We start from the raw sequence: 243793 nt of genomic DNA on the forward strand, positions 1-243793 counted from the left end.
AGTACTGGTCGCTCAGGGGGATGGAATCAAGAGGAACTGCAACCTGAAAACACCAATAGGTCTCATTTCCAGAAGTCCAATACGTAAAAATCTGCACATAGAATACTCTGGTGCAACAGCTGGGAGAGACTGAGGCTCTTTGGGGTCCAGTCTCCCTTATGTTGAAGACGACGATACACTCCCTCTAAGAGTGTATCCACATGACCTCTGTTTACTGGTCATGCTGTCTCTTGATCTGGGGGCCTGGCTACAGGTGCACCCACCTCACCTGGTGGTGATTCATCAGGACTGCATTGTGATCTGGGTGCTTTACTCACACAGGTTATACTCCAATAAATGTACTCCCAGTGGGATTTTTTTGTATATACATTTTTATTGACATCTAGTCAGTTTATAGTGTGTCAGTTTCTGGTGTACAGCATAATACTTCAGTCATACATGAACATACATATATTTGTTTTCATATTCTTTTTCACCATAAGTTACTACAAGATATTGAATATAGTTCCCTGTGCTATACAATATAAACTTGTTGTTTATCTATTTTATATATATTAGTTAACTTCTGCAAATCTCAAACTCCCAATTTATCTTTTCCCACCCCCTTCCCCCTCTGGTAACCATAAATTTGTTTCCTACGTCTGTGAGTCTGTTTCTGTTTTGTAAATAAGTTCATTTGTCTTTTTTTTTTTTTTTAGATTCCACATATAAGTGATAACATATGGTACTTTTCTTTCTCTTTCTGGCTTACTTCACTTAGAATGACAATCTCCAGGTCCATCCATGTTGCTGCAAATGGCATTATTTTATTCTTTTTTATGGCTGAGTAGTATTCCATTGTATAAATATACCACAGCTTCTTTATCCAGTCATCTGTTGATGGACATTTAGGTTTTTCCATGTCTTGGCTATTGTATATAGTGCTGCTATGAACACTGGGGTTCATGTATCTTTTTTGAATTAAGGTTCCTTCTGGATATAAGCCCAGGAGTGGGATTGTTGGATCATAGGATAAATCATATTTTTAGCCTTTTGAGGAGTCTCCATACTGGTTGCACCAAACCACATTCCCACCAGCAGTGTAGGAGGGCTCCCTTTTCTCCACAGCCTCTCCAGCGTTCATCATTTGTAGACTTCTGAATGACGGCCATTCTGACTGGTGTGAAGTGATGCCTCATGGTAGTTTTGACTTGCATTTCTCTGATAATTAGTGATACTGAACATTTCTTCATGTGTCTATTGGCCATTTGTATGTCTTCACTGGAGAATTGCTTGTTTAGGTCTTCTGCCCACTTTTGGATTGGGTTGTTTGTTTTTTTTTTCTTATTAAATTGTATGAGCTGTTTATATATTCTGGAAATTAAGCCCATATCAGTCTCATCTTTTGCAAATACTTTCTCCCATTCCTTAGGTTGTCTTTTTGTTTTGCTTATGGTTTCCTTTGCTGTGCAAAAGTTTATAAGCTTAATTAGGTCCCATTTGTTTATTTTTACTTTTATTTCTATTGCCCCAGCGGGATTTTGATTGAAGAAGACAGAGACATTTTTTAAAGGTGAGCCACCAACCCCCAAGGGTGTTTGAGCCAGTCACCCGGAAACCACTCCTGGCCTTCTCCCAGGGGGATTTGCTCCAGCCCTTGCTGCTCCAAGATTCCACTCTGCGCTCTCCTCCCACCTTCCTGCCTTGTCATGTCCTATCGAGGGCAGCTGGACCATCAAGGTCCTCCAAGGTCCTCCAAGGTCCTGGCTGGGCTGGTCCTTCCCATCCCGGCGTTCCCTATGGCCCTCCCTCTCTGTCCTCACTCTGGAGAACTCCTTTCCCCTGATGGAGAATCCACTCGGACCCATCGTGACTGCCACCTCCCCCAGATAGTATACAAGTTCATCACAGACACCCCAGATCACCGACATCTTTAGTCCTGATGGGACTTTAGGTAGACGAATCTACTCTCTCAAAATTTCATTTCTGATCTGTGTCACTCAGAGGCAGGGCAGAGCTAGCACCCCAACTCTCTGCAATGGTTCAGAAAAGGAAAAGAGATACTGAGAGCCCAGGAGAAGGAGGGAGGGACCGTACAGACACTATTTCAGCTTCTGGTTTCCCCTGCCTCAGGCTGCTGCCCCACCCCTGCATTTAGAGCCACCCTTCCCAGTCCGGCTCCCCACACATTGCTCTCTTGCATAAAAACCTTCCATCTCCTGAAAGGGAAAAATAAGTTGCCCAACCTGAATTCTCATATCACTGTTTCCTCTAAAAACCTCATCCTCTAGGCCCTGACCATGTGCATGTTTGATTTGGGTTCTTTATTAATTCCTTCTCCCCATTTATCTTGGTTTATTTTGTTCTTCTGCCCACTCCTTTTTTTTAAGAACTCAATGCCTCTACCAGTGCTCTTTCCTCTGAAATAATGCAAGCTTTTAAGAACATGAATTTTCTTCTACGTCCAGCTTAGCCATGCCCTCAGGCCTGGGCGTGAGCTCTGCTCCCTTTCATTGTTTCCTACAAATGTCATTTTAGTTTTGATTTCTGCTTTGATCTGGGTGTTATTGGGAGTGAATTCCTTCCAACAAAGTGCACCCATTTTAAGTGTCCAGCTCAGTGAGTTCTGGCAAACGTGTCTACCGGGATAAACATCACCCCAGTTAAGACACAGAACTTTCCCAGCCTGAGTATCTTTTTATTGTTGGTTTTAATGCCATTTGATTATGATCAGAACATAGCCTGTAAAAGTCTTTATTTTTAAAATTTTGTTAAGGTTTCTTTTGTCCCCAAAGAAACAACAGCAAAAAAAAAAAAAGTAATTTGTAAAAAATATTTAAACATGAAACATTCTCTCTCTGGTGATCTCCCTCCAGATCATCTTCCCTCTGCTCCTAAGGCAGTCTAGCTGCCCTTTTATTAAGCTGAAATCGTGCTGCAGTGTCGTGAGGCCGTTCTGTGCATGCCCTACCCCCTTCACTAGACTGTGAGCTCCCTGAAGATCGGGGCCACGTCATCACTAAATCCCTCAGGCTAAAATGAGTCTCAATGTGGCAAAGATGATTGATCAATATTAACACCTAGAGTTGAATTAAGTATGCCTTGCCCATGCCCTGGAGAACCCACATGGGTGGCAGGTGGTTTAGACACCCCAGTCCGTGACCCCCGCCCTTAGCTCTAAGAGTGGTTCCATTCATGTTAAGATATTTCCACTGCTCTTAGGAGAGCCTGAATAATGAAGGCAAATCATTCTAACACATGCCTATTGATTTCTCTGCCATGAGCCGGTGGCTTGAAATAAGAAATAAGTAAGTCATTGAAACCATCACCTCCTGCATGTTTCAGGGAAGGTGTTGATAGAAGGGAGTCAGTGGGTTCAATTCAGGCAGCAGGTGGGAGGGCAGGGAGTGATCCCCGGCCCGGGCAGCAGTGCGGTCCTCGGGGTTGGCAAGGCCTCGGAAATCCAATCCAGGGCATTTCCCAGGGGATGCAGGGGCTGCCGCTGCCTGTCACTATATCCTTCCCCTGAGCTGGCCAAGGGGAGGCTGAGGCGCAGGCTCAGAAGATGAGAGTCAGAGCCTCCGCTTATCCCTCAAGTGCAGCCTCTTGGTGATGCAGTGGGCAAGGCACCTGCTGGGGAGGGGTGTCTGGGAGCTGGGGGCGAGGGAGGGAGGGGCGGGTGACAAACAGGATGGCTCACGGACTGGATGCTGCCCCATCTGGCTGAATGTCTTCACCCCTCTTCCTGTCCCAGGACCACCTGGACTTCAACAGCTCGCATTGGAGCCCTCCCAGCCCTGGCTTCTCAGCCCTCGCATGGCTTAGCTACTGCCGCCCTCGGAACTCTTGACCATGACCTCCAGGCCCCTCCCCACCCACTACTCCAGCCTCCTCTGCCCTCTCTTTGCTGCCCATTTGGGCTCCTCCCTTTTCAGGGCTAGGCAATGCCACTCTCCCTGCCTGGAGGGCTCTTCTCCCTCCCCCTCCCTACTCCTTCCTTCCCCCTCAGGGTCTCCCAGATGGCAAATGTGAGATGATTTGACAGAGCTAGTGTATGTGGCATCCAGGAACACTGAATCCTACAGTGATTCTTCTCTACTTTTCCGATTATGTCAAAGACAACATCTTGTTTTGGTGCTAATATGCCTTTATCACCTCCCTAAGCCTTGCCTATCATCCTTTGGAACAAAGAACAGGTCCTGGGCTTCATGCAGAACGCAGCCCCTCTATTAAGATGTATTGTTTTTATTTCTATGGTTACCATCCTCCTGCAGCAAGACATGCTGGTTTCCCATCTACGCCACTGATGGAATCTTCCTTTCAAAGAAAATTTTCTTAGTAAAAACAAAAATAGGTTTAATTAAAGAAAAATATTAAATGAAGGGTGGTCCTGGTGGTGTGTGGATGTAGAGAAACAGAGACAGTGGCCTGCGAATGAATAAAACTGGGTAGACCATTTAAGGGGGTGGGCAAAATGGGTGAAGGTGGTCAAAAGGTACAAACTTCCAGTTAACAAATAACTAAGTCCTGGGGATGTAACGCACAGCATGGTGACTGAAGCAACAGTACTATATTGCGTATTTGAAAATTGCTGAGAGAGTAGGTCTTAAAAGTTCTCATCACAAGAAAAAAAGAATTTTGTAACTATGTGTGGTGATGGCTGTTAACTAAACTTATCATGGTGATCATTTCACAATATATACATGCATCAGATCATCATGTTATACGCCTAATACAATGTTATATGTCAATTATATCTCAATACAAATAAAACAGAGAAAACAGCGAGTAATGGTTAGGAGCCTGGACAGTGTGAGACAGCACTGGGCAAATATCAAATCTGTCACTTACCAAGGGACCATCAAGTCCCTTCTCCTGACCCCTCCTCTGCTTCCTCGTCTATAAAACGGGAAAACAGGCCCTGCTTCATAGGGGGCCTTGGGCAGAATCACGAGAGAATGTGGGAAAGGCACAGACCCAGTGCCTGGCATCTATAGAGTAGATGGTCCAGAAGTGGCCATGATTATTATCACGAGTATAAATGAGGAGAAAACACAGCTCTTGCCAGTTGGGATGGGAGCTGCTCAGAAAAAAGGGACTTTCACAGTGCGGGGAAATAATCTGAAGGTGTGGACTGTGCGGTCCCAAGGTTGGAAGAAGACCACAAGGCAATAGCTGAGAAGCTACACAAGGGATGTGAGCAGCAGTGAGGGGGCCAGAGCAGGGGCCAGAGGAAGGCGGTAGAAGGGACTGGCAACACAGCCTGATGCTGGAGTTGGCAGAAATGGCATCGATAAAATCAGCTTCGCCCTGTGCTGCTCCAGAGTCACCAATAAAATGTGCCCATCACAGATGTTATCAGGATGTGGAATTTGGGGAGGGAAAAACAAAAAGAAGGAGCCTGTGCCGTGTGTGGATAACGGACCCCTGCAGACGTGGGAGGGGTATCAGTGAGATGCAGAGCAGAAAGTAAGAGCTCAGTGGAGGCCGCGAGTGAGAGCAGGAGGAACAGGAGGCACGTTAGGTCAGTGAATTGCGGAAACCTTGAGGATGGCCTTGGATTTCCCACAGATGCGGGATTTGAGCACACCAGCCGACACCTGGGTTACAATGAGATTCTGTGGTTCTTTGAAGGCAGAATAGTTTGTGTCCTGTTTTCACTGTGAAAACAACAGTTGTGGGTAAGACATGCTTGGGTCCCCAGACCAAGGATAAAGAGTCATACCTGAGTCAGCCTCTTTCTTAAGCTTTTTTTTTTTCCAGTTACCTGAGCCAATAAAGCTCCCTTTGCCTCGGACAGCTGGGGTTGAATTTCCTGTCATTTAGCAGATGAAAGTATCCTAATTTACAGAAAACAGGGGTGTGATTACTCTCCCACTTTACAGATGAGGAAACTGAGGCTCCGCCTCCTTCCATCTCTTTACTCTGATGTCTGAGGCTGTGGCTTTTGTCTTCATCTCAGACTGGCCTCCCCTGTTCTCTCCCAGCCAATGGAGAGGGAAAGAGAGACGATGCTCACACCCCATTGGCCACATGTGGTCCCAGGGGAGTCTGGGAAATGCAGTCTTTCTTCTAGGCACCCACATTCCCTGCTTCTACAAGAAACAAGAGAGAGGGACCCTGGCAGGCACCCTGCAGTCTCTGCCGCAGGTCAGCAACTCCTGTCCTGTCCCTCACCAGGACAGATGGGGGACAGATGACCCTCACGCCCGGCACCAATGTGACAGGACATCTTGATCACACTGCCTGGCCAGGGCATCCCTGCAGGACAACAGCAGAGGGGGAAGAGTGGGAAGTAAGGACAGGGAACACCACCCATAAAGGACTTCCCCACTTCCTGGGACTCCCGGGGAGCCCCAGGTCTTCCCTCCGTGCAGCAGGCTCCGTCCCCCACCAGGCACCAGAGACAGGTGCTGAGCTGAGGGCAGTCACTCTCTGCATGGGGTTGGAAACTCCCCGCTTTGAACCAGATGCTAATTATAGCTCCTTGTGCTGAGTCTGTCACCTACTAAAAATAGGCTGTTGGTGCGTCCATGTCCACAGGTGCAGCTGAGTTTGAGAAAATAACACTTTTTAGCGGTGGCACGAGTAGGAGATGACTGACTCCAAGACTCTGGGAACTGGGGCTGTCTGTGCGGGAACTTGTTTCCCCGGAGTACGACCCACGGAGGCCAACCAATCAGAGGAGGTTCTGACAACCTCACGGGCTCAGTGAGGAGCAAGTGATGGTGGAAGGACAGTGCTCCCGGATCAGCTTTGCACTCGGAGGCGACCTGCAGATCCGGGAGCATCAGTGCTTGGCTGCCACGGCTGAGAGAGATTTGTCATCTAGGCAGAAGGGAAGCAGTTAAAGCAGGACCCTAGGAGTGTGTAGAGGGGTGGTAGGTAAATGCCTCGAGAAGGCCAGAAAACAGGGATGCTGGAATAAGATGAGGAAGGGCACTTGAGGGCAATAGAAGTATGGGGGAAGGGGAGATTGAGATCCTTCATTCATTCATTCACTCATTTATTCATTCAATAAATATTTATTGGTTCCTACTGTGTGCTAGGCTCTCTACTAGGAGCTAGGTTGACAGGGACAGGTAAGAACCTTCATTCATTTATTAATTTAATATTCCAACAAACACCTACTGAACCAGACACTGCCCTGGGGATATAACAGTGAACAAAATCCCGTCCCTCCTGGAGCTAAAATTCTACGGGGGCTGTGAGTAAGGGAGTGTGGAGTCTGATACCCTCTTCCCCAAGAGCAAATAAACAAAGAAATCATTCTTTGGATACCCATGGGAACATGTCCAGTAGGTGTCACCTTCCCACCTGGCAGCAACTGCCCCATTCACCTCTGCATGACCCTACAAAGGCTCAAACCAACACCCTGAGCCCTGATGTGCCCCCCCCAATTCTGTGTCCAAAGGAGCCAGGCCTCAGGGGAGGCCCCACCAAACTTCTGCTTCCTGGACCCAGACAAGTAGTGTCTCTTGGCAGAGCCAAGCTCATACCCAGAATCCGAGATGCAAGAGATTCTGGAAGGTCCCATTTTTCAGGTCGACGGAGACTACTCACCGCCCATCACATTCTTCTCCCATCTTGAACTTCCCAACAGCAACACTGGCTCTGACATGTCCCACTTAACATAATCCAGTGATCCTGAGCAAAGCAAAAACAACCCCTTCCTAGGAGACCAGAGCCCAGCTGGCACTAAGAAAGGGGGTGGGAGTTGGAGGAACAGATGTGGGCTTTACAAGGAAACTTCTTCCTGATCCCTGGGGAAACCCAGTGTTGGCTGCAGCCTGAGAGAGAGACCCAGGGCTCCAGGGCACCCCTCCCCTACCGTTCCCCCTAGATGAGCCCCTCCCAGCACCCAGGGGATGCCTCAGACCAGGGAAACTCCCCCACTGGCCCACCCCTCCCCTGTGTGCAGCAACCTCTCCAGACCATCACGTGTTACTAAGCCCCAAAGCCAGGAAAGTCCCAGCACAGGACTTGGGCTTCTGCGGGACTGACCCAGGATGTATGACATTGTGAATGGAGCAGGATGGGGGGGCCCCACAGTTATAAATTCCTCAGAATTTCCAAGGGGACCCAGTTCTACCACCAACTCAGTCTCAGGTTGCCGCTGCTGGGCTCCGAAGGGTCAGAAAGTTTTTCCGGGCTATGCAGACGTGCCGTGTAGACACCGCACCAGCAGCCTGCAAAGTCCAGACGGCAAGACTCTGCTCGGCTCAGATGCAGAGTTCACCTGGCATGAATATTTCATTGCCTGGTCCCTGGAAATTGTGCTTCCATCTTCACTGCTCTCAGATTGGCTCCCTGCCAAGCTCCTCCTGTCACTGGCAGGTGCGCGGGTCACCAGGGACAAGCCTTGGGAAGCTGCTCCAGCCCAGCAGGGGGCAGGTCTGTCCCCACAGCACAGGGTGGGCTCATGTTCAGCTACTCTCTGGCCCCCTGGGAAGGGCCATCGTTGCTGCAATCTCTGGTTTTATGGTCCCACCTAAGAGACCAGAAGACTCTCAATCCAGGAATTACAGCTCAAAGCCCCTCATTTTCTCTGCTGCAGGTGGATCCCAGCGAGTAGCATGAACTTGAACACAGTCCATCTTGGGTCGTAAAGCTACACAGATCCTGCTCATTCTCTCCTGGAGGCGGGGGGCCCAGACCCCACCTGCCGACTCTGCAGCCCTGCTCTGCAGGCACTTGGGAAATCAGGGTTTGCCTGTTCTTAGTGGGGGCGGTGGATGAGTCTGGAGCCGAGAGTGGGAGGTCACAGGAGGGGTGGATGGCGTCTGGAAAAGAGGAAACACCTGGGTGAAGTATTTCCATTTTGCCTTTTTTGGAAGCCAGATGTTGGAATGCCAAGAAATGTGACCTAAGAAGGTCACAGAGTGACACTGTGAGTGTTTTCTGTGCAGGAAGACAGCACATCACAACTGTTAGCTTTCTGAGAGCACAGCCTCTGGAGGAGGATTCTCTGGGTCCAAATCCCAGTCCACCACTTACTAGCTGTGTGACCTTGGGCAAGTCATGTAACCTCTCTGTGCCTCAATTTCCTTGTCTGAAAAATGAGGATAATGACAGTCCCTATTGGATAAGACCATGGGACAGATTAGAGCAGAAAGTGGCAGTAATGCTCAGCAGGGTCTGCCCATAGAAAGCAGGGTGTAAAATGTTAGAGATGTGACTGGAAAGGCAGGGCCCAGAGCAAGCCAGATCTTGTAAATTCCCCTTAGTTTGGACTAAGTCACAGGGCCATGCCTAGCTGCAAGGGAAGCTGGGAAATGGAGTCACCACTCTGGGTGACAATAGGCACATCTGATAAGGAAGGAGGGGGAAGAGCTAAGCTATCAGAAGACCACTAGGATGCCTCCACTTCATGGCTATTTGACTTTGAACAAGTTATTGGGACTCTTTTTTTGGAATCTCGGGTTTAGCCTCTGTAAAACAAAATCTAAACTTAAAAGGTCTGGCCTGCTCTGGCCCCTCTCTTTCCAATCACATCTCTTTCCACTCCCCAAATTGACTTACTTTGCTCCTAAAGCTCTAGACTGCTTTCTGTTTCTCCAGTGTGCCAGGCTCATTTCTACCACAGGTCCTTTGCACTTGCTGTTCCCTAAGCCTGGAACCCTCTTCCAATAATTTTTTTTAAATGTGGTCAAATAAACATGACCTAAATCTACCACCTAAACAATTTCTGTGTACAACTCAGCAGCATTAGTATGTTCACGTAGTCACTCTATCAGCCCTGTCATTCATCAAAGAATTCCTTTCATCTTGCAAAACCAAAACTCTACACCCAGTAAACAATACCTCTCCATTTCCCCATGCACCCACCCCACCCCCAGCCTCTGGCAACCAGTATTTTACTCTCTGTCTGTATGGATTTGACTCTGCTGGGCCCTCACTTAAGCGAAATCATACAGTGTTTGTTCTTTTGTGACCAGCTTCTTTCACTCGGCATAGTGTTTTTAAGATTCATCTGTGTTGTCACCTGTGTCAGAATTTCCTTCCTTTTGAAGGCTGAATAATATTCCATTGTGTGTAAAGACTACATCTTTGTTTATCCATCACTCATCTTCCGCGAGGTTTTGCTTGGAATACTCCTCTTCATTCTGGTCTCAACTCAAACATCATGTCTTTAGAGAGAGCAGTCCCGAAAGAGACCCAGCCCCTAGTCTGTCACTATCACATCAATATCCTTTACACTATTTCATCTGATCTGAAATTACACTATTTACTGGTTTAATTGCTCATTTCCTATCTCTGCCTTCTAGATGTGGGCTCCATAGTATAGAGACTTTGTCCTTCTGGTATACCCAGTGCCTAGGATGAAGTCTTGTGCACAGAAATTCCTTGATAAATGTTTATTGAATGAACTGATCAAAGATGAGCCCCAGGGACTGGCGGGTGTAGGTTCCTGGTAGTGCTTCTTTCTCTCTAGAACTTTCTTCTCTTCCTGCTCATAAAAGACCTTCCTTCAACCAGGTTGGTTCCATGCTGTCTTCTGTAATTGCTCAGAGTGGCTGGAGCTGGTCACCTTAGAGGGGAGCATCACAGGGCCCCAGGATCTGGGCAGGGAAGGAGAATGCCTTTATCATCGTGCACGTTCCTAATAATAACACCATCCCACTTACAACCTTCTTTACAGCCTTCAAGGAATTACACATCCATCACCCCTGAAAAAGAAAGATAAACACTTAGCCAGAAAGAGAGGGAATAAGGAGAGATTTCAGAATGAGCGAGGTAGGCATTTTCCAGCATTGAGCGAGAGCACTCGTTTCTTCCTGGTCTCAAGATCAAAGAGATACCCAGAGGACAAAAGCCCTCGAGAAGGCCTATACTTTATCCAGGAGATGAGCCCACAGCAGAGTGTCGGGGAGTCTGCAGTAATGGAGGCTTTGGGATATAATTTGTTTTTAATTAAGAAGCAGGAGGAGGGAGAGCAGCAGGCCCTGGGCCCGGGGCTTGGGAAGGCCCGTCTGCGTGGGGCCGCCTGACAGCAGCAGCCGCCAGAGCGGGCGCCCCTGGGGGGGGGGGGGGGGGGGCCGCCGCTCCTCCCGCGGCCGCGCTGCTCTCGGCTTAGGGATAAGCAACCTTTTATGGCTTGTCTCTCGAGAGCTATTGGAAGCAAAGCTGCCAATTACAGGCTAAATCTCAAAACAGCCCTACAGAAATCTCTCCTCCTAAACCCAAAGCCCCGATTCCAGGGCGGCCTCTTGACCAGATTCACCTTTGCCGCTGATGGGCGACCCGCGGACGATAGTGGGCTGAGCTCACGGGCACTGACTGGGTGGGCGCCGGGGTCCCGAGCGCTCCTGTGCGCTGACTCGCCTAGTCCTCACCTGGACGAGGCCACACGGACCCATCAGGAGCCGCAGGTCTCAGGGCAGAGTCAGGCAGGGCCCACACCCCTCCCCCGGGGGCCGGTGACACCGCGCCAGAGTCGCAGCCCACAGCACTGACTGCTGACTGTGCCCTCGTGGGTGGAAGAGGGGCCTCGGTGACAGCCCCCCACACACACATTGCTCCCGACACCTCTTTCCAGAAAACAGTCCTTCTCTCCAGAGACAGGGAATCCACTGCAACTGGACATTGAAGAAGACTTTTCTGGAGGAATTTTGGGATTTTGGCTGAAGTTCCAAAGCTAGAGGCATAACCCACTCATTCTAAAGACAGTGCTGGAAACACCCATGCCTGCCAGCAACCCCCACCCCGACGTGAGAGAGGAGGGACATGTGGAAGGAGATTCCGGGAAGGGAATTCACAGCAGGAGACTCTGAGACTGTTGTGAGAGTGATTGTTAACATATCCTGGCTGGACTCTTCAGTGCCTGAAAGATGCACTTGTTCTTAGAGCTGAGGAAGTGTGAGAAGCTTCCAGATCTACTCAAGATGTCAACCAAGGGACAAGGGAGGAATTATGGGGTCCTGGTTCAGGCTGCTATGACAAATTACTATAGACTGGGCAGCTTAGACAACGTTTTTGTCTCATAGTGCTGGAGGCTGGGGCATCCAAGGTCAAGACCAAGGCCAATTCTGCTCCTGCTGAGCACCTACCTCCTGGCTGGTAGACAAGCCACCTTCTCAGTGTCTCCTTGCACAGCAAAGCAGAGAGCACAGGAGCAAGCTCTCTCCTTAGAGGGGTCTCTTCTGAAAGGGGCACTAATCCCAACCTGAGGGCCCCACCCTCACGACCTCATTGCCTCCCAAAGGCCCCATCTCACACATTGGGATTAGGGCTCCACCGTATGAAGGGGGTGAGAGACACACACATGGCATCCGTCACCTGGCATACTGTTAAAGCCACCAAAGGAAGCATGCACTCCATTCACTGGCTATTTCTACTTCACGATGACAACTTGGGAGTCCCAGAAAGTCAGTCCTGCTCTCCTGGAAAGCCTTCAGCCTAGAGAGGCTGATGAAATTCCCAAGCAAGTGGGGTTTCTCTTGTGAGGTGAGTTGTAACTGGCTTACTACCAGAGCACCATGTCCAGGACCCTGGCAGCATCAGGGTGGGAAGAGTGCAAGCCTGGGATGATGTCAGGGAGCTCGGGACCCAGTCCTCCTTGTTCCTTGATTCCCTGCCTGGGGCACCCCTGTGCATTGCTCTCCCCTGCTGATCCTCGTGTCCCCCATCTCCAAGGTGGGAATCATTATCCCCGAGCAGCTGTAAAACCCGGGAGGGGCCGTCTCACCCAGGACGACTGGGACCAGCAGTAAGCCCATTTGTAAAACTAAATTGGCTGAAGTGGAGAGTTTTTTTAAAAGGTAGAGTCACATCCTTACACAGGTTAACAGAAAACAAATACATGTGCATTACTTAGTGAAGATTTTCATGACAGAGCCAATTAAATTTTTTTTTTTTTTAATGTGAGTCTGCTGTTGAATTCTCCCAGTCTCCTTTCTTTCAGATAATCATACAGTTCTGATAAGGGCACTAATCCCACCTTCTAGTATCTTGAAGGTGGGATCACGACTTAAAGACACGAGCAAAGCAATGTCAATGCTGAATCCTTCCAGACCAGCACTGTCCAATAGAAGTATGTGAACTACATGTGTAATTTTAAAAATTTTAGTAGCCACATTCAAAAAAACAAAGCTGTCATTTAAATGATATATTTTATTTAACCAAACATATCTGAAGCATTATCATTTCAACACATAATAAATATAAAAATTAAGATATTTTACTTTTTTTGGTATAAACTTCAAAATCTGGTGTGTATGCTACACTCACAGTGCATCTTTATGCTTATCAGAAATAGCTGATCTGCATTTCAATTTCAGGGAATTTAAAGTGGAAAAAGCAGATTCATATAAAGACTTTGCCCCAAATATACTGAAAAGGTTTTCGGTAACTGAATCTGCTCGAATCATTTAAATTGGCTACAATGAAACAAAATCGAAAACTCCGTTCCTCAGCCACACCAGCCACATTTCAAGCGCTCCAGCGCCACACACGGCACTTGACTATTTATATTGGGTGGTACCCTTCTAGGGCTATTCTTCGTCATCTGTTTTTTAAATCTCTTCTTAAGCTTTTTGCCATTAAGAAATCTTGTAAACAATTCAACTTGGTTTTCATTGAAGCAGCCACTCATCCCTTTTTGCACTCCTAGTTACCCATTTGCTACATTTATTTAAGTTGTGTAATTACGATCTAAAGTACACCTGGAGTAAACAGGTTTGGGAACAAAACCAGTGACTCAGTCAACAGGCAACTCATTGTCTGTTTCAGGCAGGGGCCGATGGCCCTAAGCGGTAGGCTTATCTGTATATATGTTTACAGAGGAATGGAGAGCTTAACTCAGATGAACAGGTGAGTCAGGTCAGGGAGGCTGGATCAGAGAGACTCTGCTCTGCATTAAAGCTCTGCGTGCAATGAATAGGTTCTAAAATGTGCTCAAAATTACTGCCCACTGTTGTTAATATTATTATCAAGTTATGGTGGTGGTTGTTATTACTGCCAGTGTAAAAGCCCACCAGTCAATCCACCAACGCCCTGCTCAGAAGGCTCTCTAACCAATATCCTTTCCCCATTCCTCTTTGCAAACAGAAGCCCAACTTTGCTTTGTGTTTGGTCTTGCTTTGGTCTTTTTTTTTTTAATTGCAGTTTTATTGTGATATCATTCAGATACCAAACAGTTCACCCACTCAAAAGTGAGACATGTTGATGCTGGCCCAACCTCACTTTGGTGTCCATCAGCGACTTAGCTCAGGAGATACTGACCCCATCCTCTGCTCCAGGGTCATCCTGATTCGTCAGCAGTAATTGGTGTACAGCAATCCCCCAGAGATTGTCAGTGGTCCACGGTGAGCATGTGACCTAAGAGGGCCAGCTGTATTGGAGACAAGGATGTACATCTGACCCTTGAAGGAGAGCTTTCTCTCTCAATGCCAGTGGACCCGACAAGGAGACAGGTGGTCCTAATGGCTAATGGCAGCTACCTTGTGAGCAATGGGGAAACTGACTTGAGAATGAAGCCACAGACGGCAAAGCAGAGAGGCTGGTGGTAGTGTGAGGCTGCTGAACCAACCTACCCTGAAGTCCATCTGACTGGTAGACTCTGTTGTAGGAGATAAATTCCCTTGTGGTGTAAATCAGATTCATTCAGGGTTTCCATCACGTGCCAGCAAATGCAAGCTAATGGACACAGCATCCCTTCCAAAAGCCTTCTCTGACCCCCCCAGCACCTGGCAATCCCTCCCACCCCTGAACCTGAGGACCCCTCTCACTGCACTAACCCCCTGCACCCTGTGTGCTGTCTGTGTCCATGTCCACATCCCCCAGCAACCATGAGCCTGCTGAGGAAAGCTCTGACTCCGCTCTCCGCCCTCCTTAGTCCAGGGCCCCGCGCTCAGTAGGAGCTTTGTAAATTTCATTGCCCAGATAAATGTATATTTTTACTGCAGTTGCTTTAGAAAGCCAGATAGATGGGTAACAGCACTGCTTTGGTTTTTGTTTTTAAGAAACTTCATCACTGAGATGTAATCTGCTTTGTTAGACAACACTGCAGTACTTTGATGCCAGTAAAGACAGGTTTTAAGATGTTTTATTTTATTGGGACAAACTCCATGTCCATAAAAACCCCATCCGTCTTTTTCCCAGTTGATGGCATTTGAAGACTCAGTAACTTCCTTCCTACAATTGATACCCCTCTTTAACATTCAAACTCCCTTTAACAGATGTAGTGCTTTCCAACAAACCCGTCTGGACAGGTGGCAGCCACGCTAAATCTCCTCTGTGGGCCTGGGGCACTCTGGGCGCTGAGAGAATGTTCATCCATTTATTCTCTAGCTGCAGGGGCTGGAATGAACCCCAGCCGTTAAAATAAAACGCAGGCTGAGTCTTTAAAAGAGAAAGTCAAAAGTGCCCTGGAAACTTTAGAGATGGGATTTCAGGAAGGAAGAGTTGGTTCCGGGTTAAATCCAAGGTTAGTGTTCCAGGGCCCTTCTGCAGATGGACAGAGGCTGCAGGGACTGAGGGTGAGGGCACCCCCAGCATCAGGGTCCAAGGTGCAGGTTTCCAATGCCCCCTTTTCCACCCAGGCTGGTCATTCCCATAGTAAAAGGCAACTCCATCCTTCCAGGTGATTAGGCCATGAGGGTGGTCTTGATGCTTCTCATCCTCTTGTCCCCCCACATCCAATCTATCAACCTATCCTGTTGGCTTTACCTTTAAACTATGGCCAGAATTTGACTACCTTCCACCTCCACCACTAATGGTCCAAGCATCCATCATCTCTGGCTGGACTGTCACAGCTGCCTCCTCATGGTCTCCCTGCATTGACTAGAATATGCCAGACATGCCCTGACCACGGGGCCCTTGCACATGCTGTTTCCCCTGTCTGGAACATTTTTCCTGCAGATAAACACGTGGAAGACTCCTTTAATTCCTTCAGGCCTCTGCCCAAATGGCACACCTCAGAGAGGACTTCCAGGCCCCCCTACTTAAAGTAGCCCCCCAGAATTCTCTATCCCAATACCTTGCCTGATTTTTATAGCATCTGTTAGTACCTGCAATAACACACAACTTAAATGTGTATGTGTACATGTGTATAAGTGTGTGTGCACACATACATACATTTATCTATACGATTGTACTTCTGGGGGGGGGTGTACCTTACTGTTCACTGCCCCTCTCCCCCACCCCACTGCACTGTCAGCTCCATGAAAACTGGGCCTTTGGTCTGTTTCACTCACAGCTGTCTCCCTGGCGCCCAGAACAGTGCCTGGCACACAGGAGTCGCTTGGCAAAGAGTTGTTGAATGAATGAACCGAATGAGTGAATGATGCACCCTTCTGAGAGCGCCGCCTCAAAGGAGAACTCAGGGGAGACTGACAGGAGCTGGCCTGGCCCAGAGCATCTGAACCCGGGGCTGGACCTCTTGTCCAACATCCATCCAGGCGGAGTCTGTAAGGGCCTGAGCTCCACCTGTGTTTGTGACGTCTCAGCACAGAGGATCGCTTCCCAGTTATGTGGCCACAAGGGTCATTGCGGAGGCCAGAGCCGAGCCTGGCCCCTCCCGAATGCACTTTTCTAGAACAATAAGTCTCAGATCAGCTGGTCTGCTCTGCCATGATCCACCACCCAGAGAGTCACCGCAGGCAGCCCCGCTGTGCATCAGGACGGCGCCGGATAACCAGGGGCACGTGTAGAGCCTCATGAACCTCAGATCTCACCTCAGCCCACCCACACTCCAGGTGAGGGAACTGCAGCCAATGAGGGGACATGACTGGCCACAGGTGCTCAGGGCACAGGGGCAGAGCCGGCCACAGCCAGCTTCCTCCCCAGCCAGAGAGCCATCCTAATGGACGTTTCTGGGAGCCTTGGCCCTGGTCCTTTCTCTCACCACCCCTGGTGAGTCAGTAGGACAGGATGACTAGATCCCAACTTGGCAAATGAGGAAACTGAGGCATGGCCAAGGTAAGTGACTCACCTTTCTTCAAAGGGCTCATTACTGTGGGGTGATGACACGTGGTTACAATGTGGGCCTGAGCTGGAGGCCTAGGCTGGGTCCTGGCTTGGCCACTCTCAAATGGAGACATTGCTCACCTCTGTGTGCCTCAGTTTTTCCATCTGTAAAATGGCTGATGAGCATACTGACTCATGGCTTTTTACAAGCATGAGGAAACCCGGGCATCATCATAGGGAGGACTCTGACCCTGGAAATAGACAGCCGGTCAACGCACCAGCCCCTCCATGCGCTCCCTCTAGACGTGTCACCAGCCGCCATAAGCAGATGGAGACGGCGGAACACCTCCGCGCAGGGTTGTCGTGGGGATTGAATGGTTTAATGATTACATGGTCTAAATGTTTGTTGAGTTGTTATTGTTTTGTAAAACAACCAGAGCAGGGCCTCCACAGAGCAAGCACAACGTATCAAATAAATACATTTATAAGGTGCATGGTAGTGTTCAGATCAGTGTCTGATGCCTGTGCACTCGGTGAAGTTTAGCTGCTCTGATTTTTATTGACGAAGTAAAACCAGACCCGGGAGCCACCTAACCCTTCCTCTCCCTTCCCAGTCACAGCCCTCAGGCCCACACGTCCAGGCTGCTCTGTTCACCTGGACCGTCCCTCCTCGGAGACCACCTCTGCACTCTCTGCCCCCGACTCCCCACCCCCGCTCTCCTCCAGACACTGTGACACACACGCTCATAACCATACACACTCATTCACACACTCACACACATGATCAATAACCATACACACTCACTCTCATTCCCACTGGGCCTCAAGCATGAGCAGGACAAAGGAAAGAGGAAGGAGAAATTTATTTTAACAGCAAACCTTACATACTTAATTGGAAAAATAAATTAGAAACCATAGCCATGGTTTCAATGGTATCGATTACAGCCCGGGAAGGTGCAAAGCCCAAGGCTGGCTCGCTCTCGGTTCAAAGGGGAGCTGATCAAGTGTTAGAAAGGAGTCAAGACATATTAGCACGAACGGAGATTTTTCTCCTTGAGGGAGAGGAGGGTTTGAAAGGACAGACGTTCTAACCATGTGTCTCCATGTTTTGCCGTGAGGGTCTGAGTTACTTAGCATCACTCATCATCACCCCACCCCGGGTAGTGCTCTCTGTGCCCTCCAGTGGGCTGAGACCACTTCCAACCACTAATACCTGCTTCCTGATGCCTAAAGGCATGTGTCCACAACCACAGCAGATCACTTTGTCTACAGAGGACAGACCGAAGGTGCCAGAGAATTGATACTCCTTCCAGCAACCCCCAAGGGTGGCATGTAGGAGTTGGGGCTCCCGCCATCCTGCGGTAATGTCCACGTGGAAGGCTCCACCTCCTAGACTTCCTCATGGGGCTGTCCTCCAGCTGTCTGCTGTACCAGCAGGCTTAATAGCTTACCCCAAATTGTTCTCCTCCCTCCTCTCTCACTTCCTGCTCCTGGCCAGCATCTCCTGGAATCACCTCCCAAATAAACTGTTTGCTCTCCAGTTCTTCTCGGAGTCTGCAGCCAGGACCTCCCAAACCAAGACAGTGATCGTCAGTGACATATGTCCCACTCCTGCCTCCCTGATGTCAGACCCCAAATCTAACAGACTCAGTCCCAAGAGACCCAGAGGACAACTTGGCTCTTACAACTGGATGTGAAATCAACTCAGGGAGGAGCTTGCAGGGCAGTTCACTCTGGGAGGAGCTGGGTCGTTCTGTGAAATATTTGCATATGGCATTGATTACAGAGAGTGAAACTAGCAAGGGGTCAATCAGATCTGCAGCCGGAAAAACTCACTCTGGCCCTGCCCTGAAGCATGGGTTTGGGGTGCCAGGGCATGCTGGGGGAGCCCTATTGGGCCTCACTACTGTTGTCAGAGGTGATACTGAAGGAGAGCAGAAGGGGGAGCCGCCCGCCCTTGGCGGATATTTAAGAGCCATCACCAGGAATTTGCAACGGATTAGGCTGGGGTGAAGAGGCAAAGGAAGAGGGTGATTTCTGACATCATAAATGGAAGTGTCAGTCACCCCCAAGACAAGCATGGCAGGAGGAGCAGGTTTGGGGAGGCAGGTCATGAGTTCAGACTCAGGCATGTTGAACTTGAGCTGCCTTCCCAAGTTCCAGGTGAAGATGCCAAGAAGCCTGTTGGATATATGGGACCAGAACGCAGAGGAGAGGCAAGAGCAACAGGCTACCTGCCAGCAGATGTGAATGAGGGGAAGCGGTGGGTTTCAAGAGGTTTGTGTGTGTGTGTGCGTGTGTGTCTTGTTATTTTCTTCTTAGCTGTGGTAAAATACACACAACATAAAATTTACCATCTTAACCATCCATCAAGAGACACTTGGCTTGCTCCCACCGTTTGGCTATTGTAAATAATGCTGCTATGAACATGGGTGTATAAACATCTCTTTAAGAGCCTGTTTTCAGTTATTTAAGGCATATTCCCAGAGGCAGAATTGCTGGATCATATGGTAATTCTTTTTTATTTTTTGAGGAACCGCCATACTGTTTCCCATGGTGGCTGCACCCGCTTTACATTCTTACCAACAGGGCACAAGGGTTCCAGTTTCTCCACATCTTTACCAACACTTGTTGTTTTCTGGGGGTTTTGATAGTAGCCATCCTAATGGGTGTGAGGTGGTCAAAAGATGTTAAATTACAGATATGGAAATGACACAGATAAAGAAAAGGACATGAGCAACATCATAATGAGACAGGGATACGTTTGTGTCAGTGTAGATCATTATCAGCCCGGTAAACCTGGGTCTGTCGGGGATGCTCTTGGCTACAAGTAGCAATGCTGTGAGGGCATTTACTGTTTTCTTCTTCATACAAGGTCCCCAAGTGGTTGGGCAGTTGCCACTCGGCCGTCCACAGCCGATCAGTAACATCGCCCCCTCCTGGCCACACAATGTCTCTCTCCAACACCAGGCAGATGTGCACACGCCACTACTTCTGGAGCAGAGGAAGGGGAAATGAGGTAGGAGCTCCACCTTCTAAGACTCTGACCTTTTAAACAGGAAGAAAACTATTTCTCCAAAGCCCCCAGCTGATACCTTCCTACACCTCATGGGCAAGAAATGGCCTTGTGCCACGCATATGATTGGTACCTGGGGGTGTTTGTTAAAGCAAAGATTGCTGGCCCCACCCCAGGAGCTTCTGATTCCGTGGGTCTGGGGTGGAGCCCAAGAATTTTCATTTCTAACAAGTTCCCAGGTGATGCTGTTGCTGCCGGTCCTGGAACCACCACGTGAGAACCCGTGGCTTGAAACAGTCCTGAGCCATCCCTTGAGTGGGGTACACTGCCACCTGAACAAAATCAAGTTTCTATCAGCAAGGAAAAACAGAGGCAGATGCTGGTGAAAAGCAAGATGTTCTGCCACAAACTCTCTGTCGAACTCAGTGTTGTATCTTTGTCACCTGCTAGACTCTAAGCCCCTGGGAGCTGGAGTCACGAAAATCATCTTTTGGGTCCTGAGGCCTGAGATTTAGTTACTGAGCCTTAGTAGCAACTTTAAACAGATTTGTTAAATGAATGAATAGATGAGCATTTCACCAAAGATGCGCAAGGCTTCTGCGTGCTCTGACAAGGCTGATCAAAGCACCTTCCTAAGCAGCCCTGAGGCACAGAGCGAGGCCCTCCCCCACCAGGCTCAGCCATAAAGTTCCCCCCAAAGCAGACAGCCGATGGCCTTCGGACCCAGAGAGTGTCTGTTAATGGCTCCCAGGCGTGTGCTCCCTGTTAAAGGGAAAAAAAAAAAATCCAGCTCTCAATCTACTTACTGTCTAAACAGACAACACTCAGGGCTCCTATCACCCGGCTTATGACTCCTTATGAGCCCAAGTCCATGCAGTGGGACTCAGGTAGTACCAATTCCTCATCCACCAGCTGCAGGTAGGGAATAAGGTCAAGGAAAAAGAGAGCTGTCCTGCATGAAGTTTACCCTTTACCCCATGCTCCCATTCACCTTTTATTATTACTATTGATATATAGTCAGTTTATAATGTTTTGTCAATTTCTGGTGTACAGCATAATGTTTCAGTCGTCCACATACGTACATATATTCCTTTTCACATTCAACTTTGAACAGAATGGTAGTCATGGGAGGAGCGAAGTGGGGAGAGATCTTGCTGCCCATTTAACAGATGAGCCAACAGAGGTCAGAGAAGGAACGAGGCCCAGCGTCATGCAGCAAGAAGTCAGAACCGGAGCCCAAGTCCTCTGACCGGGGACACCCAGATGAATTTTATGTGATCTGGCTATTCGTGAATGGATGAAACCTAAGTTTTTTCCTGCTTCATTCAGAGGACTCAATGAGCAAGTGTACGCAGCCCACCCTGGGACTGCACTGGCCACACAAAATGAGTTCATTTGTGCTTGGGCCCCCTGGCCAGCATTAGGGCACCCAGATGGCTGGGGTCTGGAGAATTCTGTGCCATTTTCCATCTAATCCTGCCTTTGGAAGTTTGGGGAAAGTTCTGGAGTCTGAGCTCCCTGTGACTTTGGATAAGTCACTTCCCCTCTCTGATCCTTGGTTCTCTAAGCATGAGGAGGAGGAGGATGAAATGCGAGGCACTGAGTGCCCAGCCCACGCGCTAGCACTGGGCAGGTGGAACAGGCGTTTGTCTTGCACAGCCACCCACTTCCCTCTCTCCATTGTGCTAACATCTCCCATAAAGAGTCCAGCCTTCCCACGCCGGTGCCAGGAACTCCAATTCCCGCACCTCTTTGCGATGGGATACAGTCACGTGGCCAGGATACAGTCACATGGCCCAGATTCCACCAGTCAGACACGCCCGCCCGCAGGAGACGAAAATTCACAGTGGGCTGTGCCCAAGGGGTCTGAGCTTCTAGAAGACACTGTGGCAAGGTCATTGGTTCTTTCAGCGGCTCAGCCATGGCCAGGCCTTCAGTGTCTGGGCCCAATTTCATCAGAACAGATGCAGCGGCGTTGGTGTGTTACCAAAGCAGCCCCCATGGTGTGGTCCCAGTCTTCACCCGCTTAGACCCTGCGTTCTGATCCCACCACCACCACCGCTTCGGATTTGGGAACATTTACATCTTTTAACAAATCCTTCTCTTGCTTTAGCTAACCAAGGTGGGTCTGCTGTTTGCAGCCGCGTTCGCAGGCACGTGCAGTAAGTGTTCTCTGAACCATAAGTGCTACTCTCCTAAGTCGCCCTCTCCAAGGTGAAGGGGACCGCTCTTTGCAGCGGCGTCCGCTTGCAGTCTTGGTCGGCAGCCCAGCCCTTGTGGGCCCTGGCGCCTGCCAGAGCCATGGGCGACCAGATATAAGCACAAGCGGATGAGTCACCCGGAGCAAGCACAGGACGACGAAAAGCCTGGGTGCCAAGTGGCTGAGGTCCTGCCTCGCCGTGGCAGGGACGGCGCTGTGCCTGATGGGAGGCATCTCTCGGGACAGAGCCGTGGGGCAAGACCAGGTCCTGCTGGAAGGAAGGTAAGGGGACACTTTGGGGGTCCTTGGACAATGAGCAGGATGGAGCTGGCCCAGCCGCTCTGCAGAGTTCCCCCGGGCTCACAGAGCTGTGCCAGTGTGGAAGGAACAGGACCCCTTTACCCTCCTGTTTTTGCCCAGCTGTGTGCCCTCAGAGATGGTGGTGCTTCGCCCCTCTGGCAACAGTGACCCTCATGGTGCCGGCTCTGGGTCATGCAGGGGGTCCTACAAGCTCCTCCACACCCAGCCCAGTTCCCAGCCACCATTCTCCCCTCGTAACTTCCAGGGGAGGGAGGATGTGTGGACTGCTTTGGGTTTTTCACAGTCAGACTGCGCAGACGATGGAATCTCTCTAGTGGCCCATGGTAGCACATTTCTTATTCTGATGCAGCCAACACTCACTGTGTGCCTCCTAGCCAACCCCCGTGGGTTAACCTTCATTCATCTCACTTAGTCCACATGACAACCTGCAAAGTCCTCAGTGTTATCCCCATTCTTAAAATAAGGAAACTGAGACCCAAGGAGGTCAGCTAAGGAGTCACCAGCCAGTGGGGGCAGAGTCCAGGTTAGTTAGCACTTCAGCCCCCGGGGCGCGCTGACTCATAATTCCCCTTTTACAAAGTCAACCACCAACATTAATCATAATTGATCCATTAATTGATTAATTAGGAGCAAAGTTCAAAAGTGATTTTTCTGGAAAGCAATTGTAAAACGAGGTGTGCTGTCACAGAGGGAGACTAAACTGAGTAACACTGTGGTCAAATGGACCCTGCTTTTTCCCCTTTAGAAAACTCGTCCACCAGAAACCCACGAGTTCTGCCTCATCCACGGAGATCTGCTGCTGGGCTGCCGGGGGAAGTAGTGATCATTTTAATACTCAGTTACATGGTGTGCCTGTGTGCCCCTGTTTCATCCCATCACAAATTACGTGAAATTCGCATGTTTAGTCTTTTCTTGCTCACTTATCCGAAAGAGAACTATTGGTGTATTGTTAGGCAACCAGACAAATCGTCACTGTTATCTGTGTTCCTAACTGGAGGCAGCCATTGGTAAGAATTGGTAAGAATTCAGAGTAAACATCATTGCTCTTTGAGATTACTCACAAGCAGCCCCCAGGAGACTGTAATTATACCCGTTTATAATTCTCCTACCTCCCAATCTCACCCTTGATTCATGAATGTGCACTTTTAGGCGTTGGGCGTTAGAATAAATTAGACTATACAATTACGTGTAATTAAGGAGGAAAATGGGTACCGTGCTGCAAAGATGAGCCCTGTTTTGCTGAAGTAAAGCATGTCTGTGTTAGCGTGCCAGCCCAGGGAGGCAGCATGAAATACAATTAATGTTCTTCTGACTTAATGGGGGTTTGTGGCGCTGTTTTTCATTATCACAATACCTCAAGAAATGTAAACAGTTTTTCTGTAATGCAGTTGCAATACTACAGACAAGACAGCTTGGGTCTAAGTGAAAACTCAGCAGAATTAACCACAAACTCATGTGATAGATGATGCTGGAATTTGTATTTTATAAACCATGCAAAACTGTCCCCACTCAGGCGCTGAGACGTTGGTTCCCAACCCCCTGGGGGTGACTGCAGCCTCTTCTGCGTCATCGCAGAGGAAACAAGTTACAGCCAAACTTGGGTGGATTATTCAAGACACCTGTGCCCCACTTCGGAGGCTCACTCACATTCTCGAGCCTCCCCTCTGCCATCACGTGTCTGCTCTTAAGTTTCTCCTTCCACATGCCAATTTGTTTGAGACACGTTAAAAGCTTGACTTTTACAACCCTCATAAAATCTCATCTATGCCAACCCAAATGCAGCCAGAAATGCTCAGTCAGATTGAGTTTCAGCCTCTTGCTGGAGATAAAGAAACACAGCAGGAATGACTTTTTTTTAATTGTTTTATATATATGAGTCCAGGGAGCAGAAGAGCACTCTGGCTTAGCCAGATGGATAGAACCAGGCGGGTGTTCTGCCCAGAGGGCCTCCATGGAACTCACAGGAGCAAACGGGCTTGTGGGTGTCAAGAGATGGGTCCCCTCCAGGTTAAGCCAACAAGGGGGCAGGAAGTCGGGCTTGGCGAAAGGAGCCTGAAAAGCCCGATTATCCAGCCAGGAGGATCACAACGAGAGACACCACCAGGTGCAGGGGGACACAGAGGGAGCAGGCTGTCCCAGACGTGGTGGTTGGAGATGGTCAGGGGCTGCTGAAACAGGACAGGAAGGGTTCTAAGAATTACACTGAGGCCCCGCCCAGGGCCCCGCCCAGTCATGGCTGAGGGACGACTTCCCAGGCTGGGGGACATCTGAGCCCCCTTAGGCCCCTCTTGTTTCCCAAGTGGACACTGAGCTCCTGAATGGGTCCAGGAGTCCCCACCTGCTTGGAGGGAACCTGGAACACTTAGGCCAACGCCTTGAACCTAGAAAACCATGGAGTTTGCTGTGAATTACGGGAAAGAAACATGGCCAGAGGGCACTTTGCAGACCCTCTGACCCAGTGAGTGCCTGAACTGGTGAGTTAAATCCTGACCTGAAGCCTGATCCACGCACCTGCTTGCAGTGAACACAAATGTGCTTGCACACACACAGGTGTGTGTACACGAACTCAGGGATACAAACAGGTACACACACACGAAGAGGCACTCACACAAAAGATCTGTCTCTTCCTAAGAAAGTATAAGGAGTTAAGTCACAGACATCACCATGTTTGGTGTTTGAACAGCAACAGCGGAAAGAATAAATAGCCAAAAAGATAATCAGATGACACCATCTCAGCCCCACATAAGCAATTGTGAGCTGCTCCTCCATTACCAGGGTTCCCTGCTGTGGAGACAGGGATGGAGGAGAGAATTGTGGGCACAGCTCATTAAGGAAGGGAGAGCCATATTCCTGAACTTGAGGCCTAAAGGAAGAGCTGTATGTTTTTGAACATTTTTATTGTGGAAGTCCCCCCTACCTCTGAAATACTCTCCAGAACCCCAAAGAAAAAGCAAGCAAAGGCAGATCTCCTTCCTGGCAGATTTCACCTTCCTCCTCCACCCCAGGCCCTGGGAGCCACCCCCCATGGGGCTCTGAGGCCCCAGTTAGAAAATTCCTACCATAGGGAAAACATGTCCCAAAGTTAGGCACAGCCTCCAGTGGGTTAAAATCCCATTTGTCACCTTTGTGACCTTGATTAAGACCCATTACCTTTTTGAGCATCAGTTTTCTTGAAACATAAGAGGGTTACATAGATCACCTAGGGGAAACACCCAGAAACTCCTAGAACTGCACTGTCCAGTAGGGGATCCCCTAGCCCCACGTGGCTGGTCCGAACTGAGAGGTGTTGTAAGTGTAAAACATACACTGGTTTCCAAAGACTTAGTAAGAAAAAAGAATGTAAGATATCTCATTCCTAATTTGTACATAGATTGCATGTTGACGTGATAATATTTTGGATATACTAGGTTAAGTAAGCCATATTATTAAAGTTAATTTCACCTGTTTCTTTTTATTGTTTTAATGCAGCTACTAGAAAATTTTAAATTACACACATAGCCGGCTTTATACCCCTCCCAAACAGCACGGGACTAGAGACTCTGCAACAAATGTGTCCCTTCCGCATAGATGAGACAGAAGGAGTTGGGAGGTCCCCGCTATTTTTCGTCGGTGATGGTGAAGAGGTAAGCTCCACATTTTGTTCCAAGGCAAAAAGAGGGCAGAAGATCAGCAACTTCAGTGGTCCCAAAAGGTGTGCAGCAGAATCTGATTTGGAAAAACACGTTCCAGGTTTTTCTGATTTACTTAGACTGTAAGCTGATCTGGGGTAGCTAAGAGAGGTTATGGCGCAGAGAGCCTAAAGCCCCCAGCTGTGTCAGGACAGCCAATTTAAATTTCAGATAAACAACGAAGAAATTTTTTTTAGTATAAGTATATCCTCATGGACCTTCTGTATTTTTATTTGCTAAATATGACAACCCCAGCTATCATGAAAGATGACTACAGCAGAGAAAGGAGGTGCTGTATTACAAAGTTGACGATGGCCTGGGATTTAAAAACAACTCTGGAGCCAAGCATCTTGCGTTCAAATCCTGGGTCCACCACTTACAGTTGTGTGACCTTGAGTCAGTTACTTAACCTCTCTGTGACTTGGTCTCCACATCTGTACTACAGGTATAATACCTTGTAAGAGCGTTACTAGGTTTAAATCAGCTGCTGTTGCCTGCGAGTACACTTAGCTACAGCTGAATCGGTTTGCCCTTAGCAATTTAGCTTTGTTTTCTGCAGCTACTAGTTGGTTCTCTGCCCGCGCATTGCCCACCCTTCAGCCCTGTCCCCCTCCAGCCTCTTCTGTGACGCTGGAGACAGCGGAAAGCGCGGTAGACAGCACCACCTTGAGTCGAGTTCCTCCCCTTTCAGAGGAAGCCAGTTTCTCCTTTCTTATTCCTGGACCATTTCTGAGCAAGGCAGCTAATTTCACGTGAGCTCAAGTTAATGTCTCAAGGAGCTTCCCGGGCGCTTGGGCAGTTCACCCTGCGATCTAGCCTCGGGTCCCGACTCCAGCCCGCGTCTCCAAAGAGAAATGTGTATGGTTAGAGGCGAGAGCTGGGCATTCAGCGAAGGCGGTAGGGTGTTTGGAAACCAGGTCGAGGTCCCGTGAAAGCAGATAAAAGAAAATATTTATTAACCTTTCATTAGGAGGGGAGCGCCCGGCCAGGACTGTTGCACGCCCCACGGAACACTTGGCTCCTTCCATCCGAGAGGAGAAGGAAAAGAAAGCGGAAAAGAGGCAAGGATTCTTCCTCTCCGTTTCCAGCCAAGTGGACCTGATCGATGGCCCTCCTGACTTTATTGCGATATTTGATTTATTAGAGATGCCCCCCTGGTGTGTGTGTATTACACACACACACACACACGCACGCACGCACAGCTCTGGCCCGCGTCCCTCCCTCATTTCTAGCTCCTGGGTGAATCCCACAGCTGTTTCAACTCTCCGCCGAGGGCGAGCGGGAGCGAGTGTGTCGGGTGTGTGTGCGTCTGTGTCCCGGAGAGGGTGCGCGCTCGGCGCCGGGAGCGCGGCCAGCGGGGTCCCGAGGCATCGGGAGGCGGAGTGCTGCCCGGACCCACGCTCTCCGCCACTGCCCCGTCCGGGGCCGGACTTCGGAGCCAGGGCCGGGCTCTGGGAGCTGCAGGGCCGGGCCGGCCGGACCGCCCGTCCTTCGAGCCAGAGGTAAAGTGCTCGCGCGCCGGGGGCGCGGGGAGGGCGCCGCGGCGGGGAGCCGAGCCCCCGGGCCCCCGCCGCCCGCGGCTCCCCTCCCGCCGCTCCCCGCCCCGGCGCGCGCTCGCCTCCCCCGCGCGGAGGCCGGCGGCCGGCAGGCAGGCGGGCGGGCGGCCGGGCCGCGCGGTGCCAAGGGGCTGGGGCGATGCGAGAGCGGCTCGGGCGGGGCGCGGACCCGGACTTTGGCGAGGGCGGCGCGCCGGGGCGGGGGCCGGGGGCGGCGGCGGCGGCGGAGCCCGAGGGCGGAGAGGCGGGAGGAGGCGGAGGGAGGGAAGGAGGAGCAGCAGCAGCACTCGCCGGGGATGCAGCAGCGGCGGCGGCGGCGGCGGCAGCAGCAGCGGCGCGGAGTCCCCTGCGCCCTGCGGCCCGGCTGGGCTGCGGCAGAGGCGGCAGCGCCCCGCGCCGGGTGAGGTCGCCCGGGCCGTGCGCCCTGGTGAGTGGGGCGCGGGGGCCAGGTGGGCGGGGCGGGGGCTCCCCGCGGCCGGAGCCGGCCCGGGTGAGCGCGGCCGCGAGCGCCGCCCAGGTGAGCCCGGGCGGGTCCCGACCGCCCGGCTCCGGCCCCAGCGCAGAGCGCGGAGGTGGGACCCGGCGGGCTGCAGGGTGGCTCTGGCGCCGGCGGGCCGCGGGAGGATGACCCTTTTGACCCCGCTGGCGGGCTGGGCGAGCGGGCGAAGACTTCCCACCGCTCCCCTGACCCGCCGACGCGCCACGCGGAGCCCTGGAGGCCCCCGGGGGCAGCGCTCGTGGACCCGGGCCGCAGGGGGATGGCCTCCTTGACCCCTTTGAGTTTAGACTCAGCGGACCGGCTGAAAGCCAGACCACGTGGGGTTTGTCCAGGCAGAACACGGGAAAGCGGTGGACCGAATCTTCAGAGTGGGAACTCAAAGATACCGAAAGGGCAAATGGGATTAAAAAGACGAACTTCCTCCCAGGCCGGGTTAGACAGAACCAGTTCTCATTCACTTGTAGAGAGATGCTCCCCTCCCCGGGCTCCCGAGGATTTCAGAAGTCTGACAGTGAAGCTGCAGCGATTTCTAAGAGTGCACTTTCTTTTTTCTCCAGTGTTCTTTATAGTAGTTCATTCATTCGTTCCACAAACATTTATGGAGCACCTCCTGGTGCCCGGCACCGCGTTACGTTCCAGAGAAAGGCAATGAATAGTATCGAGTTCCTGAGCACCAGAAGCTCTCAGTTCACTTTGAGGGCAGCTGGGAAAAGAGATGCGGTCTAAGGGTGGAAAAATGTAAGGAGGCACCTGGAAATCCTAGTTTTGCACAATGAACTCTGTCTGCAATTCCAGGTCTAGAGACGAAGACCACGGCCCCCCCGCACACAGTAGGACGAGCCCAGACATTCATTTTGACCATCCCTTTCTCCTCTTCCCCTTCCTGAAAGTTCTAAATCATTCCCTGCCCCCTCTCCTCTCTGGACAGTCTTCCTGCAGCTTGTTGTAATCACTTTTTGAGTTAAAAGTCAATATTTAATTAACCAAGTAATTACATTCAGCTTACGTCTGAATCTGGGTATTTGCACATCTGTGCATGTCGGGACACCCGCCCGCGCGCCCCTGCATCTGTCCCCTGCCCGCTTTCCCACAGTGCCGCCTGCCCTCCCTTTGGGGCAGAGAAGGGAGGCTGCTCATGAGCGGGTTCTCTGGGGGACAGAGACGCAGGGAGGGCGGACTTTCCCTAGAGGACACCCGGTGTCTCTCCCCAGAGCAGGAAGAGTTACTCCGCATCTTGTAGTTAATAGCGAAGGGGATTTCTTACTACACCTCCACTACCCATTACAGAACCACCAGAGGGGGGGTTAATTAAATTAAATCCACTCACCCCATATAGAAAGAGGGTGGGGAGGACAGGCTGAAGACACCTCACCCTGTAAGAGAGGTCCTCCCACGCGTGGAGTAGAGGAAACTCATCACAAAAGCCTGTCCAGGTGTGTGACTTAGTGTTCCAATTAGCAACCGAGGGGAGATGGTGGCAGCTTGGCTGATGGCAGTTGGACATTTTCATGTGAAGGGTCTTCTTTGGGCCAAGTTTATGGACGTAAGTGCATGATGTTGGCATAGCTGCTGTGGCTGAGAGTCATTGTGGCTTTGGGCTTTGGGCTTTGTGTATATTTACTGGGTTTTTGAAATTTGAATTTATGGCTTTTTCTGAAACCTTAATAACATGTTAAGTTTTCAGACTTAAGAGCTGACTGATGAGTTGATTGTAAAAAGCTTCGGCGTGAGGAAGGACAGTGTGGCTGTGTGTGAGGCTGTGCACATACAAACAGGCATGTGTGTGTCCCCACCCAACAACTCCATTCAGTTGCCATCCCGAGGACTTAGTTGGTGTCTGGTTGCACATCCTGATGCTTGAAGTCCATCCTTTGGATTTGGGAATCACTTGTCCCTCTTCCTTTCCCTGGATGTGTTCCATTTATCTGTTTGCACCTGCCTCAAGAAGGCAGCTTCTGGTCTCCTGAGTTAGCCAGACCTGGAATGTCACCCAACTCCATCTAATTTGTTCTTTGACTTCCTCCCACCACAAAGAGACCAAAAGCCTTGCCCTGAAGAATATCAGCATGACCAGCTTGTAGTTGAAAGAAAGAACTTTGTCTAGACTGTAGATGACAGATAACACTTATGTAGTGTTTGACGGGCCACACACTGTTACAAATCCTTATGCATAATAACTCATTTAATCCACACGAAACCTCTGAAGTAGGTCCTGTGATTGTCATCATGTTAAAGACGAGGAAACTAAGGCACTAAGAGAATCGTGACCTTCCGACAGTTGGTCAGTGGTAGAGCCAGGACTGGAAGGGCCCTAAGGCTCTGGGGTCCACTCTGACCCTCTGTCCTCTCCTCCCTTCTTGACCTTGGCCTTTTTTTCCATGTGTAGAAGAAACATGCACAGCAGCAGAAAATGCAGTTAGGCAATCCAGCTTTGAAAGGCAGAAGCCCCTCAGTAATCCCTCTTCTTTCCAAAAACCTCCACCGTTTGAGGGGAGTCTGGGGTTTGTATTTTGGTTTGGGGGGGTGGGAGTTGCCCTGAGGAAAATACGTGATTGCCTGGCAAGGTCTCTTTCTCCCTGCAAGTACACACTCCCCTAGTCAGGATGCAAAGGGAACTGTTAGGTGGGGCTGAGGGGAAACAGCCATGAGATCTGAGGTGCGGGTTTGTGCCCCCCTGAGCACACAGTGGAGAGAGGGTTAAAATTCTCCTAGAGGTGCGGCCCTCTTGTGGTTGGTAATGGAGTCGCATCATCCTGTCCCGGGAAGGGTGGCCCAGGCCAGGGCCCTTTGTTTCTGGCCTGGGCCCTGTGTGGCCAGTGGAAGTGGAAGGTGGGACCTCCTCTGAAGGCCAGCCTGCAGGCGAGGGAGGCCTTACCCAGGCCTGCCTTCCATGAGCCTTCTTGTGATGGGCTTTGGGTGGGGAATCTGCAGTGCCCCTGATTCGGATTCAAGACGCTACCTAATTGGAAGATCATTAAGATCATTATAATTAATTGGCATCCTGATAAATGGCGTGATTGCCTAATTGGGGTGGTTGCTAGGGAACCAGGCCTCACTCGGAGCAGAGAGGGGAGGTGGCGTTGGGCTGGCCGCAGGTGGGTGTCAGGGTTACAGACCCAGCGGGTTAATGGGTGGGAAGCCGGAGCCATCTTCACCCACATCTGCCCGTATTTACTGGGCAGCTGCTGTGGGCAAGTTGCAAGTGGATTATCGGTTAGGGATATTTTCCTAGAAAGACTGTGAAGGAATCAAGACCTTTTCTCTTGTAAGCAACAGAGAGGGAGAAAAAAACTTCAGACCAATCTAAGGAGAAGAGGTGGGGACTTACTGGCTTTTATGACCAGAAAACGCTAAGGCAACAGCTTCAGGCACAGCTGGAGTCAGGGCTCAGATTTTGACCTTAGAATCCGTCCCTCTCCATCTCTGTTCTTCCTTCCACAGGGCTGGTTTCTTTCTCCAGCTCCAAGAGCCAGGTGGGCGGGCTCGGGCACTGAGGTCAGGAGAGCTGGGCTGCCTGGCTACCTGCCCGGCTGTGAGATCCATGGCCCATTACTTAACCTCTCTATTCCTCAGTATTGTAGTCTGGCAGATGATGACGGTCACAGCTCCTATCTCCTGGCTAGTAGGAAAGGATAAAATGAGATCGTCCACATCAAGTGCTTGGCACCGTGTCTGACCCAGGCAGACCCTCGGTAAACATTGGCTGTTCTCATGGTTAAGGTGCTGAGCTCAAGAGCTGTCCCCTCATCCTCTCTGGTTCAAGCCCACCCAAGAAGAACAAGCTTCTTTTCCGGTAATGCCCTCCCAAGCCCCAAGCCTCCCTCTGATGGGACTGTTTGTTTTGTTTTGTTTTTTATTGAAGTATAGTTGATTACAACATGTTCATTGCTGGTGTACAGCACAGTGATTCAGTTGTACATGTTTATATATATTCCTTTTCATATTCTTTTTCCTTATAGGCTATTATAAGTTATTGAATATAGTTCCCTGTGCTATACAGTAGGATCTATTCCATATATAGTAGCTCATTTCTACAAATCCCAAACTCCCAATTTATCCCTCTACCCCATGTTTTCCCTCTTGTAACCCTGAGTTTTGTTTTCTATGTCTCTGAGTCTCTTTCTGTTTGTAAATAAGTTCATTTGTCTCATTTTTTTAGATTCCACATATAAGTGATACCATATGGTATTTTTATTTCTTTTGGCTTGCTTCACCTGAGTATGACAGTCTCCTGGTGCATCCATGTTACTGCAAATGGCATTATTTTATTATTTTTTATGGCTGAGTAGTATTCCATTGTGTGTGTATACAGACACACACACACACACACACACACACACACAACTTCTTTGTCCTGATTAGACCATTTTGTGTCATGCTCACTCCAAGGCAGTGACTGGCCATGGAAATGAGTTGCTGATAATGGGCTTAGGCCAGGCTCCCAGGGCCCACCCTGGAGCTGGGGGCAGAGGGGCTTAGCCCCAAGGACACCAGTGAAAGGAAACCTGGTTTCTGGGGAGGCAGACGGCCAATGTCTATGATAAGGGGGACACAAGTGTAAGAGATGATGGCCAGATGGACCTGCTTCCATTTTGGTCAAGGTGGGGACCATGGAAACAGCTAGCTACTGGGTGGGCAGCCTCCCCCACTGCCCCCTCCACTGAGGTCAGCAGGCACTGGAGGCCAGACTTTTCTACCTGAGTGTCCACCGTGTGCTACCTGGCCTTGATTCTGCATTTTCTGGTGGCCAGGAGCAGTGTTTGCCCAGCCTTCCACCGTGTGCATCATCTGGAGGTATCTATTAAAAAGCTCAAATTCCAGGCCCTGCTGAATCAAACTCCCAAGGGGGGCCCTGGCTGCTGGAAGGGGACCAGAGTTCCGTGTGTGTGTGTGTGTGTGTGTGTGTGTATGTTCCACATCAGCAGAGAGGTGGAAAGAGGACCCTCTAATCTGATGCAGGGGCTGCAGAAAGGCAGAGGAAATGGTCTAAGGGAGATCAGACATGTAAAGGGGTTCTGGAAACTGCTATACAGGTTAAGAGGGCATTCCTTTTACTTGTCAGTGCACATGTGTCTACTGAGTAGCTACTGTGGGCCAGGCACTCTGTTGGACGTTAGGATGAACAAAAGAGACCCCTGCTCTCGTGGAATTTATACCCCAGAGGGTGAAAAGCAGATAATCCTCAAGCAAACAAGTCCGAGGCTCTTTCCGAAAGCGGCCAGCTCTGCGGTGGGAACAAGATAGTGATAGGATGGAAGACGATGGGCGGGGCGGACAGCTTTTGGCAGGTGGTCAGGGGCGGCCTCTCTGAGGATGTGACATTTGTGCTGTGACCTAAATTTTGAGAGTGAGCTGGCCTTGGGAAGATCTGGGGAAGGAGCATTCCAGGTAGAGGGAGCAGCCAGTGCAAAGGCCTGGAGATGGAGAGGAATGGCTTGTCCAAGTCCCCTGTTTAAAACACAGACAGAAGTCCGGTGGGGTGGAGGGTAATGAGTAGGCAGGGGAAGGAGAGAGATGGGGTCAGTGGTGAGACATGTGGGCCATGGTGAGAAATCTAGATTTTGTTTCCAATGAAATGGAAGATCGTTGGGGAGTTTTAAGTCAGGAAATGACATGATGTGTTTTTAAAAACTCCTCAGCAGCTACCATGAGAGGGCTGCTTTGCAAGTGGAAGCTGGGACCTGAGGATGGGGAGCTGATAGTGGCCAGGATGGTGGTGGTGGTAGCAATGGAGGTGGAGTGAAATGGGTGGATTGGAGACATATTTTGGAAGCGGAGCCAATGCTCTGGATGAGGGACGAGCTGTCATTTTCGACCAAGGAAAACTGCTTCCTCCCACCCAGGGGGTGCCTTTAGCAATGTCTGGAGATTTTTTGGTCGTCACAGCTAGAGAGAGATGCTACTGCTGTCTAGTGGGTGGAAGCCAGGGATGCTGTTAAACATCCTCCAATGTGAGAACACCCCCCACAACAAAGAGTGATCCAGCCCCCAAAATCTGTAGGACCAAGGAGTCAAAGACGCCTGGACAGTTTTGTGTATAGTGATTCCTAAATAGGGAAGTCTAGGAGAGATGGTTTGGAGCGGGGAGGATGAGCCAGAATTTAGCTGTGGAAATGTCGGGTTTGAGATGACTCTCGCCCTGGGTGGTGGAAAGCTTACTGGGTGCTGGATACACAAGTCTGGAGCTGGTTGGGGCTGGCAACTGAAATTTGGGAGTGTTCAGTGCATCCATGTTATTTTAAGCTAGGGGACTGGACACAATCATCTGGGGAGAATGCATTTTGTTCTCTGGTGTGGTTTCCTCCCTCCTCCCCTGCCCGAATGCCTGTCGTGCATCTATTTGATGAATATTTTTAGCACATCCCACACACTCACCTCTTGATGACGCTCCTGAGAAATTCCCAGAGGCTCAGGCTGAGTGCCACCCCTCCCCCCGTCCATCTTCTCATCGCTCAGTGGTTAGCAGACAGAGCTGAGTAGTCATCACTGCAACAGATGCCCTTGGGAAGTTGCTGAAGTTCATATGGGATCCTGGGTCTCGCAGGCAGCGCGACGCCTCCCTGGTAGAGCAGCTGTTGGCGTGGTCTTCAGAGCTTCTCCTCCAGCCCAGACCCATGCTTCATGGAATTCTCTCTAACCAGCAACCGCCACTGTTTGAATTTTCCACAGTCTCTTCTTTCTTTCTTTCTTTCTTTTTTTTCCTTTTTTTGGGGGGAAGGGGACAGTTCGTTAGGTATATTTATTATTAGGTTTGTTTTTTTTTAATGGAGATATTGGGGATTGAACCCAGGACCTCATGCTTGCTAAGCATGTGCTCTAATGCTTAAGCTATACCCTCCCCGACTCCACAGTCTCTTAATGATTCCAAAACACACGTGGCCCAGTGGCTCTGACATCTGACATGTAGCTGCATCTTAAAAAAGGTCTGGACCCACTACTTTGCACACCTGGGCCTTGCTTGAAGGTTAGATAAGTTCTATCCCAAACTCAGAGTTGTTAAGAGCGAGTCTTGTGTGTGTGAGTTGACAGGCAGGGCCATCCCAGGGGACCATGAGCAGTGCCCAAGATGTGTTTGGCCAGGTGGAAGCCAGATGTGTTCGGGGAAGAATGTTGCCAGCAGCCTTTCTTATTAGCTCAAGATCAGGGCCCCAGCGGGTGACTGGACCCAACTCAGCAGCCAGAAAAGGCAATCGTTTTGAGCCGCAGAAGTTCAGGGAGATGTTCATGCTCTGGTGAAAATCAGGTCATCCAAAAGCAGCTTTTCTGGCCTGTTCTCCAGACAGACACTGTCCACAGACTTCTGAAAGCAGACCATTTACCTGGATATTTCAGAGAACAGGAAAGCCTACTAGAGGCTTAGTGGCATGGAGTCCTCATCATTTGAGTGTGGATGAAAATGTAGTCACTGCAGTGATAGAATTCCTGGCTGAGAGTGGCTTATGCAGTAGAAACATTTAATTCTTACATAACAAAAGTCCAAAGCAGGGTGGTCCAGGGGCCAATTTGTTGGTACAGTAATGTCATCAAAGACCCAGGATCTTCCTAGCCCATTCCTCTGTCTTCAGCATGTCTTTGATCTTTGTTGCTTCATGATCTCAAGATGACTGCCACAGCTCCAGACATCATATCCCCATACAAATGGGATTAAAGAGCAGGACTCTTTGATGTCTCTCTTTTAATCAGAGAGCAAAATCTTTCTAAGAACACCCCAACGCCTGCAGACTTTGCTTTGTGCCTCATTGGCATAAGGTTGGGTTTTGTATTCACCTCTAAGCTAAACACTGGCAAAGGGCTTTTCACATTTGACTTAGCTCAGTGGTTCTCCAAATTAACAGATCAAACACTCTCTTATAGCAAATACATTTTGCCAGGTTTTCCTGAAATAAATTCATAGATAATACAACCTATCTATACATATATTTTAATCAGTAAAGTACCCTGACTGTAATTTAAAGGAAAATTAAAAAGGGGAGTGATTTATAATTAAACATATGCGTTACAGCCTGTGAACGCTTAGGAACAACTGCATTAGAAGATGCAACGTAGCAGTCAGATACTTACACTAGTTCAGGATGACATAAATCTGACAGCTACAATTGCAGTGGAATACAAATGTTTGGTTTTGCAGCTCAGATACCACATGTGCTGTGGCCATAAGCAATGTGATTTTCCAAAATAGTGAACAATTTACCAAAATTTCCAAATGAAATAAACTACAGTCTTCCCTCAGTTTACTTAGTGGTCGCATTCCCGGAAAATTCAGCATAGGATAGAACCTTGCAAAAGCATCTTTTGTATTGATGTGTGAAATGGAGTTCATGTCTGGGGTCAGGCAACTGTGAAAGCTTCTTCACCTACGTGAATGTCTGGTGCAACATTAAAAAGTTGTACTGAAATTGGGCAGTTCCTCACCACGTGGAGTGTTGCAAGTTATCCAGTAGCCCTGCACCCCCACTGGATGCCAGAAGCACCCCCGAGTCATGTGACAACCAAAACCTCACAGGTTCTTGAGAGTACCCCCTTGGAGGGGTAATTTGACCCCTCTGAGAACCACTGGCTTAGACTAATGCTGGCATGTTGCCAAGGTGGGGGAGGACCCACCCTTGAAAAAATTGGGGTCCTATAGACCAAGGAATGACCAGAAAGTGAGGCACCCACAGTGTCTGCGCCAAGAGTTGTCCCCCAGCTCTTCTTTCTGCTCCTCACCCTCCTGTTGACATGTTCCTAAAACATCCCAGTCCAGCCAGTGAAATAAACCCATGTGGTTGGTGTGGGCCAGCCTCTCCAGTGAATGGGGTTATGAGTTCTTGGGTTAATCTGGGTATCAGTGGCTTCCACCTGGGCAGGAGATGAAGACGGTATAGAATATTGGACATAAGAAATCCCTGAGAATCCATGTGTCATGATAGTTAAGGGCCTGGACTCCAGAACCAGAATTCCTGGTTCCAGTCCCAGTTGGCCACTCAGTAGCTGGGTAGAGCTGGGCAAGTCACTTAACCTCTCTGAGCCTCAGATACCTTCTGTAAAATGGGGATAATCGCAGTAGCAGGCTCCTAGAGTTACCGTGAAACACTAGAACAGTGCATGGGCATGTGGAAAGTGCTTCAAAAGGCAGATAGTGTTTTTGCTCCTCTTTGTGGGTCCTTTTTAGCTTTTTAAAAGTTGAGATATAATTGACATGTAACATTGTATTCATTTTATTTTTTTAATTTTTTAAAAACTTATTTTTGTTTATTTATTTAAATGGAAGTAGTGGAGCTTGAACCTAGGACGTCATGCATGCTAAGCATGCACTCCACCACCGAGTCATACCCTCCTCGTATTTATTTTAGATGTACAACATAGTGATTTGATAGATGTACACATTGTAAAAGATTACCCCGGTAAATTTAGTTACATAGCCATCACCACACATAGTGACAATTTTTTTTCTTGTAATGAGAACTTTTAAGATCTACTCTCTTAGCATCTTTCAAATATACAATACAGTATTGGGTTTTTTGTATATATATTTTATTGAAGTATAGTCAGTTTACAATGTTGTGTCAGTTTCTGGTGTACAGCACAGTGCTTCAGTCATACACGAACATACATGTATTCGTTTCATAGTCTTTTTCACCATAAGTTACTACAAGATATTGAATATAGCTTCCTGCGATATACAGCATGAACTTGTTTATTCTATATATATCAGTATCTGCAAATCTCTAACTCCCAATTTATCCCCTCCCCCCCCCCCCCAGGTAATCACAAGTTAGTTCTCTATGTCTGAGACTATGTTTCTGTTTTGTAAATAAGTTCATATGTCTTTTTTAGATTTCACATATAAGTGATATCATATGTATTTTTCTTTCTTTCTGGCTTACTTCACTTGGAATAACAATCTCCAGGTCCATCCATGTTGCTGCAAATAGCATTATTTTATTATTTTTTATGGCTGAGTAGTATTCCATTGTATAAATATACCACAGCTTCTTTATCTAGTCATCTGTCAATGGACATTTAAGTTGTGTCCATGTTTTGGCTACTGTAAATAGTGCTGCTATGAACATTGGGCTGCATGTATCTTTTTGAATTAAGACTTCGTCTGGATTTATGCCCAGGAGTGGGATTGCTGGATCATATGGTAAGTCTGTTTTCAGTCTTTTGAGGAATCTCCATACTGTTTTCCATAACGGCTGTACCAAACTACATTCCCACCAACAATGTAGGAGGCTTCCCTTTTCTCCACAGCCTCTCCAGCATTTATTGTTTGTGGACTTCTGAATGGCGGCTATTCTGACTGGTGTGAGATGGTACCTCATTGTAGTTTTGATTCGCATTTCTCTGATAATTAGCAATATTGAGCATTTTTTCATGTGCCTGTTGGCCTTTGGATGTCTTAATTAGAGAATTGCTTGTTTAGGTCTTCTGCCCATTTTTTTGATTGGGTTTTTTTTTCTTATTAAATTGTATGAGCTGTTTATATATTCTGGAAATTAAGCCCATATCAGTCTCATCTTTTGCAATTATTTTCTCCCATTCTGTAAGTTGTCTTTTTGTTTTGCTTATGGTTTCCTTTGCTGTGCAAAAGCTTGTAAGTTTAATTAGGTTCCATTTGTTTAATTTTGTTTTTATTTCTATTGCCTGGGTAGACTTCCCTAGGAGAACATTGTTAAGATTTATGTCATAATGTTTTGCCTATGTTTTCTTCTAAGAGGTTTATAGTGTCTTGTCTTGTGTTTAAGTCTTTAAGCCATTTTGAGTTTATTTTTGTGTGTGGTGTGAAGGAATGTTCTAACTTCATTGATTTACATGCTGCTGTCCAGTTTTCCCAACACCATTTGCTGAAGAGACTGTCTTTACTCCATTGTATGTTCTTGCCTCCTTTGTCAAAGATTAATTGGCTGTAAGTCATTGGGTTTATTTCTGGGCTCTCTATTCTGTTCCATTGATCCAGATGTCTGTTTTTGTACCAATACCATGCTGTTTTGATTACTGTAGCTCTGTAGTATTGTCTGAAGTCTGGGAGGAGGGATCTTCCTCCAGCTTCATTCTTTTTCTTCAGTATTGCTTTGGCAATTCTGGGTCTTTTGTGATTCCATATAAATTTTAGGATTACTTGTTCTAGTTCTGTGAAAAAAATATCCTGGGTAATTTGATAGAGATAGCATTAAACCTGTAGATGGCTTTGGGTGATATGGCCATTTTAACAATATTAATTCTTCCAGTCCAAGAACATGGGATATCTTTCCATTTCTTTAAGTCATCTTTAATTTCCTTAGTCAATGTTTTGTGGTTCTCCACGGATAAGTCTTTCATTTCCTTGGTCAGATTTATTCCTAAGTATTTTTTGGGGGGATGCAATTTTAAAAGGGATTGTTTCTTTACTGTCCTTTTCTGATATTTCATTGTCAGTGTAAAGAAATGCCACTGATTTCTGTATGTTAATCTTGTATCCTGCTACCTTGCCGAATTCTTTTATCAGCTCTAGTAGTTCTTGTGTGGAGCGTTGAGGGTTTCCTATATATAGTATAGTATGGTTCCGTGGCTTCCTGAGCTGATGGATTACATCATGTCTACTCCCCACCCTGCCCCGCCCACCTCCTCTTTTAAGCCTTAGTGCAGCCACCTCAGGAAAGGCGCTTTCCTGTAGGGAACTGACCTAGAGGACAGGGGCCTGAGCCAGTCCTAGGAGCCCAGGATGGGCCCTGTCACCATGTGCACGGGGAGATGCTGATGAGTAGAGCAGGCCTTCCTAACAGCTTCCAGATGATTCCACTGCATAGCTGAAGTTGACGACTGCTGAAGCAGGGAGAATAGGTGCTAGATGGGGTGCCTTCTGCTGGGATTTCTGCAAAGTCCCAAAAGGGCTTGTCAGGGCTGGTAGCTCCTTTACCCTCCCTCCAGAGGCCCATGGCACCTATTATAAAGTCCAGATTCCTTGTCACCACCTGGACTGCACTTCTGTCTCCCTCCTTGCTCCTCGAAGGGCATTACACCCAGTCACACTGGTCTCCTCTCTGTTCCTTGGCTGCTTCAAAGCCTATTCCAACCTCAGGACCTTTGCACTTCCTGTTCCATCTACCTGGACCTCTCCACCCTGGTAGCATCATAAATCTGGCTCCTTCTTATCTGTCAGGTCTCAGCTCAGATGTCACCTCCTCAGAATGCCAAGAATACCATTCTGGTTTAAGTTTATAGCACTTATGGCTTCTCTGGAATTACCTCAATTTACTTGTTTGTCCTTTGTCCTCTTGCTAAAAAGTAAGCCCCATGGTTGTGGGGACCTTGTTTGTATCCCCAGCGTCTGGAACAAGGCCTGGCACTCCCTGAGGGCTCAGGAAATACTTTTTGGATGAAAGGATCAAGGAAGGAGGCTCAGACATCAGCTTTATGGATCTGAATCTGGTGTTTGGGGATGCTTGCTCAGAGGTCAAGGCAAGGGGGTCAAAATGTGTTTGTCATTTGCCGAAATCAAAGGTGGGAGTAGAGAGGGTTGCTTTTGCCCCATCACCAGTCCCTGTCCCTTCCCAGCACCCAGCCCAGCGGAGGAGCTGGGCTTTGTGCTAACGTCCTTCTCACAGGAGCAGTCACCCCACTGGAAGGGCGAGCATGCTGGGTAAGGAGGGAACCACTGGCCCAGTGGGTGTGCCCCTGCCTCCCCAGACCCCGCCCCACCCTGGGCACGGGCGGCCCAGCCCTCTCTCCCTTTCTTCCAGCCACCGTACACCTGGACACAAAGCACACCTGGTGACACCCAGTGAGTCCCCCAGCGCTGGGGAGACCACCCATCAGAAACTGATGCCAGCTCAAAGAACACCTCTGACCCTGGCTTTCCTCCCATGTGACAGTCTATTTCCAGCTGCTAATTAGATAGCACAGCACACCAGGGTTGGAAGCGGACCTGTCATTCGCAATTCTCTCCACTCACGTCTCTAAATTTAGCGGGTTATTTAGTAAAAGTTGCTTCAGCCTCCCTCCCCCGCCCATGAATGCAGGCTTCTCAAATCGTTGTCCGCGTCGGCCGTTTCCACGGTGAGTTAATGAGAAGCTCGTCCGCTAATAGCAGGGGCCTGATGGGCAAGGACGGTGGGCACCGCTGTGGATGGGGTGAGAGGGAAGAAATAATTGGATTATTAATACCGGGCAGTCAAAATAGCCTTTTATCCCTTTCATGTTCTTCTCGAAGGAAACTACCATCTCTGGAAACCTAAATAGGGTTCTGTGGGGGTAAACAGTGCTGAGAAAGTGTGAGCTTAAAAAATGGGAGGGGGTGTGAGTGGAATTGTCAGCCCCGCAGAGGCTGTCTACACCAAGAACTAGCCTGCAATTAGGCGTGAATAATGACTCTTTTGAGGTCCTACTTTATTGCTTTTGGCCAAAGGCCTTTTGCAGAAATAACTTTGTAACTTGCTGCCAGGGAAGCTTTTGTCCACAGCCAAGACAAAAGAACAAAGAGCAGAGGTGGGAAGATCTTTATCTGATTCCTGTTTCCCCTAAACACCCAGGAAGGGCAGCGGGTGTGGCCTGCCTGGAAGGTGTGGGCTGGGGGCAGGTGATGTCACACCCCATCTGTGCCAGGCTGCCGCTCCTGCTCCTGCCATTTTGGTCTTTATTCTGGTCTTCAGAACACCCAGCTCATTCCCACCACAGGGCCTTTGCACTTCCCTTTTCCTTTGCTTAGGAAGTGTTACGCCCACAGCTGGCTTCTCACCCACCTTCTGGTCTTAGCCCAGACGTTGCCTCCTAGAGGCCTCCCCTGATTCACTCTCTATCCTGTCACCCTGACCACTCCCTTCAAAGAACTTAAGATCATCTGAAATTCATCTTCATTTGTTAATTGTCTGTCTCCCCTACAGAATCTTTGAGGACAGAGTCCTGGCCCACACAGCACTTGGCACATAGTAGGCGCTCAGAAAAGATCAAGCAGCTTTGAAGGGTGGCAAATAGTTCCCCAGCCAAGCTCCAGCGGGGATTTGTTTGGCCTGCTCAGTGTTTCAAGTGTATTGAATGTTTTCGTTTTGAAAATGGCATCTCTGGTGTGGTTCAGACCCCACCCCTCCCTGTGACCCTGAATCCAGGCCGCATCACTCATTCACTCCTTTAGCCTGGGCCCTGCAGGCATTTGAGTTTGTGTCCCTGCTTTAGACACCTGCACACAGGTGTCTCTCTGCAGGTGACCAGACAACATCCAGACTTCCTGTGAGCCCAGGCCGTGGGCCAGGCCTCTGGCCCGCCCAGCCCTCTGGCCCGCCCAGCCCTGTTCCCTGGGTTGAGGCATGGTTCCTGGGGGGGCAGCACCCTGTGGTCCTCGTCTTCAGGGTCCACACACAGGCCATAAATAACATTGAACCTCACTGTGCTCTCTTTTGAGGCTTCTGTCTGTGAAGAGGCCTGCTTCCCTTGCAAGAAAATGTTCAGTGCCCTTGGCAAGAAGGAATTTAGCCTCAGTGTCACTGTATTTGTTTCTTTGTGCTGCTCTGGCAGGGGTTCTCACCCGGGAGTGATTTTGCCCCTTGGGGACATTAGGCAAAGTCTGGAGACATTTTTATCATCACCATTAGGGGTGGGTGCTTCTTGCACCTGACCGGTAAAGGCCAGGGACGCTGTTAAACATCCTCCAGTGGTTAGGCCAGTCCCCATACAGAGAGCGACATAGCCCCAAATGTCACTCATGCCCAAGTTGAAAGACCCTGGTTTAGGGCAAGTGGTGCCGGTTCCCCGTGGAGAGAGGAAACTGCCTCTGTAAATAAAGGTACTGAAAAGAAGGGCGTGAACTGGCAAGAACAAGAGTGCAGGCGAGAAGCAGAACTTCCAGGACCCTGACTTACGGGATGCTCTGGTCAAGGTCGGTCATGTCGCCCTTTTCGGAGCAGAGTGGACCTTTTGGTTCCCACCAGAAGCCGCTGCCTTCTCGCCAGAAAATTCCTGGGAGCCACCTGGCAACTACAGTGCTTGATTCCGGGCCAGACGGAGAAGCTGTGTTGTCTAGGGCCAAGTTCTGGAAGGTTGGGAGCTGTTTGCAGCTCTCCTGCCCGGCCAGGCATTGTTCATGTCCCTCCCAAACCCAACCCTGGACCGGGGCCCGGCACCCCCCAGCCTACGTCGCCCACCATGACAAGCTGGCGGGCCGTGCCGTGAGCCTGGGGACGGCGGCCTCCCAGCTTGGACGGTTCCATGTGGACAGTGGCCCTGAGCTCCTGGTGGCCCCAGCGTCACTTCTCACATCAGCAGGAGGAAAGGACTGAGGGAAGTGAGAGCCAGTTCCCCAGAGTCAGATCTCCCACTTCTGTTTGGGTTTCTGCGTTGACTCAGTGGCTTCCTTTCCACTTAAAGAGGAGGGAAGTTTTGAAAAAGTGGAAATAAATAAATGTGCGTAATGCAGCTATACCTGGGACAGCTCTGGAGCGAGGAGGAGAGGTGGTGGCTGTGCAAGCCTGCTTTTTGCCTCTTCTGCTCCCCCCAGAACCGGCTGCACACGGCCCCGCTGATCTAACCCCTTCGGGTTGTTTGGGAAGGAGGAGTGGGGTCGGAGCCTTCAGGTCATTCCAGGGCTTCCTGAGGCTCAGGGATCTTTGCAATGGGCGTGGGCACCAACTCCAAAGCTTGGCAGATGCAGGCAGACGGAATCTGACACAGGTCAGGTTTCATTTCCCAGAAGGGGTGACGTGTGCCGGGCGAGGCTCTCACCCCCTGCCGTGCCCGGGCCTCTGTGACTTGGCGCCCCGCTGCGTTTTCCAGTGGCCACAAGATTAACACCGCAGATGCTAATCTCCAGTGTGATCTTATCTCTCCTCTGGCTAGAGGGGGCCATCCCTGGAGTCCCCTCTGTGAATCTAGCCAGGCGTGGGTCTCGCTCGTAACCAGCAGAATGCTGGGAGTAATGCTGGGGGATGGCAGAGAAGATGAGGTTCAGCGGGGGGAAGTGAGGCAGTGCCACCTTGACTGCTGGGACGCTCACTTTTGGAGGCCTGAGCCGCCACCAAAGAAATCAGCCCCCACCCTGAGGCTGCCGTGCCGTGAGAAAGCCCAGGCCACGTGGAGGGGTCCCCCCAACCCCGAAGTCCCAGCTGATGGCCCGCAGCTGCCCCCAAAGAAGTCAGGCCTCTAGCTCTTAAGTCTTTTAAGCCATGACCTCGGACATGATAAAGCCAAGACCAGCCATTCCTCCTGTGTCCCGTTGGAATTCCTGAACCTATGTCCCTGAGCATAAAAAAAAGACTTTATTCCAATGCTAAATTCGGGGGTCAGTTGTTACCCAGAAGTAGTCACTGGAGCACTTGGCACGTGCCAGTCTTCTCTCTGTTCGGTCATTTATTCATTCAACATACCCAGGATCTCACTTCTCACCCCTTCCCTGCCCCAACCTGGTCCAGGTGCTGTCCACGGCAGTCATCTCCCTGGCCTGTGTGTGTCCACCCTCACTCCCTACCATCTGTTGTCCACACACTGCCAGAAGGGTCCTGTTAAAATCTACATCCGATCACAGCACTCCTGGGCTAGAATGTTCTAGGTCCCTCGTGCACTCCAAGTATTAGCCTTCGTTTCACTCAGCCCACACCAGCCATACTTGCCCGCTTTATGTTCCTCTAATATCCCAGCCACATTCCTGCCTCAGGACATTTGCACTTGCCTGGAACACTGTTCCCCTAAATATCTACAAGGCACATTCCTTCACCTCCCTCAGGGCTCTGCCCAAGTGTCACCTTTCAGAGATCCCTTTGCCACCTCCCCCCTACCCGTGCTTCCAACCCCCTGCTCTGTCTCCTTAGGACTCGTCACCTCACATGCCTGTCATTTATTTTGTTGTCTGATCCATGACACCAAAGTATTTGTTTCTGGACCCGCAGCATGTAGACTAGGGCCTGCTGCATCGTAGGTGCTCAGTAAATCTTATTTGCTGACTGACTTGAAGAATTAGCACCCAGGCTGTGCCAGGGGCTGGGACTCTGGCGTGAGAGAGAGACAGCCCCTACCCATGCGGAGCTTCCCTTGGGAAAAAGGAGCCCCTGCAAGATACAAACCTGAACAGAAGAGGGAATAGAGGAATCAGAAGCTGCGATGAGTGCTCTGAAGGGAACACAGCTTAGAAGAGGCCAGGAGTGAGAGAGGGAGGCGTGCTTCGGGGAGGGCCTCCACCCGCCCCAAAGTTCCAGGTTGTGCCCAGGGAACAGTCTGTTTTTCTTGGCAGGGGAGGAAACTGAGGCCAATTCAGGACCAGAATTCAGGACTCCCACGCCGACATTTCTTCCCTGTTTCTGCGCCCGCCTTTCTCTTATCGGTTAGCAAATAAGGATGAGGAAGTTTTGCCTGTGATAAGGCAGCGCTGGGCCCAGGCTGAGGGCTAGCTGGCCCTGCTGGCAGGGCTCTCTGTGCACGGAGGCAGATGCTATCTGGGAAGCCACCTGAGTCAACATTCTGTCCGCGCCGTGCTCTGCCAGGTAGGCTCAGTGGTTTGCACGTGACAGAGTGACCTAAGAAGAAAAGAGAATTTGATTCATATCCTTAGAGAGTCAAAGTGTAAGAAAGTGGACCCAGAAAGAAAGAGAATATCTCAAAGTAGTTGAAGGACAGAGAATAATCTATGGGTGCCTGAAACAAAGGCCCCAGAGGTAAATATTCCTCCTTCAGGCTTAGCTGGATCCAGGTCTCGAATGTTGTCAAAACCTAAGTATGTGCCATTTCGCAGTTCTGTTGTCTTCGGTGTGTTGGATTTATTCCAAATCCACACGCGGCAAGATGGCATCAGAGTCTTCCCTCGTCCTTGTGGTGGAACCGCATGGACTGAGTCAGGCAGTTGGAAAGAGTAGGCGCTTCTTCCTACTCGGAACAAAGCGCCTGGCTTACTCTGATTGGCCAGTCACTGAGGGACGGGGATTGGAAGGCTCTGATTGGCTCAGGCCTGAATGCCTGGTCTTGGAGGGTGGCCCGAACCCAACAAAGAACATGGGTCAGCATTTATTGGGCACTTGTTGTGTACAGCTCTGTTCTAAAGGCTTCATGGGCATTAAGCCGTTTCATCCTCACAAGCCTGTAAGTGCCATTACTGGCCCCACATGGCCGATGAAGACACTGAGGCCAGAAGAGGTTAACTTACTTGCTCACCAGCTGTTAAGCAGTGGGGCCAAGACTCGAGCCCAGGCATTGTGGCTCCAGGTCCCATCTCCAGCCCGTTCCTGCTGCATTTCCCCCCAGCACTTACCAGTCTATCTGCTAGCCTTTCCCCACTCCCTTTGTCAGCTCCATGAGGACAGAGATTTGTGTCTTTTTTGCTCGTTTTCACTGATGGTGATACAGTACTGGCACGTGTCAGATGCTCACATACGTGAGTGTGTGAGTTATACGACCACTCACTTGACGTGCACAACATTGTGATGCCCAGCTTCCCAAGACTTCAAATATATGGTTTTTAAACTTTCTCTGGACTCTATCTATGCTCCACATCCCCGTTCTAAGAGTTCACCTGTGGTTTACTTCTCGCCTTTTCTGACCCTTCTCACCTTTAGTGAGAGTCTTTCTTTCAACTCCAGCTTTTGACATGTTGACTCCTTAAGACATCAGCTCTGTGGGAGGAGGTACTGTTTTTTTGTTTTTGTTTCTGTTTTTGTTTTTTCACTGTTTTATCTGCAGCGCCAAGAACTATGCCTGGCACGTAGCAGGCCTTCGAGAATTCTTGTTACACGAAGGCAGCTGAGTTCTTAAGCTCTTCTCCTTATGCCCAATTTCCTTTCCAGACCCTGCGCCTTTGTCTTGAAACCTGATCTTTCCCTTCTCCCTCTGAAGGCCCCTTCTCCTGTCCTCTGTCCTGTTCCTGAGCGCTGGCTTGATTCTCTGCCTCTGGCTGAAATTCCAAGAACAGGCACAGAGAGCCACCTGCCACCGTGAACTTGGGTAGGGGAGACAGAGCGAGCCTGTGGACTGTAGGAGTCCACAGCCCTGGAGAGGAGGCAGGAAGGCTGGGGCAAGCCGCGGCCAGGAAGAAGAGGAGATGCCAGGGGAGTGTAACGGTTAGCAGATGTGCAAGTGTCATCCCCTGTCTAGACAGCTTCTGGGCTAGTGAGTTTCAGGGCCACACATCTCCACTACTCCCACTCCGCCTGCTCCTTGCTCAAGCTATTTCCCCTACCTGAAGCGCCCTGCACTCCACCTCTTCTTCAGTCTACCCACATCCTGTGGATTCTTCGGAACTTTGTTCCTCTTGGGCTTCACAAGCTTTTCTCTGCAAGGACTCCTCCAGGCGGCCCTCCCTGGCCACTCCCACACTAGCAGTTTCCCCTTTTTCTTCCTCTTTGTGCAACATACTTAACGTCAGCCTTTTGTATCATTTGTCGGGGGTTCCAAGTACATGGAGGAGGAGTCAAGAGAGGACTCTGGGGTCAGAATATCTGGGTGTAAATCTCAGCCATGCTAGCTGCTTGCTTTATCAGCGTGGGGCCCCGCAGGAAACAGAGGGTGCCCTCCAACAAAGATGTGAGCCAGGCGCGTGTGAGAAAATGAGCAATGCAGATCCCTGAGGCTGGGGACGGCGGGGAGCATTTGCTGGGACCTGGCAAGGGCCGCCCACAGGAGCCGTAGCCTTCATTGGAGCGATGGAGGGATGGGGTCAGCTCCTAGCAGCCGGGCAGCGAAGGGGAAGCACCTGGGAGGAACCCAGGCCTTTCCTCCCAGCCTCCCTTCCCTGGGCAGCGTCTCCTTTAGCCAGACCCAGCCGGGAGCCAGAGAGCACAGAGCCCATTGATGTGGTCCATCCAAGCGAACCTCCTGGGGCCCGGGGAAGAGAGAGAGAATGGGGAGTGGCCAGCCAAGGGATGATACTCAGCATGCAAGCAGCATGACCTTGGGGAAGTTCTTGAACCTCTCCGTGCGTCAGCTTCCTCACCCTCAAATGGAGCCTCCTAACTCATAATGTTATTGTGGGGGTGCCCCAGGTCAACACAGGGAGAGCGTTTAGAACTGGACAGGGTCCGTGATGAACACGCCACATACATCTTTGTCATTCTTCGTCATTGTTCTTCTAGAGTGTTTACTGTGTTGGTCTGGGTGTTCCCTGCTGCGGATGACAGCCCCAACTCAGGTGAGCTCAAGCAACTAAGGGCAGCAGTTTTTTGAGCCTGTAACTGGCAACAAGGTGACCTTGGTTCAGCCCAGGCCACCAGCATCCTCTCTTGCGGTCCACCTGGTAGCTGGGCTGGGCTCACCCCTTCCCAGCACCGGTACCTCCTGTTGCTTTCTCCTCTCTCACTGGCCGGGCCTGGGTCACATGTCTCTCTGTGGCCCAATCACTAGAGCTAGAGAGATGGAATGTGCCGATTGGCTCCTCTTGGGTCACGTGTTCCACCCTGCATTCCACCTGCATTTAAGCAGACTGAGGGAGTGACAGTGCCCCAGCTGCAGCTGGAGTACTGTTAACCAGAGGGAGAACGTTCTTTGCCAGGGCAGTAAATATCTTCAGTGTGGCTACATCCCAAGCACTGTTTTAGGTGTTGGGATACAGATGTGAACAAAGCTGACAAAATCTCATGCCCTCAGGGAGCTGACATTCTAGTAGGGGAGACCCACAGAGAAATCAGTAAAATATCTAGCTGTCAGAGGTGGTAGCTGCTCCTGGGGAGGGAAGAGATTTCTGTTTTAACCTGCAAAAGTGAAATTTAAGCAAAGACCCTGAAGGAGGTGAGGAAAGGGCCATGAAGAGATCTGGATGAAGGCTCCGGGCAGAGGGAATGGCAGGTGCAAAGGTCCTGGGGTGGGGACATGCCTGGCCTATGCAAGGAACAGCACAGAGTCTGTGTGGCCAAAGCCAAGTGGGCAAGGGGGGAGAGGGGAAGGTGACAGCATCAGAGAGGAGATGGGCAGGCTGCATAGGGTCCTGTAGGCCCTTTGGAGGGTTTGGGGGTTTTATTCAGCATGAGATGGAAGCCTCTGACGGCTTTCAGTGGAGGAAGACAGGCTTTTGTTGTAACAGAATCCTTCTGCCTGCTTGATAGAAGGAGGTGAGGATGGAAGCAGGTAAACCAGTGAGGAGGCTGTTATATAAGACAGGATTACCCTACCACCTACCACCATGACTGGCACGTAGTCAGCCCTAAATACATACCTGTAAAGTAAATGAAGGAAGACATAAGTGATCGGGCTCTCCAGACCACCTAGGCGGGACCCCGGGCCTGGGGCAGGGGCTCCGGGCTCAGCACAGGGCATCTCCTCACCCCACAGTTTCCTTTCTTCTCACCTCCCAGGGGACTTCTCCCGTCTGATCAGCACCTCGTTCTGCCTCTGGCCACTTCTTCCCCTCCTGACCCCTCCCCCCTCAGCTGCCTGATCACTCCCAGTCTCCTCTTGGCTACTCTTGTTGAATTTGGGGATCCCCAGAGGAAAACAGCCATCTGGGTCTTGCCAGACAGGCCTGGCTGACGTGCCAGGGGTCACCCCAAAGCTGTGGTGTGCAGTCAGCCTGGGGCCCATTCCTCTCTGTAGGTCAGCAGATAAAGCCAGAAGCAGGAGTGATGTTTCTGAATGCTCGGGGCATGAGGCATTTCCCAAGATGTCCTCCTGGGCTGGGAAGGCTTTGCCACGGTCTGTGAGAAGGATGCAGGACAAAGACAAGGAGCCAGGTGGACCTCTCAGCGAGCTGGCGGGAGTGAGTGGCCGAGTCCGAGGGATGGACAGGCCTTGGTCAGCTAGGGCTGCGCGGATTCACTAGATACTCCCTTGGCTCAGCCACTTTGCATCCTTTACCAAGAAGGAAAAAAAATGGAGGCAGAATCCCTTGTGTCATTTTTGATTGATTCCTTCAGCATCCGGAGGGAAGCTCGCACAAGACCAGGGAATGTGGGAGCCGAGGGAATTCATCAAAAATCAACCTAGTGATGACTTGATCTGATGAAATAATTAGCTCCTTTTATTCTGTCTCTGCTCATGGAGCTTTGACTTCCATCCAGAGGAGCAGCATCCTGGCTGGAGGGTTACAGCTGCCCGGGAGCAGAAGGGAGTGGTGCTCAGAAGACCTACTTGGGTACCAGGAACAGAGTCCAGCTGACCGTGTCCCCCAGCTCCACCCACCATCTGGTCCAGGGCTTGTGATACAGGCTGCAACTCCTGGCCCCCCTGTGCCTCCGCATCACAGGCCTAGAGCCAAAAAGGCATCAGAGGGCACCTGGCTTCCTCCTGCTTCAGAGGCAAACGAGGAAACTGAGGTTGGGAAAAATCTTAGGAACTTACCCAGAGATCTGCTTCCAGGAGGTTCTGGTGAAGCAGCTGACTTGAGCCAGACTGGGTTTGAACCCCATCTCTCCCCCTTATTTAGCCATGTGATCAGGGAAAGTGCTTTTAACTCTCTGTGCCTCAGCTCTCTCATCCATAAAATGGGTATAATATCAATGGGGGTGTGTGTGGAATCACCAAGTTGATATGTGTAAAATGCTTAGAGCAGGGGCTGGGGTGTTGCAAGCCCTCAGTAAACTTTTGCTGTCATTATTTCTGGTATAAGAAAGTTGCTGTTTGGAAGACATCCCTTGGAAATTCTCTATTATTTTATCACTCAATGTCTGTCTAACGGAACATGAATGTGCATTTTTTTAAACTATAGTTGATTTACAATATTGTGTTAGTTTCAGGTGTTACAGCCTCAGATTCTTTTCCACTATACGTTATTACAACATACTGAATATAGTTCCCTGCGCTACACAGTAAATGCTTGTTATTTATCTGTTTCATATATAGTGGTGTGTGTCTGTTAATTCCATACTCCTAATTTATCCTTCCCCCTTGTAAGTTTGTTCTCTATGTCTGTGCACCTGTTTCTCTTTTGTAAATAAGTGAATTTGTATAATTTTTTTGGATTCCACACGTAAGTGATATCATATAATATTTATCTTTCTCTGCCTGACTTACTTCACTTAATACAGTGTCCTCTAGTCCATCCGTGTTGCTGCAGATGGCAATATTTCGTTCTTTCAATGGCAGAGGAATATTCCATCGTATATCGACATCTACTTTATCCAATCATCTGTCAATGGACGTTTAGCTTGCTTCCATGCCTTGGCTATTGTGAATAGTTCTGCTAAGAATTTTGGGGTGCAAGTGTCTTTTCTGGATATATGTCCAGGAGTGGGATTGCTGAATCATATGGTAACTCTGGTTTTTTCAAGAACCTCCATGCTGTTTTCCATAGTGGTTGCACCAGTTTACATTCCCACCAGCAGTGCAGGAGGGTTCCCGCATTCCCCGACCCTCTCCAGCATTTATTATTTGTAAACTTTCTGATGATGGCCGTTCTGACCTGTGTGAGGCGATACCTCCGTGTTGTTTTGATCTGTATTTCTCTGATAATTAGCAATATGAAGCACCTTTGCATGCGCCTGTTGGCCATCTGCATGTCTTCTTTGGAGAAATGTCTTTGTGGGTCTTCTACCCGTTTTTGATTGGGATGGCTGTTTTATGAACGTGCATTTCAGTGGGCTGACTGGCATGGCAGTCAAGCACACAGTTTCAAGGGCAAAGCACAAAGCATCCCAGTGTGTTTCCCGGGGTGGAGGGACATGGACTGATAAGCAACATGTTTCGAGGACCCCCCCCCAATGATTTGGGGTAATTCAGAGACCCATTAGATGTCTAGGGCATATCTCCTTTTCAGTCCTCGGAAGCCTCCCGTTACCTCCTGCAGAAAGTCTCCGGATGGTGCTAATGTGCTTTGTCGCCTTTCAACACTTGCTAATTTCCCTTGAAAAGAAAGACAGTGTAAGTGTGAGAGCCGCGAGCCCGGGGCTCAGCTTAGGGCCTTAAATGTGAACTAGAAGCTGTTGGCTGGAGGAACACGGCCCCTGCTCTCTTTGACTTTGTGTGTCTATAGGGAAGAGGCTCTGCTTTCCCATTTATCCTCGGATAGAAGGTTTTCTTTTTCAGAAACACATGTTTGTGTTTTTGTTCTTAAATGAGGCCATTTAAAGAAGCATGTGAACCAAATAATAGTGGGAGGACTGTCCAGAGATGGCAGAGACCGGGCTGTGACACTTGAATGGGAGAAGCTGGGAAACGAGAGGTCCTTGCTGGGCTGTCAGGGAAAGCGGTCAAGCACTGTCCCTGCCGTTTTTCTCTCCAGGTGACCTTAGGACAGTGATTCAGCCTCAGTTGTTCTCAGCTGTAAAATGGGGATCATACCTGTGTGAGAGCGTTGTTGGGGAGACTGAGGGAGACCTTGAAGAGGGCCTGGCCTGGGACCCAGCTGCGGTGATGGTGATGGTCATCTAATAATGATTTTCGCTGTGGGTGATGTGTTCCAGTCCATACATACCATGTGCCAAGCTCTAGTCTCAGCACTTTGGATTAAGTCGTTTAATCCTTCACACCCATTTTACAGATGGGGAAATGGAGGCATAGAAGTGTTAAGTGACTTGCCTAGGCTTGCCCAGCAAATAACTTTAAAGTCCATGTTTTAACTGTCATATAACATGGCACAAAGCAGATGCCCGGCACGCATCACTGCAGCGGTGCTGGCTGATGGAGGCGTGAGCTTTCGAGGAGGAGATGGGGAAGTTGATGCTTGTCCTCTGGTCCCATGAAACCCACCGTTCCCAGCTCAGCTCCCCCAGTGGCGTGACCCTCGTCTCGTCTCTCTGCACAGATATCCTGTCGGAGGCCTCTGGCAAGGGAAGCCCTGCGTGGAGGCTGCTCTCTGTTCTCAGCCTCCCCTGTGGGGAGTTAACTGAAGGCACTGTTTTCAGAAGTGAGGTGGGGTTAAGGGGCCCCCACCTGGAGCTGTGGCCAGGCGCAGGGAGACAGAGACACTGGGGAGCCATGGCATGCTAGGGAGGGAGCAGAGGAGAGTAAGTATGCTGATTGCCTGCCTCCCCCTGCCCTGCCACTGCTCAACAGGGCTTCCACTGGTGGAACCAGCTGGAAGCCAGAGAGAAGGGGCTTCAGGCGATGCAGTCTGCAGAGGTCGGCTTCCTGGGGTACCGAGCAGAGTGGAAAATTGATCAGAAGGGACCAAAAAAGAGCGGCCCAACCTCGGACCCTTTCCTGGAGTCTTTTTAACCACAGCATGCCCAGAGACCTCAGAGTGGACAGTGCCTCCTTGGTGATCTGGGAGGCTGGCAGGGGACGGGGGCAGGGGTTCAGTGACTGAGGCCACTGGCGCCACCCTGGCCAGCCCTGCATCCCTCACTCTGCAGAGCTCAGAGAACCTTAGCAAGGTCTCCATTCCTTGATTGATCTGAATATTTCTTTGGCACCTACATTGTGCCAGGCATACTGCTAGGTGCTGGAGACAGAGCCGTGACCAGCACAAAGCCAGTCTCTGCCCTCGTGGTGCTGAGCCCCCAGCGAGGAGAACTGAGCAGTAAGTGAGATAACTGCAGGAGGTAGTAGGGATTATGAGGGAAATGTTAAAAGCAGGTTACAAAGTACAGAGAGTGCCTGGGACCAGGGCACCACCCCAGATAGGGCAGTCAGGGCAGGCCTCTCCGAGGAGGCAACATTTGTGCCAAGACCTGGCAGAGGAGAATAAACCCATCATATAAAATCTAGGGAAACACTCTTTCAGGTTTGAGGAAGAGCCAGTGCAAAGGTCCTGGGGCAGGAACAAGCATATCTTGTCTAAGCAACAGAAAGATGCCAGTGGCCTGGAAAGCAGTTGAGAGGAAGAGGGAGAGGTAGACAGGGGCAGGATCATGCCCACCCTGTAGGCCTTGGGGTAGAGTTTGCATTTTATGCCCTGAGCCATGAGAAGCCAGGGGAGGGTCTGAGCAAGTGAGTGTCAGGCCTGGAACTAAAGTGAGCTGAGTGCCTCACACCTGTACCTGAAATGGGTGTCCCTTCAAACTTGTGCCCTGAGTGCGTCCCTATCTCACCTAGTCCAGGCCCTGCTGGGTTATATGTTTGGATTTGAATTTTAGATCCCCATGGCTGCCCTGGGGTGCATAGGGTGGGGAGTAGGGTGGGGCAGGGAATCGGGGAGGAAGTGAGAGACCCCCGTAGTGGCTGTTGCAGCCCTGGGAGAGATGACGCAGGCATTCCCTTCTGTGGAGCCCGGGGGCCTTGATGAATTCTTTGAGCTGCAGCTTTGGGGTGGGGCAGGGTTCCCCGCAACAGCAGGGGCAGACGGAGTCCTTCAAGGTCATGGGGACGGTGACTCAGCCAACCTCAGTGAGCTTGGTTTCTTCCCAGCATGTCTGCATGCTCGCTCTTTGTCTCTCTCATTTTAAATAAATGAAACCAAAAGTCTATATCTGGACAGGATTTGAAGGCTCATTTCCTCAAGAAGTAGAAAAATGACCACGGAGAGCGAAATACAGAGCAAGATCAGAGACCAAGATTCACTGGCCCACCTCCCCTCCCCTACCTTTGCTCATGACCCCATCTGACCTGGGGTCAGGGGGTGACCGAGGTCACAGTGAATGTGACAGTTCTTCTCCCTCAACATTTAAGCTCTCAGTGTTCTCTTTTGCCATTTATTTTGCAACTTAAAACCAATACAAATAACTTACCCAGCTATGGGATCTGTTGGTGGGGAGGCCTTCACAAACATCCCCGTCGGACTGAGTTCTTAAAACAGTCATGTCTCCCCATTTTATTCATGGGGAAATGGAGGTTCCTTGCTAGCTTACTGTTGGGGAGACCCAGCTGGTGAGTGACGGAGCCAGGACTGAAACTTGGAGTCCCCCAGCCCAGAGCATCAGCCTCACTCATCCGGACCCCTCCCTGATCACTGCCGCCTGGGCACTGGGGCTGCATCCACTCACCTCTGATCCCCTCTGGTGCCGGCAGAGAAGAGGTGACCAGCAGTGTCCACTCACCCAGATAGGGCTTCTTCCTTTCCTTCCTCTGGGGGGTGATTTGTCTGTTGCATTGGTTGGATGATTCAGAGACAAGCTGACCACCTGCTTTGGGACTTGGGCTGCCCCCAACACGTCCAGAGGATCGCTGGGTCCAGGGGAGAAATTCTGCCTGCAGAAGTGGTCTCAGAAGGCTTTCCTGTCGGCCGGTTGCCTGAGCCAATAGCAAATACTTTTCCTGTAACTTTAGCTGAATTAGGTTTTTGCTTTGCCATAGCCATCCCTGATCAAAGAAACTCTCCCTGTTCGTGCCAGAAGCCATCGTAGAAATCATTATGCAAGTCTGAGCGCTTGGGCAGCCTTTACATAGAGATTGACCTGATTCTTTTCCTCTTACTTTAGATCGTGAGTAGAGACGGAAGAGGGGAAAGAAAGAAATCCACAAAACGCAACTCCAGCCTCCTGCGTCCTGCCAAAAGCAAGGGACCCGCGGAAACAGAAAATGGCACCCCTCGGGGTCCTGCTTTGCTTGCTCTCTGCAACTGTTTTCTCTCTGCTGGATGGCACTTCGGCGTTCCTGTCCCACCACCGCCTGAAAGGCAGGTTTCAGAGGGACCGCAGAAACATCCGGCCCAACATCATCCTGGTGCTGACGGATGACCAGGACGTGGAGCTCGGTAAGCACCCCGGCCGCTAGCAGGCAGCGCCTTCCAGGCTCACTGTGCTGGGTCTCAGGCTCCTCACGCAAGACACTCGTGTAGACCCTGTAGGGGTCACGTCCAGTGGATTTAACCAAGTCACCCACACACGTGGCTGTACAGCCGGGTCCTCAGGGTTAGAGGCCTCCAACTTTTTCCTAATGGAGAACCGTTCCTGGATTTCTCTGAAGTCTTAAAGAGAAGCAGTGTTACGACCAATTCGTTATTTTTGTCCAATTACTGTTGAGAACTGCTGTATCCCAGGCAAGATTCTACAGCCTGGAACTTCAGTAATGAGTCAGGCAGGCACTGTTTCATGGAGCGAGGGAGGCAGATAATCAGGACCATTGCTAGTTCACAAGGAAGATAGCCATTCACCCTGGGTCCTGCCAATAACTGAACAAGTGAGGGGTGGGCTTTTAGCCTCTGTCCACTAGCAAAGGATAACTGAATATTGTTGATGGCAACAAATTGAAAGGTTTACTGGGTAAGCCTTCAGAGCCAAAGGAAAAGGTGGTGGTGAAGATCCAACTGCAAATCTATACCCTTTGGGGATCCATTATTAAAAACATGATTCAGTCTTTTAACCACCAAGCAAAGGGGATTTATGTACATGCAAGTCGTTCCTCATGATGGTTTGTGTTAGTGATCGCAAGTACAGATGCTTCTCGGGGAGTTTATCAGTGCAAAAAGAATTTGCAGCCAGGAAGCAATCACCACCCAGAGCTTTTATTGACAATTTGACACATTTGATACCTGTGTCCCTGGCAGCTTTCTGAATGGGCCACATGTGGCCATAGGACCATGCATTTTGTTTCTGGTGGAATTTTGCAGGGAGTCCTCGCGGGCAGCACCTGACCTCAGGGGCACCTTGGCCTTGCCTCGTGGGGCCCCTGAAGCTGCTTCCATCTTAGTTCTTCTGCCTGGGAATTCAAGACCCCCCCCCCCAGACATTGATTCATGTATTCGACAGGATACTGATTAAACATCTCCTCTGTGCAGAGCGCCGTGCTGGAAGCTGGAGGGCTGGGGAAGGATCGTTCCGGCTGGAGAGAACAGGAGAGGCAAAGACCTCTAGAAATGAGTTTGGTGGTTGGGACAGAAAGAACGCCCATGCGCTGGGGTGGAGGAGCCAGGTTATAAGTGGAGAGAGATGCGGCCAGGTCGTGCGGGGCCTTGCAGCCATGGTGAGGGTTTCGCGTTTTATTCTGTGTGAAATCGACATGAGTTGGGGGGGTGCTTAAGCAAGGGAAGGCTGTGACCTGACTTAGGATCCCCTCTGGCTGTTTGTTGAAATTAGATGACAGGGAGGCCCACTGGAGGACAGTACAGTAACAGGGCAGGCGATGACGGGACCTTGGACCAGGGCAGGAGCAGTGGAACCAGTAAAATGTGCACGGATGGGTTGGATGGAGGGGGGATGGTGGGAGTTTTGGCCTGAACCAAGGTGAATGGTGAACACCCATTCTTAGCTGCAGTAAAAACGTGCTGCTCCTATGTTATCTAACTAAGCCTCATGTCAGAATCTGATTGTCAGTTTGCATCTGTGACCTGAATAAAGCCAACAGAATATCCAAATATAAGGAAAGGGGCTAAGGGTATGATGAGGATATGGGAGAGAGGAAAGCAGAGAAAACCAGGGCTGTCTTGAAACACTTAAATCCATCCTCTTCATTTTAGATGGCGGGACTGAGGCACAGAGAAGTGAAGTCACTTGTCCGAGGTCACAGAGCTAGAACATGGCTCAGCAAGATTTGAACCCAGAGCCCGTGGTCTTAACCACTGCTCTATTTAACCAGTCTCCTGGGATGGATACTGAGTGGTTTCTAGATCAGGAGCATGTTTGTCAGTTTTCACTGTGACAGATTCCGTTGCCGGCAATGTCTTTATATGCTCGTCTTTGCACAGGCAAGCGAGGATTTCTGAAAGATAAATTCTGGGGAGCGGATGCAGTGGGTTTGGAGCCCTCGTGTTTGGTGGCATCTGTCGCTCCCACCCAGCGGCACTGACTTGCACAGATTGGTGCCTGCAAGTCTTCCCTTCCGCAAACGAGCCAGCCCCTCCAACAGCCGGACTGGCTTTCGAAGGAGGCTGTGCTTCTTTCGGGAGATGAAGGATAGCAAGGTGGTTGGGGGGAGGGGGGCTTTTTATAAACCATCAGACAGACCCAGATCAATAATGCATGTTCCCAAAAAGGCCAGCACATTATCTCACAGTCTGCAACAACTGGCACGCAGAGGGTGGTCCTAAAAAATTTATCATCTGCTATTTTCTGCTCATCCGTGCAGCAGTTCAGACGGTTCTCGGGGCTGGTGACTTCTCCACTAAGATAATTCCAGGCTCTCTTCCAGTCCCAGGGCGGACAACAGCCGTCCATCCTCATTAGGGTCTGGATGAGAGGACAGATGTGGGACACAGCACAGAAGCTTGCCCCGTTTCCTATTTGATGAATATTCATTTTTCCTTTCCCTCCCTGCATTTGAGGTGCCTCCCTGAGTTGTCGCTCAGAAGTCTCCGATGCCCAGGGAACAGGTGCTTGGGCACATTGCCCAGGAAGTGGCCTCTGTTATCAATACATTTTCAAAGTGACTAGGAAAATCCCAGTGTTTGGGGGACCGTCGGAGACCAACAGGGTCTTGGCTACCCTCTTCACCAGGAGAGGGGATGAGGGAGAAGCATACAGAAGCCAAGGTCTTGTTTGCACGTGTCCTTTGGTCAAACAGGCCTTGAAACTGGTGGACTCCGCCAGGGTTTACTAGATTAATTCAACCCAGACAAACCCCGGGTGAACCTCCGGGGCTGGAACAGGCTGAGACACCGCGATGCGTTAGTCGCGGACCTTGCCTGGGGCAAGGGAATATTTGCAACATCCCAGGGCCATCTGTTCTGTTACTTGAACTGGACTGACTTTTGGAAGCTTAAATATTATTTTTAAAAGGAAGCTTTAATGATGACTAAATGAACAACTGGTATCCACTGCCTGTGGTGAAAAGTCCCTGCAAAACTGAGTACCATGAGATCAGCAGTGTTTTTACATTTCAGCAAGATGCTGCCTCCCTGGAGGCCAAGGCCAGGGTGTCTTTGTTGTAAAAGGTAGTAGGCAGTTTGGAGAAAGGTGTCAGAGGTGAAGCAGCACCTCCCCGAGACTTTCTCCTTGACCTGATCAGCAGGATGGAGACTGGAACAGGGAAGGACTTTCTCGAATGTGAGTCATAGGCTTTTAGTGTTGGGGCCACAGTTAATGTAGACACCACTTGGCTGTAACTTTTGTGTCTGAGGGTTCAGGAGACAGAGCCCAAGGGGGATGACACAATAGTTGGCCGGCCTGGGTCACATGCATGTCCCTGGAGCCAGGGATGGAGCCAACCCCCATATGAACTATGAGGACTGGGAGGTGGTAAGGGTGATTCCCTAAAGTAAAATTCAAGAGCTGGTGCCAGAAGGAGGCAGAATGGCTGGTGTGCAGTCAAGTCTGGGAGCAAGGATTCAAAGGGTGGACTAGACTCATTCATTTGTGAGAAATGTACTGAGCAGCCACCAGGTGCCAGGGATTCAGCAGCAAACAAATTAGGCAAAATCTCTGCTCTTAGGGAGCTAATATCTAGGGTAAGAGTTAATCAAAAATATGTATATAATATATAAGATGGTGAAAAAAGCAAGAATAAAGCAAGGAAGGGGAGTCAGCAAGGAGGGGTGGGGAAAGGGAGAGTTGTGATTTTATGTAGGGGGGCCTACCTGAGAAGGGGACATTTGGGCAAAGAAGGTAAGGGAGTAAGTCAGGGGATTCCCCCAGTAAGAGCATTCCAGGCAAAGGGAACAGTGTGTACAAAGGCCCTGAGGCAGAAGCAGTCTGGGCAGGCTCACTGAGCAGCAAAGTGGGCAAAGTGGCAGAGCAGTGTGAGCAAAAGAGACAGGAACAGGTGAGGTCTGAGAGGTAATGGGGTGGTGGTGGGAGGGTGGGTCATGCAAGGTCTTTGAACCAGGGGGAGGACTTTGCCTTCTAAATGAGATGGACACTAGTGAAGGACCTTGACATCATCTGACTTACGTGTTAATATGTCCCCTTTAGCTATTATATGGAGTACAGACTGAAGGGATGTAATAGGAGCAGGAAGGAGTCTACTGCAATGGTCCAGGCACAAGATGATGGTGGCTCTGACCAGAGTGGGGAAAAGTCATCAGATGCTGCACAGAGAGGGTGGAGCTGGTAAGATGTGCTAATGGACCTGATGTGGAGGAGGAGAGAAGAATCAATAACTCCAAGGTTTTGGCCTGACTGACTGCAAGGAGGGATTTTCTGCTTACAGAGATGGGGAAAGCTGTGGTCTGGAGCTCGGTCCTGGACCTGGTAACTTGCAGATGCCTGTAAAGAAGCCAAGAGGAGCTGTCCAAGGCAGCCAGCCTTCAGAGTCAGAAGTTCAGAGGGGAGGCCCAGGCCTGGACGGGCCAGGAGTGGGAGAGGGTGGGAATTGTATGAAGATCATGCGCCTGTTTGTGCTTCCCCAGGTCCCAGAGCCTCACCAGATTCTCCGAGGGGTCTGTGATCCTGCAAGTGGCAGGCACCCCGCCTGGAGGGCTATCTTGTGGGAAAGGCTGGCTTTTGGGAGAAAGGCTCTGGAGAGTTTCTGGCCAGGCTCTTGTTTGCCTCTTCCCTTCTGTGAACACAGGAAACCACGCCCTGTGCTGCAGACTGATATCCAGAAAGCAATTCTAAATTGCAGGCTTGGGTGCTCTGTGGGGGCCAAATGGCCGGAAGCCCAGAAGAGTGTGCCCAGATTTGGGACATCAGATTGGTGGTAACTTCCAAAGCAGCCTCTCTGAGATACCAATTCCTGACATTCCTGCCGCCGCACACTGGGGTTAGAAAAACATGTGGATGCAGGTTATCTCAGGAAGAAGAGAGGCTCTTTTGGACCCACCCTGGTGTTCCACTTGCCAAGCACATTCCTGCAAGGTTTTCTTTTTCCCCCCAATTCAGCAACACTTGGGAGATCACTTAAATTCTGGAAACTAAGTGCGCCAGGATTAGGCTTGGCTGCATGTAAAAGAAAATGTCAAATAACAGTGGCTGAGACAAGATAGAATTTTGTTCCTTACTCACATAAAAATGTCTGGAAGTTGACAGTTCAGGGCTGGCCTGGTGGCGTCAAGTTTATCAGGGACTGAAGCTCCTTCTCTGCTTTTGTATTCTACCATGCTTATTATGTGACTTCCATCTTCAGGGTCATCTTCATGGTTCTAAATAGCTGCTGAAGCTCCAGCTCTCACAGCCACATTCCAGGCAGCAAGAAGGTGGAAGCAGAAAGGCAAAAAGGATGGCCCTTCAGGTTAAGTCAGCTCCCTTTAAGGTCCTCATCCCAGACATCCCCTCCAATGTGGACAGAACTTAATTAGCCACACAATCTTAGTAAGAAATGCAGGGGAACATTCAAATTTGTGTTATTTCAAGGAGGGTTTAACTTTTTTGCTAAGATGGGAGCAAGTGTGGGGAAATGATAGTGCAATACCCAAGGCTATTTAGTGACAGTAGGGTCATCCAAGACCAAGGGGATGAGGGGAGCAAATGGTTACTGGAACCTTGAGACTCAGAGGACCACCCAACCAGAGCTGTCATGCTCTGTTGACACAACAGAGAGGGAGGTGGAGGAATCTACACCCCATCCTTGGTTTCCCATCTGATCTCCTGCCAGGGCCCTGCATTGGCCAAACCCAGTCCAAAGCCAGAGTATAAACACACCTGTGGATACAGCCCATCCAGGTCAGCTCCCTGGGCTGGAGAACTGGGCAGAGCGTGGATCTGGAAGGCCAAAAGGAGGACCACTCTCACGCGTAGCTACAGGAGAGTCTGGGAAATGCAGTTTCCTAGCTGAGTGCATTGAAGATTAAAGTCAGGATCTGTTCACAAGGACAAAGGGGAAGCAGGTATTGGTGGGCATCCCAGGGTCTCAGTCGTATCAGAGATCTGGAGTACGGGCCCCGGGAAGGGGCAGCACCTCTAGCAGGGGGTGTGTGGTTAAATGGCAGGCACTGGTGGGACTGGCACCATCAGAAGGAGACGTTCACATGGAAACCTGAGGGAGGAGCCTCCCAGGCAGGGAGGAGCTTGCTAGGAACTTTTAGAAGAGGAGCAGGTCCTGGGGAGTGAGGGAGAGAAGGATGTGGGTGGGGACAGAGAAGAGATGGGGAAGGTCTGTATTTTATTCCCAGGCCAATGGAAAGTCACTGAAATGTTCTGAGGTCAAGTACGCGTGTTTCATGTTTTCCGTGGCTCACTCTGGCTGCAGGTGGCCAGGGGACAGGGGCAGAAAGAGGGAGACCAGTTGTCCCAGTGGGAGGGGATGGAGGTGCTGTGGCAGGGGAGGGGTGGGGGACAGATGGAGCAGGTTCTGTTTTGAAGGTTGGGCCAGAAGGGCTTGTTGATGGATTGCAAGTGGGAGGGAAGGAGAATCAGGGATGACTCCGAGGTGTTTGGCTGAGCCGTTGGGCAGATGGTGGTGCAGTTTACAGAGATGGGAGACTGAGGGAGGAGGAACAGGTTTTCAGGCTTAGAACAGACACCAAGCTGCTTTGCAGACATCACCTGCCAGGCCAGTGGCTGAGTGGCTCTGTGAAGCCCAGCCTGAAAAGTGAGCGAAACACCTTGGAGACTCTGCTGTATTGAATCAGTAGCCTCTGCCGACGGCGGCGTTTTTTTTTGGAGGATTATAAATGGGAGGGACGTTTCTGGGTGGAGCTCCTTGGAAAGGAAATGACCGATGATTGCCCAGCGCCATTGTTACTCCCACGACCGCCCTTCCCCAGGGCACCTCCCCTCCATTGAGAAGGACTGGGTTGGAATTTTCTCCCAGGGCTTCTGCTGGCTCTGGTTGCAGGAGAAAAAAATTGACTGCGGGACTTTTCTGATTTTTCAGTCCAATGTTTATTAGTGAAATTCCAGGACTGCCCCCTCAACATCTGCTTTAACTGATTAGGGGTTTAGGAACCAGTTTTGAGCCTTGGCTTTTTGTAGCTGAAACCAGCAATTACATTTGCCTGTGTTTTGTTGCATCCAAACATCAGGAAAGGTTCCTCCTTTGCCACCATATCTGAGAAACGGGTCCTAGGAATCCAGTGAATTTTTCTAGATTGCATTGCAAGCCTGATACGAGCTGCCAGCTGACAGTGAGCACTTCCAGCCAGAGGAGGAAATGTAATTGCTCCAGGAAACAGTGGAGCCCCTGGGCCCAGATGTGGCCTCTGATTGCTGCTATTCGGCCCCCAGGCCTTTGTCTCACCCCTCTTCCCCCCTCCCCGGAGTCTGGGGCATTCAGCCTCCTGTGGCCATTAAACAGGTGTTTCCATGAGCGGGCAACTCACAGTCTGATCCAGTGACATTGCGGGCATTCCAGGGACATTCAAAGGCCAGTTGAGGGCTGCCACGTGAATTCCAGCCTGGCGGGTGGAACCGGCGGCTGGAGGATGGTCGTGGACACACATGCTTCCCCACATGTGGCCCGAGCTCGCAGCCTCCACCCCTTGCATGTCCAGGTCGAGCCTCTTTACCTAAGCCCACAACTCGTCTTCGCCCGCTTAAAGCCTGTTTTCTGTGGGTTTCCCAGCGACAGTAATCCTTACTTTACGAGTTTACTTAGCCAGTCACTTTAGCTGGAACAGAGCCAGCTAAGGGTTGCAAACTCAGTGCCTTCAGGGCCAGGCAGGTACTGCATATAAGGGACGTGGGCCTGATGGGGGCCATGGGGAACCGGAGAGGGGCCCTGCTAAAGCCGGCCTTTGCTACTCAGATTCACCCGCCTTTGGGCCCATCAAGGCCAGCTCTTGGCATTTCTCGCGCAGAGCCCGAAAGCTGGATTGATGTGAAATCTCCCAATTAAAAATTTAAAGTTAGCAATTAATTCAGATTTTTTTTAGCACTTTTTAGCAGACCTAAATCCAACACACATGCAGACAAGAGACTGTCCAGAGGCAGTTTATGCACTCTGTGTTATACTGCATGTGGTTGGGAGCTGCCATAATCTGAATTTTTTAAAGCTAGCATGTTTCAAGTCCTTTCTGTATGCCAAGCATTGAACCAAAGACTTTGCATAAATTTTTCTCAGTTAAAATTCTGCAGAAGTCTAGGTAAGAAATGGCGATGGTTTAGATGTAGATCTAAGTCGAGACCCTGGGTTTGTTACCCACCGCCCACCTCCCACTGCTTTTCCGAGGAGGGCCTGACATCACAGACGCTCATTGTTTACCTATAATTTCAAGAAAACAAGCATCAGAAAGCATCATCTCTTTAGTTCTCCATCAACACCAGTGCTTCCTATGCTGTGCCGCCCAAGTTGGAGGCCAAGGACTTTATCCTGGGGGAGGAGGGGAGCGGCGGGCGTGGGGTGCGTCCTCTCCCAGCCGACACAGACCGCTACGGCAGAAAGTGGATATGAGCCACCTACGCCCCAGGACTGGCCAAGATCGGGGCACGTTTTGAATCTTGAGCACCCCTAGCACCCACTAAGTCCCCAGAGATAGCGGTTGCTCTGACCCAGACCTTTAGAAGAGAGCATTAAATCAGCATTTCCCAAAATGCCTTTCTGTGACACCGGTCGTGCACGAAATCATCTCTTGTGACAGGTCGACAAACACTGACTAGCCTACTGTAAACTTACTTTGACACGCATCCAAAAAATACCTAAGTAGCTCGTCAAGTCCAGAATGTCACATAGCTACTTGGGTTGAGATGAAAGTTTTTTTTTTTTTTAAGTTACTTGGAAGAAAACTATGAGATCAAATAAATAACAGCCCAGGTGGTAGACTGAGAGGCTTCCCAAAAAAAGCAATCAGAAAGGGGGATGGGTCTGCTGTGGGAAACGCCTTGTTCCTGGGCAGGTGAGTAGTTTGGGCACCGAAATTCAAGTCCCCGTCATCAGGGTCGGGGCGGGGCCTCCCCAGCGTGAATGAAGAATATTGCCTGTCGTATGAGTAAACAAAGGATGCTGTGGCCATCAAGTCATCAGCCACTGCCGCCACCCCCGACCGTGAGCAGAGGGAGCTCAGGATGGAGACAAGTAGGCAGCCGGGCCTCTGCAGTGGAAGCACAGGACACTGGCCCCAGAGAGCGAGGTGCACATCAAAGGGATGATTTCAGTGAGCCCAGCCTTTTGCATCTTCCCGTGTATAGAAAAGTGCTAATTTCCTTAACTTCAGATACTTGACTTTCTTCTTATTAACAGTAATCTTTTAATGTTCCGACTACCTGATCTTTGTTGCCAAAGCTCCTACATATCCTGGCTCCTCCCTTGCCTCTTCAGAGCAGTTTCTTAGAGCCAGCTAAGAGGCCACCTCCCGGGCTCGAGTCCTTGGAAAGTCCGCTGAATAAAACAAAACCCTCAACTTTAAGATTGCGCTTTTTTTTTTTAAGTCCACACCAGTCCATTAGAGTCACAGAGAAAAGTGTCAGGGTGACCTCACTCCTGGCCCAGCGAGGGAGGCAGGTCTGATCACGGAAAGAAGCCTGGTCTGTTTTTGTCTGCGTGTCCCCTGGCTTATGTTGGATGACATAAGTTTTGGTTGGCTGGCCTTTCTATTTCTGTGTGGGCCAGTCTTCCAGGCTCCTCCCTCCCCTCAGAGCTGTCCATCTGCATCAGGGCTGCGCGGGGCACGGAGGTGAGATCATGTGTTTTCCTGTTCCAGATGCAGATTTACAGAACCTTGTCACTGTGGCAGTTTTAATAAAGCAGGTTACTGTCCCCAAGGGGGGCCTTAACATGTCATGCTGCGTATGCACAGACGCGGCTGTCATTTCAACACACGTTTAAATTGTGCTCCAACAACAGACTGACACAGCTCTCCTTCGGCTGGCCGATTTGGGCAGGGGTGACTGCCCCGAGCAGACCCGCGCGGGGAGGTACCGGTTAAGAGCAGACAATGGCTCATTTCCTCCAAAATTAGGAAGATGGAGATGTGAGGGCTTTGAGACGCCAGTTTGGAGCCCCTTAAAAGGAGAAAAGTTTCCGCAGGCTGTTTGCTTTCTGCCAGCACAGCATTCGGGGCTGCTTTCTGCAGGTGGATGAGCCACCAGGTGCGGCCCCCCTGCTCTGCAGGAGAGGGTCTGACAGGTCAGGTGGGCGGCCGGGCTTTGTCCTCTCTGCCCTCTCTGGAGACCCGGTGAGGCCAGCTGTTTCCTCCTTTCTCCTCTGTGAAGAGCTGGCAAAGGGTGGATTCTGCCTGGATTGCCCTAGATCCGTGCCTTTGAGAAAAACTCGCTGAACACCTGCTGTGTGCCAGGCACCATGGCCTGGAGGAGCTGCATGGACAGAGGCTCTGAGGCGGGAGTGAGCCTGGTAAGTGTGAGGAGAGTCGAGGCCGCCGTGGTTGCAGAGAGGGGGTGGGAAGGGGGACCTGGATCCCAAGGAGCCTGCGGACAACCACAGGGACTTTGCTTTCTGAGTGAGTGGGAGCTGCGGTGGGTGCTGAGGGGAGGAGATGCTCTGGCTGCTTCTCAGGGAGTAAGTGGCTGCAGCGCAGTCAGGAAGCAGTGGACCTCGTTCAGAGGAAAGAGGGTGGCTGCCTGCCCAGGGAGGAGGCCACGAGAGTCTGAGTGTGGATGTTCTTTGAAGAAAGAGCAACAGGTTTTGCTGTTGGATTGGATGTGGGATAGAAAGACGGGACCAAGGAGTAGCTAAGGGTATTGCCTGAGTACCTGGAGGAGAGGGGAGGAGCTGCAGGGGGAGCTGTGGACAGACCTCTGACATCAGGGGACACCTGAGGTGTCTACTAGCCAATGTCACCACTGGGTAGACGGTGCCGGCTTGTGCCACATGCCGGCCATCCCCTCACCTTTGCACAGTTTCACTGTATTTGTGTGCCACCCATGCTACTATTTACTTTTTTTTTTTTTTTTAACAATTGTAATTGTTTTTAAAGAACAGGATTCCACTACCCTAAATGAGAGAGGCGAGCACCATGTGCCCTAAGTTGAAGGAACGTAAACCACGTGTTCAGGTGTAAACCAATACGGCTGCCCGCCCAGAGCTCCTAGCGGCTGGCCGGGTCTCTTCCTGCTGAAATAGGGTGTGGGCATTAGGACGGGGCAGCGCCCACCCCAGACTTTGTCCCAGAGTTTATCAGAAGGAGTGGACAGGAATCACTTTCCCACCACTGGTGTCCCTGGCATTTGGTGATGTGACCCTGTGCCACTCTCACTGCTGATGTGCCAGCTAATGTCACCTCTGGGATGACTTGGGGACCAGCAGACAGTCCAGGGGACTCCCCTTCTGAGCCTTGCTGAAACCAAGAGTTGACAGAGTGCATGGGGACCTCTGTGCACTTCCTGGTACATTATCAACACCTTCTGTGTGGCCAAAGCTGAACGTTTCCTGAAGGTTTCACCCAGCACCCACCTCTCCTGTCAGACAAGCCTGGGTTCCATCCCTCACGTCGCACTTCCCCAGCTCCGCTACCTTGACCAGTCATTTAACTTCTTGTGCTTAGCTCCCTCTTCTGTTGAATGGTTCATTGGGAGGATTTAATAAAACGATGCACATTGTGTGCCCAGCACAGCGCACACAGCAGACACTCAGCCAGCATAGTCATCACATCAGTGACAATAACAGTTGTTATTGGCATGCATCACTGTCCCCTCTCTACCCCAGGCACGAGTCAGAGCTGTCTCAACCACTAAGTTATATTAGGAGTTACCAAACCAAAGCCTTCAGGGACCAGGCAGGTAATGTGAATGGGCAGAGCTGGTATAAGACTATAGGGAGCACTGGGGAGTGTGGCAAACTAGCGACCACATCATCTGTTTGGTGCTGTTTAAATTCAGATGTTTAAAATCCACTGTGCACAACAAACACATATATACACACATGCATGTCGTGGACACAAACCAGCTTGGGCTCCTGGGTTGTATGGAAACCCAAAGAGTGAGATAATTTTTATTGTTGTTACTTTAGTAGATATTCGTTGAGCCCTCACCCTGTGCCGGGCACTGTTCTGGGTTGGGGAGTAGGACAGTGAACAAAGCAGACCTAAGTCCCTGCCCCGTGGAGCTGTTCTGGTGGGAACAGCGGGTAACACACAAATGAGGGAATTGTCCGAGGGCAGTAAGTGCTGGGGGGTGAAGGGAAGCGGAGTAGGAGGGGCGGCAGGCTCAGTGTGCAGCCAGGGACGTTACTGACATCTGATCAATAAGGAGGCTAGGAGGGCGCCCCCCACCCCCACCCCCCAGCCGGGGAGGCCCAGGGCTCTGTCCGACCCTGTGGCTCGCTCACTCTGCAGGCTTCTGCGACTTCACACCAGCTGGTAGAGGAGGCCCCAGAGAGCCTGCCTCCTCCATCCCCTGCAGAGGGAGACTTCACACCTGGTGGAAACCCTATAATTGCCACCAGTTACAGCTGGGACCCTTGGGGACTTCTCCAGAGGGTGTGTGACCTTGACAACAGATGTTCATGCAGTTCCAAGGCCTGACGATTCCTGTTCGAACACAAAGCTGGTTCTTTCCTCACCCACTGGGGGAGACCTCGGCCAGGAGGCTCAGGAAACACTCCTGGTTCCTGGTGGGCATCTGGTTTTCTCTTATAAAACCGCCTCAGTGCTGGGCTCGAAAGGGCAGAGTCTGCTCTCTTCCTTCAGTCATTCAGTGAGATCACAGGGCATCAGGTCTGTATTCCTGGGGCTGGAGGTGGACAGTGCCCTGGATCACCCAGAACGCTCAGTCCAGAAGCAGAGGCAGATCATAAACAAGTGAACTGGTAAAGGAGACTGTTTCGGAAGGAGAGAAACACGGAGAAGAAGCATACTGGTGTGGTAGCAAGTGAGCAGGGTGGGGGCTCCTTCAGATGGTGAGGTCGGCCAGGCCTCACAGAGGAGGCGACCTCTAAGTTAAGATGTGAATAATGCGAAGTCTCAGAAAGAGAGTCCCAGGCAGAGGCAAGCGCAAGTGCAAAGATCCTGGGGCAGGGATGAGCCTGGAACCCTTGAGAAACAATGAGGAAGCCTGTGGAGCCGGGCAAGCAGTGGGGAGAGAAGAGATGAGGTCAAAGAAACTCTGGAGGTGGGTTGGCGGGGAGGGCAGGTCTGGAATAGTCTTTCAGGCCCCAGTAAGGAATTTGGGTTTTCTCCTGAGTGCAGTGGGAAGCTACTGGATGCTTTTAAGCAGTGAAGAGATACACGATCTATGTTTGCCTCAGGGAAACTCTGTTTCCTTCCTTGTTTGGCAAAAAAGATGGGATCAAAGAGCCACATAAATCTCCTTTTCATTCTTAGCCTTTAGGGACAGAGAGCTGAGGTGGGCCTGACGCTTTCGGGGCTCTAGGGGGTCATTGGTGATTGGGATCGGCAGCTCTTCCGCAAGAGCCTCAAATGCCTGCTAGACCCTGTATTGGTTTCTTATTGCTGTCCTAACAAATTGCCACACACCCGGTGGTTTAAAACAACACAGATTTACTATCTCACAATTGTGGAGGCAGACGTCTGAAATCAAGGTGTCGGCAGGGCTCTTTCCTCCAAAGCCTCTAGGGGTGAATCCTTCCCTGCCCTTCCAGCTCGTGGGGGCCCAGAGAATTCCTTGGCTTATAGATAAGTCCCTCCAATCTCTGCCTCCATCTTACAAGGCCTGCCCCTCTGTGTTTGTGTGTCTCCTTCCTTCGGTCTCTTAGGACACTTGTCTTTGAATTTAGGGCCCAGCCAGGTAATCCAGAACCATCTCACCTCAAGATCCTTAAGTACATCTACAAAGACCCTTTGTCCAAATTAGGTCACATGCACAGGTGCCAGGGATTCGGACAGGGACATGTCTTTGGTGGGTGGGCCATCATTCAATTGACAATAGACCCTAAGAACCGCAAGGAAAAGGAAAAAAAAGAGGATGGCTGTAGAAGGAAAAGAAAAAGGATTTCCATTGGATATTTCCATTGAACCTACTAAATGTCTGGGTACCAGCCATGGTATACAATTACACATACATTCTTCACACATTTATTGAGTACCTACCGTGTGACACACACAGTGGGAGGTGTTAAGGATTCAGCACTGAGCAAGGCACATAGTCAGTCTTTGCCCTCCTGGAGTCCTGGCCAGAACAGAGTGTCAAGGCGCCTGCACACAGTAGGGTTTCCACACAAATTAGTTTGCTTTTCTTCCTGCGCTTTGCTCTGCTTACAGCTTCATTGAGAAACAAGAATAGGCATGAATGAAATCCCCGTACCTGGTGGTATATCATTAAGTCCTAACAACAAATTTGTGGTAAGAGCTCAAGGGAATTGGAAGCCAGAGTGATCCCAGAGGACAGAAGAGGTGCAGCTGGACTGGTGGGTTAGATGTGGGGGGAGGTGGGAAGTGGGTTCTAAGCTGGATAGAGGAGGTGAGAAAGCGTGGTTCACGGCTGATACAGAGCTTTTCAGCTGAGGTGGGCTGAGGGGGTGGCAGGCTGGGTGATCAGATTTCAATAAGAGTGAATAATTCTTGGGAAAGTTCCAAATAAAACAAACTATAATCTTCTCTCTGTTTACCTAGTGGTTGCTTTCCAAAAAAAAAAAAAAATGAGCTTATATTAATACCCTGCAAAAGAAGATGTTCCGTTTATATGCAAAACAGAGTTCCTTACTCAGCTTAGGTAACTTACAGGTTTTTACAGACTCTCTGACATGAACGCCTAGTGGAACTGGGGACCCAGGGTATTTCTTTATTGTGTAGGACCATCCCACACTGCGTTGCTGTCTGCTGCCCACAAATGCCAGTAGTGCCTCCCAGTTTGTCCTTGGAGAATTCCAAAATGCACTCCCCTCCACAGAGAGCGGTTGCCACCCACTCACTCAGCACCTCTCTCTAACTGTTTGGTGCCCAACTGGCACACGCTAGTTGGAAATCTGCGGGCCCGCATCTCACCTCCATTCCTGGTTGCAGGTTCCATGCAGGTGATGAACAAGACGAGGCGCATCATGGAGCAGGGCGGGGCGCACTTCATCAACGCCTTCGTGACCACGCCCATGTGCTGCCCCTCACGCTCCTCCATCCTCACCGGGAAGTACGTCCACAACCACAACACCTACACCAACAACGAGAATTGCTCCTCGCCCTCCTGGCAGGCGCAGCACGAGAGCCGCACCTTTGCCGTGTACCTCAACAGCACGGGCTACCGGACAGGTGAGGGAGCCAGGCTGCGGCGGGTGGGCGCGCGCGCATGCGCGTGGGCTGGGCCCTTCCGGGAGTGGTACCCGGTGTCTCCACCTTGGACCACTGTCTCTCCGGGTGTGGTCCCGGTACTGCAGTGGGTCCCTGTAGTGCGCGAACAACTTTGTTTTCTTTTGAAAGTCGTGCGTTGACTTCTAGATGCATTAGAAAAATACAGATTTATTTGCCTATAGAAGTGATAGAAAGTGACCTTTTCAGAGGAATTTGAGGTTTTTTTTTTTAAAGTGAGTCCCTTTAAAATGTGAAATATCATACAGGGAAGTCATGAAGTTCCCGGGCAAGAGTGTGAGTCCTTTGTGAATTATGTTACTTAAGTCGTGGGGGACTACTTCATTGACCTGAGGCTATCAGCATGGAAGAAGCTTCCAGAAGAACATTGGGGTGGGGGGATGGGGATTAAAATTAGTGTGGAGGCTGGAAGGGAGCATATGTGGGGACTGTGTGACCACTCTGCAGATGGCGATGGACTGTGTGTCTATACTTGACCGTCTACACTACCCAGTGTGCTCCATTCCATCTCTCCTGCAGTCGTACCCGCAGTGTGGCATCCTGGGTGGAGAGTGAGCGAGGCGTCCTGTCTTTATCTTGCAGTTGATAACTTTGGTGGAGTCTGAAGACTCACCTGCCAGGCTGGTTGCTCAAGGCAAAGGCACAATGGCAAACAGTCACTTATCTCCAGCAACATTGCAAAATCCTCCAAACTCAATTTAATTTGCTTTAATTTAGAAAAATAAACAAACGCTCCCCACCTTGGGTAAGCAGCCAAGGCAGTTGTGAAATCAGATATTGTGGCCTGGGTGTTGTAAGCCGGGAGACTGTGTTCAAGTGACAAGGGGCTTGTGTAGGTGGGAGTGACATGCGAGAGGGACGGAGCCTCCCTCAGCTGGATTTGTGGCACTGAAGCCGCCCTGGGAGCTGGGCAGCTTCCCCTCACGTGCACAGTGTGGCTGGCCGTGGGCATGTTGGGTTGGGGAGCAAGCGGGGCAGGTGTGTCGTCCTGCAGATTCATTCCACCGCCAGAATTACCCAGCAAATGAGTTGATGAGAGAACTCCTGAAAGCCTCAATCCTATACACATAACCCTGTTGGTTCCTGGGTCTCTGCAGAAAGCCACTCATGTTAGAGTTTACCAGAGGCCACCACCTTTGTGGCTGCAGAGACCAGGGTATAGATGAGGGAAGCAGGACAGGGGAGCCTGCGGCAGACCAGAGGGCACCTATTGAAAGGGGCATCTGCTACTCAGGTCCAGGTAGTGGCAGCCATTTGTGCTCAGGGTTGTCAACTTCCAAGTACTTCTAATCTGATTTTTTTGGCAGAAATCTGATTTTTAAAAGTGTTGGCAAAACGCAGGGTTTTTTCTAATGTACACTATGGACCAAACAAAACATGGCTAAGGGCTGATACCCACATTTAGAACCTCTAGCTGAAAGGTCTTTGAAGAACAAGAGCTATGCACCCTGTACACTTTCCCTTTTTGCCCTGGTAGCTAGGAAGCTCAGATTTGAGTTTTACGTTAAGCTACTGCTTAAAGTGAACACCTTATTAGTTATGCTGGCTGTTGTAAGTTGACTGAGAAAAATGACAGAAAACTAGAATGAATTCAAAATCACTCTTAGATTAATTTGATTTGTGTTACTCACATTAGATTATATGATAACTTTTAGTCCCCCAAGGCAACGATGGTCAACTGTTCTTCCAGGGTCCTTAGACACATTTAACCCTGAGCTCTCATGAGTGTCTAGGGCAGTTGGTCGAGTTGGATTTAAATTTGGTTGTGTGTGAGAGACCCGAGACAGCAGTGGTTTATTACTCTCAATTAAAAGTCCGTGCTGCTTTGATGAGCCTGCCCCATGAATTGATCAGAGACTCAACCATTTTCATTCTTTTTTGTTTTAAGGCATAATTGACATAAAACATTTTATTAGTTTCATATGTATAACGTGATGAGTCATTATATGTATATATTGCAAAATGATAACCACATTAAGTCTACTTAACATCTGTCACCATACATACTTACAAAAAGTGTGTGTGTGTGTGTTAAGAACTTTTAAGATCTACTCTCTCAACAACTTTCAAGTATACAGTACAATGTTATCAATCATCGTCACCATGTTGTACATTACATCCCCGTGATGTATTTATTTCATAATTGGAAGTTAAACTTTTCATCCCCCTTCACTCATTTCACCTCCCCACTACTCACCCACCTCTGGTAACCACCAATGTGTTCTGTCTATCTGTGAGCTCAATTTTTTTTTTTTTAGATTTCATATATAAGTGAATTAATATGGTAATTGTCTTTGACTTATTTCACTTAGCATAATACTCTCAAGGTCCATCCATGTTGCATGTGGCAAGATTTCTTTTTCACAGCTAAATAATATTTGTGTCTGTGTGTGTGTACCACATATTCTTCATTCATGCATCTATTGACACTTAGGTTGCTTCCATTTCTTAGCTTTTGTAAATAATGCTGGTGTGAACATTGGGGTGCATGTATCTTTTCAAGTTAGTGTCTTCATTTCCTTTGGATAGATCCTCAGAGGTGGAATTGCTGGATCAGCTCCATACTGTTTTCCATAATGGTGATACCAATTTACATTCCCACCCACGGTGAACTAAGGTTCCCTTTGCTCCAAATCCTCACTGGCACTTGTTAGTCTTTGCGTTTTTGATACCCGGCATTCTAACAAGCATGATATCTCATTGTGGTTTTGATTTGCATTTCCCTGATGACTAGTGATGTGGAGCATCTTTTCATGTACCTGTTGACCATCTGTATGTCTTCTTTGGAAAAATGTCTAGTCAGATCCTCTGCCCATTTTTTAATTGGATTGTTTGGCTTTTTTCCTATTGAGTTCTAAGAGTTTTTTATATATACATATTTTGGATATTAACCCCTTATCAGATCTGCAAATATTTTCTCTCATTTGGTAGGTTGTCTTTTCCTTTTGTTGTGCAGAATGTTCCTCTGCTGTTCAGAAGCTTTTTAGTTTACTTCCTTTTGCTTTTATTGCATTTGTTTTTGGTGTCAGATCCAAAAATACCATTGCCAAGACCCATGTCAAATGATGTTCAAGTCTTTAATCCTTTTTGAGCTAATTTTTGTCTATATTGTAAGATAGTGGTTCAATTTAATTCTTTTGCATATGGCTGTCCAGTTTTCCCAGCTCCATTTATTAAAGAGACTGTCCTTTCCCCATCAAATATTCTTGGCTGTTCAGATTTCCTATTTCTTCATGGTTCAGTCCTGGTAGGTTGTATGTTTCTAGGAACTTAGCCACTTTTCTAGCTTGTCAAACTCATTGGCATATAATTGTTCATAGTAGTCTCATGGTTTTTTTGTGTATCTGTGGTATCAGTTGTAACATCCCCTCTTTCATTTCTGTTTTTATTTATTTGAGTCCTCTATCTTTTTTCCTTGGTGAATCTAGTTAAAGGGTTATCAATTTTGTTTATTCTTCTAGAGAAGCAGTTCATAGTTTCATGGATCTTTCCATTTGTCCTTTTAGTCTCTATATTCTATTTATTTCTTTATTATGTTCTCCCCATTTACTAACTTTGGCATTTTTGTTGTTGTTCTTTTTCTAGTTCCTCGAAGAGTAAAGTTCGGTTGTTTATTTGAAATTTTTCTTGATGTAGGCATTTATCACTATGAACGTCCCTCTTAGAACTTCTTTTGCTGCATCCCATGTGTTTTGGTGTGTTGTATTTCATTTTCACTTGTCTCAAGTTTTTTTTTTTTTTAATTTCTCTTTTGATTTCTTTGATCCATTGGTTGTTCAGTAGCATGTTGTTTAGTCTCCATATACTTGTGAATTTTCCAGTTTTCGGCTTGTAATTGATTTCTCATTTCACACCATCATGGTTGAAAAAGGTGTGTGGTATGATTTCAGTTTTCTTAAATGTATTAAGACTTGTTTTGTGGCCTAACATATGATCAGTCCTGGAGAATGTTTCACGTGCACTTGAAAAGAACGTGTGTTCTGTTGCTTTTGGATGGAATGCTCTGTATGTGTGTTCAGTCCATCTGATCTGATAGGCCTATGTTTCTTTATTGATTTTCTGTCTGGATGATTTATCCATTGATGAATGTGGGGTATTAAAGTCCCCTGCTATTATTGTGTTGCTGTCTGTTTCTCCTTTTGGGTCTATTAATGTTTGTTTTATATGTTTTGGCGCTCCCAAATTGATCAAAGACTCAATTGCTTTCTATTTCTCCTTACTTCCCATTGATGAGAAACAAGTCACATGACCACACATGATTGCAAAGGAGCCTGGGGAATGTAGTCTTTATTCTGGGTGGCCATTTGCCCAGCTAAAAATTCTATTGCTATAGGAGAATAAGAAAATGGATACTGAGGGACTATTAAAATCACAATGACAATAATGGTTCTCAGTCATTTGTGTATGTGGTACCCTTTTGAATACAGAAGGTCAGCCTGAACTGTGGAAGACTGGAACCAGAAAAATGTTCCTTACGTGGACCAATGTATTTTTACATTATGTATGCTTTTAATGTGTTTAATCTTATCTTAAAAAAGTAAAACTACAAAATTTAGAAAATAACCTTATTCTATGTTATATCTGACAGTATTTAGCAAAGGTTAGGTTATAATGGTGACTAACAGGTTGATTCTTCAATCAAATGAATTGATGAAATGTCAGTTAGAGGTGGAGGGTAATTTGTTCAACAAATTTAAATGATAGTGCACTGTGATATCCTTTATTTCACCTTCAATTTTCACAGCAAACTCATAAAGGATCATTTTTTGCAAAAGTATTTGAAGATTTGATCAGTTTTCCCCAGGGTCTCTCTTAATCCTTTGACATCTGAAACTTCCCTGGGAAGTGCTGATTCCCTCATCATTTTCAGTGGTCTCTTGTACGGTTATCTCATAGACCAGATTATTGTTTGTCAGTGGATTCGCACATGCTTCAAGCTGTCCTCCAGCAGGACTTTAATTAATTTCACAAAACCTTGCCTCTTTTACAAGATTGGCAGTTTCAGTTTGCCATCATCTTGCTTTGTGCTGCCGTGTTTGCCGTAGAGATTGACAAAGGATGAAAGGAGAGGTGCTAGGTTTAAGCAGGATAAATACCAATTTGTTCACAGATATGTCTGTGTGTTGGCTTCCTCTCATTTTGGGACTTGGATCTCAAATATAAATACCCTTGAAAGGATAAATTGCATCCTCAGTTTTTACAAACTGTGCTTAGTCATCTTTTAGCACACTTCAGCAACCCTGACTGTGCTCGCTTAAATACCCACGAGTCAAAGTTACAGAATTCGCACAATGAGATGCCTCCAGCTCTTTGCAAAGCGGTTGAGAGCCAGGGCTCTGCCTGGGTTCGAATCTGGGCTGGACCACTTACTAACTGAGTGAATATGAACAAGTTATTTAACCTCTATGTCTTGGTTACCTCAACTAAGGATAATAATGTTACTGAACTCACAGGGTTTTGTGAGGGTTAAATATGTTGAAACAGTGATACATCGTAAGCACTTAAGAAACATTATCGATGATAAACAGCCTCACACCGCCCACCCCAGACCAGCGTTCAGGTGAATGTCACAACACGTAGTGTCAGATGATGAAAATAAGTTAGACCCGTGGGTCACAGGTGGCGGCGCGCGCTCAGCCTCTCTGGTGATCAGTAAAATGCAAATGAAGCCATGCTTAGAAATCCTGTCGCAGCAAGTGGTGGTGAGGATGTGGGAAAACAGGAAGACAAGCCGTGGACATGCGCATGGGCACCTTCGCTTTGAAGAGCGATTTGGCAGCTCTGGCAAAGCTGAAAACATGCGTCTCCTTCCATTCGCCAGGTCTCCTCTGGCTCTGCACCTCTCAGTTCTGAGGAGGGGATGTATGAGTTCTGCTTGAGCAAGGAGAGGGTACTTCTTGGCAGTGCTCATAGTGGGTAGATGACCTTTAGATCCAAGCAACAGAAACCCCAACTCCCAAGGGGTTTTGGCAAGCTATGAATTTTTTTGCTCCCTAAACCAAAAAGACACAGGCGAACTTCAGACAGAGGCAGATGCTGTGGTTTGACATTGTCCCGATTTCATCATCAGGCTTGAGGTCTCCAGATGCTGGCTGGCACTGGCAGGGGCCGCACGCCTCTTCCTTTACATCATACTGCAGCACTCAGCAGGATCTTTCCCCAGGATGCCTGAGGGGCGAGCATCTTTTTGACTGGACCAGCTTGAATCACATGCCAACCCCTGGGCCAGTCACCACAGACGGCAGACGGTGCGTGCCAATTAGCTTAGCCTCCGTCCCCTGTTTCTGGAGCAGCAGATGGAATCATTGCCCCCCCCCCAACATCTGGGTCCCCCAAATCAAGAGCTGTTGCAAAAGATAAGGAGGAAGCATGCACTGCAGTGGCATTCACAAATTTCCACTGCCGTGCCTTGTGCAAAACGACAACCACCACCAAAGGAAAAACACATCTCTGCCAGCCCTTTCTGATGAATTAGACAGGGGTGCCTGTTTTCTTCTCGTTAAGGTAATAATGCTTTCTCATTCTACGCTGCCATCTGAGTCTGGCAGTTCTGACGCTGTTTCCCCGCCCAGCTCCTGCCATCTGGTGCAGACTCTTGTAGAGATGGAAGCGCTGGTGGTGAGCCTCCCGCCCCTCTCCCTTCGTGTTCTAGAACGCACTGCAGGAGACGCGGGAGCACGCCCCTCATTACAAGCCCCAGCGGTGCCAGGGCTCCCAGTTGGAGCTGCTTTGAAATCTGGCCCCAAGCACCCCAATTATTTCCATTCTTCTCCTCTTACAAAGCTGGGGAGGGGAGGTCAGCTGAGGACCTGGTCTTCTTGGCCGTCAACCTCTGGCAGCCACTGTCACTTGGGAGAGGGAGGGGCTCTGTGCCGAGACACCCGCAGTGGCAGGACACCTGGGCTGTTGGTGGAGGCTGGGGCACCCCTCTGATGCAGGAAGGTGGAAAGGCACCTGCTGGGCATTTGGGCATCCCTGACAAAGATTCGCTACTGGTGTGTAAAGGTGTATGTGTGTGTGTCTTACTTTTTTCCCTAAAGTGGCTTCAGGACCACAAAGACATGAGGGCTGGTGCTCAGGCTAACTTCCTGTTTTCCTGTGAAATCATCCGCACCCCTCCTCCCTCTGTCCACCTCTCTGTTCTGACCTACCTGTAGCCTCTTGCCCTGAAACCCACATGCCAGCCTCCAGCTGCCTCATCTCCCCTTGGATGTCCACTCCAACCCCACCAGCGTTTTGAACCTGACCCCATCCCTCCCCTCCCAGGTAGCTCTCACAGTCCTCCCTTGGCGGCTCAGTCACTCCACTCCTTCCTGTTTCTCAAACCATCCCCTAACAGCTGTCCGTCCCCAACTCCGGCTCTTGGCACCTGCTCTTTCCTGTTCTGGAGGCTTCTTCCCCTCCTATCTGCACGGCCTTTTCTCACTTTCCTCAGACCTCTGTTCAAGCATCACCTCCTCAGGAAGCCTTCCTGGACTATTGCATCCAAAAGAGGCTCCCCTTCCCCGTTTATCCCCTCAGCCTGCTTTCGTTAAGTCAGAGCCTCCGTTACACTATTTGTCTGTTGGCTGTCCCACTGCCCGTGTTAATCACATCCCCTGCCGGCCCCTGGTCCTCCCTCCCCGTCTCTGCTGCATCCGCCTCCCTGGCCCTTTCCACCACTGATTATACATTTTGCCATTTATTTCCTTGGTCGTCTTATTTCTAAGTTGTCAGGTCCATGGAAGCGGGGATGTGTGGTCTGTCCACCCCAGGATCCCCGTGCCGGGAAGGAGGCCTGCCCCCTTCGCAGGTGCTCAGTGGGTGGCTACAGGCTGAGTGGATGAATCTCTATTCCAGCCAAAGCCGGCAGCCCCTCCCCCGCCACCCTCGTCTTCTCTGGACTCCTCTTCCCTCTCCTGTTTCTCTCCTCCCCACCCCCACTCCTGCACCTCGGCTTCTCCTCCTCCCTCTCCTTGGCCCGTCTGCCTGCACACAGGAGAAGGGACTTGGGTTCTTCCTGGGACGTTGCCTCCGGGCCGGGAGCAGCTGTCCCGCCTTCACAATGGCAGCCTTCTCTGGGCTTGGCCTTCCTCCTGCGCTTGCTGTCCGCTCCCTTCCTCTCCTCTGAGTGCACACACACAGCTCCCTTCTTCCCTCCCTCCAGCTGCCCCTCTCCGCCCCCTGCCCGCCCCCTCTCCAGCCTGTGGTGGGACAGCAGAGCATCTGCCTTTGTCCTAGGAACTAGGCCCACCTCAAGGAGCAGGGGGCCTTGTCCTCCCCCGGGCACCATGATCCCGCCTTCCCCACCGTGAAAGTCGGGCATCAGCGGGCAGGGCTGTAGCAGCGCCTCCCAGGGCCCAGGGCGTCCTTGATGGGGGGCACATTGGCCCCTTCCACATACACCTGCAAGCTAAGTTTCTTTAAACTCCAGAGTAATAGTCACTCTCTTTCTCCAAGACCTTCAGGCTCCAAAACAAGTGAAACACTGGTGCAGGAGTCCAGAGAATTAGGCTCTGCTTCTCACTCCTTTGTGACCCCGCCCCCTCTGGGCCTCAGTTTCCCCAACCGTGCATCAGAGTTGCAACTGTGTTGGCCACCTGCTGCCTTTGCTGTGAGTCTGCCCTCAGGGTCATGTGACCAGGGCCCTCAAACTTGGGATGAGGGCTTTCCTGGGGCCACAGGAGGAAAGAGGAAGCAGATGATCATGCTTCTCCTAGACTTTTCAAAAACTGGGTCTGAGGCTGGCGGGGCTGGATTTCTACCCTTTGGAGCACCCTCCATCCCAGCCTGTTAGCTGGCGTGTTTGTTTCCCATGGCTGCTATAACAAAAGTGCCAGAAACTGGGTGGCTTAAAATAACAGCAGCGTATTCTCTCAGCGTTCTGGAGGCCAGAGGCCCAAGGTCAAGTGTCAGCAGGGCCTTGCTCCTTCTAAAGACTCCTGGGGAGAATCCCTCCCTGCCTCTTTCAGCTTCCGGTGGCTGCCAGCAGTCCCTGGCGTTCCTTGGCTTATAGCTGCATCACTCCCATCTCTGCTTCCATGTTTGCGCGGCCACCTCCCTGTGTGTCCCTGTCTTCACGTGGCCTTCTCCTCTCTGCATGTCTGCTTCCAAATGTCCCTCTTCTGTGAGGACACCAGTCACCAGATGAGAGAACCCACCCTAATCCAGGATGGTCTCATCTTAACTTAAATTACATCCACGAAGACCGTATTTCCAAATAAATTTCACCGTCTAAAGTACCTGGGGTTAGAACTCGAACATGTATCTTGGCAGACACAATCCAACCCACAGCAGCTGGTGTCCTTCCCACACACCACCTTATTTCATCCTAGTGATACTCTAACCTCCATTAAGGCTGCAGTCTTGACTTCGAGCTGGAGCAAACCTTACAGGTGACAGGGATGGTTGGAAACCAGCCACCTCCCCATCATCCCCCAGGCTGTGGTCCTAAGTCGGGGCAATGTAACCGCCCAGCCCATCGGCTCCATGATTAGCTTTGCTCACAGAGTCTCTGACTTCAGTGGGCTTTCAAGTGATCGTGGAAGTCAAAATAGAAGTGTGAGGAGGGATGTCTGTGGTAGGTGAATGTATAACCTTGTCTTCCTAGAGCCACAGGAGACTGTGAGGAACTTTTCAGGGTAAGTGTGACCTTTTGCAGGCCCCTCCCTGGCGCTCACTGCAATTCCCCTGAACTTTCTGGAAGAGTTTAGACTAGAGCCCAGTAGAGTAGCCCCTAGCCACCGGGAGCTACTTAACCTTCAATTAGTTAAAAATATATCAGACTTCGAAAAATTGAAAAAAGATAGTGTATCGCCTGTGGTGGTGACATGCGAAGCTCTAACAGACTGAAAACAGAGCAAGACAGAACGTTGGCAACTCTCTGGATTGGGACTTATTTCACATTTAGCGAGCCAAAGGAGAGACAGCCAAAGACAAATAGCAAACTCGGGGATTTATAAACTAAGCATCTTGTGGGAAGGCCCACAGGAGAGAAGAAGATGGACAGTGGCCATTATCGCAAGTGGAGACTGTGGAAATAACGTTTACGGTGTGCTGAATTACTAAAATACGTGTGAATTTAAAACGCTGGCTCTTGATGGCTCTCATCTCTGAGTCATTCAGAGAGCAAGAACCTCTGTCCTATAACTTTAAGAAAATATTCTTCCAATTAAGAAATTACTCTCTTAACTTACCTGTCTCCATTCCTGAAGTGTCAGTCGTTTTCACACCATTGGAATATTCGTGTAAGTTAGTGTGTGGTTGTAATTCTGATCTTGAATAAGTAGGAATTTTAAAGTTCAGTGTCAATTAACCTTTTCGATAAAATTCATCAATTTCTACGGTAAAATAATATGCAGAAGTGAAGCATCAAAAAGGCCTCTAGACTAACGGACTTGTTAGAAGAGTGAGGAGTTACCGAATTAGAATCTGGATTTTACTGTAACGGTCAGTAATGACTGCATGGGACTGAATGAGTTGTCTGTCCGTTGGTGTGGCGTGCCGCAAATGCAGGGGGAGGTTAGCCAGTGTGGAGAAAAGAGTTCTCACAGCTGGGTTGGTTACACCTTTTTGACCTGTGTGTTGGTCTGATGACTTCATTTTGGGGAGAGCCCTCCCACACATGCTCACTGAGTGCCACTGTGTGCTTTTGAATAAAGGTCCTAGAGTTGGTGAGGTTACATGTGAAATTGTAAAACTTTGGTGAAACGTAGATTTTGTAGAGATGCGGATAGTTCCTGTCTGAAAAAAAAAAAGGTAAGCTAAATAAAGATTTATGACTTACGATACTGTTGGACATCGCTCAGGTTTGTAGCTATGCTAGCTACTAACATTGTCTATCAACAGTCAGTTTCTCAAATGCTCTTTGACTTTGTCTTATTATCTTACTAGTTCTATTATTAGTTGAGTTCAGCAAAATATTTGACATCTAAAGAAAGAAAGAAATACATCAGATTTAAAGTTCCGTTTCTCAGTCGCACCAGCGATGTTTCAAGCACCCCCGTAGGGACCCGTGGGTACCAGATGTGATGGTGCATTGATAGAACGTTTCCATCATTGCCGAGTGTTTGTCTGGGCAGCCTTGGAATAGTGTCATTCAAGCAAAACCTTTTCGGAGGGATGCACAGACCTTTGGGCGTATGATGATTACAACAACGATAGTAGAAAATGCGGGTTGTTTCTGCTGGGCTTTGACCACGCCCAGACCTCGTGGCGGCGGCGGGTACCTTCCACTTTCACCCTACTTAACTCTCACACAAGCCTGTGAGGTAGGCTTGCCCCCTTCTTATTCCTGTAGTGTCCCCTCCCCCTCCGAGCACGGTAATCCAACTCTTGTACCTGCTTCTCAACCCTTCCCAGGCCATCCTGTGGCTGTGTCATGGGTCAGGGTCAGGGTCAGGGTCAGGACTGAGGGCAGCTTCACAGGAGCCCTGCATCCTGGGGACTGTGGGTCCCACATGTCCACAGAGGTTCTTGTTCTCTGAGCATCCAGGACATCCTGTCCTTTGTCCAGCAGGTCACTTCCTTTCAGAACCCATCTGTGCTATTGTGGGGGAAGGTCAGAGTAGAAGGAGAGAGGCCCTTCAGCAGAGGAGGGGAACTGGGCACCCCATGCATCAGCCTCCAAAGGCCAAGGAGGGGTCTGCTCTCTGCTGTGTCTGTGCGAACCCTTTCTACTCGGGGAAGCCAAACTCTAATGTAGCGAGGGGCCCCGCAGGGAAGGGGGCAGCACCACATGGCCCAGCCAGACGTGCCCATTAGACAATGAATGGGCCCAAAGTTCCCAGATCTTCTGATTTGTTGGAAGTGCAATATCCAGATTTTTATTGAAATTTACCAGCTTTCTAATGTGGATTATTCACTCTGCTTTTTAAAAAATAAATAAAAACACCAGGCAGGCTCAAAGCAAACATACTTGTGGGATGGATTCAGCCCACAGGCCACCATGTTTACAAACTCTTTTCTAACCTGGTAGTTCTCAAGGGAGCACGCCACCCCCAGGGCTTAAAGTCTGTGAAGGCATTTCTGGTGGTTATAAAAGTGGGATGCTGCAGGCTTTCTGGGGGCAGGGGCCAAGGAGATTTGATGTCCTGCTCTGCATGGGGGAGCCCCACTCAGCCCCCAAACTGCTTTGCATCCCACATGGCTTCTGAGCCTTCTACCAGATCATCATGTGAGTGGATTGTTTTATGTGTGTTGTTATCTGAGCCTTGACCCTAAATCCATTTTATATATAAACACTGAAAGGTTGTTTTTTTTTTTTTTTGGCAAGGATTTAATACACTCTGAATTTTTCCAAGAACATAAGGATAAGTCAGTGGAGGGAATATTGAACTTGAATGCAGAACTTTTCCCCAGAATCATTCCTTATTGCTGCAGATCTCACTGACAGCAGGGCCACCCGAAGTGGTTGACTTGCAGATGCCACGGGCCTGCCCAGTCTGCGCTCATAGCTGTCACACTGCCAGTTAACCCAGGTGCGGGCATCTGACTCCTCCATCCTGTCTTCTTGATGGATGCTCGAAAGTCACTGCTGAGATTTTTCTTTGTTATAAATTGCTGTCCTTTACTTTGTCTTGTGGATTGCAGTTAGAGCATGATACTGATTTTTTTGGAAACCGTGTACATGGGTAACTTTAGTTACCCCTAAATATCCCTGCAGGAGGATAAGGGAGCATCACAAAATCCTCGTCATAGAAATCGGGCATCAGCCTAATGGCGTTGAGAACAGCTCTTGGAAGGATCAGCTTGGTGTCAGATTCCTCTGAGGTGATAATTAAATATACAGTGATTGACGTCTTTCCAGGCCTTGATCTAAAGGTCTCTTGTGAGTTTTCTCCCCCTCCTTTGTCCCTTCCTTCTGGACAAAAACATACTTTAAAAGGACCGAAAAGATGTTCAGGGACAGCTTGTCCTAATGTTGACCCAGCAGGCAGTAAAACCTGTCGCTGGTGCAGGGGAGCGCTCCGTGCCTGGCTTTCCAAGTTTCCAGGAAATGGATGGGCCCCGGTCCTCATCTGCTGAAGCTGCGTGACCCTCCCAGGGAGTAAGTGGCTGAGGCCAACATTTAATTAGAGGCCCAAGCAGCTTGCCCTCCATGCCTCCAGCTCGGCAGCTCAGCCGGGCCCTCGGGGACATCTGCAGCCCAGCCTTCCTGTAATGCCCAAAACGGGGAGGCAGCGCACAGGGGCTTGTGAAGGGACATGCCAGCAGCCATCCTCAGCCTTCTTTCTGTGTATTTGCTTGCCCAGCTTCTCCCCAGCAATTAGCCACTCATCCTCCCCACCCAGCAGCTAGAGGAAGTTTTGAAAAATGGACATCTAACCATGTCACTCCCTGCTTATGACCCTCCACTGGCTGCGCACTGCTCTAAGAATAAACTCACAGCTCCCTGCCGGGGCTGCCAACACCTTGCCTGACCTCGGCCTACTCACCCCTCTGTCCATATCTCCTACCTCTCTCTCTTCCTTTCTAACAACACTCAGACCTCCTGGCCTCTTTGCAGTTCTTCAGACAGTCCCAGGTCATACCTGCCGCAGGGCCTTTGCACTTACGATTGCCACTGCCTAGACCAGTGCTCACACAGTTTGTTCCTTCTCATAACTCACCTTCCATCCCGAACATCCTTGCTGCTTCCCTGACCTCCCTGCATCAATGAGCCCTCCCTGCCCCATCCCTCTCTACTGCTTTTCCCTGCTTATGTTCTTCATATGACTTAAAATCTTGAAATGACCTCAGGTGTTTTGTTGTTGTTACTGTTTTTTTCATGGGAAAATAGAAATATTCTTTTTCCTGATACATGCATGTGTTTTGAACAATAGTGCAAAATGTGGATTATACACCACTTGTGACACGTGTGTTTCAAGTATAATTTACATACGCAAACGTGCTGATGTCAGTGAACTATTCCCCAGGCTTTCACAGAGATCTGAGTAAAAGGGAAAGATCAGATAATCCCCTGTTGGCTCCACATTGTATTCCTCTGTCTTACTCCCAAAAGCACCATTAAAACGTGTGTCATGTCTTTGTGTGAAGCTGCGATGCAACTTTCTGGGGCTTTACATAGTAATATGGGTGAGAAGTTTTGTATGTGCTTAAGGGAGTGAAAAAATTGATTTTTTTTTTCTCAGATCTAGGTAGGATTTGGGTCTTTTGGTTTTTTTTTTTTTTTTAAGTAAAGCAGAATAAACCTGTACTGCCCAAGATTCTTGAAAGCTAGATCAGTATTAAAAGGTGCCTTTGTGGATGCATTCCTGGTGAAAGAAACCAGATAGAATAAAATGTCCTCAAACTGACAATTGTTTATGACCTATATCTCGGGTATTTTGAACGTATTTCTTTCCTGTTTTGTTCATTGCTATGTCCCCAGATCCAAGAATAGTTCCTGGCAGGTATTGGGTACCCAATAAAAATTTGAATGAATGGATGACTCTTGGGCCTTAGGCTTTTGAAGTCAGCAGAAAATGAAAACAAAATGGAATTTAGATTACTCTCTCACTTTTCCAGCCGTAAGAAATATAATTGAAATTAGTTTGGGCAAATTTGGCTGAGTCCCAGTGCTGATTGTCATCAGAACCTTGTCGTTCTGCTTCTTGGATTTTCTTTCATTTGGTTTGGCTTTGTTCTTAGGAAGGTTCGCCTTTGTGATGTTAAGACGGCCCCCACAGCTCCCATCTTACTGGGATAGTGACCCTGGCTCAGAGAGAGAGCCTCTTCCCAATGCTCCGGCAAAAGTTTCAGGGCAGGTTTTCATTGGCTCAGTTAGAGTCATGTGTTCCTCCCTTACCCAATCACAGAGGCCAAGGGAGATGGGCTACCCTGATTGGCCAGATCCAAATCATGTGCCCAGCCCGGGAGCTTGGAACTAGATACAGCCTCACCTTAACAAGCAAGACTGAGTGAGGGGAAATGTTGGTTTCCTCAGAAGCACAGTTACCAAAAGGCAGGAGAATTGATGCCGGACAGAAAAATAAAACAGATGTCTGCTACAGAAACCCAAATCCAGCTTCTCTCTCAAGGGGCAAGTGGAGAGAGGGCATTTCTTCCAGCCCCCAACTTTCGCTGCTTCCAGCCCAAGATGCCTCCTTAGTGCATAATCACGCCCCCGCCTTCCTCATTCATGTTCCCACAGTTCTCAGTTCTGCCAGATCCCATCTCTGACATCCAGAACTTTTACAGCATTGATTTATCACCGTGTGCAGCAATTTGCGTTTGGTGTCTTTTCAAAAACAGAAGAAAGAGATTCATGTAACCTTGCAAGCAGCCCAAAGTTAAAAGGATCCGGTTACAGACTATCAGAAATGCCCCAACCCTGAGAGCTTTGGGGCTCTGGGTTTATTTAATATATTTCTTCCCGGCCCTACTTCCCCAGCCAATTTGTCTGCCAAAAAAACAGAAGACTTCAGTCCTGTGGCATTTCGCATCCAATATTTATAGCGTTCTAGAGTTTGCAAAAGCACTTCCTTCTCATTTATCACTTGTTTCTCAGGAGACCCCAGCTCCACCCCCAGAAAGTTAGTGAGATTGTTCTCTTTGCCCAGACCAGGAGCTTCAAAAGCCAAATGACAGATGGCTTAGGTCTCACAGTTCAGGGTCCTTCTGCTGGCAGCAGGGGTGGGATTGAAACTCACCCTGGGCCAGCTCAGCTTGCATTCTGCACCCCTTGGGACCCCATTTGGGTCCTGCAAAGTGGCAGCCAACAGCCTGAGTTCACACTTCAACTGTAACTGTGTTCTGCTCAAGTTACAAGATGTTTTTTAAAATCTGGACATTTCACCTGAAAATCCAGATTCCAAGCTTTTCTTTAAAAAAAAATAAAGGGGGTGATGATGATCTTGCCGATACTGTCAACATTCTTGAACGGTAGGGGTCAGCAGACCACAGCCCACAGGGATCTGTTGGCTGTTTTTGTAAATAAAGTTTTATTGGAACACAGCCGTGCCCATTCGTGTATGCATTGTCCGTGGCTGCTTTCGCTCTACAGTGGCAGAGTTTACCATTGCCGCAGGGACCGTATGGCTGCAAAGCTGAAAATATTTTCAGTCTGACCCTTTGCAGAAAAAGTTTGCTGACCCATCCTAGGTGGCAACAGCCACCTGAATTTGTGTCGCAGATACCCCCAGTATTTTTAGAATATACGTACAGCTGAGGGCACATCACTCCGCAAATAACACTCAGCATTAGGGATGTTAGATGCTTATTTCTCTCTCATTTGACAGTTTGGGCATCACAGCCCGGCGGTGATGTGGCACACACAGTGCTGGCACCCAGGCTCCTGTCACATTGCTCCACCATCCTGGGGGATGGTCCTTGTCCACAATGGCTCCCCGTGTCCACATCCAGCCACCAGGCAAGATACAGGGGAGGCACACCCACTTCCGGTGGGGGGATAACCAGAACTCACACGCCACTCCCACCCACGTCTCCACCCAAAGTCAGGGCCACACCCAGCTGCAAGGGAGGCTGAGCCTGTGACCTCCGTTGTGGCAGCCTTGTACCCAGCTAGTGGTCCTGTTTCTGTGCTGGCTGACACAGCAGATTCCGTGGCCCAAATCTCCATTCACCGCACACCTCTCCTTCTCTTACTCTCAGTCCATTTCATTCATTCGCAGAAGCACCTGAATCTTGCTGCATTTATGTGCCCCATTATCAGTGATGTAGGTTCTCTTCCAGGGGAGAGGAGGAGAGGGAGCTGCTGAACTCCAGGCTCAGGGCAAAGGTTGCAGGCGTGGAATCGTACAGGATGTGTCCCCTGGTTTACGTAAACTCGTGACTGGGAAATAATTGGGGGGAATGTGCTCCCATATCTAGCGCTGGGGCCGAGCAGCATCGAGCTGAGTCGGTAGCACCGCGCTCCTGGAGACGCTTCCTCCATCTGGGTTCTCCTCCCACCCCACCTGCGCCTCCTTCCAAGTCTCCTAAGCTGGTGTCTTGTCGTCCTGACCTCTTACTCCAGAGCCCAGGACCTGGGCCCTCTCCTCTGGCTATGCCCATTCCCCAGCTGGGAATTTGACCCCTTTTAGTGCCATGGGCGCCCCTCAGGCATCTGGTGAAGGCCATGGATCCTTTTCAGAATAATATTTTCAAATTAAATGCATAGGAGAAAATACAAAGGAGGGCAGATATATCAAAACACATTCTCCAAAATACTCTCTAAGCCAGGATAGGTATGCGTCTTCACACACGGAGTAACGTGATGTAGTAGTTGTTTAGCTGATAACTGCCAGGTGTGATAACTTTGTGATTTTTTTTTTGAAATAGTGATGCCTGCAGTGATATTTTGAGATGTCTGTGTTGACTATAATGTGATATAAAAATACGGTGACTTAGGTTGGTGGCCAAGGCACTGTTACTATGATTTGATGTCTTCACCCATAATTGAAGGCGATGCTAGTTAGAGGGTAATGAAAATAAAGATCTAGTTTTCCCACCCAGGTTCACAGACGTCCGATTAAGAACCCCTTCTGTAGACGATCTCACTCAGTCCTGCGGCGTTAGCTGCCGTCTAAATGCTTTCCCTGCACCTGGACCCACATCCCCAGCGGCCGCCCTGTCTCCACCTCATCTGTCTGGCACCTCAGGGTTAACATGTCTGACCTCGAGCTCTTCATCACCACCGCCTGCAGAGCCTGCCCCTCCCACAGTGCCCCCGTCCTGGGTGACGGCAGGTCTGTCCTCGATGCACAGGACAAAAGCCTTGGAATAACCTTGCCTTGCTTTCTTCCTACACCACATCTAATCCATCTGCAAATCCTGTTCATTCCACCTTCAAAAATAGCCTGAAACCAGCCAACCCTTCTGCACCCACCTGGTTAGAACCATCCCATCAGTTTCTCTCCTCCAAGAGCCACACTTTGGACTGTTCTCAACCCTAGACTGTAACTCCTGTGAGAGTACGATTTGGGGGTTGTTTCTTAATTTATTCTGTTTGGTTCAGTGGTGTCCTCAGTTCCTAGAACCAGGCCTGGTATGTAAGCCATGCTCATCATCCCCGAAGCCCACAGCTGGATGAACGCTGGAAGGATGGAGCACGGGGAAGTGACCTCAGTGTGGAATCTCTTCTGCCTAGAATTCTGGCATAAAGCACTGTGGAGGGTTAGTCTGAGCCAGTCAAGGAGCAGGGTCTCTCAGATAATGAGCAAATATCTGGGAAGGGTGAGGAAGTGGTCCACACGGGTGTCCGAGGAAGATGCTTCCTTCAGATGGAAGAGCAAGGGCAAAGGTCCTGAGGCAGGAATGAACTTCGGGGACTGGGAGGACAGGCAGAGGCCACTGTAGCTGGAGCGGACTGAGCCAAGGCAAAGCAGGGCGATGAGCTCCAGGAGGGGACAGGAGACAGGTCACATGGGACGTTGTAGGACGTGACAGGGAGTCTGGGTCTAGTTCAGGTGTGACTCAGAGCCGCTGAAGGGTTTTGAGCAGAAATGGGGCTTCATCAGATTTGTGATTTAGCAGAATCCCTCTGGCGACCGTGGAAGGTTGGACTGAAGTTGGAGGTTGGAGGGAGGAGACCCTAGGCGGTGGCTTGGACCAAGCCGGTCCCAGTGACATGTGGGAAGTGCTCAGTCCTGAGTCTGTTCTCTGAAAGTGGAGCCACTATGATGTAGCAGCTGAAGACCCCTGTCGGGTGTGGGGCCTGAGCAGCTGGCACTTCCTGGAATTCGGAGAGAATTCGGAAAGAGAAGCAGGTTTAGGGGAATCGATCAAGAGTCCAGTTTGAAATGCCTGTTTGGCACCAGATGAACTGATCTGAAGGAAAAGATGAAGTTTTGTTAACAGTCCAAGTGAGACATAAAAATGGCACAATGTTACCATCTCACTGGGAGGAAACGGGCAAATGCATGAATACGCTGGGACGGGGTAAGTCAGTCCGTCTTCACCATTTCATCCCTAAGACATAGAAGAGTACCTGGTATACAGTAGGCGTTCAATAAATATTCATCTAATAAAAATATGGCAAAACGTGTGAAAGAGGCGCGGGACGACTGGAGTTCGGAAGAGGTCGGGGGTGGGGGCGACGGCCCCGTGTGTTTTCGCCGGCGCCTCGCCGGTGAGACGCGGGTGGTTTCCTCCGGGATCGACGGGCTCGGCGGCGCTCTGCTTCATCCTTCGCTGACCTTTCCGACTCGCTTTGGCAAACGTGTATTGTCATTGGCTCCGCTCCGCGCTCCGGCCCTTCTCTGCTAATAGATGCGTGTCATGCTCAGCCGACCTCTTTGTGCAGCGTAAACATCCTTCCCTGAGCTCATTACCCGAGTCTCCGAGGGGCCTTGTCATTTTCCAAGATGCCGCCGCATCTGGTTTCTAACGACCGTTTTCATCCCTCTAGAGACCCGCGTTCTCAGCCCCTCCCTGAAAAAGGGAAGCGGGCTGTTATTTTGGGAACTCACAATTCCTTTTTCTGGAGTTCTTACTCTGTGCCAGACCTGATCTCGCTTGCTGCTGTCCCCGTTTTACAGATGAAGTCCCTGAGGCTTAGAGAGGACCCCTCCGTTGCCTGAGGAGGCAGGGATCAAACCCCGGGCCTCAGACTCTGGGAACCGAGCTCTGCAGAGCCACGCTGCGTCCCCGTCTCCATCACCGGAGACCCGCCCTGCTTTTGATACCGCATTCTCAGCACTGAGTTTCTTAACCTTAGCACCGCTGATGCTTTGAAGTCAGATTATTCTTGGCTGGGAGGATGTCCTGGGCACTGGGGGATGTTAGGCAGCATTCACTAGGTGCCAGTAGCACCCCCTCTCCCCTAGCTGTGACAACAGAAAAGACTCCAGGCACCACCAGTGTCCCCTGGCAGGTGCAGGTCGCCCCCATCGGCCTGATCGTGTTCTCTGTTCTGCACACAGACGGCTTCGGGCTGCGTCTCCACCTCCTTCATTTAGCCTTTTCCCAACATGCAGCGTTCTCTCCTGCAGATGCTGTGATAGGAATCCCTTTAATAACACATTTAGCTGCCCGTTCTCCTGCCTTCCTACTCTCCCAGGGAGGATGTGAGGCTTAAGACACCGGAGAGGGGTGGCCTTGCACCAACCCCCGAGTCCGTTGCTCCAGGCATCCTGTCGGCAGCTACCACTCTGTGCCCACGCTTGGCCAGGTGCCAGGCTGGGGCTCCAGCACTCAGAAGAGGCTCCTGCCTTGTGGACCCAACATCCTGGTGGGGAGATGACGATAGACAAGGAAGCACACACACCTACAGGATAATTTCGGAGAGCGTGGAGTGCTGTGGAGAAGATAAATACCCCAGCAACTGTAGAGGGATGGGTGGCCTTAGACAAGGTGACCAGGGACACCTTCTCAGAGGGGGTGACATCTGATCTGAGATGTCATAGTGAGAGGAGCCAGTCCACGTGGGAAGGGAGAAGGCAAGTGTCTGAAGCCAAGGGAGGAGCGGGTGCAAATGTCGAGATGGCAGTGAGTTTGTCACAATTTAGGAAACAAGAGGCCGAATGAACAGAATGAGCAGAGGGACGAGTGACCGGAGACGTGGGCGGAGGGAGAGGGACAGGCAGGCCAGCTGCTGGAGGGGACTGACAAGAAGGGCCAGGGGTTCAGAAGTGTCCTTCTGGCCGTTGGGGGGATCTGGATGATGGGAAGACTGAAGGGGAGGCACCGAGTCCAGGTGGAGGCCATTTCCTCTGTGAGCAGAGAACGAGGATGGAGGAGCAAGGCACATCACTCTCTCTCTCTTTTTGGACGCCATCATCCTGATGGCCTTGCCTCTTTCATTTGGATTCCCAAGCACTGTATCTGAGGATTCAGATTACAGCTTTTGAGCAACTGTCTCATCCAGGGTGTTACCGAAATCCAACCCTTTTTTCTACCTGTGAGTCTCCTAGCTCAAGTTCAGAGTCCCAGGGCAGAGTCTGACTGGCCAACCTCAGCCGTACACCTGGCCCTTGGGTGGGGAAAGATACCTTGATGGACAGTTGGGATCTTTGTATCTGAGAGGAACACGAATGCAGTGGTTGTGGCTTTTCAGGGGTTACCTGACAGAGTGTGTGTGTGTGTGTGTGTTCATGCATGTGTGTATATACTGGTATATTGGCTCCAAATTATGGGGAAACCAACCCAATCAAAATGAATAAATATTTAATGAAATATTTATATTTGAATATAAGTAATGAAACATCACATGATTCAACCAGTCCACTCTGGAATATTTCGACGCTTAGTTATTTATTGATTATCTCTAATGTAGGATGTGGGTGGAGAAGGTGTGGGATGCATGTGTGCTAAGAGGCACCAGTGTCCTTACAACAGCCCTGTGGACAGTTCCACCCAGAGGCCCATGATGGGGGAAAGAAGGATCCCCGAAGGCGGGGAGCTGAAAGCCCCGCCACTCGCTAGGTACTCAGGACGTGCCGGGTGCTAGTTTACGTGCCGTACACCTGTGGGTTCCTCCACTCCACGTGAGCAGGCAGAGGCTTACTGTCATCGCTGCCACTGAGGCACAGAGGGGTGAAGTCACTTGGCAGGGGTAAGTAGGAGGTAGCAGACCAGACAGTCTGGCTGCAGAGACGCGCACCTGGCTGCTCTCCCAAATCTCCTCCCATGTTGCCCGGACTGCGGAGAATGACTGCCCAGGGGTGCAGAACAGCAGCGGCCCCACCCCAGCCCAGCCCAACCCACTCTCCAGCCCAGACCCTGGATGCCTGTTCTATTCCAGCTGCTGAAACCCTCCATCTCCCTGTATCCAAAATGATGCCTCCGTCTGCCCTGCGGTGCCAGGCTTACCGCCAGCTGATCTCAGTCTGCGGTCGCCCCAAGACACAGCTTTTACAGACCACAAATGCGATCATTACGAGGCAATTTCAGTTAGATTCAAGGCTGGGAGAGATAACAGAAGGGCCTGGTTCTCCCATCAGACTGAACAGTTCCCCAGCAGCACTTAACTCAGACAAATGGAGAAAGCAGCCGCCAGGAGGGGAAGCAGGCACTCAGAGCTTTCCAGCAAGAGCTGCCTGCCTGGCCTGCAGGACGAGGACGGAGCGTTAGGAAAGGACCTGGGGGATCCCAAACCCCTCCAGGTGGTCGGGGGAGGGTGGATTCTGACATCTGTCTCTGCACTGCTTCCATTAGATGAGGTGTTAATGGAGCAAGAAGTTGGCCAAAAAAGGGGGATGCGCTGGTGCTAGTGACACTGTAACACTTGTTTTGTGTCATTTCGGAGCATTACGCATCTGTTAGTTCTTACAACAGCCCCGTGAGGTAGATACTGTTGTTGTGCTCATTTTATACATGGAGAAACTGAGGTAGGAGAGATCAAACAACGTACACACAGCTTTCCGTGTTGCAGAATAGTTCCAAGAGTTCTTTGAGCATCACTTCCTCTGGGACATCTTCATCCTTGTCATCACAGCGGCTTTTCCTTATTTACGTCCGTGATTGAGTTCACCTTTGGTGAAGTTTGGCCGCACCCCTAAGAGTTTCCCGCGCAGGGAGCGTCACCACTCCCAGGGTCAGCTCCATTTCTTCTGTGACTCCATTGGCAGTCAACGTCAGTCTCCGCCTTCTCGCTTTTCTTTCCTTTGCTGCATTTTCGCCCCTAGTGGCCAGTTCTCTCCTTTCGATAATTCACTTTTGCAGAATGTCCTGTAGCTGCAGCCCTGGGAGCCAAGGAGGCAGCACAGCTACACGTGTTGCTGTCTGTGTGTGAACTGAGTAACCGGGGGCAGTGACCGGTCACCGACAGACTCTGCAAGAAGTGACGTGACTGGCCCCTGATCACAACGAACATCTGTTTAGTTTACGTGGGAGCTAGCCGTGAAGTTTGTACTTCACGCAGTTATAGTCATTATGCTGCCGTAGCTGAACGGGAACCGTGCTGTGGGAGGCTGGTATTATTTATCAGAAGTGTAGAAACTGACATCTGTGCGTATCAGGACCATGCCCGGCCAGGACGGCCTGAACTGGATGCTCCTGTCCTGTTGCCACTGCCGTCCTCCCTGTTGTGTTATTCCTTTGCGCTATGCAGCCCCCACTGCCCAGTTTACTTCTGAAGTGACCTCACTTCCCCCAGGTCACCACAGTCCTGTTTTAAGTCCCAGGGGGACCCTTCACCCCACACAGGGAATTTTGCTCTGCACCAGGGGAGGGGAGACTTTTCCTGCAAAGGGCCAGATAGGAAATATTTTGGATTGGCAGCCACACGGTCTCAGTTGCAACAACCCAGCTCAGCCATAGTAGTGTGCAGGCAGCCTTCATGATGCGTAAACAAATGGGTGTGGCTGTGTTCCAATGAAACTATTTACAAAAACAGGTGGCGGGCTGGGCTTGGTTTGCCAAAACCCTACTCTATACTAAGCATCTCATTGTCTTTTCCTTGAGTCTCTTAACTGTAGATGAAGTACCTCAACCCAAACTGAATTAAGCAAACAAAACAACAACAGAAGCAAAATGGTGGGATTTACTGGTTTACGTGACTCAGGGTTTCTCGACCTTGGCACTCCTGACGTCTTGGGCCAGCTCATTCTTTTTCCTGGGGAGCCATCCTGTGCATTATAGGATATTTACCAGCATCCCTGACCTCTACCCACTCAATGCTAGTAGCACCCCACCCAGTTGTCACAACCAAAAGTGTCTCCATTGTCTGATGTCCCCTGATATTGGGAAACCCTATATAAGTGAGCATTAAAGGCGGCTTCAGGTAAGAGTGGACACAGGGACTCAAACCAGCATATTTCTCTATCCATCTCCCCCCTACCCCCATCTCTCCTGCTTTCTTCCGTGTTGCTGCATCTTCCAAACAGACTTCTCCCTCTTGGTAGCAAGATGGCTGCCAGCAGTTTTAAGTTTATATCCCACCAGCTTCAAGCCCCATGGAAGGAAAATGTCTCTTTCCCGGTAGCTCCCTAAAATCCAAGAGCTGACTCTCATTGACCAAACTTGGGTCACATGCATGTCCTTGGACCAATGGCAGTAGCCAGAGGGATGGATGTAGTGCTCTGATTGGTCAGGCTGAGATTACACGAGCAGTCCATGTGGACTTACGTAAGGAGGTGGTGGTACCCGGAGAATCACAGTCAGGACCAGGGAGGCAAAGCAGAAGTCTCTGTTGCCGGGTGTAAATTTCCACCCAGTGCCTGGTACACGGGAGGCAGTAAGTGCCCTGTCCTCTCGATGGATTCCAGCCCTGCTTCCTAGGGGCAGCCATCAGCCAACACATTGTCAATGGTCTTCCCTGGCCTGGCATTTAGTTTCTCTTCATCTGCCTGCCACATTGTTCCAGCCCCCAGTTAGCTCCTCCTTTTACACCATCTCAGCAGCGAAGGCGCAGGGACTCCAGGCTCCAGTCATGACACAGGCTGTATTTTTAATCTTGATTTTAATTCCAGCTCATTCTCCTGCCTGTATCTATCTCCCAGCCCTGGAGCCCCCGGGCTTGTGCTAATTTGCTTCTCCCACCTCAACTGGTGCCAGAATAACCGTTTTAAACCCTGCCTTGGGGAAGTCTAATCAAATGAGAGCAAAATCTCATTTGGCACTAAAAGCCTTGACTGAAGCCCTGTTTTCTAGGGCCTGGTGGAGGCTGAATAATAAACTCTGGATTTTTTAAGGGTTGGGGGTTAGAGAGAGGAGAGAGATGTGAAAGAGGAGATTCTAGCCGAGGAAGTCACTCTGGACATGTTGACACCCGTGGCATTGGACAATAATAGGCGGGGGTGGGCTTCTGAAGTCACCCCACCTCCCACCCCCAAGAAATATTTAGCCCAGCAGCCAGGCCAAGAACATAGGCTCTTTAGCAGTCCAAGTTGCACATTCATCAGAAAGACCTTGGCCCAGATCTTCAGGAACAAACCAGTAGGATCATGAGCTGGGGACTGGGGAGACCTGGGAGGGAACCTCGATCCCCCAGTGGGGGGTTGTTTGAGCCTCCTCCTCTGGGCTTTCATTCACTGTTCTGCAAACCAAGGGAGTAAAGTTCTATGCTTCTTGAATGACTTATGGTCCTGGGTTCTTTCAAAATGTGCCAAAAGCTGTGGACCTGTTTCCAGGAAAATGCACAAGAAATGCAAAATCTGGCATGTGATATTTTAGGGGATGTGTGCCCCCAAAGCTTGTTTCTGCCTCAGGACCTTTGCACTTACTGTTCTCTTGGGCTGGAGCAGTTTTCCTTGTATTCCCATATTTCTTCTGACTCATTCTCATCATTCCTCAAAGAGACCCCCCGACCACCTAGCCCGGTGGTACCTCCCGTGGTCCATCTCAGGCCACTTTGTTGCATCATCATCCTTTATTTTCTTCATCGCTGTTGTCACCAACACCACCACCTTTATTTGTCATAGTTTCCCCCCACCAGAATGTCAGCCCCATGAGGTTAGAGATCCTTGGATCTTGTTCACTGCTGTGTGCCCAGTGCCTAGGACAGCTCCTGGCATACCATAGGTGTTTAATAGGTTGCTAAATGGATATATTGACTTTTTTGTGCCCAGAACACCGGTTCTGTTATTTACTTCATATTTGTCTCTCAGTCATTTTATTCTCTTCATTACAGTTATTTCAAAAGGAAACGTTTACCTCACTGTCAGTATTACTTGTCATGAAGAGAGAGTGTTGGGGCTGTATGTGGGGGGTGGTTATTAAATGTCACCTTCTTCCCTGTTGAAGTTTTGAAACAAATGAGAAATAAAATAAAAGAGTCAGCAGATGGAAGCCAAAATAGCACTTTGATGAGTCTGATAAAGGCTGGGTTTGAGGACCTGACTTCCTTCAGAGGGCATTTGGGCTTCCTGATACTAAACTCCAGAGTCAGACAGACTTCTCACTGAGCCCTACCCCTTCTCCTCCCAACCCTGCGCGAGCAAGCCCCCTTAAACTGGCATTCCCCGAGGGCAGCTCGCTCCCCACAGGAAGGTGAAGGAAGGACTGCATTGCATATGTCCAGTTTGTCCCTGCAAACCCACCAGCCATACATGCTAAGGGTCAGCAGACTACAGCCCATGAGTCAAATCCGGCCCTCTATCTGTCTCTGTAAATAAAGCTTTATTGAAACACGGCCACACCCATTTGTCTGTGGATTGTCTGTGACTGTTTCCTACGACAGCAGAGTTGAATAGTTGCAATAGAGGCTGGCCCACGAAGCCTAAAATACTTACCCGCTGGGCCTTTACAGGAAAGGGCCGCTGCCCCTGCCGTGAGTCAGTCTTCCCCGAGAAGGAGAAAGGAGAGAGAGAGAGGCTGGGTGTGTTATCAGAGTAGAGCCCCCTGCGCATGGAAGGAAGCATCAGAGGTGGGGAGTAAGGTCATGGACGTTTAGTAGATCTTGTTTCCTGGGCTGTGCTTGACCTCCAGGGCCTCCTCCGCTCCCTCAACGTGGTTCTTTAACTGATGGGAGGGAGGTGCTGAGGGCCAGGTGGAGTCATTTAAATCAGGGTGTCTGTCAAGTCCAGACTATTGACATTTCGTGCTGGATGATTCTCTGTGGCGGGGGCTGTCCTGAGCTCTGTCGAAGGCTCAGCAGCCTCCCTGGCCTCTACCCACTAGATGCCACCTGCATCCCCCTCCCCAAGTTGGGACAAACCTAAAATGTGTGCAGACACTGCCAAGTGTCTAAGGGGCAAAACTGCCCCTGGCTGAGAGCCGCTGCTTTAAGGGGGTGGGTGCAGCCAGTGTCCGAACGGGCCATGTTCTAGAGAAAGGCGCTCGGGCCTTCAGCTTCCCCGACATAATTTTACGCTGCCTATTCCTTCCAGCCGGCAGCTCAATCCTTGACGCCCCAACACCCAGCTGGGGATGTGCAGCCGCTGTTGGGCTGGGCACCCATCGCTTGATTACATTTCACTCTGTGGTTGTTGGATGTTACTCAGGACTCGGCCGGGGCAGCCAGTTTCCCGGCCCCCGGCTGCCCGGGGCTCCTTTCCGGGTATTTTTGCACTGTCCTCCCACATGAACGGAGGGCCTCACTCTGAGGCTGCTGGGGATCCTCCCTTCCTATCTTCATTCCTCCTCATGCCCAGATCCTCCTCGGAGGTGTTTCATCAGCTCCTCCCTCAGGAGCACTCACTTCCTGGCCCCACAAGCAAGGGGAGGACATAATGGAAATGCTTCCCTTTGCCTGGTACCCCGGGGGGATGCGGGAATCCGGCTGCTTGGGGTCGGAGGGGTCTTCCCACTCCTGGGTAGGGCCAGTCTCACACCAGGTCTCCAGGGAGACCCCTTAGAGGGCTCTGGCTCCATCTCCAGGCCCAGGCTTCTCTTCTCTGGGCCAGCAGGTCTCAAGGAGACTTCCATGCTTTCTAGAAGGTTCCAAGCAGGAAGACCCATCTTACCTCAGAGCAGTCCTGGCTCACTTCTCCTGGCTTTGTGGATGTTCACCGCCCCGTCTGTCTCTTCTCATCTTGGGCTCCGAAATGACACCCACCAGACACTCGCTATTCTCCAGGAACGGCACTAAGTACTCTGCTTGCGAGATCTCTGGGTATCCCTTCCACAGCCCAATCTGTCAGCGATGGTTCTGTGAGCCCCGGGGTCCTCATCTGGAAGAGAGGGCTGGCCTAGCACCTCTGTCTCTAGAAAAAAACGCTCACAAATTTTTTTTCCATTGCTTAAAAATGGCTTTATAGGTAATAACTGTTTAAAAATCACATTTGCTTATGGTGGGGAGACAAAAAAAGCATCGCAAAGATCTTGTGGGACCACACCGCCCTTGGAAAGTTTGGGAGTATATCCCAGTGTAGATGAATTAGGGTGATTTTATTAAAGTGAGCTTTGCTGATGGTGTGAAGCATACGAATGGAGAACTGCACTGCTCTCCATCCCCAGTTCAGTGGAGTTTCACCAACTGAACCACCGGTGTTCTAGCAAGAAATCGAACAAGGCCATTACCCACCCAAAAAGTCCGCGCACCGCTTCCATCCCTTCTTCCCCCGACATCCAGCGACAACCACTGCTTTTCTTTCCAACAGCTGAGATTCCTCTTGCCTGTTTTTGAACTTCATGCACATGGGATCACACAGCGATGCTTTTGTGTCTGCTTTGTTTCTCTCACCCCTGGCTGGTGGTTGAGACGCGTCCGTGTGAGTGGCGGGGCACTCATTCTCTCATCCTCCTTTCTCTGTCGTTTCCGGGTATGTAAACATTCAGCGGTGTGTTTCTCCATTCTTGTGCGGATGGACATCTGTTCTGTTTCTAGTTATCTGCTGCCATGACCAATGCTGCTTTCAGCCTGTCCTGCTCGTGACTTTTGGCGGACGTATGAATGCATTTCTGCTGAGTCAATACCCAGGATCCAGATCGCTGGGTCAGGAGGTATGAAGACCCCGCCAGTTTCCCACTGTGGCTGGAGCAGGCTGCACACCCGCCAGCCGCGTGTGAGAGTTCCGGTGGCTCCACACCTGCGCCAACAATTGACCTTGGTCCATTTTTTTTTTTTTTTTAATGTTAGCCATTCTTGTCACCGTGCAGCAGGTAGAATCCAAATTGGCCATAAACTTGAATGGGAGAAAATCCTACTCGTGTTTGCACTCACCTACAGCTGACACTTGGCGTTTGCTTTCATTATGAATGTAGGCCGCAAACCGCAGCGTGTCGGCAGCACCTGTAACTCTGTCATCCCTGAAAGTCACCAACATTTTAGTGTTCCGTTGCAGTTGCTGTAGATATGGTAAAATCACATATTTTCACTCCTCACTGCTTTGAAATGATCACTCCTTGCAAAAGCTTGTGTTTAATATCTTCGGTTTTTAAAAGGACACATTCTGCACGGCAGATATTCTTACCGGTTTGGTAACTATTTTTCAAAATAGTCGATTTTCTCTGTAATCCTATATATCCTATTTCCTGCCTGTGAAAACACCTGAGAAGGGGGTCGCAGGCTCTGCTTGCCCCCCTGAGCGCCCCGGGGCTCAGAGGGCGGCGCTGGCGTCAGGCCCCGGCCTGGGGTGCTCTGGAGGCTACAGCTGGGTGGCGGCAGGAGAAGGCCTTTGCTCTCTGCTTCCTCACGCGGCCTCCGGTCCTCCCCCCTCCAGCTTTCTTCGGGAAGTACCTGAACGAGTACAACGGCTCCTACGTGCCGCCCGGCTGGAAGGAGTGGGTCGGCCTCCTTAAGAACTCCCGCTTTTATAACTACACGCTGTGCCGGAACGGAGTGAAGGAGAAGCATGGCTCCGACTACGCCAAGGTGAGTCTCGCCCTTCCTGGATGGGGGGGGCGGGGGGCGAGGCTGAGAGCCGGACTCGAACCTGGGCTCCTGACACTTACACGCGTGACCCTGAGCAGCTTACTTACAGGCTCTGCTTCAGTTTTTTCATTTCTCAAAAAATAGTCTCTGTTTCTAGGAATATTGTTTTATTTTTAATTTTTTATAAATTGAAGTCTAGACTGATATAGAGTATCATGTTAGTTTCAGGGGTACAGCAAAGTGATTCAGTTCTATTTTTTCAGATTATTTTCCACTATAGGTTATTACACGATATTGAGTGTAATTCCCTGTGCTATACAGTAAATCCTTGTTGCTTAGCTATTTTAAATACAGTGTTTGTTAATTCCATACTCCTCTTTTAGCCCTCCCCCTGTCCCTTTCCCCACGGGTAACCATAAGTTTGTTTTCAATGTCTGTGAGTCCATTTCTGTTTTGGATATAAATTCATTTGTATTATTTTTTTTTAGATTCCACATATAAGTGATATCATATAATATTTGTCTTTGACTTCTCTAACTGTAATGTTCTTTAGGTCCATCCCTGTTGCTACAAATGGCAGTATAAGAGTATTGTTTTTTTTTTCAGTTGAAATACCTTTGACATAACATTGTGTAAGTTTAACAGGTAAAACACGTTGATTTGATACATTTATATATTGCAGTGTGACTGCCGTTGTCATGTTAGCTAACTCATGTATCAGGTTGCTTAATTATCATTTCCTTTTTGTGATAAGAATAATTAAGACCTAGTCTCTTAGCACGTTTGATGTTTATAATACGGTATTATTGCCTAGAATCGCGATGCTGTATGTTGCATCTCCAGGACTTACTTGTTTACTGGTTGTAAGTTTGTCCCCTTAAACAACATATCTCCAATTCTCCCACCCCTCAGCCCTTGTCAACACCCATCCTCCTTTTGGTTTTTATGAGTTCAGCGTCTTTGGATTCCATATACAAGTGATAACACACAGTATTTGTCCTTCTCTCTCTGACTTACGTCACTTAGCGTGACGTCCTCAAGGTACGTCGATGTGGCTGTAAATGGCAGGATTTCCTTCTTTCTAATGACTGAATAATATTCCATTGTGTGTGTGTGTGGTGTGTGTACACCACATCTTTATCCATTCATCATTGAAGACACTTAGGTTGTTTTCATATCTTGGCTGCTGAGAATAATGCTGCAGTAGACATGAGAATGCAGATATCCCTTCAAGATCCTGTTTTCATTTCCTTTGGATAAATACCCAGAAGTGGAGCCCCTAGATCATATGGTAGTTCCGTTTTTAATTTTTTGAGGAACCTCCATGCTGTTTTCTGTAGCAGCTGCACCAATTTGCATTCTCACCAACAGTGCACAAAATTTCCCTTTTCTCCACATCATCATCAGCACTTATCTCTTGTCTTCTTGATGTTCTCCAGTCAACTCAGGTCAGGTGATAGAAGAGTATTGTTTTATAACATTTCGCCAAAGCAGAACTTTCTTACAGAAAGTGCATGTAACCAGCACCCACACAGGTCAAGAAGTAAACGTCACCACCAGCCCCAGAAGGTCCCTTCATGTAACTCCTTCCACCAACCACCCCTCCCACAAGGATGCCCATTACTCAGACTTCCAGCATTATAGATTAATTCTGTATCTAGCTTTTTTTGCTTAAGACTGTGTTGAAATCCACCCATGTTGTTACATGTGAGTGTAGATCCTCCATTCTTGTGATATAGCATTCCTTTGTGTGATTTTACCTTAATCTCTTTGTTCCTTGGGTCATGGTTTTGCTAGTTCTAGTTTATTAACCTGATAGAAGGTGAAGTGCATAGATCCTAAGTGGACAGCTCGGGGAATCTTCACACATGAGTGCCTCTTTTAACTGCCACCAAGTTCAGGCTGTAGCATGTTCCCAACCCCCAGAAGGTTTTCTCATATGCCTTTCCAGCCAAATCCCCAACCCTAGAGGTTACCTTTATTTTGACTTTGATCACCATGGGTTGGTTTTGCCTTCAAGAACTTCTAAATGGAATCATATCACATGTGCTCTTTAGTGTTGGCTTTTTTCACTCAATGTAATGTCTGTAGGATTCATCCAGGTGGTTGCATGTATCAGCCATGTGTCCTTTTCACTGCTGTATAATACTCTATTGTGTAAGTAGACGGCAAATATCCATCCAGTCAACGACTGATGGATATTTTGGTTGTCTCCAGTTTGGGTCTATTAGGAATTAAGCTGCTGTGAGCATCCTTACACGTGGCTTTTGGTATACATAGGAACCCATTCTTTTGGTATACACCTGGGAGCAGAAATGCTGGGATATAGGATTTGTTACAAGGTTGAACCAGTTTACACTCCCAACCAAAAATGCATAAGGGTTCCAGTTGCTCCACATTCCTCAACACTGGTATTGTCTTTTTTATTATAGCCATTTTGCTGGGGGGTGTAGTGGTTTTTCATGGTGGTTTTACTACAAAGGATTTTGAGGACTGCATGAGTCAATACACGCTGAGCATCAGAAGAGGCCCTTGCACAGAGTAAATACTCAGTACATCGTAGTTCAGATCAGGACACTGCACTTTCTCTGTAAAGGGCCATGTGCTAAATATTTTAGACTTTACAAGCTTTAGTGTCTGTCGCAACCGCTCACATCTGCCCGTGTAGTGCAAAAGCAGCCATAGGTAATACGGAAACAAATAAACGTAGCTGTATTTCAATAAAACCTTATTTACAAAAACAGGCAGTAGGTCTGATTTGGCCAGTGGGCTATAGGTTCCTAACCCCTGGCTGAAATAATGATGATGATGGTGACAATAATGAGGAGGAGGAGAGCCTAACTGTGATATTTCATCCAAACTTTCCACTAGGAAAAAAAAAAAAAAAGATTGGAGACTAGCAAATATTTCTGCTCCAACTAAATCTTCAAAGTCAGCTCCGGCATCCCCCCACCCCGGCTGATATATTATTTCTCCGGACTGTCAAATCCACCCCGTTCCCACTGCCACTAGCCCTGCGCCTGGCTTACTGTCATAACCAGGGTTCTCTGAGTTAGTGCGATGATTCCTTGGGCTGCCGTCTCTAGGTCATCTCCAGAGTGCTACAGTGCTTCCCCAGGCAGACGTCCCCAGGGGATAGGCAGTCACGCAAACAGGACAGAAAGCCTGGGAGCAGGTGGGCCGTAGGGAGTGGTGGAGACTGTGGAGAACGTATCTGACTAAAAGGGGGCAGCCAACTCTCAGATCAGGCCTGTCAGTCCCATGTAGAATTGTGGGCCCAAGATGGCCAGAGTCCCTGATTTGTCAACAGAAGCTACACATTTGAACATTTTTTCTTGTGAAATCTCTTGATTTTAAAATATTGGCAACTAATTCAGACGTTTCTAAAATCCTGCATGAATCACGTTTGCCTGAGAGCCACAGCTGACCCGTGTGCTTGTCTGCCATTGTATTGTCCTTCTGCCCATTACCCTCCAGGGACTAAGCAGTAGCCTCAGAGCCCGACTCTGAACATATTACTTGCCCTAGGATATGCTACCTACTCCTAAGAGCCTCAGTTCCCAGAGCTGGAAAATGGGCACATCCTTGCATCTTAATAACGTGCACTTCTATTTACTGAGCACCTACTATGGTCCAGGCACCGTGCTGGGTATTTTATGTGAAGTATTTCTAATCTTCACAACAGCCATATCAAGTGAGTGGACTAGTTGGATTTGACGACATTATTGATTCATTCCATCAACAAGTATTTATTACGAGCCTGCTATGTGCCAGGCACTGTGCCAGCTGCTGGGTTTCCAAGGGGGGAGCAAAAACAGACCCGGTACCATCTTCATGAGCTCACAGTCTGGCACGTGGATGCGTGTTATAAACTGTGGAGTGAGGCATGTGTATTAAAGTCAGAACACCACACACAGTGTAGCAGCACGCGCACACACGCACGCACACACATACGCACACACATATGCATGCAATCTGCGCATAGTAGGCCTGTCTCCATGACCTCCCGAGGGAATTAATTCCAAAGTCCTGGCGAGGGGCTTTAGCACCTCTGCTGGACTCCTTGGAAATATAAAGCACAGTCTCTCAGGGCCGAACACGGCATTTCTCTCCTCCCAGCCTCTGCGCAGGCCAGTTCTCCAAATGCCCAGAAAAATCCACTCCCTCCTTTTTAAAATTCCTCACCATGTCCATGCCCAGTCTCAGTGCAGCCCATAATGAAGTTATCCAGGGGTACCCGGTCTCCTTGGTGCTGAGGATGGGACAGGCAGTGGCTCCCGTGTCACCTCGTTTCCTGCAACACACAAATCCCCCCCCAGGCCCATGAATGAGAGGAGCCCCTGTGACAAAGGTGGGAGGATTCCTGGGCCCCTGGTTACCGGAGGCCTGGAAAGGGAGGCACAGGGGGCCCCTATGGGGTCAGAGCTGGCTCAGGTCCAGGGTTCAACTCCCAAGGGAAGCAGTGAGCAGCAGGAGCTGGAGCGTCAGGAGGAAACAGGAGTGAGCTTGAAGTTTCCAGCCGAGGCAGAGCCAGGGAGCGGGAGGGTGCCACACTCTGAGAGGTCAGAGCATCATTGCTGGCCTCGGGGGACAGCCCAGATAGGGAGGAAGTGGCAGCCCTTCCCAGGCGCCCCTCAGAAGGCGCTCTGAGGACTCTGTCCTGAATCACTAATCCCAGAGGAGAGCAGATAACACCAAAGAGGGGTCTCCGTGGCAGGGTGGAAAGAGAGGCAGTGATGATGAGAAAAGAATGATGTGGAGCAAGAGCTGCTGGTGGAAGAGGGCTGGAGAAGGCAGGGGGGGGCAGCGGAAGGGAGATAGGAATGACCGGGTTGAGTGGGGGGCAGGTAGAGAAGGGCCCAGGTGGTGGGAGGCTCTGCAGAAATGGTGGTCTCTGACCTTGAATGTGCCCACCCTCTGGCGCAGCCTTTGTACTTATGTCTGTGTGTCCTGGAGGAGCCTCCCTTGTGTGCAGAGGGGGCATAGCTGAGCTGTTGGTTACAACTTTGTCACGGAAAGAAATCAACCAAGAAAGCCTACTGATGTGGGAAGTAATTAAATGATTCTGAAGCATCCCTGCCCTGGAGGAGTCTGGAACAGACAAGGGCATCTGTGTCGAAAGCCATCAGGAAAGCTTAGGACAGAAGGCTGAGCGGGAAGAGCAAGTTGCAGGACTCCTTCAGGTCCCTCCTCAGATGTCGCCTTCCTGGACCACCCTGGGTACAGGGGGCCCCCCCAGGCCCCCCATCACCCATCATCACTGACGCGCCACACCTGTGTATATCACAGATTCACTGTTAATCATCCTCCCGTTTGAATACAGGCCCATGAAGGCAGGAACGTGGGTCAGTCCTGTTCACCGCTGCGTTTGTTGGATGAAGAACGAATACGCACAGCGCGATGGGATTAATATAATTAGAGGCATAAAGCAATAGTGTAACACACGTAACAGCACTTCCGCAAAGATACTTCCCAGTGGGGGACAAAAGGGGACCCAGATTAGGAGTGAGGATGAGTCAAAGGAAATGGCTCTGTTTGTGGGGTTTTAATTTTCACAAGGAAAATGCAGACATACGATTCTTGGGGGGTAATGGCTGACACGCATTCAGAGGGCATCCATCATGCTTCAGATACTGTTGGAATTGTTGTTACCTGAATGAACTCAACGTGTCTCTCACCAGAGCCTACGAAGTGTGTGCTGTTGCTACTCCCAGTCATCAGATGAGGAAACTGAGGCACAGAGAGGCCAAGGAAGCAGCCCACCCAGCTAGTAATGGATACGTTCAGGATTCATACCCAGGCCGTCTGGCTTCAAAACCCATTCTCTAAGCTACAGCCCATGAGTTAAGCCCAGCCTGCCAGCTGTTTTGCTGTAGCCCTTGAGCTGAGAATGGTTTTTACATCTCTGCCTAGCTGAAAAAAAGTCAGAAGAGCCATTTTCATGACACGTGAAAATGATATGAAATTCAAATTTTGGTGTGCACAGATAAAATTTTACCGCAGCCCAGACCTGCCCATTCATTTATGCAGTGGCTGCCCTTGAGCTGCAGTGGCAGTAATGAGTGATTGTCACTGAGGCTTCTGGCCCGCTAAGCCTCTCTTATTTATCATCCTGCCTTTTGCAGAAAAGGTTTCTTGATACCTGCTGTAAGCCACCAGCTAGTCCTCCCATTAATATTTTTCTCTGGGGGAAAAATATTTAAAATAAAAAAGATGGACCAGACAAAAAACACGAAGGCCTGAGCTCTAGCTCTGAGTGAACTGCCTGTCAGTTTTGCCACCTCGGTTTCCCCAGCTGTAAAATGGGCGTAGTGTGCACTTCACGAAGTTGCCGCGAAGGTCGGTTGAGCACATGTCTGCTAACAGTACGAGCTGGTGTTCATTGTGGGTTCTCTCAGCACCAGGCTCCTTGCTGAAGACTGTTCACTTAGCAAGACCATGTCAAGTGCTCACGTCACCATCTGAAGAAAGGACTGTTACTGGGCCCATTTTTTGAGGTATAAAAACTGCGGTGCGGAGAGGCAGTGGTTTGCCCACAGGTAGCAGGTGATAAAGCTGGAACTGGAACCCGGTGTTTCTGACACCAGAGCTCTCTGCCATCGTAAAACAGTTGCTTTTTAGGGGGTGTGACTCTCTTTTAAACCCAAACTGCTGCAGCGGCCCCCAAGGGAGAGGGTCAGCATCCAGACTGGGAATGAAAGTAAGACAGACCCGCTCCCAGGGAGCCAGCAGCTCAGGACGGGAGACCCTTTGTCACACCAGGCTGACTTGACAAGTTAAGGAAAAGATCAAGAAGCAGGTCTGGGGGCTGCCCCCTGGGGCGGAGACGACCTCTGCTCCTTGCTCCTTCCCCACCCACCCTCCCGCCAGCTGTCAGGGAGCAAAGCCATGGGTTCCCTGGCAAAGCCTAAGAGCTGTTGGGTGATGCTCACGTCAGGCTTCCCAAGAAGAACATTTAGTCCAAGGCGCTAGGGGACTCTGATCTGGGCAGATGTCCTGTGACATCCAGAGGTGATCTGTCTTATCTCACCCAAGTTCAGCAAGAGGCAGAATGTCTGGCTTCCATGGGGCCACAGTGTGAGCAACTGCCAGCAGGCACCCGTGGAAGACACATTTCTCCCGGATCTGGAAAGGAGGAGGAGCTCCGTCTCAGCCACACCCCCTTTTGTCCTTGGCTGCTCAGCCTCTCACCTCCATCCCTCTCCAGTCCGCCTGCTGCCTTCTCACCTGTCTGACGGGAAGGCTGTTCCACGCCCTGCACCGTGAGTGCTAAGGGGACAGGGACCCGCAGCCACATCCCCAGCCCCAGCAGGGAGCCCAGCACCCAGGGGACAGCGAGCTCAGAAGTAATCACTTCAGCAACAGAAACGGCGGCGAAGGCCAAGCCTGGGAACGAAGCAGGGAGACCCAGAAGCCCACGTGTCGCTGAGTCCCGGTCCCCAGGAGCAGCGCACACGCTCCCTCTCCTCCATCCCAAGAACTCCTACTGTTAAATGATCGCTCGAGGAAGACAACACTTTCACCCAGAGCCACAGGCTGGGAGTCTCCTCCGATGCACCGCAGTTCCTCTTGGCTAACCGGCCAGACTGTCAGTGGAGGTCAGGATGGAGAGGGAAGGTGGGGGACGTGCCTTCCTGGGTGTCCATCAGGGTGTCCTCGCCCCTGGCTGTCTTCCAGCTGTGACTGCTGAACTCTGGGCAGGAGCAAAATCCCCAGAACCCTGGCATCACCACGCCCCTGCACAGGTGTGGCCAGGAGCGCACCAGGGGGAGGTCAGGCTCCTGAATGCCCAGGTGCGCCCGCCTCACCTGGAAGCAGGGAGTGGGCCTGGCTCAGGGCCAGAGGGAGGCAGAGGGTGACTTCCTCGTGACCTGTGAGCCAATCTCCAGGTTCTAGAAAATTCACCTTTTGCCCTGAGTCATCCTCCCCCCTGCCTCCCCCTTCCTGTTAACAACTTCGAATCTCTAATGCCTTCCTCCTGGCTGACCCCAGGCACCGCAGACGGAACCTCTCAAGGACTGAACTCTGCATTTCTGCCCTTGCCCCGACATTCTCTTTCTCCTGGATCCCTGTCTCTGTCCCAACCCCTCCTTTTCACCCAAGAGAACTTTGCACCATTTTTAGATCCATGACTAGTTACGGACTATTTCTAACACTTTTAGAGCATGTCCACAGCCATAGCAGCAGCTCTTTGATTTATGGAATGTGGAATCTCACGTTTATGTAATGGGTTCTACAGGGTCCCTTTACAAAAACTTTTCTTACTCCCCAAAGTTAATCATAAAATATATTCAAGGAAAAGTATGTAGGGTAGAAGGGACCTTCTCCCCTTTTCTCTTACTTGGTCCCCAGTTAGTCCTTTCATATCTTGTCCTTTTGGATCTTTCCTTGGTGCTCAGAAGCATATGAAGGTAGGGGTTTGGTTTCTCCTCTGCACCCTGCCCCCTACTCTCTCCCCACAAAAAAATAGAATCTTCTGGGGCTTGACTCTAAAGCTTGCTCCTTCCGTTAGCGGTGTTTCTGGGACAACTTTCCACCTCTGTAACTGTAGATCTACTGCCCTTTGAATGAACGCACACATGAAAGCAGTGCCAGTCCATTGGTCACCTTCCCACTGCAGGTCGCCGTGATGCAGTGACCATCCGTGTGCACGCAGGCACAGGGGACAAGTGTCCCCAGAGGCGTGTGTCTGTACGTGCACAGGTACACCTGGAGTGTGTGTGTATTTTGTGCAGCTCACTTCAGGGTAGAAGCAGTAGCCATTCACCTTTTCATTTTTTCTCTAAAATAATATCTCCTTTTGAAAGTGATAATTTTCGTCAGAGCTGCTGTCTAAGAAGCAGAGGGTAAAAGAACTCGTTACCTTCCAGAGAAATCAGCAGCTAAAGATGTACCAAGTTCAGGAAGAGTTGAGGCAAAGCCCAGCTTCTTAGCTGAGTTTTTAAAGCCCTCATTTCCTGTCCATCATTTTTTCCCCAACTCTTCTCTCCTCCTGGCCTGTGTCTGAGCAGATCTCACTTTTCTGGAGATGCTACTACGTGCCTGTGTTTGTGTTACTCCTTTGATTGTCCCTGCATTGTACCTGCTAACAGCTCAGTCTCTTTCTGTTCCTTGAATACATGGCAAGCTCATTCCTGTCTTTGTATTTTCTATTCCCTCTGCCTGGAACACTTCCTCTTGATCAGTGATTCTCAACCCTGGCTACACATTGGAATCCCCTGGGGAGCTTTTAAAATGTCCAGTGCCCAGCCTGAACTAGGAACCAGTTAAACCAGAATGTCTGGAAGTGGGCCCAGGCATCAGTAAAGCTCCCCCCAAGGATTCCAGCAGCAGCTGTGAGTAAGCTCCAGTGATGCGGACATCCCCATGCCCAGCTCCTTCTCATACTCGGGTCTCAGCTCAGATGGCACCTCCTCAGAGAGGCCCTCCCTGATTGCTGCGGCTAATATATTCCCCCCGCCCTAGCTCCCAGTTACTCTGTCTCACTTCCTCCTTCTGTCACACCTCATCGCTATCTTGGGTCTTTGTTCAGATGTGTATCTGTTCCTGCCTCCAGCTCAGACCCTCCGGGAAGGCAGGGATGTATCCACCCTGCACAGTGGAATCCCTGGAGCCTTGAAAAGACCTGAGGCTTAGAGACAAAGCTCAGGAGGCTGGGCTGCAACATTTATCAGCTGGGTGACACTGGGTAATTCACTTAACTTCTCTGGGCCTTCATTTCCTGTTCCAGATAACAGGGATTACCTGCTCTCTGCGGTTATGTGAGAATTAACACCATAAGGACTCAATAATGTTAGCCGGTCCTTTTTAATACCTGTCATGGATGAGTGACAAATTGCAGTTCTCCTCTGGTCCCTCCAACCCCTTCAATGCCTTTTTTCTCCATTGTGGGTGACGTCCTGTGACATTCCCCGTGTTTTACTTGCTTAGTTATTGCCTGTCTGTACCTGGACCTTCGGCGCCACATGGGCAGGGATTGTCTTGGTCGCTGCTGTGTCCCCGACACCCGGCTCCTCACGCCTTCTCCTGTCTCTCCCCACCCCCAGGACTACCTGACAGACCTGATCACCAACGACAGCGTGAGCTTCTTCCGCACGTCCAAGAAGATGTACCCGCACAGGCCCGTCCTCATGGTCATCAGCCACGCAGCCCCCCACGGCCCCGAGGACTCGGCCCCCCAGTACTCACGCCTCTTCCCCAACGCGTCCCAGCACATGTAAGCTTCCGGCAGCACGAAGGCGGGAGGGGCAGGTTCGGTCACAGTGATAACAGTGACAGAGGCAGGGCTGCACCTTCTCTCGGGTCCTCCCACTTCAAGAACCCAGGGACAGACAGCTGATCTGTGGGGAAACCGGGACACAAATCCAGTAATAACAGCCCAGAGCAGGTGGCAAGAGTTTTTAACTTGGGACCCACATCCTCCCACTAAGAGGTCTGTGGCTAGAAGTGCACTTCAGTGTAAGTTTCCTTTGCAGTCCTATGTATTTTATTTGATGCATTTTAAAACATTCTTTTGAAAAGGGGCCCCTAGTTGCATCAGATCGCTAATATACCCACTGCCTTATTAAGCTGTTGAGTCCATGGCGGGCTCTGTGCTAAGCCTTTTGCAGCACCGCGTGTCCCTGAATATTCCCGGTGACCCTTGATGTATTAGTTATCTGTTGCCACGTAACAGGTTACCCTGAAATCGAGCCACTTTAAACACCGACACGTATTATCTGACAGTGTCTGTGAGTCAGAAACCTGGGAGCAGCCTGTCTGGAAGGTTCTATCTAGCTCAGGGCCTCCCCAGGGTGTCATCGAGGTGTCAGCTGGGGCTGCAGCCACATGGCTGCCCTTGACCAGCAGGTCTCTCCTAGGGTTGATGAGCATCCCCACAGCCTAGTAGCTGGCTTCCTCCAGAGCAAAAGATCCGAGGGAGAGGGAGGGGGAGTCGGGGGCAGGGCGAGATGGAAGTCTCGGTCTTACAGCCTGATCTCAAAGTGATGCGCCGTCTTTGACTGCCACGCTGTATGGGTCGCATGGGCCAGGGCTCCTGCAGTGTGGGAGGGGGTTACACAAGTGTGTGACTGCCAGGAAATGGGATCTGTTGAGAACTCTCTTGGAGCACACTTGATCCCCCATTTTACAGATGAGAATGCTGAGGCACAGAAAGAGGAGGTAACTTCCCTTAGGCCACCCAGCTGGCAAATGGCAGAGCTCAGATTCAAATCCGACCCCTGTTCCCACCTCCCATCTCTCTTCCCACCCCTCCGGTCCTCCTCCTCCCTTCAGCTGGCTAGTAAATCTTTCTGGAAAGTTCTGGTTTTCTCTGCCTCATACCACCTCCTGCTGAGCCATGGTACTCAGCAGCCCTTGCTGTGACATTGGAGCGACAAGGACAGGGCAATTTGGAGTCTGCCTGAATATTCCGGGTGTTTAATTTTCATTACAGTCAGAATGCGTTGCCCTCCTCACCCCTCTGGCTGTGATTACTTTCTGACAGCGCCCAAAACGGCTCAGAGAGGATAAGGCATCGTGTTAACCTTCTGATCCCCTGGTCTTTGGAGGGGAGGAGGGTTAGACAGAAAATGATACACCCCGGTCTCCTCCTGTCTGAGATGCCGGCCTCCCCCACCCCGCCCACAGCTCACCTTGGCCGGCGTGGAGGCATGGCCAGCTCAGTCCCACCCGAGGGAGGAGCCATGCGGTGGGGTGAAGTATGCTTTGCTTCTGCAGCTTCTCCAGAAGAGGGGCTAGCACGCCCCCTCCCCACCGCAGCCTCGGAGTTTCGTGATGAGATTGTTTGACGTCGCCTGCTCATTTATTTTCTCTTTGAAATGAAAATTACAGAAATTGAACATGAGCCACGCCTGCTATGTTCACCCAGAGCACCCCCTCCTTGCCTTATTAGGGGTGTGTTTGGAAAGCTCTCTTATCTCTGGGGTGTAATCATTTCCAAAATAAAACCAAAAAACCAGAAAGTTCTGCAGCTGGGATGTTTAATTATGACAGTCAAGGGGGCTGAGAAGGGGACAGCCTTCAGGTCGGAGTTCCAGATCTTTCTACTGGGAGGCTCCTGTCAGAGATTCTCACCCCGTCAAGCCTTGGGCCATGTTCTTGGGCTGAGTCTTGTGGGTTCTAACAAATGCTGCTTGAAGATGTGGACCCACTCCACATGCACATGCCCAGGGCACCAGCCACCCTCCCCAGCTCTGTACACACACAAAGATACAAACGGATACACACACAGAGACACAAATACAGATAGATACACAGATACACAGATACAGATGCAAACACACAAAGATACAGATACATGCAGACACAAACACATACACACACATACAAATGCAAATACACAAAGATACACACAGAGATATACACACACATACACAAATGCACACACAAACACAGATACACAGGACACACAGATACAGACACACACACGAACACAAATAAATACACAGCTATCACACATATAGACACACAAAAATACACAAATGCACCTACAGACATATATATATACAAGCACATACACATACACAAAGATAAGATACATACACCCAGATACAGACAGACACACAAATACACACAGATACAAAGATACACACAGACACATACACACAGACACACAGGTACGCAACACGTACACACGGAGACATACACGGACCCACAGACATACACAGAGAGGCGTGCGCACAGACACACAGACACACATCCACAACCCCCGGGGCTTCCTTGGAAGTGTGGCATCTGACTGTGTTCTCGGCCTCTCCTTTCGTCCCCCGTGGGAGCCAGGCCCCGGGCTCACGTCCTTGGGGTGGGGGTGGGGTGGGGGGTTCCTGCCTCGTGGCAAAGTCACCCTCCCACGCCCCCAGCCCCAGCGGAAGAGAGGGGGTGTGATCCTTCAGGCCCCTGGGGAACAACCAGACATTCCTCGGATTCTTGAGGAGGTGAGGGTTTCAACTCTTTGTTTAGCAGGCAGCTGGGTTCCTGTGAAAACGTGACACCTTGGGGGCCCGGGGGAGGAGGGGACCCTGGCCTCAAGCAGCTGTAGAGCCAGCCAGCCTGGGCTCCAGGCGGGACCCCAGACTCCACAGCCTCCCAGCTCCAGAAGCCGTCTCCAGAGAAAGGGCTTCAGAAATCAGACTTGGCAAACGCACCCCTCCCTGTTCTCCAGGGCAGACACCAGCCCGGTAGAATCTAATAGATTCAGGGACGATTGCTCAAAATTGCATCCTGAATCCGGGCTCCTTGGGCCACGGGAACCACGTTCCAAGCTGCCAAACAGCCGTGAGGGCATCTCTTTGTGCAGCGCCGCCCCGCCCAGTGGGGGAGGCGGCGAGGGGAGGTGGGCTTGTTCCTGGGGGTGTTCTGCACACGGTCAGGCCCTGCGCCGGCCCCTGGCAGCCAGGAGCGTTTCTTGTAATCAAAGGAGGCCGTGGGCCTGGTTGGATTTAGCGGCAGGAGATCAGCCAGAAACTCAAAGCAAAGTCCAGAAGGAATCTTGTGACTCACCCCCACTCGGCACAGACACGGTCTCCGTGACTGTCAGGCCGCCACAGTGTGCTTCCTTCTGCCCCAGGAGCCTTCTGATGTTGGGGGGCTGAGGTCCTGCTGTGGCAGGCGAGAGGGAGGGGAGTTTGGGGTGCTCTTTGACAGGCCCGCTCTCCTCTCCTGCAAGCCCCACAGCGTTTGCCCCCTTAATAGCCATCTTGAAAAGCTTTTTGTCTTCAAGCCCTGGAAACCCAACCTTTATTTACAGCTTTGCCTGGGGACAGGGGTAAGCTCTGAGGGGAAGCCAGCTCCCAGGCCCAGTGTGACGGGTGCCCCTGCTTTGTGGGGTTTTATAACACATGCGCCCTGGCCACCCCGACCCTCTCCTGGAGCTCAGGTCCCAGCTTTGCCTTTAGCACGGTCGTCCCCTCACTGTGCCTCCATGTCCCCACTTCTCACACAAAGAGAATAAAAGCAGCGCCAGCTCCCGGGACTATTACGTGTATTAAATGATGATGGGGCAAACCCAGGTGTGCCCAGTGCACGGCGCATGCTCAGTAGGGGTCCAGGGTTATCGTGTTCATTTATCTTTGTCATCACACTGGACCGTGCAGCAAAAGTCATGGGAGTCCAGCGGCTCCACTGTCCACTCTGTGACACCGTGGGCAGGTCCCCGAACTCCTCTGACCCTCTGTTTCCTCTTTTGTACATGGGAGTAAACCACACAGGAAGAATAATTGTGACAACTAAGTCATAGACTGTGGCATGTCCCAAAGGTACACATCCAGGCACCGTCCTCACAGGTTTGGCCGTACGTGCCTGTTATGAACCTAAGTTTTAAACTGATTTTCCTTTTTTTTTTAAACCTAAAATTTATTGCAAAAGGAAATGCTGTAGTCACACCTTACTTAACTGCAATAACTGTCACTTACCATCTACCCAAGGTAAGTGAAAAAATAAATGCAGTGCTAGTAAATTAGAATTGGGGGCTGTGCCTGTGGGGGGCTCTGAACATGATCCTCTCTCCTTCTTTATAAGGGGGATGAGCAGATCCCAGACGGGTGTTGAAAAGAGCCCGGCACAGGCCGAGACCTTGGCCTTGATGTGATGGGTGGGCCGGGAGGACGTTCTCACTTTGGGGTTCCAGGTCTTCCTGTGTGCACACCCCACACGGAGAGACGCTGACCTGGTGTGCAACAGGGCCCCGACACACCAGCCTCCTGACAGCGGGAGCTGCACCCTGGGCTGTGGCCCCCGACCCCGCCGAGGGTGGGGGATCTGGAGGGCTGGGCCCCGACACCCCCGCCCCCGCCTGACTGCTGTGTGCCTGCCCGCCAGCACGCCGAGCTACAACTATGCGCCCAACCCCGACAAGCACTGGATCATGCGCTACACGGGGCCCATGAAGCCCATCCACATGGAGTTCACCAACATGCTGCAGCGGAAGCGCCTGCAGACCCTCATGTCCGTGGACGACTCCATGGAGACGGTAGGCCACCCTCCTCCTGGGCGTCCCCCGAGCCCCACGGCCGCGCCAGGCCGGCCACCTCCCTGCCCTCCTCCCCCCCCACCCCCACCCCTCAGCATCGCCAGCTGGCTAGGAATGGAAACAGAGGCAGAATGAGAAGGCCCCACCTGAGGCCGGGGATACAACTTTGAGCAATGTGGACGAACCCCCACGCCCCACAACCTGCATTCCAGCTCCGTGCTGTTCAATACCGTAGCCGCAGGTGGCCAGGGACATATTTTAGCAGCTGTATGGAGGTGTAATTCACATACCACACGGCTCACCCAATTCACGGGTACGTTTCAGTGGTTTTAATGTATCCACGGGGTTGCGTGGTCATCACCACAGTCGATCTTGGAAGAGTTCCGTTACCCCAAAAGGAGACCCCGCAGCCCTTGGCCATCAGCCTGGCTCCCCTCCCCCACACTCATCACCCTCGTGTCTCTGGATTTGCCTCTTCTGGCTATTTCATATAAAAGGAATCCTACGCCGTGTGGGTGTTTGCTTCTGGCTCCTTTCACCGCTTGTGATATTGTCAAGGTTCATCCAGGTTGGGAGCACGTGTCAGTGCTTCCTTCCTTTTTTTTTTTTTTTAATTGCTGAATTACGGAGTGGGCCGGGCACACGCTGCTCAGCGCCCCTCCCCGCACCCTCACCGCCTCGCCTGCCTTTCAGATTTACAACATGCTGGTGGAGACGGGCGAGCTAGACAACACATACATCGTGTATACCGCCGACCACGGCTACCACATCGGCCAGTTCGGCCTGGTGAAAGGGAAGTCCATGCCGTACGAGTTCGACATCAGGGTCCCGTTCTACGTGAGAGGCCCCAACGTGGAGGCCGGCTCGCTGTAAGTGCACACCCCCAACCCCAGGCGCCCCAAAGTCCCAGGGAGGCCTCGGGGCTCTGCTGGCTCCCAGATGGGCAAGAAGCAGACAGTCAGCCAGCAGCCCCCAGCCGCTGCCCCGGGCGGCACACGATTTGGGCAGGTGATCCTCGGTGCCACACGGAACGGCAGTGATGTCACCCAGGTGGGTGCTGATGTGACGTCCACCCCTCTGGCGGGAGAGGAGAGGCCAGGAGCTGTTAGCACCTGTGCAGGTTGTTTGTGGTGGGCACTGTGTCAGGGAATCAGGGGGCTGGACTCTGTGTGTGTCACCACCAGGGCATAGGGAGGCCACCTCGATTTCTGTCTAGCCTAAGCAGTCCTCAGACTGGGGTTGTCAGGGAGGAACCTGCCACCTGGACCCAGGCAGCATTATCCGCTGAGATCAGCTGAGCCTCTGAGGGAAACAGCCTCCCCCATCCTTCCTTGAGGGCCGCGGGGCCCCTCCGCCAGCATTCCCCTGGGGTGAGGCTTTGAGATGCCACATTCTGGCAACAAAAATGCCATGTCTGGGGCAGGGAGAGGCAGAAAGGCTGGTGATCACAGTGGCAGCTTCCTCCAGTCAGCAGGGATGTGATGGAGACCAACACGCACGGTGTTTTGAAATGCAGACAAATCGCCGTTCAGGTGCTGGTTTGGCCCCGCTTTCATCCGAGCCCAGAGCCCGGATGGTGTCAGGAGCGCACGCAGGCGCACACGGTTCCTGCTCCTCCTGGAAGGGCGTCGGCATTGGCATCTTGGAACCAAGGTGTCCCCACCGCCTGGGACGCTGGGGTGGAAATTCCAGGAGGCAGGCCGAGTGAGCTGCAGCCCGGGCTCATCACTCTTCCTCTGCCGACCTCCCTGCCTGTCTGGATTTCAGGGTCCCCACCTATGATAAGGGCTGTAATATCATAGCTGTGCTTACACGGTGCTTACTCGTCAGGCTTTGGTCTAAGCACTTGACATCCAGGTGAGCGTCACAACAACCCTGTAAGGTAGGTGCTGTTGTTTAAGCCCAAGGAGACGGAGGCACAGGTTAAGTTGCCTGAGGTTACAGAGCGCTAAGGACAGATCCGAATTTGAAGGCAGGTAGTCGCTGCTCCTGTCTGCCTGCCACCCCTCACTGCCTCTCAGAAACCTTGAACAAACCTTGAACAGCTCTGTAAATAGAATTTGACCCACTGAGGGCTCTACAAGCACTGAGATTGTGGGTCTGGTCAGCCTCAGTCTGTGATCTGGTTCTTAGGACCCAAAACCACAGTGAAAGAGAGTGCTAATGTGTGACTTGGAGCTGTCATCCAGGACTCTGTTGGTTGTAAGCAGAAATGACTCTTAAAATGAATACGGCAAATAAAATAAGACTTAAGGACTTCAGTTATTTTGGTAACTGGAAAATCCAAGGTTAGCTCTGGCTTCAGGTACAGCTGGATCCAGCAGCCATGCAGTGCCAACAGCAAGCTCTCATTTTCTATCTCTCAGCCCTGCTTCCTCTGAATTGGCTTCATTCTCAGGCCGGCTTTTCTCTCATGGTGGCAGGGTCACCATAGCCCCAGACTTGTAGCTGTCCAGTTTGGGAAACCAGTGGTTTGAACAGAAGCTCTCAGGCTGACTCTCACTGGCCTAACTTGGGTCATATGTGCATCCCTGAACCAATCACTGTAGCCAGGGCAGTGGACAACCTTGAGGGACCAGGCCAAGGATATCACATAGTGGAATCTGAATTGGGGTGGGGGGTGAGGGTAGGTAGTTCCTCCAGAATTGGATGCCTTTCCCACCAAGCAAGGCATGGGTGCTGGGTGGGAAAAGCAATTCTGTCCAATTCACCCAGCCTGGGGGGAGCAGGACCCCCGAATGACCTTCAGCCAAGCCAGCTGCTGGCTTCAACATCCACTCCCCCACCCTGCAGTCTTCTCCAGCTCCCTCCTCTTGCCAGGTTGTCCTCAGACCTCTCGCTAGCCTTCAAGCCCCTCCACCACGCAGCTTCACCCACCTTCCCGGCCTTACCCCCGTAACCCCCTGGCCCCCCTGGCTACTTGTCATAAGGCGCTGGGCTAGGGAGAGGGAAGAGGTGAAGGACATCGGAAACCCTAGGGCCCAGGCCCTGCCCCTCAGGGCGGGGGCGGCTAACAAGACAGTCATAGCCGCAGACTCACGTCCCCTCACCTGTGCCGTTTTCTGTCGGTCTGGCCCCCTCAGCGGGAGGGATCACATGAGGGTGTGAACACCAGGGCACGGGGATCAGTTAGTGTGTCAGGGGCCTCCTTGGTCCTCGTTGAGCAAAGAACTAAAGGTGGTAAGTGCGAGTGCTGGCTGGGGTCTGGAGGAAGAACATTCCAGGCAGAGGGGACAAGGGCAGGACTGAGGCCAGGGTGCTTGGCCTGTCTAGGAACAGCAAGGGGGCCAGGGTTTGCCTCAGAGGTTCAGAGAAGGGTCAGGGGCAGGTCCAGGGCTTGGGTGGCTCTTAAAAGAGGATGTCCTTTGTCCTTTGTTCAGGTAGTGGGGGCAGGGAGGGCATTTCTGGCAGAAGAATCAGCCAAGTAGAGAAGCCAGGTGGGGCCTGTGGCTCCCGGCCCCTGAGGTGGTGTGGAGGATGCAGAAGGTAAGGGGTGGGGTTCAGCTGAACTGGGGACACAGAGGGGAGCACTGAGGGCCGAGGTCAGGAGAGTGATGCCCACCTTCAGGGCGTCAGCCCCTGGCGACCTCCATCCCTCCAGCCGCCCCTCTCCCAAGGGAGCCTGGGTCGCCTGCCTGGTGGCCGAGTCCTGGTCTCTCTGTCTCCCTCAGGAATCCCCACATCGTCCTCAACATCGACCTGGCCCCCACCATCCTGGACATCGCAGGGCTGGACATCCCTTCGGATATGGACGGGAAATCCATCCTCAAGCTGCTGGACACGGACCGGCCAGCCAATCGGTGAGGAGGGGCCAGACGTCCTGAACTGCATAAACTCAGGCCGAGCCGTGTGGGTGTGAGGTGGGGTGTCTCCAAGGTTCTCGGACCCCATCCTGACCATTTACCTGCCGTGGGAGAGAAGGGAGCCTCCTCTCTAAGACTGCACCTTCCCAGGTGGAATATAGCCACGGAGACCAGTTAAGGACCCTCTCAGAGCTAAAATTGTGTAACACTTGAAAAAATAACAACACAGTAGGAGTTAAGACTAATTCAGCACATCCCGTAAGTCAGGCCTTATTCTGTGTGCTTTGCAGAGGATTTTATCATTTTGACCTTCACAATAACCCAGTGAGATAGAGAGTACAATGATTCCATTTTACCAGTTTGGAAATTGATCCCAGAGAAGTCAAGTGACTTGTCAGGGGTCTCTTGGGGGGTCTGGATCCAACCCTGGCCATTGAGACTCTAGGCAAGATATTACACTCTTAATTGCTGCACTCTGTGGCTCTCATGCTGGACGGTGTGGTGGGAACATGTTCCTAGGTGTCCTGGAGACACAAAAAAAACTGGTGGTGAGCGAAAAACTGGTGGGAAGGTGAGCCCAGCCTGGTGGGGACGGGAAAGGGGAAGGACACAGTCACTGGTGCTGCAGCAGCGACATCTGGTGGCCAGCAGTGTAACTGCCAACCAAGTTCACGGCCCCAAGGTTGCAACCTCTGGCTTGTAACTCCTTGCAGCTCAGGTCTGTCCCTGATGGGCACTGTCTGTCCACGTCTGACTGTCCTGTAGGGGGGACCACCTCTGTCGAGCCTCCTCCCTCTGACTAGGAGGTTTATGAGCTGTAAGGGTACAAAATGGGCATGTTTTAGGGGACGGGAGCGCTGAGATGGGAGCCAGAACACCTGGGAGTCAGATGCAGGATGGAAGCTTCTTCCCTCAGCCCGAGTCCCCATCTGGGAAATGGAAATGATAGAGTTAAACTATTTGAAATGCACATTTTAATTACACAAATCCAACTATAAAGGATCAAAGGGGAAAAAATCCACCCGAAACACAGTGTAATTAACCCAAAGTCAGGACAGCCATTTCATCTGGGGCTGAACAGAAGAGGAAGGGGCGTCTCCCAGCACTGGGGGCACTGCTGGACTTCCTGGGACGACTGTGTGTGACTCAGAGCAGCTTTGACTTGGGTCGTTCCTGCCCCATGCACTTTCAGACCCGAGTCTCTGGGAAAATGCAGCTCTGCTCTGGGGAGTGTGCGCACCCCCCACTCTCCCCGACTATCCCTGGGGTCGGTGCTGGCCCCGCGTACCATCCCTACTTCTGGGAGGGTGGGGCGACGTGTGAGCCCCCCCACATTGATGAGAAGATGGAAGTGTGCTTTTTTCCCCAGGTTTCACTTGAAAAAGAAGATGAGGGTCTGGCGGGACTCCTTCCTGGTGGAGAGAGGGTGAGTGCCGGGGGCTGGAGGAGCCGCCACGGGACATTTGGGCCAAGCCACACCCAGACAACCCCCGTCTGCCCCGTCCCTGCCAGGAAGCTCCTGGCAGCCCCACCTGCACCCGTGGCATTAAAGATCTCACCGTCCTGGGCAAGACAGAGAATGTTACTGTTCCTATGCCTCCTACCAGTGGCTGGGAATTTATGCCCACAGTCCCTGATACACAGGGAAGCCTGTTCTCTGCTCACGTGGTTGATACAGAATTTGCGTCTGGAGACCACGTGGACCCTTCAGACGTGTTCTGTCTTGCCTCTCCAGTGACTTACATGTTCTTTAATTTATTGCCAACTCATGCAACTTGGGAGGATTCTTATAAAATTCTCATTTCTTAAGTCTCTTGACAATCAGAAGATGTGGTGACATGACGCCAGGGCTGAGCGGGGCCACGTGCTCCTCCAGGGCCAGCCCCGTGTCCATTCTTGCCCACAGCAAACTGCTCCACAAGAGGGACAGTGACAAGGTGGATGCTCAGGAGGAGAACTTCCTGCCCAAGTACCAGCGTGTGAAAGACCTGTGTCAGCGCGCCGAGTACCAGACTGCGTGTGAGCAGCTGGGGCAGGTAAGGACGCTCGGCCGGTGCCCTGGGGATGGGGGACAGTGCCCCTCCCGTGCTCCTTCCCTGCCAGCAGTCGCCCCTCCAAACCTCGGCCCCTGGGCCAGCGGAGCCAGCGAGGCCCGTGACACCCAGGGCGATGCCAGTGGTACAGGCAACACTCAGAAAGCCCTTTCGACCCTGCTCGTGCCAGAGGAAAAGTCCCCTGTGGGTGCACGTGTGTCTCGCTGCTCTGTGCCTCTTGCCCAGCTGCTCTGTGACAAAGACACAGCTGGCCTCTGCGCGGCCTTTATAAAGTTAGGTAACTTTCCGCTAGACTCACTCTCCCTGATCCTTTGCGGCTGGTTTTCCACTTACAGGAGTAGAAGGAAATTGCCTTTTTAAATAAGCAAATTTAAGTTTTAAAAAAGTGAATTGATTTCAAGAGAAAGGTTAAGGAAATTATAATCTGAGTAGGATTTAGAGGAAGCAGGAACTGTGACTGATGTTTGGGGAACAGGCTTTTTCTGAGGCCTAGAAAGGCAAGGCAGGCTCTGGAGAGGAGAGTGGAGGGGGCAGGGCCTTGTAAAGAGGGACCCGGGCAGGAGGCAAGATTCAAAGGGAGGGGGAGGGGACAGGCAGGGGGGTGGCCTGGTCTGGCCCCAGGGGAACAGGAAGTGCATCCCTGCCTCAGTCTGTGAGCTGGGGCTTTGAGCTCGTCCACGGTGGCTCAGGCTCATGCCCGTTTCACCAGTAAGAATGAGGGAAACTGGAGCCTCCGTACCCACTTCTCATCCCCGCCCTCCCCTCACAGACTGGGGGTCAGGCAGCCCCGGGGCTGAGGAAGGGCAGGTGTCAGCATCTTCAAAACAGATTATCCGGATGCACCATTTAGCCCAAAGGAAATAAGCACTGGGGGTGGGGTTCGGGGCCTAGACCAGCTGGGGAGGCATCGATCCATGGCCCCTGGACTTCCTGCTCTCGGGCCTCCAGGACCCCAGTCCCAGACGTCCACTCGCCTGGAGATGCCGTCCTGGCCCGGCTGACAGAGTCTCCTCCCGGTGCTGCTGCCCCGGCTTCGCTCATGCTGTGCCTTCTGGGCATGCCCTTCCATGCACATGAGCCATTCCCTCCACCTGGTGCTTCTCTTAGAGGGGCTCCCCGCAACAGCTCACGCTCAGCCATAGCGCATCACCCTGGGTACCATTTCTGTGCTCCTCCCACGGCGGACATCCCTCCATCTTGGATGGTCCCAGGCACAGAGCATGGGGAGCCGGGAGAGGAAAGTCTCTGGGGTGGATGGGGAAGGGCGGGGAAGGTGGCCGGTTTGGGGAAGGGGCCCAGCAGCCCAGGCCCGGGAGTCTGAGGGCCTGGCATATCTTGCAGAAGTGGCAGTGCGTGGAGGACGCCACAGGGAAGCTGAAGCTGCACAAATGCAAGGGGCCCGCGCGGCCCGGGGGCAGGGCCCTCTCCAACCTGGTGCCCAAGTACTACGCACCCGGCAACGAGGCCTGCGTCTGCGACGGTGGGAACGACCCGCTCGGCCTGGCCGGACGCCGCAAGAAGTTCTTCAAAAAGAGTAAGCATGGTGGGACAGGAGGGGAGGGACTGCACCCGGGAACCCTGTTCAAATTCAGACACTTAGCACAGGCCAGGTCTCGTTCCAGGAGCTGGGGACGCAGTGAAACCCCTCACCATCCACCCATCCTCCAAGGGGCAGAGAGTAATAAAGAAGGAAGACCACCAGATAGTGTGTCCTTGGGGCCAAGAAGAGCAGGAGCGTAAAGAGAAAGAGGGAGAGAGGGACCACCGGGGCCCAGGGCGCAGGGTCTCAGAGCGCAGTGGGGGCCTCCCTGAGACTAGCAGCCCCTGGGAGGTTTTGAGCAGAGGAGCCGGGGTCAGATAGTGTTTTCAGAGGATCCCTCCAGCTGCATTTCAGGCCCTGGATGGGGGCACTTGCAAGGCAGCAAAAAATTTCAAGTCCCCAACCTGCAGGTTCCCAGCGGAGGTCCGGCAAGGCATGGCTCTGCCTCCTCCTTTCAGCCCTTACGTCTGTTTAGCATCACGTTTGCAACATTTTGTACCTCTGTGTGGTGATTTCTCTGTGTAAGACAGCTCCCAAGGTGGTGCTGACATCCTGTGTAGTGTCCCCAAGCCCAGGACAGCTGTGATGTGTCCCACAGAGGGGACACGTGGCTAAGCTTCCTTCAGTGATGCAGCTGCCGCCCTGAGTTCAATGCTAGTGAATCAACATAGGCATCAAATCAGGCGTCTTTAGACAGAAGTAATGGAACACACTTAAAATGAGATGTTGTACTGACGGGTCAGTGCGGGACCCGAGGCCCGCGGGGACCTGACCCGTGTTTCCTCCAGGAGCACTGGTTCTGTATTCGCTCACTCGGCATGCGCAATGACTTTATAGAACAGCCACCTCGAGTGACAGGCATGGGCTGTTCAACTGACCCTTGAACAACATGGGTTTCAACTGTGGGGGTCCACTTATATGCGAATACTTTTCCATTAAATACAACAGTGCTACGCAGTCTGTGTTTAGTTGAATCCACGGACGCAGAGAAACCACGGCTACCAGGGGCCAGTTGTAAGTTACACACATGTACCTCCGCGTCATTCAAGGGTCAGCAATACTTTGGAGGGAGGAAGAGCTCCCTGCACCATCCCAGTGATGCCTTAGCCTCACCCCTCCCCCTAGCAGGGGCTGAAGGAGGACAGAAGGTTAGAAGGCCAGCAAGCAGGGGCTGGGGGGTTAGGGGAGCCCTCAAGACCTGGCTGCAAGACTCAGCTGTCACACTGAGGCGATCGCAGCCCCGTCCTAAGGGCCAGCTCTCCTGGGCTGAACGCTCCCCGCCGAACATTCACATGAGGATGCACCTGGGCTTTGAAAACACTCGGGCCGGCTGCTGAGTGCTGGGACTCGGTCTCAGCGAGACCTGGTCATCGGGCTAGAATGTTCCCCCCAGAGCTGGGCAATTGTCCGGGTCACTCTAGCTCCCAATCCAACAACAGCTGAAGCCTAAGGAGACATTTTTGTTCTGTTCTTTTAAATTGTGGTACAATATGCATTATGTAACATTTAGCATCTTAACCATTTCGACTGTAGAGTTCAGTGGCTTTAAGTGCATTGACACTGCTGTGCAACCATCACCACCACCCGTCTCCAGAGCTCTCTTCATCTGGCCGCCCTGAAACTCTGGACCCATTAAACAACCGCCCTTCATCCCGCCCCCGGCAGCCAGCCTTCCACGTTCTATGAACTTGACTGCTCTAGATACTTCATATAAGCAGAGTAGTGCAGTATTTCTCCTCTCATATCTGGCTTATTTCTTGCATCTGGCCTTGGCTTAGTGTCCTCACAAGTCATCCATGTTGGAGCCTGTGTCAGAATTCCGTCCTTTTTAAGGTTGAATGAGATTCCCTTGTAGCCTAACTAGAGATTATGTGTCCAGCGGCAGGCTCAGCGGCCTCCTGGGCTCCTCTGGTCCCTCCAGCCTTGGCAGAGGGCGCCTTCGGTACAGAGCAGGTGCGGCGTCTCTGCCAAGACCCGGCTCCTGCCTGCAGCGGCCCTTCCCAGTGGTCGGTCCCCTGTTACTGTTCCTCACAAGCTGATTAGTAACTACTCAGCTAATCTGTTTTTAGCCGAATAAAATGATTGGTTTCCATGCTGAATTACACAGCTAACATCTTGCTTCAGCACATGGCACAGTGGAGAATCTTTAAATAATAAGAGAACTTGAGACTCAGTTAAGCTTTCTTTTTTTTTTCTTCTTCCTATTAATGTTCAGAGGAAAGAAAAATGCACCAAAATAGCTGAGATTCAGCTCAACGCATGCCCTCCTGAAGCCCCCCTCTCTCCTGGGAGTGTGGCGAGGGGGGCTCCTTCTGGCAGGAGAGGCTGGTCCACACAGCAGCCTGGGAGACTCGGGCCCCATCGCCTGGCCCTGCGTTCTTCCTCCTGCAAGTGCCTTTTCTTCTTTTTCTCCTCCTCCTTGTCGGTTTACAATGTTGTGTTAGTTTCTGGTGTACAGCACAGTGATTCAGTTATACATATATACACACATTTTTTTCCATCATAGGCTATTACAAGGTATTGAACATAGTTCCCTGTGCTGTACTGTAGGACCGTGTTGTTTAGCTCTTTTATATTAGTAGTATGTATCTACTAATCCCAAACTCCTAATTTATGTCCCTCCTTTCTGAGCAAGCAGCCTAGAGCAGGGGTTCTCTACTGGGGGTGATTTTGCCCCCCAGGGACTCTCGGCCGTGTGAAGACGTTGCCGGCTGTCGTAACTGTGTGTGATGGGTGGCGGGAGGATGCTGCCGGCATCCAGTAGGTGGAAGTGATGGATGCTGCTAAACATCCTGCGATGTTCAGGTCAGTCTCCCACGGCCAAGGTTTATCTGGCCCCAGAGTGTCACCAGTTTTGAGGTTGAGACGTTGTGGCCTCCAGTAGCTCAGACCCTGGCTCGCCTGGGTCCACTGGGATGCCGGCTGTGGGGTGAGGAAGCAGGGCAGAGTGGCCAACCCAGAGCAGAGGAGAGACCAGGACCTGGCGGAGGAGATGAGGACTGGGGAGGGCGGGCAGAGGCCGGTCCAGGTGGCTAATGTTTACTCAGTCTCCCAGCAAATCTGCAAGCCTGCCACATGTCAGCTGCCGAGGTTACACTTGAACTCGAGAGACCTCATCGCCAGTCAGACCTCACGGGAGAGACTGGGTGTCAGCAAGTTAACAAGGTGGGAAGATGACTTCTCCTGACGGAAAATGCTTGGAGGAACCGAAACAGTGGCATGACCAGGTGGAGAGGGGCGGAGCTCTGGAATTTTTGGCCGGTTGACATTTAAATGAACGCCGAGCATGGAGAAGGAACAGGCCTTGTGACTGGCCGGAGAGGAAGTGCTCTAAGTCAGGGAAGAGGAAGCAGGAGTTCCAGTGGGTCCCAGCCCCAGAAAGCACAAGGATGTCACAGTTGCCAAGTCCCTAACCCCAGAGCAGCAGCTGGATGCCGGCTTCCAGGTGCTGAGGTATTTACCAGGTCTGTTTCATACCATCCTCCAGAGAGCCCTGGAATGCACGTACCGTTATGAGAACACTGCTGTTCAGAAATTAAGTACATTTCCTGGGCATTTGCCCAGGGTTTGCATCCGAGCGATCTAATTCCAGAGCCTCAGTTCTTGGTTGCTGGGCTCTGGCGTCCCCCCTTCCCAGTACTTGGAGTAGAGAGGACGCCTCCGGAACCCTGGAAACACAGACAACTAGGGTGACAAGGAGAGTGAGTGGTGTGACTGCAGTCCAGGAAAAGCTGTACATGGGGGGCTGGTAGGCTTGTTCTGTCAAGAGCCAGGGAGTAAATATTTGAGGCTTTGCGGGCTCAACGGTGTTTCAAATGCTCAGTTCCATCACTGTGGCCAGAAAACGGCCGTGGGCCCTGCAGGTGGAGAGCAGCTTAGTTACAAAATCAGGCCGAGGCCTGGATTTGGCTCTTGTTTGGGAACCCCTGGGTGTATGGCTGGGGGATGGAGGACAGAGGGGCAGAAATACCCCGGTGGGGCTACTCCAGAGCCCTCCTGGGAAGCCGACCTGCTCCCACAGGGAGATCAGCTCAGTGCCGTGTGCTTCAAGCCTGCCGTGGCTTCACGGCAACTCAACTCAGAGAGGAAAAAGCCAAGAAAGCTTTCCAGGGCCAGGAAAGACCCAAGGCTTGGTCAGAGATGCCGCTCCTGGACCTGGATCCTGTGGCCCGTGTGACTCTCATACAAGGAGTGAGAACGGAAAGATACAAGCATCTGCCCCAAGAGTCGGGGCAACAGGACTGGATCCTGGAGCTCTGGGCCACGTGGGAGGGGGAATCCTTTCCTCCCTTCCTGCCCACACCCCTCTCTGCTCTACATCCACCCTTCCAGCTGGTCCTTGTCTCTTGGTTGCCACCTGGTGGTCATCCAGAGCCCAGCAGAATCCTGCACCCTGACTGGCTCCAGACCCTGCTCCTAAACCGATGTTTAGGCCCGTGAGGTTACAGCCTCTGGGTCAGACCTAAGACAGAAAGGAGTGTGGGGACCATGCCCAAGTGGAGGACACACCGCCCCATCTAAAGTGGCAGCATATCAGCTTCTACCCCACCGACCACGCTGCCTGTGGACCCAGGACCTGCTGTCTTCTCTTCACAAGCTGGAGCTCTGTGCTCCCACGTGACCACCCACCCACCCCCTACTTTTCTGAAATATTAGCAACTTGATGAAATTTTTCTTTTAACATATAGAAGATATAAGAAATCTGGGCTCTGACTTTAGCCTGTGCTGGGGAGGGGGAACCTCCACCCCCACCCCTCTTACGTTTTGGGCTGATCGAATAATTAAATCGACACAAGATAGATTAACAAGAGGGCAGAAAATCTGTATGCACAGAGGGTGTCTAGAGCAGGTTAATTTGGGGACCCTGAAGTGAACCAAGCAGGCTGTTTCTGTATCATTTTCAGACAAAGCAGCAAGTATTTGTGAAGATTTAACAAAGGGGCTGGGGCTTGGGGTGGCAGACTAATGGAGGAGTACCAGAGCTAATTTCCACAGCTTTCTTAGCCTGAGTCCCGACTCTGGTGAAAAGGGTGCTTTCTCTCCTCCTGGGATGGGGAGGATGCCTTCACATGGGAGATGTATTTCCTGCTTTCAAGGGGAAAGAGGAGAGTCAGAGTGTTTTGTATCATTTATTTCCCACTGGCTGTTTCTCACATAACTTCAATTCAAAACAATCAGTATGCCGCTGTGGCACGTGGGGGCGCCTGGTCTGAGCCCCAGCACCTGTGTGCCCTCAGTTGTCAGTAGGCGACTTAGAGCTTAGAAGCAGCACGTCTCAGCCTCGGTTCACCGCCTGCCCCGAGGGGAGCACGCAGCTCACTGCTGGGGAAACAGATTCGGAGGTGGTAAGTGAGCTCCCTCCCTGGTTTATCCGCAAGAATGTGCACCCGGCTTTTTTTTTTTTCCCCCAGTTCAAATCAACGGGGGTGGGGGTGATAGGGGTTTTGTGTGTTTTTTATTGGGGATATAGTTAACATTTAACACTATTAGTTTCAGGTGTACAACAGTGATTTGGGTATATATATTGCAAAATGATCACTACCTAAGTCGACTTAAAATAGTTACAAAAACTTTTCCTGGTGATAAGAACTTTTTTAAAATATATTTTTATTGAAGTATGGTCAGTTTACAATGTTGTGTCAATATCTGGTTATAGAGCACAATGCTTCAGTCATACATGAACATACGTATATTCGTTTTCATATTTTTTCATCGTTAAGTTACTACAAGATACTGAATATCGTTCCCTGTGCTGTACTGTATAAACTCGTTTATCGGATTTTGTGAGAATCCTCCTGCATTTCGAAGTGAGAGGCACTCTGCCAGAGCTCAGTAGGTGTTCTGTGCGCTTCAGTGAGTTTGTAGATGCAATTCTTGGTGTATTTGTGGGAGAGGGCGAGCTGTGAGTCTCTACTCTGCCATCTTGGCTCATTCCTCTTTGATAAGAACTTTTTAGAATCTACTCTCTCAGCAACTTTTTTTAACTGTATAGGTGATTCACAATGTTGTGTTAGTTTCTGGTGTACAACATAGTGACTCACTTATACATAAATATATATTCTTTTTCATACTCTTTCATTATAGGTTATTACAAGATACCGAATGTAGTTCCCTGTGCTGTACAGTAGGACCTTGTTTCTCTCCTGTGTACAGTAGTGTGTATCTGCTAATCCCAAACTCCTAATTTACCCCTCCCCCTTCCCCTCTGGTAACATTGTTCTCTATGTTTCAGCAACTTTCAAATACACTATACAGTATTACTAACTATAGTCACCATGCTGTATGTTATATCCCCATTAATGACTTATTTTATAACTGGAAGTTTGTACCTTTTGACCCCCACCCCCACCCTTACCCCAACCCCACGCCTCTGGCAACCACCAATCTGTTCTCTGTATTCAGGTTAGTTTGTTTTAGCTTCCACATGTGAGATTGTATGGCATTTGTCTCTGACTTACTTCCCTGAGCATAATGCCCTCAAAGTTTACCCCTGTTGATGCAAATAGCAAGGTTTCCTTGTTTTATGGCTGAATAATATTGCATTTTGTATATATGTATCTCTTCATGCCACATCTTTATCCATTCATCTATCAATCAATGGACACTTAGGCTGGCCGTTTCCTTATCTGGGCTTTTGTAAATAGTGCTGCAACGAACATAGGGGTGTGGACATCTCTTTGAGTTAGTGTTCTAGTTTTAATTTTTTAAGGAACCTCTATAGTGGCTGAACCAGTTTATAGTCCCACCAACAGTGCACAAGTGTACCCTTTTCTCCACATCCTCGCCAAAACTGGTTTGTTCTTGGTTTTTTTTTGATAATAGCCATTCTAGCACGTGGGAGGTGGTATCTCATGGTGGTTTTGATTTGCATTTCCCTGAAGATTAGTGATGGGGAGCATCTTTTTATGTACCTGTTGGCCACCTGTATGTCTTTTTTGGAAAAATTGTCTATGCAGATCCTCTGCCCATTTTTTAATCAGTTGTTGGGTCTTTTTTGCTGTTGAGTTATATGAGTCTCTATCAAATAGTTTTTATCATAAATGGATGCTGAATTTTGTCAAATTCTTTTTCTGAGTTTATTGAGATAATCAAGATTTTTATCCTTAATGTTTTATTTTCCTTAAGTGATTTGTAAACGATGAACCATCCTTGCATCCCTGGAATTAATCCTAATTGATCATGGTGTATGATCCTTTTTTTAATGTACTTTTGAATTCAGTTTGCTAATATTTTGCTGAGGATTTTTGTATCTGTGTTCAAAGATACTGGCCTATAATTTTCTTTTCATGTGGCAACCTTGTCTAGTTTTGTTATCAGAGCAATGCTGACTGCATAAAGTAAGTCTGGAAGTGTTCCCTCATCTATTTTGGGGGAGGAGTTTGAGAAGGACTGGTATTCTTTGAATGTGGTTGAATTCAGCAGTGAAACCATCAGATCTTAGACTTGTTGATGGGTTGGAAGATTTCTAATAACTGATTCTTTTCCTTTTATTATTGAGGTGAAGTTCACATAACATAAAACTTAACATTTTTACAATTTCTTAAGTATACAATTCAGAAGTATTTAATAATTCACAACTATCTAGTTCTAAAACATTGTCCTCACCCCAAAGTAAACCCCTTTTCCCCTCTCCATCCCACGGCAGCCACTAGATTGCTATCTGTCCCTACGTCTGTACCTGTAGATAGAATCACAGTTCGTGACTTCTGCATCCGGCTCCTTCACACAGCAGAATGTTTTTGACACTTGCCTGCATGGTAGCAGCCGCACTGCTTCATTGCTGGATGTTCAAATACTCCATCGTGGGGATGTCCCACTGTTTGGCTATCCATGCAGAGCTCTTTCGTGAGACTCCCTCCAGCCAATTCCTTCTGAGCTCTAGGACTTGTTTCCCCAGTTGAATCACCATGAGGTCCTTCCCTCTGAGGTCCAGGCTTCATGAGCTACCCACCCAGGACCGAGGCAGCACCAGGCCCCTCCCTGGGGAGCACAGCCTGGTCTGGATGAAGAGTCCGCTGCCTGGGGAGTCTGGCCGGCCCACCCAGCCTAGCTGTTCCTCTCATGCCCAGAGTACAAGGCCAGCTATGCCCGGAATCGCTCCATCCGCTCGGTGGCCATCGAGGGACACCACATTAGCCTGGACGACACATCCCAGCCCCGCAACCTCACCAAGCGGCACTGGCCAGGGGCCCCTGAGGACCAGGACGACAAGGATGGCGGAGACTTCAGTGGCACTGGAGGCCTCCCAGACTACTCAGCCCCCAACCCCATTAAAGTCACACATCGGTGAGAGTCCAGGCAGGAGTTGGGGGGGTGGGTCACAGAGGCAGACTGGGCTCCCCCACCCCTCCCAAGGGCCACACGTGATCCTGTCTCTCGAGCAGGTGCTACATCCTGGAGAATGACACGGTCCAGTGCGACCTGGACCTGTACAAGTCCCTGCAGGCCTGGAAGGACCACAAGCTGCACATCGACCACGAGGTGACAGGAGGCTGGGTTTCTCACCACGGCGAGCTTGGCAGGACCACCAGCCACAGCAGGAGGGCCGTGAGCCCGGCCCAGGGGAGGGAGGCCACACAGAATCCTCCCCCAGGGCCAGCAGTGTCGGTCCAGGACTCGGACAGACAGCTCCTTCAGCAGGGAGGACAGCGTAGCCACACTGTACACCTTTCTGAGTTACAAGATGCTCACCCCACACTCAGTCCTTCCAGTAAGCCCAGGGGTGGGGGAATCTTTAAGGTCTCAGGCAGGACAAGAGATGACCTGTTGTCCCTTCCCTGGAGCAGGTGGAACCAAAGACCACCCCGCCCCAGACACGGGAAGTGACCTGGGGCCCCACCAGGCAATCCCTTCTCACTCTTCTGCCCCCTCCCTCAGATCGAGACCCTGCAGAACAAAATTAAGAACCTGAGGGAAGTCCGAGGTCACCTGAAGAAAAAGCGGCCAGAAGAATGTGACTGTCACAAAATCAGGTGAGGAGGTAGCAGAAGGCCCTGTGTGTGCAGGACCACTCCTGGGGACACAGCATCCTCTCTGCGACTCCTTTCATTATTTTTATATCCTTGTCCCCTCAGAGTAAAAAAAAGAAAATCAGTAATGATTCACATGCCCATTGTCAGCCCCTGGGCACATCTCACGGCCCCTCACGTAGCCAGCCGGATGCGCAGATTCACGCACGGATGATGGGGGCAGACTGTTGAGCTGCGGAGCTGGTTCCCAGGAGAGGAAAGTGCCTTCTCCAACTGCCCTCCTGGGAACAGCCCGTGTGGCCCCGGCCCACGTTACCACCTCAGGGACCCCTGCCAAAGGTTGGAACTCGCAAGCCGCACTGTCCCATCAGACTCCTGTGACGATGGGCCCTGGCTGTATCTGTGCTGCCCAGTATGGCAGCCACCAAGCACTTGAAATGCAGCCAACGTAACTGAGGAACTGAATTAGTTGAAATTTTCGGGAATCGTGCCCCCGGGGCTGGCCTAACCAAGTGCAGTGTGGCGGGTGTCTGGGAGCAGCCTCCCTGGAGATGCCGGGGCTGAAGCCACGTGGAGCCAGGCCCAGCCTCCGGGCTCTGCTCACTTGTATCTACCCCAACCTTCTACATCTGGCCAAGGCCTGAGCCAGGGGTTCCCAGCTCACACTTGGGGGAAGGAGCCAGGCTGGCTGGGGGCTGCTGCCCTGGGGATAGCACCTCCCAGCATTGCCCCAGAAGGAGAAAACAGGGGTCCCAGGGAATGCAGTGTGCACCCCCACCCCCCGGCTCTGCCCTGTCTGAAGCCTGGGCTGGGGTCTGTTGCAGTTACCACGCCCCGCACAAAGGCCGCCTCAAGCACAAAGGCTCCAGCCTGCATCCTTTCAGGTAAGGGCAGCGACACAGAGGCCCCTCGTGAGGAGGCGGCCCTTGCTCAAGCTAGAACAAGAGAAAGGAAGTCCTAGCCTTTCCCTGGGAGTCACAGTGCTCCCTGCAGAGGCCCAGATAAGCACTGAGCCGGTCTCCAGGCACCTCCCTGTGGCCAAAGGGGGTTACTGCAACCCCAGGCTGGACTGGACACAGGCGTGAGCAGGAGTCCAAGCCACCCCGTAATACTATCCCCTCCTGCACTGCCTTCCCTTTGAGGCCCCCCAGGGCCATTTCCATGGCTCTCTGGGCAGGGCGGGGGTCCAGGGGAGGTGTAAGGGGTGCGGCCCTGTGTCCCTAGGAAGGGTCTGCAGGAAAAGGACAAGGTGTGGCTGCTGCGGGAGCAGAAGCGCAAGAAGAAACTCCGCAAGCTGCTCCGGCGCCTGCAGAACAACGACACGTGCAGCATGCCGGGCCTCACGTGCTTCACCCACGACAACCAGCACTGGCAGACGGCGCCCCTCTGGACACGTGAGCGGGGCTGGCGGGGACCCAGGGGCCCCCAGCTGGTGAGCGCCTCCTCACCAGATCCTGCAGGTCTTTCAGGACCAAGTTCCCCAACATCATCAGGGCTCAAGTGCTCAGACAGGAACGGGCTTGGGGGCGGTGCTGCGGGCAGACTGGGCTGCTTCCTGCTCAGGGCCCGCTGTCTCTTCCTTCGGCAGTGGGGCCCTTCTGTGCCTGCACCAGCGCCAACAACAACACGTACTGGTGCATGAGGACCATCAATGAGACCCACAACTTCCTCTTCTGTGAATTTGCAACCGGCTTCCTAGAGTACTTTGATCTCAACACAGACCCCTACCAGGTACGGACAGCGTGGGCTGGAGAAATGGGGGCATGGGGCACAGGCGCTGCCAGTTAGGCTCCCCAAGGAGGTGACTACAGATTTTCCAAGTCCCGTGGAGGCCCTGAAAAAGGAGAAGTGAACGTGAAGGCAGCCGGAAGGCCGGCCTCCCTGCCTCTATCCTCCCGGCTGTTCCCTGGGGTGCACAGCCTCTTCCCTCTAACTTAGGCACCTGGCAACATTAGAGCAGGCTTGGTGGAAACGTGGGAAAACGCCTAGAACTTTGGAGCTTCAGGGGTCCCGAGGGTCAGGCCACAGCCCACAGATAATGGGATGGCCACTACCACTCATGCAGCACGCACCCTGTGCTTCTGTGTATGAACCTACCTGAGCATGGACAGGACTGAAGTAGCCAGAACATGTAAGACAAAAAGCAGCCGTGGAGTCTGGGGAGGGGAGTGTGTGTGTCCCTTCTAAACAGACAAGCACGACCCACGAGAGCTTCTCAGTAGCATGGCCTTGGTATTGTCCAATCTTCCATGTTTCAAGAAAAGCCTGAAAGCAAGTTTTAACACTAAGTCTGATTTTTAAATGCCAGCAATTCCATCACTTACCTTGCTTTGCTGTAATTACCTGTCAGGCTGCCAGGCTTCCTCCTTCAGTGGGTTATCCCCGTATTTTACAAAAGCGGGTAGCACAGCCAGTAGGTTACTGGGTCACCAGCAGCTCCCAGACCAGGTGGGGACCCAGGTCACTCCACCAGCCTTTGTCCACATGGCTTGCCTTCTCATCAAGAGGACCTGAGGACTGTGAAGGGCTTCCCAGGCTTGGTAAATTTCCTGACCAGTGGCTCCAGGAGTTCAGTGTGAAGTACACAGAGGTGGTTTTTATTTTGAGTTTTCATTCACGTGGAGAGAGAACCTTTTGCTAGAGGCAAAGGGTAGTCCTGCCTATTCCCAACTCCAGCTCTTGCAGAAGTAGAGGTCACCATCCCCTTGCCCCATCTACTCCCCACCTACCTGAAATAAGTCCCCCGGGTGGGGGACCCCGTACTCACCTAGTTGACAACTTACCTTTTTTCCAACCAGTTGATGAATGCAGTCAATACACTGGACAGGGATGTCCTGAACCAGCTACATGTACAGCTCATGGAGCTGCGGAGTTGCAAGGGTTACAAGCAGTGTAACCCCCGAACCCGAAACATGGACCTGGGTGAGTAGGCGCCCCAGCACAGAGAGTGGGGTGACCATGAGAGGGAACTGAGGAGGTCGTATGTGGTCCAAAGAGTGAACCCAGCATCACCAGGAGTTGGTGAAGTCTCACCAGTGGCTGAGAACATCCACCACCCTGGTGCTACTTCTGTGATAAGTGCCACCACTTACCAATCACTGTGAGCCCGGCAGGGTGCTGAGGCTTTTACATGCAGTAACTGGTAACCCTTCCCACAACCCTGAGGTGAATCTGCTGGTCCTCGTTTATGGATGAGTAACGTGACTAGGTGCAGGGCCCATGCATGTCACACGTTCCCCCAGGACACGTGCCGAGAGCCCAGACTCGGGGTCAGCCCCTGCCCTCAGCAGCATAACTGTGCCCATGTGCGCCTCCCCCACCGTGACCAGGGTCAACAGGACCCTAAAACTGATTGGGGGCACAGGAGCACAGGCGACTTACAAGGAGTCTCAGGGACAGCTCACCTCGTAACTCAGTCCACTCTGTCTGCCTAGGGGCCACATCGTAGATTTCTGACAAAAAACCTAGTGTTTTAAAAAAGAAAAAGAGGCAGTTAGAGTTGGTCCTTCCTTGTGCCATTTTTGCCCTAAATCACCTGTTTCTCTTGTGTGTTTCTCTCCCCTTTAGGACTGAAAGATGGAGGAAGCTATGAGCAGTACAGGTACTGGTCTTGTTTTTAAAGCCTGAGAACAGCCCCGTATGGCAGCGCCCCCTGTGGTCTGACCTGAGGTTGAGACGCTGCCCTTTCTCTGGGCTGCCAGGGGCTGGGGGTCACCCACCAGTGATACGTGGCACCTTCAGAGACCATCTTAGTATATTCTTTGGGGCTCGCTTTTTCTTTCTTGGTGATGGTTAACACTCCTTCTCCTTTTGACACTTGAAAACTTAGGCAGTTTCAGCGTCGAAAGTGGCCAGAAATGAAGAGACCTTCTTCCAAATCACTGTGAGTTGAGGAACTGGTTTCCAAACAGATCTGGTGTGATCCGCTTCGTTCTGCCGAGGCTGTTCTGTGTGCATGCCCTCCCCACTCCTCTCGCCTGTTCCCCTAACGAGAGGGGAAGCAGTGACCTCAGTCCTTCCCGTGAACTAACATACTGAGATCCATTTTTCATGTTCTGATTTAATACTCTGTCTAATACACCGCTGTTCTCTACATGATCATCTGTGTTTAGTAAGCTCAAGGCATTCCTTAGAGGCTGAGCAGCATTTAGGTCTTGTCATTCCAGACATCTTGAAGGCTGTGGCTGCAGAAGCTCTACCTGGTCCCTCTTGTCAGCAGCGGGGTGGCCTCATTAAATGGTTTCTACAACATCCAAGCTATGAGCTCACTCTCCAGTGCCAACAGGGGTGCTAAGAGGCTGTGGTCACCTGGAGAGGTCACTCTAGTCTAAAGGGAACCAAATGGGATGCAATTTGAATCCTCAGATTCATGGAGAAAAACCAAAAACACAGACAAGTGAGACTTTGTTCACACTGGCAGCTAATCTGACATTGTTACCACGCAGGCAAACCAACCCCCTTGGTGAGCTGCCATTTGCAACCTCTGGCCGACTCATTTCTTTCTTTATACGCACATCAACCTCTGTGGCTTTAACAGAATGGTACTAATGGGCCAGCTAAAGCATTCTTTGGTGCTACCAGAATTAAAGCACTTAAACTTTACATCTCACTTTCTCCTTAGCCATTATTCTAGCCAGGTCTTTAAGTGACATCTTCGCCAGCCACAGAGTGTTGTAAGCCAACAACTGACAATCTAGACAAACAGGTGGTCGCCAGCTCTTTGAGAGACCTAGAAATAAGCAGCAGCCACATCCTTGAGGCAAAGCTCACTCAACTGTAGGCCTGATTCAGAAATCCACAGGCAGCACGATGAATGAGCTGTTTGCTTTGTTCTACAGGGGACAGCTGTGGGAAGGCTGGGAAGGTTAAGAAGCACGAGATGAAGCATCAAAAAACAGGCATCATCCGACTGCACAAGGAAAACCCCTGTATGATTTCAAGCAGACCTATGCTGTTAGCCGGGAGGCCGGAGAGACACGGACCTTGCTTTCCGTCGACATGGCAGAATCTGGAAGAGAACCATCAGGAGTAGTGATACTTCTGGAAGTCCATTTTGCCCCTGCTTTTGCTTTGGATTATACCTCACCAGCTGCACAAAACGCATTTTCATATCAGAAAGTCACCACTAACCCTCTCTGAGAGGGTCACAAGGAAAGAAGAACAGAGATTTTTCTTGGAAATTTTCCCCAAGGGTGAAAGTCACTGGACTTTTTTTTTTTCAATCACAAGGAAAGAACAGCCCTGTTTGTTAAATCCTCTTACTGTTCTGGTTCGTCACCAAGCAGGCGCTAAGAAGCAGGGCAAAGGCAATGTGCAGGTGCAGGGATTGGTGCGCAGACATGACAGTGAGTCAACAGCACAACGGAGGGGACAAAGTTCTACCTAGCAGAGCAGCCCTGGTTGCCTCTGAAGAAACTGACTTTACTGTACATACGTGACCATTTACACGCTTGGGAACTTTTAGGTGAACCTAGTAAGAAAACCCAGTTTTCACGAGTGGTGGTGTCAACAGACGCTGTGGCCCATGTGAGAGAACCCCATGCGTTCGTGGACAGTTCTCCCTCACCAGATGCCATTTCTCCCAGGATTCTTTTGTTTTCTGTCCCAGAACTGATGCTTTTTCAAGTCCTACAAAAACATGAAGTTGATGTATGTCCCAAGTTTTAACAAAATTGTATTTGTAAAGAAATTTTGTAGTCTAAGTATTGTCATACAATGTTGAAAACCCCAGCCAATGACCAGCAGTTGGTGTGAGGTAACCTTTGACATTTTGTAAAAGGCCATTCTTGGGAACTTTTTTGGTGTGTTTGGGTTTTTTTTTGTTCAAGATACTATTAGAGAACACCTTTTTTGGAAGGGGGCACCTTGGGTTTAGACGGTATTTTAAGAGAGAATAAATAGTCATAATTGACTAGAATTTACCATGCTTCAGGCACCCCAAAGTTAAGTCTCACATCACACACCAGCTTCAGGACCGCACTTTTAAAAAGTATTAACCAACTGCAAAGCGGTTCACCTTAACCAGCTCTTCTTTCTGTACAGCATGGTCCAACCTGATGACGGTAGCCGTCAGAATGCTAGAATGGGAAGACGAACCACAGCCATCACCTACTCCAAACCATTTCTCCTTAACAGACAATCCCTAAGCATGCCCCTTGTCTAAGAACAGGTCCATGGTCCTCAAGATTTCTTTTAGCCTCACAGAAACTGCTACCATTATCTGAAACAGGATTCCTTAAACCTTATCTCTTACCTTTAATCCAATAAGGATTTAAAAAAAAAAAAAAAAGGCAGCAGGCTCTTAGGCTTAAATAGAAACCTTTATTTACAGTGACATCCAAAATGATCAACAAATTGAGTCATAGCTTTCCACCCAACCATCTCATAAGTTATCCCATGTGGTTTGGATTCTTTTGCAGCGTAAAGAATGATTCAGATTTTTTAAAAGCAACATTTAATGTAAACTTGATTGAAAGTGAATTCATTCTCAATACTGTAAGTCAATTCCTGAGAATTTACATATTGCTCTCAGAATGACATTTCTATCTTCAAAATTCTACATACTGGAAAGAGAAGGGAAGAAAAAACACTCTGCTCACGATTAAGCAGTCTGCCTTGGAGCCGAACAGCAGCCCCAGCTTCTCTGCAGCAGGGAGAGTTCATCTATCCAAGAGGCTTCCCTCCTATGTGAAAGAACCCATGGCTTCTGCAAATAAAAAGACAACTGGGCAGGCACATGGGTAACTGGGAGTCCACTCTGTGGACCAAGGAACTTATAAGACAGCAAACCTGTTTGTAGCACCCCACCCTTATACACCCCCAACTCACCTTAGATATTAAATACTGATTAAGCAGTCCTATTGATTGATATTTACACCTTTCCATCCAGATGCACAATTTAGAAAAGTGGCATCACAATATGAACATTAACAATGGATTTCTATTTTTTAAACGAAGAAACATGTATCTCCTTTATATCATTTTGATCTTTATAAAATATATATTTATATATCTTTGGATTCAGCAAAAAAGTAAGTATTGGAAATATCTCACATTCTAAAAGAAAAGATACACTGTTCACCCAACAGATCCTAAGGTTTAGAAAGGGCGCGGTGGGGAGGGGGGTGAAGAGAGGTAGGCAGCAGGAGTACAGAGAATTATCCAAAAAAGATAAAAGGGGAATAAAGGTAAAAACAACCAATTACCTCAAGACTGGAGCTATTAAAAGAAAATCAAAATCTTAAATTTGCACCAGTAAAATGAACAAGTAGAAAATATAAAAACCTATAATAAACTGCATTTTTTTCCCATATAAAACAGGGGTGCTGCCTTCTAGTTAGCCTGAAGTCAGGACTAACTGAGGAAATACTCACAAAACTTTTTTTTTAATTTTTAAAAGTCAAGGAAGGTAAGAGCACCATTCTATTTCTCCCCATACACATGTGACTTCAACAAGAAAGGTTCAAATACACCAGACACAACTGTGTCTAGAAAGAAACTCTTCCTCAGCTCTGCCTGTCTCCAGACAGGAGGATGTGTTATCTGAGAAGTACAGGCTACCAGGATGGAAGTTGATGGATTTACAATCTTAGAATTATTTTTAACCAGGTGGAGGAAGGTTGGGGGGAGTATGAAGCTCAAATCCACTCTGGTGGTGGTTCTGGAAATAACAAGTTTCACTTATTCATAAGCAAGTCAAAGAAATAAATGACCTTACCTTCAGAGACACCTCGAAAGATTCGCTAAATGTGTGAAAAAGAAATTTAACTGCCTCTCAGTTATTGCTAGGAAATGACACCAAGGCTAACAGATATTTGAAATTTATAGACAGTCCAAAAACTCAATTTCATTCAACTGTTTGAACCTGATAAAGGTAAAGGGAATTAAACCTGATTTTCTTCCCTGCTCCCGACTGACAAGTGGCAGCAGCAGAAGGGCGCGGGGGGCAGAGGAGGGAAGGAGCAGAGGCGCCCGGTCAGGCTGCGGTTCTCAGCATGAGACCACCTGCTGTGGAGACGGAGCTCCTCGAGAAATCACCATAACGTGGCTAATTCTCAGGAATGGCAAGGACATCACATGAGCAGAATGACAAGGGAGCTGAGCAGACACCAGAAACCACACATTAAGGATTCTACTCCTGAGATCTCAACGTGGGACTCGGGTCCTAGCAACCAAAACCTTGTAGCACTCTTAAAATGGACAACATACTCAATTTGAAAAGAAAAAAAAAAAAAAAAGACTTGCTTTTGTTTAATTTATGGACCGCTTAAAACCCAAGATTTTTTTAAATCAAATTGCTTGATCTTTTACAATTCTTGATAGCTTTTTTAAGTCTACTTCCCGTATCTACTCTCTCCCCCCAAATTAACAAAGTGCTTAATTCTGGTAGAGGAATTTCTTTTAAAACAATTTTAAATGCCTACATCTAAACAAATGATCTCTTTAAAAAGCATTTAGATTACGAGACTGAAAAGAGCGAGGCATCTAATGCTGGGGGCAAGGGAAAGCTGTGGACCTGTCCCCACCCCTAGACCACAGAATTCAGGGGATGACTCTAACCTCACCATGCTGAACTTACTGAAATCAACAATGTTAAATATTTAGCTTCACAAACTCTGTAAAAATGAGTTGCTGTGACCTACAAAAAAGGTATATACATAATTTACATAATACAATATCTTAAAGGTCGTATTTACAAAAGAAAATCTATTCACAGAAACACTGCAAAATTCTGATTCAGAATGCAGTACCTGGCCTTGGGTTTTCTGCAGTTTATTTTCAAAAAGCATTATTGCTCTACCATATAGGCAAAGGGTGACACCAGTACTTTCAACAACAACAAATCAGAGTTCTCGTCCAACAGATTAGTTTAGACAAAAACCAGGAATGTGGTCCAGCATTCCTCAAGACCTCGAGAATATTGCATTTATCCACTACTTTTTAAATAAAGTGCACTCAGCTGCACGTTAGCATGAGAAAAACTGCTACTGCTGCGATTAAATACTGTCATCTCATTTCCCTTCTGCAAAGCCATCTGACACCAAGGACAATTCCTGGAGGTGAAGTATTATAGGATATTAGGAGCAGATCAAAATCCTATTTAGGAAAAAGCTAGGACAAACAAGAGTAGGGTCAGAGCAACGCAAACACTATCATTAAAGGAGAACTTGGAAATGCCAATTCCACGGGACAGAACTACCTGGTAGTGACAAAAACAAACACGCAAAGGCTGGGACCGTGCTCTTCACTCAATACTGCAACCAGAGAAACCGGACTTTCTAATCCCTCTTGATTTCTCCAATTTTCTCTGGCCCATCTAGATTTTTTTCCCAAAGACTGTGGGTAGCCACACATAAAACAGTGACACAGGAGCACTTCATGACCAGTAACACTCCACACCTCCAGAATCACATCCCTAAAAGGCAGAATGCCAAAAATATTTGTTTTAAACATGATACACAGAAGGAAGAAAAAAAAGGTAGATATCACACTTCAGTTTAAAATCCAGTCCTGCTCAAATGACGTCACTGGGAATACTCTTGACAAAGATCAAAGCTGGTCCTCTCTTCAAAGCTGGGTGCCTAGAACAGTGATTCTTTACTCCCAATAATCCTAGTGCAGTGTCATTTTGTACAGTGATTTCCTTGGAGGTCCTGGTGTGGAGATGTCAGCAGTATTTCTGTTGGTAACCAGAAGAAACAGGAGTAAAATATACGCTTTGCCCAACTGAAAAGAACCTGTATGTCTACGCTGATGGTTTGCAACATGGCTCTGGCTGATTCAGTCCTCACATCCCAGACTTATAAAAGTATTAAACGGCTCAATGCCTTCAAACCAAAGGTGTTTTCCATGATCGTGTACTTTTTAAAGTAAAAAATCCAAGTTAAAAAGTCTACCTAGGACCTTAACATTATGGTTGAGGCTTTTTTCTCTCCGGAGAACAGGAAGAACTATTTGAGGAAGGAGAGGAAGAGACCCCGCTTCGCCCCCGTACCTGATCAGGACCCATGGGCATACCGGCCATGGGCATGGCGTTCATGGCCATCTGTCCCATGGGACCACTGCTGCCGTTCATATGCACCATACTATATGCCGCGGGATTCCCCTGGTGGGCAAACTGCTGCTGGGAAAAGGAGCTGTAAACAAAGTGGGACATTACCTCCTGGGTCATCTTCATAACACAGGACATGCACAAAGATACTAGCACAATTTTGTCAGTGTCACTGTACTTAAGCAGAAAACATAAGCAAAACCCTCCAGCCCACCTTCTACTTCCACAGCTGTCTGTACTCAGTACCCTTGTGGATACGTGCATAGTAGGAAGGCATTACAAAGCAGAGGATCTCAAAAAACATTCTATAATAGGAGCCCAAGCCTTTTGAACAGGCTTGGCTGGGAAATGGTTAATTTATAATTAATTCCCTGAACTTCTGCTACTAGAACGTGAATGACTTTTAAAGTCCCCGCTCCTCACCTATTCCTGGCCAGGGTTCCTGACGGCCAGCCCTTCATTTCTGAGGACTGGTACATGGGTGTGGTCTGAGGGTGCTGCATCATGGGATTCTGGGAGGGACCCATTCTTGATGACATCATTGCATTAGGAGGACTAGACACTCGACCAAAGGCTGGATCTGGCTGCTGTCCCATCCCTTTAAAAAAAGAAGAAAAAGAAATTACAATGCTTAAATGCTACCTCCTCAGAATATCAGCTAACTTGATGTTCCTTTTCAAAGGTGGGAGAAGGTGGTGAGTATAAGAAAAAGATGCTGCCTGCCAGTAATTCTTCCTTCTCACCAAAGTGACACTAGAGCAACAGGCTCACTACACAGAAGTGTACTGTCTGGACCCCTTGAGGGGCAGTTACTGCAATGAACTTTCTGCATAAAAAAAAGACACCATATCACGCTACTCATCACCCTGTCCCTCTTTAGAGGTCAAGGGCTAGTGTTCCCAGCTGACAGCAATGCAACCTCAAATGTCGTCTCCCCAACAGATACCTCCAGCCCCACCGCCACCGTGTTCCTGGAACCTTGCAAAAGCTGACCTGAAGAGGCAAATGCATGTCTATAATTAATATGTCCAAGCCACCAAGAAAAGGAACCCAAAAGGCCCACACAGTGCATTCCTCTCCCTGACTGCAGGGTTATTCTCTTCTGTGATACACTGGGGGGAGGACCTGGTAAGTCTTTCTTCCAAATTAAGATGTGGGGAACTTTATGAAAAAACAAGATCTGGAGGGGAAAAACTTCAGCTCTGACAGATTACCTATGTCAATTTCAATCCCCTGTGCACCGCCATAGACATTTTTGTTATTTTAATTAATTTTGTTTCTCCTGTGAAAAAACAGAGTGAATAGTTTTTGTTTTTATATACCACAGATCTAGTCAATCTTATGTCCTTAGTGCTGTTACTCTGGGGAAGACACTGTCAAATTTACCATAATTTGGTGGATATGCAAACTGCTGGGGTGGAGCTTGCGGCATCGCAGGCCCTGGCAAAACCCCATCCATGCCGGGGGAAGCGGTCACGTTAGGGGGCGGGCTGAAGGCCTGCGGCTGCGGCTGCGTCTGCGTCTGCTGCATCATCACGGCCACCCTCTGCTGCCGGAAGTGATGGCTTAGCAGCTCCCTGCTGCGCTGCGCAACCATCTGGGCGTTCAGGAACCCCTGCTAGTACCCAACAAAGAACACATTTAAACACATACAGCAAGAACCAGCCAATTTCATACACAGAGTATCCCCACCACACATCAGAGGTATCGGAGAGAAACAATACCCAGTGCCTTTCTTTGTAATTACAAAAAACGAAATGCACAGTTCTCATCTGGTGGGAGCTTCCTGGCTCAGCGTGAGCACATGTGCTAGGGGAGAACGGGGACGTGGAAATTATCTGGGGCCAAGAGACAAAAGGAGACAAGTCAGCAGGCTCTAACACAGCCAGACAACATTCCTCAAAGTGAGAGAACATTTAGGAATTGAATTTGAAGTCAAACTTCTCATGAACTGTGAAATAAAACTACAAGAAAAAAAGGGTCTGGAATGAGAGTATGTTCTGAGGAGAAACAAAAAGAGAAGCCAAAACAAAAAAGGAGGGGATAGTTATACTCTAATAAGCAGTAATTCACCCCAGAAGGTCTTGTAGTCTCTCTAAACCTCCTGACAGAAGAGATGGAGGGTAGGGAGGTTACATGATCAAAGCACTGAACAAGGAAGCTGATTTGGGCTCTGCTGGCTTGGAGAGATCATCTCCAAAAAGCAAACACTGTCTTTTTGGAGAGCATCCTAGCTCAGCTTATACCGGATGTCTGATCATCAAAAAAAAAAAAAAAAAAAAAAAAATAGATGTCAGTACTTCCGTGTAGGCCTAAGACTGTGAAAACGAGGCATTTCACAGTTGTTATTGTTTAACAATAATTATAAATAATATTTGAAGCCACAGTTAAGGGATTTTCGTGTAGTCATCTGCCTTGTGCACATTAAGGAAATACCTTCATACAATCTCCACCTTGAGCTTGAGGCAGAGAGAACTTTAAGAGCACCCCTCCTGCTACAGGAACACAGGCCACCTCAGAGGCTGTAACTGAGCAGGATTAGGAATGACTCATTTTCTTCTTTATATTTCTTGTAATTTCCAGTTCTACTCAGGGAGCAAACTGTTTCAAAACCCAGGAACAGAGAAAAGTTTACAGGTTATTTAAGTTTCTAAAAAGTTGGTGGCAACTCTTCACAACAGCAACTGATCACAAAGAGAATTAATTTGAAAAACACAAATCAGTGGGTTTTTATGAAACAATCTCTCCTCCTCTGATTCTTCCTAGTCACCAGCAGGAGAGAAGGGAAGAGGAAAAGTGTGATGGGACCAGGTGACGGCTTCTTAGACAAGAAACTTGGAAATATGCACTGTATTTGTTTAACATTTACTGAGGGTCAACCATCGGCCAAGCCCTGTGCAGGGCATTCAGCTGTGAAAATGGAGAGACCTGTTATTCTCACCTGGGAGTTCACTTGGGGCTGCATCATGGGCCTCATTACCGCAGCCCCACCAGCAGTAGGGTTTTCCATTTTCATTTCAAGTGCCTGACGGCTCTGATTCAAAAACTGGGGAAGGACAGACAGGTTGGTTAGAATGCAAGTAGAGCACATTAATGAGTCCACAACCTCAGCACCACCCAGCAAGGTCGCGATGGTATCTCTAAACCCATTAACCTGGATACGTCACATCAAAGCTGCATCGGTACACTCTCACCTTTTAAAAAGATTCGTTCTGAAAAGTACTTGGCTAGGATACAAACAATATAAATGATTAAAATTTTTTAAATGTGTTATGGTTAAAGAAAAAAATAAACAAAATACTAAGAGAGTTCAACTTTGAAAGCACAGGTTCCTTAGAGAGAGTGCTCAAATCAGTAAGTTTTAAATATCTGGCTACTAATATTAAGGACTTTTTAAAAATACAAATTATCTACCTCTAAAACTATGCAGCCATTATGAGACACTTTTCTCTTCTGCCCCAAAAGCAATCCTCTGACTTTTTTTTTCAACCTATACAACAGAAGATTCTCACAGGAAGGTATCCAACTCTAGTACAACCACTCCCTCACAAGGAGCCATCCAAATAAAATGTTACACAGAAATGAAAACAAGGAATTTCTTTAGCTGACAGAGAATGGAGAGCCAGTGGCAACAGCTCTGAAGAACACAGTCTGAAAACAAACCAGAGGAGGAGGCCAAAGGGAAAGCCATGTGAGGCCAAGGCAGAGCATGTGACTGGTTACCTGCTGGCCCTGCAGCCTCTGCTGAAGCTGCATTCTAAGCTGCTTGGGGGTGTTTGTCCGGGGTCTCATGATGTTGGCCCTAGGGTGCACTCCTTGCAGAGGAAAACTGCCTTGCTGGTTCATCTGATTCATCATAGAGTTAAAAGATGGTGACTGTCCCTGAAGATTAAAGCCTCCTGGCATTGGAGGCCCCTGTGCTGGGTACGTCTGCCCATACAATGCTGTCTTCTGCTCCATCATTACTGCTGCTTCTTGGCCTTGGAAAGCATCCTGTTTGGGCTCCAAAGCTTGTCCCTAAACATCAAACACATAAATGAATGGTGAGAAAGCAACAGAAATCAAATGCTCTAAAGAAAGCAAAAAATAAAGTCAATATATGTGAACAATGCTGCTGTAGAATTCCAAAAGCAAAATCCAGTTTATTATCTGAAGTTCCATGAGAACGCAGAGTACACCCCATCTTCACACGGCTGTGTCCTAGTGCCTACCTAGTGTAGGGTCTCACACAGACAGTCAAATATTTTCTGAGCCAAATATCTACAATATAGAGAGAAACTGAGAAGTACTGTTTATTCCAGACAAAATTTCTGTACCAAAATGGACCTCCCATGCCAAGTGTAAAATAAATCAATTAAAATCACTGTGATCAATGAATTCTCCTGTGATTTTACAAGACTGTCTTTGAAGGTGGCAAGAGGCAAGTTTAGTAGAGACAGGTAAATCAACAGTAGCTCATTTCCCCTGGAGTGTATTCACCACATGAACAAAGACTAAAGGTGGTCAGTCATCCAATATTATTTGAACATGGGGAGGAGAAAGACACCCATTAGTTCAACACGTATTTCTTAAGTGTCTGTTATGTGCCAGGCATCACTTCTCTACGTGCTAGCCATGCGTACAATATAATGTTCAGCTAAAAAAGAAGCAAAAATAAATACTCTAAAGGAGGGGAGAGCCTGCCATGCTAAGGCAAAAAGAGCCTGACAGGTGCTGCATTCACCTTTATCATCTCAACCTCGGGCACAGAACAGCAAGTGTGCGGTCAGCACCCTCGCCAAGCCTCACCCTAAAGCACATTTCACCTCATAGTAACTGTGACAACTACTCTCGACTTTCTCCCACCTCTCTGGCCTTTCCTTGGAGGAATGCCGAGAGTTCATCAGTCCTGGGCCATCTTCTTTTCTCTTGCTACACTTTCTACCTTGGTGTTCTTATCTACTGGTAACATATGCCAAGTTTCTGTCTCCAGCTGAAACGTCTCTGAACTCTAATTCTGCTTATACAGATACCCATTCAACACCTTTACCTGGATGTCCCAGGCATCTCAAACTTGACATGTAGAGAACAAGAGTCGTGATTACCAACAGTCCCTCCCTCAAAAAAAGCCCACTTCTCCTCCAATCTTCCCTACACCACAGTAGATGGAGACACCTTTCACTTGGAACTAAAAGCCAGTAATGTCAATTCTTCACATTCTCCCTTTCCAAGATTGCACCTCTTGGATTACAGCTAAGAAAACAGACCAAGTGAACAAGATGGAAGTAACTCATAGAACTGTAACAGGGAATGTTTAGGAACAATTAAATTTCCACTAGTAGAGAACTGGTTAAAGAAACTGTTCAATACAATGGATACTATTTTGGCCATTAAAATTAAAGATGTATATATTAAACAGAAAAAGATGACTGACAATGACTTTCATAAAGTAAAACAGACTACCAAAGTATTTTAAAAGTCTGTTCCTTTTAAAATACATACTCAAAAGTTACTTATGACTCTGTTCCTACAAAGGACTTTTGATTTTTTTTAATATATACTTCGGTGATTTTTATACAACGAACATTAACTTTTATCATGAGAACAAAGAAAGCTATTTCCAACTTAAATAAAATTTTAGTGGGTAGTTCAAGCTTCTCAGTCCTGTATAACCCTCATATCCTCCCCCAGCCAGGCAGGACACCACTCCCAGTGCCAGGGTCACCAGTGGCTGGGACCCCTGGGTGTACATCGTCATTGCTCTGTTTCCCACTCACCCTTTAAAAAGTTCTGTGTGGTGTTCGCCACGTTAGAGTGTAATTCTTTCTGTACCCACCTGTTTCCTCAACAAAGATTGAGCCCTCAGCATCTCTCCTGCTTATTACTGAACACACAGACTTACACAGCGCACCCTCCACTATAAAAGGTACCTGTTTCAAAACTACAGGTCTGTGAATGGCATATTTTCATAAGGCTCAAAACGTAATTGAAAATAGGAGATTATGCTGTTAGGACATTCACAGATTTACCGTCGTTTTGTTTAACACACAAAAAAAACTTGCCTCCTCAAGAGTACACACTGGTTGGCCAGGTAGTAGAGAGAAGTAATTATGAAAATGAGGACTCTTAACTAACATAAGCAGAAAGCAGCATTTTTAAAACTGTATGGCAGTTTTACTGGCTCATTTTATGGATGCCTAAAATTTGACATCTTTATAAAATAGTAGGTTGCTGGAAGTACTATCACAATTATAAAGTACATTTGCTAAATTAATGCTGGTATCCACGAACGTAGTGATGTATTATCATAAGTAACAGGAAAGGTACACACAGGGGCACTCTTGTGCATGGCTTCATAGGTATGAATACACGCGCGCATGCACGCACACACTCGTATTTCCACATTACTGCTGCCTACTTGATTTACAAGTTCAGGAATGCCCAGAGCTCTGTCAATTTCTTCCAGGCCTGTGGCATCTGTGTTGCTCAAGAGCGTGTGCAGCTGGTCCAACAATGCTCTTTCATCGCTCTGGCCTTCTAGGTTAGAAGGTGGCCCAAGGAGATCATCCAGGGAATTCCTAAGAAGTGGCCTGGTAAGAGATGTACAATCAATTTCAACGGTGCTTTTTTTTTTTTAAATAACCATGCACAATATTTTTAATATGCAGTAACTCAAATACTACAAGCATAAATAAAAAACCGAGTAGCAAAGAAGAGCAAATGGCATCAGTTTGAATTTAAGACCCACAATTTTAAATCTCAAAAGGTCATCTCCGACCACATCTAGCTTGTCACTCCCAACCCCACCACCAAAATATAACTGCTAGGCTCCTTGGCATTTATCTGGGGGATAGCAGAGATGTGAGGGGAGACTGGAGCGATGGAAGAGGATGCTTGTTTTCAAGACCCTACAAGAATAGACATGGTGATAATTAGGACACTTGTTAAGCGGAAGCAATCAACAAAAGAACAGGAAAAAATATTGAACTGAGCCCAGGGATCTACCAAAGTAACTTGGTGTTAACACTTGGCCCACAAAGCTTACGTATTGATAAGCATAATACAAACTCCATACCCCCACAACAATGCCACAGTTCTAACACATTACAGGGGCATGGAACTAGACATTTATCCAACCTCAGAAAAATTTGGTGAAGCACTCAAATTAATGAACTCGTGTAGTTACACTGCTGTCTCCTCAACACATCAATTCACTTTTCTTTGCTTTTTCTTTTTTTTTTTTTTAATAGAGGTTCTAGGGATTGAACCCAGACCTTGTGCATGCTAAGTCCACACTCTACCACTGAGCTATACTCCCAGCCCACTTTATTTTAGAACTCAAGTTGAAGCTGACATTAACCGGTGGCCTTTTCCATGCAAATGAGTTACCGACCAAGCAAAAAAGGAAGGAAGGAAGGAAGGAAGGAAGGAAGGAAGGAAGGAAGGAAGGAAGGAAGGAAGGAAGGAAGGAAGGAAGGAAAGATAAGACGAAAGACAAGACAGGAAAGAAAGGAAAGAAAGAGACATAATCCATCTTTCTTTTACAAAAATAAGACTGCTATATTTCACTTTCACCTTCATCCCTGAAATGCCTGAAATAATTTTAGAAAAGAATTATCCAATTCTTAATGAATTCTCTGGAAATGGAGGCTTACCCTCTGCGCATCATCTTGTCTAACTGGTTTACCCCCTTGCTCATGGAGGAGGACTGTTACATCATGAGACCAGCACCATACATGGAGGCTCTCGGGTGTGATCGCTCAGCAGCCTGACAGCCGAACATACAATTCTGTTTCCTCCCTCTCCCATGAAGGCCACTGTCTGCTACCTCAGGCTCATTTTTACAGTTGGCAACTGAGTCCCTCAGTTACTGAGAGTTTTTCCCATTCTCTTTCAGGATTGTTCCTGTGCTCTTTTCTAGATAACCCAATGCTAACAGTTTCTTCAGAATCACTTGCTAGAGCCCCACCTATTTTGAGTCCCATGAGGGCCTTGTTCCATGGACAGCATGCCATCTGGCCAGGAACCAGGTTGGTTTGACGGTGCTGCTTGGACATAAGGACTGACTCCCATGCCCATGGGAATCTCACCAGGCCCTGGTGGAGCAAAAAGAAAGGATAAATTTTCAAATAAGCCAATGGGAGAAGTTGAAATAAACATTGGATGTTCTAGGTTATGAAGGGGATGCTTACGCATCTGAAGCATCTGCTGCTGCTGCTGCAACATCGGCCTTGCGCCTGGGATGCTACTGGACCGAAGAGGCATGGTGGGCACTGAGCCACCCACTGGAGGCCTGGGTAAAGAAGCATTATACTCCGTTTCTGGTCTCCCCATGGAGTTTGAATTCACAGGTTCCATTCTGCTGGCCTTTGGGTTTGGTAAGCCCCAGTCTCCCGAGGAAGGAGTCTGGTTCACAGTCACATTTCTGTTTGGTCCACCTGAAACAGAAAGGATTAGGTCTTTTCCATGTTGGAATGAAATCCTTCTCTTATCATTTAAGTACAGTCATCATACACAATATCAGCCTTGACCAAAAAAGTGCTTTGTCCCTCTAAGAACAGGGCTAGCAAGCTCTTAGTTCCAATAGGCCACTGCAGGCATGCTCCCACTTTACTGCACGTCACAGATGCTGCATATTTTACAAATTGAAGGTTTGTGGCAACCTCGTGTTGTCAGACAATGGTTAGCTATTTTTAGCAATAAAATGTGTGTTAAGGTACATACAGTTTTTTGGAGACACAATGCTAGTGCACACTTAATAGACTATAGTATAGTGTAAACATAACTAACATGCACTGGGAAACAAAAAAATTCACGTCACTTGCTTTATCTTGTTATCTGCTTTATTATGGTGGTCTGGAACAGAACTCGCAGTATCTCCACGTATGTCTGCATTGCCGTGTATTCCTTCGTTACAGGTTAAAAAATGTTTTGGACCAAAAACGTCCTTAAGAGTTTAAATCATCCAGACACAGAATACATGAAGGATACTCATGAACAAAACATGCTGTTATTCAAAAACCTGTTTCTGAATTCCAATTAAATGGCTTTAAGTATTTTCACTTTGCTTTTCCCAAAAGAAAATTTTAATCATAAATATTCATCACAAATAAACATACCCATATTTGAGCCATAATTTTCCTGACCATCCATCATTCTTGGATTGCCACCCAACATGGGCTGCTTTGGTAACATGGGGAAAGCACTCATATTCTTTACTGGAGGGCTTGAGCCAACAGAAACAGGGCTGTCTAGAGACACTGCTCGGTTACACGGTGGACGAACAGACTGCACAGGCTGTGGACTCCTCAAACCTGTTAAAAACATAGAAGCACAACACAGAAATATCCTCTGATGATTCCGTACATAAATAATCAAGTACAAGACATAAACACCAATATCACCCACCCAAGAATGTCTTCCTTACTAAAATGGTCTTCCTTTACAAAGTACTAGGCACCCAAAAGAAGGAAAAAAAAAAAGCCTCATATTCCAAATAAAGTAAAAAACCAGAGTCTCACTGTTGGCTGAAGCACTGGGCATTGCTCTGTAGCCTGATACGGTCATTCATATTCTGCTTCACTTAATATTGGAAATTTTACCAATGTTTCAAACTCCTGGAGGTTCTTCAAAATGCACACTTAAGTGGCTTCTCCGTTTAAAATTTTTCAATTAAATGTAACCAGGTAAGTTGCCTTCTAATCAAAGAAAAATACAAAGTTTCCTCCTAACCTTTTTCTTCTTCCTTTTTCCAATCTGTTTGATTGCTCTGATTACCCATTTTGGTTTAGGAAATAGTGCCACTAAAAATGAATAACCACCATCCCAGGTAACTATGAATTAATCTTTTTCAATTGACACCATATATCCTTGCTAAACTGATGAATAAAGAAACACACAGCTATAGGAGAGAGGCTGGGTAAGAACCAACAAACACCAACGGAGAAAAATCTCATAGCTAAATGACAAGATTCTATAAGTTAGTGTCAAAGGATCAGTTTTGATTTGCTTTTTAATCCAATTCTCTATGCCTAAGAAAAACACAGGTCCTAGTACTTACTATTCACCTGGAATAATCAAAGATGAACATTTTATAAGTGCCGTGATGGCTGGCATCATCTTAGAAATGGGAAATTTTTAAATATAGGAAAATGTCCAAAAAGCATTTAAAACTTATACATTATAAATTACTATAAGAAACTGAGAAGCAGAACTCACATTTAAGAGTTGGATCCCAGTCTTAGTGTAAGAATACACACAAGCGTGAAGAAAAGCTTAAACGGCAGCAAGAACAAAACCTAGTCGTTTCTTACCCAGAGAATTAGCTCCTTGAAACATCTGTTGTTGCCTGGTTCCCAGATTGCTACTGTTTGTGGATATGGAATTACTGTAAAAATCAGAACTGGCCAGATCACCAAGAATAGCATCTAGATTATCCAAGTCTCCAGACCCCTAAAAACAAAATTTTTTCATTAACCTGTGTGCATTACTAGACACATAGTTTGTATAAACTACTCATCAGAAGGGAAGAGATGAAATGGAGACAAGAAAAGCCCAACAGTTACCTGAAATGACAACGTCCAACTTACAGGCTACCCGACTATGACCCCCACCCCAATCCTCCTTTAAAGCAAGAACAGTTCAACTCCTGAGATAAACCCATAGGTTTGAAGGTGCTTTCAAAGAGGCAGTTTTAAATTTACACTAAATGTTTAATTCTCAAAACTGTGGGATATTTTCCAGCTAACATTAGTCAGAATCGTTAGCTGACAGAGATGTCTGCCTCTATACGTACTTCTGAAAACACGTATGATTAGTAATAAAAACAAGCTGATATTCAACAAGATACTCACGGGCATGCTTTAAAAGGGGCTTTTGGTCAGTGTATTTAAAGAACACTGGGTTAAACAAAGTTAAACAGGTATCCTCACAGCAGGACTCCTCCAGGAGTTTGATTTTCTCAGGTGCATGTTAATGTCTCCCAGAATAGTGTTACTCAAGCAGAGTTTGGGAAATGCTTTAGAATGCGATTGTGTAAAAGGATTGTGATTTTAGGTAAAAATCAAAATTCTGTTGCTTAATACTATACCCTTACTGACCCAGTTGCTCATTCCAACAATAAAAACCTCCATGAAAAATTTCAAATTGGCGACTAATGAAGTATCGTCACATTTTAAAGCAAACACATCTGATACTTCTAAGTTACATAATATACTTTACTGATGCTCAAGAGTTACAAAAAAGGACAGTGCCAGATTAACTTCCATTAAATAAACCTAAAGCAGAAAGTAAGATTTTGTGTGTAACACACAGCCTTTCTAACACAGAAATGCAATGATGAAGCACAATGACTAAGCTGCAATACAGTGAAGACAAATTACCTCTTCACTTGCTTCTGTCTTAATTTTAGACTCTTTCTCTTGACTTGAGCTGGGAATGGTGGAGCTGCTGCACTGGCTCATTTTACTGTCCACGCCTTCCACTTTGGGCTGTAGTTCTTTGGAGAGTGTGTCACTAGGGTCATCCCTGTCCAGAAGATATCTAAGCAGAGCATTATTTTCCTTCTTCTTAGGACTTAACTGCTCCTGCTTGACGTTCCCTTCCGCACAAGACGTCGTACCACTAGTGTCCTTCCCAGTGGCTTCGGCAGTAATCTTGGCGACTTCAGCTGGTGAATTTCCGTTCTGCAGCAACTTGTGCAAAATCCGGTGCTTCTCCTGCAGCAGTGACCCGTGCATATTGGACGTGGAGGACACGCCTCCAGGTGTTGAAGAGGAGACCCCAGAGGGGCTGGTGACACTAACGGCAGAGTCTTTACAACTTGAATCCAGAGGGGAGCTGGTCAAGGAGGAATGCCCCCGGTCATCAGAAGAACAGGTAAGTAACTGCAATAATTTTTTGTGACCTTTGCTTTCCAGAGGACCTCTTTGATTCTCTGACCCTTCCATGCTGCTCTCCTTACTTTCTTTGTCACTGTGGTGATCCCTGCTATTTGACTGACACATTGAACTCTCCACTGGATTCTGGTCGCAATACAAGCCTAGGGGACTCCTGGAATCCTGACTGTTCACTTTACCTGGCTGCGTTATATTCATATTGGGAGAGTTATCCAATTTGGGGCCTGGTGAAGACAGAGTAGATAAAAGAGAAGTCCCCACGCCCTCACTGATAGCTTGAAGGGCACTGAGAGAGCTGCTAGAAAAGCTGTGACTCCCAGTATTGCCAGAAGATCCCATGGGAGAGTGTACACCTGGATTTGGAGAAAAATTAGGGAAAGAATTAAGACTATCAGATGCTATAACAAAACACCACTTAACACATTAAAGTTTCTTTTTTAAAAGGAGCTAGCTTTACTAGAATTATAGTGGTATGGAAAGAAAGGAATTACTGAAAAAGAAAAAAAATTAAGAAAAGAGATGCAACATGAATACCTGCGACAGGAGAAAACTGGTGTGAGGCCATTTTTGGACTCCCACGATTACGAGGAGAAATCATGATACTCTGCTGGCTGGAGCTGAGGCCAGGACTGCCGTGCGGAGGGCTGCTCATGCTGAGACCGTAGTTGCTGTTCTGGTAGGAAGCTGGTGACTGCATGCCTGGCCCGGGGTTCACTGAAGCCATGCTACCAGAAGCCCCATACCTAGCTCCAGCCATCTGTCCCGCGGGGCTGGGGTCAGCCAAGCCATAGGTCCTGCCGCTCAGCATCTGTAAGCCCTGGCTGGGCGACATGTTCATGCCGCCTACTGCACTGCTGCAACCAGCTGCTGGAGGTCTAATGCCTTGTCCAACAGGATTTGGGTTTGGTCTATACCCATTCTGTTCCCTGTAAAGAAACAGAACATCAATTTTTCACTAAAAAATTACAGGTAGATGTTAAACGCCTGAATCAGATTTTTTTTTTTTAAAGGACAAAGTAAGTGCCTCAGGAGCTTAACTTCTCTGGCACCATTCCAATATCTAGTGGCAATAACAATCTAGATATTGACCAGTTATTAACCTAATAGCATCCTTTTTAATAACAACAGCCACAGAATCTAAATGAGTGACACCAGAGCACCATAAAAAGCCCACAGCTATGTCAGCTGGAGTCTCAAAGGGGCTTTACCAGAGTTCAAGGGGTTAACCTGGAGATACCTGCAAATTACTCAAGATAATTAATGGGTGAATATTCTCCTTCATGTGTTGCCCATTTACCACTAGCAACAGCAACTATTTATTTTTAACATCTACCTTCCAATTTTAAATTCAACTCCTAAAAGCAATGTAACAAGTCATTAGAATGGAAAGTAACAGAGGTAGTCAGATTTTATATGCTCTTTTATCCAATAGTCTTCCCATCCTCCAGTTTTCCCAGGAATTAATTATTTAATGAACAAATCCTCATTTTCACATAAAAATACAACCTTGAAGAAGACAGATCATGTTCCAGGATTCTAAGTGCACTTCAGCAAACCCAACAACCTGCATACCTTCTCTTATTTTCTCCCTTTTTACATTAATAATAAAGCAACAGGGGAACCCTGCTGCATTTAATATGAGCACACGCAGTAATCTGGTATTACCTCTGAAGAAAGTGGGTTGAGACAAAGCCGTGACGATCATTTGTTACAGGATTTCGGAATAGCTTGCTTTTTGTTTGTGCAGTCACTATAGTGCCATCAGCTAAAGAGAATCGATACACTGGGGTTTCTGCATGGCCATGGATGTAAGCTGTTAGAGAAAACATCCCATTACTAGTAACTACAACTGGCATAACAAATACGTACAGGAGAAGAGAGAAAGAAAATATACCCCAATGCAACATTTTCAAAATCCAGTGAAAGACTGGGCCTCACCAAAATTAGCAACAGGCTAAAATAAGAACGCTCAGGAATCACTTTCCCACCCCACACAGACACATCAACCGCTACGGTCAGGTATGTACTTACTGTGCAACAGCATACCAGACACAATGACAAATAAGATCAACAATCAACCTCCAAATCCCTCACCTTCCTGATAGTGACGTTTCTGGGACCACGACTGCCCATCATTAAGACTAAAAAATCTCTGGATGCACCTTCGGATTATATCTTCAAAACCGGGCCTCATGGAGGATCTCAGCGAATTCATATCTATATTGACAACTTTTCCTATTAAGCAGAAAATAAAAGATGTAAATCCAACCCACAAGTATTTGTTGGTTGTATACTGCACAGCTTAGTACTGAAGAACAAAATAAAGACATTAAATCTACCCCATGTTCTCTGGTCCAAATTTCTGCTATTTTCAGAGCTTCTCTCTTTAAGGACACAGGCCTGCAGGATTCTCTGACACTGAGTGTTCTGCGATATCTACTAAAAGAGTATTATCACATAACTCCTTTTACCTTTTGAATGTATAGAATATATCATGTCTAGATTACCTCAGGTTCATCTTCATTTAAAGGAAAAAAATAATACCAGTAAAACTGTTTAACTGAAGATATTCTGTCCCTGAAATCATGAACCAAGGGAAAAACTTGCCTCAGCAGTTAGAGGGACAATTCTCTCCATCGGAGAGGTGACTGCATCTTGGGCCATTCAAAATCTAAACTAGGAAGATTAACCAAATACTCACTTCCCACAAGTATGGACGTTTCCAACAACTTTTCCTTAACATCAGATACACTAGAGAGATGGAATATAAACAACGCAAAACTATTACAAAATTAAAGAAGATTTTGTGCAGATGGCCTTCAGAAATGGCTAGGCCTTTTCATTTTCTGACCAACACACACCTTATAAAAAGTATCAAAAGAGGAGCCAAGAAGAAGAGTGGTTGCTCCACTTTTAAAGAAAGATTTGTCTGACCTGAAAGTACAAGCTATGTTTGATATAAAAAAATATTGGGGAAAATCCCAAGACTCAAGGAACCAAAATTGCTTCGGAAGGCCTCAAGAGTTACACTTTCAAAGTGAGCCTTATAGCTCTGCCTAATGCTGAAATTACATTTAGAAAATTCAAAATAATTACTGACAATGTCCAAGGCAACAACTGTGATAAATATCCATGACATGATGTCCGTCAACAAATGACTGGATAAAGATGTATACATATCAAATAGAATACTACTTATCCATTAAAAAAAATGAAATAATGCCATTTCAGCAACATGGATGAACCTGGAGATTATCATACTAAGTGAAGTCAGACAGAAAAAAGAGAAGTATCATATGATTATCACTTATATGTAAAATCTAAAAACAATGACACAAATCAACTTATTTACAAAACAGAAATAGACTGAAAACACTTATGTTACCAGAGGGGAAAGGTGGGAGAGGGATAAATTAGGAGTTTCGGATTAGCGGATACAAACTACTATATATAAAAAAGATAAACAACAAGGTGCTACTGTATAGCACAGGGAACTATACTCAGTATCTAATAATAACCTATAATGAAAAAGAATATATAAGTATGTGTATAACTTAATCACTATGTTGTACACCAGAAACAGTGTAAATCAACTACACTTCAATAAAACAATTTTTTTAAAATCCATGACATGGATTTCTATGACAAAATATGCTTCCTGATTAAAAAACTTCAAACTATGAAGGAAGCTTATGTTGATGTCAAGACTACAAATGGTTGCTTTTGTCTGTTTTGCACAAGTTTTACTAAAAAAAAATGTAATATTCATTCAGACAACCTCTTATGCTCAAGACAAACAGGTCCACCAAATTTGGAAGACAATGAAAATCATGACTCAAGAAATGTAGACGAATGACTTGAAAAAGTGGTCAGTAGTTTCATTTCAGAAAAATTGGGAAAGATACAGGAAAGGTCTGCCTATCTATCCTCTCCATGATGTATTTGTAAGAAAAGCTAAAACGCTGAAAAACTCAAGTTTGGACTGGGAAAACTTGTGTAGCTTTCATGGTGAAAGATAGTTCTAGAAAAGCTACTGAGAATGCCAAAGGCACTAATGTTGGATCAGCCACCAGCTCAAGAATCTATTTAAAACTGAGATCTGATGGTAACAAATAAAGAATCTTGGGGGGGGGGGGGGTGGAGAAGGGACAAACGCATTCCATGAAAAGAGTAAACGACATGTACACTGTGCCAGAGTAAGAATCATCTGTCCTCAACCACTTCTGAGAGCCACATGGCAAACACAAAATAGATGTTCAGGAAAAGGTCGTTAAATCAAACACATCAGGAACAGAGAAGAAAATCTCTCCAGAGGCCAAAAAAAACCGAAACAAAACAAACAACACACAACTGTACTGAGTACAAACCTCCCACAAAAGAACAGATAGAAACTGGAAGGTACCAACCACAGCTATGGTAAGATGGCTCTCAGATGTTAACCAGACAGAAGCATTTGATTCTTTTTGCTTGGTAATTTCTAACCTTTATAATAAATAGGTATTGCTTTTGTAATAAAGGAAAATATCGATGAGATAATTTTTTAAGGTTCTAGTCACTAAACTACGTGCTTAGGTAACAATTTTTTATTTAGCATTTTCAATTACAAATAACAATATGTACCCTACATTTTTAGGGGGAAAATTTAAACTGACAAATTATAACAAATGCAAAGAATCTGAAAGGTTCTCTATTCTGCAAGGGTAATATAAATCATAAAAATTCCTATTACCAGGTTTGACAATCTGAAAGTGAGGAAAGACAAAATTTTCTATTATAAAGTAATATTCATCAATGTAAATTCAGAATACAAAGAACTTTTTCATCTGTAAAAATTAATCTCAAGCAGCCTGGCATACAATGGTGATGACTTCAAAAATAGCTAGTTTTTATAGTAAAATATTATCATGTGTGTATGTGTACATAGAATATATACCTGTGTATATATATACAAACACACATATATAATAGCTCTGTATTGTATGTTTATTTAAACCTATTCCTCTTTCTCAAATTACTTATTGAAGGTTCACATGGTGGACACAAAGTAAATAGTACAGGCTTTGACATCAGGCAGACCCAGCTGCAGACTCTATCAGTCATGCTTGTGGACTTGTCCCCAGGCCTCTATTTCCTCATCTCTGGGATGGAGCATATGTGACAACCCTGGGCATCACCATTTAGGGTTAGATAATCACAAAAGTGATCCTGAAGGTAAATACAGATAATATTGGCACTGTGTTTAATTTCATCATTGTGCCTTATCAACTCCACTGGCTTTAAATCTTTACTCTCATGGTCAAAAAACGGTAAACTAAGACTGAATTCATGTTGATGTCAAGAATTACTCCTAGTAATTCTCATTAAATCACCTATTTTCTGAAGTGTGTTTCTTTATGAAAAATGGGTTTGAAGTTACAGAAAAGAAGTACTAAATTCTGATTTGAAATGCGATTAAGAGAGAAAGCCAAGTTCCTCTGTATTTTTTTGTTTGTTTATTTGAGGGATTTTAATACACCCAACTCAAATGCCTATGGTTTTGGTGAATCTCCTGTAGGGCTGTATAAGAAACATAGGAAATAATCCATGCAAGGCATTCACTATAGGCACAAAATGATGGTGCCCCTATACAAATAGTTAACTTTTATAAAAGTTTCCAAAGTGAACAAAATGTACACACACATACACACAGTTTTTACCTGAAAGATCGTGTCTAGTAATAAAGCTCTCAGGGTTTGATGGAAATGCTCTCTCTCCTGTAGTAACACGGCGTGCCACACAGATCATACAGGACTGCAAATCTACAATAAAAAAATGTAACTAGGTAAGGATTATATTTACCCTTTGGATATGTCTGTTCAGTAGGCGAATAAGGACATGGAATTCAGAAAGAAGAACTACAACAATGGCAATTATAGAAGTACAAGTCTGGCTGTTACCTGCCTGATGAACATCACAAACGTGATCGCTCTTACCTTCCCCTTCCTCCATCATAGCTCGTGGCTGGGACAGAGCAAAGCACTGCATTGTTTCATATCTCTGGCGCATTTCAGGACTAGTATTTATGTTTTCCATAATATCATGTGGCATTTTCATCAACATACGGCAACTAAATGTATGGCTTTTTTGTCGCTGGGTCTCATTTGTCCACGTAACTCCATTAACTTTGGGAAACAAATTGAAAGAAGTTTTTTAAAAGTTGGCAATTCAGTCTACAACAATAATCAAGAATTTAAAGCTACATATTTTTTCATTACACATTTTCCATAGTAATTTTCACACTAACATTTCAAAATGGCAATATATAAAACATAGGAATAAACTCGATTTCAACAGAATTTGAAGATATTTGTAAGATAGCTCACTTATATTTTGTAATTCACTGTATATTTCAGACCCATGAAATGTATACCAAATTCTAAATTCGTATTTGAAAATTTTGCTATCTACCACTTGCCTTGTTCTATGTAAGTCTGATCACTTGGCTATCTAAAAGGTACATTCAATTTTCTAAGAAATGGTAAAGAAAAAGCATTTTTTAACCTTACTTTGAAGATACACATTAAAAGCCTACCTGTAGATTTGGGTAAGTTTTTAAGAAAATCCTTTCTGTCTTCTTCATGCAAGATATGGTAGACACTTGTGTTAACCAGGTCCTCTTGCTTGTACTGCAGGTACTGGGTGACATTTTCTGACACAAATACAATGTTTCCTTCACGATTCACCACAAAGAGGAAACCATCCAATGCCTAAAGTGGGATATGTCAATATTGGCTATTATGGACTGAACTGTGTCCTCTCCCCGTCACCAAAATTTGTATGTTAAAGCTCTAACCCTCAATGGCTATATTTGGAGACAGGGCCTTTCAGGAGGAAAAGGTTAAATGAGATCATAAGGGCTCTAATTCAATAGGACTGGTGTTCCTGTAAGAAAAGAGACACCAGAAATGCACAAGCACAGAGAAAATGCCACAGGAAGATGCAAGAAGGCAGGCATCTACAAACCAAGGAGAGAGGTCTCAGGAGAAACCAAGCCAGCCAACACCTTGATCTTGGACTTTCAGCCTATTGTTTAAGTCAACCAGTCTGTGGTATTTTGTTATGGCAGCCTTAGCAGACTAAGACACCAGCCTTAGTACTATACTAAATAAAATATGAAACAAACTGTTGATTTAATAACTGCTAGCCACCATTTCTATTAACATTAGCACCATCAATACAGGCTTGTATGAAAAATAAAGACAATTTGGGGGGGGGGGCATACACAGTCAATGTGAATTACTGTCTAATCAAATTTTTGAAAAATGATTTCTTCAAAGGCGCTTTTAACAATATGAAGATTGGGGGGTGGAGGTCCCCGCAGGTATAGCTCAGTGGCAAAGCACAAGCTTAGTAGCATGCACAAGGTCCTGGGTTCAATACCCAGTACCTACCTCCATTAAATAAATAGATAAACAAACCTAATTACCCTCCTCCAAATTAAAAAAAAACCCAAAACAGTAAGAAAATCACCCTCAGTGCTTCCCATTTCTCCATCTGATATCAAGTCAAGCTATAGGAACTACACTACTCCTTAATGAGAATTAACAAAGAAGAACGGAACTGATCAAATAAAAAGCAGTTGGAAGAAACTAACTGGGGGAAAAAAGTTGACAAGTGCACTTTAATAAAGGGCTTCAGGCTCTGACTGAAAGAGAAACATGCTGTAAGTGCTATAGGTTAATCAGATTTCAGACAACTACTTACAAAAAACATACATTTTAAGTCTCAAAAATTCCTCCAAAATACAAAATTGTAGTGTGCCATATGACCAAGCACACAAAAACACACAAATAAGTCAGAGCTAAAATACGCCCAAATAGTAAATTTGTGAAATTATGGGTTACCTTTCCTCTCTTGCTTCTTTATACTTTTTGTTTGCTTTCTCAGTTTGCAACTATATTTGGGGGGGAGGGGGGGAGCTCCACAGGACCTCCTGAGTTATGTATATTGTAAATATAAGAGCATTTTACCATCATATTCAGAATACTGAGTTCTGTCTCATGAAAAGAAACATTTTTTTTTTGCTTGCGTATCCTAGCAAAATTTTCATTTATTTATTTTTTTTTAATCAACACAGCTTACTGGATAGCTAGAAACCTTATACTTGCCTGAAGTAAAAGTGGTCCTAAGGAGTCTTTATCAATAACTCCTTGTCCTGTGGAAGATACATCAGCTTTCTGAACATCATCATCATTGGAAATAGCTTTTCCTGAAAAGACATAAGGCAGTACTACAAATAGCATATATGTCAGTTACAGATTAAATCCTCCTTCAAATTGTCACCAGAACAGACTCTAAGAGACATGCACACACATAACATTTCCTGATAAGAAAATGATGCTACCATTTTTAAAGGTTAAAATTACACTTTAGAGCTACCCAAGAGGGCAGAAGATACCCTAAATTTTCTTTCCCTACTAAATACACTATTCCATTGCCTCCTGAAAGGGAAGTAACGTGTGACAAGGTGAACAATTCTGGCCTCCTTCCAATTCTGCTGTTTCCCAAAGAACAGAGCTGGTCAACCCATCCGTCCATTCCCACAGAGGCTAACCCTCAAGGAGTAGGAGTTCCCACCTAAGCAACAAGGTAGCAAAAGGCAAATGTGAACAATGAACACAGTTAACAAGTTTCTTCTAAAAGACGTGTTTTTCTTACTTTGTATTACCTTGCTCTTTTATTTGACGTATCTGTCTTACTGTTTCCTTTAAAATTGCACATTTATCCGGTTTGACATTGAAATTGTCGATATCACTAAGATTAGCAGATATCAGTTCAGCCAATTCTTCAATATATTTACTCTCCTGTTCCCGTCTCCACTTTTCACCACTGCAGGTAAGACTAGGAATAGGAGGAAAGAGGCCATAAACATATCTATCACAAAAGAGCTGTGAGCAAAATCAGTCCCTACACCATTACATTCATATACAAACAACTAAATTCAGCCTACAGAGACTACCAAAACTTTATCATAGAGAACTAGTACAATAGAGCTGAAATTCATGTAAACCGAAATTCAGGTCCACCTGTGTTAGCCTGGTGGTCTTAGGCATTAGTCTCACTTCATCATCTGGAAAATGGGGATAAAAAGTCTTTACCCCAAAGAGACAGTAAAATTAACAAATAATAAAAACAGCAATAGCTATTTATTAATGATACAGTTTTACAAATTGTAGACTTTTTTATTTTGCAACTGCCACATAGAAATTCAAGTGATATTAACTGTGGCAAATACTGAAAAGTGAAAAGGCTAAGGAGTATCACTGCATAAAATGCAGTATTTTATTTCTATTTTTTTTCTGAACATCTAATTTCATTCAGGAAAAGAAGGACGAAACCTCACAAAAATGCCAAAATATTAACTTATAACATGTTCGTAAAGGATACTAAAATTCTTACTTGTAATAATCTTGACTATATATTCCTAAGTCCTATCTCCTCCACTGAGAAATGCATCTTACAGTATCACAGTTAGTATAATATTCCCATTTCTATCTGACTCAGCCACAAAGCTCCCATCATAAGGACGTCCCCATCACATCATTGCACTGCTCTACTTACTACCAAGCAAAATCACATTATTTAAACAAAGACAAAAACAAAAAGAAAACCCAACAAGAGACTGTAGCTAACAGACAACTGAAATGCTATATTCCAACCAAAAAAATTAAGGCAGAGGGAGGCGACCTTGGCGAAGCATCAGGAAATAAACTGCCTACCCTTGTCCTGGAGTATCACATGGCAACTTGCGTTTTCGTGAATCAGGGGCCAGTGGATCCAAAGAGTTCTCTCCTAATCCACTCATTGTGAAAATACGTCAGCAACTAAGAAAGAATAATAAGATAAAAACATTATAAAATACCCATCACTATATAAAGGTGCTGAATGCTTGAATGGCTACCATTTGTAATTCAGAATGGCTTTCCCTAAGTGGTTAGATAATTCTCAATATTCTTTATCATAAATGACTAGTCTGAAGACCCCAAGAGTTCATATTCCAGTTTAATTATGCAGAATGTCCAGCCCCAGGACAAATGTTTTCAAGTACTAGTAAAAATGCATATACCGAACACCTCACAAAGAATAAAGCATCTTGCTCATATTTAAAAACAAGAAAAAGAGACCATCAACTCTCCAACTGATAAAATCCTACATTTTATTTTTACACAAATAAGAGCCTTTCTTGTCACTTTGTAAGCCTTCAAATGATAAAAGTCTAAATTATTTTCAGGCTATTTTCAAGGTGCCACATTTTTTTTCCTTTAGACCATTTCATTAAACCAGTGTGGGTTTTTTTTTCTGTTACTTCAAATAAACCTAGATTGTGTAAATAACATGTGAACTCCAATACATTCTGCTTATAAAGTAGATACATACAATAATAAAACTCCAACGGGGAGGATTCTGACAAGATCTAAACAGCAACAATTATTTTAATATTAACTGATGGAAATATAACATACCTTGGCTAAAGTCACACTGATAAAAGAAAAGAAATGGAGGATATTTCTTATCGAAAAAAAGAGCAGATTTTAACACTCACTGGCTCATAATTTTAAGACATCTACTAAGCATTCACTTAAGAATTTTATTTGTCCTAAACTCTTGTTTAGGAAGATACTCATTGTTATAAAGAATTCCAAGTCAATCAAGAAGTTCAAACATTCCAAACTACTTTCTCTAGCTAAAATGATCTTGCATTCCATCTAGAGTCTAGCCACATTACCGAAGGAAATAAATTTCCACTAGGTGGCACAATACTGCCAGGAAGAGAGACACATTAATAGAAATGCAAAATTTCACACAGAATGCTGATTAAAGTTGAAATATGTAAGCTTTAAAAAATCAAAAATCACATGATCAGGAGTTCTAGATTACAGTGTCATCTTTACAGATGTTCTAAGCATGAATTAAATACCAGCAAAATTCTTTCTACCAATAAATTTGGTAGTAAAATGTAAACGCTTTGAAAAGCTGATATGCTTTGAGAACCTGGTGTAGTTTTTTCCTCACAACATAAGTTAAAATAAAGGAGTGAAAAGAACTTAAAGTAACTTTCAGCAATAGTGGCTCAATATTACGATTTTAAAGCATATTCAGATCTCACAATGCCACAATACCGTATCTTCTATGACACTGTCATTTTTGAAGACAAAGTCTTTAAGTATTCCAGATTAAAGGAAGCTAAAGAGAAGTGACAATTTAATGCAGTATTTGATCCTATACTGACTGGATCCTATACTAGAGGAGGAAAATGCTATGAAAGATATTATTGGATCGAATAACAAAATTTAGAATATGAACAACAGAGAAAAGTATTTTATCAGTGTAAAAATGACTGATTTAAAAGACTATCCTCATCCTTAGTATTTAAGACAAAAGGGCCATGATGTATACAAACAACCCTCTGATGGTTCTTGGAGGGGAATTACATACATTATAAGAGAGTGAATGAGAAAGAAATTGAAGAGAGGGAGAGGGAAGAAGAGAAGAGAAGACCAGCAAAATGTTGACATTGGTTAAATCTTGGCTGGTGAGAAATTTTAAAATTCCTTGTACTATTCTTTTTCTTGCAACTTTGCTTTAAGTTTAAAATTATTTTGAAATAAAGTTCGTAAGTCTGTTCAGTTTTTATTTCTAATTTTCATATTTAAAACAGTGATTCCTTTAAGTACAGAAATGGAATAACTAGCTATATCTCAAAACAATTTTTTAAAATACCCTCCCCCCACCAAGACTATTGGTTTTACATTTGTTTCATTCTAAGGTTACTTTTAAGTTAAGTGGCAAACTATCTAACAGCATTTCATTTTTAAAAGAATTTATCCACATTCTAGGTATTCCTAACTTTAATGTTAAACATAAGCTGAATCCTCAAAACTGAGTAGCAAACTCTTCAGTGAGTAACAGCACTTCTTTAATTTGAGACATAATTTATTCTGTATTCTCAGTATTATTTCCTTACTTTGTTATTACAAATATGCTGAATCTCCAGTACAATTTAAGACACCTAGCATATAACAGGTGGTCAATAAACATGTACTGAATAAGTACTGAGTAAATGGAACATTAAACTTATCAAGTCTTATTTTAGATTTTCCTTCATCTACGTTAAAGTTGGAAGCTTACTTTAAACTTTTTATATTTTTATTTCTATGGTTGATATAGGATGTCACCAATATGAATTTGAGTCATAAATTTTATCAGTAGAAGAATCAAAATCATGACGATCTCTTAGTATGAAAGATATATTCACAATTATCAGTCTAAACCAGAAATGCATACATGTCATTTATGTTAAGCCCATGTTCACGTGCATATAAGAGATACCTAAACACGTCTACCTATGTCCAAATACACATGTAGCTCCTTCCCTTGATCTAGCAGAACAAGCTATAATGTGCAAATGACTGACTGTGCAGTCTACATGCTACCGAATTTACTTCTTTATAGAGTCCAATGATCTCCAGCAACAGAGGTAATTATCCAGAAATGTACTAATGCAAGATTCTAATTTAAAACTATGGTAATGGTGTTTATCCAAACATGAAGGTGTAACTATTTAAGATACAAAACAGTTGTATTTTTCAGGACAAGTTTGACATAGTTTTCTAGTTCTTACTTACATAATGACAAATCCTGGTACCACATTAACAACGCCTAAAAGATCACATGATGTCCAAGTGTGAATTTCAAAATACAACAACAAAAATCAAAGTAGAGCAAATACATCCCCTAAATTTCATTTGGCTAAAGAAAATGTTCAATGTGAGAAATAAAAAACAGAAGTATTTCCACTCGCGTAAAAATAAGTTTCAGCATATACAGTAATTCCTGAGCACAAATGACTACGACAAACTCTTTACATACAGTTTCTTATTTGGTATTAATCTTAATTATCAACATAAAAAATTATAAATAGCATCTGTTTTACTTGCTTGGGATGTTGTCTGCTTCTCAGTGGCAGAACCAGACTCAAACTATATTATTCTGGGGGGTTCTAAGATTAAATGCTGGGGCCAAGAGCCTTTGACTATCCCACCAGTAATTTAGTTTATTCGTCAGGCAAACAAGCAAGGTATGATTAAATATGCTAATTAGGGAGTGTTTCTTGGTGTCTCCTGAGAATCCCAGTAACTTCAGGAAATTTTCATACAACTGTGGATTTGAATTGATTCACTGAGAACTGTTGGAAGCATTATGTAAAAGCAGAGATCGATCAAGCTAATTGGGGGGAAAAAACTGTCCTTGGGAAACATTTATAAGACATCTATACCTAAAGGCACTACCCAAAATTCAAGTTCCAAATTTATGCTCTTACTCAAGACAATTTAGTATATTGTCATCACCAGTTAGGCTTAATCCTACAAGATCAGAACCAGTACCACAGAGGAAAGAAATGAAACAAAATAGAACCTGTGTGTGTTGGGGGTGGGGTGGGGACACGGGGAAAAGTCCATGAACATGGAACCATTACGGAAGTTTCCTCACCAACTGGATGACTCTTCCAGTATCTCCTACCTTTATGTTTTAATTCAACCCTGGTATAGAGGATAAGAGCTGAAAAGAGACATGGTGTAGGGGAAAGAAAGGCAAAGTTCCAAATAAAAATTAACTTGCAATATCCTTTTGTTTTGTTGTTGATAACCTGTTATGTTTAGTACAATAAAATATAAAACACCTAATGCAACCCATTTTTGTTAATTTCACTTCCTTTCAGTCCAAACACTTGCAAGCCCCGACCAAATCCAGGAAATAGAGATAACTGATGCCACACATTGCTAAAACTCTCAGACAAGCAGAAGAGGAAAATATACAATTTTAACAACATAATTTGGTAAGTGTTAAAATGAAAGCACAGCTGATAGGAAACCTATCAACCTGCAGTTTTTTTTAAAACAGAGAAACAGCATATTAATTGGTGTCTACAATAAACTCTCTTGATGCAGGCATATGCCAGAAAACAGCATAAATCTCAGATCCTGGTCATTCTTTTCTGTACTTTTAGTTAATAATGCCTGCAAATTTGGAAAGGGGCTAGCAGAGAGCAATATAGTAAAACATCCTATTTTTAATATATAAATTGAGCTGAAAAGCACCCAAATGTAAATTAACAGCTATTTTATCCACAAGGTTTCATTCTTTCTTCTCCATTTGTATGTCTTGCCTTTTCATTCTCAATCAACAGGCTGACCCAAAGCCCCTTTACATTTATGCTCCAGTTTAAGCCTGATGAAGCTAAATTCAAACACAAACTCCCCAGAGGTTCTAATACCAGAACTGGGCATAACAATTAGCCAAGGCAGGTGTTAGTTGCAACTGGAAGCTTGTTGCCAACGGACTTCTCAACCTCTGCATGAGCAAGAGAGTTGAAGTTCACAAATATACACTGTGCAGAGGGAGTTAAGTAAGCCAATCACATCTAAATCAAATTACCCTCTCCTGACAGCATACTAACTAGCTGGGTAATTCTTTCGTTATTTCAAAGGTTCACTGACTCCTGCAATTTAATGCAATGAAGCTCTCTCATTCACAGTAAAAAACCTAAACCTGAGCTTCATAAACCTGATTTTGGCTTCATTCCTGAACAACATACTATCCAGCTGTACTTCTTCACCACCACGTCCAACACCCAAGTGGCCTATGCTAAAAGAGATTTTGACAAAAGATCATCATGGAAGTATTTCCTATTTATATCTAACCTGAGTCATTAATTTCTTTTTAGATCTCCCCTTTATCCCTCTTTTACCTAGAATACTCTTACTCATCCTTCAAGATCAAACTCAACCGTCACCTCTGGTGAAGCCATTCCCAACTCTCCCTTCTTTATCCTAATGCATTTTTCATATTTTTATTACAACATTTCACACACTACACTCTTGTCTTGTTCACTTTTCTGTCTCCACTTTTATACACTGTAAGCTCTAAACTATTGTAAGAATTTGGAAGACGGTACTTTATTACAAACTCCTTCCTCTCTTTTTTAACTACTACTTGCCCCTTGTTCCTTTTTCCAACCCCAGTTCTCCTTTTCCTTCCCATCCCATTAGCTGTACTTTGACCAACTCTACACAGTATTCCTAGAGATGGTCAGGGTGGAGGGACACCTAAATATCTTGTAGAACAGTTTGGCTTCTTTCTGACATGTCCTTTTTCATGTGGATATTCCCAATCCAAAAAATATGGTGGCTTCACAATGTCTATCAAAATAAAGCTCAAAGTGAATTCTTGAGCTGATTTACTAATGATACAATAAAAAGACAACAGAGCTTTGCTGGAATCACACTTGAGAACTGAATCCCAATTTCACTAAAAGGTAAACTTCTGTCACCTGTAAAAAGTTTATCGCCTGTAAAAACTGGAGATAATCACATCTCACACATTCTTATATTTACTGAGAGAATGAGAAGACAATACAAAGCAAGCAACGAGCGCAGGAACGGTGGAGCTGAGGTACACAATACCAAGAACAAAGATGTATGTTCAGCAACACCAATTTTGCTCTCATTTGAAAAACAAATAGTTACAAATATCCCATATGGCAACAAATTAAAAAGATTCAGTCAAATAAATTAGCCAGAACTATTCAGGCTATCCTCAATTCACAGACTGCTGATTGGGAATTCAAAACATTTTCCCACTGAAACAGTATGGTGAGTGGCAGTTAGTAGTTAACAAAGCCATGAAAATAGAGTAAAACTATTGTCATAGATATCTGTGCCCTCAAGATAAACAAGTTTAATCAGAGAACAAGTAAGCACCTTTTAGAAGATTCTGAAGAGGTTACCCAAGTACCTTCAGATAGTACTAGGTAAAGCATACAGTGCTGGGTTTTTTTAATCTTTTTATTTCTGCATTTGTGGTTTAATTTTTCTTCAACAGACATAAATATTTCCACATCAAAAGTATTACTTTCCTAAGGTTGTCCACCTAATGAAAATATAAGCAGTAAACAAAAGAAAGAGAGGAAGAAGAAAGTATTCAGCCCCCTGAGGTAAGAGTGATAAAACTGTGGATTAAGATAAGCAGTGGGGAATTAGAGTGGGTGCAGGAAAAGAAATAAAATCTGATATAAATTTAATTAATAACCAATAAAGATATAAAGGAGAGATAATCACAGCATGTGCTCCATTCTCTCCTCATCTATTCTATCTGCCTCAGAGAAGAAAGATACTAGAAGAAATGTTGAAACTTAAAAGAACTAATGCCATTAGCCACCTGGTAACCAAATGGCTGAGAGCAGCAAAGCTGGTACAGGAAGTTGGGACTAACCAAGCAATGAATTATACAAGGAATGGCAACCATGAGTCAACTGCAGATATTCCTAAAATGGAGCATCTGCACAAGTAACACGTGTGCTTGAAGTAACACGACACATCGCCCCACAGTACTCAAGTTAGCTCTGTCTACCGAAATCAATATAAAGAAGCTACAGAGTTTCCCCGCAACACTAACATCTCAAAAATTAACAATGTGGAAATATAAAGCTGCTGAAGCACTTTGAATTAATTTTTCAAAGAAAAGATACTGAAGGTGAAGAGAGAATAAGATATAACCCCACATCTATGGTCAATTAATCTTTGACAAGGGAGGCAAGAATATACAATGGAGAAAAGACAGTCTCTTCAGTAAGTGGTGCTGGGAAAGCTGCACAGCCGCATGTAAATCAGTGAAGTTAAAACACTCCCTCACATCGTACACAAAAATAAACTCAAAATGGCTTACAGACTTAAACATAAGACAAGACACAATAAACCTCCTAAAAGAAAACATAGACAAAATATTTTGACATAAATCTTAGCAATGTTCTCCTAGGGCAGTCTACCAAGGCAAAAGAAATAAAAGCAAATATAAATAAATGGAACCTAATCAGATTTTTGCACAAGAAGGGAAACCATAAACAAAATGAAACAAAACAAAACAAAACAAAACAAAACAAAACACAACCTACGGACTGGGAGAAAATATCTGCAAACGATGCAACTGACAAGGGCTTAATTCCCAGAATGTACAAACAGCTCATACAACTCAGTAACCAAAAGACCAAAAAAAAAAAATTTTTTTTAAATGGGCAGAAGACCTAAATAGACATTTTTCCAAAAACATACAGATGGCCAACATGAAAAGATGCTCAACATGGCTAATTATCATAGAAATGCAAATCAAAATGAGGTATCACCTCACACCAGTCAGAATGGCCATCACTGAAAAGTTCATAAACAATAAATGCTGAAGAGGGTGTGGAGAAAAGGAAACCCTCTTACACTGTTGGTGGGAATGTAGTTTGATGCACCATTACGGAAAACGGTATAGAGATTTCTCAAAAACCTAAAAATAGACTTACCGTATAATCCAGCAATCCCATTCTTGGGCTCCACAGCACTTATCTATAGAAAACTCTAATTCAAAAAGATGCACCCCAATATTCATAGCAGCACTATTTACAATAGCCAAGACATGGAAGCAACCTAAATGGCCACTGACAGATGACTGGATAAAGAAGATATGGTATGTATATACAACAGACAGCCATAAAGAAGGATGAAATAAGACCATTTGCAGCAACATGGATGGACCTAGAGACTAACATACTAAGATAATCAGAGAAAGACAAATATCATATGATATCACTGACATGTGGAATCTTAAAAATGACACAAATGAACTTACTTACAAAACAGAAACAGACTCACAGACATAGAAAACAAACTTTACCAAAGGGGAAGGGGGAATTAATTTAAGAATTTGGGATTAGGAGACACAAACTACTATATGTAAAAAACAAATAAACAATAAGGTCCTACTGTATGTATAGCACAGGGAACTACATTCAATATCTTGTAATAACCTATAATAAAAAGTGAAAATATATATATATGTATAACTGAATCATTATGCTGTACAACAGAAACTAACACACTGTAAATCAACTTCATTTTAATTAAAAAAAATGAGTAAGATATATCAAGGGAAAAATACATCTTAGCTAGATTTCCTTCTCTAAAAGCAAGCCAAGAGGTCGGAGCAGACGGTCTCTAACTCTAGCAACACGACATGGCGAATCTGACTCATCAGACTTCCTGAGTGGGTCATCATCTAGACTGCAGGTTAGTCTGTGCACAGTCCTTGCTGTTTCCATTGTCTTTTTTCTTTTCCTGACCTCACAGCTTGTTACTCTTCAGTGATTATAAAATCCCCCTCCTACCCTAAGTAACTTTAAATTCAAAGAAATCCTTTTTTAAAAATGTTTTCACATCCCTAGAAGTTATATGTCTAACAACAGAAGTCATCTCTTCAAATAAACCTTCAAAAGTCATTATCAATTTTAGGATGACAATAATACAAATAATGAATGAGAGCATATATATCAAAGTCCAAAAAGAAAATTTAAGAATGCACTCCTAACATAATTTACCTGTTAAGACAGTGGTGCAGCACTGGTAGAATGTTCAAAACTGAACTTCAACTGCCTCCCCTGTCCCCTCCAAAATATACAGCTATCACACTATATGGATCTAAAAATCTGTGCGTCTAGGTTGTGATTATTTAAGGGAAGAAATTTGCAACAAGCAAGTACATAAACTACCGAGGAACAAGATGAAAAGATCATCAAACAATCTAAAATAAAACAGCATGATTTCTGTCCAATAGTCAGTTTCATGATCATGACTTTAAAGAGCTTCTCTGTGTGCACCACAAAACCTACCTGTACATACGGAGTAAATGAAGCTACAGGAACCTCATTATTGTTAGAGAACATTTGAGGCAAAAATTTAATTATGAACTCCTATAAAACCATTCATACAACTAAACTGGTTAAATCCAAAACCCACTTCAGCAAGTATCTTAAAGGTAGTGTCACTAAATAAAGGGATGTAACGTACAACATGACTGTAGTTAAAACTACTGTATGGTATATAGGACAGGTTTTTTTTTTTTCCCAATGTAAATCGTCAGAGTTCTCATCATAAGGAAGAATTTTTTTTAATTGTATCTATATGAGATGATGGATGTTAGCTGAACCTATTGCGATAATCATTTTAACAATATATGTAAACCAAACATTATGCTGTACTCCTTAAACTTACTCAGAGATGTATGTCAATTATTTTTCAATAAAACTAGGAGGAAAAAGGGTTTTTTTTCCCCCTAAAGTGGTCACTCTTCAACAGCCTGGGTATTGTCCACACAAAGGAGATTGCATTCCCTTTGCCTATGTGCTTAGGATGAACTGTTTATCAAAACAGACAAGGTTGGGGGGGTCTTGCCTTCAACAAGCTGATGACATAATGTCAGGGATCAACCAATTAGTATGTATAGAATCACACTGTATTTTGTGCTATGAAAGGTCTCCACTGAAAATTAATGGCTCATCTGTAATTTTAAAGCAGGAACAACTGAGTACCAGACACAGCACACCATGTCAGATAGCTGTTCAAGGTCCTAACCTCCTCCAGCCAATCTGGTTCACATTACTAAGAGAGACAGATTCAGGTTAACAACAACTATGTGTCTTTAGAACTGGCCAAACTTCACTAGTTAGCTCTGACCATCTTGGTGTTTAAGTGGGACAGAACAGAAACAGCTGTAGCAGGAACTAGATGTGCTACAAGGCAACAAACAGATACAGCAAGGTAAAAAGTTTAAGCCAAACGCTTCTGGAATTCCAACCACACTCACTAGATCAGAAGTTCTCAATCTTTTTTAATGTTAGGGCTCCTTTATATCTTAAAAATTGGAAACCCTAAAAAGCTTTGGTTATGTGAGTTATACCTGTCAATATTTACTATATTAGAAATTAAAACTTAGAAACATTTAAAAATAAGTCTACTATGTGTTAACAATTTTATGAAAACTAACTTTTGAAACAAAACAATTCCATGAGAGGTGAGAGATGGCATTGTTTCATATTTTTACAAAACTTATGTCTGACTTAACAGAGAGACAGCTAGATCCTCTTATCTAGGACTCCATCTAACCTATTCCAATATGGTACACTGACCGACATATATGAAGAAAATCCAGCCTCAAAGATACCCATACTTGTAAAAAGGACCATTTCAACAGCCTTTCACAATTAATTATAAATAATTTTCCTTGGTATTATGCTAAAACTCAACAAGTGTCACTTTAAGTGTTTATCTGGAAATATTTTCAAACTTAACAAAAAGTTACAAAAAACATAACAAAAGAGTACAAGGCAAACCCTGCAAATACCCTTTACTCAGATTTGCTTATTTTATTAGTTTCCTGTGTCTACTGTAATAAACTACCGTGAACTGGGTGGCTTAATACAACAGACATTTATTCTCTTGAAGTTCTGGAGGCTCAATGTTCAAAATAGAGGTGCTGACAGGGCCATACTCATTCTGAAGGCTCTAGAGGAGAATCTGTTCCACATTCTCTTAGTTTCTGGTATTGCTAGTAATCCCTGGCATTCAGAGACAAGTCGTACTTTCTTAAAGGTTAGTTGCAAAGTGAAATCTGAAACCCTATCAATGAACTTTCATATTGTTACATTAAAATACACTAACCTAACTTACATTCTGAAAAAAATGTCATCCATGCATAATTTTTTACTCATGCATGATTTTGTAACATCAAACATTTGGATAATACTGGCTCACTGATTAAGCAGATTTTCAAATACTGATACATCATGCAATAACAAGAACTTCCCATTAATATCACCACCCATCTTACCCATACAGACTTAAAGTGCTGAGGAATTGTCACACTCACAGTGACAGATTCAAATTTAACATTATAATTTTTACTTAACTCAAAAATTACCACTATCAACACATACTCTCAGATGCTTTCCTTGAAGTGATAGGTTCACCCTGTTCAATTTCAAGAAACTGTCAAATACCCAAGTTTCAATAACCACAGTCTGTTAGTCATTCTTTCAAGTAAAAATGGCATTCCAAGAAAAAAGTGGCCTGTTCAGTACACAAGCCAATCACACAAGTGCTTTTCCCCAAGACAACCAGCATACTTTGGTAGGAAGAAGCGCTTTCTGCATATTACACTGTCACTAGATAGAATTTTAAAATTACAGTGCTCAAGGGTCAAGATTTAATGAAATGAGCAAATTTTGCTCCTTCATCAAAGACAATCCTAAGTGAGAAATGAGTGGGCTTCTGTGTTTTGTTTCGTTTGTTCCTTTAAGTATGAGTGCACGGCAGTGAAAAATGTAATGACTAATAGCACAGTCTGGTAGTACCACTGCCTTGATTCATGCTAAGATACCAGCAGTTTTATGTATCACTGCTTTTGCACTATCAGTGCAAACAACAGGATGAAAATGGAAATTATTATTAAAGCAATTTTAACTCTGTGGACTCCGTAAAAGGTTCTCAGGGACACCCAAGGGTTCATGAAACACTCTTTGAGAACCACTGTGCTAGATTAAGGTTGGGATTGAGGGTTTAAAATTGGTATGGCTTCTCCAAGATCCTCTACATGTTCACTTAATATTTCATTATCTACTACATGCAGGCCTACATAAAAGCCACGTTGTGAGACCAAAAGAACAAAGGACTTCTTGATAAATGAGTAAGCAGTGGATTATTGCTTTCAACCAACCACACTCTCCCCCTTGCTATAAATGAGAAATAAAATATGCATTTTTTTAATTTTGAAAGACACAGTCATGCTCAAACATAACAAATATGTCTATGGACAAAGACTCAAAGCAAACATACAGCAATGAATTGATGACTCTATGAACCTACTAAACTCCAGGACCAGCAAAGGCAGTCAGGTAATCAAATTATGCATGAGATAACAGAATTAAAAGCAAGGCTCACACATAGAAACCAAACAAAAGATTCCTGAAAGAGAGATTTTAAAAAAAAAAAGCTTTATCAATAACTACCTAGTTAGCTGATTATATCAAACTGTTAACTGTAGTTGTAGAAGAAGGGGGAAAAAGGGTAATACAGATAGGTCCCAACTTACAGAGGTTCAGACTTATGATTCATTTTTCAACTTTACCATAGTACAAAAGCAGTAAGCATTCAGTCAAAACTTTGCTTTGAATTTTGAATTCTGATCTTGTCCCAGGTAGCGTATGACACACAGCACAATACTCTCTCACAATGCTGGGCAGTGGCAGCGAGCCACAGCTCACAGTCAGCCACGCCATCCCAAGGGTAAACAACCAATACATTTGCAACCATTCTGTACCCCAACAACCATCCTGTCCTTTACTTGCAGGACAGTATTCAGTGAGTTACATGATAAATTCAACATTTTATTATAAAATAGGCTTTGTGTTAGATGATTTTGCCCAACCGTAGGTTAATTTAAGTGTTGTGAGCATGTTTAAGGTAGACTAGGCCAGGCTATGACATTCAGTAAGTGCATTAAATGCATTTCCAATTTACAGTGGGCTCACTGGTACATAACTCTCATCGTTATACAAAGGAATATCAGTACACATAAAGCCTGGGTCATGCAGAGCTCTGATACTGCAATAATACTTCAGAACAGAATCCTCAACATAGACTGAAGGTATGGTGGAAATGGTTCGTGAAGGCAACAAAAACAGATTAAGGAGTGCCAGTGGCAGGGAGATGGGGACAAATGAAGGGCACCAAAAATAAATTTCCCACTCAAGATGCAAAAACTGTAAACTAACATTTCCAAGTGGATTTAAAAACTGAACTAAGAAAGATGGCCGAGAAATCCATCAATACCAAAAGATGAATACCACCCAATAAAATATCTTGAAATAAGTTTTTTAAATGTTTATAATCCTTAATGAGATAAAGACTCAACAGTGTCAAAAAATACACAAAAAGAAACATTTATAGAAAGAATAAATTATAAACTTTCATAAATTATGAAGTATAAAAACATATGGTACTGTCCATTATCTGAGCACCAAATATCTGAACTCTGAATAGATCTGGTAGCATGGGATACTTCAACCCGTATCTGAAACAAAACTCAACAGGATTAATTCCTAGACTGGACACAACACACACACACCTGATAACTGATGAATCCAACTAGAATGCAGCACAGTGAAGTAAAAAGGGGGAAACACAGACTTCAGAGCTGATCTAAGATCCAGCATGGTATTTACCAAATATGAATCTCTGAAGCTCAATCTACTCTTCTCTAAAATGGACATACCATCACCTTTACAAGGTGCTAAAAGAATTAAAAAACACACACCAAAAAAAAAAAAAAAAAAAAAAGCTCAGTGGTGGGCAAACGGTAGACTTAAAAATGACTCCCTCAAGAAACTTACCATTTACAGACAGAATCAAAGTTACTTAAAAAACAGAATTTTGCCTCTAATTGTAAAGTAATTATGTCTACAACCCAAGTAATTTCAGGAAACAAAGTATTTGTGTGTTTTCCAACTCCAATATCAGCTCATTACACTTGAGCAACTCTAAACCTTGGTACCTAAGAGATGTCTTTCAGGAAGTGCCAAATTCTCAAAGATACTGAGCTCTACAAATGCAATTTTGGCAGTACTCTTAAACTGTTCTTTCGTAAACATTTCAAGTATTTTCCTTAAACTTCTCTGATATTGTACATTTCTCAGTTAAAGGATTTGTAGGAACTATCTTTTATTAGAAAGGACACTTGGATCACAAGTGATTAAGGACAATTTCTTCTTTGAAAAAAATCACATTAAAATTCACAATTAGTTGCTCTGCAATTTTTTAAAATATAAGGACACTGGCAATTTAACCAGCCTAAATTTAAAATTCCCTTTACCATTCATCATTCTTAATAAAATGGCTTCATTTTCAACTGCCAAAAGGAAAATGGGAAAGAATGGAACTCAGGCCTCATATTTCAAATGGAATTGGGAGTTACTTAAGTAATGAAACATCCATAGTTTACATGGTACCTTCACACCGCAAAATAGGCTTATCAAAAGCCCACGTAAAAACTTTCATGTACACAAAAATTAAATTTCAACTTACTTTCCAGAGCCTAGGAATCAAAGGCTTTATACTAGTGAATCATGTCTGGAAATGAAAAGACAGTAAGATTACAGCTGTGCATAGCCAATTTATCTTCTGAAGTCAAAGCTCATGTCTCCTGTTACCTTGCGGCAGCAAGTCAATGTGATCTGCATATCAATATATAGAAGGGTTGCAGTACCTTAAACCTATACCAACCATAAAAGGTGTTTATTTTAATTAACAAGTTTGCCAACATATTATGAACTTAGTGGTTTTATTCTAGAATTCTTTTAAAATTATTATCAATCTCATTTTGAAGAAAATTTTAAAAGGCTAAGAACCAAGACTAAAAATTACTCAATTCCAATTCTATTCACAGTCACCTTCCAGTAAAATAACATAACTTGCTCTATAAAAATCTTTCAAACAGAAGAGCAATATACTAGCAGCTGATTTAGAAAAATAATTTCTATAATTCAGTTTTCCACATTAGGGCCAAATTTCATAGTAGGGGAATGAAAGAAATGCCAAATCACACATTATGTAACAAAAATGCTACCTGGAATACATTAGGTACATTTATACTTATAATGATTTTTAAACTGTAAAAGATAAAATTCTATGGAAGTGAATTAAATAACCTACACTTCTGATCTTTAGATGCTTGTGTACTTACATAGTATAAGCTTAATATAAGAATCTCATTAAAGTTTGATACATGATGGAAAATACATTTAAATCGTAGGAACATATGTTGAGCATGTGTGCACATGCAAAGCTTTCAAAGTTACCTTAAAATGTGAAAATGAGTAAGGCTCCTGTTATCCTTGATAAATGTCAGCTGTCATGCACTCGTGTCCAATACATACTTTTTTTCACAAAGCAGACTCCCAGAAAAGGCAATTTTGAATCCACCAGCTGCATGCAATAGTTACACTTACAAAACTCTATTCAAGGTCAGAAGTTTAGAGGTTTTCAATATCAATGTCAAAATAATGCAGGCTTTATATGTTAAATATTACACAGATTCCAAAACATAATCTTATTAAAACAGTTTTTGAAAACAAAGACAGAATCATAAGAAAGTAATTACTCTAAGGGTTTGGCACAAGAGAGATAGGGTCATTTATAACAGTGATATAAACTGGATTATTTGTATAGCAGTTCACTTTTTTAGATCGTTGAGCTGATAGTAAGGCCAATTATATTTCTTAACTAAGTTACAATAATTAAGTACTACAAGAGCTGTATTCCATCAACTAACCTGATTTTTTATGTCTGTATTTTCCAAGTCCAATAAAACTGTCCTTCTTATGAACTCTATGAAAATTACTACAATCGTATTTTTACCAAGAGCAGAAAATGATTAGATTAGTAAGTTTAGTTTCCTGTTCATGCCAAAGGCAAATATTACAACCTTAACAGTTTTCTCTACATATTCTGAAAGCTTCTTCCTATAGCAAACCAGCTTAACCATCAGTTTTCTACTTTAACAGAACACAACTAACAACAGAATTTTCTTTTTAAAAGCAGAAGTATGTGACCTATGCTAAAAAAATTTTTACCGTCGTTTAACAGTAAACTGCTGTTTCAACATTATATTCAAAATATTTAAGCTTTTAAAATTATAAATGCCTTCATATTCTCGTATATATCACACAACCAGTGACCTCCACATTTTAATATAGTATCACTAGTTATCAGCCTTCCTTGCATAGAAGGAGGCTCTTAGAATTTTAAAATCAAAAAAGAAAATAAAAAAGGAGTGAAGGAATAACTGTGGTCAGATTATCTCAAGTAAAATAACTCAGGCTTTTCCACTTAGAACCATAGCACTTCATTAGCACAAAATAGGAGATCCATCAAAATTACAGGTTTCTCAGTAATTTTTTTAGTTGTTCTTATAACCTTGAGTGCAAAAATTGATTGCTGGGTATACTGCTACAAAATATCCATAAGTAACTCACAAACATTTAATGGTCAAAAAAAAAAGTACAGATAGGTCTGGGTATGATTTTGAATTAATTGTTTTAAAAGAATAAAGTCTTTTTGATAAAAACTTTCTTGACACATGAAAAAGGTATGGTGCTGGAATTAACATTAACACTATAACTACAGGTTGACTACTAAAACAAAGGCTGAATAAGGTTTTAGAAAAATTGAGCTGAGTTTAACACGCTATTTTTGAAAGTCAGGAATGTTGGAGATAGCACACTTTCTGAGGTCAGTGCCATGAAAAAAGTAGCCACATTTTCCAGTAAAATTCTGTTATGGCTTCACAGAGCTCTTAATATTCCTCAATACATCAGCTATATTCTTTAACAGCTTTATCAAGATATAATTCTCATATCATACAGTTAAAGCATACAATTCAATGGTTCTTCCTATATTGAGTTGTACAACTGACACCACAATTTTAGAACATTTTCATTATCATAAAAAGAAACCCAATACCCCTTAGCTGTCAATCACCTAATCTTCTCATTCCCTTCAACCTCACACAACCTCTCTCCCACCCACACCATAGGCCACCACTAATTTACTTTCGGTCTCCATGGATTTACCTGTTCTTGACAGTTCATGCAAGTGGAAATACACAGAATCTAGTTCTTTGTGACTGGCTTCTTCCACTTAGCCTAACCCTTTCAAATTCATCCATGGTGTAGTATGTATCAGTACTTCTTTTTATTTCTGAACAGTATTTCATTATATAGATATCATATTTTATTTATCCATCAGTTAATGGACATCTAGGTTGTTTCCGGTTTTGGGCTAATATGAATACTGGTACTATGAATATTCAGAACAAGTTTTTATGTGGCCACCTATATTCTTAAATGAGAAATCACGAGCACTAATGAAAACAGATTTTGATGATATGTGCAAAGAAGCCTCCAAAGATTGCTAGTAAACAGGAAAGAGGCCAGGTTCTTTTTTAAAAAATTTTAATTGGAACCAATTGTGCAATTTTAACTATGATTAATATGCTAAGGGCTCAAATGGAACAAGAAAACAACATGCAAGAACAGATGCGTAATGTAAGCAGAGAGATGAAAAATGTAAGAAAGAAGCAAACGGCAATATTAGAAATGAAAATCACTAACAGAAATGAAGAATGCCCTTGATGGACAGAGCTGAGGGGAAAAGAAAAATAAGTGAGTTGAATAAAAAACAGAATACCCAAGAATGGCAGAACAAATACAAAATAATATACACTTAACGGGATCACCATTTATATAAAATACAAGAAAAAGCAAATTATAGTGACTTAAAGCAGACCAGTGGCTGAAGCTACCAGCAGAGGGGACAGATCACAGGGGCACAAATGAACTTGAGGAGGTGGTAGAACTGTTTTCTCTAATAACTGTGATAATGGTTACATTTGTCAAAACTCAAACTGTACACTTAAGGACGGTGAATTTTATTATATGTAAATTATACTTTAATAAAGTTGTTATAAATTAAGTACTTAAAGTTATGTAAGGAGAATCACAGTACATATTGCTAAATCCTGTGATTAAACAGTAAGTGACTGGTATGAGATAAATTAGCTAATAAAATACAGGGCTGATTCAATAAGATTTACTTTTTCTAAAGAAGCTCCACATGAAAAGTAAATTTATTACATCAGCAGTTAAAAATCAAGTTTATGTTTAAAAACTTTAGAACAGTAACAATTCTCCATGCAACAAGAGACATATATGAAAATGTTCACTGAAATACCATTCATACATCAAAAACCACAGGAAACTCTTATGTTCAATCCCAAATTTTAAAAAAATATTCTAATCAAATCATACAAAATGCAAAATAGTAGTAGAAATAAATTATATAAAACATGCTTGACTATTACAAGCAATCAAAAGTTTAAAAAAAAAAGCAGGTACATTACACACTATCTTTCTAAAGCTTAAAAACTTCTTTCTAAAGCTAAAAAACAAGAAAAACTTAACACTGTTCAGGAATACACACATGTGGCTTTTAAAAAGCAAGTGAACTATTTTACTGCGATTAAAGATGGAGATCTTCATGGAGAAACACAGAGGGAGCAGATACACCTAACAACTTTCCCATTCTTTCCAGTTCTTAAGTGTAAGTAGTAGGATCAAACTAAGTAAGAGAACAAAGTACACTTCATAACTCACATACAGTATATACTCCTGCTTGCATAAAATATTGCATAATTTTTAATGTTCAGTTAAAAATCTCTATGGACAAATAATCTAACATTTCAACCAGACACTGTGTTGAGTGTATTCCATTTATTTATCTCACTTAATACCCATTACAGTCCTCTGATATGCAGAACAGATGAAAGTGCAGCTCAACTTTATCCCTCTCTTAATAACATATGGGGAGGTAAAATAAGTCACCCACGGTCATATATCTAGTAAGAGAAGGAACTAGAAATTAAATCCAAGTCTTTCTGATGTCAGAGCTTAAGCTCTTAACCATTTCCACTCCAGAAAAAGAAAAAAAAATTAAAAATTAATTAAAAAAAAAACCTTTAAAGTTTATAAAATCAAATATTCTATTCCTTTTTTCATGGAATCTCTTGAGTGTAACTGTACATTTACAGCTGTTCTAACAACTGCTTTCATTAGAAATGGCCCACCTGAAGTTCCCAGTAAGAAGTTACTGTTTTCCAGCCACATTCACTAGAATTTCCTACCAGTCTTTACAAAAATAAAACAGTTAAGAACTATGGCCCTTACTTAATAGGCTGGTTATCACCAAGTACTATAGATTCTCAACCCACTCCCGTAACACCTTTTAAAAAAACTAGTTTTAAGTATCTTCACCTTACCAATATTTTCATCTCCTAATCTAACCATCATGCATTTATAGTGAGTAGGGGGAAAGCAGTTAGTAGGGTAACTAAAAGGCTCTGTTCTGAAGAACCAAATCTATTAATCATAGGAACTTAAAGCTGAAAAGAACCTGAGATCGTGTATAAAAGCAGCAAATTGATGAGGAAACTGATGCCAAGACTACTACTACTCTTAGCTTCTATGCTAGAAAACTCTGAACTTAAAAGTATATCAAAAAACTGCCCATTTGAAGAATGGAAGGAAAAAAAGACTTAAGAAAAATGTACAGAGCCTTAAGAACACATGAAAAATAGCAAATAGTCTAGCAAACATGTAACTGGAGTCCCACACTGAGACTGAAGCAAAAACAAAACTTGAAATAAGTAATGGCCAAAACTTCCCCAGACTTAATGAAAACACCAGTTTACACACTGAAGACGACCAGAGAATCCCAAGAAAAGTAAATACAAAGGAAATGAGACCTAAGTATGTCATAGTCAAACTGTTTATATCAAACCAAACAAAGAGAAAATCTTAAAAGTAGCCATAGGAAAAAAAGACCATCCAGAGGAACAAGGTTAAGTTACCTTTTCAGAAATAATCACAATACAATGGAACAACATCTTCAAAGTGCTGAAATAAAAAATTATCGACCCACAATTTTATATACAGTGAATCCTTCAAAAATTAATGTGAGATAAAAATCACATAAATAAAAGTTGTGGCAATCTCAAAGATTTCAAGAAGTAAAAGGCTATCTATCCGTCAGCCCAAGGGGAAAGGACAGCAGATGAAAACTCCTATCTACAAGGATGAATGAAAGGCTTATCAGAAATGTCTTACTGCCAAATAGGTGGCTCTCCTTCCCTCCGGCCTTGAAGTCTAAGATTCTCATGGAAAAGACTATACTAAGTACCTTTAAATCTTGCTATTTTATGAAGTAAACTCTGGATGACAGACTACTGAGTTAAGGTAACAAACAATTTTACAACGGCACTAGAGGACTAAGTCAAAATTTCTAGGTCTCTTTATACATGTAAGCAGATGACGTCTTTAAAGAAGACTGCAGAAAAAGATTAATAAGCAAAACAGATTTACTGAATGAGCTAATAAACAAATGTAACTGTAGTTATCTGTTTTCGATTATTATTGTTTAATATTATGTTTTCCAGTAGGTTAGAGGAAGACTTGTCTCTTTTTCTTCTATCTCTAGCCCTCAATTTAATAAATTACTAAAAACAAAGATATTCCAGGCTCTTGGAATGGAAGAATTAATATTGTTAAAATGGCCACTCTACCCAAAGCAATCTACAGATTTAATGTGATCCCTATCAAATTACCCAGGACATTTCTCACAGAACTAGAACAAAGAATCCTAAAATTTATATGGAATCACAAGAGACCCAGAATTGCCAAAGCAATACTAAAGGAAAAGAACAAAGCTGGAGAAATAACCCTCCCAGACTTCAGACAATACTACAGAGCTACAGTAATCAAAACAGTGTGGTCTTGGCCAAAAACAGACATCTGGATCAATGGAACAGAATAGAGAGCCCAGAAATAAACCCAATGACTTACAGTCAATTAATCTTTGACAAAGGAGGCAAGAATATACAATGGAGAAAAGACAGTCTCTTCAGCAACTGTGCTGGGAAAACTGGACAGCAGCATGTAAATCAATAAAGTTAGAACACTCCTCACACTATACACAGAAATAAACTCGAAATGGCTTAAAGACTTAAACGTAAGACAAGACACAATAAACCTCCTAGAAGAAAACATAGGCAAAACATTTTCTGACATAAATCTTAGCAATGTTCTCCTAGGGCAGTCTACCCAGGCAACAGAAATAAAAGCAAAAATAACTAAATGGGACCTAATTTAACTTACAAGCTTTTGCAAAGCAAAGGAAATCATAAGTAAAACAAAGACAACCTACGGAATGGGAGAAAATACTTGAAAATGATGCGACTGACAAGGGCTCAATTTCAAGAATATATAAATAGCTCATATAACTTAGTAATAAAAAACCCAATCCAAACATGGGCAGAAAACCTAAACAAGCAATTCTCCAAGAAAGACACACAAATGGTCAATTGACCCATGAAAAACTGCTCAATATTGCTGATTATCAATGAAAGGCAAATCAAAAGTACAGGAGGTATCACCTCACACCAGTCAGAATGTCCATCATTATAATGTCTATAAATGATAAATGCTGGAGAGGATGTGGAGAAAAAGGGCACCCTCCTACACTGTTGGTGGGAATGTAGTTTGGTGCAGCTGTTATGGAAAACAGCATGGAGATTCCTCAAAAATCTTAAAATTTACCTACCATATGATCTAGCAATCCCACTCTTGGGCATATATCTGGAGGGAACTCTAATTCAAAAAGATATATGCACCCCAATGTTCATAGCAGCACTAGTGCAGTTTGTAAGAGTGACTGACAAGACTGTAGGGACTAATAAGCTGATCCTAAATTTATGTCAAAATGCAAAGATTGACGTTACGCAGAGCAATCACAACTAAGAAGAAAAAGTCGGAAGACTCATACTACCTACATCCAAACCTCACTATAAAGTCGCAGTATAATCAGGACAATATATGTAGGCATAAGGACTGATACACAAATCAATGGAACACAATAAAGACCAGAAAGAGATTTGGTAGGTTAAGTTACTTAAAGCAATGCAATGGGGAAAGGAGTGTCTTCTCAATAAACAGAAGTGGAACGTAATGTCCTTATTTTAAAAACTGAGCCGCAATCCTTTCTTCACACCATATGCTAATATTAAATAAAAATGGATCACAGACCTAAATACAAAGCTAGAACTAAAGAACAAGAAAGCAGAGGAGAAAATCTTCATAACCTTACAGTAGGCAAAGATGTCTTAGCCCATAAAGAAAAACTAACCATTAGAGGAAAAAACTGATTAACTGCATTCAAAATTCAAAATGCTTGTTCTGGAAAAAAAAAAAATTAGGAAGATAAAAAGGGAAGACCAAGACCAGAAGAAAATACTCTCAAAATGTATCTGAAAAGGATCTGTATCCAAAACATAATTTTAGACTCATAAAGTAAGAAAACAAACCACCCAATTTAAAATCTGGTCAAAATTTGAACAGATACTTCATGAGAGATACCATGTGGAACTTAAACTCTCATAATATTGCAGGTAGAATATAAAATGGTATAGCCACTTTAGAAAAGTCTCAGGTTTTTATAAATATAAGCATACACTTAACATAAGACCTTTGCAATTGCACTCCTGTGTATTTACTCAAGCGGGGGGAAAAAAATCCAAAGACTTGTACTTGAATGCCCACAGAAGTGTTATTCATGATAGCCAGAAACAGGAACCAGTGAAATACTACTCAACAATAAAGAGAAACTACTGATATACTCAATGACCTGGATGCTGAGTGAAATAACCTTTGCAGCTTGACTGTGGGGAAACAGGCTCTCTCATGTACGGCTGGTGGGAATTCATGTGGTACGATCCTTACCGAGTGTAATTTGACGATATCTAACAAAAACTACACATACATTTACCTTTCAACCTAGCAATCACACTTCCAAGGATTTATCCTGAACGTACACCCCAACAATATATGAAAATACATATTCACGAGGTTATTCATTGCAGCATTAATTTTAATTGCAAAAATATTGGAAGCAACATAGATAACTACTCATACGTAGGAAACTGAATAAACTGTGGTAAATGCACATAATGGAAACTACATCTGTGTAAAAAATAAATGAGATAGGCTGGGAGAAGAGGGAATGAGGAACTGTTCAAAGGGTACAGAGTTTCAGGCTAGAAAGATGAAAATGTTCTGGAGATGGATGGTGGTGACAGCTGCACAACAATGTGAATGTACTTAATGCCACTGAACTGCACACTTAAAAATGGTTAGAAAGTAGATGTTATGTAAATTTTACCACAATTTTAAAAAATGAACAGGAAAGATCCCTTTGGCATAGTATGGCATCATTTCCAGGAGATACTAGCAAGTGAAAAGAGCTAAACACAAAAAGAATGTACACAGTATGCTACCTTTTTATAAACAAAAGGAAAAAAATAAAACGTACATGTATCTGCTGGTCATTACACAAAGAAACACAGGGAAACACTGAAGGTGGTTACCTCTGAGAAATGGGGAAATGGAGTAGAAGGGATACAGAAGGGAATGTGTATCTTTTGTGCTATTTTGACTTTTGAAAACATGTTTGTATTCTACATAATCAAAAATAAAACTAATCAGAATGGGAAGGAGCATTTTAAAAAAAAACTTTGAAACTCAAGCATATAAATAAATAAACCTAATTTCATTTCAAACAAATACCGTAACTACATTATGCAGAAAGTAAGGGTGAGAAATAAAAATGGGGAGGGAAGAGCAGCGTAGATAGGAGGAGGGAGGGCTAACTCAAGTAATCTGAGAACACAGCATTTATTTACTCGCAGTCTTTGGCAGGATGATTGTGGGGAAGTGGGGAACTATATGCTAATTCTCCACTCACTTTAAGTAAGTTTGTTTACTGCAGTGAAATGGGCAAAGCTATTCTGAAATTATTTTAGATGTATTACAGGATACAGCAAATGAGTAAAGGCACTGACATGTTGGGAACCAGGGTTCTCATGGCATAAAAAGGGACACAAAAATAAGAAATGAGAGGTGCAAAGAAAGAACCCTGTAGACATGGAGTGAAACTGGACATACTGACATAAACTCATGATTTCTAAACTATGTACATGCATGCTGCTAAGAACATGTATATATGTACAAGTGTGTTTATGTACGCATAGGTGTATAAATATGCATATATTTCCCAGCTCTGTCCACTGAAGGGGTCGAGAAGAGAAGACAACCCAGGAGCAGTGAGGACACTCAGAGACCTTAGTCTCTAATACTACTCCCCACAAGGACACAGGAGAATGATTCAGAGCTCTACTGTCCAAACCTAGGACAATGAGCATCAAAACAACTGAGTACTGAATTGCAAACAATTCAAAAATCAGAAATATCATGAGCCTACACCAATAGACAGGACTCTTGAATAACGCAGGAAGCAGACTGGTTAAGTGTGAAGGGAATGCAGGAATGAGAAAATGTCCATTTTGGAACCATTACGGTAAAAAAAATCAGATCAGAAAAGAATCATCATAGAATAGATAAGTTTATACTGTATAGCACAGAGAAATATATTCAATATCTTGTAGTAACTCACAGTGAAAAAGAATAAGAAAATTAATATACGTATATTCATCGTATATTCATGTATGACTGAAGAATTGTGCTGTACACCAGACACTGACACAACATTGTAAACTGACTATAATTCAATAAAAAAAGAAAAAAAGAAAAGAATAGTCAATGAATACTAAATCTAGGGCAAACTGTGATGAAAGTCATGGTATTATCAATGTCTCCCCACAAATCGCTTACTTGCTTGCAAAAGAAGGCCAAAAAAACTATACAGTGGAGAAATCTGGCAACATTTTGGCCAAGGTATCAAAATTAACATGACAATGAAGGACAGAAGACGTCACGTGCCTCCAAAAGTCATACATCTTTCTCAGGGTATCCCGTCACCTGTGTGGCATTCTAGCCAAGAACCCATAACCTCATTCTAATTGCAAGAAAATTTCAGACAAACGTAAAATGGAGAACACTGTAAGGGAGGGGAAGGGTTGTATTCTTCAAAAAATGTCAATGTCATAAGAAACAAAGAAAAGCTGTGGGAATACTCCAGGGAAAAGGAGGCTAAAGAAAAATAGTAACTACATGCAGTACCTGACTCCAGACTAGATTCTGTTACAGGAACCAAGGGAAATGCTGTAAGAGACTGTATTAGGTCAACTGACAAAACTGAAAGATGGGCAACAGATTTGTATTGAAGTCCATTTATGAAGTCGACAACTGTACAATGGTTATATGAGAACGACCCTATTCTTAGGAAATAAAGCAAAAGTATTTAACGGAAAAAGCACACCATAAGTAACTTAAACATATGTAACCTCAAACAGTTCAGAAGAGACAGAGAGCATGCAAGTGCAAGAAGAGTAAGAGCACACATGAATACAGACAATAAAACCAGAGGAAGAATCTGGCTGAAGATTATCTAGATGTTCTTTATACTAGATTTTTATAACTTTTGTAAACTGGAAATTATCTCCAAATAAAGGGTTTTTTCTACTATGTATGAATACTACATATTTTAGAGATAGTGCTCTATTACGTTCAGGATATAATGGGTATATATCTTAAGTAACTGAATGAGTTTATAGAGAAATAACAAGAGCTGAGGCTGTAGACATAGATAAATTCCCAGATAAAGGACTGCTTCAAATTTAAGACAAAGGAGTTTGTACTTTTTTTCTGTAAGCCAGGGAAGAGTAGCACAAAGCTGAGAACAGAAGAGAGGCTTGATTAAAGGGATATATTTAAGAAAAATTTCTAGCAAACTTTCAAGTGGGTAGAAATAGTAATAAGAAGCTGTAAAGGGACATCTGGACAAACACAAGCATGAAATGATGGGGTCCTGGCCTAGGAAGTTAAGATTAGTAACAGAAAGTTGAACAAATACTGAAGACATGAAAATAGAAAACCAGATAAGGGCTGTTTACCAAATGTATCAAGGAGAATAAGATTCAAAGACAACTCAGATTTCGAACCTAGCTAACCAAGAAAATGATGGTGTTAGTCACAAAAAGCAATGTAACTAAGCAAAGCAAAACCACTTTCTCAGCCATTAGATAATTTGTTCTATTCTCATATTTCCTATTCTGATGCAGTAATAAAAGTTAGGAGAGTAGTTAGACGAAATGTTATATGCCAGCAGCAAAAGCCATCTGGGGAAACTAATCTTTACAAGATGAAATAATCAAAATAGGTGAGGCTAATTCAGATTCTGACTAAATGCCATGCAAATATTCATATGAAGGAAAAAGTGGTTGGGTGGTAGCGTCTTATATTGAACTGTAACAAACAGTTCTGATCATTCCCAAAAAAGTTACGTTTGTAAATAGAATCTACATACATAATCACTCATTCCAAGACCCTTTATCCATTCAACTAATGTTATCATTAAAGAGGAAAACACGTTGTACAAAACAAGTTTAGGATTAAATCGTAAATCAAAGAAAAGGCTGAAGTCAGAAAATTACAAAGGATCCAGTCAAAGTAAAGCTGAATTACCTGGCTAACCAGTCAAATGACGTTCAAGTGGGAGTTTATTTTTATTGGTCTCTGACTCCACTGTTCAGCAAGTATTTTGATCCTGAGAACAAAAAAATAAAATAAAAAGGGTGTTGACTTTTATTGCTTTTTCTTAATATAAATATGATTATTAGTCACACACAAATTAACTTTTCCCATCTTTCCCTTCCCTGGACATATGAAATGAACAGTAACAACAAGAAGCTATCAAGTATGAGGCCTCTTCCTACAAATTTGAGCTGATGCCTTATTTTGCCATATATTACTACTTCTGCTTAGAAAAATCAGTCATTGACTACACAATATATTCTGTCACAGTGTGTAAACATGGATAATGCAAAGTGGGGATGAAGACGACCAGCTCCAAATTCTGAAAAGTGATCAAACCAGATGGGTAATTTAAAACTATATGAATATCCTGTCAGAAGCTAATGCTTAAATACCCAAGTCCAAAAAAGACACATACCCACCAGATGGATGGATAAAGCAAGCAAGAAGAAAGGGGGAAAAAAAGAGTCCTGGATATTTTCTTCCCCTCTAGAACAGGCTGCATCATTTGAGTCACCAACAAAAAATAATTTTAAATGGGACACAGGGAAATGAGAGGCAGTTCTTCAAAATAATCTGCAATAAAATACACGAACATATAGAACAGCAGGCTTTTGTACTTGGGGAAATGTGGAGCAGGCTCCAGTGCAACAGAAAAGTGAGCCAATAAAAACATTCACCCTCACCTTACGATTTTCCAAATGTAACAATAAAGCAACAGTCTCACTACTGCTAATTCTAGAGGTATCTATATCAAGACAACAACCATAACTATACCCTGAAGTTAACAGGAGTCACACTGGAATCAGCAGGTTAGGAAAAGGATGAAAGGAAAAATGATATATTCACAAGTTCCAAGTAACAAACACATCACAGTCAGGGTATGCAGTAGATAGGGGACAACCTACCACAATCTAGCTACATGATATGAAGGGTCTGCTGCATTTCTGAAACCCAAATTAAAGGTGAGAAGACAGTGGGGAGGGGTTTGAGGATGGAGGGATAGAAAGCACATCATATGTGGCTGAAAAAGGGAAAAGCAGGTATCAGTCTATCAGTGTCATGCAACTCAAGTTATAAAAAGAGCTCATACATCTAGTAACATGTCTATCGATAATCACAGTATTGTCTCCAGCTTATAAAGATACATGCCAAAGGTAAGCTGGCTCTTAAACTACATTTTCCAATCCACAGTAGTATCGCTAGTGGTTAGCATAATGGTTATAAAGAGCAAACGCTTTGGAGTCCACCCGATCTAGAATCAACTGCTAGCTCTTTCACTTCCTCGTTAGGTATCCCTTAAGACATCTTTGAGCCTCATCTTAAAGAGTCTCATCTTAAAATGGGGATCGCATCTAGTAAGCCTCTTGAGAAGATTACGTGAAAATGCTTAAATTACTTATTAGTATCTAGTACATAAATGCTCAATAAATAAAAACAGTTACTAGCCAAACAAGACTGACACATGTTGCAAGAATTTCCAAGTACACTGAAATTAAAAAACACAATCATTAGTTTAAGTTTTTAAATCAATTCAATGCTTTATAACTTGAATTTTTATTTCTAATTAGAGAACAGTAAAGAGGGAAAAGGTAGGCAGAACTACTGTGAAGAAAATCCAAGATTTTCTGGCCCTAATTTTAAATTAAGTTTCACTTCAGAAATGGTTCTCTTGTTGTTGCTCCTTTTCCGGGGGGGGGGGGGGTCCTGGGGGTGGCATTAGTACCTAGAGAACAAGAGGGTGGGCAGGAAAGGAATTTAAGTCAGACTGTACCTAGTACCCTAATGACTGACCCAGGAAACAAGTACTGCTGCCTAATTTGGAAAATTAGCAAGAGAATCTCCATTAATACTCTAGTATTATTGTACTGCTGGTGGGAACTATCCAAAAGAATGCTGACCTAGACAATTTGTACCCCAAAACCCCCAGGATACGAAGGAAAACCATCTATAAAACTCTCTTCTCCCAAGAAGTGTGTAGCTGAATTAGACAGAAGCTCAAATAATCAAAATGACTGACTTTCAAGAACCTGCAAAGGTAGGTGGTCTAAAAAGTACCCTATGCCAGGATCCTATAAAGTGTGGAACTGTAGGGAAACTGCAGTGCCCCTGTGTAGAACCAAGATTCTGTAAAAGCAAGTCATAACAGATTTCCTGAGACTATTTTTGACCTTCATCTTTATCCCTTTTCATAATCTGGACTTTAGTCAATCACACATACAAAATCAGGTTATGCCAACATAAAAATCAAAAGACACATCCCCAGAATATTAGATATGGGGGGAAGGGGTTGGGGCAGAGGGGCAGGAACAACAAGACCTGCATCACTAGAAAGCTACTAGGGGCTTGGGGAAGATCAAACTGAGCTTTGTTAACAGCTAGTCTGAGATGTGCCTAGAGGCCAGAACAAAGAATCAAACTGGGGGAGGGGAGTTGACAAAGAGGAAAGTCCAAACTATACAACGCTGAAGCTTGGAGACACCAACTGGACAAAGAGAGGCCACTGAATGTTATAAACGTGTTTTTCTTTTGCTGTTGAACATGGAAGGGAGCAAGAACTCTACTATTAATCATATTACACTCATTGTTCTCCCCATGCAGCTGCCGGCGATGCTCCCAGGAACTCCCTCCTCAGTTCCCTAAAATCATGGAGCAATGGGGAATCACCATCTTTGGGAAAAGCCAGCTGTTGCCTGCTCATCTTCAAAGCACTACAGAATTAAGTTTGCGCACCAATTAAATGTTAGGTTACTCAAAGGTTACATAATATTGGTGCAAATCAAATTCAAGATTTTTTTGCAATTGAGATTATTTATCAAGTGATAAATACACCCTTTGTCAAAACTGTAATAACAGATTTTACTTGCAACATTCAAATGCAGCCAATCCGTAGCTATACTGAAAGGGGAGAAAAAGATATAAGTATAGTATCACATAAAAATTTCAACAAAGGTGCCACTGTTTTCAAAGCTGTGTAAACTTAACTCAGTAAAAAAATATTTTTTTCACAATTTACTATTTAGTCCATTATCACGTGTTCAAGGAAACAAGTAAAAATGTATTTGGTATCCAAGAGAACACTGGCAATACAATGATGACAAACTTTCTAAAATACCATAATCCTTCTGACAAGGGGGGCAAGAATTTAAAATTCCAGCATATATTTGTATAGTAACGTAAGGACAGAGTTTAAAAAAAAAAACCATGCATTACCATCTATCCTATGATATAAACAAGAATGGACCAAGATGATTTATAATAACTTATTCTACAGTCATTTAATAAATTTTAATAAATATTTAGTTCTACGTGGAGTCAACCTGAAAATTTAAATAATGCAGTTAAAATAGAAGCCTTAGTTTGAGAAAACCTAGGTTTTGGAAGTCCAGATTCTTGAGCTGACCTTGTAAAAAGCATTAAATTTGCTGTGCACCTATTAGATGCCAGGTGGTGCACTGTCACTCAGAACTATAAACAGATTATGTTTTCTGCCATTAATTAGGAAAGAAGCAGGCACAAATAGCCACTAGAGTTTCCAAAATGAAGATTACGTTTCATTCAGTAAGCATTTGCTGAGCATCAAAATGCTACACTGCACCAGACTCCAGGGATACAAGGAAGACCAGAAGTCAAAGACACAGTCTGACAACAGTATTAAAGGAGAGGAAAGCCCTGTCTTTCACAGGATTGCTGTGACAACTGTAAAGCACTATTTAAATGTGAATGCAAGACAAATCCAAAACCCTTTACCTCAGCCAAGGGGAAAAAAAATTTTAATGTACAGATAATTTCTGCAATTATTTTCCATAGTTAGAACCAAAATACCATTAGAGCTTCTCTGTAACAAAAAACAAAGGCAAAGAAGGAAAAACTTTTGTAAAACGTTAGCCATTTGTGTAAAAATTACAAGAGATATAGGAAGCATTAATGGGATATATACAGGTTGCTGAAAATGAAAGCTATTTTTAACTCAACATATTCAGGAAATTATGCCATACATTTTGCTTACACAACAATACTATTCACTGATGAACAATGGCGGTAAATATTACCATTCTGCAATTTTTAAATTACCTTGAGATTAAGGAGAAAACTAAAAAATCCAGTTAGCAGACCAGTTTATTAACAGGCCCCATATCTCTGGCTGAGTTGTAGTTAGTAATGACATGGTTGCTAAAACAGGCATGAAGCCAGCCGCTTGCTGGTGCTTGTTCAGCCTCCCTCTCCCCCCTCTCTTGGAAAAACTGCATGCAGTGCTGCACGATCACACAAAATAAATACAGGAAAGGGGGTGGGAGGGGCTGGGTGGAGAGGTGAGTTGAAGCTCTGGGCTCCACCAGTGGAAGGCGTTCCACAAGAATTGCTACAGGGTCAAAAGTTTACAGTGGTTTCAATTTCACCTTTTAGCAGCCAATCAGGAAACGGAGACTGCACGCTGACCCCTCAGGCTGCAAATGAACATTAACTCATTGGCTACCAGGATTCCTTCTCTGCATATATTCCCTTTCTTGTAAGGCTTCCTCATTTCCCTCTTTTTTTGGAAGGAGAGGGGGGGCGGAGTAGTAGCCGCCGGAGAGAGGCAAAGAACATTTAAAGTTCAAGGTGACAATTTTATTTAAGACTATACACTTTAAACTGGTATTTGAGGGTAAAAATAATTGAGGAATTCTCCTTGAAATCAGTTTCTTTATCCTGTAGTATCTAACAAACCAGTCACTAATGCTGATATCAAGACAAAGAGTGAACTTAGGCAGGTTAAAAAGAGATTTATCTCCATGAGGTTGCAAAATTCTAAGAACAATTTACAATACAATAAAGATAATGCTGGTTGTATTTCCAATAAATGCTTTAAAAATAACTCAGATATTGAAGACATTTAAAGTATTTATCTAACCCCAAATTTTTATTTGCATACATTCCGCACCTCTTCTCCAAATCATTAATATAAACATGCAACATATATGTACTTTTCACACTGTACATCAACCAAAATGCAGGTACAGCCCCGAAGGTTTAAGCTCTCTTTTCCTATATTTCTCCTCCAAAACACTTCAGTACCCAGAAGTGATTCCTATATACCACAAACTCATGAGTGAACCCCTAGGCAATAGCACAGCTGCTAATTCATTTTTATGTAAATTTCCCCCAAATTCAGAAAACATCAATAAACTAATCCAAAAAATACTCGTTTTCCAACATTCTACATTTAACACTGAGCAAGGTTAAAATGAAGATCTGTAAGATACATACCTTAACTATCCTATACATAAAAACTAGATTTCTTTGAAGCATTACATGATAAAAGTGAAACAGCAACATTAACTGCTCTATCATAATGATCAGTTAAATACCAAATAAACGGATGTGATAATTTATAGTTAGCAATATTTCTCACTAATTTTAGCAGTCCGACTTAAATTTAAGTCATATTTAGAAGCCCCTGTAGGTATTACCACTACCTAAGCAAATGATTTCATGTAGGATATTAGTTTTCTTACCCAAACCAGCAAAGTAAGACACCAGTTATTTCTGAACACCCAAAGATAACCAATATACAAAAGTATTTTACTTATAATATATAAAAGCTAAAGGGCCCCAAAATACATTCCTAGTGTATAAATTTTCCATAGCAATTTAATGTAGTTGTTAAGATAGTAAATAAACTTGATGCTAATACAGGGTCTTTTTTTAATTCAGCGTTAAAACAAGTAATTTTCTAGTAACTCCCAAACCTTCATGATTTAAGTTTATGCATGTTTGTCTATAAAAAGTCTACACTTTTAAAATCTATGTTTTTTTTCTTTAAACATGGCTTGCAGAAGCTTTTTTAGTATTAAATTAGAAGAGTCTTCTGTATATCTTCTTTTTACAAGATGGCCTCATTTTGAAAGAAAATGGATGCGATAAAATTTTACATCAAGTCAGCATGTTAGCAAGAAGCTTTTTGTGTGTTCTGAATTTGATTAATACAAGCCAAGGTCACTTCCTGAAAGATGCCTACCATTGCAGCTGCAGGCAAACTAGGCTCCTGCGTAAGGCTGGGGGAAGGGAATGGGTGATGGCATTTATTAACACTGCACTAGGCTTCCATCTCCACCAGCAGCTATAAAAGGAGAGGGGAACTGGAAGATCCCAGAACTCCTGGCATATAAAGATTAAAATATTCCCACTCCTTAACATTTAAAAGCAGAAAATTAATCAGTATATATAATACTCATGTCAAAAGTATATCAAAAGCATCTTCTATACATTAAAACATTTCACTTAATACTATACAAATCATCTAATACCAGACACTGAAGTAAACTTAGCATTCTACACAGTACAACCTGTACTTGCTATGCAAACTGCCTACAAAGGTAGAAACAGGCCCCTAAAGAAAATGAAATCAGAGATTCAAATTTATCTTATCTAAAACCAAACATGGCCTAAAAGTCATGAAAGCAGAAATCCAAAACACAAAAGCCTATATATTGTGAAATATTTGCAGAAGTTTCGTACTGAAATACAATTTTCTTCTTATCAACATTAACACAAATGTATCTCTGTGCCCAAACATATCATCAAGATATGCATTATCAGCAACCAGAACAAACCTCCCTGAAAATTTAATAACGGCAAGATTTAACTGAGCAATTATTATGTACAGCTAGAAAACCATACTAAGTACTTCACCTGTCCTCTCTGAGGTTCTATAAAATGTCAACTAACCGCTTAAAATATTAGGTAGAGTCAGGAAATCTACATGCCCCTTATAACTGTCTTTACGTAACCTTGGGTAAATTAGACTGATTTTGTGTGCCTCATTCCTCCTACCTACCAAATGGGAGTTATGCTTAAACCATGATATTCCAGAGATACATAATCAGCAATGTGCTTCTAACTGTTGTATAATAAACACAAAACTTGGCCTTTAATTGTCAACGTGTTCAAAGCCATTATATTTCTATTTTCTACGTAAGTTGAGAATTTTATCCTTCCCTTATACTCCCCATCCTTTCACTCTGATTGAAGTTTTGGTTCAGTAACTTCAATAACAGAAAAAAAAAAAAAAAAAAACAGATATTAGATGCTCAAGTGCAAACAAACTGATATGGCTTGATTTTCTTTTTTAAATTTTTTACCTTCCAATGACTGGCAGGAAAGGGCTATTATTTAATGTGCACAGGGTTTTACGTATATATAAAGGGGCTTCTTATATCACCTTAGGAAAAGGAAGGCAACTAAGCTAAAGTTACTTTGAGAAGTCTTGAATTTAGAGAATCTAGTAGCTGGGCATGGCAAAGAAAGGCATTCAGGAATTCAACAAGACCTAGTCACATGCCTTTGAGATGGAACAAACTCTAAAAATGGACAAAGTTTAAAATTAGTTATTTATACTCCTCTCCAGGACACCTTATGAAACACTGAGAGGGAATAAATTTTTCCTCATTTTCTCCTATCCTCTATACTTTTTTTCCATCAAATGCGTTATTCTAAAAATAACTGGGAACAAGACATAGAGTTAAACAGTAGGCAGCTAGCTTCTTGCCACATACCAGGGTGCAATTCTTCCCTCACATCTCCAACTAAATCATTCTTCTCCCCTGGTTTTATCCAAGCACCCAATGTGTTCCTCACTTGGCAAACTAGACAAACCAAACTGGGGGTACAGCAGCTAACTGCCTAGTCTTCTTCCTGTACTAATGCAGCTTCTGTGACAAAAATAGAACCTAAAAGGAAATACTGACTATAAAATAAAAGCAAACAAAATATTGGCCTGCATGTCTCCTTGCTCTGTCAGAGTACTTCATAGACGTAAGTCTGAGAATCACTCTTTAAGAGTCACAGAGTGTTTCAAAAAAAAAAAAAAAAATTCCAGTAATTATTTTCTACAGCTTCAAACTGGATGGACTGGCTATCCCATAATTGAACATTTCTGTTTAAAAAAATAGAAAGTAGTATACCATATAAAATGGTATTATTAATCAGCAATAATAGAACTATGCTATATGCTTACTGTTTGAAAAGCACATTAGACTACAAGCCTCAACCATACCTCTCAAGTGAAAAGACGAATACGGTCATTACAGTCATTTCACAATGTTTGCTGAAAACTGTATCATATTCCAGATATGATATGATCATATGTATCATATCCAGATATGATATGGGGGTGGCAAAGGAAGACTTAAGCACTTAGTTTTCAGATAAGGTAAGCCCTAAGGATGGACAATGGTTGAAATCACAGAGGTTACATTTTTCTGGATGTTACCAAACATATACACAAGATATTTCTAGAAAGTGACTAAGTACCATAAAAAAAATAAATAGGATATAGAAGAGAAGGGACGTAGGAAGAGGGAAGTAATTTCAGGTCAGGGAAGGGTGCTCTAAAGATGCAACATTTAACCTGAGAGCTGACAGGAACCAACCGTGCTAAAAGGATTCCAGGCAGATAGCACTGTATATAATAGTACTGATAGATAATGAAATTAATACTTATCAAGTATCTATTTTATTATCATTAAGTTCAACATTCTCAATCTTCATCCCACTTCTGGTCTGGGACCCACACTGCAGACTAATGGGAACGTGAAAATTATGTGCTAGTAGCGTGCTTCATTTTAAAACTTATGCTTAATAAAATCAATTAAAGAACCGTATTTAAAGCCAGTATACGACATAGCTTTCTAGAATGTATTATTAGGTATGGATGGCACAAAGGAATATTACTAAAAGCAATGATTATTCAATAGATTTAGAGAGAAAAAAGATTCAAATTCCAGCTCTCCTAATTACTATGTTACTACCACCACCCATTTCTTCTCTATAAATTAGAGATAACATCTCTTGCCATATCTATCTTAAAGGGCAGTTATGACAACTGAATGACTGAGATTCTCGCTGTCACCAACACTGTCAGGAAAAGCCATGTCTAAAGTGCAAAATCATGACAAGGCCTCACATGAGTTTGTCGTTTAAGCCCAACTTATTAGAACTGTGGGTAACCTGGCTTCCCACACTCACAGCAAACTAGAAGGGAGAGACTATTAGAAGCAATAAAAGCATTAATAACAGCAAGAAAGTACAGCTAACTGGCTAGCAAACAATAGAGAAGGAAAATAGAGAAAAGCAACAAAATAAAAAACAAACACAAAAACTCTTAAAATTAAAGTGGTCTAGACTCAAGTCATTCAGCCTAATTTTTAATTCAGGGGATACAAAAGATGTTACCCACAGCCAAAAAAAAAAAAAAGAAAAAAGTAATAATAATGCTCCTAATGTCCTGAATCATTAAGATTAAATACAGTTAGCACACTGCTTGAAAAGAGGAATTTGAATACACTTAAGGATTTCAATTTCTGTAGTTTGATTTTTCTTTTTTCTTAAAACAAGCTTTGTGTCTTAATGGTTGTTTTTCACTATGCATAGCAACCATTTGGGCTTCTCTCTACCTTTTTTCTCTATTCTCAGCCACTCCCCAGTGCAGTGCTTAGAAGAAATGGAATGTTCAGAAGGCAAGCAGCAAAGGTTAGAAAACCTGGGACTCAGATATGAACAGTGGGAAATCAGAGTTTAGGCAAGAAGGGTTTTCCGTATGTACGACACAAAATCCAGACGTCTAAAGAAATCAATACATTCAAATGTGTTAAAAATTAGCACATATTTGTAGATTCCATATAAAAAAATTTTAAAAAACCCGTAATCAAAGTTAAACACCAACTGGACAAATCTGGGACAATCTAAGCACCAAGATAATAATGGTCAAGAATTACAATCTACTGAATAATTCATAAATCCACAATAAATGTAAAAATATATATATAAAGGGAAGGCTCTTCCTTACAGTAGAAAGCCAACTAATAAATATAGAAGGAATGATGGAACTAGAAAATCACCATTTGGCAAAATCATAGTATTCATTCAGGAGGCAACAATCACCAATGGAAGCTAAAACTAGTGGGTTTAAGTTGAAGGAGTAATAGGATATTTCCATAATAACACACTCAAAGCCGCTAAACCCCACAGCAAACTTCACAGAATCTCCCAACAAGTAATCTTACAATGGAAAAAGCAGACATGCCTCTACCAAATGGTCAGTGTTAACATTATCAATGACGGGAATAATCTGGTTAGATGGACTGAGAACTCATCGCGTCCATCATATTCCTTCTCCAAAAGGGGAGAACCTGAATCTAAACATGAGCAAACACTATACAAATACAAACTGAGAGACTTCCCTAACATAATTCATCTACAGTCCTCAGAAATATAAATGTCATGAAACTAAAGAGCAGAAACTGTTCCAGATTAAAGACTGAAGAGACAAAACAAAGGACTACAGTGCATGTAATTTGGATTTTCCTCCCCTCTAAAGGGACAACTGGTGAAATTTAAATAAGATCTACAGAATATTTTGTCAACAATAATTTTGTGATTTTTATAATTTTAGTGTGATAATATAAAAGAAGTCCTTGTTTTGAGGAATTCTCTACACTAAAGTATTCAGGAGTAAAGAAGCTTCGTATCTGCAACTTACTCTCAAACGGTTCAGAAAAAATAATACATTTTTTTAAAAGACAGGAGAAAGCAAATATAGAAAAATGTTAACATCTGAAGAACATGAATGAAGAGATCTTGAAACTTTTCTTCAAGTCCCAGATTAAGAAAAAATAAAAAATGATTTAAAACGTCAATAACAGACTGGGAGAAAACATCTGCAGTGTATAAACAGACAAGGAATAGCCACTTAAATCATCAATAAGTAAATAAATAAACAAACAAACAAGGAATAAAAACCCAGAATACTTAGGAGCTCTCACAAATTAGTAAGGAAAGACAACATCAGAAGAAAAATGGGCAAAGAATCAAAATAGGAGGATCACTGTAGTACAAATGGCCAACACATGAAAACATGCACAACTCTTCCAAGGATTGGGGAAATGTAAAATACATGCAATGAAATAAAATTATACCAGCTGGCAAGAGTTAGTAATCTTAAACAAGTATCCTTTAAGCTTAACAAGCCCATAGCTAGGAATATAGCACAAATACATCAAGATATAAAAGATATGTACAAGAATATTCAATATAGCATCCAACAGGAGAGCAAAAAAAGGGAGGAGGGAAATAATAAGTATCAGTAGGGGAATATAAACTCTAATTTGATGCAAGCTCCTTGAGGTGAGAGATTCTAGTATGCTCTCTTCATTGATATTTATCACCAGTAACTGGCACATAGCAGGAACTCAATAACGTCTCTTGGATTACTGGATAAATGGTTTTAAAAAGGACACTCCAAAATGGTATATTATATAACCATTGAAAAGAACAAAGTAGATCAACAAAAATAATCACCTAAAAAGACGTCCATGAAATAACTGGAAGAAACTTGGAGGCAACATAACAGGATTGTTTTAAAGAGTGAGACCAATCTACATAGATTTATCTGCTTTTAGTTGGGGATAAGTAGAGAAAGGTACACATACTTCGATGAGTGACTATACTGAAGGAAGGCCTTCATTACTGTACTTTTGAGAGATGGGATTAAAATAATTTTGTGTTATCACTACGTTTAAATAAAAATTTAAGAAAATGCCAATAAAAAATTTTAAGCTCTACAAAATGTTAAACTTCTTAATATAAAAAGAACAGATTAGGAAAACAATTAGGTAACACACACCAAGAGTCTTAAAAATCATTGATCCAGATCCTATTTCCAGAAGTCTATCTAAAGGAAATACTAGAAATGCAGACAAAGCTTATGTACCAAGTGCTCACACCAGCATTCCTTTTAGTAATTATATAACAGAAGTAGCCTTTAAAAGTTCTGTACAATTACATTTAAAAGCAAAATGCAGAAATATATAGAAAATATACATTGTTTTGCTTTTATAATCACAAAATAATAAAGATCATGTGACAAGAGTATATTTTATTTACACATAAAATAATCTTAAACCTTATTTTCCACTTGAAATACTAACTCCTTACTAAGCTAAACACCAAGCCTACTTCCTGGACCTCATTTAATTTAAATTTAAAAAATCAAGACAAGTCACAAACTGAGAAAATATTTGCAAAACATTTACCTGATAAAGGACTTGCATCCAAAATATACAAAGGACTCTTAAACAACAAGAAACATAAGAAAATAGACAACTCAATTTAAAAAAAGGCGAAAGTACCTCACCAAAGAAGACACAAGATGGAAAATAAGCATATGAAAAGGTGCTCCATAGCATGCCCCTGGGGAATTATAAATTAAAACAAAAATGAGACACCACCACACATCTATTAGAATGGCTAAAATCAAGTAACACTGACAATCACAAATGCTGGTGAGAATACGGAGCAATAAGAACTCTTACTGCTTGGAGAATGCATAATGGTACAGCCACTTTAGAAAATTGTTTGGCAATTTCTGACAAAGCTAAACATACTCTTACCATATGATCCAACATTCACACACAGGATTTACTCAACTGATTCAAAAATATGTCCATACAAAAACCTACATACAAATGTTTATAACAGCTTTACTTTTAATTGCTCAAAACTGGAAGCAACCAAGATGCCCTTCAACAAGTGAATGGACAAACTGTCGATTGTCTATGCAATGGAATATTACTAAGCAATCGAAAGAAATGAATGGTCAAGCCAAAAAAAACATGGAGGAACCATAATGCACATTGATAAGGGAAAGAAGTCAGTCTGAAAAGGCTACCTACTGTATAATTCCAACTATATGATATTCTGCAAAAGCCAAAACTTTACAAACAGTAGAAAGGCCAGTGGTTGCCAGGGGTTCGGGAGAAGGGAGGAGGATGAATAGGTGAAGCACAAGTAACTTTCAGACAAGTGAAACTACTCTGTATGATACTGTAATAGTGAATACACGACATTATGCATTTTTCGAAACTACAGAACTATAAACAGAGAGTAAATCAATATAAATTATGGACTTCAGTTAATAATAATATATTAATACTGATACATTAATTATAACAAATGTATCATGTACCACACAAAAGCAAAATGCTAACAGGGGAAACAGTGGGGCAGGAAGTGGGGATGTTCAATATTTCTGTAACCCTAAAACTATTGTAAAAACAAAGTCTGTTAATTTTTTTCAATCATGATAAAATAGCATATTTCTTTGTAGTTCTCAAGTGGATATCTAACATAAATTAAGTAATCAAGTTTTATCTTTTTTTATAATTGAGTTGTATAACTTTAAAAAATACAGCTGCAGAATTTCTATACACCATATGCTCATTTCTATAATGCTACCCAAAGCTCCCAAAAAGGAAAAGTAATGTGAAATTTTCATTGAAGACAATGCAATCTGTGGGTTATTAATCCAAACATGTTAGTTCTCAACAAAAATTTAAACTTGCTTCAATAATAAATTTAAATTTAGTTCAAAATGGATAATTTTTCTTTAAAATTCTCACACACCTGTCCTAAGTATTTGCAATATCATCTGCATAAAAAAAATAATTTAAGAATTTTCCCCACCAATTCAAAAACATTTAACAAATGCCTACTATATGCCAAGCCAGATATATTGTGATAGATAAACTTCCTTGACAAGGCAAAAACTGCTGATTTTCCACTGAAAAATCTCCAATAAACTTGTTTTGAGGACTAGTAATCAGTGGGAAAATACAAACTTCGGATGTTACCAAAACATGCTGCAGAATTACAGACTGCTAATAATTCACACAAAAACTTCAGAACTATCTTACCAAGAAGAAATTTAACTTATTAAATACAAAAACCACAACCACGCAGTTAAAATCAGTCAGAGAAGAAAGTATTTCAAATCAGTTTCAAAGGCAGCTCCTTACTCCCACCACTAACCTGAAGTAACTGGGCAGATTCACACAGAAGGAAACCAATACTGACCTTGACAATTCCTAATAATGACAAGGCCTGTAAGTACCAAATTAGCACTTAAGGTATTGCTGTCTATTACACTAATATCTTTCCAGACACACATAAGCAGGAAACACCACTTTATCACAAGCCTTGCGGAATATAAAAGTTTGCACATAGGCAGTGTTTTCAAGCACTATAGTGGGAAAGTATGTTCAGGCTTTCAAAAGAAAGATATTAATAAATCTCACATTAGAATTTAAAATTTCCATTTCCATTACCAAGAGACTTGGAGAGTACAAGCAGAAAATATAACAATAACACTTGTATTTTTACACTACTATAAAATTAGTTACAGTAACAATATACATTAACTTATAAGGGAAGTATGTCATTTTACAGTTAAGAAAGGACTCCAAAAGCTGTGATTTGTCCTTTCTGATGAAGCACGCCCTCAAGTATGCTAAGATTCTGTCTATGGTAGGTGGGAATTCTTAACATAATAAAAATATTCTAAGCAGATTTAAATCAATCTGCTTAAGCCAATCTGCTGATATTTAGCTACATTTGAGCCACTGATTACATTCATTTAGATTAAAACCCAGAAAAAACTCAATTCCGTAAGTCCTATACAGGCATATCTCAGATATTTCGGGTTCAGTTCCAGATCACCACTATACAGTGAAGTCATACAAATTTTTTGGTTTCGCAGTGCATATAACAATTACGTTATATGCCATATACAGTACAGTACACAATACTGTATAGTCTCTATTAAGTGGGCAACAGCATTACACCCAAAAAACCAATGCACATGCCTTAATTTTAAAAATACTTTATTGCTAAAAAATGGTGACCATCATATGAGCTTTCAGCAAGTCGTAATATTTTTTGCTGGTGGAAGGTCTTGTCTCAATGTTGACTGCTCACTGATCAGGGGGATGGTCGCTAAAGGTTGGGGTGGCTGTGGCAATTTCTTAAATAAGACAACAATGAAATGTGCCACATCAATCAACTCTTCCTTTCACGAAGGATTTCTCTGTAGCATGCAACGTAGTTTGACGGCATTTTACCCAAAGCAGAACTTCTTTCAAAATTGGAGTCAATCTTCTCAAACCCTGCTGCTGCTTTATCAACTCAGTTTTATGAAATATGCTAAATTTAAATCCTTTGTTGTCGTTTCAGTCATTTAAGCTCATCATCTTGTATGGGCGGGGTTTGTGGCACCCCAAAACAATTTTAATAGTAACATCAAAGATTACTGATCACAGATCACAGACCAGAACAAATAATAAATAAGTCTGAAATATTTTGAGATCACCAAAATGTGACAGAGACACAAAGTGAGCAAATGCTTTTGGAAAATTTGGCACCAATAGACTTTTTTTCCTTTTTAAGTTTTATTAGGTAGAATTATCACAGTGTGGCTGCACATACACATTACATTGCATGTAAATACATATATGCAATATACTGCAGAAATTTTTTTAGTTTACATATATCTACTGATCATTGTTTCTAAGAACAGATTAGCTTTTTAAACTTACATAGGAATAAACAAAGGAATAAAGCCAACCACAAAATAAGAAACAGAATGGGGTAATCCAATCATATAGGACAGTCAAATGTGCTTACACAACCAACAGACTTTCTTGATCCAAGGTTGCCACAAACCTTCAATTTGTTTAAAAAAAAAAATGCAATTACCTGTGATGCACAATAAAATGATATGCCCATACAAACACTTTAAATAGAAAAAAAGTCATTAAAAACCATTCATAAACAACTTTCTGATTATAATCTTTCTCTTCAAATATCAATGAAAAGCAAAAGCAAAATTAATACTCAAAAATAAGACCTCAAGGCGAGTGACACTGAACAGGTGCAATTACTTAGCATCTGACATATCCCCTAAACCAGAATAGCCCAAATTGAACTTGCATTCTTTCAAATCACCTAACATTTGTTTATCCCTATCTTAAAAATAGTTTTTGTGATAACTAACGTAATCTCCCTAAAATCTTTTTAGTAACCACATCATTTACCAAAAACTTTAACCAATTTTTTTTAAACTAGAACTATTCTGCTAAGTATCATCTTATAGTTTACATTCATTAAAAATATGGGCTACATTAGCTGCCCTAAAAGGATTTATTCAGTGCTTCCCCAGATGCCTTAGATTGGAATCTAGATTAAGAAAATCTGGGTAGCATCACATATTAACTGACCTTTCCTTGTTGTCACTTCAACTATTTTCATTCATCATTTTGCACCTAGAGAAACAAATTGTTTAAATTATTTTAAACTAGATCCCACCATAAAGAGTAGGAACAGAACAAACATTTACAAGAATTCTAGGGTGCATAGCACTTCACTGTCCATGGATAAGAAAACTAAAGTTCAGGTAGGGTAGAATAACTTGCTCAAGGCCTCACAACTGATGGAACAGGAATTAATTAGAACTCAGAATTGCCTGGATACCAAGTTCATGCTTTTTATACTATACCCCCACCACCTGCAAAATTTTAATTGTATTAATCAATGTGACTGTACAAATTTCAATTATAAAAGTACCCAGTAGTAACTACCTTGCAATTTGTGGGGAGGGGGCACACAAGTAGAAAACAGGTACCCAACAACTACCTAAAACTGAGCTTTTCCAATATGTAATCAAGGGTTATAATACATATGTATACTTTCATCCCCTATTTTTCAGAATAAGGAATCTTGGGTCTAGAAAACCATTAGCTGGTGACAAGATCCTGCCAAAATCAGAAAACCCATCTCCCCACTCAATGCTTGCTACGTCCCTTATCACCCCGTTTGTCACGGAGCAGTGGTTATCCAATTGTGGTCCCTAGACTAGTACCATCACCAATACCAGTGAACTCAGAAATGCAAATTTTTGAACCCTATGCTAGAACTGTAAACTCTGAAGGTGGGACCTATTGTCTAGCCTAGGACAGTGCTTCTCAGGAAGCAGAATCTTCTGTGGGAAGAGGAGTTGTTAAACAAATTCCTGGGACTCACCCCGAAGGATTACAATTCAGTGGGCCTGGGATAGAGAGGTCTTCTAACATCACCCAAATGATACAAACACTGAAGGAAAGCAAGTTACACTTCTGAGCAGCAGTGAACTAAAGCAAGTCCTCTTCTAGATCTCACATATCCCAACTTGAAGAACACTTCATCCTTCCTACCTGCCCATTAAGAGTCTTAATGTGTTCCATGATTACTTTTGAAAGTCAGACCAAATTTGCCAATTCAATCTCATTTCTCGAAATATATCAATGAGGTTAAGTTAGAGTTAAGATCTAATTTATTAGGAGGGGAGGGTATAGCTCGGTGGTAGAGTACATGCTCAGCATGCACAAGATCCTGGGTTCAATCCCCAGTACCTCTGGGGGAAAAAAAGTCAATCAAGTTACCTCCCTTCACCAAAAAAGATTTAATGTATCATCTTTAGAACAAAATAATACCAAATAAAGACTTCAAAAGGGCTTCTATTAAATTTTAATATGATTCAATTAAATACGTAATGTGGCCACGACAAAAAAGCATCTTAGGAGACCCCACAAAGAACACCTAAATTGAGAAGATCTGAATTCTTGCAGGAGGTCTGCCATTTAAGCGACCTTAGGGGGAAATACAAGGAAATATTCCGACAAGTTGTCTATTAACAGATCTTTATACAGACTTATGTGAAGATCCCACTAGTACATTCCCTAACAGCAACACTCAGATGTCCAAAAACATGTAGAACTGAAAAAAAGAATATGTTAGATGTATCAACTCTGATCATCACCAACATTATATACTTTATTCATTTATTATTCAATAAATGGTTACTAAATGCCTACTGTAAGCAAACTAGGAGCTCAGACATAAGATGCTCTTAAGAGCTCATGTCCTGTACCTACTTCATCCCATGGTATAGTTTTTTTTAGTATGTCTCAAATCCATCCATTTCTTTCAAACCTCATTACTACCTCCCTTTAGTAGTTCAGGTAGCACATTTTCCCTGGATTACTCCAAAAGTCTAACTTTATTCTAAAGTCTTCTTCTTGTATGTAATGGTCCAGCTACACAAACTTACCACTTCCCAGAGAACAATGCAACTGCTCCAAGTCTTTTTGGCCAAGCTGCTCCCCGTTAGAATGCTATTCTATTGACCCATCACTCATTTGCAATTTGTACTTTATAACCTCTCATGAAAGATTACCCAGATGCTTCAATTTTGTCTCTTTCAGCTGGTCCTCCAAATCCCAAATTAGGTTATACCCTCCCCTCCAGTAAGCTTGGTAACTAACAACTCTGAATATCTCTACTGGGCTTATCATCTAGTAACTGCCTCTCTTCTTGCTCTTCTCCCTCTTGAAGGCTGAGTCCAAGTCTCGGCATTATTTCAAGCACAGCACCTAACACGTATCAACAAAATTGTATGTGCTTGCTAAGAGGAAAGATACATTCAAGTGAGTATGTACAGGATGCTCAGAGATCTTGGAGAAGAGAATCGTTCCCTACAGAGGTCAAAACACCTTGAAGTTGCTTACCAATATATAAGAAGGTTTTACACAAAATTTTGTAACATTGAGAAATTCTCTAAAGAAGATATTCTAAGATTATCTTTTTGGTTATTAAGCACAAAGGAAAATAACATAAAGCACTACTGAAAAATAAGAATAACTCTGCCATCAAATAATTTGTGGTAATGATATAAATCTCTTGGATTCAAGAGGTTAAAATATAATTAAAAGATGCCAACACAGCTACTACAGTTTTCTGCAATTTAAAGCACACACACTTATGACTTAATTTCATGCTGTTAAAATACCAAATGTCTTCAGTTTTCGGTTCCAGGAATGATGTTTGGAATTCTGCCAAACACAGAGGAGAAAACCTCTGGCTCCTCCACGCTTCGCAGAATGTGAGGAACTAGCCTGCCCAGAGATGAAATCATGTATAGTACGGAAGAGATCTCTGTCATAAAATGACAAATTTTAAGTAAGCAGAAAATGAAAAGCCAGTAAAGATTACAAACTTTGGATGCAGACACACTCCTCTGTTCAGTTGACGGTTTCATACTAAAGTGAACATAAAAAAATTCCTTATAGGGTAAACGCCTACTCTCATAATGTGACTGTATTTGGAGATAAAGTTCCAAACAGGTAATTAAGTTAAAATCATTACAGTGGGCCCTAATCCAGCATGACTAGTGTCCTTCATGAAAGGCAAGAACCTGGACACAGTTATGCACAGAGGGAAGACCACATGAAGCCAGTGGGAGAAGACGGCCATCTACCAGTCAAGAGGTCCCAGAAGAAATCAACCCTGCAGAAACCTTGACCTTGAACTTCCAGCCTCCAGGACTATGACAAAATGAACTGCTGTTTAAGCCACCTGGTTTGTAGTGCTTTGTTATGGCAGCCCTACCAAACTAACGCAGCCTACTCTTCCTAAAACTACACTGGGTTTGAAGACTGGCAGGGTATTTCTAGTCATAGTTATTGGTTCCTCAAGCTAATCTCAATACCAGTTAGACACATTTCCAAAGTCAAAAAATCAAATACCTAAAGCCAGGGTAAGGAATTATATATCGTATATGCTTTTGTTTTAAATGAAGTACATTATCTATACTATTTGGGCTATGGCTGATCTAAAACACTATTAATATGTAATATGTGACTATTATCGCTTGTTTTGAAGGAAAATATGCATATTCTGAATTCTTATGTGCACCTATTAAAGACAGTCCTCTCAAGATGAGCAACTTTAGAAATACTGTTTTTTTGATAGAAGAAACACAGACTTTGGATTCAGAGAAACAGATTAAAACCCCAGTGTTGCCATTTACTAGTTATGTGGCCTTAAGGAAGTTGTTTCACCTCTCTGACCCCTCAAATTCCTCATCCATAAAGGGGGATGAAAATAATATCTTACAGGATTACCAGGATTAGCGAGAGCTAAATTAAGCACCTGACACAATTCCCAACACAAGGTAGATACTCAATAAATGGTAGCTATGATAAGATCACCATCCAAAGAAAATGTACATGAAAAGGAGGCGTCCCTCTTAAGAGAACTGTAAACTTTTAAATTTTCCTGGAAGGCAACTTTGAAACATCTATCCAAACATTAGGGATATCTCCATGACCCAGAAATTGGACTTAGCATTCAAAAGAAATATCTGCAGAAGTGGGTAAAAAGGATGAAAAAGAATGTTCTTTGTGGTACTGTTTTACCAGCCAATCAATAGAGGTCTGTTTAATCTTAGACTATACTAGATCCCTCTTTGTCATTATTTTTTAAATGAAGCAGATTTCTCTGTTCTGACAAAAAGATGGCAGTAAAAGAATAAGTGTAATATGATCTAACAAAGTAAAAACTATGTATGTTTATATATGCATGGAAATGGGTATGTAAGATGCAATACCACATCACAATAGCTTTCACTTTCTGCTTATATATTACAAATTTTAACTCATTAATTTTTCCCCTATAAAAAAAGAAATGTGGACATGCACCATCTTTTGAGTCTAATGCTTTCCTGTGTATGGAATGAGATATTTCATAAAGGAATACTTCAAAGAAAAATATATTGGGGGGGAGGGTATAGCTCAAGTGGTAAAGAGCATGCTTAGCATGCACAAGGTCCTGGGTTCAAACCCCAGTACCTCCTCCAAAAATAAAACCTAATTTACCTCCCCCTCTGCCAAAATAAAATAATTAAATAATACAAAGAAAAATATATTGTACACTAACCCTCCTTCTTTATTGAAAAATTCTAAACCTATAATGAGCCCACTCAAGACGTTCAAAATTTCTATTTGATATTTTTCAATTTCTATTTCTAAAGTTAATTCTAACTTTGTGGTGTTAGTCACAAAACGTTTTTTAAAATGCTATTTTCCATTTTAAAAAATTAACAAATAAAAATTTTAAAGGGGGAGGGTACAGCTCAGTGACAGAATGCATGCTTACTGTGCACGACGTCCTGGGTTCACAGACCAGCGTCTCCTTTAAAATAAATTTTAAAAAAAGAAAAACTGCTGTCACATAACCAGCCACACTCTCAAACTTCTTCCTCCCCTCCTTTCAAAATAATCTAAATATGCACCTAGAACGCTAAGTTACTTTAATATTTATTACCTAAGAAAACATAAAATAAATCTACATCCAAAATTAGTTGGAAATTAGACAAATCAGTTGCAAAGAGTCAACATTTTAGATTAGTCTGAACTGCAATCTTTCTCCATTTCTGATATAATCCAAATTTAATACACAGAACAATACTGAGACTGGAATCATGGAAGGTCACAATGGAAATGGAACTACTTTGCTTTAGAGATGAGAAAAAATAAAGCACAAAAAGTGACTTGACCAAGCTCACACAGTAAGACAGATGGAGGATCAGTGCAGGGCCCTGACCTCCTAGTCTAATATTCTTTTTGCTAGATCATATTGCCTCACATCATAGCTTACAGAGTTTTAAATCAATTCCTTTTTCAAATAAATTAGCAAAAATAGCATCAGATAACATACTTGGTTTCATAAATATGCATAAATGAAACAAACGTTAGCTGGCACATACTACCTGGCACATTTGCAATACTATCTATAGAGCTCTGCATTCATTACAATTTCAAGCATGTAAAATATCCTGATCAGACACTGCAAAGGTGTCTGCTCTGCAAAAGCAGAGATGAAAATGCTCTATGAAAACCAATTCACCCAGTTCCCCTGGAGGTAGAGCTACTAGTTGGATTCTAATTAGCTTAAAGACTAAATTTTCTAGTCATATGTGTTTGAACAGCATTTTGTTTGTTTCGATGGCACTTTTCCTTTTTACAAATGTTTCTCATCTCTGATTTCAAAGTCACCTTCCAACCTAATGGAGGCACATAGCTCCGATTCTTCTCTCCTTAGAATAAGATTCATAAGTAAATAAACAATAACGCAAGGAGGCATTTCTTTTCCTATCTTCCTTCATTGAAAACCAGTTTGATAACAAGACATGAAAATCTCTGATCATTTAACATCTATTTTTAACTAAAAGATAAAAATCCAGGAAGGACAAGGAAAACTAACAGCAGTATAAGACAAAGAATACATGAAGTAGAAACCAAGTAGACAATAGATCTCTGAAATCTAGTTTGGAGAAAATAAAAAGATGATCCTAATATGAACAAAGCAACTGGCAACTTCAAGTTAAGTTTACCAAAAAGAAAAAGAATATTAAGGAATCTTTGCCCTTGTCTCAAATCAAAAATACAAATACTTAGAGGCAGCTAAGTTTAGACATACTAAACGTAAAAGCAGTAAAATAAAGCAGCTTCACTTTTTTTAAATGGTCACAAATGAAATTAAATTATTACAATATAAGGCTATGGATAATTTATAGATACATCATTGGCCTTCTAATCTGGCAGATTAATATCCAATATTCAAAGAAAATGCAGTTTATCATCACTGCCAACAGAAAACATGGTTTATAAATGTAATTTTGCTAGATTTGATTGAATAATGCAATGTGATAGTTAACTTCAATTTACCCACTGAGTGTTGATATTTTTCTTTAACAAAATCCAAGTATTCAGGGCTATGAGTGATGAGTGACCTTGAGGCAGCACTTGGAAGGCAGTCACCATGGCAACACTACCACAAAAATGCCTCATCCTCAGCAAAAGGACCAACCTGGTGCATGACGATTTAAAAATCTACGGAAACAGAGCTACCTTCAAGCACCCCCTCCCTTAAAAATTAATTTTAAAAAATATTTACATTAACCTTTCTATTTTAGCCTTCTTATTTATTCTTCATGGAGGGGCCCTACACATATCTTAACAGTGAAATATTAAGCCATGTAAAAATTCTTCTTTTCCTTATTTTGTTTCCGATATGGTCAAAATAAATTGCTAAGATACAAACAAATGATTTTTATTTTTAAAAATGCACATTTAAAAATTTAACAGAATCACCACTAATCTTCTTTTAATCACTGTCAATTTTTTTTTCATTTTAGTAAGAACATTTATTTTCCAAACTGCATTTTGACAAAGAAAATGTGAGGAATGGGAGGGTTGACTTAAAATTCCAAATATAAAATATGAATTTGTAATTCTGTATGTACACATTAAAGAGCTAGCCACTAGTGTGCCAAGAAGGTGGGGTGGGGAGAGGACATAAGCTTCTCCACATTTAGACTTTTGATATAAAGTTACATGTCTTTGCTTCAGACATAGACATAGTTTTTCTAGAGAATCTACTCCTGGAAAGCCAGGCTAACACTTCAGTCATTTTTTCACCAAAAAAATCGACACAAAGCCTGACATGAGTGAGTACCAAAGGATTTCAAACTTTTTCCTCACATACCTACCAAAAGAATCTTTCAAAACTATGCAACCCAGAATATTTGTAAGTTGACATTTAAATTCTTCATCAACTTTAGTTACAAAGCAGTAATTTCTAAGATATTTTAAGCATTTCCAAGCATTTTAAAACTGTTACATCACTCTTAAGTATTCAAAAGAACTTGGATTATCGTCATCCCTCACTAACAGCCAGAAATTTTGTAACTGTCCCTTTCTCCTGGAATACAAATATCCATTCCTCTTCTCTAACAGTATTCAATCATAATGGAGTATCATTTTATGCCTGAAAGTATCTTATTGATCATTCCATCTCTGCAACAAAAGGATATATAAATCGAAATAATTAAATTCCATCTGATCATAGGCTCTGGGTATTGAAAACACATTTTATTCTAATTACTACAATCAGTATTAGGATGTGATTGTTTAAAATATATTACAAATTTTGATATAATATATGTAAAAAGTACATTCTTCATTGTAAGTGAATCTGTTAAATACACAGGCAAGGGTTTTTCTCCATCCCCCCATCCCAGGGCATTCATGTATCACAGCAAATAATATTCATAAACTGCAACAGTATTCATCAAAATTTATACTTTTTTCCTTTGTCAAATTATAAAACTTGCTGACATAAATAGGTAATTAAGTGGAAGGAGTTATGTGAAAGCAGTGTCACTCAAGTCTTACAATGTAATCTTAGTTACATGACAAAAATCTCAGTGAACTATCAAAAATTATTTTTTCATTATCTTCCAGTGACCAATTTGATTAACACTCCCTTCCATTTTGATTTTTATGAAAACAGACTCAGAAGCACCTGACAGACCACTTGTTATTGAGCCATTAGAGTCCTTCACTTACTAAACCCTGACATCAATATTTGTAATTGCCCACATGTTTCAAACCCAGAGCTTTTTCTAACACCCACTGTCAATGCAACAAAGTAAAAAGAGTTATTTCTTTCTTCCGGCAATTAGAACAATCGTGAAAGAAGACACCTGGAGAAAGACTGCAGGGCTTTCTCAAGCAGACTGACTTAAGGATTTAAGACAAAAGTTTATGAATCTGGAAACTGTCTTTAAATGATCTGTGTTACTGTCTCTAGATCTAACCACGGATTTATAGAAAACACAGAGGACAGAAGAATGTGCTAAATGACACTACTCAGATACAAAATGAAAAATTTTGAAAGACACAATCTCATTTTTTTCAAAAAAAAAAAAAAAAGCAAGAAAAAAAAAGATGGAAGCAGTAGGAACCTAAATTAAAAGAGAGATAATGAGGAGCGTATAGCTCAGTGGTAAGAGTGCCTGTTTAACATGCACAAGGTCCTGGGTTCAATCCTCAGTACTACCATCAAATAAATAAACCTAGTTATTTCCCTGTCCAAAAAATAAATAATTTTTTTAAAAATAAGACGTAACAGATATAACAAATTGGAGTATGTGAATCTAATTAAAATCAACTATAAAATATAGTTACCTTTCAAGCAACTGAATACCTGAACACACCTGGATATTTGATATCAAGCGATTTTTTAAGGTGACTTTTTTTAAACTAGTTTTTATTGCTTAAAAATATTTACGAAAACTTACAGACAGAATAGGATATTATCTAGGACTTGCTTCAAGCTTCAAGATAATACAGGGGAAAAAATGAGTATAAATAAAAATAATATTGGCCATGAGTTAACTGTTTGAAAAGCTGGGAGACAGCTACATGAGAATTCATTATATACAATATTCTTAGTTTTTTATGTTTGAAATTTCATAATGAAAAGTTTATTAAAATTATTTGTGCTCATACAGACCTTGGGAAGTCTTCAGGGATCCCAAGTGAGATCCAAACCCACATCAAGACACCATGAGCAAGTGAACTTCAACAGCTCCTACTGCCAAACAGAGGTCAGGAAATCAACATGAAGAGAAGCACCTTGATGCTCTGAGCATTAATGAAAACTGTCTTTTCCTTTACAAATTCTCATTAATTCCAAAGCTAAGACCACAAAAAGGGAAACAAATACTTCCTCCAGAAAGTTATTAATTTGTATTAGTGTATATTTGTAAGAGACATACCAAAAAATCACTACTTACTGCCAATTTAACGTGAAAAAACATTTATCAGCTCACAGGAAAAATTTAAGTGGCCTAAAACTTGTAAACAATCTTATGTGTTATATATTTGTGCATATCAATATAAATATATTGTGAATTATATACATGTGTAAGTTACCTATTTTATTCATTTTTTAAAGTATACTCTCCCAAAAATAGGAAAAAAAAATTTAAAAGAGGAAAAAAAAATAAAGTATACCCTCCCAACAGAAGGCTAGCAACTGGACAAAAGAATTAAGACTCCACAATAACATATCAAAGTGAGTGTAAGACTCTGACTTTTATTGATTCCAAGTATCATTATTCCAGACCATACAAACTTCTACCTCACAGTTATATCTAGCTAAGACAACATCAATACAGTATACATCTGGGGGAGAGGGTATAGTTCAGTGGTAGAGCGCATGTCTAGCATGCATGAGGTCCTGGGTTCAGTCCCCAGTACCTCCATTAAATAAATAAGCCTAACTACCTCCCCTACAAAAAAAAAAAAAAAAAAAAAAAAAAAAAAACAGTATAAATCTGTGACCAAATATCCACTCAAAACCTTCTTCCTATTACATCTTTTCTAAATAAGTAAAAGGGAGGGGGAGAACTAAATATCTTATACACTAGTACTTTGTTAATTCATATCAAAGCAATCTTACAGCCAAATTTTAAAAACAGAAAACTGTATTTTGTATTTACAGATAAACAGCCAGATTTATTAAAATGCAATACATGAAATTCCAAAAACCACAATACTTTGCTTCCAACTATGACTGCAACGTGAAGAAAAACTGTCCCATCAATTTAAATTCTCCTTGCTGATTTAAGTTTTAAAAAGGGAAAAGATGTGTCTCATCTATACAAAACACCAAAGAATTCAGAGACAACATGCAGAATAACTACTTAGAAAAGGCTATATATACCATGATATATGACCAGACAACCACTTACCTGCTTACTTCTATTTTAACATGAAAACACATTTATCAACTCACAGGTTAAGTGGCTTAAAACTTACATAAACAATCCTATCCTAAAAACATATTTAATCTTTTAAGGGAAATAGAAATTGAAAAATAATCTACTGGACACGTTCTATAATCAGTTAGCATTAAATATACTACTGTTTAAGACCTTAACTAAAAGTGCAGAAATATTTAAATCATTCATACCCAAGGAGGATTTACTTTTCACTTCAACAGTATTTGCTTTTATAAAGACCCTTTTCCCTTTTTTTTTAAACTTCAAATAAACTCCTAAGATTTTTTCAATTTAAAAAAAAAAAACAGGTTGGAGGAGAGGAGATAATTTTTAAACATAAAGTCAACTATGCAAGTCTTAGTCTTATTTAGTTAAGAAGTTAGTAAAGCATTTAAAGCATAGACTTCTAATTGGAAACAACCTAACATTTTATTGGTGAAGGACAGACTATTTAAAGGACAGTGCACGCATAGAAATAAGGGGAGAGGGAAAGATGTTGAATGCATAGTACAAATCATAAAAATATTGATTTCAAGTTATTAACCTCAAAAGATGTTCATCACCTAAGATGTAATAATGAAAGATTACAGAACAGCATGCAAAAAACCCTTATTTCTAACATACGTTAAAGTCTACATAGAGAAATGCAGAAAGGTGCATAACAAAAATATTAGTATTAGGTACCTCTAGAAAAACTTTCTGTATTGCTTGAATTTCTTTTTTAAATGTGCATCTATCATTTTAATAAACAAATTATTTTATAAAAATCTGGAAAGAAATCATTTTCCTTAATTGTATTGATACAGTATGCCTAAAATAAACATGTAAAAGAAACTGGATGGAAAGTTTTGAAACTTTTTCCAAAAATAAAATTCTATATTGTTAAAACTAAAACAAATATGTAAATATTTAACTAATAAATGTTAATTTACTTGATTTAATTAAACATTTAAATATTATACAGCAGATAAGCTCTTTGTGGTGCCACAGAAGAACTTTAAGATATGTATGTATAGGAAGCAGGAACACACAGTACTAATTCTTACCAAAATGAGCACGCATTGTGGGGAAGTTACCTCAGTCTTCTATTACACTTCTTAATATCAGTACCTATTCAAGCACTGTCTCAAGTACTTAAAAAAAAAACACCTCTGTAGTTGGCTGAAGGCATGTTGGTTTTTCACCTAAAGCAACCTTCATTCATTCCAACATTTTACTTACCCAAAAAAAATGTAGTAAGAACTCATAACTGCAAATGGCAAATTAAACTTCTAAAGAACTTTATCTTAACTAGTATCAATAGTCTAAAAGACTCCTAGAACTCTGTCCTCTTTTTGTTAAGGCTGCCGTATTTAATTTCATGTACAATTTTAAAATTATTTGACAAAGAAATATAAATTTCTCAAGGATACTTAAACATCCATTGAGTCAGTTTCACTTCAACTGAATAAGACATCAAATAATGAGAAACTTTTACTGCAATGTTATTTTTTATTAAATGAAAGATTCTTTGAATTCTATCATACTTTACAGTTTTCAAATGTTTCACACACATGATTTCATATAATCCCATAATAACCCTTTAACCCCCTACATCTGTTGCCCCTCCCTCTTCCCTCTGGTAACTACTAGTTTGTTGTATCTGAGTCGGCTTGTTTCACTGCAAAGTTATTTTATACTGGGAAATAAAGATAACCTAAATGGACAACATTAGAATACTGAATAAACTATGATACGTCCACATCATAATAAAACACTAGACAGCCTCTTAAAATGGACACAATATATTATAACATATAATATGATCCCATTTCCATTTCTTATGTACTGGGTATACTTACTTATAAAGACTGAAAAGGTGTGCACCAAAATGATCTTTCCTGTGTTTTTTTTAACATTTTAATTTTCTATGACCTATAGAGAACGTGTATTAATGTAACACCTTTTAAGTTTTTTATGCATTACATCCAATCCAAACAGAGAAAAGTAATACTTAACAAATGTTTTCAATAATAACTAATAATTTTTTTAAAACCTCAGTAAATGAAAAAAGAAAAAGCTCACTAAATGGTATTTTTTTTTGAGACCCTTTAAAACATTCACTGACTTTATCACATTCTCCAATTGAAGGCCTCACTGCTATATTCCACATCTTGTACCTGATAGTCATGTATAGAGTAGAGTAGCCTTTTTGGGGAGACTACTCAAACTGCCATGATACAATCTTTTCTGGACTATTGCAACTTTCTCAATTTGCTGAAAACAAAGTTACAGAAATATTGACAAGATATAATATGCACATATACTTTTTAATAAAGCAATTTTCAATCACATGTTTATTAATACCTACATATATCCCACCCCCTTTCCTCAAATTGCCATTGAAAATTCAGTAAAAGATATGAACTGTTTTTATTAGGCTGGCAGAATAAGAAAATAAAGAAATTTCCCTGTACATGTGATAAATGGTTAACTACTGCTCACAGTCTCTTCATATTAACAGAACATGCTATCTTTAACCAACTTCCATCCTGACCGGATTTCTAGAACCAGTTCCAGTCTAAATAGACCAGGAGCTAAAACAAAACCAAAAGAGACCAGGGATTTCCCTAACTTAGTCCCACAAAGTTTAAAGATGAAAGATACACTATGCCCCAGAAAAATGCCACAGACAGGAGTGGGAGAATAGTTTGAGAAGGACACCTTCCTTTCAAGGAAATATAGGGCATATTTATTCACTCAACAAATGAATAATGAACGTCTACCATACACCAGGTACATCTCTAAGTGTTGGAGAGAGAAATCAGTGAGCAAGAGGGACTAAGGTCCCCATCCTTATATTCATGAGGAAAAAACATACCACCAAACACAATAAGTAAATAAGTCAAATGCTTTGTCAGAGGATTAGTGCTATGAGGGGAGAGATCCCAGTATTAAATAGGGTGGTAAGAATGGGCCTCACTAAGAGGACGGTATTTGAGACATTAAAAGAGCTAAGAAGTTAATCAAAGAGGTACCTGATGAAAAAAGCATTCCACACAGAGGGCACACCCAAAGGCAGGAGTGTGCCCTTAGAACATGAAGAACAGGACTGGATCAGAGGTGAGGAAGACAGAAAGACAAACGAAAGGTGAAATCATATCACACCAGGCTTCATACATCAAGTAAGGACTTTGATTTTTACTGAGTGAAATGGCAAAACCTCTGCAGATTCTCAAGGGGAAGAATGCCAAGTGGCTTAGGATTTTAAAAGATTCCTCCTACTGTTATGTTATTAACAGACAGTAAGGAGGCAAGGATTACAAAGCAGGGAGACATTTTAGGGTGTTATTATAGTAATGTAAGCAACAGAAGATGTGGGCTCAGTGGAAGTATTGAGATTTGGTCAGGTTCTAGATACATCTTAGAGATACAGAGGTGAGAGGAAGAGGAGCCTAGGTTTTGGCCTGCACAACTAGAAAAATCAAGTCACCAACAAAGGAGACATGGATCGCTTCTTAAAGAAGATTTAGAAGAGAAGATCAGGAGTTCAGTTTTAGACATGCTGACTTTGAGGTTCTATCAGAAATCTAAATGGAGAGTTTGAAAAGACAAGTGGATATACAAGTCTAGAAACAGAAGGTTTATCTCACATGAACAGTATACAAAGATCCAACATATATATAAAAAAATGCATGTCCCCAAAGAAGATAATGTATTGTCCTAGATACAGTCTTCTGCCACAGAAGAAAACCAAGGAAATGGAACAACAAAAACAAACAAACAAATCCTACAACTCAAGAAAACCATCCTGATTGGGGGGGGGGGGGGTCAATAAACTACTCACTGAAAGGACTTACTACATACTTGAAGAAAATAAGTCAGAATAACAAACACCCATACATAAGACTACTATGACATTTGGACATTCAGGGGAAGACAAAAACGCTAATTCACTTAAAAAGAAAACTATATTGACATCAGACTGGAACAGCAATGCTCTATGCCAAAAGCCAATGGAATGACAGACACTGTAGAAAAGAATTTTATCATCAGCCAAACTAGCTCTCAAGTATTAGTGCTACAAACTTTTAAACATAGTGGAACTCAACAAATGTTGTTCCCATAAGCTCTTCCTGAGTAATTTATTGGAGAATGAATTTCAGACAACACAAATTACTGGAACATTCACATCAACATAAAAATAGTGGTGGAAATTAAATATATATTTATCTATAAAAAACTGAATGATGGTTATAAGGGACATGTTATATAACAGCTGTATGCTTTGACAATGTAGATACAACATAACTGTCAAAAAATGAGGGGAAAATAAGGGAAGAAAAATTAGAATAAACTTGCTGACTGCCTTACAGACATTAATTGAAAGTAAAAGAATACTAGTTTTAATCAAATGCTGAGGAAGAGAAAGAGGTTACTAAGCAATTTCAACAGTACTCAAAGTAAGACAAAAACCAAACAAGAATGAGTTAATATAAAAAGCAACAGCTAGAACAAAAGTACAAATGTCAAATATTTTCTAACCTAAAACAGGCAAGACAGAATATTACATAAAGGACAAGATACATTCTCTCAACATATTTCATACCCAACTCAAAAAAGAAAGAAGGGAAGGGGAGGGGAGGGAAAGAAAAGATAAAAAAAAGAAAGAAAGAAAATTTTAAAAGAAGGAGAAATTTTAACAAGATAAAAGTAGGATTGGATCCTGGAACAAGGGAAAAAATAAGACAATGGTGGAAAACGTAGTAATATCTGCTATTTAGTTAGCAGTATTGTAACAATACTAACTTCTTAATTTTGATCACTGTACCATGGTTAAGCAGTTAACATTAGGGGAACCTGGATGAGGAGTACACAGGGAACACTCTAGTATTTTCAATATTTCTGTTAATCTAGATTATTTCAAAGTAAAAAAAAAATTTTTTTAAGTTTGTGAAACAATGTTTTTCACCATTGAAGAACACTAGGAAACCAATCTGTTATTTTAAAAACTAGTAAGTAAAGGAAAAGAACCAGCCTGCCTTTTCTATATGAACTGTACCCACAGAGGGTGACCAAATAGTTGATTACAAGAAGTTTATCTTTATAGATAAATTACAGCTATTAAATGAAAAGGCTATGATAGAATATCAGCATTTGCTGCCCCTGACAAATCAGATGAAGGGTACTGGTACTGATCATCAATAGCTTCAAGTATCACAAAGAGACCGAGAAGCAAACATCATTTGTCCAGATAAACCACACCACATGTGGAAGTAGCCTCACTGTGGGAGCCAAACACCAAGATGGCCCCTAGTGATTGATGCCCATCTCCCTAGAATTCATACCTTTAAGTACTCCCCTCCCACACAGTATCAGGGTTGATCTGAATGATCAAAAGAATAGAGCATAAATGACAGTATGACTCTTTCAGGGTCATAAAAAGCATTGCAGCTTCTTCAACCCTATCTTCCTCTCTCCCTGATCACTTGCTCTGGTAGAGCGCCTTTAGGACACTCACACAAAAAACTGAGACCTCCTACAACAGTCATGGGAGTGAGCCATCTTGAAAGCAGCACTTCATTTAAAAAAAAAAAACAAAAAAACAAAAAAAAAAAACAGCTCTTCTAGCCCTGGTAAACCTGCAGACTGCAGCCCTGGATGACAGTTTCACTGCAAGCAGTGAGAGACCTTATACCAGACCCACCCAGCTAAGCCACTCCCGGACTGCTAATCTTCAGAAACTGTGGAAAATAATAAATGCTGTTTTAAGCTGCTAAATTTTAGGACTATTTGTTACACAGCAATAGACAACTAATGCATTTGCCAAAAATAACTGAAGCGTAATCTGATCAAAACTTAAGAGCCAACTTCCAATTTATAAAAAAAAATACAGAAGAGCAATTTAAACAACATCAAAGGATATACTCAGCAAAATCTAGGCAATAAGAAATTCTACAGGAAAAAAAAATTCAAAGGAGCAAAAAGAGATGGAGGAGTAAGCACTTAAGATACATAACCAACTGCAATGTGTGAATCTTGTTTGGATCTGATTCAAACTTTTTTTTTTTTTAAAGGAGAAGCAAGACAGAGAACTGGAAAACTGAATAGTGGCTATGTGTTTGGTGTTACTAAAGGAATTACTGTAATTTTTCTAGATGTAATAATGGAATTGTGGTCGTGCTTTTTTTTTTTTTTTTGGAAAGGAAGTTGTTAACCTTTTAGAGATACTTAAGGATATCATAGGATGCCTGATATTTACTTCATACTAATGTTGGGGAAGGGAGTAAATGGAGATACAGGTAAGATTGGCCATAAACTGCTGGTCAACCTGAGTAATGAGTATATGGGGATCAATATACTATCTTACATTTTTATGTTTGAAATTTTCCAAAATGTAAAGCATAAGAAGCAGTTTTGCTTAAAGTGGATCAAGAAAAGGACAACCTAAATTGGAGATAAGAATCAGAAAAGAATCTTCAAACTACAAGAGACTTTTACCCAATGAGAGCTCTGTCTCTTTCTCAAATTCTCTCCTTCAAGCAAGGAGACAGTTCTGTGTTTCTGGGTTGACAAGAGTGCACAAGTATCCTTTTAAATATTTGAAGCAGTATTGAGTCATAAATTGAAACTGCTACCTAAAAACTCATTAGGTCTACTTGGGATAATGAAAAAGTTCTGGAAAGGCATAGTGATGATGGTCATACAACACTGCGAATGTACTTAATGCCACTGAATTGTACACAAAATGGTAAATTTTATGTTATGTGTATTTTACCACAATAAAAAATTTTAAACATATCATGTATACTACATACAAAATGTATATTAAAAATCATAACTTCATCTTGTATAATGTACAAGATGAACTACAAAGAACTTAATCAAAAATACTGGAAAAGAGGGCATTTTAATGCAAAATTAAGCAACATTTATCCCCCCAAAAAAGTACAATTCCATTACTATTTTAAAAGACAATAAGTATTTGCAACAAGGTATTTTTCGAAGGCAAATGCCTTTTTTAAATATATGAAATTTATTTTATTACATGAAAATAATCAGGAAGAAAAACACCAATAACCCAAAAGAAAAGTGGACAATAAAAAGAATTTATAGAATAAGAAAATATAAATGCCCTTTAAACATTTGGGAGGTAGGGGAGAATGTTCACTCTCATTCCCTATATTAGAGATGCAAATATAAACTACAATAAAATGCACACAAGAAAATTCACTCCAGCACTCTATTGTTACATGGCAATATACTGGAAACTGTGTCCATTAGTGATAAACTGATGAAACAAATTATAATATATTAACAAAATGACAATCTGCTAGAAAAAAGAATTAGATCTGCATGCACTGATATGAAACCATTTTCAAAATACAATGTTAAATGCAATAAGATGCAAAACAATGTTTTTAATATACTACAAATTGTGCTTATAAATGCAGGAGTCAATATATAAAGACACAAAGATATGTTTGTAAATATACACAAAAGAAAATGGTAGCAGTGATTGCCTCTGAGAAAGGAACTAGAAAATAAAAAAGTAGACAGAACCCTCACTTTATAGCCTTCTGTAGATACTGGATTTTATTAGCCATCTACATGTATTGACCAACTTTTTAAAAAGTAAGAAAAAAATTCTCAAAAAATTAGAGGAAGAACTTTAGATGTGATCTAACTCAGAAGGTTAAATAAAATGCTAAAGATTATCCAACAAGGTCCAAAATGCAATTCTCTTGCTTTCCAAGACTTTACTGCTTTGCTTTTAACTGGTCTGTAAAACAAGTGACACACTTTAAAATCCAATGCTGAGTTCTGTGTCTGATTCAGGAATGTAGTCGGAAACATTGCCAATCATATCCCTCCTGAAACATAATGAACTATTCCTTGTTTGCTATGAAACAAATGTGTCTTTTGGCTAAGAGATCCTGTTTCAAAAATACAGAAACCTTTTCTACTGCAGGTAGCTCCACTGCTCTCATACATAAAGAAAAAACAATGTACCAAAGTTCATGTTCAACAGTTTGCAATTCCACTTGTAACAAATATTAACATGATTTTAAAGTAAGTAAATCTCACTAACTGAAACCATCTCCCAAGAATTCATTTAAATCCTTCCCTGGATTACTCCAGCCTCAAGCGGTATCTCCTTCCTCAGAACTCCAAAAGCAATTATTTGTACAATTTATTTAGCAATTAATCCTGCACTACCTTGTTAAACCTCTTTCATTATTCTCTGAAATGTTATTTAAATCTTCTCTAGTTATCTGACTTTCATGTTTATTTCTCATCTCCCCAAATAGACTGCAAATTCCTTGAGAGAAAAAGATAAGGCCTTATATTGTTTTGTATACACATAAAAATACAAAGCAGTTGGCACATAGTAAATACAAAGGTATTTGTTGACTTAAAACAAAAAGAGAAAAATCAGTTGCATTAAGAAAACGTTTAAAGCCAGGCCAAATCAAGAATCTTCAAGCCAGAGTTGATAAGCCAATATACTATTTTGTTTCTCTGACTCCTGAAGCAGCGTGGGGTGGTTTTAAAAAGAAAAAAAGACAAAAAAGGCATGGTCTCAATCTGTATCCTCTAGCTTGAGAATCTATGAACTTAACCTATAAACTTCAATTTCTTCATCTCTAAAATGAGGATAATGATGCCTGCCTACAGAAGGCTTTAATGATAATTAAACGAGAGAGGTTATGTAAAACTACTGGTATTTATTACAGAGATTCTCAGATTTTTTTCACCTTTTTTTGAGGTATAGTTGATTCATAATAGAAACTCTTAGTGCTTTTTTCTTCGTGTTTTTTACATCTTTGAAATCAAAATGGTCATGCTGTTGATGGTATCCCATAGTTTAACTGGCAGTTTTACATTTTTCTTACCTAGTGGGAGATAAAATCATTGGTTGTAATAATGGATGGCACCTTAAACTTTATTAAATTTTCTAACAGCTGGCAGCTGTTCTTCCTCTCTCACACCCATTCATATTCTAACACATGGACAGGAAGCAGCTCATTCAGCAGTAAGATGTAAATACCACCTAAGCCATTCAAAGTGCCTAGCACTTCGGCATATAGTATACACTCAATAAATAGCAAATGTTGCTACTGCTAATCTGAGTTTATTCAACTAATATCTGAGTACCTACTATGTGCCTGCCACCATTCTAGGCACTCAAGATATAGCAGTAAACAAAAAAAAAATAATAATAATAACTCCCAGCCCTCACAGAGTTTATGCTCTTAACAGACTTGCCATGGTACAAGAAGAAAAAGCCAAAAATCACAGGAGTTAACAGAAAGACCCCAAAACACAGTACTTGCCAGGCAACACTACCTAGAGAAAAATCTTACCAAAAAACACAAAATTAAGTCCTGGAAGCCAAGCAGTTCATCCAAGCTTTATCTGCTTCAGGTAAAGGTTTGGAAATTGATACAACATTGTAAACTGACTATACTTCAATTTAAAAAAAAAAAGTAAAAGTTTGGGAAAAAGTAAAACAGCCCAAACAGATGCTGAAAGCTTGAAAAAAAGAAAAGAGGACATACCGTCTCTGGGTTCTGAAAATAATACATACATTAGATTCATCTGAAAGAGAGAAATAATCATTTTGGTTACGTGTGAAACACAACTCAGGAGACAAGGCAAACTGTATTTTTAAAAAGTCATCATTTGTGTCAGCAAATCATTTTGCAAGCAAATTATATTTTTTAAAAATCATCCTACATTATGTGTCAACATTAATTTTTCCAAAGCTTGTAGTTAAAGATTTAAATGTCAGACTCTCTTGGATAGAAAAAAGAATACTGATATAAATGAAGGCTTCGAAACATTTCATGCAAAAGTAAAAGGGGGAGTGGCAAGCACACTTGACATCATCAAGTACCAACAGCTAGGCATAAGTCTGAAAAAGTATTTTTAAAAATAAGAACCCAAAGCACAGAAGTCTAGCATCATTTAATAAAGAACCCCTAAATCTTCAAAATGCGAAAGGCACTGTAACAAATTGTTTTGCATTCAATCATAGTACAATGTTATGTTCATAAAGGAGGAATACATGGGTATATACGTTACGTTGTCAGCACCAAAGCATAAGCTCCTTCCTGGGCAGGGACATTTCTCACCCATTTGTCTATCTCCAAGAAAGCTTTACAAGTATCAAGTGAGCAAAAAAAAATATTCATTATTTAAAAAATAAGTCTTGGAGTGGGGAGGGTAAAGCTCAAGTGGTAGAGTGCATGCTCAAGGTCCTGGGTTCAATTCCCAGTACCTCCTCCAAAAATAAACAAACCTAATTATCTCCTCCCCAACCCACTGCCAAAATAAAAAATATATATATAATACAATAATAAATAAATCGAATATTAAAAAAAATAGTCTTGGGAGAGAGTACAGCTCAGTGGTAGAGTGTGTGCCAGCATGCACAAGGTCCTGGGTTCAATCCTCAGTACTTCCACTAAAAATAAATAAATAAAATCCTAATTACCCACGCTGCCCCCAAAAAGTCTTCATACCACTGAATTCAAGAAAATACACAACATTCTAAGGAAATAAAAAGTAATGGTTTTTTAGACTTAAAGTAACTGAGTAAAGTAACCATCCAAAACAATTCATTCTCAAAAGACGCCAGTATACCAAAATAAAGGCTAAAGTAGACATTTAAGATTTTCTGATACCTTGCTCTAAGACTGAGAAATGTACAATTAACATTTACTAAATACCCACAATGTACTCAGAAAATCATTAGTCCCAGAGCAGATTCATAAATTAAGCGCAATCCAGTAAAAGGATGCTTACTACCTAGTTAGGAAGACTACTACTAGTGAAACAACATGTTATATCCAGCGTCTTGTGCTGTGTCCCAAGTGCCAAGCTGGGCAGAGCAGACTAAAAGTTTGGTGAAAGAAATAATCACGAGTTCAAATGAACAGGAAAAACACATAATAAAAGAGCCAGAATTGAACCTTGGATGGGTAGTTTGACGAGAAAGAAAAATGAAACCAAAGGTTTCTAGTTGCTTAAGCCAGAAACTTTTGAGTCACCCATGATTCTTCCCTCCTCCTCTCTCACCAGGCCCTACCCCATTCCACCATCCCCCAACGCTGAATCCATCGCAAAATTCTGTAGGCTCTCCCTTCAAAATATATACAGAATCCAGTCACTTCTTATCACCTCCACTGCCACACCATCTCGTACCTGGATTACTGTAATAGCCTTCTAATAGGTCTCCCTACCTCTTGCCTTCTTCTAGGCTACAAAGCAGTTGGAGGGATCTCTGTAAAGCCTAATTCAGTTTATTTGCTCTCTGCTAAAACCCTACAGTTCAGGAGGCAGGTCTGTGTGTGTCTGTGTGTTGTGTGTACAAGCACAAAGAAAAGCAAATGGGAAGATGGACACCAAAAATCTTTAATAATGGGTGATGAGGTTTATCTTTATTTGCCCTTTGACTTCTTTATTTTCTCCTTTGTATTTTTCTGTATTTTCCACATAAATATGAATTACTCTTGTAATTTTAAAAAATAAAATGCTTTAATTGGAGGGTGGAAAAAAACAATGATCACAAGATCTTTTTGGAATACCAAAATTAAAAAACATGCAGTGGTTCCCCAACTTTGCTCAAAATAAAGGGTGAAGACATTACAATCACCTACAAGATCCCACTGTCACCTCTCAGATTCCTTCTCTTACTACTTACTCCTTTCTTCACTGTGCTCCAGCATACTGGCCACCTTGCTATTCTTCAAATACACTTAAAATGTTCCTACCAAAGGGCCTTTGCAATGGCTGTTCCCTCCACACACAATGCTTCCTACTCCCTCAAAATATTCACAAGGCTCACTTCCTGGACTCTTGGCTCTGTTACTTTCTCAGAGGTTACAACTATCCATCAAAAATGTAAACCCCACAACACACACACACACACTAGTTGCCAGTCCCCTTATGCAGCTTTTTTTCTTCATAGCCATTCTGGTTACTGGTGTATTCCTAACATCTAGAGAAAAGCTTGACACATGGCCAGCACTCAAATCTCTGCAGGATAAATTAAAACATGGAGGCAGAAATGAGAAAACATTTGGGAGAGTGTGAGAATATGCATGTTTGAGGGGTCAAAGACTAAAAGAAAACCAACCTGACAAGAGCAGAGAAACGAAGCAAAGAATCCTTCCAAAGAAGAGACTCGGTTAACAGTGAGCAACTAGAAAAAGCGAGAGACTTGAAGGATAGAAAGTTGACAAGGAAAGAAAAGGCTATGGGCCAGAAGAAAACTTAGGCTGAGAGGCAAGAGATAACACAGTTGGAGAAAGAATGAGGGCTGAGAAGAGGAAGTGTATGAAGAGGCCGGGAGAAGAGTTACAGATGCAGGAGAGGTCAGAGATGAGACCGTATGGGGGCGGGGAGGAGAGGACACAGGAAAGGGGCGGAGGCCACTGCTATGTCACCACTCTGTTGTTCAAATCTAAGACCTCACAGTCCTGAAAAAGATACACATTATATGCCTTTACTTCCAAAATGTTAAATGACTTACAAGTGTTAAAACACACAAAGATACATATGCTCATCTGTTGTTATCACTTGAATGCTCAAATTCCCCACTGCAGAAATGCATGAGTTTAAAAGGTTAATTCACAAAATTTGAATTTTTCAATTTAATTCCTTAATACCACTGTTAGGCATTTGCCATGAAAGAGATGAAACAAGGCAGAAGTAGGTAATTACCCTACAATATTTGTAATCTACTCTTCATCATTCTGCTCTGCCAGTATTCAGAACTGGGCAACCTGGACTTCTCTCAATAGGAAAACGGTACAATACTGTTTGCCTTTAAATTTGAAACAGCCAAATAAAAACACAATTATCAATTTTAATATAAAGTCTATTAGCTCTTTGAAAGATTAATAGGTCTGAAATACACCTAAAAAAATTAATAGGTCTAAAATGTTTCCTGAATCACACCAAATTTATGCTGAGCTCCTGCATACCTTTTTAAAACTGTTTTAATTTTCTGAGCGTTCTTCAGTATAGTACAAAATGTAATAAAATAAAAATTTACACAGCATTGTGACTAAAGGAATGATTTTATATATCTATATTCTCAGGTGTAATAAATCTACTGAAAATTTAAAAATCAAATCACTTACAACTAACAGAAATTTGGGAATCAAGATTTTTAAATAACTTGGCCAGTTCAGTGTTATGGCCACACTATTCAAGCAGAGATGAAACAAATATACAGTACTTGAGATGTGCGATCTTATGCACTGCTCTCTAAAAGCTGGCCAGATGCCATTCTATCATTGATAGAGTAGCTTCAAATTCCACTCTGAGCGCAACTGCAGTCGCACTGAATCCAGCAGTATAAGCATGCCTGCATGTTATTATGGGAAATAGTGGAAAATTTCACAGGCTGACATCCAGAACGTCTGCGGTTCTTTTTCATATTTCTTTCTTCCTACAAAGCAGTTATTAGACCAGTAGTTGGATTTTTTTTAAAGCTGGAAATTTCCACTGGTTTTTTTAAACTAGCCTTCTTAAATGTAAATTGCAAAATGTTCCAAAATTCCAGAAAGAATAAATCAGACAGAAAAGAATTAAAATATATCTCTTGAAATTAGGGTGAAGGGACTGGTAAGTAAACTGAAGTGAGTGTCACTCTATTCATGTAAAAAAAAAAAGTGTCCAGGAAGGTACTTAGGTGATTTAAGGTTACAATAATTTAATATAAATATTAAATGTGACAAATAGCACACTGTGAAGCTGGTATTTTCTCATTAGCTTATAGTGGAGGCATTCAAAAGCTAATACAACCAACAGAACAGTTAAACATAAAAACCATGAAAAGACAAGACCATATAATACAGCCTGGTGAAAAAGGCATACATTCCATGCTAAGAGAGGTAAGCCATGAAGACTGGGTTTTTCAGTAAAGGTGAAAGAGAGAACAGTGACAAACCTCACAGATAAAATGCAGAGTTTTTACATAGGTCTTCATTAGGACGATTCATTAGGATTACACCAGACCGAAATATTTGATGTTTTCATCTTAATTTGTAATAATAAATGAGAAAAGAAACAAGGACTTATTGTTCTATTATTAAAGAGATAAAAAAGATCAAGTTCCAGACTATTTAAAAATGAAAAATGACCTAGTAGTTAAATACAGTGGAAAATAATTTACTATGTTTAAGAACTGATATGGTCCAGGTTAATAATTTCAGTTTCTTTGCATTTATATGAATTAAAGAATGAAATCTATAATACATGTTTGTATAACTGTTGCTCAAGCTTTAAAACATGTTATCCCCAAAATATACCTACGACCAAAAACTCGAACATTAATACAAAGACATCACTGATTACCAATAAACATCTGTGCCAAGGACTGGGAGAAAGTATCTACAAAATCCATCTGATAAAAAGATGTTTATCCAGAATATACATTAAAGACATCAAACAAATAAATGTCTTAAAACTCAATAGCAAAAGGATGGGGGATAGGAGGGGAGCTATACTGATACAAAGCTAATCAGGGGGGAGAGTATAGCTCAAGTGGTAGAGTGCATGTTTTACATGGTGCTGGGTTCAATTCCCAGTATCTTCTCTAAAAGTAAGTAAACTCGATCCCCCCCCCCAAAAAAAAATAATAATTAAATAAATAAAGCAAATCAGCACAACTACAACCAACATCTTACTTAACGGTGAAAGATGGAATACTTACCTAAGATTGAGAACAAGGCAAAGATATACACCTCTCCAAACCGATCAAATTGATTAAATGATTCAGTGCAACCACAATCAAAAGCCCTATGCTATATTAGAAACATTAACCATAATAAAGCAAAAAAGAGAAAAGGCATACTGATTGGAAAGGAAGAAATAAAACTATCTTTATTCACAAACATTATCACCTATGTACACAATCCTAAACAAACTACCTAAAAGCTACTAAATCAAGTGAGTTTGGCAAGGTGACAAGGTACAGGGGAATATACAAAAAACCAACTGTATTTATACATACTAACAACAAATTATTGAAAACTGAAATTTTAAGTACTATTTACAATCACATATAAGAATGTAAAGTTTAGTGATGAATTTGACAAAAACTTTTATAAGATCTGTGCAATGAAAACTACACAACACTATTAAGACAAATTAAAGAAAACCCAAATAGATAGATATATGATGTGTTCATGGAACATAAGACAGTATTTTTAAGAAATCAATTTTTCCCAAATTGTTCAACTGATATAATGTAATCAGAATTGAAATCACAAGACTGTAAATCAACTATATTTCAATAAAAAATGAAAAATAATATCACAACAAACGTTTTGCAGAAATCGACGAGATGATTCTAACAATTACATGGAAATGCAAAGGACTAGAATAACCAAAATAATTTGGGGAAAAAAAAATGTAAGAGGATTTTCCCTATCTGATTTCAAGGCTGGGTAGAAACAGACTGATATATACATCAATGGAACAGAAGAGACTCCAAAACTTGACCTACACTTATTTGGTTATTTGATTTTCAACAAAGGTGTCACGTCAACTCAACGGAGAATGTATATCTTTTCAACAAATGGTGCTGGAAAAATTCAATAGCCATAGACCAATATGAATCTCAACCTTTACCTCATACCATATATAACAATTAACTTAAAGAGGTCATAGAACTAAATTTAAGAGCCAAAACAATAAAACTTCCAGAAAAAAAGAAAAATCTTTGGCAAAGATTTCTTAAATGCAACATAAAACTCAATAAATTCAATTCCAGTAACATTAAAAACTTTTGCTCTTCCAAAAACACTTATGAAAATTAAAATGCAGGCCACGGACTCAAAGTAAATACTTTTAAAACATTAAATCCAAAAAAGGCTTTGTATCTAGAATACACAAAGAGGTCTTACATCTTATAAACCTAACTAAAAAACAGGTAAAGCAAGAGGGGTAGAGGGTGCTCAGTAGTAGAGTACACACTTGGCATGCGTGAGGTTCTGGGTTCAATCCCCAGGACCTCTATTAAAAATAAATAAATAAAGCTAACTACTCCCTCAAAAAAGCTATTTAAAAAAATGGGTAAAAGATATGAACAGGAACCTCATCAGAAAGATATAACAATGGTAAATAAGCACATGAAGATTAAATTCAACATCATCAGTCATTAGGAAAACTCAAATTAAAGCCACAATGAGATACCACTATATACCCACCAGAATGGCTAACTAACATTAAAATGACTGATCATACGAAATGTTAGTGAACATGTGAAATAACCAAAACTACCATACACTGCTGGGAGAAATATATAATGGTACACCTATGTTGAGAAACAGGTGGTCTTTTCTTAAAATTTTTCAATGTTACACATACACTTAGCATATATCCCAGCCATTCCATTTCTGGATATTTACTCAAAAGAAAAGTATTTGCTCACACAGAGGTGCTTAACACAAATGTCAGAGAAGCTCTATTGTTTTGATAACCAAAAACTGGACACAACCCACATACTCATCAACAGGTGAACAGATAAACTGATAGACCTATTCGGCACAATAGTACTAAACAATAAAAAGTGAAACTATTAATATATGCAAAAATAGGAAATAAATCTCAAAACAACTAAGTGAAAGAAGTCAGCCGCTCCTCACAAAAAAGTACATACTGTATGTATAATCCCATTTATAAAAGGTTCTCAAAAATATAAGCTAATCTTTTGTGACATATCAGATCAGTAACTGCCTGAAGATGGGGGAGGGATGGACTACAAAGAGACATAGGAGGTATCAATTTTGGATTTTGGAGGTAAGAGATACTTCCATTATTGGAATTGTGATGGATTCACAGTCAGACATATGTCAAACTCAAACTGTACAATTTAAATATATGCAACTGATTGTCAATTACACCTCTATAAAGCTGAGAGGTGGGGAGTAAGGAAAAAAGCCAATTCTAAGTGGGGGAGGGTATAGCTTACTGGTAGAGCATGTGCTCCGCATGCACAAGATCCTGGTTCAATCCCCAGTACCTCCATTGAAATAAAAACCTAACTACCTCCCCCATGAAATAAAAAAATTTTTTAATTTCAAAAAAAAAAGCCAACCATAGTGACAGAAAGCACAACAGTGGATGACTGAATACAAAACCCAGAAGACTGAACGCAACCGGGCAAGAACTTTCTGGGGTGGTGAAATGTTCTGTATCTTGATTGTGGTGGTAGTAAAACAACCGTTTACACTGGTCAAAACTCAAACTGCACACTTAACATGGTTCAATTTTATATAAGTCAATTATACCTCAATAGAGTAGTTTCCTAAAAATAATTTTTTAAAGCATACTCAATGCTTTTAAACGCCAGCTACGTCTTAAATATCTTTAAACATACTAAAAGGAAAATATACAGCTACAACATACTATAGTCTACAATCTCATTAATCTATGCTACCAGTCTAACATGGTAACTTTTTTTATTTTTACAGTTTAATTTTTATAGTTTATGTTTTATGTTCAAGAAGAAAAAGAAACCAAAAAGCACTAGAAGAAACACATGAAAAAGACTTCAAATTTCTCAAATAAAAACAGTGATACCACAAAATACTTCTCAGAGATGAGGGGGAAAGGCACTTCATACACTGCTGGTGGATTTGTAAATTGATACAACCTCTACAGGGAGTAAGTTGTAATATCTATAAAAATTTTAAATTCATATTCTAGCATTCTTCATCCAGAAATGTTATTATATTTATAACACAGGAACAAAGAAATATGTATGAGGATATTCACTTACAGCTTTGTTCACAGTAATATGAAACTGAATAAATTATGATATACCCATACAGTAGACTACTGTGTAACCATTAGAACCTAGTAGCTACAGATACAAAACCTCTCCAAGATCGTTTAAAAAGTATACAAAGTCCAGAATAGGGCTTCTGAGTACCAGTTACACAGATGTGTTCATTTTATGAAAATTTATCAGACTGCACACTTGTGCAGGTTTCTGAACATATCTTACACTTCAACATAAAATTTACCCCAAAATGTGGGAGAAATTCATTAAACTTAAAAGCTTTTAAGTATATGCATTTACATGCCTAGACTAGAGCAGCAATGGCAAGTTGCCTCTGGGCAGGAGATAAGGAAGTGGCTGGGAGACATTTGAGGAAGGGTGCCTTACTTTCCACTATATGCTTTGGTACCTTTTGAATTTATCCCATGTGCACCTGTTATATATTTCAAAAAATACTTCTGAACTGAAACCATCTGCAACTATATCTATGTATGAGCTGGGATTTTTTTTTTTTAATACAGAAATAAACTCGAGGCAGAGATGGATTTAGGTCCATAATAGTTCTTCATAACCCAGTTTCATATTTTATACTCAGCAAGTCTCATTTTCACTGCCTTTGTAACTGATAAACAGTTTAAATTTCAACTTAGAAAATAAATTCTTAAAAACTCGCCTTTTCTACTTTGAATAGGGTTTTGTGTATGACTTCATTTGAAGAATAAAAAAGGGGAACTCTACTTCAAAACTCAGACTACTAAATGAGATCATGTAAAGTAAGGACACAATGTCCAGGCACACAGGCACTCAATAAATGGTGGGTTTCATCTTTTATGTCTAAGAAATGAATCAGAACACAGGGAAGAGAATTTTATTTGGGCAAGAGAGGGAAGGCAGAACAAAGGAGACAACAGCAACTAAAGTGTAAGATGCATAGACAGAAAAAGGAGATGATGCTGGAAATGTAGGTAAGAGTCACATTGTGAAAAGCTATGGGAACTCCATGGAAAGGAGTTTAGTTTCAAACTCTTAAACAATGAACAACACAAGACTTCATGCCTTCAGGCAAACAACATGAAGAGATAAGCTTTTAAAAGACAAATTAAATAGGAGAAACAGCACTCTCATGGACAACAGGTGAGAGCATAAGTTTATAAGGTTATATTATAACCTCTTTGGAGGTAACTGAGAAAGAGCTATGAAAGTTTTAAACGTACATTTTGTTCGAGTCAGAAATTTTACTTTCCAGATTTTTGTAGTAAAATACAATCATACAGCACACAGATCTAAATATAGTTCACATCATTCAAAATAATACAAGATTGGAAATAGCAATGAGGAACTCGTTAGATAAGTTACCTCAAATCCATTTGTACATTGGAATATTATACAGCCTTTTAAAATACGAGGCATAGAAGGCTCTCCAAGTTCTTTTGTTAAATGAAAATAGTGGGAACCCACTATACTCCCATTTGCTAATTAAAAATAAAGAGTGAGGAAAGAATAGGAAAAAACTAAAGAAACATCCATAATCAGATGTACTGACTATCTTCTAACAGTTAGTGGCCTTGAGGGGCACAGGTTAACTACAATGACCAAAGACCTAAGGGTACCAGGAGACTTACTTTTACTTTTCCACGTATACCTTTTTTAAATGGATTTTTTAAAACATTACAGTTTTTTATTGTAAGTAAGCACTACAAAATACTAGATGTGGGCAAGATTAGAAGCAGCAATTAGTCCCCTTTAGATCTACTCCATCTCCTCCATGAAGTTTCCCTAACAATCCCAGCTGAAAATGACCTTTTCTTCCTCTGAACCACTTATTTATGTTGCTGCAACTATGTTTTTTCTATTACTCATCTTTCATTATAAACTCCTAGATCACAAAGGGATTTTAAATGACTACAATGCTTAGCACAATTCTTTGAAGACCAGTGGGACTAAATAAAAACGTTTGAGCAACTCACAGGACTGCCTAGTCCTAGGGAAATCGGAAAATAAGAACGTAGGATACTAAGGCCCAGACACGATTTATCAGGATAGCTCTATGAGGGAGATATAGGTCCCAAGTAAATCCTTAGGACTCTAATTTTATTTCAATTTCCACTTATAAAAAGTGTCTTGAGAGTCGAACTCTAGAAACTTTCACTTTCAAACCCAAGTATTTGGGTGAACCGAAAGCAAGTATACTTGAAAAGATGATTTTAAAAGCTTTTAAAAGGAATGGTTCCTACCTCACAATAGACAGTTTAACTGAATCCATCCTACCAATCAATAAATACTGACTCCAATGCATGGAAGGAGATAATTAAGATTCATATCAGGAAATAATAATTATATTTTCAGTTGTGGTGGTCTGGGAAATGTACTTAAATGAGACAGGATCTGAGTTGGACCTTAGACTAGGTAGCAAAGGAGAAGAGGCAGAAAAAAATTAGCAGGACTAAAGCAAAGGACAACAAAAGTGGGAAAGATTTAAAAAAAGACTGCAATAAGAACTGAATATTAGGTTAAGGAATTTGGATTGTACCCCACAGATTTCAAAGCAAAAAAATGTTACCAAAATGTTTAATAAGTTTAAACCAGCAAAAGAAGGCAAAGAGTAGAGACTAGTTGAAAGCTATAATAGCAACTAGAAATAAAGGGCCTGGTCTAGTTTTAGAAATTGGAATGAAAATATTTTTTTAAAAAATGTATTAAGAGCATTCTGCAAAAACAAAACCAGTTTATTCAATGCCATAACTCACTTTACGATGACTGAATATTTAAATAAAGTCTTGAACTGTCTTATCTCTGCACTCTTGCTAATGATTTCCCACCAACATGAACTGTGCTCTCTCCGTATTAAAATCATAGTCAGGCTTCAAAGTCTTACATTCTGATCGCCCGGTCAGAGGTAGCCCCCTTCCTCTGAATTTCTGCAAGATCTTTGTAGGCAAAACAAATTACCTTGTACTGAAGTGATATGAGTACCTGATTGATTGTATGCACTTGGGAGGTCAAAACCTTTTTAACTCTCAAAGTGTCTCAAACAGTACAAGCTTAATAAACACTGATTAAGTATGTGTATTTATGGGGGAGTGGGCAGTAGCCAAACGGTAGCCAATTAAAGATGACTGAAGCTCAAGGCCTCATAGCTAAGAGAATGGTGGTATGAATTCAGTTTAAGAAGTCACAGGTGGGAGCTATTTTGTACTATGGGTTAAAAGAGGGGGAAACTGAAGGTTACTGTGCAGGTTCATGATTTCAGGTTTGCCTAACTTGGTATCCATAACCTAAGGTTTCCACATTTTAGATGTAGTTATGCACTCTGAAAGTAGCTTCCTGAATTCATGTTACTGATTCCTGACGAAATTATTTTTAAAACTTAATACAGTAACAGTCCTGTTATTATACAAAAAGATACTGACCCTCCAATGGATGCAACATATGTGGAGTTATTTTTCCCACTGATGAAGTTAGATTTTTCTTGATGCAGCCTGACAGCAATGGAGCCAACTCTCTTGGATGGGATGAAAGTACCATCATAAAACACAACCACCACCAGGCAGGTAGAAGAGGATGGAGATGAGCTTGGATGGAGCAGAGAGTGTGTAGACTAATTTGGTTAGGAGAAAATTGGGTGATCTTTAAAACATTTTCAAATAAAGTTGCCAAATTCCCATCTAAAAACAAAATCAAGCTGATATAGCTACTCTACAGAGTGACTTAAATTCAATAATCCATTTCACTGATGACAGCTTTACTGAGAGTAAGGAAAATATGACTACATTTTCTTACACCAGAAGAAACAGGTTGAAAATTCTCTCTCCCACCCTCCCCACCTCAGCCTCAGCCCACACACACACATTTTGCCACTGGTAGCATACAATACTAGGGTGAAGTCAGGATTTCAAAGTCATCCAGTCCCCAATCTCATGAGTCAGCACAGAAACCTGCATCTTCACATCATTATCTGGTAAGAAGAGCTCAATCCGTTTAATATTTGACCAAAAATTTTTAAATAAAAAGGCCAACTCTATATATCTATGTGATGCTTTAAATTTATAGAATTTTCTAATACAAGGAAACTTGGAAGATCATATACTCCACCCCTTTTATAAATTTAAAAACAGACCTAGAGATTGATTTGCAATCTCAGAGTACAAACTTGCAAATTATTCTCAATCTTCACCGGTACTATTCTTTTCAAAATAACAAGCAAACAAATGATATTGCTCAGGTAACAAAGGGGGAAAGTATGTAGGTTTTTGATCATTAAAGTTCGGTTTTAAAACTGAGCATGTGATCACACTGCCCTTTCCACCAATAACAATTAACTCTCATTTATAAAAATGTCAGTTTAGAACAGTTACAGTTAGATTGAGAAACATTTCCTCTCAAAGTAAAAATAATTTGGTTTTTGCTCTTTTATTTAAGTGAAATCTAAGAATATTTACTCTTAAAATCACCCCCCAACCCCCACCCCTTTTTGTGTGTTAAAACCCTTTCTTCCCCTTCCCCAGGCTTTCTCCTCTTTTGTACTCAAGTTCTCAAATGCATAAGATGGAGGAACAATGCCACAATACAACTGCAGGCTTCCTGCCTACTGGTCAGTCATTATTCTTAAGACTTGAGAACTTTCAAAACACTGCTTGGGTTGCTTTGAAATTCCCTCTTTCAGATCTTCCCTCCTTCGTGGAATATCTATTTAAAAGAATGACTTCAAAAATGTCTTGTTGCACCCAATCAAAACTCTCTAAGCAAACTAAAAATGCTAGTCTTAGATATGAAGGTAGGATATAAATGCCTGAAGTGTGACAAACATCAATTAAAAAGTACAGGACAGAAAGAAAAAGTATATTTCTGGCCAAGCATAAAAATAGTATTTTTCTCCTATGTATATTAACCCTATTTCTGAAAAATTCCTTTTTTATATGGAAGGTATCTTATTACAATATTATCATCACTTTAACAATACCATTTAGAGATCTAAAGGTCTCAAACTACATTTGGCTGAATAGAAAAGGGCTACTTTTATTATTGTTGACAAAATGGTTCACTAAAATGAAGTATATTCATTTATTTAAAAATCTGTCAGGGGCAGAAAGAAATTACCAGCAGCAGTCACCTGGAAACCCGGGAAATTTCCCATTTCCTCTGACCACACTTTGATGGTGGCAGCAGTGCTTACTAATAAATTTACTTGGTTGTTGAGATAAACTAATGGAGCTACTCTAGACAGAGACACTGGGGGTTTGGGGTGAGGGAGTGTAAGTTACCTGCCCAGCTCACCACGGGTTCTTTCCTTTAAAGGCAAAAGCATTAAAAATGAAGGTTCGTGAGTAACAATTTGTCCAACTGTTACAATAGTTTTCACCAATAAAAATTTTTCGAACATCTCTAACAAAAACAAAAAGATCAATTTATTTCAAACAATATTCAATAAAGCTCAATCCCAGTACAACAAAATAATTTAGCTAGTCCCCTGGAGTTTGTTATAATGGGATTTAACCTGTACACTCAACATTCAATTAACCATGAGGCTTATCCTAATTGAGGATTATGCTGACTTGTGCAGTCCTTTCCCATCTATCCACCTACCACTCCTACTCAGCTGCCATTGCTACCGAAAGCAAAGCCCCAGGGAGCAGTAGATTATCCACTGCTATGTTATACCCAGGCCAATATTGTCTCCTCATCATTATAAGGATGATGAACAGTTAAATTTTAGTAATCTTCCAAAAGGTGAAGTTTCATAACCCTCACTCATAGTCTCTAACCAAAGAAATTAAACATTTCAGAAGAATACCTTCATAGGTGAACAGCAAAGTCACACTCTTTCCTAGCATATCAACAAAAAATATTAACAGAAAACAAAATAGGACACAAATGTTCCTAATGAAAAATAGGGAAAAGGACAAATAGAAAAGACTAGTCCATTTGCTCTTAGAATATTCTTTGAAATAGGTAAATTGTCTCTGCCAATTAGGTCAGACTTCCTTCCTTTGCCTCTGGGCCACAAAGTTTACTACACAGTTAGTTAAATAAACCTTTATTACAAACCCCCGTCCCCCCACGCCCCTGCAGTAAACTGACCTAGGCCACAAAACCTACCAAACTGAGTTAATGCTGACAAAGCTGGGAACTGGCAGTATGGAGTCTAAGAAGATTATCCAGTTTGTGGATAAATCAGCCTTCTAGACACTGCAGGTCTTCCTTTCAACTCCTGCTGTGTATCTTCTGGCCATTTTCCTGTTCATTTAACAACTTTCCACCAGAAGGTAGGAAAGGAAAAGGTGATTAAATTCGAGTCAATCCCATCATTTGTTAGGGGACTGAAAATAACATTAGACTCCGGATAAATTGCAGCCTTAACCCAAAAATAATCTCCCAGAAACCCTGTCAGAAAACCAAACAGCCAAGTGAATTTCCGAGCAAGTATTAACAAAGTGAAGAAATAAACCTCATTACAATAGAGTCCCTCCTCCAACTTAACTGTAAAATGTTCATTTTGTAATCCCCTCCCCCACCCCAAAAAGCACTCATAAAATGGGAGAAAATGCCTACATTTTACTGCAGCACTCAATCTCAATGCTATCCCTGAGAATCTAAACATACACTCACCTATTTCTTTAATGTGTTGAAAAAGGAAAGTTAACATGTATTTCCAATACTAATTTTTTGCTTCCAGAGCTTTAACCACTCAGTAACACAAAAAAGGAATATTCTATGCCACAGAGTATATAGTAAATTCAAACCAACTGGGACAGGTATTCCCTGGTTTAACCTGCGAGAAACTACAGTACCTCTTCAATCATCATCAACAACTCTTGTTTTTCTAGTCTTAGGTAGCATTTGAAGAGTGTTAAATTGTGGTTGTTTGGCTGTGTAGACAGTCACTGGAGGCTATATTCATTTCATTCTAAACTTGTGACAAATTAAGTTTTCAAAAGCAGTCTACATCCTCTGGCCAAAACTTGAAATTATATAATCTAAAAAAAAATGCAAAAAGAACCCTAAAGCCATTTATTTAACACCAATTAGGGATAGGACAATAGCAACTGGGGTTTCTTATCTCACCCTATTGTCCAAACTAAAATATTTTTAAGTCATTCTTTTGAAAGTCTTCTCAAAAACTTACTAGTCTTCAAGTTAAAAGGAATTATTCTAGAATCATACTGCTAAAAGCACAAAAGACTGAATTTAAAAGAAAAAATTTTATCTTGACTATATCCCTGGCATAGAAAGTTTATTTCAAATTATCAATTGAGAAGGCATTAGTAAGTAATCATTTCAAGAACTATTTTTATTTACATGTCTCCTAGAAAAAGGGTCCAGGGTCCAACAGAACACTCACTCATTACTGAACAAATTCTAATTTATTTGTTGGGGGGGGGGGCGAGGTATAGAAATAATTTCTATAGAGGGAAAAACACACAGTATACTCACTTTCAAAATATATTTAATATTCCCTAATCCTCTATCTCGAATATCACTGAATTTTTAAATGAACTGTTAGTGTTGGTAGATTTAAAACCACCATTCTAAAACTTTAAAAAACAGAAATCCTGTTAATTATTCTGGGGCTGTTATGCATTTTCAAAGCCTCTGTAGTTAAAGAGTATTTTATGGTAGAACTATTTCCTATAACTGCTCTAGAAACATTACAGTCTCCGACTTAGTCCATAATCCTCATGTCTAAAACGTACTTCTGTATACCAGAAGCTGGCTTATCTTTTTTTTTTTTTTAATGCTGATTAGACAACTAAGTCATTTCCATCGATACATAAAACACCCCTATAATTTAGGATCACAGGCAATCTAGATTACAGCTTATTTAAATGCAGAACCTGAAGTAACCTCCAGTGACAGAAGCATAGTGTTCAATATCATTTTACATGTTACAAACTGAGGCTTCATCTTACATACAAACAATGAACCCCGGCAGGGTTCTTCACCCTGAAGCCCCACAGATTATTTCTTTAAGGGTGTTAGTAGATAAGGCAATATAAACAGTAAGTTTGGAAGAGGTTTTCTAATAACCATCAACAATTGTTTAAGGCAGTAAAAAGAAAACAGTACTCCCACCACATTGTCCCTTTCTTCCGTTCATTTTCTTTCCCTGCTTTTCCAACAGGGGTGTGTTTCAAATTGAAATTCTTAAAACAATTATTCCGAAAACCAACAATACTCTAGAAACCAGTAACAGTCTTTGCCTCCTAGGAATGGAAATTGGAGGGTTTAGAGTAGGAGAGACTCACTTTTCAATGTTTTTGTACCTTCCAAGTGGTGCCTACACCAGTCATACTGGGTATAACCTATTCTAAATAAACAAGCAATAATTTTACTTTTTTTCCAAGAACAAACATTTCACAAACAGATTTCCATTTAACATTCTGGTTTATAAAGCACTCACAAGCCTCCCCACGCCCCTCCCCATCATCCTCTAAACAACCTGCTGCAACAAATACTGAAGCTTTCCTGCAGCCAGGGACCAATTAGGTGGATTCGAGACCAGGCGTTTGGAATCAAGGAGGTGAGCAATCTCACTGAATATTACTACCACTCTCACTCATCTCATTCAACTCCATTTAAAACCACTGCAGCTAGTCAGCTGGTACTGGCCTTCCTGTTTCTTTACGGTAGAGGTTTAATAACAAAAACAGGCTGGCTTTGAAGCGCTGCTAAAACTGCAAAAAGGAAGTTTCCACATTCGGGAGAGGGGAAAAAAGTTTCGACTTCGAGAAAATTTCATACCTTTCCCGTCTTTCCATTGGGGAAGCCTGAACTGCTAGTGAGACTTCGAGACGATGCTCTCTCCCTCTCACAACTGCTCTTTTGGTTAACTTTTCCACCCTAAGTGTCCTCAAACTGCCTTAGGAAGCAAACTAAGTCCTCCAACAACTCATGGATTTTTTTTTCTTCTTTTAAGGCATGTGCAAGACCAACAATTTAAATCATCACAAATTGATCAATGCATTAAGATTAGAAATGGAGGTGGGGAAAAAAGTAATAATAAAGACAGCCAAACCCCAAATTTAATCCACCAACTTCCATTTGCCATCTCCCAGCCTTCACACAAGAGGTAGCAAAATGCCTTTTTACTGAGAAAAACTGCTGAGAACCTGCCCGTGCCCAAAATGGAAATTCCGCAGATAATTAGCGTTAAAATATTAAAAATGCCCCAAGTGCAGGAGGCAACACAGCAACAAAATCCAACCCGATTCTGAGTTGGACGTGGAGGCTGGGGTGGGCGGTCGGTGGAGGTCTGCGCGGCTTCCCCCGCCCTTTAATTCTTCCGAGTAACTGCGAGAAGCCGAGGCAGCGGGAAGAGGGGGTTGAGGGGAGCTTTCAAAAGCAGCCCTGAGGCAGGGGAAGGATAAAACTTTAGGGACAGGAGAGGAAAGTGGAGCCCCGCGGTCCCCCCAAACTCCTTGGGGTGACCCCTCCCCGTGGCGACCCCTTCGCACCCCCACACACGCTGCCACCCAGCCTCGACTCCCCTCCTCCTGCCACGGGCCGCCCCAAGGCTGCAGGGAAGCCGCGCGGCCCCGACACCCCGAAACTATCTCCGCGCGTCCCCTGCTCGGCGCGCCCCTCAGCGCCTCCCAGAGCCGAAGCCGCCGGCTCGCGGCAGCCCGGGGAATTCGCCCTTTCCCTCCGCCTCGCACTCCACCACCTCGCCCGCCGCCGCTCTTCCTTTATCTCCACTCACCGCCCGCCGCCATTTTCCTCGCAGCAGCTTTAAATCGGAAACTAGCCGCTCAGCGCTCAGCACTCAGCACTCAGCCCGCAGCCGTCGCCGTCGCCGCCGCCGCCGCCGCCGCCGCCGCCGCCGCCGCCACCGACTCAGCCGCCGTGGCCGCCGCTGTCGCTGTGGAGGGGTGAAGCGGCAGCGGCTAGAGACGCGGCGCGGGGGCCGCCGGGATATGTAGTCCCGTGGCCACGCCCAGCACTACCGGTCCCAGGGGGCCTTGCGCGGCCTGGGCGCGGGGTGGCCCCGCCCAGTCAGGCTTCCGCGGCGCGAGGGCGTGGCGGTGTGGACCTTAAGGACGCTTTGGCTCACTTACCACCTGGGAGCTGCGGCCAGGGCTAGGGAACTGGAATGCAACCCTAGCCTTTCCCTTAATTTTCTCATATTTGTTTTCGTCTAGTAATATCTAACATTTATGGAGCGTTTATTGTGTGCCGAATATGGATCCTCAAAACGAGCATCCCTTAGGGACCAGTAAGGACCACTATTAGCTTCATCATTCAAATGAGCAAACTGAGACACAAGGTCAGAAGCCACGGGGCTGTATATTATATGCTAAAGTCACTGGATAAAAGGCTCTTGGGACAATAGTATATTCACTATATATTCTGTCCCGAAGTATCATGCCACGGAGAACTTGTTACCTACAAAAGGGAAGAGCTTGCTTTACAGGGGAGTGATCTGACAGACACCACCTTAATCAAGTGATCAAATTGCCAGTCACTATCACTCAGCATCACCAGTAATGGATCAA

The 243793-nt window shown here is 44.2% G+C and overlaps 2 protein-coding genes across 8 annotated transcripts; one reads left to right on the top strand and one right to left on the bottom strand.

Annotated features, from left to right (window-relative positions):
* The first annotated feature begins 27393 nt into the window (after nt 1-27393).
* SULF2 (sulfatase 2) lies at nt 27394-137000 on the top strand. 5 transcript variants are annotated; one of them, XM_031433657.2, is made up of 21 exons: nt 27394-27594; nt 55300-55574; nt 70482-70721; nt 99722-99873; nt 109920-110089; nt 114691-114841; nt 115535-115710; nt 118513-118641; nt 120014-120070; nt 120551-120680; nt 122040-122232; nt 130308-130524; nt 130623-130719; nt 131116-131210; nt 132032-132091; nt 132432-132601; nt 132796-132938; nt 134006-134129; nt 134775-134808; nt 135037-135090; nt 136046-137000. In XM_031433657.2, the coding sequence occupies exons 2-21, from the start codon at nt 55400-55402 to the stop codon at nt 136074-136076; spliced, it is 2598 nt and encodes an 865-aa protein (XP_031289517.1). In that variant the 5' UTR covers nt 27394-27594; nt 55300-55399; the 3' UTR covers nt 136077-137000. The 5 variants fall into 5 exon arrangements, with proteins under 5 accessions (XP_031289517.1, XP_064353083.1, XP_031289518.1 ...); XM_031433658.2 differs by lacking the exon at nt 27394-27594 and adding an exon at nt 27972-28075; XM_064497011.1 differs by lacking the exons at nt 27394-27594; nt 135037-135090 and adding an exon at nt 27972-28075.
* Nucleotides 137001-137508: 508 nt separating this feature from the next.
* On the bottom strand, nt 137509-243122 carry NCOA3 (nuclear receptor coactivator 3). 3 transcript variants are annotated; one of them, XM_031433656.2, is made up of 23 exons: nt 243001-243122; nt 189130-189211; nt 162893-162997; nt 161842-162014; nt 161282-161382; nt 159706-159880; nt 159107-159295; nt 158831-158932; nt 155229-155369; nt 154800-154947; nt 153669-154060; nt 152619-153487; nt 151551-151689; nt 150357-150551; nt 149430-149675; nt 149207-149333; nt 147656-147827; nt 144982-145275; nt 144200-144304; nt 142645-142873; nt 141682-141856; nt 141202-141343; nt 137509-140886 (listed from the first exon to the last, which is right to left on the bottom strand). In XM_031433656.2, the coding sequence occupies exons 3-23, from the start codon at nt 162976-162978 to the stop codon at nt 140875-140877; spliced, it is 4212 nt and encodes a 1403-aa protein (XP_031289516.1). In that variant the 5' UTR covers nt 162979-162997; nt 189130-189211; nt 243001-243122; the 3' UTR covers nt 137509-140874. The 3 variants fall into 3 exon arrangements, with proteins under 3 accessions (XP_031289516.1, XP_031289513.1, XP_031289514.1); XM_031433653.2 differs by having other exon boundaries at nt 142645-142876; XM_031433654.2 differs by lacking the exon at nt 189130-189211 and having other exon boundaries at nt 142645-142876; nt 243001-243119.
* Between the last annotated feature and the right edge of the window lie 671 nt (nt 243123-243793).

This window comes from Camelus dromedarius, chromosome 18, assembly GCF_036321535.1.
Source record: "Camelus dromedarius isolate mCamDro1 chromosome 18, mCamDro1.pat, whole genome shotgun sequence".
In the NCBI taxonomy this organism is placed as follows: domain Eukaryota; kingdom Metazoa; phylum Chordata; class Mammalia; order Artiodactyla; family Camelidae; genus Camelus; species Camelus dromedarius.

Coding starts and splice junctions, on each gene's coding strand:
- SULF2 (XM_031433657.2), top strand. CDS start 55,400: ATGGCACCCCTCGGGGTCCTGCTTTGCTTGCTCTCTGCAACTGTTTTC. Junction 55,575..70,481: donor TGACCAGGACGTGGAGCTCG/GTAAGCACCCCG, acceptor TCCTGGTTGCAG/GTTCCATGCAGGTGATGAAC. Junction 132,939..134,005: donor TCAACACAGACCCCTACCAG/GTACGGACAGCG, acceptor TTTTCCAACCAG/TTGATGAATGCAGTCAATAC.
- NCOA3 (XM_031433653.2), bottom strand. CDS start 162,978: ATGAGTGGATTAGGAGAGAACTCTTTGGATCCACTGGCCCCTGATTCA. Junction 162,015..162,892: donor TGTGATACTCCAGGACAAGG/GTAGGCAGTTTA, acceptor TCCTATTCCTAG/TCTTACCTGCAGTGGTGAAA. Junction 154,948..155,228: donor GAAACGTCACTATCAGGAAG/GTGAGGGATTTG, acceptor TTTCTCTAACAG/CTTACATCCATGGCCATGCA.